Raw genomic sequence first — 288,358 nt, 5'->3', positions numbered from 1 at the left:
TAAACCGTCCCCGTCCCCTAACCCTAACCCTAGCCCGAACCCTAACCCTAACCCTTCCCCGAAGCCTGACCCTCACCCGTCCCCTAATCCTAACCCGTACGCTAACACTAACCCGCGCCCTCACACGCACGCTCCCCCTAAAGCGTTGCCGTACCCTCACCTGGACCCTAAACCGTCCCCGTCCCCTAACCCTAACCCTAGCCCGAACCCTAACCCTAACCCTTCCTCGAAGCCTGACCCTCACCCGTCCCCTAATCCTAACCAGTACGCTAACACTAACCCACGCCCTAACACGCACACTCCCCCTAAAGCGTTGCCGTACCCTCACCTGGACCCTAAACCGTCCCCGTCCCCTAACCCTAACCCTAGCCCGAACCCTAACCCTAACCCTTCCCCGAAGCCTGACCCTCACCCGTCCCCTAATCCTAACCCGTACGCTAACACTAACCCACGCCCTCACATGCACGCTCCCCCTAAAGCATTGCCGTACCCTCACGTGGACCCTAAACCGTCCCCGTCCCCTAACCCTAACCCTAGCCCGAACCCTAACCCTAACCCTTCCCCGAAGCCTGACCCTCACCCGTCCCCTAATCCTAACCCGTACGCTAACACTAACCCGCGCCCTCACACTCACGCTCCCCCTAAAGCGTTGCTGTACCCTCACCTGCACCCTAAACCGTCCCCGTCCCCTAACCCTAACCCTAGCCCGAACCCTAACCCTAACCCTTCCCCGAAGCCTGACTCTTACCTGTCCCCTAATCCTAACCCGTACGCTAACACTAACTCGCGCCCTCACACGCACACTCCCCCTAAAGCGTTGCCGTACCCTCACCTGGACCCTAAACCTTCCCCGTCCCCTAACCCTAACCCTAGCCCAAACCCTAACCCTAACCCTTCCCCGAAGCCTGACCCTCACCCGTCCCCTAATCCTAACCCGTACGCTAACACTAACCCGCGCCCTCACACGCACGCTCCCCCTAAAGCGTTGCCGTACCCTCACCTGGACCCTAAACCATCCCCGTTCCCTAACCCTAACCCTAGCCCGAATCCTAACCCTAACCCTTCCCCGAAGCCTGACCCTCACCCGTCCCCTAATCCTAACCCGTACGCTAACACCCACCCGCGCCCTCACACGCACGCTCCCCCTAAGGGGTTGCCGTACCCTCACCTGGACCCTAAACCGTCCCCGTCCCCTAACCCTAACCCTAGCCCGAACCCTAACCCTAACCCTTCCCTGAAGCCTGACCCTCACCCGTGCCCTAATCCTAACCCGTACGCTAACACTAACCCGCGCCCTCACACGCACGCTCCCCCTAAAGCGTTGCCGTACCCTCACCTGGACCCTAAACCATCCCCGTCCCCTAACCCTAACCCTAGCCCGAACCCTAACCCTAACCCTTCCCCGAAGCCTGACCCTCACCCGTCCCCTAATCCTAACCCGTACGCTAACACTAACCCGCGCCCTCACTCGCACGCTCCCCCTAAAGCGTTGCTGTACCCTCACCTGGACCCTAAACCGTCCCCGTCCCCTAACCCTAACCCTAGCCCGAACCCTAGCCTTAACCCTTCCCCGAAGCCTGACCCTCACCCGTCCCCTAATCCTAACCCGTACGCTAACACTAACACGCGCCCTCACACGCACGCTCCCCCGAAAGCGTTGCCGTACCCTCACCTGGACCCTAAACCGTCCCCGTCCCCTAACCCTAACCCTAGCCCGAACCTTAACCCTAACCCTTCCCCGAAGCCTGACCCTCACCCGTGCCCAATTCCTAACCCGTACGGTAACACTAACCCGCGCCCTCACACACACGCTCCCCCTAAAGCGTTGCCGTACCCTCACCTGGACCCTAAACCGTCCCCATCCCCTAACCCTAACCCTAGACCGAACCCTAAACCTAACACTTCCCCGAAGCCTGACCCTCACCCGTCCCCTAATCCTAACCCGTACGCTAACACTAACCCGCGCCCTCACACACACACTCCCCCTAAAGCGTTGCCGTACCCTCACCTGGACCCTAAACCGTCCCCGTCCCCTAACCGTAACCCTAGCCCGAACCCTAACCCTAACACTTCCCCAAAGCCTGACCCTCACCCGTCCCCTAATCCTTACCCGTACGCTAACACCCACCCGCGCCCTCACACGCACGCTCCCCCTAAAGCGTTGCCATACCCTCACCTGGACCCTAAACCGTCCCCGTCCCCTAATCCTAACCCTAGCCCGAACCCTAACCCTAACCCTTCCCCGAAGCCTGACCCTCACCCGTCCCCTAATCCTAACCCGTACGCTAACACTAACCCGCGCCCTCACACGCACGCTCCCCCTAAAGCGTTGCCGTACCCTCACCTGGACCCTAAACCATCCCCGTCCCCTAACCCTAACCCTAGCCCGAACCCTAACCCTAACCCTTCCCCGAAGCCTGACCCTCACCCGTCCCCTAATCCTAACCCGTACGCTAACACTAACCCGCGCCCTAACACGCACACTCCCCCTAAAGCGTTGCCGTACCCTCACCTGGACCCTAAACCGTCCCCGTCCCCTAACCCTAACCCTAGCCCGAACCCTAATCCTAACCCTTCCCCGAAGCCTGACACTCACCCGTCCCCTAATCCTAACCCGTACGCTAACACTAACCCGCGCCCTCACATGCACGCTCCCCCTAAAGCATTGCCGTACCCTCACCTGGACCCTAAACCGTCCCCGTCCCCTAACCCTAACCCTAGCCCGAACCCTAACCCTAACCCTTCCCCGAAGCCTGACCCTCACCCGTCCCCTAATCCTAACCCGTACGCTAACACTAACCCGCGCCCTCACACTCACGCTCCCCCTAAAGCGTTGCTGTACCCTCACCTGTACCCTAAAGCATCCCCTGTCCCCTAACCCTAACCCTAGCCCGAACCCTAACCCTAACCCTTCCCCGAAGCCTGACCCTCACCCGTCCCCTAATCCTAACCCGTACGCTAACATCCACCCGCGACCTCACACGCACGCTCCCCCTAAAGCGTTGCCGTACCCTCACCTGGACCCTAAACCGTCCCCGTCCCCGTCCCCTAACCCTAGCCCGAACCCTAACCCTAACCCTTCCCCGAAGCCTGACCCTCACCCGTGCCCTAATCCTAAACCGTACGCTAACACTAACCCGCGCGCTCACACGCACGCTCCCCCTAAAGCGTTGCCGTACACTCACCTGGACCCTAAACCGTCCCCGTCCCCTAATCCTAACCCTAGCCCGAACCCTAACCCTAACCCTTCCCCGAAGCCTGACTCTTACCTGTCCCCTAATCCTAACCCGTACGCTAACACTAACTCGCGCCCTCACACGCACACTCCACCTAAAGCGTTGCCGTACCCTCACCTGGACCCTAAACCGTCCCCGTCCCCTAACCCTAAACCTAGCCCGAACCCTAACCCTAACCCTTCCCCGAAGCCTGACCCTCACCCGTCCCCTAATCCTAACCCGTACGCTAACACTAACCCGCGCCCTCACACGCACGCTCCCCCTAAAGCGTTGCCGTACCCTCACCTGGACCCTAAACCGTCCCCGTCCCCTAACCCTAACCCTAGCCCGAATCCTAACCCTAACCCTTCCCCGAAGCCTGACCCTCACCCGTCCCCTAATCCTAACCCGTACGCTAACACCCACCCGCGCCCTCACACGCACGCTCCCCCTAAGGCGTTGCCGTACCCTCACCTGGACCCTAAACCGTCCCCGTCCCCTAACCCTAACCCTAGCCCGAACCCTAACCCTAACCCTTCCCTGAAGCCTGACCCTCACCCGTGCCCTAATCCTAACCCGTACGCTAACACTAACCCGCGCCCTCACACGCACGCTCCCCCTAAAGCATTGCCGTACCCTCACCTGGACCCGAAACCATCCCCGTCCCCTAACCCTAACCCTAGCCCGAACCCTAACCCTAACCCTTCCCCGAAGCCTGACCCTCACCCGTCCCCTAATCCTAACCCGTACGCTAACACTAACCCGCGCCCTCACACGCACGCTCCCCCTAAAGCGTTGCCGTACCCTCACCTGGAGCCTAAACCGTCCCCGTCTCCTAACCCTAACCCTAGCCCGACCCCTAACCGTAACCCTTCCCCGAAGCCTGACCCTCACCCGTCCCCTAATCCTAACCCGTACGCTAACACTAACCCGCGCCCTCACATGCACGCTCCCCCTAAAGCGTTGCCGTACCCTCACCTGGACCCTAAACCGTCCCCGTCCCCTAACCCTAACCCTAGCCCGAACCCTAACACTTACCCTTCCCCGAAGCCTGACCCTCACCCGTCCCCTAATCCTAACCCGTACGCTAACACTAACCCGCGCCCTCACACGCACGCTCCCCCTAAAGCGTTGCCGTACCCTCACCTGGACCCTAAACCGTCCCCGTCCCCTAACCCTAACCCTAGCCCGAACCCTAACCCTAACCCTTCCCCGAAGCCTGACCCTCACCCGTCCCGTAATCCTAACCCGTACGCTAACACTAACCCGCGCCCTCACACGAACGCTCCCCCTAAAGCGTTGCCGTACCCTCACCTGGACCCTAAACCGTCCCCGTCCCCTAACCCTAACCCTAACCCGAAGCCTAACCCTAACCCTTCCCCAAAGCCTGACCCTCACCCGTGCCCTAATCCTATCCCGTACGCTAACACTAACCCGCGCCCTCACACGCACGCTCCCCCTAAAGCGTTGCCGTACCCTCACCTGGACCCTAAACCGTCCCCGTCCCCTAACCCTAACCCTAGCCCGAACCCTAACCCTAACCCTTCCCCGAAGCCTGACCCTCACCCGTCCCCTAATCCTAACCCGTACGCTAACACTAACCCGCGCCCTCACACGCACGCTCCCCCTACAGCGTTGCCGTACCCTCACCTGGACCCTAAACCGTCCCCGTCCCCTAACCCTAACCCTAGCCCGAACCCTAACCCTAAAACTTCCCCGAAGCCTGACCCTCACCCGTGCCCTAATCCTAAACCGTACGCTAACACTAACTCGCGCGCTCACACGCACGCTCCCCCTAAAGCGTTGCCGTACACTCACCTGGACCCTAAACCGTCCCCGTCCCCTAATCCTAACCCTAGCCCGAACCCTAACCCTAACCCTTCCCCGAAGCCTGACTCTTACCTGTCCCCTAATCCTAACCCGTACGCTAACACTAACTCGCGCCCTCACACGCACACTCCACCTAAAGCGTTGACGTACCCTCACCTGGACCCTAAACCGTCCCCGTCCCCTAACCCTAAACCTAGCCCGAACCCTAACCCTAACCCTTCCCCGAAGCCTGACCCTCACCCGTCCCCTAATCCTAACCCGTACGCTAACACTAACCCGCGCCCTCACACGCACGCTCCCCCTAAAGCGTTGCCGTACCCTCACCTGGACCCTAAACCGTCCCCGTCCCCTAACCCTAACCCTAGCCCGAATCCTAACCCTAACCCTTCCCCGAAGCCTGACCCTCACCCGTCCCCTAATCCTAACCCGTACGCTAACACCCACCCGCGCCCTCACACGCACGCTCCCCCTACGGCGTTGCCGTACCCTCACCTGGACCCTAAACCGTCCCCGTCCCCTAACCCTAACCCTAGCCCGAACCCTAACCCTAACCCTTCCCTGAAGCCTGACCCTCACCCGTGCCCTAATCCTAACCCGTACGCTAACACTAACCCGCGCCCTCACACGCACGCTCCCCCTAAAGCATTGCCGTACCCTCACCTGGACCCGAAACCATCCCCGTCCCCTAACCCTAACCCTAGCCCGAACCCTAACCCTAACTCTTCCCCGAAGCCTGACCCTCACCCGTCCCCTAATCCTAACCCGTACGCTAACACTAACCCGCGCCCTCACTCGCACGCTCCCCCTAAAGCGTTGCCGTACCCTCACCTGGACCCTAAACCGTCCACGTCCCCTAACCCTAACCCTAGCCCGAACCCTAGCCCTAACCCTTCCCCGAAGCCTGACCCTCACCCGTCCCCTAATCCTAACCCGTACGCTAACACTAACACGCGCCCTCACACGCACGCTCCCCCTAAAGCGTTGCCGTACCCTCACCTGGACCCTAAACCGTCCCCGTCCCCTAACCCTAAGCCTAGCCCGAACCTTAACCCTAACCCTTCCCCGAAGCCTGACCCTCACCCATCCCCTAATCCTAACCCGTACGCTAACACTAACCCGCGCCCTCACACGCACGCTCCCCCTAAAGCGTTGCCGTACCCTCACCTGGACCCTAAACCGTCCCCATCCCCTAACCCTAACCCTAGACCGAACCCTAACCCTAACACTTCCCCGAGGCCTGACCCTCACCCGTCCCCTAATCCTAACCCGTACGCTAACACTAACCCGCGCCCTCACACACACGCTCCCCCTAAAGCGTTGCCGTACCCTCACCTGGACCCTAAACCGTCCCCGTCCCCTAACCCTAACCCTAGCCCGAACCCTAACCCTAACCCTTCCCCGAAGCCTGACCCTCACCCGTCCCCTAATCCTAACCCGTACGCTAACACTAAACCGCGCCCTCACATGCACGCTCCCCCTAAAGCATTGCCGTACCCTCACCTAGACCCTAAACCGTCCCCATCCCCTAACCGTAACCCTAGCCCGAACCCTAACCCTAACCCTTCCCCAAAGCCTGACCCTCACCCGTCCCCTAATCCTTACCCGTACGCTAACACCCACCCGCGCCCTCACACGCACGCACCCCCTAAAGCGTTGCCATACCCTCACCTGGACCCTAAACCGTCCCCATCCCCTAACCCTAACCCTAGCCGGAACCCTAACCCTAACCCTTCCCCGAAGCCTGACCCTCACCCGTGCCCTAATCCTAACCCGTACGCTAACACTAACCCGCGCCCTCACACGCACGCTCCCCCTAAAGCGTTGCCGTACCCTCACCTGGACCCTAAACCGTTCCCGTCCCCTAACCCTAACCCTAGCCCGAACCCTAACCCTAACCCTTCCCCGAAGCCTGACCCTCACCCGTCCCCTAATCCTAACCCGTACGCTAACACTAACCCGCGCCCTCACACGCACGCTCCCCCTAAAGCGTTGCCGTACCCTCACCTGGACCCTAAACCGTCCCCGTCCCCTAACCCTAACCCTAGCCCGAACCCTAACACTAACCCTTCCCCGAAGCCTGACCCTCACCCGTCCCCTAATCCTAACCCGTACGCTAACACTAACCCGCGCCCTCACACGCACGCTCCCCCTAAAGCGTTGCCGTACCCTCACCTGGACCCTAAACCGTCCCCGTCCCCTAACCCTAACCCTAGCCCGAACCCTAACCCTAACCCTTCCCCGAAGCCTGACCCTCACCCGTCCCCTAATCCTAACCAGTACGCTAACACTAACCCACGCCCTTACACGCACACTCCCCCTAAAGCGTTGCCGTACCCTCACCTGGACCCTAAACCGTCCCCGTCCCCTAACCCTAACCCTAGCCCGAACCCTAACCCTAACCCTTCCCCGAAGCCTGACCCTCACCCGTCCCCTAATCCTAACCCGTACGCTAACACTAACCCGCGCCCTCACATGCACGCTCCCCCTAAAGCATTGCCGTACCCTCACGTGGACCCTAAACCGTCCCCGTCCCCTAACCCTAACCCTAGCCCGAACCCTAACCCTAACCCTTCCCCGAAGCCTGACCCTCACCCGTCCCCTAATCCTAACCCGTACGCTAACACTAACCCGCGCCCTCACATTCACGGTCCCCCTAAAGCGTTGCTGTACCCTCACCTGCACCCTAAACCGTCCCCGTCCCCTAACCCTAACCCTAGCCCGAACCCTAACCCTAACCCTTCCCCGAAGCCTGTCCCTCACCCGTCCCCTGATCCTAACCCGTACGCTAACATCCACCCGCGACCGCACACGCACGCTCCCCCTAAAGCGTTGCCGTACCCTCACCTGGACCCTAAACCGTCCGCGTCCCCATCCCCTAACCCTAGCCCAAACCCTAACCCTAACCCTTCCCCGAAGCCTGACCCTCACCCGTGCCCTAATCCTAACCCGTACGATAACACTAACCCGCGCCCTCACACGCACGCTCCCCCTAAAGCGTTGCCGTACCCTCACCTGGACCCTAAACCGTCCCCGTCCCCTAACCCTAACCCTAGCCCGAACCCTAACCCTAACCCTTCCCCGAAGCCTGACCCTCACCCGTCCCCTAATCCTAACCCGTACGCTAACACTAAACCGCGCCCTCACATGCACGCTCCCCCTAAAGCATTGCCGTACCCTCACCTAGACCCTAAACCGTCCCCATCCCCTAACCGTAACCCTAGCCCGAACCCTAACCCTAACCCTTCCCCAAAGCCTGACCCTCACCCGTCCCCTAATCCTTACCCGTACGCTAACACCCACCCGCGCCCTCACACGCACGCACCCCCTAAAGCGTTGCCATACCCTCACCTGGACCCTAAACCGTCCCCATCCCCTAACCCTAACCCTAGCCGGAACCCTAACCCTAACCCTTCCCCGAAGCCTGACCCTCACCCGTGCCCTAATCCTAACCCGTACGCTAACACTAACCCGCGCCCTCACACGCACGCTCCCCCTAAAGCGTTGCCGTACCCTCACCTGGACCCTAAACCGTTCCCGTCCCCTAACCCTAACCCTAGCCCGAACCCTAACCCTAACCCTTCCCCGAAGCCTGACCCTCACCCGTCCCCTAATCCTAACCCGTACGCTAACACTAACCCGCGCCCTCACACGCACGCTCCCCCTAAAGCGTTGCCGTACCCTCACCTGGACCCTAAACCGTCCCCGTCCCCTAACCCTAACCCTAGCCCGAACCCTAACACTAACCCTTCCCCGAAGCCTGACCCTCACCCGTCCCCTAATCCTAACCCGTACGCTAACACTAACCCGCGCCCTCACACGCACGCTCCCCCTAAAGCGTTGCCGTACCCTCACCTGGACCCTAAACCGTCCCCGTCCCCTAACCCTAACCCTAGCCCGAACCCTAACCCTAACCCTTCCCCGAAGCCTGACCCTCACCCGTCCCCTAATCCTAACCAGTACGCTAACACTAACCCACGCCCTTACACGCACACTCCCCCTAAAGCGTTGCCGTACCCTCACCTGGACCCTAAACCGTCCCCGTCCCCTAACCCTAACCCTAGCCCGAACCCTAACCCTAACCCTTCCCCGAAGCCTGACCCTCACCCGTCCCCTAATCCTAACCCGTACGCTAACACTAACCCGCGCCCTCACATGCACGCTCCCCCTAAAGCATTGCCGTACCCTCACGTGGACCCTAAACCGTCCCCGTCCCCTAACCCTAACCCTAGCCCGAACCCTAACCCTAACCCTTCCCCGAAGCCTGACCCTCACCCGTCCCCTAATCCTAACCCGTACGCTAACACTAACCCGCGCCCTCACATTCACGGTCCCCCTAAAGCGTTGCTGTACCCTCACCTGCACCCTAAACCGTCCCCGTCCCCTAACCCTAACCCTAGCCCGAACCCTAACCCTAACCCTTCCCCGAAGCCTGTCCCTCACCCGTCCCCTGATCCTAACCCGTACGCTAACATCCACCCGCGACCGCACACGCACGCTCCCCCTAAAGCGTTGCCGTACCCTCACCTGGACCCTAAACCGTCCGCGTCCCCATCCCCTAACCCTAGCCCAAACCCTAACCCTAACCCTTCCCCGAAGCCTGACCCTCACCCGTGCCCTAATCCTAACCCGTACGATAACACTAACCCGCGCCCTCACACGCACGCTCCCCCTAAAGCGTTGCCGTACCCTCACCTGGACCCTAAACCGTCCCTGTCCCCTAACCCTAACCCTAGCCCGAACCCTAACCCTAACCCTTCCCCGAAGACTGACCCTCACCCGTGCCCTAATCCTAGCCCGTACGATAACACTAACCCTCGCCCTCATACGCACGCTCCCCGTAAAGCGTTGCCGTACCCTCACCTGAACCCTAAACCGTCCCCGTCCCCTAATCCTAACCCTAGCCCGAACCCTAACCCTAACCCTTCCCCGAAGCCTGACTCTTACCTGTCCCCTAATCCTAACCCGTACGCTAACACTAACGCGCGCCCTCACACGCACACTCCCCCTAAAGCGTTGCCGTACCCTCACCTGGACCCTAAACCGTCCCCGTCCCCTAACCCTAACCCTAGCCCAAACCCTAACCCTAACCCTTCCCCGAAGCCTGACCCTCACCCGTCCCCTAATCCTAACCCGTACGCTAACACTAACCCGCGCCCTCACACGCACGCTCCCCCTAAAGCGTTGCCGTACCCTCACCTGGACCCTAAACCATCCCCGTTCCCTAACCCTAACCCTAGCCCGAATCCTAACCCTAACCCTTCCCCGAAGCCTGACCCTCACCCGTCCCCTAATCCTAACCCGTACGCTAACACCCACCCGCGCCCTCACACGCACGCTCCCGCTAAGGGGTTGCCGTACACTCACCTGGACCCTAAACCGTCCCCGTCCCCTAACCCTAACCCTAGCCCGAACCCTAACCCTAACCCTTCCCCGAAGCCTGACCCTCACCCGTGCCCTAATCCTAACCCGTACGCTAACACTAACCCGCGCCCTCACACGCACGCTCCCCCTAAAGCATTGCCGTACCCTCACCTGGACCCTAAACCATCCCCGTCCCCTAACCCTAACCCTAGCCCGAACCCTAACCCTAACCCTTCCCCGAAGCCTGACCCTCACCCGTCCCCTAATCCTAACCCGTACGCTAACACTAACCCGCGCCCTCACTCGCACGCTCCCCCTAAAGCGTTGCCGTACCCTCACCTGGACCCTAAACCGTCCCCGTCCCCTAACCCTAACCCTAGCCCGAACCCTAGCCTTAACCCTTCCCCGAAGCCTGACCCTCACCCGTCCCCTAATCCTAACCCGTACGCTAACACTAACACGCGCCCTCACACACACACTCCCCCTAAAGCGTTGCCGTACCCTCACCTGGACCCTAAACCGTCCCCGTCCCCTAACCGTAACCCTAGCCCGAACCCTAACCCTAACCCTTCCCCAAAGCCTGACCCTCACCCGTCCCCTAATCCTTACCCGTACGCTAACACCCACCCGCGCCCTCACACGCACGCTCCCCCTAAAGCGTTGCCATACCCTCACCTGGACCCTAAACCGTCCCCGTCCCCTAATCCTAACCCTAGCCGGAACCCTAACCCTAACCCTTCCCCGAAGCCTGACCCTCACCCGTGCCCTAATCCTAACCCGTACGCTAACACTAACCCGCGCCCTCACACGCACGCTCCCCCTAAAGCGTTGCCGTACCCTCACCTGGACCCTAAACCGTCCCCGTCCCCTAACCCTAACACTAGCCCGAACCCTAACCCTAACCCTTCCCCGAAGCCTGACCCTCACCCGTCCCCTAATCCTAACCCGTACGCTAACACTAACCCGCGCCCTCACACGCACGCTCCCCCTAAAGCGTTGCCGTACCCTCACCTGGACCCTAAACCGTCCCCGTCCCCTAACCCTAACCCTAGCCCGAACCCTAACCCTAACCCTTCCCCGAAGCCTGACCCTCACCCGTCCCCTAATCCTAACCCGTACGCTAACACTAACCCACGCCCTAACACGCACACTCCCCCTAAAGCGTTGCCGTACCCTCACCTAGACCCTAAACCGTCCCCGTCCCCTAACCCTAACCCTAGCCCGAACCCTAATCCTAACCCTTCCCCGAAGCCTGGCCCTCACCCGTCCCCTAATCCTAACCCGTACGCTAACACTAACCCGCGCCCTCACATGCACGCTCCCCCTAAAGCATTGCCGTACCCTCACCTGGACCCTAAACCGTCCCCGTCCCCTAACCCTAACCCTAGCCCGAACCCTAACCCTAACCCTTCCCCGAAGCCTGACCCTCACCCGTCCCCTAATCCTAACCCGTACGCTAACACTAACCCGCGCCCTCACACTCACGCTCCCCCTAAAGCGTTGCTGTACCCTCACCTGTACCCTAAAGCATCCCCTGTCCCCTAACCCTAACCCTAGCCCGAACCCTAACCCTAACCCTTCCCCGAAGCCTGACCCTCACCCGTCCCCTAATCCTAACCCGTACGCTAACATCCACCCGCGACCTCACACGCACGCTCCCCCTAAAGCGTTGCCGTACCCTCACCTGGACCCTAAACCGTCCCCGTCCCCGTCCCCTAACCCTAGCCCGAACCCTAACCCTAACCCTTCCCTGAAGCCTGACCCTCACCCGTGCCCTAATCCTAACCCGTACGATAACACTAACCCGCGCCCTCACACGCACGCTCCCCCTAAAGCGTTGCCGTACCCTCACCTGGACCCTAAACCGTCCCCGTCCCCTAACCCTAACCCTAGCCCGAACCCTAACCCTAACCCTTCCCCGAAGACTGACCCTCACCCGTCCCCTAATCCTAGCCCGTACGATAACACTAACCCGCGCCCTCACACGCACGCTCCCCGTAAAGCGTTGCCGTACCCTCACCTGGAACCTAAACCGTCCCCGTCCCCTAACCCTAACCCTAGCCCGAACCCTAACCCTAACCCTTCCCCGAAGCCTGACCCTCACCCGTCCCCTAATCCTAACCCGTACGCTAACACTAACCCGCGCCCTCACACGCACGCTCCCCCTAAAGCGTTGCCGTACCCTCACCTGGACCCTAAACCGTCCCCGTCCCCTAACCCTAACCCTAACCCTAAACCTAGCCCGAACCCTAGCCCTAACCCTTCCCCGAAGCCTGACCCTCACCCGTCCCCTAATCCTAACCCGTACGCTAACACTAACCCGCGCCCTCACACGCACGCTCCCCCTGAAGCGTTGCTGTACCCTCACCTGTACCCTAAACCGTCCCCGTCCCCTAACCCTAACCCTAGCCCGAACCCTAACCCTAACCCTTCCCCGAAGCCTGACCCTCACCCGTCCCCTAATCCTAACCCGTACGCTAACATCCACCCGCGCCCTCACACGCACGCTCCCCCTAAAGCGTTGCCGTACCCTCACCTGGACCCTAAACCGTCCCCGTCCCCTAACCCTAACCCTAGCCCGAACCCTAACCCTAACCCTTCCCCGAAGCCTGACCCTCACCCGTGCCCTAATCCTAACCCGTACGATAACACTAACCCGCGCCCTCACACGCACGCTCCCCCTAAAGCGTTGCCGTACCCTCACCTGGAACCTAAACCGTCCCCGTCCCCTAACCCTAACCCTAGCCCGAACCCTAACCCTAACCCTTCCCCGAAGCCTGACCCTCACCCGTCCCCTAATCCTAACCCGTACGCTAACACTAACCCGCGCCCTCACACGCACGCTCCCCCTAAAGCGTTGCCGTACCCTCACCTGGACCCTAAACCGTCCCCGTCCCCTAACCCTAACCCTAACCCTAACCCTAGCCCGAACCCTAGCCCTAACCCTTCCCCGAAGCCTGACCCTCACCCGTCCCCTAATCCTAACCCGTACGCTAACACTAACCCGCGCCCTCACACGCACGCTCCCCCTAAAGCGTTGCCGTACACTCACCTGGACCCTAAACCGTCCCCGTCCCCTAACCCTAACCCTAGACCTAACCCTAACCCTAACACTTCCCCGAAGCCTGACCCTCACCCGTCCCCTAATCCTAACCCGTACGCTAACACTAACCCACGCCCTCACACGCACGCTCCCCCTAAAGCGTTGCCGTACCCTCACCTGAACCCTAAACCGTCCCCGTCTCCTAACCCTAACCCTAGCCCGACCCCTAACCGTAACCCTTCCCCGAAGCCTGACCCTCACCCGTCCCCTAATCCTAACCCGTACGCTAACACTAACCCGCGCCCTCACATGCACGCTCCCCCTAAAGCGTTGCCGTACCCTCACCTGGACCCTAAACCGTCCCCGTCCCCTAACCCTAACCCTAGCCCGAACCCTAACCCTTACCCTTCCCCGAAGCCTGACCCTCACCCGTCCCCTAATCCTAACCCGTACGCTAACACTAACCCGCGCCCTCACATGCACGCTCCCCCTAAAGCGTTGCCGTACCCTCACCTGGACCCTAAACCGTCCCCGTCCCCTAACCCTAACCCTAGCCCGAACCCTAACCCTAACCCTTCCCCGAAGCCTGACCCTCACCCGTCCCGTAATCCTAACCCGTACGCTAACACTAACCCGCGCCCTCACACGCACGCTCCCCCTAAAGCGTTGCCGTACCCTCACCTGGACCCTAAACCGTCCCCGTCCCCTAACCCTAACCCTAGCCCGAACCCTAACCCTAACCCTTCCCCGAAGCCTGACCCTCACCCGTCCCCTAATCCTAACCCGTACGCTAACACTAAACCGCGTCCTCACACGCACGCTCCCCCTAAAGCGTTGCCGTACCCTCACCTGGACCCTAAACCGTCCCCGTCCCCTAACCCTAACCCTAGCCCGAACCCTAACCCTAAACCTTCCCCGAAGCCTGACCATCACCCGTGCCCTAATCCTAACCCGTACGCTAACACTAACCCGCGCCCTCACACGCACGCTCCCCCTAAAGCGTTGCCGTACCCTCACCTGGACCCTAAACCGTCCCCGTCCCCTAACCCTAACCCTAGCCCGAACCCTAACCCTAACCCTTCCCCGAAGCCTGACCCTCACCCGTCCCCTAATCCTAACCCGTACGCTAACACTAACCCGCGCCCTCACACGCACGCTCCCCCTAAAGCGTTGCCGTACCCTCACCTAGACCCTAAACCGTCCCCGTCCCCTAACCCTAACCCTAGCCCAAACCCTAACCCTAACCCCTCCCCGAAGCCTGACCCTCACCCGTCCCCTAATCCTAACCCGTACGCTAACACTAACCCGCGCCCTCACACGCACGCTCCCCCTAAAGCGTTGCCGTACCCTCACCTGGACCCTAAACCGTCCCCGTCCCCTAACCCTAACCCTATACCGAACCCTAACCCTAACCCTTCCCCGAAGCCTGACCTACACCCGTCCCCTAATCCTAACTCGTACGCTGACACTAACCCGCGCCCTCACATGCACGCTCCCCCTAAAGCGTTGCCGTACCCTCACCTGGACCCTAAACCGTCCCCGTCCCCTAACCCTAACCCTACCCCAAACCCTAACCCTAACCCTTCCCCGAAGCCTGACCCTCACCCGTCCCCTAATCCTAACCCGTACGCTAACACTAACCCGCGCACTCACACACATGCTCCCCCTAAAGCGTTGCCGTACCCTCACCTGGACCCTAAACCGTCCCCGTCCCCTAACCCTAACCCTAGCCCGAACCCTAACCCTAACCCTTCCCCGAAGCCTGACCCTCACCCGTCCCCTAATCCTAACCCTTACGCTAACACTAACCCGCGCCCTCACACAAACGCTCCCCCTAAAGCGTTGCCGTACCCTCACCTGGACTCTAAACCGTCCCCGTCCCCTAACCCTAACCCTAGCCCGAACCCTAACCCTAACCCTTCCCCGAAGCCTGACCCTCACCCGTGCCCTAATCCTAACCCGTACGCAAACACTAACCCGCGCCCTCACACGCACGCTCCCCCTAAAGCGTTGCCGTACCCTCACCTGGACCCTAAACCGTCCCCGTCCCCTAACCCTAACCCTAGCCCGAACCCTAACCCTAACCCTTCCCCGAAGCCTGACCCTCACCCGTCCCCTAATCCTAACCCGTACGCTAACACTAACCCGCGCCCTCACACGCACGCTCCCCCTAAAGCGTTGCCGTACCCTCACCTGGACCCTAAACCGTCCCCGTCCCCTAACCCTAACCCTAGCCCGAACCCTAACCCTAACCCTTCCCCGAAGCCTGACCTACACCCGTCCCCTAATCCTAACCCGTACGCTGACACTAACCCGCGCCCTCACATGCACGCTCCCCCTAAAGCGTTGCCGTACCCTCACCTGGACCCTAAACCGTCCCCGTCCCCTAACCCTAACCCTACCCCAAACCCTAACCCTAACCCTTCCCCGAAGCCTGACCCTCACCCGTCCCCTAATCCTAACCCGTACGCTAACACTAACCCGCGCCCTCACACACATGCTCCCCCTAAAGCGTTGCCGTACCCTCACCTGGACCCTAAACCGTCCCCGTCCCCTAACCCTAACCCTAGCCCGAACCCTAACCCTAACCCTTCCCCGAAGCCTGACCCTCACCCGTCCCCTAATCCTAACCCTTACGCTAACACTAACCCGCGCCCTCACACAAACGCTCCCCCTAAAGCGTTGCCGTACCCTCACCTGGACTCTAAACCGTCCCCGTCCCCTAACCCTAACCCTAGCCCGAACCCTAACCCTAACCCTTCCCCGAAGCCTGACACTCACCCGTCCCCTAATCCTAACCCGTACGCTAACACTAACCCGCGCCCTCACACGCACGCTCCCCCTAAAGCGTTGCCGTACCCTCACCTGGACCCTAAACCGTCCCCGTCCCCTAACCCTAACCCTAGCCCGAACCCTAACCCTAACCCTTCCCCGAAGCCTGACCTACACCCGTCCCCTAATCCTAACCCGTACGCTGACACTAACCCGCGCCCTCACATGCACGCTCCCCCTAAAGCGTTGCCGTACCCTCACCTGGACCCTAAACCGTCCCCGTCCCCTAACCCTAACCCTACCCCAAACCCTAACCCTAACCCTTCCCCGAAGCCTGACCCTCACCCGTCCCCTAATCCTAACCCGTACGCTAACACTAACCTGCGCCCTCACACACATGCTCCCCCTAAAGCGTTGCCGTACCCTCACCTGGACCCTAAACCGTCCCCGTCCCCTAACCCTAACCCTAGCCCGAACCCTAACCCTAACCCTTCCCCGAAGCCTGACCCTCACCCGTCCCCTAATCCTAACCCTTACGCTAACACTAACCCGCGCCCTCACACAAACGCTCCCCCTAAAGCGTTGCCGTACCCTCACCTGGACTCTAAACCGTCCCCGTCCCCTAACCCTAACCCTAGCCCGAACCCTAACCCTAACCCTTCCCCGAAGCCTGACCCTCACCCGTCCCCTAATCCTAACCCGTACGCTAACACCCACCCACGACCTCACACGCACGCTCCCCCTAAAGCGTTGCCGTACCCTCACCTGGACCCTAAACCGTCCCCGTCCCCTAACCCTAACCCTAGCCCGAACCCTAACCCTAACCCTTCCCCGAAGCCTGACCCTCACCCGTCCCCTAATCCTAACCCGTACGCTAACACTAACCCGCGCCCTCACACGCACGCTCCCCCTAAAGCGTTGCCGTACCCTCACCTGGACCCTAAACCGTCCCCGTCCCCTAACCCTAACCCTATCCCGAACCCTAACCCTAACCCTTCCCCGAAGCCTGACCCTCACCCGTCCCCTAATCCTAACCCGTACGCTAACACTAACCCGCGCCCTCACACGCACGCTCCCCCTAAAGCGTTGCCGTACCCTCACCTGGACCCTAAACCGTCCCCGTCCCCTAACCCTAACCCTAGCCCGAACCCTAACCCTAACCCTTCCCCGAAGCCTGACCCTCACCCGTCCCCTAATCCTAACCCGTACGCTAACACTAACCCGCGCCCTCACACTCACGCTCCCCCTAAAGCGTTGCTGTACCCTCACCTGGACCCTAAACCGTCCCCGTCCCCTAACCCTAACCCTAGCCCGAACCCTAACCCTAACACTTCCCCGAAGCCTGACCCTCACCCGTCCCCTAATCCTAACCCATTCGCTAACATCCACCCGCGACCTCACACGCACGCTCCCCCTAAAGCGTTGCCGTACCCTCACCTGGATCCTAAACCGTCCCCGTCCCCGTCCCCTAACCCTAGCCCGAACCCTAACCCTAACCCTTCCCCGAAGCCTGACCCTCACCCGTGCCCTAATCCTAACCCGTACGATAACACTAACCCACGCCCTCACACGCACGCTCCCCCGAAAGCGTTGCCGTACCCTCACCTGGACCCTAAACCGTCCCCGTCCCCTAACCCTAACCCTAGCCCGAACCGTAACCCTAACCCTTCCCCGAAGCCTGACACTCACCCGTCCCCTAATCCTAGCCCGTACGATAACACTAACCCGCGCCCTCACACGCACGCTCCCCGTAAAGCGTTGCCGTACCCTCACCTGGAACCTAAACCGTCCCCGTCCCCTAACACTAACCCTAGCCCGAACCCTAACCCTAACCCTTCCCCGAAGCCTGACCCTCACCCGTCCCCTAATCCTAACCCGTACGCTAACACTAACCCGCGCCCTCACACGCACGCTCCCCCTAAAGCGTTGCCGTGCCCTCACCTGGACCCTAAACCGTCCCCGTCCCCTAACCCTAACCCTAGACCGAACCCTAACCCTAACAGTTCCCCGAAGCCTGACCCTCACCCGTCCCCTAATCCTAACCCGTACGCTAACACTAACCCACGCCCTCACACGTACGCTCCCCCTAAACCGTTGCCGTACCCTCACCTGGAGCCTAAACCGTCCCCGTCTCCTAACCCTAACCCTAGCCCGAACCCTAACCGTAACCCTTCCCCGAAGCCTGACCCTCACCCGTCCCCTAATCCTAACCCGTACGCTAACACTAACCCGCGCCCTCACATGCACGCTCCCCCTAAAGCGTTGCCGTACCCTCACCTGGACCCTAAACCGTCCCCGTCCCCTAACCCTAACCCTAGCCCGAACCCTAACCCTAACCCTTCCCCGAAGCCTGACCCTCACCCGTGCCCTAATCCTAACCCGTACGCTAACACTAACCCGCGCCCTCACACGCACGCTCCCCCTAAAGCGTTGCCGTACCCTCACCTGGACCCTAAACCGTCCCCGTCCCCTAACCCTAACCCTAGCCCGAACCCTAACCCTAACCCTTCCCCGAAGCCTGACCCTCACCCGTCCCCTAATCCTAACCCGTACGCTAACACTAACCCGCGCCCTCACACGCACGCTCCCCCTAAAGCGTTGCCGTACCCTCACCTGGACCCTAAACCGTCCCCGTCCCCTAACCCTAACCCTAGCCCGAACACTAACCCTAACCCTTCCCCGAAGCCTGACCCTCACCCGTCCCCTAATCCTAACCCGTACGCTAACACTAACCCGCGCCCTCACACGCACGCTCCCCCTAAAGCGTTGCCGTACCCTCACCTGGACCCTAAACCGTCCCCGTCCCCTAACCCTAACCCTAGCCCGAACCCTAACCCTAACCCTTCCCCGAAGCCTGACCCTCACGCGTCCCCTAATCCTAACCCGTACGCTAACACTAACCCGCGCCCTCACACTCACGCTCCCCCTAAAGCGTTGCTGTACCCTCACCTGTACCCTAAACCGTCCCCGTCCCCTAACCCTAACCCTAGCCCGAACCCTAACCCTAACCCTTCCCCGAAGCCTGACCCTCACCCGTCCCCTAATCCTAACCCATTCGCTAACATCCACCCGCGACCTCACACTCACGCTCCCCCTAAAGCGTTGCCGTACCCTCACCTGGACCCTAAACCGTCCCCGTCCCCGTCCCCTAACCCTAGCCCGAACCCTAACCCTAACCCTTCCCCGAAGCCTGACCCTCACCCGTGCCCTAATCCTAACCCGTACGCTAACACTAACCCGCGCCCTCACACGCACGCTCCCCCTAAAGCGTTGCCGTACCCTCACCTGGACCCTAAACCGTCCCCGTCCCCTAACCCTAACCCTAGCCCGAACCCTAACCCTAACCCTTCCCCGAAGCCTGACACTCACCCGTCCCCTAATCCTAGCCCGTACGATAACACTAACCCGCGCCCTCACACGCACGCTCCCCGTAAAGCGTTGCCGTACCCTCACCTGGAACCTAAACCGTCCCCGTCCCCTAACACTAACCCTAGCCCGAACCCTAACCCTAACCCTTCCCCGAAGCCTGACCCTCACCCGTCCCCTAATCCTAACCCGTACGCTAACACTAACCCGCGCCCTCACACGCACGCTCCCCCTAAAGCGTTGCCGTACCCTCACCTGGACCCTAAACCGTCCCCGTCCCCTAACCCTAACCCTAGACCGAACCCTAACCCTAACACTTCCCCGAAGCCTGACCCTCACCCGTCCCCTAATCCTAACCCGTACGCTAACACTAACCCACGCCCTCACACGCACGCTCCCCCAAAACCGTTGCCATACCCTCACCTGGAGCCTAAACCGTCCCCGTCTCCTAACCCTAACCCTAGCCCGAACCCTAACCGTAACCCTTCCCCGAAGCCTGACCCTCACCCGTCCCCTAATCCTAAACCGTACGCTAACACTAACCCGCGCCCTCACATGCACGCTCCCCCTAAAGCGTTGCCGTACCCTCACCTGGACCCTAAACCGTCCCCGTCCCCTAACCCTAACCCTAGCCCGAACCCTAACCCTTACCCTTCCCCGAAGCCTGACCCTCACCCGTCCCCTAATCCTAACCCGTACGCTAACACTAATCCGCGCCCTCACACGCACGCTCCCCCTAAAGCGTTGCCGTACCCTCACCTGGACCCTAAACCGTCCCCGTCCCCTAAACCTAACTCTAGCCCGAACCCTAACCCTAACCCTTCCCCGAAGCCTGACCCTCACCTGTCCCGTAATCCTAACCCGTACGCTAACACTTACCCGCGCCCTCACACGCACGCTCCCCCTAAAGCGTTGCCGTACCCTCTCCTGGATCCTAAACCGTCCCCGTCCCCTAACCCTAACCCTAGCCCGAACCCTTACCCTAGCCCTTCCCCGAAGCCTGCCCCTCACCCGTCCCCTAATCCTAACCCGTACGCTAACACTAAACCGCGCCCTCACACGCACGCTCCCCCTAAAGCGTTGCCGTACCCTCACCTGGACCCTAAACGGTCCCCGTCCCCTAACCCTAACCCTAGCCCGAACCCTAACCCTAACCCTTCCCCGAAGCCTGACCATCACCCGTCCCCTAATCCTAACCCGTACGCTAACACTAACCCGCGCCCTCACACGCACGCTCCCCCTAAAGCGTTGCCGTACCCTCACCTGGACCCTAAACCGTCCCCGTCCCCTAACCCTAACCCTAGCCCGAACCCTAACCCTAACCCTTCCCCGAAGCCTGACCCTCACCCGTCCCCTAATCCTAACCCGTACGCTAACACTAACCCGCGCCCTCACAGGCACGCTCCCCTTAAAGCGTTGCCGTACCCTCACCTAGACCCTAAACCGTCCCCGTCCCCTAACCCTAACCCTAGCCCGAACCCTAACCCTAACCCTTCCCCGAAGCCTGACCCTCACCCGTCCCCTAATCCTAACCCATACGCTAACACTACCCCGCGCCCTCACATGCACGCTCCCCCTAAAGCGTTGCCGTACCCTCACCTGGACTCTAAACCGTCCCCGTCCCCTAACCCTAACCCTAGCCCGAACCCTAACCCTAACCCTTCCCCGAAGCCTGACCTACACCCGTCCCCTAATCCTAACCCGTACGCTGACACTAACCCGCGCCCTCACATGCACGCTCCCCCTAAAGCGTTGCCGTACTCTCACCCGGACCCTAAACCGTCCCCGTCCCCGTCCCCTAACCCTACCCCAAACCCTAACCCTAACCCTTCCCCGAAGCCTGACCCTCACACGTCCCCTAATCTTAACCCGTACGCTAACACTAACCCGCGCCCTCACACACATGCTCCCCCTAAAGCGTTGCCGTACCCTCACCTGGACCCTAAACCGTCCCCGTCCCCTAACCCTAACCCTAGCCCGAACCCTAACCCTAACCCTTCCCCGAAGCCTGACACTCACCCGTCCCCTAATCCTAACCCGTACGCTAACACTAACCCGCGCCCTCACACAAACGCTCCCCCTAAAGCGTTGCCGTAACCTCACCTGGACTCTAAACCTTCCCCGTCCCCTAACCCTAACCCTAGCCCGAACCCTAACCCTAACCCTTCCCCGAAGCCTGACCCTCACCCGTCCCCTAATCCTAACCCGTACGCTAACACCCACCCGCGACCTCACACGCACGCTCCCCCTAAAGCGTTGCCGTACCCTCACCTGGACCCTAAACCGTCCCCGTCCCCTAACCCTAACCCAAGCCCGAACCCTAACCCTAACCCTTCCCCGAAGCCTGACCCTCACCCGTGCCCTAATCCTAACCCGTACGCTAACACTAACCCGCGCCCTCACACGCACGCTCCCCCTAAAGCGTTGCCGTACCCTCACCTGGACACTAAACCGTCCCCGTCCCCTAACCCTAACCCTAGCCCGAACCCTAACCCTAACCCTTCCCCGAAGCCTGACCCTCACCCGTCCCCTAATCCTAACCCGTACGCTAACACTAACCCGCGCCCTCACACGCACGCTCCCCCTAAAGCGTTGCCGTACCCTCACCTGGACCCTAAACCGTCCCCGTCCCCTAACCCTAACCCTAGCCCGAACCCTAACCCTAACCCTTCCCCGAAGCCTGACCCTCACCCGTCCCCTAATCCTAACCCATACGCTAACACTAACCCGCGCCCTCACACGCACGCTCCCCCTAAAGCGTTGCCGTACCCTCACCTGGACGCTAAACCGTCCCCTAACCCTAACCCTAACCCTAGCCCGAACCCTAACCCTAACCCTTCCCCGAAGCCTGACCCTCACCCGTCCCCTAATCCTAACCCGTACGCTAACACTAACCCGCGCCCTCACATGCACGCTCCCCCTAAAGCGTTGCCGTACCCTCACCTGGACCCTAAACCGTCCCCGTCCCCTAACCCTAACCCTACCCCAAACCCTTACCCTAACAATTCCCCGAAGCCTGACCCTCACCCGTACCCTAATCCTAACCCGTACGCTAACACTAACCCGCGCCCTCACACGCACGCTCCCCCTAAAGCGTTGCCGTACCCTCACCTGGACCCTAAACCGTCCCCGTCCCCTAACCCTAACCCTAGCCCGAACCCTAACCCTAACCCTTCCCCAAAGCCTGACCCTCACCCGTCCCCTAATCCTAACCCGTACGCTAACACTACCCCGCGCCCTCACATGCACGCTCCCCCTAAAGCGTTGCCGTACCCTCACCTGGACTCTAAACCGTCCCCGTCCCCTAACCCTAACCCTAGCCCGAACCCTAACCCTAAACCTTCCCCGAAGCCTGACCCTCACCCGTGCCCTAATCCTAACCCGTACGCTAACACTAACCCGCGCCCTCACACGCACGCTCCCCCTAAAGCGTTGCCGTACCCTCACCTGGACCCTAAACCGTCCCCGTCCCCTAACCCTAACCCTAGCCCGAACCCTAACCCTAACGCTTCCCCGAAGCCTGACCCTCACCCGTGCCCTAATCCTAACCCGTACGCTAACACTAACCCGCGCCCTCACACGCACGCTCCCCCTAAAGCGTTGCCGTACCCTCACCTGGACCCTAAACCGTCCCCGTCCCCTAAACCTAACCCTAGCCCGAACCCTAACCCTAACCCTTCCCCGAAACCTGACCCTCACCCGTCCCCTAATCCTAACCCGTACGCTAACACTAACCCGCGCCCTCACACGCACGCTCCCCCTAAAGCGTTGCCGTACCCTCACCTCGACCCTAAACCGTCCCCGTCCCCTAACCCTAACCCTAGCCCGAACCCTAACCCTAAACCTTCCCCGAAGCCTGACCCTCACCCGTCCCCTAATCCTAACCCGTACGCTAACACCCACCCGCGACCTCACACGCACGCTCCCCCTAAAGCGTTGCCGTACCCTCACCTGGACCCTAAACCGTCCCCGTCCCCTAACCCTAACCCAAGCCCGAACCCTAACCCTAACCCTTCCCCGAAGCCTGACCCTCACCCGTGCCCTAATCCTAACCCGTACGCTAACACTAACCCACGCCCTCACACGCACGCACCCCCTAAAGCGTTGCCGTACCCTCACCTGGACCCTAAACCGTCCCCGTCCCCTAACCCTAACCCTAGCCCGAACCCTAACCCTAACCCTTCCCCGAAGCCTGACCCTCACCCGTGCCCTAATCCTAAACCTTACGCTAACACTAACCCGCGCCCTCACACGCACGCTCCCCCTAAAGCGTTGCCGTACCCTCACCTGGACCCTAAACCGTCCCCGTCCCCTAACCCTAACCCTAGCCCGAACCCTAACCCTAACCCTTCCCCGAAGCCTGACCCTCACCCGTCCCGTAATCCTAACCCTACGCTAACACTAACCCGTGCCCTCACACGCACGCTCCCCCTAAAGCGTTGCCGTACCCTCACCTGGACCCTAAACCGTCCCCATCCCCTAACCCTAACCCTAGCCCGAACCCTAACCCTAACCCTTCCCCGAAGCCTGACCCTCACCCGTGCCCTAATCCTAACCCGTACGCTAACAATAACCCGCGCCCTCACACGCACGCTCCCCCTAAAGCGTTGCCGTACCCTCACCTGGACCCTAAACCGTCCCCGTCCCCTAACCCTAACCCTAGCCCGAACCCTAACCCTAACCTTTCCCCGAAGCCTGACCCTCACCCGTGCCCTAATCCTAACCCGTACGCTAACACTAACCCGCGCCCTCACACGCACGCTCCCCCTAAAGCATTGCCGTACCCTCACCTGGACCCTAAACCGTCCCCGTCCCCTAACCCTAACCCTAGCCCGAACCCTAACCCTAACCCTTCCCCGAAGCCTGACCCTCACCCGTCCCCTAATCCTAACCCGTACGCTAACACTAACCCGCGCCCTCACACGCACGCTCCCCCTAAAGCGTTGCCGTACCCTCACCTGGACCCTAAACCGTCCCCGTCCCCAAACCCTAACCCTAGCCCGAACCCTAAACCTAACCCTTCCCCGAAGCCTGACCCTCACCCGTCACCTAATCCTAACCCGTACGCTAACACTAACCCGCGCCCTCACACGCACGCTCCCCCTAAAGCGTTGCCGTACCCTCACCTGGACCCTAAACCGTCCCCGTCCCCTAACCCTAACCCTAGCCCGAAACCTAACCCTAACCCTTCCCCGAAGCCTGACCCTCACCCGTGCCCTAATCCTAACCCGTACGCTAACACTAACCCGCGCCCTCACACGCACGCTCCCCCTAAAGCGTTGCCGTACCCTCACCTGGACCCTAAACCGTCCCCGTCCCCTAACCCTAACCCTAGCCCGAACCCTAACCCTAACCCTTCCCCGAAGCCTGACCCTCACCCGTGCCCTAATCCTAACCCGTACGCTAACACTAACCTGCGCCCTCACACGCACGCTCCCCCTAAAGCGTTGCCGTACCCTCACCTGGACCCTAAACCGTCCCCGGCCCCTAACCCTAACCCTAGCCCGAACCCTAACCCTAACCCTTCCCCGAAGCCTGACCCTCACCCGTCCCCTAATCCTAACCCGTACGCTAAAACTAACCCGCGCCCTCACACGCACGCTCCCCCTAAAGCGTTGCCGTACCCTCACCTGGACCCTAAACCGTCCCCGTCCCCTAACCCTAACCCTAGCCCGAACCCTAACCCTAACCCTTCCCCGAAGCCTGACCCTCACCCGTGCCCTAATCCTAACCCGTACGCTAACACTAACCCGCGCCCTCACACGCACGCTCCCCCTAAAGCGTTGCCGTACCCTCACCTGGACCCTAAACCGTCCCCGTCCCCTAACCCTAACCCTAGCCCGAACCCTAACCCTAACCCTTCCCCGAAGCCTGACCCTCACCCGTCCCCTAATCCTAACCCGTACGCTAACACTAACCCGCGCCCTCACACGCACGCTCCCCCTAAAGCGTTGCCGTACCCTCACCTGGACCCTAAACCGTCCCCGTCCCCTAACCCTAACCCAAGCCCGAACCCTAACCCTAACCCTTCCCCGAAGCCTGACCCTCACCCGTGCCCTAATCCTAACCCGTACGCTAACACTAACCCACGCCCTCACACGCACGCTCCCCCTAAAGCGTTGCCGTACCCTCACCTGGACCTTAAATCGTCCATGTCCCCTAACCCTAACCCTAGCCCGAACCCTAACCCTAACCCTTCCCCGAAGCCTGACCCTCACCCGTCCCCTAATCCTAACCCGTACGCTAACACTAACCCGCGCCCTCACACGCACGCTCCCCCTGAAGCGTTGTCGTACCCTCACCTGGACCCTAAACCGTCCCCGTCCCCTAACCCTAACCCTATCCCGAACCCTAAACCTAACCCTTGCCCGAAGCCTGACCCTCACCCGTCCCCTAATCCTAACCCGTACGCTAACACTAACCCGCGCCCTCACACGCACGCTCCCCCTAAAGCGTTGCCGTACCCTCACCTGGACCCTAAACCGTCCCCGTCCCCTAACCCTAACCCTAGCCCGAACCCTAACCCTAACCCTTCCCCGAAGCCTGACCCTCACCCGTGCCCTAATCCTAACCCGTACGCTAACACTAACCCGCGCCCTCACACGCACGCTCCCCCTAAAGCGTTGCCGTACCCTCACCTGGACCCTAACCGTCCCCGTCCCCTAACCCTAACCCTAGCCCGAACCCTAACCCTAACCCTTCCCCGAAGCCTGACCCTCACCCGTGCCCTAATCCTAAGCCGTACGCTAACACTAACCCGCGCCCTCACACGCACGCTCCCCCTAAAGCGTTGCCGTACCCTCACCTGGACCCTAAACCGTCCCCGTCCCCTAACCCTAACCCTAGCCCAAACCCTAACCCTAACCCTTCCCCGAAGCCTGACCCTCACCCGTCCCCTAATCCTAACCCGTACGCTAACAGTAACCCGCGCCCTCACACGCACGCTCCCCATAAAGCGTTGCCGTACCCTCACCTGGACCCTAAACCGTCCCCGTCCCCTAACCCTAACCCTAGCCCGAAACCTAACCCTAACTCTTCCCCGAAGCCTGACCCTCACCCGTCCCCTAATCCTAACCCGTACGCTAACACCCACCCGCGCCCTCACTCGCACACTCCCCCTAAAGCGTTGCCGTACCCTCACCTGGACCCTAAACCGTCCCCGTCCCCTAACCCTAACCCTAGCCCGAACCCTAACCCTAACCCTTCCCCGAAGCCTGACCCTCACCCGTCCCCTAATCCTAACCCGTACGCTAACACTAACCCGCGCCCTCACACGCACGCTCCCCCTAAAGCGTTGTCGTACCCTCACCTGGACCCTAAACCGTCCCCGTCCCCTAACCCTAACCCTATCCCGAACCCTAAACCTAACCCTTGCCCGAAGCCTGACCCTCACCCGTCCCCTAATCCTAACCCGTACGCTAACACTAACCCGCGCCCTCACACGCACGCTCCCCCTAAAGCGTTGCCGTACCCTCACCTGGACCCTAAACCGTCCCCGTCCCCTAGCCCTAACCCTAGCCCGAACCCTAACCCTAACACTTCCCCGAAGCCTGACCCTCACCCGTCCCCTAATCCTAACCCGTACGCTAACACTAACCCGCGCCCTCACATGCACGCTCCCCCTAAAGCGTTGCCGTACCCTCACCTGGACCCTAAACCGTCCCCGTCCCCTAACCCTAACCCTAGCCCGAACCCTAACCCTAACCCTTCCCCGAAGCCTGACCCTCACCCGTGCCCTAATCCTAACCCGTACGCTAACACTAACCCGCGCCCTCACACGCACGCTCCCCCTAAAGCGTTGCCGTACCCTCACCTGGACCCTAAACCGTCCCCGTCCCCTAACCCTAACCCTAGCCCGAAACCTAACCCTAACCCTTCCCCGAAGCCTGACCCTCACCCGTCCCCTAATCCTAACCCGTACGCTAACACTAACCCGCGCCCTCACATGCACGCTCCCCCTACAGCGTTGCCGTACCCTCACCTGGACCCTAAACCGTCCCCGTCCCCTAACCCTAACCCTAGCCCGAACCCTAACCCTAACCCTTCCCCGAAGCCTGACCCTCACCCGTCCCCTAATCCTAACCCGTACGCTAACACTAACCCGCGCCCTCACACGCACGCTCCCCCTAAAGCGTTGCCGTACCCTCACCTGGACCCTAAACCGTCCCCGTCCCCTAACCCTAACCCTAGCCCGAACCCTAACCCTAACCCTTCCCCGAAGCCTGACCCTCACCCGTCCCCTAATCCTAACCCGTACGCTAACACTAACCAGCGCCCTCACACGCACGCTCCCCCTAAAGCGTTGCCGTACCCTCACCTGGTCCCTAAACCGTCCCCGTCCCCTAACCCTAACCCTAGCCCGAACCCTAAACCTAACCCTTCCCCGAAGCCTGACCCTCACCCGTCCCCTAATCCTAACCCGTACGCTAACACTAACCCGCGCCCTCACACGCACGCTCCCCCTAAAGCGTTGCCGTACCCTCACCTGGACCCTAAACCGTCCCCGTCCCCTAACCCTAACCCTAGCCCGAACCCTAACCCTAACCCTTCCCCGAAGCCTGACCCTCACCCGTGCCCTAATCCTAACCCGTACGCTAACACTAACCCGCGCCCTCACACGCACGCTCCCCCTAAAGCGTTGCCGTACCCTCAGCTGGACCCTAAACCGTCCCCGTCCCCTAACCCTAACCCTAGCCCGAACCCTAACCCTAACCCTTCCCCGAAGCCTGACCCTCACCCGTCCCCTAATTCTAACCCGTACACTAACGCTAACCCGCGCCCTCACACGCACGCTCCCCCTAAAGCGTTGCCGTACCCTTACCTGGACCCTAAACCGTCCCCGTCCCCTAACCCTAACCCTAGCCCAAACCCTAGCCCTAACCCTTCCCCAAAGCCTGACCCTCACCCGTCCCCTAATCCTAACCCGTACGCTAACACTAACCCGCGCCCTCACACGCACGCTCCCCCTAAAGCGTTGCCATACCCTCACCTGGACCCTAAACCGTCCACGTCCCCTAACCCTAACCCTAGCCCTAACCCTAACCCTAACCCTTCCCCGAAACCTGACCCTCACACGTCTCCTAATCCTAACCCGTACGCTAACACTAACCCGCGCCCTCACACGCACGCTCCCCCTAAAGCGTTGCCGTACCCTCACCTGGACCCTAAACCGTCCCCGTCCCCTAACCCTAACCCTAGCCCGAACCCTAACCCTAACACTTCCCCGAAGCCTGACCCTCACCCGTCCCCTAATCCTAACCCGTACGCTAACACTAACCCGCGCCCTCACATGCACGATCCCCCTAAAGCGTTGCCGTACCCTCACCTGGACCCTAAGCCGTCCCCGTCCCCTAACCCTAACCCTAGCCCGAACACTTGCCCTAACCGTTCCCCGAAGCCTGACCCTCACCCGTGCCCTAATCCTAACCCGTACGCTAACACTAACCCGCGCCCTCACACGCACGCTCCCCGTAAAGCGTTGCCGTACCCTCACCTGGACCCTAAACCGTCCCCGTCCCCTAACCCTAACCCTAGCCCGAACCCTAACCCTAACCCTTCCCCAAAGCCTGACCCTCACCCGTCCCCTAATCCTAACCCGTACGCTAACACTAACCCGCGCCCTCACACGCACGCTCCCCCTAAAGCGTTGCCATACCCTCACCTGGACCCTAAACCGTCCCCGTCCCCTAACCCTAACCCTAGCCCGAACCCTAACCCTAACCCTTCCCCGAAGCCTGACCCTCACCCGTCCCCTAATCCTAGCCCGTACGCTAACACTATCCCGCGCCCTCACACGCACGCTCCCCCTAAAGCGTTGCCGTACCCTCACCTGGACCCTAAACCTTCCCTGTCCCCTAACCCTAACCCTACCCGAACCCTAACCCTAACCCTTCCCCGAAGCCTGACCCTCACCCGTCCCCTAATCCTAACCCGTACGCTAACACTAACCTGCGCCCTCACACGCACGCTCCCCCTAAAGCGTTGCCGCACCCTCACCTGGACCCTAAACCATCCCCTAACCCTAACCCTAGCCCGAACCCTAACCGTAACCCTTCCCCGAAGCCTGACCCTCACCCGTCCCCTAATCCTAACCCGTACGCTAACACTAACCCGCGCCCTCACACGCACGCTCCCCCTAAAGCGTTGCCGTACCCTCACCTGGACCCTAAAACGTCCCCGTCCCCTAACCCTAACCCTAGCCCGAACCCTAACCCTAGCCCAAACCCTAACCCTAACCCTTCCCCGAAACCTGACCCTCACCCGTCCCCTAATCCTAACACGTACGCTAACACTAAACCGCGCCCTCACACGCACGCTCCCCCTAAAGCGTCGCCGTACCCTCACCTGGACCCTAAACCGTCCCCGTCCCCTAACCCTAACCCTAGCCCGAACCCTAACCCTAAGCCTTCCCCGAAGCCTGACCCTCACCCGTCCCCTAATCCTAACCCGTACGCTAACACTAACCCGCGCCCTCACACGCACGCTCCCCCTAAAGCGTTGCCGTACCCTCACCTGGACCCTAAACCGTCCCCATCCCCTAACCCTAACCCTAGCCCGAACCCTAACCCTAACCCTTCCCCGAAGCCTGACCCTCACCCGTCCCCTAATCCTAACCCGTACGCTAACAATAACCCGCGCCCTCACACTCACGCTCCCCCTAAAGCATTGCTGTACCCTCACCTGGACCCTAAACCGTCCCCGTCCCCTAACCCTAACCCTAGCCCGAACCCTAACCCTAACACTTTCCCGAAGCCTGACCCTCACCCGTCCCCTAATCCTAACCCATTCGCTAACATCCACCCGCGACCTCACACGCACGCTCCCCCTAAAGCGTTGCCGTACCCACACCTGGACCCTAAACCGTCCCCGTCCCCGTCCCCTAACCCTAGCCCGAACCCTAACCCTAACCCTTCCCCGAAGCCTGACCCTCACCCGTGCCCTAATCCTAACCCGTACGATAACACTAACCCACGCCCTCACACGCACGCTCCCTCTAAAGCGTTGCCGTACCCTCACCTGGACGCTAAACCGTCCCCTAACCCTAACCCTAACCCTAGCCCGAACCCTAACCCTAACCCTTCCCCGAAGCCTGACCCTCACCCGTCCCCTAATCCTAACCCGTACGCTAACACTAACCCGCGCCCTCAGATGCACGCTCCCCCTAAAGCGTTGCCGTACCCTCACCTGGACCCTAAACCGTCCCCGTCCCCTAACCCTAACCCTACCCCAAACCCTTACCCTAACAATTCCCCGAAGGCTGACCCTCACCCGTACCCTAATCCTAACCCGTACGCTAACACTAACCCGCTCCCTCACACGCACGCTCCCCCTAAAGCGTTGCCGTACCCTCACCTGGACCCTAAACCGTCCCCGTCCCCTAACCCTAACCCTAGCCCGAACCCTAACCCTAACCCTTCCCCAAAGCCTGACCCTCACCCGTCCCCTAATCCTAACCCGTACGCTAACACTACCCCGCGCCCTCACATGCACGCTCCCCCTAAAGCGTTGCCGTACCCTCACCTGGACTCTAAACCGTCCCCGTCCCCTAACCCTAACCCTAGCCCGAACCCTAACCCTAAACCTTCCCCGAAGCCTGACCCTCACCCGTGCCCTAATCCTAACCCGTACGCTAACACTAACCCGCGCCCTCACACGCACGCTCCCCCTAAAGCGTTGCCGTACCCTCACCTGGACCCTAAACCGTCCCCGTCCCCTAACCCTAACCCTAGCCCGAACCCTAACCCTAAACCTTCCCCGAAGCCTGACCCTCACCCGTCCCCTAATCCTAACCCGTACGCTAACACCCACCCGCGACCTCACACGCACGCTCCCCCTAAAGCGTTGCCGTACCCTCACCTGGACCCTAAACCGTCCCCGTCCCCTAACCCTAACCCAAGCCCGAACCGTAACCCTAACCCTTCCCCGAAGCCTGACCCTCACCCGTGCCCTAATCCAAACCCGTACGCTAACACTAACCCACGCCCTCACACGCACGCTCCCCCTAAAGCGTTGCCGTACCCTCACCTGGACCCTAAACCGTCCCCGTCCCCTAACCCTAACCCTAGCCCGAACCCTAACCGTAACCCTTCCCCGAAGCCTGACCCTCACCCGTGCCCTAATCCTAACCCGTACGCTAACACTAACCCGCGCCCTCACACGCACGCTCCCCCTAAAGCGTTGCCGTACCCTCAGCTGGACCCTAAACCGTCCCCGTCCCCTAACCCTAACCCTAGCCCGAACCCTAACCCTAACCCTTCCCCGAAGCCTGACCCTCACCCGTCCCCTAATTCTAACCCGTACGCTAACGTTAACCCGCGCCCTCACACGCACGCTCCCCCTAAAGCGTTGCCGTACCCTCACCTGGACCCTAAACCGTCCCCGTCCCCTAACCCTAACCCTAGCCCGAACCCTAGCCCTAACCCTTCCCCAAAGCCTGACCCTCACCCGTCCCCTAATCCTAACCCGTACGCTAACACTAACCCGCGCCCTCACACGCACGCTCCCCCTAAAGCGTTGCCATACCCTCACCTGGACCCTAAACCGTCCACGTCCCCTAACCCTAACCCTAGCCCGAACCCTAACCCTAACCCTTCCCCGAAGCCTGACCCTCACCCGTCCCCTAATCCTAACCCGTACGCTAACACTAACCCGCGCCCTCACACGCACGCTCCCCCTAAAGCGTTGCCGTACCATCACCTGGACCCTAAACCGTCCCCGTCCCCTACCCCTAACCCTAGCCCGAACCCTAACCCTAACCCTTCCCCGAAACCTGACCCTCACACGTCTCCTAATCCTAACCCGTACGCTAACACTAACCCGCGCCCTCACACGCACGCTCCCCCTAAAGCGTTGCCGTACCCTCACCTGGACCCTAAACCGTCCCCGTCCCCTAACCCTAACCCTAGCCCGAACCCTAACCCTAACACTTCCCCGAAGCCTGACCCTCACCCGTCCCCTAATCCTAACCCGTACGCTAACACTAACCCGCGCCCTCACATGCACGATCCCCCTAAAGCGTTGCCGTACCCTCACCTGGACCCTAAGCCGTCCCCGTCCCCTAACCCTAACCCTAGCCCGAACACTTGCCCTAACCGTTCCCCGAAGCCTGACCCTCACCCGTGCCCTAATCCTAACCCGTACGCTAACACTAACCCGCGCCCTCACACGCACGCTCCCCGTAAAGCGTTGCCGTACCCTCACCTGGACCCTAAACCGTCCCCGTCCCCTAACCCTAACCCTAGCCCGAACCCTAACCCTAACCCTTCCCCAAAGCCTGACCCTCACCCGTCCCCTAATCCTAACCCGTACGCTAACACTAACCCGCGCCCTCACACGCACGCTCCCCCTAAAGCGTTGCCATACCCTCACCTGGACCCTAAACCGTCCCCGTCCCCTAACCCTAACCCTAGCCCGAACCCTAACCCTAACCCTTCCCCGAAGCCTGACCCTCACCCGTCCCCTAATCCTAGCCCGTACGCTAACACTAACCCGCGCCCTCACACGCACGCTCCCCCTAAAGCGTTGCCGTACCCTCACCTGGACCCTAAACCTTCCCTGTCCCCTAACCCTAACCCTACCCGAACCCTAACCCTAACCCTTCCCCGAAGCCTGACCCTCACCCGTCCCCTAATCCTAACCCGTACGCTAACACTAACCTGCGCCCTCACACGCACGCTCCCCCTAAAGCGTTGCCGCACCCTCACCTGGACCCTAAACCATCCCCTAACCCTAACCCTAGCCCGAACCCTAACCGTAACCCTTCCCCGAAGCCTGACCCTCACCCGTCCCCTAATCCTAACCCGTACGCTAACACTAACCCGCGCCCTCACACGCACGCTCCCCCTAAAGCGTTGCCGTACCCTCACCTGGACCCTAAAACGTCCCCGTCCCCTAACCCTAACCCTAGCCCGAACCCTAACCCTAGCCCAAACCCTAACCCTAACCCTTCCCCGAAACCTGACCCTCACCCGTCCCCTAATCCTAACACGTACGCTAACACTAAACCGCGCCCTCACACGCACGCTCCCCCTAAAGCGTCGCCGTACCCTCACCTGGACCCTAAACCGTCCCCGTCCCCTAACCCTAACCCTAGCCCGAACCCTAACCCTAAGCCTTCCCCGAAGCCTGACCCTCACCCGTCCCCTAATCCTAACCCGTACGCTAACACTAACCCGCGCCCTCACACGCACGCTCCCCCTAAAGCGTTGCCGTACCCTCACCTGGACCCTAAACCGTCCCCATCCCCTAACCCTAACCCTAGCCCGAACCCTAACCCTAACCCTTCCCCGAAGCCTGACCCTCACCCGTCCCCTAATCCTAACCCGTACGCTAACAATAACCCGCGCCCTCACACTCACGCTCCCCCTAAAGCATTGCTGTACCCTCACCTGGACCCTAAACCGTCCCCGTCCCCTAACCCTAACCCTAGCCCGAACCCTAACCCTAACACTTTCCCGAAGCCTGACCCTCACCCGTCCCCTAATCCTAACCCATTCGCTAACATCCACCCGCGACCTCACACGCACGCTCCCCCTAAAGCGTTGCCGTACCCACACCTGGACCCTAAACCGTCCCCGTCCCCGTCCCCTAACCCTAGCCCGAACCCTAACCCTAACCCTTCCCCGAAGCCTGACCCTCACCCGTGCCCTAATCCTAACCCGTACGATAACACTAACCCACGCCCTCACACGCACGCTCCCTCTAAAGCGTTGCCGTACCCTCACCTGGACGCTAAACCGTCCCCTAACCCTAACCCTAACCCTAGCCCGAACCCTAACCCTAACCCTTCCCCGAAGCCTGACCCTCACCCGTCCCCTAATCCTAACCCGTACGCTAACACTAACCCGCGCCCTCAGATGCACGCTCCCCCTAAAGCGTTGCCGTACCCTCACCTGGACCCTAAACCGTCCCCGTCCCCTAACCCTAACCCTACCCCAAACCCTTACCCTAACAATTCCCCGAAGGCTGACCCTCACCCGTACCCTAATCCTAACCCGTACGCTAACACTAACCCGCTCCCTCACACGCACGCTCCCCCTAAAGCGTTGCCGTACCCTCACCTGGACCCTAAACCGTCCCCGTCCCCTAACCCTAACCCTAGCCCGAACCCTAACCCTAACCCTTCCCCAAAGCCTGACCCTCACCCGTCCCCTAATCCTAACCCGTACGCTAACACTACCCCGCGCCCTCACATGCACGCTCCCCCTAAAGCGTTGCCGTACCCTCACCTGGACTCTAAACCGTCCCCGTCCCCTAACCCTAACCCTAGCCCGAACCCTAACCCTAAACCTTCCCCGAAGCCTGACCCTCACCCGTCCCCTAATCCTAACCCGTACGCTAACACCCACCCGCGACCTCACACGCACGCTCCCCCTAAAGCGTTGCCGTACCCTCACCTGGACCCTAAACCGTCCCCGTCCCCTAACCCTAACCCAAGCCCGAACCGTAACCCTAACCCTTCCCCGAAGCCTGACCCTCACCCGTGCCCTAATCCTAACCCGTACGCTAACACTAACCCGCGCCCTCACACGCACGCTCCCCCTAAAGCGTTGCCGTACCCTCAGCTGGACCCTAAACCGTCCCCGTCCCCTAACCCTAACCCTAGCCCGAACCCTAACCCTAACCCTTCCCCGAAGCCTGACCCTCACCCGTCCCCTAATTCTAACCCGTACGCTAACGCTAACCCGCGCCCTCACACGCACGCTCCCCCTAAAGCGTTGCCGTACCCTCACCTGGACCCTAAACCGTCCCCGTCCCCTAACCCTAACCCTAGCCCGAACCCTAGCCCTAACCCTTCCCCAAAGCCTGACCCTCACCCGTCCCCTAATCCTAACCCGTACGCTAACACTAACCCGCGCCCTCACACGCACGCTCCCCCTAAAGCGTTGCCATACCCTCACCTGGACCCTAAACCGTCCACGTCCCCTAACCCTAACCCTAGCCCGAACCCTAACCCTAACCCTTCCCCGAAGCCTGACCCTCACCCGTCCCCTAATCCTAACCCGTACGCTAACACTAACCCGCGCCCTCACACGCACGCTCCCCCTAAAGCGTTGCCGTACCATCACCTGGACCCTAAACCGTCCCCGTCCCCTACCCCTAACCCTAGCCCGAACCCTAACCCTAACCCTTCCCCGAAACCTGACCCTCACACGTCTCCTAATCCTAACCCGTACGCTAACACTAACCCGCGCCCTCACACGCACGCTCCCCCTAAAGCGTTGCCGTACCCTCACCTGGACCCTAAACCGTCCCCGTCCCCTAACCCTAACCCTAGCCCGAACCCTAACCCTAACCCTTCCCCAAAGCCTGACCCTCACCCGTCCCCTAATCCTAACCCGTACGCTAACACTAACACGCGCCCTCACACGCACGCTCCCCCTAAAGCGTTGCCATACCCTCACCTGGACCCTAAACCGTCCCCGTCCCCTAACCCTAACCCTAGCCCGAACCCTAACCCTAACCCTTCCCCGAAGCCTGACCCTCACCCGTCCCCTAATCCTAGCCCGTACGCTAACACTAACCCGCGCCCTCACACGCACGCTCCCCCTAAAGCGTTGCCGTACCCTCACCTGGACCCTAAACCTTCCCTGTCCCCTAACCCTAACCCTACCCGAACCCTAACCCTAACCCTTCCCCGAAGCCTGACCCTCACCCGTCCCCTAATCCTAACCCGTACGCTAACACTAACCTGCGCCCTCACACGCACGCTCCCCCTAAAGCGTTGCCGCACCCTCACCTGGACCCTAAACCATCCCCTAACCCTAACCCTAGCCCGAACCCTAACCGTAACCCTTCCCCGAAGCCTGACCCTCACCCGTCCCCTAATCCTAACCCGTACGCTAACACTAACCCGCGCCCTCACACGCACGCTCCCCCTAAAGCGTTGCCGTACCCTCACCTGGACCCTAAAACGTCCCCGTCCCCTAACCCTAACCCTAGCCCGAACCCTAACCCTAGCCCAAACCCTAACCCTAACCCTTCCCCGAAACCTGACCATCACCCGTCCCCTAATCCTAACACGTACGCTAACACTAAACCGCGCCCTCACACGCACGCTCCCCCTAAAGCGTCGCCGTACCCTCACCTGGACCCTAAACCGTCCCCGTCCCCTAACCCTAACCCTAGCCCGAACCCTAACCCTAAGCCTTCCCCGAAGCCTGACCCTCACCCGTCCCCTAATCCTAACCCGTACGCTAACACTAACCCGCGCCCTCACACGCACGCTCCCCCTAAAGCGTTGCCGTACCCTCACCTGGACCCTAAACCGTCCCCATCCCCTAACCCTAACCCTAGCCCGAACCCTAACCCTAACCCTTCCCCGAAGCCTGACCCTCACCCGTCCCCTAATCCTAACCCGTACGCTAACAATAACCCGCGCCCTCACACTCACGCTCCCCCTAAAGCGTTGCTGTACCCTCACCTGGACCCTAAACCGTCCCCGTCCCCTAACCCTAACCCTAGCCCGAACCCTAACCCTAACACTTTCCCGAAGCCTGACCCTCACCCGTCCCCTAATCCTAACCCATTCGCTAACATCCACCCGCGACCTCACACGCACGCTCCCCCTAAAGCGTTGCCGTACCCACACCTGGACCCTAAACCGTTCCCGTCCCCGTCCCCTAACCCTAGCCCGAACCCTAACCCTAACCCTTCCCCGAAGCCTGACCCTCACCCGTGCCCTAATCCTAACCCGTACGATAACACTAACCCACGCCCTCACACGCACGCTCCCTCTAAAGCGTTGCCGTACCCTCACCTGGACCCTAAACCGTCCCCGTCCCCTAACCCTAACCCTAGCCCGAACCCTAACCCTAACCCTTCCCCGAAGCCTGACACTCACCCGTCCCCTAATCCTAACCCGTACGCTAACACTAACCCGCGCCCTCACACGCACGCTCCCCCTAAAGCGTTGCCGTACCCTCACCTGGACGCTAAACCGTCCCCTAACCCTAACCCTAACCCTAGCCCGAACCCTAACCCTAACCCTTCCCCGAAGCCTGACCCTCACCCGTCCCCTAATCCTAACCCGTACGCTAACACTAACCCGCGCCCTCAGATGCACGCTCCCCCTAAAGCGTTGCCGTACCCTCAACTGGACCCTAAACCGTCCCCGTCCCCTAACCCTAACCCTACCCCAAACCCTTACCCTAACAATTCCCCGAAGCCTGACCCTCACCCGTACCCTAATCCTAACCCGTACGCTAACACTAACCCGCGCCCTCACACGCACGCTCCCCCTAAAGCGTTGCCGTACCCTCACCTGGACCCTAAACCGTCCCCGTCCCCTAACCCTAACCCTAGCCCGAACCCTAACCCTAACCCTTCCCCAAAGCCTGACCCTCACCCGTCCCCTAATCCTAACCCGTACGCTAACACTACCCCGCGCCCTCACATGCACGCTCCCCCTAAAGCGTTGCCGTACCCTCACCTGGACTCTAAACCGTCCCCGTCCCCTAACCCTAACCCTAGCCCGAACCCTAACCCTAAACCTTCCCCGAAGCCTGACCCTCACCCGTGCCCTAATCCTAACCCGTACGCTAACACTAACCCGCGCCCTCACACGCACGCTCCCCCTAAAGCGTTGCCGTACCCTCACCTGGACCCTAAACCGTCCCCGTCCCCTAACCCTAACCCTAGCCCGAACCCTAACCCTAACCCTTCCCCGAAGCCTGACCCTCACCCGTCCCCTAATCCTAACCCGTACGCTAACACTAACCCGCGCCCTCACACGCACGCTCCCCCTAAAGCGTTGCCGTACCCTCACCTGGACCCTAAACCGTCCCCGTCCCCTAACCCTAACCCTAGCCCGAACCCTAACCCTAAACCTTCCCCGAAGCCTGACCCTCACCCGTCCCCTAATCCTAACCCGTACGCTAACACCCACCCGCGACCTCACACGCACGCTCCCCCTAAAGCGTTGCCGTACCCTCACCTGGACCCTAAACCGTCCCCGTCCCCTAACCCTAACCCAAGCCCGAACCGTAACCCTAACCCTTCCACGAAGCCTGACCCTCACCCGTGCCCTAATCCTAACCCGTACGCTAACACTAACCCACGCCCTCACACGCACGCTCCCCCTAAAGCGTTGCCGTACCCTCACCTGGACCCTAAACCGTCCCCGTCCCCTAACCCTAACCCTAGCCCGAACCCTAACCGTAACCCTTCCCCGAAGCCTGACCCTCACCCGTGCCCTAATCCTAACCCTTACGCTAACACTAACCCGCGCCCTCACACGCACGCTCCCCCTAAAGCGTTGCCGTACCCTCACCTGGACCCTAAACAGTCCCCGTCCCCTAACCCTAACCCTAGCCCGAACCCTAACCCTAACCCTTCCCCGAAGCCTGACCCTCACCCGTGCCCTAATCCTAACCCGTACGCTAACACTAACCCGCGCCCTCACACGCACGCTCCCCCTAAAGCGTTGCCGTACCCTCACCTGGACCCTAAACCGTCCCCGTCCCCTAACCCTAACCCTAGCCCGAACCCTAACCCTAACCCTTCCCCGAAGCCTGACCCTCACCCGTCCCCTAATCCTAACCCGTACGCTAACACTAACCCGCGCCCTCACACGCACGCTCCCCCTAAAGCGTTGCCGTACCCTCACCTGGACCCTAAACCGTCCCCGTCCCCTAACCCTAACCCTAGCCCGAACCCTAACCCTAAACCTTCCCCGAAGCCTGACCCTCACCCGTCCCCTAATCCTAACCCGTACGCTAACACCCACCCGCGACCTCACACGCACGCTCCCCCTAAAGCGTTGCCGTACCCTCACCTGGACCCTAAACCGTCCCCGTCCCCTAACCCTAACCCAAGCCCGAACCGTAACCCTAACCCTTCCACGAAGCCTGACCCTCACCCGTGCCCTAATCCTAACCCGTACGCTAACACTAACCCACGCCCTCACACGCACGCTCCCCCTAAAGCGTTGCCGTACCCTCACCTGGACCCTAAACCGTCCCCGTCCCCTAACCCTAACCCTAGCCCGAACCCTAACCGTAACCCTTCCCCGAAGCCTGACCCTCACCCGTGCCCTAATCCTAACCCTTACGCTAACACTAACCCGCGCCCTCACACGCACGCTCCCCCTAAAGCGTTGCCGTACCCTCACCTGGACCCTAAACCGTCCCCGTCCCCTAACCCTAACCCTAGCCCGAACCCTAACCCTAACCCTTCCCCGAAGCCTGACCCTCACCCGTGCCCTAATCCTAACCCGTACGCTAACACTAACTCGCGCCCTCACACGCACGCTCCCCCTAAAGCATTGCCGTACCCTCACCTGGACCCTAAACCGTCCCCGTCCCCTAACCCTAACCCTAGCCCGAACCCTAACCCTAACCCTTCCCCGAAGCCTGACCCTCACCCGTGCCCTAATCCTAACCCGTACGCTAACACTAACCCGCGCCCTCACACGCACGCTCCCCCTAAAGCGTTGCCGTACCCTCACCTGGACCCTAAACCGTCCCCGTCCCCTAACCCTAACCCTAGCCCGAACCCTAACCCTAAACCTTCCCCGAAACCTGACGCTCACCCGTGCCCTAATCCTAACCCGTACGCTAACACTAACCCGCGCCCTCACACGCACGCTCCCCCTAAAGCGTTGCCGTACCCTCACCTGGACCCTAAACCGTCCCCGTCCCCTAACCCTAACCCTAGCCAGAACCCTAACCCTAACCCTTCCCCGAAGGCTGACCCTCACCCGTCCCCTAATCCTAACCCGTACGCTAACACTAACCCACGCCCTCACACGCACGCTCCCCCTAAAGCGTTGCCGTACCCTCACCTGGACCCTAAACCGTCCCCGTCCCCTAACCCTAACCCTAGCCCGAACCCTAACCCTAACCCTTCCCCGAAGCCTGACCCTCACCCGTCCCCTAATCCTAACCCGTACGCTAACACTAACCCGCGCCCTCACACGCACGCTCCCCCTAAAGCGTTGCCATACCCTCACCTGGACCCTAAACCGTCCCCGTCCCCTAACCCTAACCCTAGCACGAACCCTAACCCTAACCCTTGCCCGAAGCCTGACCCTCACCCGTGCCCTAATCCTAACCCGTACGCTAACACTAACCCGCGCCCTCACATGCACGCTCCCCCTAAAGCGTTGCCGTACCCTCACCTGGACCCTAAACCGTCCCCGTCCCCTAACCCTAACCCTAGCCCGAACCCTAACCCTAACCCTTCCCCGAAGCCTGACCCTCACCCGTGTCCTAATCCTAACCCGTACGCTAACACTAACCCGCGCCCTCACACGCACGCTCCCCCTAAAGCGTTGCCGTACCCTCACCTGGACCCTAAACCGTCCCCGTCCCCTAACCCTAACCCTAGCCCGAACCCTAACCCTAACCCTTCCCGGAAGCCTGACCCTCACCCGTGCCCTAATCCTAACCCGTACGCTAACACTAACCCGCGCCCTCACACGCACGCTCCCCCTAAAGCGTTGCCGTACCCTCAACTGGACCCTAAACCGTCCCCGTACCCTAACCCTAACCCTAGCCCGAACCCTAACCATAACCCTTCCCCGAAGCCTGACCCTCACCCGTGCCCTAATCCTAACCCGTACGCTAACACTAACCCGCGCCCTCACACGCACGCTCCCCCTAAAGCGTTGCCGTACCCTCACCTGGACCCTACACCGTCCCCGTCCCCTAACCCTAACCCTAGCCCGAACCCTAAACCTAAACCTTCCCCGAAGCCTGACGCTCACCCGTGCCCTAATCCTAACCCGTACGCTAACACTAACCCGCGCCCTCACACGCACGCTCCCCCTAAAGCGTTGCCGTACCCTCACCTGGACCCTAAACCGTCCCCGTCCCCTAACCCTAACCCTATCCCGAACCCTAAACCTAACCCTTGCCCGAAGCCTGACCCTCACCCGTCCCCTAATCCTAACCCGTACGCTAACACTAACCCGCGCCCTCACACGCACGCTCCCCCTAAAGCGTTGCCGTACCCTCACCTGGACCCTAAGCCGTCCCCGTCCCCTAACCCTAACCCTAGCCCGAACACTTGCCCTAACCGTTCCCCGAAGCCTGACCCTCACCCGTGCCCTAATCCTAACCCGTACGCTAACACTAACCCGCGCCCTCACACGCACGCTCCCCCTAAAGCGTTGCCGTACCCTCACCTGGACCCTAAGCCGTCCCCGTCCCCTAACCCTAACCCTAGCCCAAACACTTGCCCTAACCGTTCCCCGAAGCCTGACCCTCACCCGTCCCCTAATCCTAACCCGTACGCTAACACTAACCTGCGCCCTCACACGCACGCTCCCCCTAAAGCGTTGCCGCACCCTCACCTGGACCCTAAACCATCCCCTAACCCTAACCCTAGCCCGAACCCTAACCGTAACCCTTCCCCGAAGCCTGACCCTCACCCGTCCCCTAATCCTAACCCGTACGCTAACACTAACACGCGCCCTCACACGCACGCTCCCCCTAAAGCGTTGCCGTACCCTCACCTGGACCCTAAAACCTCCCCGTCCCCTAACCCTAACCCTAGCCCGAACCCTAACCCTAGCCCAAACCCTAACCCTAACCCTTCCCCGAAACCTGACCCTCACCCGTCCCCTAATCCTAACACGTACGCTAACACTAAACCGCGCCCTCACACGCACGCTCCCCCTAAAGCGTCGCCGTACCCTCACCTGGACCCTAAACCGTCCCCGTCCCCTAACCCTAACCCTAGCCCGAACCCTAACCCTAACTCTTCCCCGAAGCCTGACCCTCACCCGTCCCCTAATCCTAACCCATTCGCTAACATCCACCCGCGACCTCACACGCACGCTCCCCCTAAAGCGTTGCCGTACCCACACCTGGACCCTAAACCGTCCCCGTCCCCGTCCCCTAACCCTAGCCCGAACTCTAACCCTAACCCTACCCCGAAGCCTGACCCTCACCCGTGCCCTAATCCTAACCCGTACGATAACACTAACCCACGCCCTCACACGCACGCTCCCCCTAAAGCGTTGCCGTACCCTCACCTGGACCCTAAACCGTCCCCGTCCCCTAACCCTAACCCTAGCCCGAACCCTAACCCTAACCCTTCCCCGAAGCCTGACACTCACCCGTCCCCTAATCCTAACCCGTACGCTAACACTAACCCGCGCCCTCACACGCACGCTCCCCCTAAAGCGTTGCCGTACCCTCACCTGGACGCTAAACCGTCCCCTAACCCTAACCCTAACCCTAGCCCGAACCCTAACCCTAACCCTTCCCCGAAGCCTGACCCTCACCCGTCCCCTAATCCTAACCCGTACGCTAACACTAACCCGCGCCCTCAGATGCACGCTCCCCCTAAAGCGTTGCCGTACCCTCACCTGGACCCTAAACCGTCCCCGTCCCCTAACCCTAACCCTACCCCAAACCCTTACCCTAACAATTCCCCGAAGCCTGACCCTCACCCGTACCCTAATCCTAACCCGTACGCTAACACTAACCCGCGCCCTCACACGCACGCTCCCCCTAAAGCGTTGCCGTACCCTCACCTGGACCCTAAACCGTCCCCGTCCCCTAACCCTAACCCTAGCCCGAACCCTAACCCTAACCCTTCCCCAAAGCCTGACCCTCACCCGTCCCCTAATCCAAACCCGTACGCTAACACTACCCCGCGCCCTCACATGCACGCTCCCCCTAAAGCGTTGCCGTACCCTCACCTGGACTCTAAACCGTCCCCGTCCCCTAACCCTAACCCTAGCCCGAACCCTAACCCTAAACCTTCCCCGAAGCCTGACCCTCACCCGTGCCCTAATCCTAACCCGTACGCTAACACTAACCCGCGCCCTCACACGCACGCTCCCCCTAAAGCGTTGCCGTACCCTCACCTGGACCCTAAACCGTCCCCGTCCCCTAACCCTAACCCTAGCCCGAACCCTAACCCTAACGCTTCCCCGAAGCCTGACCCTCACCCGTCCCCTAATCCTAACCCGTACGCTAACACTAACCCGCGCCCTCACACGCACGCTCCCCCTAAAGCGTTGCCGTACCCTCAACTGGACCCTAAACCATCCCCGTCCCCTAACCCTAACCCTAGCCCGAACCCTAACCCTAACCCTTCCCCGAAGCCTGACCCTCACCCGTCCCCTAATCCTAACCCGTACGCTAACACTAACCCGCGTCCTCACACGCACGCTCCCCCTAAAGCGTTGCCGTACCCTCACCTGGACCCTAAACCGTCCCCGTCCCCTAACCCTAACCCTAGCCCGAACCCTAACCCTAAACCTTCCCCGAAGCCTGACCCTCACCCGTCCCCTAATCCTAACCCGTACGCTAACACCCACCCGCGACCTCACACGCACGCTCCCCCTAAAGCGTTGCCGTACCCTCACCTGGACCCTAAACCGTCCCCGTCCCCTAACCCTAACCCAAGCCCGAACCGTAACCCTAACCCTTCCCCAAAGCCTGACCCTCACCCGTGCCCTAATCCTAACCCGTACGCTAACACTAACCCACGCCCTCACACGCACGCTCCCCCTAAAGCGTTGCCGTACCCTCACCTGGACCCTAAACCGTCCCCGTCCCCTAACCCTAACCCTAGCCCGAACCCTAACCCTAACCCTTCCCCGAAGCCTGACCCTCACCCGTGCCCTAATCCTAACCCTTACGCTAACACTAACCCGCGCCCTCACACGCACGCTCCCCCTAAAGCGTTGCCGTACCCTCACCTGGACCCTAAACCGTCCCCGTCCCCTAACCCTAACCCTAGCCCGAACCCTAACCCTAACACTTCCCCGAAGCCTGACCCTCACCCGTGCCCTAATCCTAACCCGTACGCTAACAATAACCCGCGCCCTCATACGCACGCTCCCCCTAAAGCGTTGCCGTACCCTCACCTGGACCCTAAACCGTCCCCGTCCCCTAACCCTAACCCTAGCCCGAACCCTAACCCTAACCCTTCCCCGAAGCCTGACCCTCACCCGTCCCCTAATCCTAACCCGTACGCTAACACTAACCCGCGCCCTCACACGCACGCTCCCCCTAAAGCGTTGCCGTACCCTCACCTGGACCCTAAACCGTCCCCGTCCCCTAACCCTAACCCTAGACCGAACCCTAACCCTAACACTTCCCCGAAGCCTGACCCTCACCCGTCCCCTAATCCTAACCCGTACGCTAACACTAAACCACGCCCTCACACGCACGCTCCCCCTAAACCGTTGCCGTACCCTCACCTGGAGCCTAAACCGTCCCCGTCTCCTAACCCTAACCCTAGCCCGAACCCTAACCGTAACCCTTCCCCGAAGCCTGACCCTCACCCGTCCCCTAATCCTAACCCGTACGCTAACACTAACCCGCGCCCTCACATGCACGCTCCCCCTAAAGCGTTGCCGTACCCTCACCTGGACCCTAAACCGTCCCCGTCCCCTAACCCTAACCCTAGCCCGAACCCTAACCCTTACCCTTCCCCGAAGCCTGACCCTCACCCGTCCCCTAATCCTAACCCGTACGCTAACACTAATCCGCGCCCTCACACGCACGCTCCCCCTAAAGCGTTGCCGTACCCTCTCCTGGACCCTAAACCGTCCCCGTCCCCTAACCCTAACCCTAGCCCGAACCCTAAACCTAGCCCTTCCCCGAAGCCTGACCCTCACCCGTCCCCTAATCCTAACCCGTACGCTAACACTAACCCGCGCCCTCACACGCACGCTCCCCATAAAGCGTTGCCGTACCCTCACCTGGACCCTAAACCGTCCCCGTCCCCTAACCCTAACCCTATCCCGAACCCTAACCCTAACTCTTCCCCGAAGCCTGACCCTCACCCGTCCCCTAATCCTAAACCGTACGCTAACACCCACCCGCGCCCTCACACGCACACTCCCCCTAAAGCGTTGCCGTACCCTCACCTGGACCCTAAACCGTCCCCGTCCCCTAACCCTAACCCTAGCACGAACCCTAACCCTAACCCTTCCCCGAAGCCTGACCCTCACCCGTCCCCTAATCCTAACCCGTACGCTAACACTAACCCGCGCCCTCACACGCACGCTCCCCCTAAAGCGTTGTCGTACCCTCACCTGGACCCTAAACCGTCCCCGTCCCCTAACCCTAACCCTATCCCGAACCCTAAACCTAACCCTTGCCCGAAGCCTGACCCTCACCCGTCCCCTAATCCTAACCCGTACGCTAACACTAACCCGCGCCCTCACACGCACGCTCCCCCTAAAGCGTTGCCGTACCCTCACCTGGACCCTAAACCGTCCCCGTCCCCTAACCCTAACCCTAGCCCGAACCCTAACCCTAACCCTTCCCCGAAGCCTGAACCTCACCCGTCCCCTAATCCTAACCCGTACGCTAACACTAACCCGCGCCCTCACATGCACGCTCCCCCTAAAGCGTTGCCGTACCCTCACCTGCACCCTAAACCGTCCCCGTCCCCTAACCCTAACCCTAGCCCGAACCCTAACCCTAACCCTTCCCCGAAGCCTGACCCTCATCCGTGCCCTAATCCTAACCCGTACGCTAACACTAACCCGCGCCCTCACACGCACGCTCCCCCTAAAGCGTTGCCGTACCCTCACCTGGACCCTAAACCGTCCCCGTCCCCTAACCCTAACCCTAGCCCGAACCCTAACCCTAACCCTTCCCCGAAGCCTGACCCTCACCCGTCCCCTAATCCTAACCCGTACGCTAACACTAACCCGCGCCCTCACACGCACGCTCCCCCTAAAGCGTTGCCGTACCCTCACCTGGACCCTAAACCGTCCCTGTCCCCTAACCCTAACCCTAGCCCGAACCCTAACCCTAACCCTTCCCCGAAGCCTGACCCTCACCCGTCCCCTAATCCTAACCCGTACGCTAACACTAACCCGCGCCCTCACACGCACGCTCCCCCTAAAGCGTTGCCGTACCCTCACCTGGACCCTAAACCGTCCCCTTCCCCTAACCCTAACCCTAGCCCGAACCCTAACCCTAACCCTTCCCCGAAGCCTGACCCTCACCCGTCCCCTAATCCTAACCCGTACGCTAACACTAACCCGCGCCCTCACACGCACGCTCCCCCTAAAGCGTTGCCGTACCCTCACCTGGTCCCTAAACCGTCCCCGTCCCCTAACCCTAACCCTAGCCCGAACCCTAAACCTAACCCTTCCCCGAAGCCTGACCCTCACCCGTCCCCTAATCCTAACCCGTACGCTAACACTAACCCGCGCCCTCACACGCACGCTCCCCCTAAAGCGTTGCCGTACCCTCACCTGAACCCTAAACCGTCCCCGTCCCCTACCCCTAACCCTAGCCCGAACCCTAACCCTAACCCTTCCCCGAAACCTGACCCTCACACGTCTCCTAATCCTAACCCGTACGCTAACACTAACCCGCGCCCTCACACGCACGCTCCCCCTAAAGCGTTGCCGTACCCTCACCTGGACCCTAAACCGTCCCCGTCCCCTAACCCTAACCCTAGCCCGAACCCTAACCCTAACACTTCCCCGAAGCCTGACCCTCACCCGTCCCCTAATACTAACCCGTACGCTAACACTAACCCGCGCCCTCACATGCACGATCCCCCTAAAGCGTTGCCGTACCCTCACCTGGACCCTAAGCCGTCCCCGTCCCCTAACCCTAACCCTAGCCCGAACACTTGCCCTAACCCTTCCCCGAAGCCTGACCCTCACCCGTGCCCTAATCCTAACCCGTACGCTAACACTAACCCGCGCCCTCACACGCACGCTCCCCGTAAAGCGTTGCCGTACCCTCACCTGGACCCTAAACCGTCCCCGTCCCCTAACCCTAACCCTAGCCCTAACCCTAACCCTAACCCTTCCCCAAAGCCTGACCCTCACCCGTCCCCTAATCCTAACCCGTACGCTAACACTAACCCGCGCCCTCACACGCACGCTCCCCCTAAAGCGTTGCCATACCCTCACCTGGACGCTAAACCGTCCCCGTCCCCTAACCCTAACCCTAGCCCGAACCCTAACCCTAACCCTTCCCCGAAGTCTGACCCTCACCCGTCCCCTAATCCTAGCCCGTACGCTAACACTAACCCGCGCCCTCACACGCACGCTCCCCCTAAAGCGTTGCCGTACCCTCACCTGGACCCTAAACCTTCCCTGTCCCCTAACCCTAACCCTACCCGAACCCTAACCCTAACCCTTCCCCGAAGCCTGACCCTCATCCGTCCCCTAATCCTAACCCGTACGCTAACACTAACCTGCGCCCTCACACGCACACTCCCCCTAAAGCGTTGCCGCACCCTCACCTGGACCCTAAACCATCCCCTAACCCTAACCCTAGCCCGAACCCTAACCGTAACCCTTCCCCAAATCCTGACCCTCACCCGTCCCCTAATCCTAAACCGTACGCTAACACTAACCCGCGCCCTCACACGCACGCTCCCCCTAAAGCGTTGCCGTACCCTCACCTGGACCCTAAAACGTCCCCGTCCCCTAACCATAACTCTAGCCCGAACCCTAACCCTAGGCCAAACCCTAACCCTAACCCTTCCCCGAAACCTGACCCTCACCCGTCCCCTAATCCTAACACGTACGCTAACACTAAACCGCGCCCTCACACGCACGCTCCCCCTAAAGCGTCGCCGTACCCTCACCTGGACCCTAAACCGTCCCCGTCCCCTAACCCTAACCCTAGCCCGAACCATAACCCTAACCCTTCCCCGAAGCCTGACCCTCACCCGTCCCCTAATCCTAACCCGTACGCTAACACTAACCCGCGCCCTCACACGCACGCTCCCCCTAAAGCGTTGCCGTACCCTCACCTGGACCCTAAACCGTCCCCATCCCCTAACCCTAACCCTAGCCCGAACCCTAACCCTAACACTTCCCCGAAGCCTGAACCTCACCCGTGCCCTAATCCTAACCCTTAAGCTAACACTAACCCGCGCCCTCACATGCACGCTCCCCCTAAAGCGTTGCCGTACCCTCACCTGGACCCTAAACCGTCCCCGTCCCCTAACCCTAACCCTAGCCCGAACCCTAACCCTAACCCCTCCCCGAAGCCTGACCCTCACCCGTCCCATAATCCTAACCCGTACGCTAACACCAACCCGCGCCCTCACACACACGCTCCCCCTAAATCGTTGTCGTACCCTCACCTGGACCCTAAACCGTCCCCGTCCCCTAACCCTAAGCCTATCCCGAACCCTAAACCTAACCCTTGCCCGAAGCCTGACCCTCACCCGTCCCCTAATCCTAACCCGTACGCTAACACTAACCCGCGCCCTCACACGCACGCTCCCCCTAAAGCGTTGCCGTACCCTCACCTGGACCCTAAACCGTCCCCGTCCCCTAACCCTAACCCTAGCCCGAACCCTAACCCTAACCCTTCCCCGAAGCCTGACCCTCACCCGTGCCCTAATCCTAACCCGTACGCTAACACTAACCCGCGCCCTCACACGCACGCTCCCCCTAAAGCGTTGCCGTACCCTCACCTGGACCCTAAACCGTCCCCGTCCCCTAACCCTAACCCTAGCCCGAACCCTAACCCTAACCCTTCCCCGAAGCCTGACCCTCACCCGTCCCCTAATTCTAACCCGTACACTAACGCTAACCCGCGCCCTCACACGCACGCTCCCCCTAAAGCGTTGCCGTACCCTCACCTGGACCCTAAACCGTCCCCGTCCCCTAACCCTAACCCTAGCCCGAACCCTAGCCCTAACCCTTCCCCGAAGCCTGACCCTCACCCGTCCCCTAATCCTAACCCGTACGCTAACACTAACCCGCGCCCTCACACGCACGCTCCCCCTAAAGCGTTGCCGTACCCTCACCTGGACCCTAAACCGTCCCCGTCCCCTACCCCTAACCCTAGCCCGAACCCTAACCCTAACCCTTCCCCGAAACCTGACCCTCACACGTCTCCTAATCCTAACCCGTACGCTAACACTAACCCGCACCCTCACACGCACGCTCCCCCTAAAGCGTTGCCGTACCCTCACCTGGACCCTAAGCCGTCCCCGTCCCCTAACCCTAACCCTAGCCCGAACACTTGCCCTAACCCTTCCCCGAAGCCTGACCCTCACCCGTGCCCTAATCCTAACCCGTACGCTAACACTAACCCGCGCCCTCACACGAACGCTCCCCGTAAAGCGTTGCCGTACCCTCACCTGGACCCTAAACCGTCCCCGTCCCCTAACCCTAACCCTAGCCCGAACCCTAACCCTAACCCTTCCCCAAAGCCTGACCCTCACCCGTCCCCTAATCCTAACCCGTACGCTAACACTAACCCGCGCCCTCACACGCACGCTCCCCCTAAAGCGTTGCCATACCCTCACCTGGACCCTAAACCGTCCCCGTCCCCTAACCCTAACCCTAGCCCGAACCCTAACCCTAACCCTTCCCCGAAGCCTGACCCTCACCCGTCCCCTAATCCTAGCCCGTACGCTAACACTAACCTGCGCCCTCACACGCACGCTCCCCCTAAAGCGTTGCCGCACCCTCACCTGGACCCTAAACCATCCCCTAACCCTAACCCTAGCCCGAACCCTAACCGTAACCCTTCCCCGAAGCCTGACCCTCACCCGTCCCCTAATCCTAACCCGTACGCTAACACTAACCCGCGCCCTCACACGCACGCTCCCCCTAAAGCGTTGCCGTACCCTCACCTGGACCCTAAAACGTCCCCGTCCCTTAACCCTAACCCTAGCCCGAACCCTAACCCTAGCCCAAACCCTAACCCTAACCCTTCCCCGAAACCTGACCCTCACCCGTCCCCTAATCCTAACATGTACGCTAACACTAAACCGCGCCCTCACACGCACGCTCCCCCTAAAGCGTCGCCGTACCCTCACCTGGACCCTAAACCGTCCCCGTCCCCTAACCCTAACCCTAGCCCGAACCCTAACCCTAACCCTTCCCCGAAGCCTGACCCTCACCCGTCCCCTAATCCTAACCCGTACGCTAACACTAACCCGCGCCCTCACACGCACGCTCCCCCTAAAGCGTTGCCGTACCCTCACCTGGACCCTAAACCGTCCCCATCCTCTAACCCTAACCCTAGCCCGAACCCTAACCCTAACCCTTCCCCGAAGCCTGAACCTCACCCGTGCCCTAATCCTAACCCTTAAGCTAACACTAACCCGCGCCCTCACATGCACGCTCCCCCTAAAGCGTTGCCGTACCCTCACCTGGACCCTAAACCGTCCCCGTCCCCTAACCCTAACCCTAGCCCGAACCCTAACCGTAACCCTTCCCCGAAGCCTGACCCTCACCCGTCCCCTAATCCTAACCCGTACGCTAACACTAACCTGCGCCCTCACACGCACGCTCCCCCTAAAGCGTTGCCGTACCCTCACCTGGACCCTAAACCGTCCCCGTCCCCTAACCCTAACCCTAGCCCGAACCCTAACCCTAACCCCTCCCCGAAGCCTGACCCTCACCCGTCCCATAATCCTAACCCGTACGCTAACACCAACCCGCGCCCTCAGACGCACGCTCCCCGTAAAGCGTTGCCGTACCCTCACCTGGACCCTAAACCTTCCCCGTCCCCTAAACCTAACCCTAGCCCGAACCCTAACCCTAACCCTTCCCCGAAGCCTGACCCTCACCCGTCCCCTAATCCTAACCCATACGCTAACACTAACCCGCGCCCTCACACGCACGCTCCCCCTAAAGCGTTGCCGTACCCTCACCTGGACCCTAAACCCTCCCCGTCCCCTAACCCTAACCCTAGCCCGAACCATAACCGTAACCCTTCCCCGAAGCCTGACCCTCACCCGTCCCCTAATCCTAACCCGTACGCTAACACTAACCCGCGCCCTCACACGCACGCTCCCCCTAAAGCGTTGCCGTACCCTCACCTGGACCCTAAACCCTCCCCGTCCCCTAACCCTAACCCTAGCCCGAACCATAACCGTAACCCTTCCCCGAAGCCTGACCCTCACCCGTCCCCTAATCCTAACCCGTACGCTAACACTAACCCGCGCCCTCACACGCACGCTCCCCCTAAAGCGTTGCCGTACCCTCACCTGGACCCTAAACCGTCCCCGTCCCCTAACCCTAACCCTAGCCCGAACCCTAACCCTAACCCCTCCCCGAAGCCTGACCCTCACCCGTCCCATAATCCTAACCCGTACGCTAACACCAACCCGCGCCCTCACACGCACGCTCCCCGTAAAGCGTTGCCGTACCCTCACCTGGAACCTAAACCTTCCCCGTCCCCTAACCCTAACCCTAGCCCGAACCCTAACCCTAACCCTTCGCCGAAGCCTGACACTCACACGTCCCCTAATCCTAACCCGTACGCTAACACTAACCCGCGCCCTCACACGCACGCTCCCCCTATAGCGTTGCCGTACCCTCACCTGGACCCTAAACCGTCCCCGTCCCCTAACCCTAACCCTAGCCCGAACCCTAACCCTAACCCTTCCCAGAAGCCTGACCCTCACCCGTCCCCTAATCCTAACCCGTACGCTAACACTAACCCGAGCCCTCACACGCACGCGCCCCCTAAAGTGTTGCCGTACCATCACCTGGACCCTAAACCGTCCCCGTCCCCTAACCCTAACCCTAGCCCGAACCCTAACCCTAACCCTTCCCCGAAGCCTTACCCTCACCCGAACCCTAATCCTAACCCGAACGCTAACACTAACCCGCGCCCTCACACGCACGCTACCCCTAAAGCGTTGCCGTACCCTCACCTGGACCCTAAACCGTCCCCGTCCCCTAACCCTAACCCTAGCCCGAACCCTAACCCTAACACTTCCCCGAAGCCTGACCCTCACCCGTCCCCTAATCCTAACCCGTACGCTAACACTAACCCGCGCCCTCACATGCACGATCCCCCTAAAGCGTTGCCGTACCCTCACCTGGACCCTAAGCCGTCCCCGTCCCCTAACCCTAACCCTAGCCCGAACACTTGCCCTAACCCTTCCCCGAAGCCTGACCCTCACCCGTGCCCTAATCCTAACCCGTACGCTAACACTAACCCGCGCCCTCACACGCACGCTCCCCCTAAAGCGTTGCCGTACCCTCACCTGGACCCTAAACCTTCCCTGTCCCCTAACCTTAACCCTACCCGAACCCTAACCCTAACCCTTCCCCGAAGCCTGACCCTCACCCGTCCCCTAATCCTAACCCGTACGCTAACACTAACCCGCGCCCTCACACGCACGCTCCCCCTAAAGCGTTGCCGTACCCTCACCTGGACCCTAAAACGTCCCCGTCCCCTAACCCTAACCCTAGCCCGAACCCTAACCCTAGCCCAAACCCTAACCCTAACCCTTCCCCGAAACCTGACCCTCACCCGTCCCCTAATCCTAACACGTACGCTAACACTAAACCGCGCCCTCACACGCACGCTCCCCCTAAAGCGTCGCCGTACCCTCACCTGGACCCTAAACCGTCCCCGTCCCCTAACCCTAACCCTAGCCCGAACCCTAACCCTAACCCTTCCCCGAAGCCTGACCCTCACCCGTCCCCTAATCCTAACCCGTACGCTAACACTAACCCGCGCCCTCACACGCACGCTCCCCCTAAAGCGTTGCCGTACCCTCACCTGGACCCTAAACCGTCCCCATCCCCTAACCCTAACCCTAGCCCGAACCCTAACCCTAACCCTTCCCCGAAGCCTGAACCTCACCCGTGCCCTAATCCTAACCCTTAAGCTAACACTAACCCGCGCCCTCACATGCACGCTCCCCCTAAAGCGTTGCCGTACCCTCACCTGGACCCTAAACCGTCCCCGTCCCCTAACCCTAACCCTAGCCCGAACACTAACCCTAACCATTCCCCGAAGCCTGACCCTCACCCGTCCCCTAATCCTAACCCGTACGCTAACACTAACCTGCGCCCTCACACGCACGCTCCCCCTAAACCGTTGCCGTACCCTCACCTGGACCCTAAACCGTCCCCGTCCCCTAACCCTAACCCTAGCCCGAACCCTAACCCTAACCCCTCCCCGAAGCCTGACCCTCACCCGTCCCATAATCCTAACCCGTACGCTAACACCAACCCGCGCCCTCAGACGCACGCTCCCCGTAAAGCGTTGCCGTACCCTCACCTGGACCCTAAACCTTCCCCGTCCCCTAAACCTAACCCTAGCCCGAACCCTAACCCTAACCCTTCCCCGAAGCCTGACCCTCACCCGTCCCCTAATCCTAACCCGTACGCTAACACTAACCCGCGCCCTCACACGCACGCTCCCCCTAAAGCGTTGCCGTACCCTCACCTGGACCCTAAACCGTCCCCGTCCCCTAACCCTAACCCTAGCCCGAACCATAACCGTAACCCTTCCCCGAAGCCTGACCCTCACCCGTCCCCTAATCCTAACCCGTACGCTAACACTAACCCGCGCCCTCACACGCACGCTCCCCCTAAAGCGTTGCCGTACCCTCACCTGGACCCTAAACCCTCCCCGTCCCCTAACCCTAACCCTAGCCCGAACCATAACCGTAACCCTTCCCCGAAGCCTGACCCTCACCCGTCCCCTAATCCTAACCCGTACGCTAACACTAACCCGCGCCCTCACACGCACGCTCCCCCTAAAGCGTTGCCGTACCCTCACCTGGACCCTAAACCGTCCCCGTCCCCTAACCCTAACCCTAGCCCGAACCCTAACCCTAACCCTTCCCCGAAGCCTGACCCTCACCCGTGCCCTAATCCTAACCCGTACGCTAACACTAACCCGCGCCCTCACACGCACGCTCCCCCTAAAGCGTTGCCGTACCCTCACCTGGACCCTAAACCGTCCCCGTCCCCTAACCCTAACCCTAGCCCGAACCCTAACCATAACCCTTCCCCGAAGCCTGACCCTCACCCGTGCCCTAATCCTAACCCTTAAGCTAACACTAACCCGCGCCCTCACACGCACGCTCCCCCTAAAGCGTTGCCGTACCCTCACCTGGACCCTAAACCGTCCCCGTCCCCTAACCCTAACCCTAGCCCGAACCCTAACCGTAACCCTTCCCCGAAGCCTGACCCTCACCCGTCCCCTAATCCTAACCCGTACGCTAACACTATCCTGCGCCCTCACACGCACGCTTCCCCTAAAGCGTTGCCGTACCCTCACCTGGACCCTAAACCGTCCCCGTCCCCTAACCCTAACCCTAGCCCGAACCCTAACCCTAACCCCTCCCCGAAGCCTGACCCTCACCCGTCCCATAATCCTAACCCGTACGCTAACACCAACCCGCGCCCTCACACGCACGCTCCCCGTAAAGCGTTGCCGTACCCTCACCTGGACCCTAAACCTTCCCCGTCCCCTAACCCTAACCCTACCCGAACACTAACCCTAACCCTTCCCCGAAGCGTGACCCTCACCCGTCCCCTAATCCTAACCCGTACGCTAACACTAACCCGCGCCCTCACACGCACGCTCCCCCTAAAGCGTTGCCGTACCCTCACCTGGACCCTAAACCCTCCCCGTCCCCTAACCCTAACCCTAGCCCGAACCATAACCGTAACCCTTCCCCGAAGCCTGACCCTCACCCGTCCCCTAATCCTAACCCGTACGCTAACACTAACCTGCACCCTCACACGCACGCTCCCCATAAAGCGTTGCCGTACCCTCACCTGGACCCTAAACCGTCCCCGTCCCCTAACCCTAACCCTAGCCCGAACCCTAACCCTAACCATTCCCCGAAGCCTGACCCTCACCCGTCCCCTAATCCTAACCCGTACGCTAACACTAACCCGCACCCTCACACGCACGCTCCCCCTGAAGCGTTGCCGTACCCTCACCTGGACCCTAAACCGTCCCCGTCCCCTAACTCTAACCCTAGCCCGAACCCTAACCCTAACCCTTCCCCGAAGCCTGACACTCACACGTCCCCTAATCCTAACCCGTACGCTAACACTAACCCGCGCCCTCACACACACGCTCCCCCTAAAGCGTTGCCGTACACTCACCTGGACCCTAAACCGTCCCCGTCCCCTAACCCTAACCCTAGCCCGAACCCTAACCCTAACCCTTCCCCGAAGCCTGACCCTCACCCGTCCCCTAATCCTAACCCGTACGCTAACACTAACCCGCGCCCTCACACGCACGCGCCCCCTAAAGCGTTGCCGTACCATCACCTGGACCCTAAACCGTCCCCGTCCCCTAACCCTAACCCTAGCCCGAACCCTAACCCTAACCCTTCCCCGAAGCCTGACACTCACCCGTCCCCTAATCCTAACCCGTACGCTAACACTAACCCGTGCCCTCACACGCACGCTCCCCCTAAAGCGTTGCCGTACCCTCACCTGGACCCTAAACCCTCCCCGTCCCCTAACCCTAACCCTAGCCCGAACCATAACCGTAACCCTTCCCCGAAGCCTGACCCTCACCCGTCCCCTAATCCTAACCCGTACGCTAACACTAACCCGCGCCCTCACACGCACGCTCCCCCTAAAGCGTTGCCGTACCCTCACCTGGACCCTAAACCCTCCCCGTCCCCTAACCCTAACCCTAGCCCGAACCATAACCGTAACCCTTCCCCGAAGCCTGACCCTCACCCGTCCCCTAATCCTAACCCGTACGCTAACACTAACCCGCGCCCTCACACGCACGCTCCCCCTAAAGCGTTGCCGTACCCTCACCTGGACCCTAAACCGTCCCCGTCCCCTAACCCTAACCCTAGCCCGAACCCTAACCCTAACCCTTCCCCGAAGCCTGACCCTCACCCGTGCCCTAATCCTAACCCGTACGCTAACACTAACCCGCGCCCTCACACGCACGATCCCCCTAAAGCGTTGCCGTACCCTCACCTGGACCCTAAACCGTCCCCGTCCCCTAACCCTAACCCTAGCCCGAACCCTAACCCTAACCCTTCCCCGAAGCCTGAACCTCACCCGTGCCCTAATCCTAACCCGTAAGCTAACACTAACCCTCGCCCTCACACGAACGCTCCCCCTAAAGCGTTGCCGTACCCTCACCTGGACCCTAAACCGTCCCCGTCCCCTAACCCTAACCCTAGCCCGAACCCTAACCATAACCCTTCCCCGAAGCCTGAACCTCACCCGTGCCCTAATCCTAACCCTTAAGCTAACACTAACCCGCGCCCTCACACGCACGCTCCCCCTAAAGCGTTGCCGTACCCTCACCTGGACCCTAAACCGTCCCCGTCCCCTAACCCTAACCCTAGCCCGAACCCTAACCGTAACCCTTCCCCGAAGCCTGACCCTCACCCGTCCCCTAATCCTAACCCGTACGCTACCACTATCCTGCGCCCTCACACGCATGCTTCCCCTAAAGCGTTGCCGTACCCTCACCTGGACCCTAAACCGTCCCCGTCCCCTAACCCTAACCCTAGCCCGAACCCTAACCCTAACCCCTCCCCGAAGCCTGACCCTCACCCGTCCCATAATCCTAACCCGTACGCTAACACCAAACCGCGCCCTCACACGCACGCTCCCCGTAAAGCGTTGCCGTTCCCTCACCTGGACCCTAAACCGTCCCCGTCCCCTAACCCTAACCCTTCCCCGAAGCCTGACCCTCACCTGTCCCCTAATCCTAACACGTACGCTAACACTAACCCGCGCCCTCACACGCACGCTCCCCCTAAAGCGTTGCCGTACCCTCACCTGGACCCTAAACCGTCCCCGTCCCCGTCCCCTAACCCTAGCCCGAACCATAAACCTAACCCTTCCCCGAAGCCTGACAATCACCCGTGCCCTAATCCTAACCCGTACGCTAACACTAACCCGCGCCCTCACACGCACGCTCCCCCTAAAGCGTTGCCGTACCCTCACCTGGACCCTAAACCGTCCCCGTCCCCTAACCCTAACCCTAGCCCGAACCCTAAACCTAACCCTTCCCCGAAGCCTGACCCGCACCCGTCCCCTAATCCTAACCCGTACGCTAACACTAACCCGCGCCCTCACACGCACGCTCCACCTAAAGCGTTGCCGTACACTCACCTGGACCCTAAACCGTCCCCGTCCCCTAACCCTAACCCTAGCCCGAACCCTAACCCTAACCCTTCCCAGAAGCCTGACCCTCACCCGTCCCCTAATCCTAACCCGTACGCTAACACTAACCCGCGCCCTCACACGCACGCGCCCCCTAAAGCGTTGCCGTACCCTCACCTGGACCCTAAACCGTCCCCGTCCCCTAACCCTAACCCTAGCCCGAACCCTAACCCTAACCATTCCCCGAAGCCTGACCCTCACCCGTCCCCTAATCCTAACCCGTACGCTAACACTAACCCGCACCCTCACACGCACGCTCCCCCTGAAGCGTTGCCGTACCCTCACCTGGACCCTAAACCGTCCCCGTCCCCTAACCCTAACCCTAGCCCGAACCCTAACCCTAACCCTTCCCCGAAGCCTGACACTCACACGTCCCCTAATCCTAACCCGTACGCTAACACTAACCCGCGCCCTCACACGCACGCTCCACCTAAAGCGTTGCCGTACACTCACCTGGACCCTAAACCGTCCCCGTCCCCTAACCCTAACCCTAGCCCGAACCCTAACCCTAACCCTTCCCAGAAGCCTGACCCTCACCCGTCCCCTAATCCTAACCCGTACGCTAACACTAACCCGCGCCCTCACACGCACGCGCCCCCTAAAGCGTTGCCGTACCATCACCTGGACCCTAAACCGTCCCCGTCCCCTAACCCTAACCCTAGCCCGAACCCTAACCCTAACCCTTCCCCGAAGCCTTACCCTCACCCGTACCCTAATCCTAACCCGAACGCTAACACTAACCCGCGCCCTCACACGCACGCTACCCCTAAAGCGTTGCCGTACCCTCACCTGGACCCTAAACCGTCCCCGTCCCCTAACCCTAACCCTAGCCCAAACCCTAACCCTAACCCTACCCCGAAACCTGACCCTCACCCGTCCCCTAATCCTAACACGTACGCTAACACTAAACCGCGCCCTCACACGCACGCTCCCCCTAAAGCGTTGCCGTACCCTCACCTGGACCCTAAACCGTCCCCGTCCCCTAACCCTAACCCTAGCCCGAACGCTAACCCTAACCCTTCCCCGAAGCCTGACCCTCACCCGTCCCCTAATCCTAACCCGTACGCTAACACTAACCCACGCCCTCACACGCACGCTCCCCCTAAAGCGTTGCCGTACCCTCACCTGGACCCTAAACCGTCCCCGTCCCCTAACCCTAACCCTAGCCCGAACCCTAACCCTAACCCTTCCCCGAAGCCTGACCCTCACCCGTGCCCTAATCCTAACCCGTACGCTAACACTAACCCGCGCCCTCACACGCACGCTCCCCCTAAAGCGTTGCCGTACCGTCACCTGGACCCAAAACCGTCCCCGTCCCCTAACCCTAGCCCGAACCCTAACCCTAACCCTTCCCCGAAGCCTGACCCTCACCCGTCCCCTAATCCTAACCCACGCCCTCACACGCACGCTCCCCCTAAAGCGTTGCCGTACCCTCACCTGGACCCTAAACCGTCCCCGTCCCCTAACCCTAACCCTAGCCCAAACCCTAACCCTAACACTTCCCCGAAGCCTGACCCTCACCCGTCCCCTAATCCTAACCCGTACGCTAACACTAACCTGCGCCCTCACACGCACGCTCCCCCTAAAGCGTTGCTGTACCCTAACCTGGACCCTAAACTGTCCCCGTCCCCTAACCTTAACCCTAGCCTGAACCCTAACCCTAACCCTTCCCCGAAGCCTGACCCTCACCCGTGCCCTAATCCTAACCCGTACGCTAACACTAACCCGCGCCCTCAAACGCACGCTCCCCCTAAAGCGTTGCCGTACCCTCACCTGGACCCTAAACCGTCCCCGTCCCCTAACCCTAACCCTAGCCGGAACCCTAGCCCTAACACTTCCCCGAAGCCTGACCCTCACCCATCCCCTAATCCTAATCCGAACGCTAACACTACCCCGCGCCCTCACCCGCACGCTCCCCCTGAAGCGTTGCAGTACCCTCACCTGGACCCTAAACCGTCCCCGTCCCCTAACCCTAACCCTAGCCCGAACCCTAACCCTAACCCTTCCCCGAAGCCTGACCCTCACCCGTCCCCTATTCCTAACCCGTACGCTAACACTAACCCGCGCCCTCACACGCACGCTCCCCCGAAAGCGTTGCCGTACCCTCACCTGGACCCTAAACCGTCCCCGTACCCTAACCCTAACCCTAGCCCGAACCCTAACCCTAACCCTTCCCCGAAGCCTGACCCTCACCCGTCCCCTAATCCTAACCCGTACGCTAACACTAACCCACGCCCTCACACGCACGCTCCCCCTAAAGCGTTGCCGTACCCTCACCTGGACCCTAAACCGTCCCCGTCCCCTAACCCTAACCCTAGCCCGAACCCTAACCCTAACACTTCCCCGAAGCCTGACCCTCACCCGTGCCCTAATCCTAACCCGTACGCTAATACTAACCCGCGCCCTCACACGCACGCTCCCCCGAAAGCGTTGCCGTACCCTCACCTGGACCCTAAACCGTCCCCGTACCCTAACCCTAACCCTAGCCCGAACCCTAACCCTAACCCTTCCCCGAAGCCTGACCCTCACCCGTCCCCTAATCCTAACTCGTACGCTAACACTAACCCGCGCCCTCACACGCACGCACATCCTAAAGCGTTGCCGTACCCTCACTGGACCCTAAACCGTCCCCGTCCCCTAACCCTAACCCTAGCCCGAACCCTAACCCTAACACTTCCCCGAAGCCTGACCCTCATCCGTGCCCTAATCCTAAACAGCACGCTAACACTAACACGCGCCCTAACACGCACGCTCCCCCGAAAGCGTTGCCGTACCCTCACCTGGACCCTCAACCTTCCCCGTACCCTAACCCTAACCCTAGCCCGAACCCTAACCCTAACCCTTCCCCGAAGCCTGACCCTCACCCGTCCCATAATCCTAACCCGTACGCTAACACTAACCCGCGCCCTCACACGCACGCTCCCCCTAAAGCGTTGCCGTACCCTCACCTGGACCCTAAACCGTCCCCGTCCCCTAACCCTAACCCTAGCCCGAACCCTAACCCTAACCCTTCCCCGAAGCCTGACCCTCACCCGTCCCCTAATCCTAACCCGTACGCTAACAATAACCGGCGCCCTCACACGGACGTTCCCACTAAAGCGTTGCCGTACACTCACCTGGACCCTAAACCGTCCCCGTCCCCTAACCCTAACCCTAGCCCGAACCCTAACCCTAACCCTATCCCGAAGCCTGACCCTCACCCGTGCCTTAATCCTAACCCGTACGCTAACACTAACCCGCGCCCTCACACGCACGCTCCCCCTAAAGCGTTGCCGTACCCTCACCTGGACCCTAAACCGTCTCCGTCCCCTAACCATAACCCTAGCCCGAACCCTAACCATAACCCTTCCCCGAAGCCTGACCCTCACCCGTCCCCTAATCCTAACCCGTACGCTAACACTAACCCGCGCCCTCACACGCATGCTCCCCCTAAAGCGTTGCCGTGCCCTCACCTGGACCCTAAACCGTCCCCATCCCCTAACCCTAACCCTAGCCCGAACCCTAACCCTAACCCTTCCCCGAAGCCTGACCCTCACCCGTGCCTTAATCCTAAACCGTACGCTAACACTAACCCGCGCCCTCACACGCACGCTCCCCCTAAAGCGTTGCCGTACCCTCACCTGGACCCTAAACCGTCCCCGTCCCCTAACCCTAACCCTAGCCCGATCCCTAACCCTAACCCTTCCCCGAAGCCTGACCCTCACCCGTCCCCTAATCCTAACCCGTACGCTAACACTAACCCGCACCCTCACACGCACGCTCCCCCTAAAGCGTTGCCGTACCCTCACCTGGACCCTAAACCGTCCCCGTCCCCTAACCCTAACCCTAGCCCGAACTCTAACCCTAACCCTTCCCCGAAGCCTGACCTTCACCCGTCCCCTAATCCTAACCCGTACGCTAACACTAACCCGCGCCCTCACACGCACGCTCCCCCTAAAGCGTTGCCGTACCCTCACCTGGACCCTAAACCGTCCCCGTCCCCTAACCCTAACCCTAGCCCGAACCCTAACCCTAACCCTTCCCCGAAGCCTGACCCTCACCCGTCCCCTAATCCTAACCCGTACGCTAACACTAACCCGCGCCCTCACACGCACGCTCCCCCTAAAGCGTTGCCGAACCCTCACCTGGACCCTAAACCGTCCCCGTCCCCTAACCCTAACCCTAGACCGAACCCTAACCCTAACCCTTCCCCGAAGCCTGACCCTCACCCGTCCCCTAATCCTAACCCGTACGGTAACACTAACCCACGCCCTCACACGCACGCTCCCCCTAAAGCGTTGCCGTACCCTCACCTGGACCCTAAACCGTCCCCGTCCCCTAACCCTAACCAGCCCGAACCCTAACCCTAACCCTTACCCAAAGCCTGACCCTCACCCGTCCCCTACTCCTAACCCGTACGCTAACACTAACCCGCGCCCTCACACGCACGCTCCCCCTAAAGCGTTGCCGTACCCTCACCTGGACCCTGAACCGTCCCCGTCCCCTAAACCTAACCCTAGCCCGAACCCTAACCCTAACACTTCCCCGAAGCCTGACCCTCACCCGTGCCCTAATCCTAAACCGTACGCTAACACTAACCCGCGCCCTCACACGCACGCTCCCCCTAAAGCGTTGCCGTACCCTCACCTGGACCCTAAACCGTCCCCGTCCCCTAACCCTAACCCTAGCCCGAACCCTAACCCTAACCCTTCCCCGAAGCCTGACCCTCACCCGTCCCCTAATCCTAACCCGTACGCTAACACTAACCCGCGCCCTCACACGCACGCTCCCCTTAAAGCGTTGCCGTACCCTCACCTGGACCCTAAACCGTCCCCGTCCCCTAACCCTAACCCTAGCCCGAACCCTAACCCTAACCCTATCCCGAAGCCTGACCCTCACCCGTGCCTTAATCCTAACCCGTACGCTAACACTAACCCGCGCCCTCACACGCCCGCTCCCCCTAAAGCGTTGCCGTACCCTCACCTGGACCCTAAACCGTCTCCGTCCCCTAACCATAACCCTAGCCCGAACCCTAACCATAACCCTTCCCCGAAGCCTGACCCTCACCCGTCCCCTAATCCTAACCCGTACGCTAACACTAACCCGCGCCCTCACACGCATGCTCCCCCTAAAGCGTTGCCGTGCCCTCACCTGGACCCTAAACCGTCCCCATCCCCTAACCCTAACCCTAGCCCGAACCCTAACCCTAACCCTTCCCCGAAGCCTGACCCTCACCCGTGCCTTAATCCTAAACCGTACGCTAACACTAACCCGCGCCCTCACACGCACGCTCCCCCTAAAGCGTTGCCGTACCCTCACCTGGACCCTAAACCGTCCCCGTCCCCTAACCCTAACCCTAGCCCGATCCCTAACCCTAACCCTTCCCCGAAGCCTGACCCTCACCCGTCCCCTAATCCTAACCCGTACGCTAACACTAACCCGCACCCTCACACGCACGCTCCCCCTAAAGCGTTGCCGTACCCTCACCTGGACCCTAAACCGTCCCCGTCCCCTAACCCTAACCCTAGCCCGAACTCTAACCCTAACCCTTCCCCGAAGCCTGACCTTCACCCGTCCCCTAATCCTAACCCGTACGCTAACACTAACCCGCGCCCTCACACGCACGCTCCCCCTAAAGCGTTGCCGTACCCTCACCTGGACCCTAAACCGTCCCCGTCCCCTAACCCTAACCCTAGCCCGAACCCTAACCCTAACCCTTCCCCGAAGCCTGACCCTCACCCGTCCCCTAATCCTAACCCGTACGCTAACACTAACCCGCGCCCTCACACGCACGCTCCCCCTAAAGCGTTGCCGAACCCTCACCTGGACCCTAAACCGTCCCCGTCCCCTAACCCTAACCCTAGACCGAACCCTAACCCTAACCCTTCCCCGAAGCCTGACCCTCACCCGTCCCCTAATCCTAACCCGTACGCTAACACTAACCCACGCCCTCACACGCACGCTCCCCCTAAAGCGTTGCCGTACCCTCACCTGGACCCTAAACCGTCCCCGTCCCCTAACCCTAACCAGCCCGAACCCTAACCCTAACCCTTACCCAAAGCCTGACCCTCACCCGTCCCCTACTCCTAACCCGTACGCTAACACTAACCCGCGCCCTCACACGCACGCTCCCCCTAAAGCGTTGCCGTACCCTCACCTGGACCCTGAACCGTCCCCGTCCCCTAAACCTAACCCTAGCCCGAACCCTAACCCTAACACTTCCCCGAAGCCTGACCCTCACCCGTGCCCTAATCCTAAACCGTACGCTAACACTAACCCGCGCCCTCACACGCACGCTCCCCCTAAAGCGTTGCCGTACCCTCACCTGGACCCTAAACCGTCCCCGTCCCCTAACCCTAACCCTAGCCCGAACCCTAACCCTAACCCTTCCCCGAAGCCTGACCCTCACCCGTCCCCTAATCCTAACCCGTACGCTAACACTAACCCGCGCCCTCACACGCACGCTCCCCTTAAAGCGTTGCCGTACCCTCACCTGGACCCTAAACCGTCCCCGTCCCCTAACCCTAACCCTAGCCCAAACCCTAACCCTAACCCTTCCCCGAAGCCTGACCCTCACCCGTGCCCTAATCCTAACCCATACGCTAACACTAACCCGCGCCCTCACACGCACGCTCCCCCTAAAGCGTTGCTGTACCCTCACCTGGACCCTAAACCGTCCCCATCCCCTAACCCTAACCCTAGCCCGAACCCTAACCCTAACCTTTCCCCGAAGCCTGACCCTCACCCGTGCCCTAATCCTAACCCGTACGCAACACTAACCCGCGCCCTCACACGCACGCTCCCCTTAAAGCGTTGCCGTACCCTCACCTGGACCCTAAACCGTCCCCGTCCCCTAACCCTAACCCTAGCCCGAACCCTAACCGTAACACTTGCCCGAAGCCTGACCCTCACCCGTCCCCTAATCCTAACCCGTACGCTAACACTAACCCGCGCCCTCACACGCACGCTCCCCCTAAAGCGTTGCCGTACCCTCACCTGGACCCTAAACCGTCCCCGTCCCCTAACCCTAACCCTAGCCCTAACCCTAACCCTAACCCTTCCCCGAAGCCTCACCCTCACCCGTCCCCTACTCCTAACCCGTACTCTAACACTAACCCGCGCCCTCACACGCACGCTCCCCCTAAAGCGTTGCCGTACCCTCACCTGGACCCTAAACCGTCCCCGTCCCCTAACCCTAACCCTAGCCCGAACCCTAGACCTAACCCTTCCCCGAAGCCTGCCCCACACCCGTCCCCTAATCCTAACCCGTACGCTAACACTAACCCGCGCCCTCACACGCACGCTCCCCCTAAAGCGTTGCCATACCCTCACCTGGACCCTAAACCGTCCCCGTCCCCTAACCCTAACCCTAGTCGGAACCCTAACCCTAACACTTCCCAGAAGCCTGACCCTCACCCGTGCCCTAATCCTAACCCGTACGCTAACACTAACCCGCGCCCTCACACGCACGCTCCCCCTAAAGCGTTGCCGTACCCTCACCTGGACCCTAAACCGTCCCCGTCCCCTAACCCTAACCCTAGCCCGAACCCTAACCCTAACCCTTCCCCGAAGCCTGACCCTCACCCGTGCCCTAATCCTAACCCGTACGCTAACACTAACCCGCGCCCTCACACGCACGCTCCCCCTAAAGCGTTGCCGTACCCTCACCTGGACCCTAAACCGTCCCCGTCCCCTAACCCTAACCCTAGCCCGAACCCTAACCCTAACCCTTCCCCGAAGCCTGACCCTCACCCGTCCCCTAATCCTAACCCGTACGCTAACACTAACCCGCGCCCTCACACGCACGCTCCCCCTAAAGTGTTGCCGTACCCTCACCTGGACCCTAAACCGTCCCCGTCCCCTAACCCTAACCCTAGCCCGAACCCTAACCCTAACCCTTCCCCGAAGCCTGACCCTCACCCGTCCCCTACTCCTCACCCGTACGCTAACACTAACCCGCGCCCTCACACGCACGCTCCCCCTAAAGCGTTGCCGTACCCTCACCTGGACCCTAAACCGTCCCCGTCCCCTAACCCTAACCCTAGCCCGAACCCTAACCCTAACCCTTCCCCGAAGCCTGACCCTCACCCGTCCCCTAATCCTAACCCGTACGCTAACACGAACCCGCGCCCTCACACGCACGCTCCCCCTAAAGCGTTGCCATACCCTCAACTGGACGCTAAACCGTCCCCGTCCCCTAACCCTAACCCTAGCCCGAACCCTAACCCTAACCCTTCCCCGAAGCCTGACCCTCACTCGTCCCCTAATCCTAACCCGTACGCTAACACTAACCCGCGCCCTCACACGCACGCTCCCCCTAAAGCGTTGCCGTACCCTCACCTGGACCCTAAACCGTCCCCGTCCCCTAACCCTAACCCTAGCCCGAACCCTAACCCTAACCCTTCCCCGAAGCCTGACCCTCACCCGTCCCCTAATCCTAACCCGTACGCTAACACGAACCCGCGCCCTCACACGCACGCTCCCCCTAAAGCGTTGCCGTACCCTCACCTGGACCCTAAACCGTCCCCGTCCCCTAAACCTAACCCTTCCCCGAAGCCTGACCCTCACCCGTACCCTAATCCTAACCCGTACGCTAACACTAACCCGCGCTCTCACACTCACGCTCCCCCTAAAGCGTTGCCGTACCCTCACCTGGACCCTAAACCGTCCCCGTCCCCTAACCCTAACCCTAGCCCGAACCCTAACCGTAACCCTTGCCCGAAGCCTGACCCTCACCCGTCCCCTAATCCTAACCCGTACGCTAACACTAACCCACGCCCTCACACGCACGCTCCCCCTAAAGCGTTGCCGTACCCTCACCTGGACCCTAAACCGTCCCCGTCCCCTAACCCTAACCCTAGCCCTAACCCTAACCATAACCCTTCCCCGAAGCCTGACCCTCACCCGTCCCCTACTCCTAACCCGTACTCTAACACTAACCCGCGCCCTCACACGCACGCTCCCCCTAAAGCGTTGCCGTACCCTCACCTGGACCCTAAACCGTCCCCGTCCCCTAACCCTAACCCTAGCCCGAACCCTAGACCTAACCCTTCCCCGAAGCCTGCCCCACACCCGTCCCCTAATCCTAACCCGTACGCTAACACTAACCCGCGCCCTCACACGCACGCTCCCCCTAAAGCATTGCCGTACCCTCACCTGGACCCTAAACCGTCCCCGTCCCCTAACCCTAACCCTAGCCCGAACCCTAACCCTAACACTTCCCAGAAGCCTGACCCTCACCCGTGCCCTTATCCTAACCCGTACGCTAACACTAACCCGCGCCCTCACACGCACGCTCCCCCTAAAGCGTTGCCGTACCCTCACCTGGACCCTAAACCGTCCCCGTCCCCTAACCCTAACCCTAGCCCGAACCCTAACCCTAACCCTTCCCCGAAGCCTGACCCTCACCCGTGCCCTAATCCTAACCCGTATGCTAACACTAACCCGCGCCCTCACACGCACGCTCCCCCTAAAGCGTTGCCGTACCCTCACCTGGACCCTAAACCGTCCCCGTCCCCTAACCCTAACCCTAGCCCGAACCCTAACCCTAACCCTTCCCCGAAGCCTGACCCTCACCCGTCCCCTAATCCTAACCCGTACGCTAACACTAACCCGCGCCCTCACACGCACGCTCCCCCTAAAGTGTTGCCGTACCCTCACCTGGACCCTAAACCGTCCCCGTCCCCTAACCCTAACCCTAGCCCGAACCCTAACCCTAACCCTTCCCCGAAGCCTGACCCTCACCCGTCCCCTACTCCTCACCCGTACGCTAACACTAACCCGCGCCCTCACATGCACGCTCCCCCTAAAGTGTTGCCGTACCCTCACCTGGACCCTAAACCGTCCCCGTCCCCTAACCCTAACCCTTCCCCAAAGCCTGACCCTCACCCGTACCCTAATCCTAACCCGTACGCTAACACTAACCCGCGCTCTCACACTCACGCTCCCCCTAAAGCGTTGCCGTACCCTCACCTGGACCCTAAACCGTCCCCGTCCCCTAACCCTAACCCTAGCCCGAACCCTAACCCTAACCCTTCCCCGAAGCCTGACCCTCACCCGTGCCCTAATCCTAACCCGTACGCTAACACTAACCTGCGCCCTCACACGCACGCTCCCCCTAAAGCGTTGCCGTACCCTCACCTGGACCCTAAACCGTCCCCGTCCCCTAACCCTAAGCATAGCCTGAACCCTAAACCTAACACTTCCCCGAAGCCTGACCCTCACCCGTCCCCTAATCCTAACCCGTACGCTAACACTAACCCGCGACCTCACACGCACGCTCCCCCTAAAGCGTTGCTGTACCCTAACCTGGACCCTAAACCGTCCCCGTCCCCTAACCTTAACCCTAGCCCGAACCCTAACCCTAACACTTCCCCGAAGCCTGACCCTCACCCGTCCCCTAATCCTAACCCGTACGCTAACACTAACCCGCGCCCTCACACGCACGCTCCCCCGAAAGCATTGCCGTACCCTCACCTGGACTCTAAACCGTCCCCGTACCCTAACCCTAACCCTAGCCCGAACCCTAACCCTAACCCTTCCCCGAAGCCTGACCCTCACCCGTGCCCTAATCCTAACCCGTACGCTAACACTAACCCGCGCCCTCACACGCACGCTCCCCCTAAAGCGTTGCTGTACCCTCATCTGGACCCTAAACCGTCCCCGTCCCCTAACCCTAACCCTAGCCCGAACCCTAACCCTAACCCTTCCCCGAAGCCTGACCCTCACCCGTGCCCTAATCCTAACCCGTACGCTAACACTAACCCGCGCCCTCACACTCACGCTCCCCCTAAAGCGTTGCTGTACCCTAACCTGGACCCTAAACCGTCCCCGTCCCCTAACCTTAACCCTAGCCAGAACCCTAACCCTAACCCTTCCCCGAAGCCTGACCCTCACCCGTGCCCTAATCCTAACCCGTACGCTAACACTAACCCGCGCCCTCACACGCACGCTCCCCCTAAAGCGTTGCCGTACCCTCACCTGGACCCTAAACCGTCCCCGTCCCCTAACCCTAACCCTAGCCCGAACCCTAACCCTAACCCTTCCCCGAAGCCTGACCCTCACCCGTCCCCTAATCCTAACCCGTACGCTAACACTAACGCGCGCCCTCACACGCACGCTCCCCCTAAAGCGTTGCCGTACCCTCACCTGGACCCTAAACCGTCCCCGTCCCCTAACCCTAACCCTTCCTCGAAGCCTGACCCTCACCCGTACCCTAATCCTAACCCGTACGCTAACACTAACCCGCGCTCTCACACTCACGCTCCCCCTAAAGCGTTGCCGTACCCTCACCTGGACCCTAAACCGTCCCCGTCCCCTAACCCTAAGCATAGCCTGAACCCTAACCCTAACACTTCCCCGAAGCCTGACCCTCACCCGTCCCCTAATCCTAACCCGTACGCTAACACTAACCCGCGCCCTCACACGCACGCTCCCCTTAAAGCGTTGCTGTACCCTAACCTGGACCCTAAACCGTCCCCGTCCCCTAACCTTAACCCTAGCCCGAACCCTAACCCTAACCCTTTCCCGAAGCCTGACCCTCACCCGTCCCCTAATCCTAACCCGTACGCTAACACTAACCCGCGCCCTCACACGCACGCTCGCCCGAAAGCATTGCCGTACCCTCACCTGGACTCTAAACCGTACCCGTACCCTAACCCTAACCCTAGCCCGAACCCTAACCCTAACCCTTCCCCGAAGCCTGACCCTCACCCGTCCCCTAATCCTAACTCGTACGCTAACACTAACCCGCGCCCTCACACGCAGGCACATCCTAAAGCGTTGCCGTACCCTCACCTGGACCCTAAACCGTCCCCGTCCCCTAACCCTAACCCTAGCCCGAACCCTAACCCTAACACTTCCCCGAAGCCTGACCCTCACCCGTGCCCTAATCCTAAACAGCACGCTAACACTAACCCGTGCCCTAACACGCACGCTCCCCCGAAAGCGTTGCCGTACCCTCACCTGGACCCTCAACCGTCCCCGTACCCTAATCCTAACCCTAGCCCGAACCCTAACCCTAACCCTTCCCCGAAGCCTGACCCTCACCCTTCCCCTAATCCTAACCCGTACGCTAACACTAACCCGTGCTCTCACATGCACGCTCCCCTTAAAGCGTTGCCGTACCCTCACCTGGACCCTAAACCGTCCCCGTCCCCTAACCCTAACCCTAGCCCGAACCCTAACCCTAACACTTCCCCGAAGCCTGACCCTCACCCGTCCCCTAATCCTAACCCGTACGCTAACACTAACCCGCGCCCTCACATGCACGATCCCCCTAAAGCGTTGCCGTACCCTCACCTGGACCCTAAACCGTCCCCGTCCCCTAACCCTAACCCTAGCCCGAACACTTGCCCTAACCCTTCCCCGAAGCCTGACCCTCACCCGTGCCCTAATCCTAACCCGTACGCTAACACTAACCCGCGCCCTCACACGCACGCTCCCCCTAAAGTGTTGCCGTACCCTCACCTGGACCCTAAACCGTCCCCGTCCCCTAACCCTAACCCTTCCCCGAAGCCTGACCCTCACCCGTACCCTAATCCTAACCCGTACGCTAACACTAACCCGCGCTCTCACACTCACGCTCCCCCTAAAGCGTTGCCGTACCCTCACCTGGACCCTAAACCGTCCGCGTCCCCTAACCCTAACCCTAGCCCGAACCCTAACCCTAACCCTTCCCCGAAGCCTGACCCTCACCCGTGCCCTAATCCTAACCCGTACGCTAACACTAACCTGCGCCCTCACACGCACGCTCCCCCTAAAGCGTTGCCGTAACCTCACCTGGACCCTAAACCGTCCCCGTCCCCTAACCCTAAGCATAGCCTGAACCCTAAACCTAACACTTCCCCGAAGCCTGACCCTCACCCGTCCCCTAATCCTAACCCGTACGCTAACACTAACCCGCGCCCTATACGCACGCTCCCCCTAAAGCGTTGCCGTACCCTCACCTGGACCCTAAACCGTCCCCGTCCCCTAACCCTAACCCTAGCTCGAACCCTAACCCTAACCCTTCCGCGAAGCCTGACCCTCACCCGTCCCCTAATCCTATCCCGTACGCTAACACTAACCCGCGCCCTCACACGCACGCTCCCCCTAAAGTGTTGCCGTACCCTCACCTAGACCCTAAACCGTCCCCGTCCCCTAACCCTAACCCTTCCCCGAAGCCTGACCCTCACCCGTACCCTAATCCTAACCCGTACGCTAACACTAACCCGCGCTCTCACACTCACGCTCCCCCTAAAGCGTTGCCGTACCCTCACCTGGACCCTAAACCGTCCCCGTCCCCTAACCCTAACCCTAGCCCGAACCCTAACCCTAACCCTTCCCCGAAGCCTGACCCTAACCCGTGCCATAATCCTAACCCGTACGCTAACACTAACCTACGCCCTCACACGCACGCTCCCCCTAAAGCGTTGCCGTATCCTCACCTGGACCCTAAACCGTCCCCGTCCCCTAACCCTAAGCATAGCCTGAACCCTAAACCTAACACTTCCCCGAAGCCTGACCCTCACCAGTCCCCTAATCCTAACCCGTACGCTAACACTAACCCGCGCCCTCACACGCACGCTCCCCCCAAAGCGTTGCTGTACCCTAACCTGGACCCTAAACCGTCCCCGTCCCCTAACCTTAACCCTAGCCCGAACCCTAACCCTAACCCTTCCCCGAAGCCTGACCCTCACCCTTCCCCTAATCCTAAGCCGTACGCTAACACTAACCCGCGCCCTCACACGCACGCTCCCCCGAAAGCATTGCCGTACCCTCACCTGGACTCTAAACCGTCCCCGTACCCTAACCCTAACCCTAGCCCGAACCCTAACCCTAACCCTTCCCCGAAGCCTGACCCTCACCCGTGCCCTAATCCTAACCCGTACGCTAACACTAACCCGCGCCCTCACACGCACGCTCCCCCTAAAGCGTTGCCGTACCCTCATCTGGACCCTAAACCGTCCCCGTCCCCTAACCCTAACCCTAGCCCGAACCCTAACCCTAACCCTTCCCCGAAGCCTGACCCTCACCCGTGCCCTAATCCTAACCCGTACGCTAACACTAACCTGCGCCCTCACACGCACGCTCCCCATAAAGCGTTGCCGTACCCTCACCTGGACCCTAAACCGTCCCCGTCCCCTAACCCTAAGCATAGCCTGAACCCTAAACCTAACACTTCCCCGAAGCCTGACCCTCACCCGTCCCCTAATCCTAACCCGTACGCTAACACTAACCCGCGCCCTCACACGCACGCTCCCCCTAAAGCGTTGCTGTACCCTCATCTGGACCCTAAACCGTCCCCGTCCCCTAACCCTAACCCTAGCCCGAACCCTAACCCTAACCCTTCCCCGAAGCCTGACCCTCACCCGTGCTCTAATCCTAACCCGTACGCTAACACTAACCCGCGCCCTCACACGCACGCTCCCCCTAAAGCGTTGCTGTACCCTAACCTGGACCCTAAACCGTCCCCGTCCCCTAACCTTAACCCTAGCCAGAACCCTAACCCTAACCCTTCCCCGAAGCCTGACCCTCACCCGTGCCCTAATCCTAACCCGTACGCTAACACTAACCCGCGCCCTCACACGCACGCTCCCCCTAAAGCGTTGCCGTACCCTCACCTGGACCCTAAACCGTCCCCGTCCCCTAACCCTAACCCTAGCCCGAACCCTAACCCTAACCCTTCCCCGAAGCCTGACCCTCACCCGTCCCCTAATCCTAACCCGTACGCTAACACTAACGCGCGCCCTCACACGCACGCTCCCCCTAAAGCGTTGCCGTACCCTCACCTGGACCCTAAACCGTCCCCGTCCCCTAACCCTAAGCATAGCCTGAACCCTAACCCTAACACTTCCCCGAAGCCTGACCCTCACCCGTCCCCTAATCCTAACCCGTACGCTAACACTAACCCGCGCCCTCACACGCACGCTCCCCTTAAAGCGTTGCTGTACCCTAACCTGGACCCTAAACCGTCCCCGTCCCCTAACCTTAACCCTAGCCCGAACCCTAACCCTAACCCTTTCCCGAAGCCTGACCCTCACCCGTCCCCTAATCCTAACCCGTACGCTAACACTAACCCGCGCCCTCACACGCACGCTCGCCCGAAAGCATTGCCGTACCCTCACCTGGACTCTAAACCGTACCCGTACCCTAACCCTAACCCTAGCCCGAACCCTAACCCTAACCCTTCCCCGAAGCCTGACCCTCACCCGTCCCCTAATCCTAACTCGTACGCTAACACTAACCCGCGCCCTCACACGCAGGCACATCCTAAAGCGTTGCCGTACCCTCACCTGGACCCTAAACCGTCCCCGTCCCCTAACCCTAACCCTAGCCCGAACCCTAACCCTAACACTTCCCCGAAGCCTGACCCTCACCCGTGCCCTAATCCTAAACAGCACGCTAACACTAACCCGTGCCCTAACACGCACGCTCCCCCGAAAGCGTTGCCGTACCCTCACCTGGACCCTCAACCGTCCCCGTACCCTAATCCTAACCCTAGCCCGAACCCTAACCCTAACACTTCCCCGAAGCCTGACCCTCACCCTTCCCCTAATCCTAACCCGTACGCTAACACTAACCCGTGCTCTCACATGCACGCTCCCCTTAAAGCGTTGCCGTACCCTCACCTGGACCCTAAACCGTCCCCGTCCCCTAACCCTAACCCTAGACCGAACCCTAACCCTAACACTTCCCCGAAGCCTGACCCTCACCCGTCCCCTAATCCTAACCCGTACGCTAACACTAACCCGCGCCCTCACATGCACGATCCCCCTAAAGCGTTGCCGTACCCTCACCTGGACCCTAAGTCGTCCCCGTCCCCTAACCCTAACCCTAGCCCGAACACTTGCCCTAACCCTTCCCCGAAGCCTGACCCTCACCCGTGCCCTAATCCTAACCCGTACGCTAACACTAACCCGCGCCCTCACACGCACGCTCCCCCTAAAGTGTTGCCGTACCCTCACCTGGACCCTAAACCGTCCCCGTCCCCTAACCCTAACCCTTCCCCGAAGCCTGACCCTCACCCGTACCCTAATCCTAACCCGTACGCTAACACTAACCCGCGCTCTCACACTCACGCTCCCCCTAAAGCGTTGCCGTACCCTCACCTGGACCCTAAACCGTCCGCGTCCCCTAACCCTAACCCTAGCCCGAACCCTAACCCTAACCCTTCCCCGAAGCCTGACCCTCACCCGTCCCCTAATCCTAACCCGTACGCTAACACTAACCTGCGCCCTCACACGCACGCTCCCCCTAAAGCGTTGCCGTACCCTCACCTGGACCCTAAACCGTCCCCGTCCCCTAACCCTAAGCATAGCCTGAACCCTAAACCTAACACTTCCCCGAAGCCTGACCCTCACCCGTCCCCTAATCCTAACCCGTACGCTAACACTAACCCGCGCCCTATACGCACGCTCCCCCTAAAGCGTTGCCGTACCCTCACCTGGACCCTAAACCGTCCCCGTCCCCTAACCCTAACCCTAGCCCGAACCCTAACCCTAACCCTTCCGCGAAGCCTGACCCTCACCCGTCCCCTAATCCTATCCCGTACGCTAACACTAACCCGCGCCCTCACACGCACGCTCCCCCTAAAGTGTTGCCGTACCCTCACCTAGACCCTAAACCGTCCCCGTCCCCTAACCGTAACCCTTCCCCGAAGCCTGACCCTCACCCGTACCCTAATCCTAACCCGTACGCTAACACTAACCCGCGCTCTCACACTCACGCTCCCCCTAAAGCGTTGCCGTACCCTCACCTGGACCCTAAACCGTCCCCGTCCCCTAACCCTAACCCTAGCCCGAACCCTAACCCTAACCCTTCCCCGAAGCCTGACCCTAACCCGTGCCATAATCCTAACCCGTACGCTAACACTAACCTACGCCCTCACACGCACGCTCCCCCTAAAGCGTTGCCGTATCCTCACCTGGACCCTAAACCGTCCCCGTCCCCTAACCCTAAGCATAGCCTGAACCCTAAACCTAACACTTCCCCGAAGCCTGACCCTCACCAGTCCCCTAATCCTAACCCGTACGCTAACACTAACCCGCGCCCTCACACGCACGCTCCCCCCAAAGCGTTGCTGTACCCTAACCTGGACCCTAAACCGTCCCCGTCCCCTAACCTTAACCCTAGCCCGAACCCTAACCCTAACCCTTCCCCGAAGCCTGACCCTCACCCGTCCCCTAATCCTAAGCCGTACGCTAACACTAACCCGCGCCCTCACACGCACGCTCCCCCGAAAGCATTGCCGTACCCTCACCTGGACTCTAAACCGTCCCCGTACCCTAACCCTAACCCTAGCCCGAACCCTAACCCTAACCCTTCCCCGAAGCCTGACCCTCACCCGTGCCCTAATCCTAACCCGTACGCTAACACTAACCCGCGCCCTCACACGCACGCTCCCCCTAAAGCGTTGCCGTACCCTCATCTGGACCCTAAACCGTCCCCATCCCCTAACCCTAACCCTAGCCCGAACCCTAACCCTAACCCTTCCCCGAAGCCTGACCCTCACCCGTGCCCTAATCCTAACCCGTACGCTAACACTAACCTGCGCCCTCACACGCACGCTCCCCCTAAAGCGTTGCCGTACCCTCACCTGGACCCTAAACCGTCCCCGTCCCCTAACCCTAAGCATAGCCTGAACCCTAAACCTAACACTTCCCCGAAGCCTGACCCTCACCCGTCCCCTAATCCTAACCCGTACGCTAACACTAACCCGCGCCCTCACACGCACGCTCCCCCTAAAGCGTTGCTGTACCCTCATCTGGACCCTAAACCGTCCCCGTCCCCTAACCCTAACCCTAGCCCGAACCCTAACCCTAACCCTTCCCCGAAGCCTGACCCTCACCCGTGCCCTAATCCTAACCCGTACGCTAACACTAACCCGCGCCCTCACACGCACGCTCCCCCTAAAGCGTTGCTGTACCCTAACCTGGACCCTAAACCATCCCCGTCCCCTAACCTTAACCCTAGCCAGAACCCTAACCCTAACCCTTCCCCGAAGCCTGACCCTCACCCGTGCCCTAATCCTAACCCGTACGCTAACACTAACCCACGCCCTCACACGCACGCTCCCCCTAAAGCGTTGCCGTACCCTCACCTGGACCCTAAACCGTCCCCGTCCCCTAACCCTAACCCTAGCCCGAACCCTAACCCTAACCCTTCCCCGAAGCCTGACCCTCACCCGTCCCCTAATCCTAACCCGTACGCTAACACTAACGCGCGCCCTCACACGCACGCTCCCCCTAAAGCGTTGCCGTACCCTCACCTGGACCCTAAACCGTCCCCGTCCCCTAACCCTAACCCTTCCTCGAAGCCTGACCCTCACCCGTACCCTAATCCTAACCCGTACGCTAACACTAACCCGCGCTCTCACACTCACGCTCCCCCTAAAGCGTTGCCGTACCCTCACCTGGACCCTAAACCGTCCCCGTCCCCTAACCCTAAGCATAGCCTGAACCCTAACCCTAACACTTCCCCGAAGCCTGACCCTCACCCGTCCCCTAATCCTAACCCGTACGCTAACACTAACCCGCGCCCTCACACGCACGCTCCCCTTAAAGAGTTGCTGTACCCTAACCTGGACCCTAAACCGTCCCCGTCCCCTAACCTTAACCCTAGCCCGAACCCTAACCCTAACCCTTTCCCGAAGCCTGACCCTCACCCGTCCCCTAATCCTAACCCGTACGCTAACACTAACCCGCGCCCTCACACGCACGCTCGCCCGAAAGCATTGCCGTACCCTCACCTGGACTCTAAACCGTACCCGTACCCTAACCCTAACCCTAGCCCGAACCCTAACCCTAACCCTTCCCCGAAGCCTGACCCTCACCCGTCCCCTAATCCTAACTCGTACGCTAACACTAACCCGCGCCCTCACACGCAGGCACATCCTAAAGCGTTGCCGTACCCTCACCTGGACCCTAAACCGTCCCCGTCCCCTAACCCTAACCCTAGCCCGAACCCTAACCCTAACACTTCCCCGAAGCCTGACCCTCACCCGTGCCCTAATCCTAAACAGCACGCTAACACTAACCCGTGCCCTAACACGCACGCTCCCCCGAAAGCGTTGCCGTACCCTCACCTGGACCCTCAACCGTCCCCGTACCCTAATCCTAACCCTAGCCCGAACCCTAACCCTAACCCTTCCCCGAAGCCTGACCCTCACCCTTCCCCTAATCCTAACCCGTACGCTAACACTAACCCGTGCTCTCACATGCACGCTCCCCTTAAAGCGTTGCCGTACCCTCACCTGGACCCTAAACCGTCCCCGTCCCCTAACCCTAACCCTAGCCCGAACCCTAACCCTAACACTTCCCCGAAGCCTGACCCTCACCCGTCCCCTAATCCTAACCCGTACGCTAACACTAACCCGCGCCCTCACATGCACGATCCCCCTAAAGCGTTGCCGTACCCTCACCTGGACCCTAAGCCGTCCCCGTCCCCTAACCCTAACCCTAGCCCGAACACTTGCCCTAACCCTTCCCCGAAGCCTGACCCTCACCCGTGCCCTAATCCTAACCCGTACGCTAACACTAACCCGCGCCCTCACACGCACGCTCCCCCTAAAGTGTTGCCGTACCCTCACCTGGACCCTAAACCGTCCCCGTCCCCTAACCCTAACCCTTCCCCGAAGCCTGACCCTCACCCGTACCCTAATCCTAACCCGTACGCTAACACTAACCCGCGCTCTCACACTCACGCTCCCCCTAAAGCGTTGCCGTACCCTCACCTGGACCCTAAACCGTCCGCGTCCCCTAACCCTAACCCTAGCCCGAACCCTAACCCTAACCCTTCCCCGAAGCCTGACCCTCACCCGTGCCCTAATCCTAACCCGTACGCTAACACTAACCTGCGCCCTCACACGCACGCTCCCCCTAAAGCGTTGCCGTACCCTCACCTGGACCCTAAACCGTCCCCGTCCCCTAACCCTAAGCATAGCCTGAACCCTAAACCTAACACTTCCCCGAAGCCTGACCCTCACCCGTCCCCTAATCCTAACCCGTACGCTAACACTAACCCGCGCCCTATACGCACGCTCCCCCTAAAGCGTTGCCGTACCCTCACCTGGACCCTAAACCGTCCCCGTCCCCTAACCCTAACCCTAGCCCGAACCCTAACCCTAACCCTTCCGCGAAGCCTGACCCTCACCCGTCCCCTAATCCTATCCCGTACGCTAACACTAACCCGCGCCCTCACACGCACGCTCCCCCTAAAGTGTTGCCGTACCCTCACCTAGACCCTAAACCGTCCCCGTCCCCTAACCCTAACCCTTCCCCGAAGCCTGACCCTCACCCGTACCCTAATCCTAACCCGTACGCTAACACTAACCCGCGCTCTCACACTCACGCTCCCCCTAAAGCGTTGCCGTACCCTCACCTGGACCCTAAACCGTCCCCGTCCCCTAACCCTAACCCTAGCCCGAACCCTAACCCTAACCCTTCCCCGAAGCCTGACCCTAACCCGTGCCATAATCCTAACCCGTACGCTAACACTAACCTACGCCCTCACACGCACGCTCCCCCGAAAGCGTTGCCGTATCCTCACCTGGACCCTAAACCGTCCCCGTCCCCTAACCCTAAGCATAGCCTGAACCCTAAACCTAACACTTCCCCGAAGCCTGACCCTCACCAGTCCCCTAATCCTAACCCGTACGCTAACACTAACCCGCGCCCTCACACGCACGCTCCCCCCAAAGCGTTGCTGTACCCTAACCTGGACCCTAAACCGTCCCCGTCCCCTAACCTTAAGCCTAGCCCGAACCCTAACCCTAACCCTTCCCCGAAGCCTGACCCTCACCCGTGCCCTAATCCTAAACAGCAACCTAACACTAACCCGTGCCCTAACACGCACGCTACCCCGAAAGCGTTGCCGTACCCTCACCTGCACCCTCAACCGTCCCCGTACCCTAACCCTAACCCTAGCCCGAACCCTAACCCTAACCCTTCCCCGAAGCCTGACCCTCACCCTTCCCCTAATCCTAACCCGTACGCTAACACTAACCCGTGCTCTCACATGCACGCTCCCCCTAAAGCGTTGCCGTACCCTCACGTGGACCCTAAACCGTCCCCGTCCCCTAACCCTAACCCTAGCCCGAACCCTAACCCTAACCCTTCCCCGAAGCCTGACCCTCACCCGTGCCCTAATCCTAACCCGTACGCTAACACTAACCCGCGCCCTCACACGCACGCTCCCCCTAAAGCATTGCCGTACCCTCACCTGGACCCTAAACCGTCCCCGTCCCCTAACCCTAACCCTAGCCCGAACCCTAACCCTAACCCTTCCCCGAAGCCTGACCCTCCCCCGTCCCCTAATCCTAAACCGTACGCTAACACTAACCCGCGCCCTCACACGCACGCTCCCCCTAAAGCGTTGCCGTACCCTCACCTGGACCCTAAACCGTCCCCGTCCCCTAACCCTAACCCTAGCCCGAACCCTAACCCTAACCCTTCCCCGAAGCCTGACCCTCACCCGTCCCCTAATCCTAACCCGTACGCTAACAATAACCCGCGCCCTCACACGCACGCTCCCCCTAAAGCGTTGCCGTACCCTCACCTGGACCCTAAACCGTCCCCTAACCCTAACCCTAACCCTAGCCCGAACCCTAACCCTAACCCTTCCCCAAAGCCTGACCCTCACCCGTCCCCTACTCCTAACCCGTACGCTAACACTAACCCACGCCCTCACAGGCACGCTCCCCCTAAAGCGTTGCCGTACCCTCACCTGGACCCTAAACCGTCCCCGTCCCCTAACCCTAAACCTAGCCCGAACCCTAACCCTAACACTTCCCCGAAGCCTGACCCTCACCCGTGCCCTAATTCTAACACGTACGCTAACACTAACCCGCACACTCACACGCACGCTCCCCCTAAAGCGTTGCCGTACCCTCACCTGGACCCTAAACCGTCCCCGTCCCCTAAACCTAACCCTAGCCCGAACCCTAACCCTAACCCTTCCCCGAAGCCTGACTCTCACCCGTGCCCTAATTCTAACACGTACGCTAACACTAACCCGCGCACTCACACGCACGCTCCCCCTAGCGTTGCCGTACCCTCACCTGGACCCTAAACCGTCCCCGTCCCCTAACCCTAACCCTAGCCCGAACCCTAACCCTAACCCTTCCCCGAAGCCTGACCCTCACCCGTCCCCTAATCCTAACCCGTACGCTAACACTAACCCGCGCCCTCACACGCAGGCACATCCTAAAGCGTTGCCGTACCCTCACCTGGACCCTAAACTGTCCCCGTCCCCTAACCTTAACCCTAGCCCGACCCTAACCCTAACACTTCCCCGAAGCCTGACCCTCAACCGTGCCCTAATCCTAAACAGCACGCTAACACTAACCCGTGCCCTAACACGCACGCTCCCCCGAAAGCGTTGCCGTACCCTCACCTGGACCCTGAGCCGTCCCCGTACCCTAACCCTAACCCTAGCCCGTACCCTAACCCTAACCCTTCCCCGAAGCCTGACCCTCACCCTTCCCCTAATCCTAACCCGTACGCTAACACTAACCCGTGCTCTCAAATGCACGCTCCCCCTAAAGCGTTGCCGTACCCTCACCTGGACCCTAAACCGTCCCCGTCCCCTAACCCTAACCCTAGCCCGAACCCTAACCCTAACCCTTCCCCGAAGCCTGACCCTCACCCGTCCCCTAATCCTAACCCGTACGCTAACACTAACCCGCGCCCTCACACGCACGCTCCCCCTAAAGCGTTGCCGTACCCTCACCTGGACCCTAAACCGTCCCCGTCCCCTAACCCTAACCCTAGCCCGAACCCTAACCCTAACCCTTCCCCGAAGCCTGACCCTCACCCGTCCCCTAATCCTAACCCGTACGCTAACACTAACGCGCGCCCTCACACGCACGCTCCCCCTAAAGCGTTGCCGTACCCTCACCTGGACCCTAAACCGTCCCCGTCCCCTAACCCTAACCCTTCCCCGAAGCCTGACCCTCACCCGTACCCTAATCCTAACCCGTACGCTAACACTAACCCGCGCTCTCACACTCACGCTCCCCCTAAAGCGTTGCCGTACCCTCACCGGGACCCTAAACCGTCCCCTAACCCTAACCCTAACCCTAGCCCGAACCCTAACCCTAACCCTTCCCCAAAGCCTGACCCTCACCCGTCCCCTACTCCTAACCCGTACGCTAACACTAACCCACGCCCTCACAGGCACGCTCCCCCTAAAGCGTTGCCGTACCCTCACCTGGACCCTAAACCGTCCCCGTCCCCTAACCCTAACCCTAGCCCGAACCCTAACCCTAACCCTTCCCCGAAGCCTGACCCTCACCCGTCCCCTAATCCTAACCCGTACGCTAACACTAACGCGCGCCCTCACACGCACGCTCCCCCTAAAGCGTTGCCGTACCCTCACCTGGACCCTAAACCGTCCCCGTCCCCTAACCCTAACCCTTCCCCGAAGCCTGACCCTCACCCGTACCCTAATCCTAACCCGTACGCTAACACTAACCCGCGCTCTCACACTCACGCTCCCCCTAAAGCGTTGCCGTACCCTCACCGGGACCCTAAACCGTCCCCGTCCCCTAAACCTAACCCTAGCCCGAACCCTAACCCTAACCCTTCCCCGAAGCCTGACCCTCACCCGTGCCCTAATCCTAACCCGTACGCTAACACTAACCCGCGCCCTCACACGCACGCTCCCCCTACAGCGTTGCCGTACCCTCACCTGGACCCTAAACCGTCCCCGTCCCCTAACCCTAACCCTAGCCCGAACCCTAACCCTAACCCTTCCCCGAAGCCTGACCCTCACCCGTGCCCTAATCCTAACCCGTACGCTAACACTAACCCACGCCCTCACACGCACGCTCCCCCTAAAGCATTCCCGTACCCTCATCTGGACCCTAAACCGTCCCCGTCCCCTAACCCTAACCCTAGCCCGAACCCTAACCCTAACCCTTCCCCGAAGCCTGACCCTCACCCGTGCCCTAATCCTAACCCGTACGCTAACACTAACCTGCGCCCTCACACGCACGCTCCCCCTAAAGCGTTGCCGTACCCTCACCTGGACCCTAAACCGTCCCCGTCCCCTAACCCTAAGCATAGCCTGAACCCTAACCCTAACACTTCCCCGAAGCCTGACCCTCACCCGTCCCCTAATCCTAACCCGTACGCTAACACTAACCCGCGCCCTCACACGCACGCTCCCCCGAAAGCATTGCCGTACCCTCACCTGGACTCTAAACCGTACCCGTACCCTAACCCTAACCCTAGCCCGAACCCTAACCCTAACCCTTCCCCGAAGCCTGACCCTCACCCGTCCCCTAATCCTAACTCGTACGCTAACACTAACCCGCGCCCTCACACGCAGGCACATCCTAAAGCGTTGCCGTACCCTCACCTGGACCCTAAACCGTCCCCGTCCCCTAACCCTAACCCTAGCCCGAACCCTAACCCTAACACTTCCCCGAAGCCTGACCCTCACCCGTGCCCTAATCCTAAACAGCACGCTAACACTAACCCGTGCCCTAACACGCACGCTCCCCCGAAAGCGTTGCCGTACCCTCACCTGGACCCTCAACCGTCCCCATACCCTAACCCTAACCCTAGCCCGAACCGTAACCCTAACCCTTCCCCGAAGCCTGACCCTCACCCGTCCCCTAATCCTAACCCGTACGCTAACACTAACCCGTGCTCTCACATGCACGCTCCCCCTAAAGTGTTGCCGTACCCTCACCTGGACCCTAAACCGTCCCCGTCCCCTAACCCTAACCCTAGCCCGAACCCTAACCCTAACCCTTCCCCGAAGCCTGACACTCACCCGTGCCCTAATCCTAACCCGTACGCTAACACTAACCCGCGCCCTCACACGCACGCTCCCCCTAAAGCGTTGCCGTACCCTCACCTGGACCCTAAACCGTCCCCGTCCCCTAACCCTAACCCTAGCCCGAACCCTAACCCTAACCCTTCCCCGAAGCCTGACCCTCACCCGTCCCCTAATCCTAACCCGTACGCTAACACTAACCCGCGCCCTCACACGCACGCTCCCCCTAAAGTGTTGCCGTACCCTCACCTGGACCCTAAACCGTCCCCGTCCCCTAACCCTAACCCTTCCCCGAAGCCTGACCCTCACCCGTACCCTAATCCTAACTCGTACGCTAACACTAACCCGCGCTCTCACACTCACGCTCCCCCTAAAGCGTTGCCGTACCCTCACCTGGACCCTAAACCGTCCCCGTCCCCTAACCCTAAGCATAGCCTGAACCCTAAACCTAACACTTCCCCGAAGCCTGACCCTCACCCGTGCCCTAATCCTAACCCGTACGCTAACACTAACCCGCGCCCTCACACGCACGCTCCCCCTAAAGCGTTGCTGTACCCTAACCTGGACTCTAAACCGTCCCCGTACCCTAACCCTAACCCTAGCCCGAACCCTAACCCTAACCCTTCCCCGAAGCCTGACCCTCACCCTTCCCCTAATCCTAACCCGTACGCTAACACTAACCCGCGCCCTCACACGCACGCTCCCCCTAAAGTGTTGCCGTACCCTCACCTGGACCCTAAACCGTCCCCGTCCCCTAACCCTAACCCTTCCCCGAAGCCTGACCCTCACCCGTACCCTAATCCTAACTCGTACGCTAACACTAACCCGCGCTCTCACACTCACGCTCCCCCTAAAGCGTTGCCGTACCCTCACCTGGACCCTAAACCGTCCCCGTCCCCTAACCCTAAGCATAGCCTGAACCCTAAACCTAACACTTCCCCGAAGCCTGACCCTCACCCGTGCCCTAATCCTAACCCGTACGCTAACACTAACCCGCGCCCTCACACGCACGCTCCCCCTAAAGCGTTGCTGTACCCTAACCTGGACTCTAAACCGTCCCCGTACCCTAACCCTAACCCTAGCCCGAACCCTAACCCTAACCCTTCCCCGAAGCCTGACCCTCACCCGTCCCCTAATCCTAACTCGTACGCTAACACTAACCCGCGCCCTCACACGCAGGCACATCCTAAAGCGTTGCCGTACCCTCACCTGGACCCTAAACTGTCCCCGTCCCCTAACCCTAACCCTAGCCCGAACCCTAACCCTAACACTTCCCCGAAGCCTGACCCTCACCCGTTCCCTGATCCTAAACAGCACGCTAACACTAACCCGTGCCCTAACACGCACGCTCCCCCGAAAGCGTTGCCATAGCCTCACCTGGACCCTCAACCGTCCCCGTACCCTAACCCTAACCCTAGCCCGAACCCTAACCCTAACCCTTCCCCGAAGCCTGACCCTCACCCTTCCCCTAATCCTAACCCGTACGCTAACACTAACCCGTGCTCTCACATGCACGCTCCCCCTAAAGCGTTGCCGTACCCTCACCTGGACCCTAAACCGTCCCCGTCCCCTAACCCTAACCCTAGCCCGAACCCTAACCCTAACCCTTCCCCGAAGCCTGACCCTCACCCGTGCCCTAATCCTAACCCGTACGCTAACACTAACCCGCGCCCTCACACGCACGCTCCCCCTAAAGCGTTGCCGTACCCTCACCTGGACCCTAAACCATCCCCGTCCCCTAACCCTAACCCTAGCCCGAAACCTAACCCTAACCCTTCCCCGAAGCCTGACCCTCACCCGTCCCCTAATCCTAACCCGTACGCTAACACTAACCCGCGCCCTCACACGCACGCTCCCCCTAAAGCGTTGCCGTACCCTCACCTGGACCCTAAACCATCCCCGTCCCCTAACCCTAACCCTAGCCCGAACCCTAACCCTAACCCTTCCCCGAAGCCTGACCCTCACCCGTCCCCTAATCCTAACCCGTACGCTAACACTAACCCGCACCCTCACACGCACGCTCCCCCTAAAGCGTTGCCGTACCCTCACCTGGACGCTAAACCGTCCCCGTCCCCTAACCCTAACCCTAGCCCGAACCCTAACCCTAACCCTTCCCCGAAGCCTGACCCTCACCCGTCCCCTAATCCTAACCAGTACGCTAACACTAACCCGCGCCCTCACACGCACACTCCCCCTAAAGCGTTGCCGTACCCTCACGTGGACCCTAAACTGTCCCCGTCCCCTAACCCTAACCCTAGCCCGAACCCTAACCCTAACACTTCCCCGAAGCCTGACCGTCACCCGTGCCCTGATCCTAAACAGCACGCTAACACTAACCCGTGCCCTAACACGCACGTCCCCCGAAAGCGTTGCCATAGCCTCACCTGGACCCTCAACCGTCCCCGTACCCTAACCCTAACCCTAGCCCGAACCCTAACCCTAACCCTTCCCCGAAGCCTGACCCTCACCCTTCCCCTAATCCTAACCCGTACGCTAACACTAACCCGTGCTCTCACATGCACGCTCCCCCTAAAGCGTTGCCGTACCCTCACCTGGACCCTAAACCGTCCCCGTCCCCTAACCCTAACCCTAGCCCGAACCCTAACCCTAACCCTTCCCCGAAGCCTGACCCTCACCCGTGCCCTAATCCTAACCCGTACGCTAACACTAACCCGCGCCCTCACACGCACGCTCCCCCTAAAGCGTTGCCGTACCCTCACCTGGACCCTAAACCATCCCCGTCCCCTAACCCTAACCCTAGCCCGAAACCTAACCCTAACCCTTCCCCGAAGCCTGACCCTCACCCGTCCCCTAATCCTAACCCGTACGCTAACACTAACCCGCACCCTCACACGCACGCTCCCCCTAAAGCGTTGCCGTACCCTCACCTGGACGCTAAACCGTCCCCGTCCCCTAACCCTAACCCTAGCCCGAACCCTAACCCTAACCCTTCCCCGAAGCCTGACCCTCACCCGTCCCCTAATCCTAACCAGTACGCTAACACTAACCCGCGCCCTCACACGCACACTCCCCCTAAAGCGTTGCCGTACCCTCACCTGGACCCTAAACCGTCCCCGTCCCCTAACCCTAACCCTAGCCTGAACCCTAACCCTAACCCTTCCCCGAAGCCTGACTCTCACCCGTCCCCTAATCCTAACCCGTACGCTAACACTAACCCGCGCCCTCACACGCACGCTCCCCCTAAAGCGTTGCCGTACCCTCACCTGGACCCTAAACCATCCACGTCCCCTACCCCTAACCCTTCCCCGAAGCCTGACCCTCACCCGTACCCTAATCCTAACCCGTACGCTAACACTAACCCGCGCCCTCACACGCACGCTCCCCCTAAAGCGTTGCCGTACCCTCACCTGGACCCTAAACAGTCCCCGTCCCATACCCTTACGCTAGCCCGAACCCTAAGCCTAACCCTTCCCCGAAGCCTGACCCTCACCCGTCCCCTAATCCTAACCCGTACGCTAACACTAACCCGCGCCCTCACACGCACGCTCCCCTGAAAGCATTGCCGTACCCTCACCTGGACTCTAAACCGTCCCCGTACCCTAACCCTAACCCTAGCCCGAACCCTAACCCTAACACTTCCCCGAAGCCTGACCCTCACCCGTGCCCTAATCCTAAACAGCACGCTAACACTAACCCGTGCCCTAACACGCACGCTCCCCCGAAAGCATTGCCATAGCCTCACCTGGACCCTCAACCGTCCCCGTACCCTAACCCTAACCCTAGCCCGTACCCTAACCCTAACCCTTCCCCGAAGCCTGACCCTCACCCTTCCCCTAATCCTAACCCGTACGCTAACACTAACCCGCGCCCTCACACGCACGCTCCCCCAAAGCGTTGCCGTACCCTCACCTGGACCCTAAACCGTCCCCGTCCCCTAACCCTAACCCTAGCCCGAAACCTAACCCTAACCCTTCCCCGAAGCCTGACCCTCACCCGTCCCCTAATCCTAACCCGTACGCTAACACTAACCCGCGCCCTCACACGCACGCTCCCCCTAAAGCGTTGCCGTACCCTCACCTGGACCCTAAACCATCCCCGTCCCCTAACCCTAACCCTAGCCCGAACCCTAACCCTAACCCTTCCCCGAAGCCTGACCCTCACCCGTCCCCTAATCCTAACTCGTACGCTAACACTAACCCGCGCTCTCACACTCACGCTCCCCCTAAAGCGTTGCCGTACCCTCACCTGGACCCTAAACCGTCCCCGTCCCCTAACCCTAAGCATAGCCTGAACCCTAAACCTAACACTTCCCCGAAGCCTGACCCTCACCCGTGCCCTAATCCTAACCCGTACGCTAACACTAACCCGCGCCCTCACACGCACGCTCCCCCTAAAGCGTTGCTGTACCCTAACCTGGACTCTAAACCGTCCCCGTACCCTAACCCTAACCCTAGCCCGAACCCTAACCCTAACACTTCCCCGAAGCCTGACCCTCACCCGTGCCCTGATCCTAAACAGCACGCTAACACTAACCCGTGCCCTAACACGCACGCTCCCCCGAAAGCGTTGCCATAGCCTCACCTGGACCCTCAACCGTCCCCGTACCCTAACCCTAACCCTAGCCCGAACCCTAACCCTAACCCTTCCCCGAAGCCTGACCCTCACCCTTCCCCTAATCCTAACCCGTACGCTAACACTAACCCGTGCTCTCACATGCACGCTCCCCCTAAAGCGTTGCCGTACCCTCACCTGGACCCTAAACCGTCCCCGTCCCCTAACCCTAACCCTAGCCCGAACCCTAACCCTAACCCTTCCCCGAAGCCTGACCCTCACCCGTGCCCTAATCCTAACCCGTACGCTAACACTAACCCGCGCCCTCACACGCACGCTCCCCCTAAAGCGTTGCCGTACCCTCACCTGGACCCTAAACCGTCCCCGTCCCCTAACCCTAACCCTAGCCCGAACCCTAACCCTAACCCTTCCCCGAAGCCTGACCCTCACCCGTCCCCTAATCCTAACCCGTACGCTAACACTAACCCGCGCCCTCACACGCACGCTCCCCCTAAAGCGTTGCCGTACCCTCACGTGGACCCTAAACCGTCCCCGTCCCCTAACCCTAACCCTAGCCCGAACCCTAACCCTAACCCTTCCCCGAAGCCTGACCCTCACCCGTCCCCTAATCCTAACCCGTACGCTAACACTAACCCGCGCCCTCACACGCACGCTCCCCCTAAAGCGTTGCCGTACCCTCACCTGGACCCTAAACCATCCACGTCCCCTACCCCTAATACTTCCCCGAAGCCTGACCCTCACCCGTACCCTAATCCTAACCCGTACGCTAACACTAACCCGCGCCCTCACACGCACGCTCCCCCTAAAGCGTTGCCGTACCCTCACCTGGACCCTAAACAGTCCCCGTCCCATACCCTTACGCTAGCCCGAACCCTAAGCCTAACCCTTCCCCGAAGCCTGACCCTCACCCGTCCCCTAATCCTAACCCGTACGCTAACACTAACCCGCGCCCTCACACGCACGCTCCCCCGAAAGCATTGCCGTACCCTCACCTGGACTCTAAACCGTCCCCGTACCCTAACCCTAACCCTAGCCCGAACCCTAACCCTAACCCTTCCCCGAAGCCTGACCCTCACCCGTCCCCTAATCCTAACTCGTACGCTAACACTAACCCGCGCCCTCACACGCAGGCACATCCTAAAGCGTTGCCGTACCCTCACCTGTACCCTAAACCGTCCCCATCCCCTAACCCTAACCCTAGCCCGAACCCTAACCCTAACACTTCCCCGAAGCCTGACCCTCACACGTGCTCTAATCCTAAACAGCACGCTAACACTAACCCGTGCCCTAACACGCACGCTCCCCCGAAAGCATTGCCATAGCCTCACCTGGACCCTCAACCGTCCCCGTACCCTAACCCTAACCCTAGCCCGTACCCTAACCCTAACCCTTCCCCGAAGCCTGACCCTCACCCTTCCCCTAATCCTAACCCGTACGCTAACACTAACCCGTGCTCTCACATGCACGCTCCCCCTAAAGCGTTGCCGTACCCTCACCTGGACCCTAAACCGTCCCCGTCCCCTAACCCTAACCCTAGCCCGAACCCTAACCCTAACCCTTCCCCGAAGCCTGACCCTCACCCATGCCCTAATCCTAACCCGTACGCTAACACTAACCCGCGCCCTCACACGCACGCTCCCCCTAAAGCGTTGCCGTACCCTCACCTGGACCCTAAACCGTCCCCGTCCCCTAACCCTAACCCTAGCCCGAAACCTAACCCTAACCCTTCCCCGAAGCCTGACCCTCACCCGTCCCCTAATCCTAACCCGTACGCTAACACTAACGCGCGCCCTCACACGCACGCTCCCCCTAAAGCGTTGCCGTACCCTCACCTGGACCCTAAACCATCCCCGTCCCCTAACCCTAACCCTAGCCCGAACCCTAACCCTAACCCTTCCCCGAAGCCTGACCCTCACCCGTCCCCTAATCCTAACCCGTACGCTAACACTAACCCGCACCCTCACACGCACGCTCCCCCTAAAGCGTTGCCGTACCCTCACCTGGACCCTAAACCGTCCCTGTCCCCTAACCCTAACCCTAGCCCGAACCCTAAACCTAACCCTTCCCCGAAGCCTGACCCTCACCCGTCCCCTAATCCTAACCCGTACGCTAACACTAACCCGCGCCCTCCCACGCACGCTCCCCCTAAAGCGTTGCCGTACCCTCACCTGGACCCTAAACCGTCCCCGTCCCCTAACCCTAACCCTAGCCCGAACCCTAACCCTAACACTTCCCCGAACCTGACCCTCACCCGTGCCCTAATCCTAAACAGCACGCTAACACTAACCCTTGCCCTAACACGCACGCTCCCCCGAAAGCGTTGCCATAGCCTCACCTGGACCCTCAACCGTCCCCGTACCCTAACCCTAACCCTAGCCCGAACCCTAACCCTAACCCTTACCCGAAGCCTGACCCTCACCCTTCCCCTAATCCTAACCCGTACGCTAACACTAACGCGCGCCCTCACACGCACGCTCCCCCTAAAGCATTGCCGTACCCTCACCTGGACCCTAAACCGTCCCCGTCCCCTAACCCTAACACTTCCCCGTAGCCTGACCCTCACCCGTACCCTAATCCTAACCCGTACGCTAACACTAACCCGCGCTCTCACACTCACGCTCCCCCTAAAGCGTTGCCGTACCCTCACCTGGACCCTAAACCGTCCCCGTCCCCTAAACCTAACCCTAGCCCGAACCCTAACCCTAACACTTCCCCGAAGCCTGACCCTCACCCGTGCCCTAATCCTAAACAGCACGCTAACACTAACCCGTGCCCTAACACGCACGCTCCCCCGAAAGCGTTGCCGTACCCTCACCTGGACCCTCAACCGTCCCCGTACCCTAATCCTAACCCTAGCCCGAACCCTAACCCTAACCCTTCCCCGAAGCCTGACCCTCACCCTTCCCCTAATCCTAACCCGTACGCTAACACTAACCCGTGCTCTCACATGCACGCTCCCCTTAAAGCGTTGCCGTACCCTCACCTGGACCCTAAACCGTCCCCGTCCCCTAACCCTAACACTAGCCCGAACCCTAACCCTAACACTTCCCCGAAGCCTGACCCTCACCCGTCCCCTAATCCTAACCCGTACGCTAACACTAACCCGCGCCCTCACATGCACGATCCCCCTAAAGCGTTGCCGTACCCTCACCTGGACCCTAAGCCGTCCCCGTCCCCTAACCCTAACCCTAGCCCGAACACTTGCCCTAACCCTTCCCCGAAGCCTGACCCTCACCCGTGCCCTAATCCTAACCCGTACGCTAACACTAACCCGCGCCCTCACACGCACGCTCCCCCTAAAGCGTTGCCGTACCCTCACCTGGACCCTAAACCGTCCCCGTCCCCTAACCCTAACCCTAGCCCGAACCCTAACCCTAACCCTTCCGCGAAGCCTGACCCTCACCCGTCCCCTAATCCTATCCCGTACGCTAACACTAACCCGCGCCCTCACACGCACGCTCCCCCTAAAGTGTTGCCGTACCCTCACCTAGACCCTAAACCGTCCCCGACCCCTAACCCTAACCCTTCCCCGAAGCCTGACCCTCACCCGTACCCTATTCCTAACCCGTACGCTAACACTAACCCGCGCTCTCACACTCACGCTCCCCCTAAAGCGTTGCCGTACCCTCACCTGGACCCTAAACCGTCCCCGTCCCCTAACCCTAACCCTAGCCCGAACCCTAACCCTAACCCTTCCCCGAAGCCTGACCCTAACCCGTGCCATAATCCTAACCCGTACGCTAACACTAACCTACGCCCTCACACGCACGCTCCCCCTAAAGCGTTGCAGTATCCTCACCTGGACCCTAAACCGTCCCCGTCCCCTAACCCTAAGCATAGCCTGAACCCTAAACCTAACACTTCCCCGAAGCCTGACCCTCACCAGTCCCCTAATCCTAACACGTACGCTAACACTAACCCGCGCCCTCACACGCACGCTCCCCCCAAAGCGTTGCTGTACCCTAACCTGGACCCTAAACCATCCCCGTCCCCTAACCTTAACCCTAGCCCGAACCCTAACCCTAACCCTTCCCCGAAGCCTGACCCTCACCCGTCCCCTAATCCTAAGCCGTACGCTAACACTAACCCGCGCCCTCACACGCACGCTCCCCCGAAAGCATTGCCGTACCCTCACCTGGACTCTAAACCGTCCCCGTACCCTAACCCTAACCCTAGCCCGAACCCTAACCCTAACCCTTCCCCAAAGCCTGACCCTCACCCGTGCCCTAATCCTAACCCGTACGCTAACACTAACCCGCGCCCTCACACGCACGCTCCCCCTAAAGCGTTGCCGTACCCTCATCTGGACCCTAAACCGTCCCCGTCCCCTAACCCTAACCCTAGCCCGAACCCTAACCCTAACCCTTCCCCGAAGCCTGACCCTCACCCGTGCCCTAATCCTAACCCGTACGCTAACACTAACCTGCGCCCTCACACGCACGCTCCCCCTAAAGCGTTGCCGTACCCTCACCTGGACCCTAAACCGTCCCCGTCCCCTAACCCTAAGCATAGCCTGAACCCTAAACCTAACACTTCCCCGAAGCCTGACCCTCACCCGTCCCCTAATCCTAACCCGTACGCTAACACTAACCCGCACCCTCACACGCACGCTCCCCCTAAAGCGTTGCTGTACCCTAACCTGGACCCTAAACCGTCCCCGTCCCCTAACCTTAACCCTAGCCCGAACCCTAACCCTAACCCTTCCCCGAAGCCTGACCCTCACCCGTCCCCTAATCCTAACCCGTACGCTAACACTAACCCGCGCCCTCACACGCACGCTCCCCCGAAAGCATTGCCGTACCCTCACCTGGACTCTAAACCGTCCCCGTACCCTAACCCTAACCCTAGCCCGAACCGTAACCCTAACCCTTCCCCGAAGCCTGACCCTCACCCGTCCCCTAATCCTAACTCGTACGCTAACACTAACCCGCGCCCTCACACGCAGGCACATCCTAAAGCGTTGCCGTACCCTCACCTGGACCCTAAACCGTCCCCGTCCCCTAACCCTAACCCTAGCCCGAACCCTAACCCTAACACTTCCCCGAAGCCTGACCCTCACCCGTGCCCTAATCCTAAACAGCACCCTAACACTAACCCGTGCCCTAACACGCACGCTCCCCCGAAAGCGTTGCCGTACCCTCACCTGGACCCTCAACCGTCCCCGTACCCTAACACTAACCCTAACCCGAACCCTAACCCTAACCCTTCCCCGAAGCCTGACCCTCACCCTTCCCCTAATCCTAACCCGTACGCTAACACTAACCCGTGCTCTCACATGCACGCTCCCCCTAAAGCGTTGCCGTACCCTCACCTGGACCCTAAACCGTCCCCGTCCCCTAACCCTAACCCTAGCCCGAACCCTAACCCTAACCCTTCCCCGAAGCCTGACCCTCACCCGTGCCCTAATCCTAACCCGTACGCTAACACTAACCCGCGCCCTCACACGCACGCTCCCCCTAAAGCATTACCGTACCCTCACCTGGACCCTAAACCGTCCCCGTCCCCTAACCCTAACCCTAGCCCGAACCCTAACCCTAACCCTTCCCCGAAGCCTGACCCTCACCCGTCCCCTAATCCTAAACCGTACGCTAACACTAACCCGCGCCCTCACACGCACGCTCCCCCTAAAGCGTTGCCGTACCCTCACCTGGACCCTAAACCGTCCCCGTCCCCTAACCCTAACCCTAGCCCGAACCCTAACCCTAACCCTTCCCCGAAGCCTGACCCTCACCCGTCCCCTAATCCTAACCCGTACGCTAACAATAACCCGCGCCCTCACACGCACGCTCCCCCTAAAGCGTTGCCGTACCCTCACCTGGACCCTAAACCGTCCCCGTCCCCTAACCCTAACCCTAGCCCGAACCCTAACCCTAACCCTTCCCCAAAGCCTGACCCTCACCCGTCCCCTACTCCTAACCCGTACGCTAACACTAACCCACGCCCTCACAGGCACGCTCCCCCTAAAGCGTTGCCGTACCCTCACCTGGACCCTAAACCGTCCCCGTCCCCTAACCCTAAACCTAGCCCGAACCCTAACCCTAACACTTCCCCGAAGCCTGACCCTCACCCGTGCCCTAATTCTAACACGTACGCTAACACTAACCCGCACACTCACACGCACGCTCCCCCTAAAGCGTTGCCGTACCCTCACCTGGACCCTAAACCGTCCCCGTCCCCTAAACCTAACCCTAGCCCGAACCCTAACCCTAACCGTTCCCCGAAGCCTGACTCTCACCCGTGCCCTAATTCTAACACGTACGCTAACACTAACCCGCGCACTCACACGCACGCTCCCCCTAGCGTTGCCGTACCCTCACCTGGACCCTAAACCGTCCCCGTCCCCTAACCCTAACCCTAGCCCGAACCCTAACCCTAACCCTTCCCCGAAGCCTGACCCTCACCCGTCCCCTAATCCTAACCCGTACGCTAACACTAACCCGCGCCCTCACACGCAGGCACATCCTAAAGCGTTGCCGTACCCTCACCTGGACCCTAAACTGTCCCCGTCCCCTAACCTTAACCCTAGCCCGACCCTAACCCTAACACTTCCCCGAAGCCTGACCCTCAACCGTGCCCTAATCCTAAACAGCACGCTAACACTAACCCGTGCCCTAACACGCACGCTCCCCCGAAAGCGTTGCCGTACCCTCACCTGGACCCTGAACCGTCCCCGTACCCTAACCCTAACCCTAGCCCGTACCCTAACCCTAACCCTTCCCCGAAGCCTGACCCTCACCCTTCCCCTAATCCTAACCCGTACGCTAACACTAACCCGTGCTCTCAAATGCACGCTCCCCCTAAAGCGTTGCCGTACCCTCACCTGGACCCTAAACCGTCCCCGTTCCCTAACCCTAACCCTAGCCCGAACCCTAACCCTAACCCTTCCCCGAAGCCTGACCCTCACCCGTGCCCTAATCCTAACCCGTACGCTAACACTAACCCGCGCCCTCACACGCACGCTCCCCCTAAAGCGTTGCCGTACCCTCACCTGGACCCTAAACCGTCCCCGTCCCCTAACCCTAACCCTAGCCCGAACCCTAACCCTAACCCTTCCCCGAAGCCTGACCCTCACCCGTCCCCTAATCCTAACCCGTACGCTAACACTAACGCGCGCCATCACACGCACGCTCCGCCTAAAGCGTTGCCGTACCCTCACCTGGACCCTAAACCGTCCCCGTCCCCTAACCCTAACCCTTCCCCGAAGCCTGACCCTCACCCGTACCCTAATCCTAACCCGTACGCTAACACTAACCCGCGCTCTCACACTCACGCTCCCCCTAAAGCGTTGCCGTACCCTCACCGGGACCCTAAACCGTCCCCGTCCCCTAAACCTAACCCTAGCCCGAACCCTAACCCTAACCCTTCCCCGAAGCCTGACCCTCACCCGTGCCCTAATCCTAACCCGTACGCTAACACTAACCCGCGCCCTCACACGCACGCTCCCCCTACAGCGTTGCCGTACCCTCACCTGGACCCTAAACCGTCCCCGTCCCCTAACCCTAACCCTAGCCCGAACCCTAACCCTAACCCTTCCCCGAAGCCTGACCCTCACCCGTGCCCTAATCCTAACCCGTACGCTAACACTAACCCACGCCCTCACACGCACGCTCCCCCTAAAGCATTCCCGTACCCTCATCTGGACCCTATCCGTCCCCGTCCCCTAACCCTAACCGTAGCCCGAACCCTAACCCTAACCCTTCCCCGAAGCCTGACCCTCACCCGTGCCCTAATCCTAACCCGTACGCTAACACTAACCTGCGCCCTCACACGCACGCTCCCCCTAAAGCGTTGCCGTACCCTCACCTGGACCCTAAACCGTCCCCGTCCCCTAACCCTAAGCATAGCCTGAACCCTAACCCTAACACTTCCCCGAAGCCTGACCCTCACCCGTCCCCTAATCCTAACCCGTACGCTAACACTAACCCGCGCCCTCACACGCACGCTCCCCCTAAAGCGTTGCTGTACCCTAACCTGGACCCTAAACCGTCCCCGTCCCCTAACCCTAACCCTAGCCCGAACCCTAACCCTAACCCTTTCCCGAAGCCTGACCCTCACCCGTCCCCTAATCCTAACCCGTACGCTAACACTAACCCGCGCCCTCACACGCACGCTCCCCCGAAAGCATTGCCGTACCCTCACCTGGACTCTAAACCGTACCCATACCCTAACCCTAACCCTAGCCCAAACCCTAACCCTAACCCTTCCCCGAAGCCTGACCCTCACCCGTCCCCTAATCCTAACTCGTACGCTAACACTAACCCGCGACCTCACACGCAGGCACATCCTAAAGCGTTGCCGTACCCTCACCTGGACCCTAAACCGTCCCCGTCCCCTAACCCTAACCCTAGCCCGAACCCTAACCCTAACACTTCCCCGAAGCCTGACCCTCACCCGTGCCCTAATCCTAAACAGCACGCTAACACTAACCCGTGCCCTAACACGCACGCTCCCCCGAAAGCGTTGCCGTACCCTCACCTGGACCCTCAACCGTCCCCGTACCCTAACCCTAACCCTAGCCCTAACCGTAACCCTAACCCTTCCCCGAAGCTTGACCCTCACCCTTCCCCTAATCCTAACCCGTACGCTAACACTAACCCGTGCTCTCACATGCACGCTCCCCCTAAAGTGTTGCCGTACCCTCACCTGGACCCTAAACCGTCCCCGTCCCCTAACCCTAACCCTAGCCCGAACCCTAACCCTAAACCTTCCCCGAAGCCTGACCCTCACCCGTGCCCTAATCCTAACCCGTACGCTAACACTAACCCGCGCCCTCACACGCACGCTCCCCCTAAAGCGTTGCCGTACCCTCACCTGGACCCTAAACCGTCCCCGTCCCCTAACCCTAACCCTAGCCCGAACCCTAACCCTAACCCTTCCCCGAAGCCTGACCCTCACCCGTCCCCTAATCCTAACCCGTACGCTAACACTAACCCGCGCCCTCACACGCACGCTCCCCCTAAAGTGTTGCCGTACCCTCACCTGGACCCTAAACCGTCCCCGTCCCCTAACCCTAACCCTTCCCCGAAGCCTGACCCTCACCCGTACCCTAATCCTAACTCGTACGCTAACACTAACCCGCGCTCTCACACTCACGCTCCCCCTAAAGCGTTGCCGTACCCTCACCTGGACCCTAAACCGTCCCCGTCCCCTAACCCTAAGCATAGCCTGAACCCTAAACCTAACACTTCCCCGAAGCCTGACCCTCACCCGTGCCCTAATCCTAACCCGTACGCTAACACTAACCCGCGCCCTCACACGCACGCTCCCCCTAAAGCGTTGCTGTACCCTAACCTGGACTCTAAACCGTCCCTGTACCCTAACCCTAACCCTAGCCCGAACCCTAACCCTAACCCTTCCCCAAAGCCTGACCCTCACCCGTCCCCTAATCCTAACTCGTACGCTAACACTAACCCGCGCCCTCACACGCAGGCACATCCTAAAGCGTTGCCGTACCCTCACCTGGACCCTAAACTGTCCCCGTCCCCTAACCCTAACCCTAGCCCGAACCCTAACCCTAACACTTCCCCGAAGCCTGACCCTCACCCGTGCCCTGATCCTAAACAGCACGCTAACACTAACCCGTGCCCTAACACGCACGCTCCCCCGAAAGCGTTGCCATAGCCTCACCTGGACCCTCAACCGTCCCCGTACCCTAACCCTAACCCTAGCCCGAACCCTAACCCTAACCCTTCCCCGAAGCCTGACCCTCACCCTTCCCCTAATCCTAACCCGTACGCTAACACTAACCCGTGCTCTCACATGCACGCTCCCCCTAAAGCGTTGCCGTACCCTCACCTGGACCCTAAACCGTCCCCGTCCCCTAACCCTAACCCTAGCCCGAACCCTAACCCTAACCCTTCCCCGAAGCCTGACCCTCACCCGTGCCCTAATCCTAACCCGTACGCTAACACTAACCCGCGCCCTCACACGCACGCTCCCCCTAAAGCGTTGCCGTACCCTCACCTGGACCCTAAACCGTCCCCGTCCCCTAACCCTAACCCTAGCCCGAAACCTAACCCTAACCCTTCCCCGAAGCCTGACCCTCACCCGTCCCCTAATCCTAACCCGTACGCTAACACTAACCCGCGCCCTCACACGCACGCTCCCCCTAAAGCGTTGCCGTACCCTCACCTGGACCCTAAACCATCCCCGTCCCCTAACCCTAACCCTAGCCCGAACCCTAACCCTAACCCTTCCCCGAATCCTGACCCTCACCCGTCCCCTAATCCTAACCCGTACGCTAACACTAACCCGCACCCTCACACGCACGCTCCCCCTAAAGCGTTGCCGTACCCTCACCTGGACGCTAAACCGTCCCCGTCCCCTAACCCTAACCCTAGCCCGAACCCTAACCCTAACCTTTCCCCGAAGCCTGACCCTCACCCGTCCCCTAATCCTAACCCGTACGCTAACACTAACCCGCGCCCTCACACGCACGCTCCCCCTAAAGCGTTGCCGTACCCTCACGTGGACCCTAAACCGTCCCCGTCCCCTAACCCTAACCCTAGCCCGAACCCTAACCCTAACCCTTCCCCGAAGCCTGACTCTCACCCGTCCCCTAATCCTAACCCGTACACTAACACTAACCCGCGCCCTCACACGCACGCTCCCCCTAAAGCGTTGCCGTACCCTCACCTGGACCCTAAACCATCCACGTCCCCTACCCCTAACCCTTCCCCGAAGCCTGACCCTCACCCGTACCCTAATCCTAACCCGTACGCTAACACTAACCCGCGCCCTCACACGCACGCTCCCCCTAAAGCGTTGCCGTACCCTCACCTGGACCCTAAACAGTCCCCGTCCCATACCCTTACGCTAGCCCAAACCCTAAGCCTAACCCTTCCCCGAAGCCTGACCCTCACCCGTCCCCTAATCCTAACCCGTACGCTAACACTAACCCGCGCCCTCACACGCACGCTCCCCTGAAAGCATTGCCGTACCCTCACCTGGACTCTAAACCGTCCCCGTACCCTAACCCTAACCCTAGCCCGAACCCTAACCCTAACCCTTCCCCGAAGCCTGACCCTCACCCGTCCCCTAATCCTAAATCGTACGCTAACACTAACCCGCGCCCTCACACGCAGGCACATCCTAAAGCGTTGCCGTACCCTCACCTGGACCCTAAACCGTCCCCATCCCCTAACCCTAACCCTAGCCCGAACCCTAACCCTAACACTTCCCCGAAGCCTGACCCTCACCCGTGCCCTAATCCTAAACAGCACGCTAACACTAACCCGTGCCCTAACACGCACGCTCCCCCGAAAGCATTGCCATAGCCTCACCTGGACCCTCAACCGTCCCCGTACCCTAACCCTAACCCTAGCCCGTACCCTAACCCTAACCCTTCCCCGAAGCCTGACCCTCACCCTTCCCCTAATCCTAACCCGTACGCTAACACTAACCCGTGCTCTCACATGCACGCTCCCCCTAAAGCGTTGCCGTACCCTCACCTGGACCCTAAACCGTCCCCGTCCCCTAACCCTAACCCTAGCCCGAACCCTAACCCTAACCCTTCCCCGAAGCCTGACCCTCACCCATGCCCTAATCCTAACCCGTACGCTAACACTAACCCGCGCCCTCACACGCACGCTCCCCCTAAAGCGTTGCCGTACCCTCACCTGGACCCTAAACCATCCCCGTCCCCTAACCCTAACCCTAGCCCGAACCCTAACCCTAACCCTTCCCCGAAGCCTGACCCTCACCCGTCCCCTAATCCTAACTCGTACGCTAACACTAACCCGCGCTCTCACACTCACGCTCCCCCTAAAGCGTTGCCGTACCCTCACCTGGACCCTAAACCGTCCCCGTCCCCTAACCCTAAGCATAGCCTGAACCCTAAACCTAACACTTCCCCGAAGCCTGACCCTCACCCGTGCCCTAATCCTAACCCGTACGCTAACACTAACCCGCGCCCTCACACGCACGCTCCCCCTAAAGCGTTGCTGTACCCTAACCTGGACTCTAAACCGTCCCCGTACCCTAACCCTAACCCTAGCCCGAACCCTAACCCTAACCCTTCCCCGAAGCCTGACCCTCACCCGTCCCCTAATCCTAACTCGTACGCTAACACTAACCCGCGCCCTCACACGCAGGCACATCCTAAAGCGTTGCCGTACCCTCACCTGGACCCTAAACCGTCCCCGTCCCCTAACCCTAACCCTAGCCCGAACCCTAACCCTAACACTTCCCCGAAGACTGACCCTCACCCGTGCCCTGATCCTAAACAGCACGCTAACACTAACCCGTGCCCTAACACGCACGCTCCCCCGAAAGCGTTGCCATAGCCTCACCTGGACCCTCAACCGTCCCCGTACCCTAACCCTAACCCTAGCCCGAACCCTAACCCTAACCCTTCCCCGAAGCCTGACCCTCACCCTTCCCCTAATCCTAACCCGTACGCTAACACTAACCCGTGCTCTCACATGCACGCTCCCCCTAAAGCGTTGCCGTACCCTCACCTGGACCCTAAACCGTCCCCGACCCCTAACCCTAACCCTAGCCCGAACCCTAACCCTAACCCTTCCCCGAAGCCTGACCCTCACCCGTGCCCTAATCCTAACCCGTACGCTAACACTAACCCGCGCCCTCACACGCACGCTCCCCCTAAAGCGTTGCCGTACCCTCACCTGGACCCTAAACCGTCCCCGTCCCCTAACCCTAACCCTAGCCCGAAACCTAACCCTAACCCTTCCCCGAAGCCTGACCCTCACCCGTCCCCTAATCCTAACCCGTACGCTAACACTAACCCGCGCCCTCACACGCACGCTCCCCCTAAAGCGTTGCCGTACCCTCACCTGGACCCTAAACCATCCCCGTCCCCTAACCCTAACCCTAGCCCGAACCCTAACCCTAACCCTTCCCCGAAGCCTGACCCTCACCCGTCCCCTAATCCTAACCCGTACGCTAACACTAACCCGCACCCTCACACGCACGCTCCCCCTAAAGCGTTGCCGTACCCTCACCTGGACCCTAAACCGTCCCCGTCCCCTAACCCTAAGCATAGCCTGAACCCTAAACCTAACACTTCCCCGAAGCCTGACCCTCACCCGTGCCCTAATCCTAACCCGTACGCTAACACTAACCCGCGCCCTCACACGCACGCTCCCCCTAAAGCGTTGCTGTACCCTAACCTGGACTCTAAACCGTCCCCGTACCCTAACCCTAACCCTAGCCCGAACCCTAACCCTAACCCTTCCCCGAAGCCTGACCCTCACCCGTCCCCTAATCCTAACTCGTACGCTAACACTAACCCGCGCCCTCACACGCAGGCACATCCTAAAGCGTTGCCGTACCCTCACCTGGACCCTAAACCGTCCCCGTCCCCTAACCCTAACCCTAGCCCGAACCCTAACCCTAACACTTCCCCGAAGACTGACCCTCACCCGTGCCCTGATCCTAAACAGCACGCTAACACTAACCCGTGCCCTAACACGCACGCTCCCCCGAAAGCGTTGCCATAGCCTCACCTGGACCCTCAACCGTCCCCGTACCCTAACCCTAACCCTAGCCCGAACCCTAACCCTAACCCTTCCCCGAAGCCTGACCCTCACCCTTCCCCTAATCCTAACCCGTACGCTAACACTAACCCGTGCTCTCACATGCACGCTCCCCCTAAAGCGTTGCCGTACCCTCACCTGGACCCTAAACCGTCCCCGACCCCTAACCCTAACCCTAGCCCGAACCCTAACCCTAACCCTTCCCCGAAGCCTGACCCTCACCCGTGCCCTAATCCTAACCCGTACGCTAACACTAACCCGCGCCCTCACACGCACGCTCCCCCTAAAGCGTTGCCGTACCCTCACCTGGACCCTAAACCGTCCCCGTCCCCTAACCCTAACCCTAGCCCGAAACCTAACCCTAACCCTTCCCCGAAGCCTGACCCTCACCCGTCCCCTAATCCTAACCCGTACGCTAACACTAACCCGCGCCCTCACACGCACGCTCCCCCTAAAGCGTTGCCGTACCCTCACCTGGACCCTAAACCATCCCCGTCCCCTAACCCTAACCCTAGCCCGAACCCTAACCCTAACCCTTCCCCGAAGCCTGACCCTCACCCGTCCCCTAATCCTAACCCGTACGCTAACACTAACCCGCACCCTCACACGCACGCTCCCCCTAAAGCGTTGCCGTACCCTCACCTGGACGCTAAACCGTCCCCGTCCCCTAACCCTAACCCTAGCCCGAACCCTAACCCTAACCCTTCCCCGAAGCCTGACCCTCACCCGTCCCCTAATCCTAACCCGTACGCTAACACTAACCCGCGCCCTCACACGCACGCTCCCCCTAAAGCGTTGCCGTACCCTCACGTGGACCCTAAACCGTCCCCGTCCCCTAACCCTAACCCTAGCCCGAACCCTAACCCTAACCCTTCCCCGAAGCCTGACCCTCACCCGTCCCCTAATCCTAACCCGTACGCTAACACTAACCCGCGCCCTCACACGCACGCTCCCCCTAAAGCGTTGCCGTACCCTCACCTGGACCCTAAACCATCCACGTCCCCTACCCCTAACCCTTCCCCGAAGCCTGACCCTCACCCGTACCCTAATCCTAACCCGTACGCTAACACTAACCCGCGCCCTCACACGCACGCTCCCCCTAAAGCGTTGCCGTACCCTCACCTGGACCCTAAACAGTCCCCGTCCCATACCCTTACGCTAGCCCGAACCCTAAGCCTAACCCTTCCCCGAAGCCTGACCCTCACCCGTCCCCTAATCCTAACCCGTACGCTAACACTAACCCGCGCCCTCACACGCACGCTCCCCCGAAAGCATTGCCGTACCCTCACCTGGACTCTAAACCGTCCCCGTACCCTAACCCTAACCCTATCCCGAACCCTAACCCTAACCCTTCCCCGAATCTGACCCTCACCCGTCCCCTAATCCTAACCCGTACGCTAACACTAACGCGCGCCCTCACACGCACGCTCCCCCTAAAGCGTTGCCGTACCCTCACCTGGACCCTAAACCATCCCCGTCCCCTAACCCTAACCCTAGCCCGAACCCTAACCCTAACCCTTCCCCGAAGCCTGACCCTCACCCGTCCCCTAATCCTAACCCGTACGCTAACACTAACCCGCACCCTCACACGCACGCTCCCCCTAAAGCGTTGCCGTACCCTCACCTGGACCCTAAACCGTCCCTGTCAACTAACCCTAACCCTAGCCCGAACCCTAAACCTAACCCTTCCCCGAAGCCTGACCCTCACCCGTCCCCTAATCCTAACCCGTACGCTAACACTAACCCGCGCCCTCACACGCACGCTCCCCCTAAAGCGTTGCCGTACCCTCACCTGGACCCTAAACCGTCCCCGTCCCCTAACCCTAACCCTAGCCCGAACCCTAACCCTAACACTTCCCCGAACCTGACCCTCACCCGTGCCCTAATCCTAAACAGCACGCTAACACTAACCCTTGCCCTAACACGCACGCTCCCCCGAAAGCGTTGCCATAGCCTCACCTGGACCCTCAACCGTCCCCGTACCCTAACCCTAACCCTAGCCCGAACCCTAACCCTAACCCTTCCCCGAAGCCTGACCCTCACCCTTCCCCTAATCCTAACCCGTACGCTAACACTAACCCGTGCTCTCACATGCACGCTCCCCCTAAAGCGTTGCCGTACCCTCACCTGGACCCTAAACCGTCCCCGTCCCCTAACCCTAACCTAGCCCGAACCCTAACCCTAACCCTTCCCCGAAACCTGACCCTCACCCGTGCCCTAATCCTAACCCGTACGCTAACACTAACCCGCGCCCTCACACGCACGCTCCCCCTAAAGCGTTGCCGTACCCTCACCTGGACCCTTAACCGTCCCCATCCCCTAACCCTAACCCTAGCCCGAAACCTAACCCTAACCCTTCCCCGAAGCCTGACCCTCACCCGTCCCCTAATCCTAACCCGTACGTTAACACTAACGCGCGCCCTCACACGCACGCTCCCCCTAAAGCGTTGCCGTACCCTCACCTGGACCCTAAACCGTCCCCGTCCCCTAACCCTAACACTTCCCCGTAGCCTGACCCTCACCCGTACCCTAATCCTAACCCGTACGCTAACACTAACCCGCGCTCTCACACTCATGCTCCCCCTAAAGCGTTGCCGTACCCTCACCTGGACCCTAAACCGTCCCCGTCCCCTAAACCTAACCCTAGCCCGAACCCTAACCCTAACCCTTCCCCGAAGCCTGACCCTCACCCGTGCCCTCATCCTAACCCGTACGCTAACACTAACCCGCGCCCTCACACGCACGCTCCCCCTAAAGCGTTGCCGTACCCTCACCTGGACCCTAAACCGTCCCCGTCCCCTAACCCTAACCCTAGCCCGAACCCTAACCCTAACCCTTCCCCGAAGCCTGACCCTCACCCGTCCCCTAATCCTAACCCGTACGCTAACACTAACCCGCGCCCTCACACGCACGCTCCCCCTAAAGCGTTGCCGTGCCCTCACCTGGACCCTAAACCGTCCCCGTCCCCTAACCCTAACCCTAGCCCGAACCCTAACCCTAACCCTTCCCCGAAGCCTGACCCTCACCCGTGCCTTAATCCTAAACCGTACGCTAACACTAACCCGCGCCCTCACACGCACGCTCCCCCTAAAGCGTTGCCGTACCCTCACCTGGACCCTAAACCGTCCCCGTCCCCTAACCCTAACCCTAGCCCGATCCCTAACCCTAACCCTTCCCCGAAGCCTGACCCTCACCCGTCCCCTAATCCTAACCCGTACGCTATCACTAACCCGCGCCCTCACACGCACGCTCCCCCTAAAGCGTTGCAGTTCCCTCACCTGGACCCTAAACCGTCCCCGTCCCCTAACCCTAACCCTAGCCCGAACCCTAACCATAACCGTTCCCCGAAGCCTGACCCTCACCCGTCCTCTAATCCTAACCCGTACGCTAACACTAACCCGCGCCCTCACACGCACGCTCCCCCTAAAGCGTTGCCGTACCCTCACCTGGACGCTAAACCGTCCCCGTCCCCTAACCCTAACCGTAGCCCGAACCCTAACCCTAACCCTTCCCCGAAGCCTGACCCTCACCCGTCCCCTAATCCTAACCGGTACGCTAACACTAACCCACGCCCTCACACGCACGCTCCCCCTAAAGCGTTGCCGTACCCTCACCTGGACCCTAAACCGTCCCCGTCCCCTAACCCTAACCCTAGCCCGAACCCTAACCCTAACCCTTCCCCGAAGCCTGACCCTCACCCGTCCCCTAATCCTAACCCGTACGCTAACACTAACCCGCGCCCCCACACGCACGCTCCCCCTAAAGCGTTGCCGTACCCTCACCTGGACCCTAAACCGTCCCCGTCCCCTACCCCTAACCCTTCCCCGAAGCCTGACCCTCACCCGTACCCTACTCCTAACCCGTACGCTAACACTAACCCGCGCCCTCACACGCACGCTCCCCCTAAAGCGTTGCCGTACCCTCACCTGGACCCTAAACAGTCCCCGTCCCATAACCCTAACGCTAGCCCGAACCCTAACCCTAACCCTTCCCCAAAGCCTGACCCTCACCTGTGCCCTAATCCTAACCCGTACGCTAACACTAACCCGCGCCCTCACACGCACGCTCCCCCTAAAGCGTTGCCGTACCATCACCTGGACCCTAAACCGTCCCCGTACCCTAACCCTAACCCTAGCCCGAACCCTAACCCTAACCCTTCCCCGAAGCCTGACCCTCACCCGTGCCCTAATCCTAACCCGTACGCTAACACTAACCCGCGCCCTCACACGCACGCTCCCCCTAAAGCGTTGCCGTACCCTCACCTGGACCCTAAACCGTCCCCGTCCCCTAACCCTAACCCTAGCCCGAACACTAAACCTAACCCTTCCCCGAAGCCTGACCCTCACCCGTGCCCTAATCCTAACCCGTACGCTAACACTAACCCGCGCCCTCACACGCACGCTCCCCCTAAAGCGTTGCTGTACCCTAACCTGGACCCTAAACCGTCCCCGTCCCCTAACCTTAACCCTAGCCCGAACCCTAACCCTAACCCTTCCCCGAAGCCTGACCCTCACCCGTCCCCTAATCCTAACCCGTACGCTAACACTAACCCGCGCCCTCACACGCACGCTCCCCCGAAAGCATTGCCGTACCCTCACCTGGACTCTAAACCGTCCCCGTACCCTAACCCTAACCCTAGCCCGAACCCTAACCCTAACCCTTCCCCGAAGCCTGACCCTCACCCGTCCCCTAATCCTAACTCGTACGCTAACACTAACCCGCGCCCTCACACACAGGCACATCCTAAAGCGTTGCCGTACCCTCACCTGGACCCTAAACCGTCCCCGTCCCCTAACCCTAACCCTAGCCCGAACCCTAACCCTAACACTTCCCCGAAGCCTGACCCTCACCCGTGCCCTAATCCTAAACAGCACGCTAACACTAACCCCTGCCCTAACACGCACGCTCCCCCGAAAGCGTTGCCATAGCCTCACCTGGACCCTCAACCGTCCCCGTACCCTAACCCGAACCCTAGCCCGAACCCTAACCCTAACCCTTCCCCGAAGCCTGACCCTCACCCTTCCCCTAATCCTAACCCGTACGCTAACACTAACCCGTGCTCTCACATGCACGCTCCCCCTAAAGCGTTGCCGTACCCTCACCTGGACCATAAACCGTCCCCGTCCCCTAACCCTAACCCTAGCCCGAACCCTAACCCTAACCCTTCCCCGAAGCCTGACCCTCACCCGTCCCCTAATCCTAACCCGTACGCTAACACTAACCCGCGCCCTCACACGCACGCTCCCCCTAAAGCGTTGCCGTACCCTCACCTGGACCCTAAACCGTCCCCGTCCCCTAACCCTAACCCTAGCCCGAAACCTAACCCTAACCCTTCCCCGAAGCCTGACCCTCACCCGTCCCCTAATCCTAACCCGTGCGCTAACACTAACCCGCGCCCTCACACGCACGCTCCCCCGAAAGCGTTGCTGTACCCTCACCTGGACCCTAAACCGTCCCCGCCCCTAACCCTAACCCTAGCCCGAACCCTAACCCTAACCCTTCCCCGATGCCTGACCCTCACCCGTCCCCTAATCCTAACCCGTACGCTAACACTAACCCGCACCCTCACACGCACGCTCCCCCTAAAGCGTTGCCGTACCCTCACCTGGACCCTAAACCGTCCCCGTCCCCTAACCCTAACCCTAGCCCGAACCCTAAACCTAACCCTTCCCCGAAGCCTGACCCTCACCCGTCCCCTAATCCTAACCCGTACGCTAACACTAACCCGCGCCCTCACACGCACGCTCCCCCTAAAGCGTTGCCGTGCCCTCACCTGGACCCTAAACCGTCCCCGTCCCCTAACCCTAACCCTAGCCCGAACCCTAACCCTAACACTTCCCCGAAGCCTGACCCTCACCCGTGCCCTAATTCTAACACGTACGCTAACACTAACACGCGCACTCACACGCACGCTCCCCCTAAAGCGTTGCCGTACCCTCACCTGGACCCTAAACCATCCCCGTCCCCTAACCCTAACCCTAGCCCGAACCCTAACCCTAACCCTTCCCCGAAGCCTGACCCTCACCCGTCCCCTAATCCTAACCCGTACGCTAACACTAACCCGCGCCCTCACACGCACGTTCCCCCTAAAGCGTTGCCGTACCCTCACCTTGACCCTAAACAGTCCCCGTCCCATAACCCTAACGCTAGCCCTAACCCTAACCCTAACCCTTCCCCAAAGCCTGACCCTCACCTGTGCCCTAATCCTAACCCGTACGCTAACACTAACCCGCGCCCTCACACGCACGCTCCCCCTAAAGCGTTGCCGTACCCTCACCTGGACCCTAAACCGTCCCCGTCCCCTAACCCTAACCCTAGCCCGAACCCTAACCCTAACCCTTCTCCGAAGCCTGACCCTCACCCGTGCCCTAATCCTAACCCGTACGCTAACACTAACCCGCGCCCTCACACGCACGCTCCCCCTAAAGCGTTGCCGTACCCTCACCTGGACCCTAAACCGTCCCCGTCCCCTAACCCTAACCCTAGCCCGAACCCTAACCCTAACACTTCCCCGAAGCCTGACCCTCACCCGTGCCCTAATTCTAACACGTACGCTAACACTAACCCGCGCACTCACACGCACGCTCCCCCTAAAGCGTTGCCGTACCCTCACCTGGACCCTAAACCGTCCCTGTCCCCTAAGCCTAACCCTAGCCCGAACCCTAACCCTAACCCTTCCCCGAAGCCTGACCCTCACCCGTCCCCTAATCCTAACCCGTACGCTAACACTAACCCGCGCCCTCACACGCAGGCACATCCTAAAGCGTTGCCGTACCCTCACCTGAACCCTAAACCGTCCCCGTCCCCTACCCTTAACCCTAGCCCGACCCTAACCCTAACACTTCCCCGAAGCCTGACCCTCACCCGTGCCCTAATCCTAAACAGCACGCTAACACTAACCCGTGCCCAAACACGCACGCTCCCCCGAAAGCGTTGCCGTACCCTCACCTGGACCCTCAACCGTCCCCGTACCCTAACCCTAACCCTAGCCCGTACCCTAACCCTAACCCTTCCCCGAAGCCTGACCCTCACCCTTCCCCTAATCCTAACCCGTACGCTAACACTAAGCCGTGCTCTCACATGCACGCTCCCCCTAAAGCGTTGCCGTACCCTCACCTGGACCCTAAACCGTCCCCGTCCCCTAACCCTAACACTTCCCCGTAGCCTGACCCTCACCCGTACCCTAATCCTAACCCGTACGCTAACACTAAGCCGCGCTCTCACACTCACGCTCCCCCTAAAGCGTTGCCGTACCCTCACCTGGACCCTAAACCGTCCCCGTCCCCTAAACCTAACCCTAGCCCGAACCCTAACCCTAACCCTTCCCCGAAGCCTGACCCTCACCCGTGCCCTCATCCTAACCCGTACGCTAACACTAACCCGCGCCCTCACACGCACGCTCCCCCTAAAGCGTTGCCGTACCCTCACCTGGACCCTAAACCGTCCCCGTCCCCTAACCCTAACCCTAGCCCGAACCCTAACCCTAACCCTTCCCCGAAGCCTGACCCTCACCCGTGCCCTAATCCTAACCCGTACGCTAACACTAACCCGCGCCCTCACACGCACGCTCCCCCTAAAGCGTTGCTGTACCCTAACCTGGACCCTAAACCGTCCCCGTCCCCTAACCTTAACCCTAATCCGAACCCTAACCCTAACCCTTTCCCGAAGCCTGACCCTCACCCGTCCCCTAATCCTAACCCGTACGCTAACACTAACCCGCGCCCTCACACGCACGCTCCCCCGAAAGCATTGCCGTACCCTCACCTGGACTCTAAACCGTACCCGTACCCTAACCCTAACCCTAGCCCGAATCCTAACCCTAAACCTTCCCCGAAGCCTGACCCACACCCGTCCCCTAATCCTAACTCGTACGCTAACACTAACCCGCGCCCTCACACGCAGGCACATCATAAAGCGTTGCCGTACCCTCACCTGGACCCTAAACCGTCCCCGTCCCCTAACCCTAACCCTAGCCCGAACCCTAACCCTAACACTTCCCCGAAGCCTGACCCTCACCCGTGCACTAATCCTAAACAGCACGCTAACACTAACCCGTGCCCTAACACGCACGCTCCCCCGAAAGCGTTGCCGTACCCTCACTTGGACCCTCAACCGTCCCCGTACCCTAACCCTAACCCTAGCCCGAACCCTAACCCTAACCCTTCCCCGAAGCCTGACCCTCACCCTTCCCCTAATCCTAACCCGTACGCTAACACTAACCCGTGCTCTCACATGCACGCTCCCCCTAAAGCGTTGCCGTACCCTCACCTGGACCCTAAACCGTCCCCGTCCCCAAACCCTAACCCTAGCCCGAACCCTAACCCTAACCCTTCCCCGAAGCCTGACCCTCACCCGTGCCCTAATCCTAACCCGTACGCTAACACTAACCCGCGCCCTCACACGCACGCTCCCCCTAAAGCGTTGCCGTACCCTCACCTGGACCCTAAACCGTCCCCGTCCCCTAACCCTAACCCTAGCCCGAACCCTAACCCTATCCCTTCCCCGAAGCCTGACCCTCACCCGTCCCCTAATCCTAACCCGTACGCTAACACTAACCCACGCCCTCACACGCACGCTCCCCCTAAAGTGTTGCCGTACCCTCACCTGGACCCTAAACCGTCCCCGTCCCCTAACCCTAACCCTTCCCCGAAGCCTGACCCTCACCCGTACCCTAATCCTAACTCGTACGCTAACACTAACCCGCGCTCTCACACTCACGCTCCCCCTAAAGCGTTGCCGTACCCTCACCTGGACCCTAAACCGTCCCCGTCCCCTAACCCTAACCCTAGCCCGAACCCTAACCCTAACCCTTCCCCGAAGCCTGACCCTCACCCGTGCCCTAATCCTAACCCGTACGCTAACACTAACCTGCGCCCTCACACGCACGCTCCCCCTAAAGCGTTGCCGTACCCTCACCTGGACCCTAAACCGTCCCCGTCCCCTAACACTAAGCATAGCCTGAACCCTAAACCTAACACTTCCCCGAAGCCTGACCCTCACCCGTGCCCTAATCCTAACCCGTACGCTAACACTAACCTGCGCCCTCACACGCACGCTCCCCCTAAAGCGTTGCCGTACCCTCACCTGGACCCTAAACCGTCCCCGTCCCCTAACCCTAAGCATAGCCTGAACCCTAACCCTAACACTTCCCCGAAGCCTGACCCTCACCCGTGCCCTAATCCTAACCCGTACGCTAACACTAACCCGCGCCCTCACACGCACGCTCCCCCTAAAGCGTTGCTGTACCCTAACCTGGACCCTAAACCGTCCCCGTCCCCTAACCTTAACCCTAGCCCGAACCCTAACCCTAACCCTTCCCAGAAGCCTGACCCTCACCCGTCCCCTAATCCTAACCCGTACGCTAACACTAACCCGCGCCCTCACACGCACGCACCCCCGAAAGCATTGCCGTACCCTCACCTGGACTCTAAACCGTCCCCGTACCCTAACCCTAACCCTAGCCCGAACCCTAACCCTAACCCTTCCCCGAAGCCTGACCCTCACCCGTCCCCTAATCCTAACTCGTACGCTAACACTAACCCGCGCCCTCACACGCAGGCACATCCTAAAGCGTTGCCGTACCCTCACCTGGACCCTAAACCGTCCCCGTCCCCTAACCCTATCCCTAGCCCGAACCCTAACCCTAACACTTCCCCGAAGCCTGACCCTCACCCGTGCCCTGATCCTAAACAGCACGCTAACACTAACCCGTGCCCTAACACGCACGCTCCCCAGAAAGCGTTGCCATAGCCTCACCTGGACCCTCAACCGTCCCCGTACCCTAACCCTAACCCTAGCCCGAACCCTAACCCTAACCCTTCCCCGAAGCCTGACCCTCACCCTTCCCCTAATCCTAACCCGTACGCTAACACTAACCCGTGCTCTCACATGCACGCTCCCCCTAAAGCGTTGCCGTACCCTCACCTGGACCCTAAACCGTCCCCGTCCCCTAACCCTAACCCTAGCCCGAACCCTAACCCTAACCCTTCCCCGAAGCCTGACCCTCACCCGTGCCCTAATCCTAACCCGTACGCTAACACTAACCCGCGCCCTCACACGCACGCTCCACCTAAAGCGTTGCCGTACCCTCACCTGGACCCTAAACCGTCCCCGTCCCCTAACCCTAACCCTAGCCCGAAACCTAACCCTAACCCTTCCCCGAAGCCTGACCCTCACCCGTCCCCTAATCCTAACCCGTACGCTAACACTAACCCGCGCCCTCACACGCACGCTCCCCCTAAAGCGTTGCCGTACCCTCACCTGGACCCTAAACCATCCCAGTCCCCTAACCCTAACCCTAGCCCGAACCCTAACCCTAACCCTTCCCCGAAGCCTGACCCTCACCCGTCCCCTAATCCTAACCCGTACGCTAACACTAACCCGCACCCTCACACGCACGCTCCCCCTAAAGCGTTGCCGTACCCTCACCTGGACCCTAAACCGTCCCCGTCCCCTAACCCTAACCCTAGCCCGAACCCTAAACCTAACCCTTCCCCGAAGCCTGACCCTCACCCGTCCCCTAATCCTAACCCGTACGCTAACACTAACCCGCGCCCTCACACGCACGCTCCCCCTAAAGCGTTGCCGTACCCTCACCTGGACCCTAAACCGTCCCCGTCCCCTAACCCTAACCCTAGCCCGAACCCTAACCCTAACACTTCCCCGAAGCCTGACCCTCACCCGTGCCCTAATCCTAAACAGCACGCTAACACTAACCCGTGCCCTAACACGCACGCTCCCCCGAAAGCGTTGCCATAGCCTCACCTGGACCCTCAACCGTCCCCGTACCCTAACCCTAACCCTAGCCCGAACCCTAACCCTAACCCTTCCCCGAAGCCTGACCCTCACCCTTCCCCTAATCCTAACCCGTACGCTAACACTAACCCGTGCTCTCACATGCACGCTCCCCCTAAAGCGTTGCCGTACCCTCACCTGGACCCTAAACCGTCCCCGTCCCCTAACCCTAACCCTAGCCCGAACCCTAACCCTAACCCTTCCCCGAAGCCTGACCCTCACCCGTGCCCTAATCCTAACCCGTACGCTAACACTAACCCGCGCCCTCACACGCACGCTCCCCCTAAAGCGTTGCCGTACCCTCACCTGGACCCTAAACCGTCCCCGTCCCCTAACCCTAACCCTAGCCCGAACCCTAACCCTATCCCTTCCCCGAAGCCTGACCCTCACCCGTCCCCTAATCCTAACCCGTACGCTAACACTAACCCACGCCCTCACACGCACGCTCCCCCTAAAGTGTTGCCGTACCCTCACCTGGACCCTAAACCGTCCCCGTCCCCTAACCCTAACCCTTCCCCGAAGCCTGACCCTCACCCGTACCCTAATCCTAACTCGTACGCTAACACTAACCCGCGCTCTCACACTCACGCTCCCCCTAAAGCGTTGCCGTACCCTCACCTGGACCCTAAACCGTCCCCGTCCCCTAACCCTAACCCTAGCCCGAACCCTAACCCTAACCCTTCCCCGAAGCCTGACCCTCACCCGTGCCCTAATCCTAACCCGTACGCTAACACTAACCTGCGCCCTCACACGCACGCTCCCCCTAAAGCGTTGCCGTACCCTCACCTGGACCCTAAACCGTCCCCGTCCCCTAACCCTAAGCATAGCCTGAACCCTAAACCTAACACTTCCCCGAAGCCTGACCCTCACCCGTGCCCTAATCCTAACCCGTACGCTAACACTAACCTGCGCCCTCACACGCACGCTCCCCCTAAAGCGTTGCCGTACCCTCACCTGGACCCTAAACCGTCCCCGTCCCCTAACCCTAAGCATAGCCTGAACCCTAACCCTAACACTTCCCCGAAGCCTGACCCTCACCCGTGCCCTAATCCTAACCCGTACGCTAACACTAACCCGCGCCCTCACACGCACGCTCCCCCTAAAGCGTTGCTGTACCCTAACCTGGACCCTAAACCGTCCCCGTCCCCTAACCTTAACCCTAGCCCGAACCCTAACCCTAACCCTTCCCAGAAGCCTGACCCTCACCCGTCCCCTAATCCTAACCCGTACGCTAACACTAACCCGCGCCCTCACACGCACGCACCCCCGAAAGCATTGCCGTACCCTCACCTGGACTCTAAACCGTCCCCGTACCCTAACCCTAACCCTAGCCCGAACCCTAACCCTAACCCTTCCCCGAAGCCTGACCCTCACCCGTCCCCTAATCCTAACTCGTACGCTAACACTAACCCGCGCCCTCACACGCAGGCACATCCTAAAGCGTTGCCGTACCCTCACCTGGACCCTAAACCGTCCCCGTCCCCTAACCCTATCCCTAGCCCGAACCCTAACCCTAACACTTCCCCGAAGCCTGACCCTCACCCGTGCCCTGATCCTAAACAGCACGCTAACACTAACCCGTGCCCTAACACGCACGCTCCCCCAAAAGCGTTGCCATAGCCTCACCTGGACCCTCAACCGTCCCCGCACCCTAACCCTAACCCTAGCCCGAACCCTAACCCTAACCCTTCCCCGAAGCCTGACCCTCACCCTTCCCCTAATCCTAACCCGTACGCTAACACTAACCCGTGCTCTCACATGCACGCTCCCCCTAAAGCGTTGCCGTACCCTCACCTGGACCCTAAACCGTCCCCGTCCCCTAACCCTAACCCTAGCCCGAACCCTAACCCTAACCCTTCCCCGAAGCCTGACCCTCTCCCGTGCCCTAATCCTAACCCGTACGCTAACACTAACCCGCGCCCTCACACGCACGCTCCCCCTAAAGCGTTGCCGTACCCTCACCTGGACCCTAAACCGTCCCCGTCCCCTAACCCTAACCCTAGCCCGAAACCTAACCCTAACCCTTCCCCGAAGCCTGACCCTCACCCGTCCCCTAATCCTAACCCGTACGCTAACACTAACCCGCGCCCTCACACGCACGCTCCCCCTAAAGCGTTGCCGTACCCTCACCTGGACCCTAAACCATCCCAGTCCCCTAACCCTAACCCTAGCCCGAACCCTAACCCTAACCCTTCCCCGAAGCCTGACCCTCACCCGTCCCCTAATCCTAACCCGTACGCTAACACTAACCCGCACCCTCACACGCACGCTCCCCCTAAAGCGTTGCCGTACCCTCACCTGGACCCTAAACCGTCCCCGTCCCCTAACCCTAACCCTAGCCCGAACCCTAAACCTAACCCTTCCCCGAAGCCTGACCCTCACCCGTCCCCTAATCCTAACCCGTACGCTAACACTAACCCACGCCCTCACACGCACGCTCCCCCTAAAGCGTTGCCGTACCCTCACCTGGACCCTAAACCGTCCCCGTCCCCTAACCCTAACCCTAGCCCGAACCCTAACCCTAACACTTCCCCGAAGCCTGACCCTCACCCGTGCCCTAATCCTAAACAGCACGCTAACACTAACCCGTGCCCTAACACGCACGCTCCCCCGAAAGCGTTGCCATAGCCTCACCTGGACCCTCAACCGTCCCCGTACCCTAACCCTAACCCTAGCCCGAACCCTAACCCTAACCCTTCCCCGAAGCCTGACCCTCACCCTTCCCCTAATCCTAACCCGTACGCTAACACTAACCCGTGCTCTCACATGCACGCTCCCCCTAAAGCGTTGCCGTACCCTCACCTGGACCATAAACCGTCCCCGTCCCCTAACCCTAACCCTAGCCCGAACCCTAACCCTAACCCTTCCCCGAAGCCTGACCCTCACCCGTCCCCTAATCCTAACCCGTACGCTAACACTAACCCGCGCCCTCACACGCACGCTCCCCCTAAAGCGTTGCCATACCCTCACCTGGACCCTAAACCGTCCCCGTCCCCTAACCCTAACCCTAGCCCGAACCCTAACCCTAACCCTTCCCCGAAGCCTGACCCTCACCCGTCCCCTAATCCTAACCCGTGCGCTAACACTAACCCGCGCCCTCACACGCACGCTCCCCCGAAAGCGTTGCCGTACCCTCACCTGGACCCTAAACCGTCCCCGCCCCTAACCCTAACCCTAGCCCGAACCCTAACCCTAACCCTTCCCCGATGCCTGACCCTCACCCGTCCCCTAATCCTAACCCGTACGCTAACACTAACCCGCACCCTCACACGCACGCTCCCCCTAAAGCGTTGCCGTACCCTCACTTGGACCCTAAACCGTCCCAGTCCCCTAACCCTAACGCTAGCCCGAACCCTAACCCTTACCCTTCCCCAAAGCCTGACCCTCACCTGTGCCCTAATCCTAACCCGTACGCTAACACTAACCCGCGCCCTCACACGCACGCTCCCCCTAAAGCGTTGCCGTACCCTCACCTGGACCCTAAACCGTCCCCGTCCCATAACCCTAACCCTAGCCCGAACCCTAACCCTAACCCTTCCCCGAAGCCTGACCCTCACCCGTGCCCTAATCCTAACCCGTACGCTAACACTAACCCGCGCTCTCACACGCACGCTCCCCCTAAAGCGTTGCCGTACCCTCACCTGGACCCTAAACCGTCCCCTAACCCTAACCCTAACCCTAGCCCGAACCCTAACCCTAACCCTTCCCCAAAGCCTGACCCTCACCCGTCCCCTACTCCTAACCCGTACGCTAACACTAACCCACGCCCTCACAGGCACGCTCCCCCTAAAGCGTTGCCGTACCCTCACCTGGACCCTAAACCGTCCCCGTCCCCTAACCCTAACCCTAGCCCGAACCCTAACCCTAACACTTCCCCGAAGCCTGACCCTCACCCGTGCCCTAATTCTAACACGTACGCTAACACTAACCCGCGCACTCACACGCACGCTCCCCCTAAAGCGTTGCCGTACCCTCACCTGGACCCTAAACCGTCCCCGTCCCCTAACCCTAACCCTAGCCCGAACCCTAACCCTAACCCTTCCCCGAAGCCTGACCCTCACCCGTCCCCTAATCCTAACCCGTACGCTAACACTAACCCGCGCCCTCACACGCACGCTCCCCCTAAAGCGTTGCCGTACCCTCACCTGGACCCTAAACCGTCCCCGTCCCCTAACCTTAACCCTAGCCCGACCCTAACCCTAACACTTCCCCGAAGCCTGACCCTCACCCGTGCCCTAATCCTAAACAGCACGCTAACACTAACCCGTGCCCAAACACGCACGCTCCCCCGAAAGCGTTGCCGTACCCTCACCTGGACCCTCAACCGTCCCCGTACCCTAACCCTAACCCTAGCCCGTACCCTAACCCTAACCCTTCCCCGAAGCCTGACCCTCACCCTTCCCCTAATCCTAACCCGTACGCTAACACTAACACGTGCTCTCACATGCACGCTCCCCCTAAAGCGTTGCCGTACCCTCACCTGGACCCTAAACCGTCCCCGTCCCCTAACCCTAACCCTAGCCCGAACCCTAACCCTAACCCTTCCCCGAAGCCTGACACTCACCCGTGCCCTAATCCTAACCCGTACGCTAACACTAACCCGCGCCCTCACACGCACGCTCCCCCTAAAGCGTTGCCGTACCCTCACCTGGACCCTAAACCGTCCCCGTCCCCTAACCCTAACCCTAGCCCGAACCCTAACCATAACCCTTCCCCGAAGCCTGACCCTCACCCGTCCCCTAATCCTAACCCGTACGCTAACACTAACGCGCGCCCTCACACGCACGCTCCCCCTAAAGCGTTGCCGTACCCTCACCTGGACCCTAAACCGTCCCCGTCCCCTAACCCTAACACTTCCCCGTAGCCTGACCCTCACCCGTACCCTAATCCTAACCCGTACGCTAACACTAACCCGCGCTCTCACACTCACGCTCCCCCTAAAGCGTTGCCGTACCCTCACCTGGACCCTAAACCGTCCCCGTCCCCTAAACCTAACCCTAGCCCGAACCCTAACCCTAACCCTTCCCCGAAGCCTGACCCTCACCCGTGCCCTCATCCAAACCCGTACGCTAACACTAACCCGCGCCCTCACACGCACGCTCCCCCTAAAGCGTTGCCGTACCCTCACCTGGACCCTAAACCGTCCCCGTCCCCTAACCCTAACCCTAGCCCGAACCCTAACCCTAACCCTTCCCCGAAGCCTGACCCTCACCCGTGCCCTAATCCTAACCCGTACGCTAACACTAACCCGCGCCCTCACACGCACGCTCCCCCTAAAGCGTTGCTGTACCCTAACCTGGACCCTAAACCGTCCCCGTCCCCTAACCTTAACCCTAGCCCGAACCCTAACCCTAACCCTTTCCCGAAGCCTGACCCTCACCCGTCCCCTAATCCTAACCCGTACGCTAACACTAACCCGCGCCCTCACAAGCACGCTCCCCCGAAAGCATTGCCGTACCCTCACCTGGACTCTAAACCGTACCCGTACCCTAACCCTAACCCTAGCCCGAACCCTAACCCTAACCCTTCCCCGAAGCCTGACCCTCACCCGTCCCCTAATCCTAACTCGTACGCTAACACTAACCCGCGCCCTCACACGCAGGCACATCCTAAAGCGTTGCCGTACCCTCACCTGGACCCTAAACCGTCCCCGTCCCCTAACCCTAACCCTAGCCCGAACCCTAACCCTAACACTTCCCCGAAGCCTGACCCTCACCCGTGCACTAATCCTAAACAGCACGCTAACACTAACCCGTGCCCTAACACGCACGCTACCCCGAAAGCGTTGCCATAGCCTCACCTGGACCCTCAACCGTCCCCGTACCCTAACCCTAACCCTAGCCCGAACCCTAACCCTAACCCTTCCCCGAAGCCTGACCCTCACCCTTCCCCTAATCCTAACCCGTACGCTAACACTAACCCGTGCTCTCACATGCACGCTCCCCCTAAAGCGTTGCCGTACCCTCACCTGGACCCTAAACCGTCCCCGTCCCCTAACCCTAACCCTAGCCCGAACCCTAACCCTAACCCTTCCCCGAAGCCTGACCCTCACCCGTCCCCTAATCCTAACCCGTACGCTAACACTAACCCGCGCCCTCACACGCAGGCACATCCTAAAGCGTTGCCGTACCCTCACCTGGACCCTAAACCGTCCCCGTCCCCTAACCTTAACCCTAGCCCGACCCTAACCCTAACACTTCCCCGAAGCCTGACCCTCACCCGTGCCCTAATCCTAAACAGCACGCTAACACTAACCCGTGCCCAAACACGCACGCTCCCCCGAAAGCGTTGCCGTACCCTCACCTGGACCCTCAACCGTCCCCGTACCCTAACCCTAACCCTAGCCCGTACCCTAACCCTAACCCTTCCCCGAACCCTGACCCTCACCCTTCCCCTAATCCTAACCCGTACGCTAACACTAACCCGTGCTCTCACATGCACGCTCCCCCTAAAGCGTTGCCGTACCCTCACCTGGACCCTAAACCGTCCCCGTCCCCTAACCCTAACCCTAGCCCGAACCCTAACCCTAACCCTTCCCCGAAGCCTGACACTCACCCGTGCCCTAATCCTAACCCGTACGCTAACACTAACCCGCGCCCTCACACGCACGCTCCCCCTAAAGCGTTGCCGTACCCTCACCTGGACCCTAAACCGTCCCCGTCCCCTAACCCTAACCCTAGCCCGAACCCTAACCATAACCCTTCCCCGAAGCCTGACCCTCACCCGTCCCCTAATCCTAACCCGTACGCTAACACTAACGCGCGCCCTCACACGCACGCTCCCCCTAAAGCGTTGCCGTACCCTCACCTGGACCCTAAACCGTCCCCGTCCCCTAACCCTAACCCTAGCCCGAACCCTAACCCTAACCCTTCCCCGAAGCCTGACCCTCACCCGTGCCCTAATCCTAACCCGTACGCTAACACTAACCCGCGCCCTCACACGCACGCTCCCCCTAAAGCGTTGCTGTACCCTAACCTGGACCCTAAACTGTCCCCGTCCCCTAACCTTAACCCTAGCCCGAACCCTAACCCTAACCCTTTCCCGAAGCCTGACCGTCACCCGTCCCTTAATCCTAACCCGTACGCTAACACTAACCCGCGCCCTCACACGCACGCTCCCCCGAAAGCATTGCCGTACCCTCACCTGGACTCTAAACCGTACCCGTACCCTAACCCTAACCCTAGCCCGAACCCTAACCCTAACCCTTCCCCGAAGCCTGACCCTCACCCGTCCCCTAATCCTAACTCGTACGCTAACACTAACCCGCGCCCTCACACGCAGGCACATCCTAAAGCGTTGCCGTACCCTCACCTGGACCCTAAACCGTCCCCGTCCCCTAACCCTAACCCTAGCCCGAACCCTAACCCTAACACTTCCCCGAAGCCTGACCCTCACCCGTGCACTAATCCTAAACAGCACGCTAACACTAACCCGTGCCCTAACACGCACGCTCCCCCGAAAGCGTTGCCATAGCCTCACCTGGACCCTCAACCGTCCCCGTACCCTAACCCTAACCCTAGCCCGAACCCTAACCCTAACCCTTCCCCGAAGCCTGACCCTCACCCTTCCCCTAATCCTAACCCGTACGCCAACACTAACCCGTGCTCTCACATGCACGCTCCCCCTAAAGCGTTGCCGTACCCTCACCTGGACCATAAACCGTCCCCGTCCCCTAACCCTAACCCTAGCCCGAACCCTAACCCTAACCCTTCCCCGAAGCCTGACCCTCACCCGTCCCCTAATCCTAACCCATACGCTAACACTAACCCGCACCCTCACACGCACGCTCCCCCTAAAGCGTTGCCGTACCCTCACCTGGACCCTAAACCGTCCCCGTCCCCTAACCCTAACCCTAGCCCGAAACCTAACCCTAACCCTTCCCCGAAGCCTGACCCTCACCCGTCCCCTAATCCTAACCCGTGCGCTAACACTAACCCGCGCCCTCACACGCACGCTCCCCCGAAAGCGTTGCCGTACCCTCACCTGGACCCTAAACCGTCCCCGCCCCTAACCCTAACCCTAGCCCGAACCCTAACCCTAACCCTTTTCCGATGCCTGACCCTCACCCGTCCCCTAATCCTAACCCGTACGCTAACACTAACCCGCACCCTCACACGCACGCTCCCCCTAAAGCGTTGCCGTACCCTCACCTGGACCCTAAACCGTCCCCGTCCCCTAACCCTAACCCTAGCCCGAACCCTAAACCTAACCCTTCCCCGAAGCCTGACCCTCACCCGTCCCCTAATCCTAACCCGTACGCTAACACTAACCCGCGCCCTCACACGCACGCTCCCCCTAAAGCGTTGCCGTGCCCTCACCTGGACCCTAAACCGTCCCCGTCCCCTAACCCTAACCCTAGCCCGAACCCTAACCCTAACACTTCCCCGAAGCCTGACCCTCACCCGTGCCCTAATTCTAACACGTACGCTAACACTAACCCGCGCACTCACACGCACGCTCCCCCTAAAGCGTTGCCGTACCCTCACCTGGACCCTAAACCGTCCCCGTCCCCTAACCCTAACCCTAGCCCGAACCCTAACCCTAACCCTTCCCCGAAGCCTGACCCTCACCCGTCCCCTAATCCTAACCCGTACGCTAACACTAACCCGCGCCCTCACACGCACGTTCCCCCTAAAGCGTTGCCGTACCCTCACCTGGACCCTAAACAGTCCCCGTCCCATAACCCTAAAGCTAGCCCGAACCCTAACCCTAACCCTTCCCCAAAGCCTGACCCTCACCTGTGCCCTAATGCTAACCCGTACGCTAACACTAACCCGCGCCCTCACACGCACGCTCCCCCTAAAGCGTTGCCGTACCCTCACCTGGACCCTAAACCGTCCCCGTCCCCTAACCCTAACCCTAGCCCGAACCCTAACCCTAACCCTTCCCCGAAGCCTGACCCTCACCCGTGCCCTAATCCTAACCCGTACGCTAACACTAACCCGCGCCCTCACACGCACGCTCCCCCTAAAGCGTTGCCGTACCCCCACCTGGACCCTAAACCGTCCCCGTCCCCTAACCCTAACCCTAGACCGAACCCTAACCCTAACCCTTCCCCGAAGCCTGACCCTCACCCGTGCCCTAATCCTAACCCGTACGCTAACACTAACCCGCGCCCTCACACGCACGCTCCCCCTAAAGCGTTGCCGTACCCTCACCTGGACCCTAAACCGTCCCCTAACCCTAACCCTAACCCTAGCCCGAACCCTAACCCTAACCCTTCCCCGAAGCCTGACCCTCACCCGTCCCCTACTCCTAACCCGTACGCTAACACTAACCCACGCCCTCACAGGCACGCTCCCCCTAAAGCGTTGCCGTACCCTCACCTGGACCCTAAACCGTCCCCGTCCCCTAACCCTAACCCTAGCCCGAACCCTAACCCTAACACTTCCCCGAAGCCTGACCCTCACCCGTGCCCTAATTCTAACACGTACGCTAACACTAACCCGCGCACTCACACGCACGCTCCCCCTAAAGCGTTGCCGTACCCTCACCTGGACCCTAAACCGTCCCCGTCCCCTAACCCTAACCCTAGCCCGAACCCTAACCCTAACCCTTCCCCGAAGCCTGACCCTCACCTGTCCCCTAATCCTAACCCGTACGCTAACACTAACCCGCGCCCTCACACGCAGGCACATCCTAAAGCGTTGCCGTACCCTCACCTGGACCCTAAACCGTCCCCGTCCCCTAACCTTAACCCTAGCCCGACCCTAACCCTAACACTTCCCCGAAGCCTGACCCTCACCCGTGCCCTAATCCTAAACAGCACGCTAACACTAACCCGTGCCCAAACACGCACGCTCCCCCGAAAGCGTTGCCGTACCCTCACCTGGACCCTCAACCGTCCCCGTACCCTAACCCTAACCCTAGCCCGTACCCTAACCCTAACCCTTCCCCGAAGCCTGACCCTCACCCTTCCCCTAATCCTAACCCGTACGCTAACACTAACCCGTGCTCTCACATGCACGCTCCCCCTAAAGCGTTGCCGTACCCTCACCTGGACCCTAAACCGTCCCCGTCCCCTAACCCTAACCCTAGCCCGAACCCTAACCCTAACCCTTCCCCGAAGCCTGACCCTCACCCGTGCCCTAATCCTAACCCGTACGCTAACACTAACCCGCGCCCTCACACGCACGCTCCCCCTAAAGCGTTGCCGTACCCTCACCTGGACCCTGAACCGTCCCCGTCCCCTAACCCTAACCCTAGCCCGAACCCTAACCCTAACCCTTCCCCGAAGCCTGACCCTCACCCGTGCCCTAATCCTAACCCGTACGCTAACACTAACCCGCGCCCTCACACGCACGCTCCCCCTAAAGCGTTGCCGTACCCTCACCTGGACCCTGAACCGTCCCCGTCCCCTAACCCTAACCCTAGCCCGAACCCTAACCCTAACCCTTCCCCGAAGCCTGACCCTCACCCGTCCCCTAATCCTAACCCGTACGCTAACACTAACCCGCGCCCTCACACGCACGCTCCCCCTAAAGTGTTGCCGTACCCTCACCTGGACCCTAAACCGTCCCCGTCCCCTAACCCTAACCCTTCCCCGAAGCCTGACCCTCACCCGTACCCTAATCCTAACTCGTACGCTAACACTAACCCGCGCTCTCACACTCACGCTCCCCCTAAAGCGTTGCCGTACCCTCACCTGGACCCTAAACCGTCCCCGTCCCCTAACCCTAACCCTAGCCCGAACCCTAACCCTAACCCTTCCCCGAAGCCTGACCCTCACCCGTGCCCTAATCCTAACCCGTACGCTAACACTAACCTGCGCCCTCACACGCACGCTCCCCCTAAAGCGTTGCCGTACCCTCACCTGGACCCTAAACCGTCCCCGTCCCCTAACCCTAAGCATAGCCTGAACCCTAAACCTAACACTTCCCCGAAGCCTGACCCTCACCCGTGCCCTAATCCTAACCCGTACGCTAACACTAACCTGCGCCCTCACACGCACGCTCCCCCTAAAGCGTTGCCGTACCCTCACCTGGACCTTAAACCGTCCCCGTCCCCTAACCCTAAGCATAGCCTGAACCCTAACCCTAACACTTCCCCGAAGCCTGACCCTCACCCGTGCCCTAATCCTAACCCGTACGCTAACACTAACCCGCGCCCTCACACGCACGCTCCCCCTAAAGCGTTGCTGTACCCTAACCTGGACCCTAAACCGTCCCCGTCCCCTAACCTTAACCCTAGCCCGAACCCTAACCCTAACCCTTCCCAGAAGCCTGACCCTCACCCGTCCCCTAATCCTAACCCGTACGCTAACACTAACCCGCGCCCTCACACGCACGCACCCCCGAAAGCATTGCCGTACCCTCACCTGGACTCTAAACCGTCCCCGTACCCTAACCCTAACCCTAGCCCGAACCCTAACCCTAACCCTTCCCCGAAGCCTGACCCTCACCCGTCCCCTAATCCTAACTCGTACGCTAACACTAACCCGCGCCCTCACACGCAGGCACATCCTAAAGCGTTGCCGTACCCTCACCTGGACCCTAAACCGTCCCCGTCCCCTAACCCTAACCCTAGCCCGAACCCTAACCCTAACACTTCCCCGAAGCCTGACCCTCACCCGTGCCCTGATCCTAAACAGCACGCTAACACTAACCCGTGCCCTAACACGCACGCTCCCCCGAAAGCGTTGCCATAGCCTCACCTGGACCCTCAACCGTCCCCGTACCCTAACCCTAACCCTAGCCCGAACCCTAACCCTAACCCTTCCCCGAAGCCTGACCCTCACACTTCCCCTAATCCTAACCCGTAAGCTAACACTAACCCGTGCTCTCACATGCACGCTCCCCCTAAAGCGTTGCCGTACCCTCACCTGGACCCTAAACCGTCCCCGTCCCCTAACCCTAACCCTAGCCCGAACCCTAACCCTAACCCTTCCCCGAAGCCTGACCCTCACCCGTGCCCTAATCCTAACCCGTACGCTAACACTAACCCGCGCCCTCACACGCACGCTCCCCCTAAAGCGTTGCCGTACCCTCACCTGGACCCTAAACCGTCCCCGTCCCCTAACCCTAACCCTAGCCCGAAACCTAACCCTAACCCTTCCCCGAAGCCTGACACTCACCCGTCCCCTAATCCTAACCCGTACGCTAACACTAACCCGCGCCCTCACACGCACGCTCCCCCTAAAGCGTTGCCGTACCCTCACCTGGACCCTAAACCATCCCAGTCCCCTAACCCTAACCCTAGGCCGAACCCTAACCCTAACCCTTCCCCGAAGCCTGACCCTCACCCGTCCCCTAATCCTAACCCGTACGCTAACACTAACCCGCACCCTCACACGCACGCTCCCCCTAAAGCGTTGCCGTACCCTCACCTGGACCCTAAACCGTCCCCGTCCCCTAACCCTAACCCTAGCCCGAACCCTAAACCTAACCCTTCCCCGAAGCCTGACCCTCACCCGTCCCCTAATCCTAACCCGTACGCTAACACTAACCCGCGCCCTCACACGCACGCTCCCCCTAAAGCGTTGCCGTACCCTCACCTGGACCCTAAACCGTCCCCTAACCCTAACCCTAACCCTAGCCCGAACCCTAACCCTAAACCTTCCCCAAAGCCTGACCCTCACCCGTCCCCTACTCCTAACCCGTACGCTAACACTAACCCACTCCCTCACAGGCACGCTCCCCCTAAAGCGCTGCCGTACCCTCACCTGGACCCTAAACCGTCCCCGTCCCCTAACCCTAACCCTAGCCCGAACCCTAACCCTAACCCTTCCCCGAAGCCTGACCCTCACCCGTCCCCTAATCCTAACCCGTACGCTAACACTAACCCGCGCCCTCACACGCACGCTCTCCCTAAAGCGTTGCCGTACCCTCACCTGGACCCTAAACCGTCCCCGTCCCCTAACCCTAACCCTAGCCCGAAATCTAACCCTAACCCTTCTCCGAAGCCTGACCCTCACCCGTCCCCTAATCCTAACCCGTACGCTAACACTAACCCGCGCCCTCACACGCACGCTCCCCCTAAAGCGTTGCCGTACCCTCACCTGGACTCTAAACCGTCCCCGTACCCTAACCCTAACCCTAGCCCGAACCCTAACCCTAACCCTTCCCCAAAGCCTGACCCTCACCCGTCCCCTAATCCTAACTCGTACGCTAACACTAACCCGCGCCCTCACACGCAGGCACATCCTAAAGCGTTGCCGTACCCTCACCTGGACCCTAAACCGTCCCCGTCCCCTAACCCTAACCCTAGCCCGAACCCTAACCCTAACACTTCCCCGAAGCCTGACCCTCACCCGTGCCCTAATCCTAAACAGCACGCTAACACTAACCCGTGCCCTAACACGCACGCTCCCCCGAAAGCGTTGCCGTACCCTCACCTGGACCCTCAACCGTCCCCGTACCCTAACCCTAACCCTAGCCCGAACCCTAACCCTAACCCTTCCCCGAAGCCTGACCCTCACCCGTCCCCTAATCCTAACCCGTACGCTAACACTAACCCATGCTCTCACATGCACGCTCCCCCTAAAGCGTTGCCGTACCCTCACCTGGACCCTAAACCGTCCCCATCCCCTAACCCTAACCCTAGCCCAAACCCTAACCCTAACCCTTCCCCGAAGCCTGACACTCACCCGTGCCCTAATCCTAACCCGTACGCTAACACTAACCCGCGCCCTCACACGCACGCTCCCCCTAAAGCGTTGCCGTACCCTCACCTGGACCCTAAACCGTCCCCATCCCCTAACCCTAACCCTAGCCCGAACCCTAACCCTAACCCTTCCCCGAAGCCTGACCCTCACCCGTCCCCTAATCCTAACCCGTACGCTAACACTAACCCGCGCCCTCACACGCACGCTCCCCCTAAAGCGTTGCCGTACCCTCACCTGGACCCTAAACCGTCCCCGTCCCCTAACCCTAACCCTAGCCCGAACCCTAACCCTAACCCTTCCCCGAAGCCTGACCCTCACCCGTCCCCTAATCCTAACCCGTACGCTAACACTAACCCGCACCCTCACACGCACGCTCCCCCTAAAGCGTTGCCGTACCCTCACCTGGACCCTAAACCGTCCCCGTCCCCTAACCCTAACCCTAGCCCGAACCCTAACCCTAACCCTTCCCCGAAGCCTGACCCTCACCCGTCCCCTAATCCTAACCCGTACGCTAACACTAACCCGCGCCCTCACACGCATGCTCCCCCGAAAGCGTTGCCGAACCCTCACCTGGACCCTAAACCGTCCCCGTCCCCTAACCCTAACCCTAGACCGAAGACTAACCCTAACCCTTCCCCGAAGCCTGACCCTCACCCGTGCCCTAATCCTAACCTGAACGCTAACACTAACCCACGCCCTCACACGCACGCTCCCCCTAAAGCGTTGCCGTACCCTCACCTGGACCCTAAACCGTCCCCGTCCCCTAACCCTAACCGTAGCCCGAACCCTAACCCTAACCCTTCCCCGAAGCCTGACCCTCACCCGTCCCCTAATCCTAACCCGCACGCTAACACTAACCCGTGCCCTCACATGCACGCTCCCCCTAAAGCGTTGCCGTACCCTCACCTGGACCCTAAACCGTCCCCGTCCCCTAACCCTAACCCTAGCCCGAACCCTAACCCTAACCCTTCCCCGAAGTCTGACCCTCACCCGTCCTCTAATCCTAACCCGTACGCTAACACTAACCCGTGCCCTCACACGCACGCTCCCCCTAAAGCGTTGCCGTACCCTCACCTGGACCCTAAACCGTCCCCGTCCCCTAACCCTAACCCTAGCCCGAACCCTAACCCTAACCCTTCCCCGAAGCCTGACCCTCACCCGTGCCCTAATCCTAACCCGTATGCTAACACTAACCCACGCCCTCACACGCACGCTCCCCCTAAAGCGTTGCCGTACCCTCACCTGGACCCTAAACCGTCCCCGTCCCCTAACCCTAACCCTAGCCCGAACCCTAACCCTAACACTTCCCCGAAGCCTGACCCTCACCCGTCCCCTAATCCTAACCCGTACGCTAACACTAACCCGCGCCGTCACACGCACGCTCCCCCTAAAGCGTTGCCGTACCCTCACCTGGACCCTAAACCGTCCCCGTCCCCTAACACTAACCCTAGCCCGAACCCTAACCCTAACCCTTCCCCGAAGCCTGACCCTCACCCGTGCCCTAATCCTAACCCGTACGCTAACACTAACCCGCGCCCTCACACGCACGCTCCCCCTAAAGCGTTGCTGTACCCTCACCTGGACCCTAAACCGTCCCCGTCCCCGTCCCCTAACCCTAGCCCGAACCCTAACCCTAACCTTTCCCCGAAGCCTGACCCTCACCCGTGCCCTAATCCTAACCCTTACGCTAACACTAACCCGTGCCCTCACACGCACGCTCCCCCTAAAGCGTTGCCGTACCCTCACCTGGACCCTATACCATCCCCGTCCCCTAACCCTAACCCTATCCTGAACCCTAACCCTAACCCTTCCCCGAAGCCTGACCCTCACCTGTCCCCTAATCCTAACACGTACGCTAACACTAACCCGCGCCCTCACACGCACGCTCCCCCTAAAGCGTTGCCGTACCCTCACCTGGACCCTAAACCGTCCCCGTCCCCGTCCCCTAACCCTAGCCCGAACCATAAACCTAACCCTTCCCCGAAGCCTGACCCTCACCCGTGCCCTAATCCTAACCCGTACGCTAACACTAACCCGCGCCCTCACACGCACGCTCCCCCTAAAGCGTTGCCGTACCCTCACCTGGACCCTAAACCGTCCCCGTCCCCTAACCCTAACCCTAGCCCGAACCCTAAACCTAACCCTTCCCCGAAGCCTGACCCGCACCCGTCCCCTAATCCTAACCCGTACGCTAACACTAACCCGCGCCCTCACACGCACGCTCCCCCTAAAGCGTTGCCGTACCCTAACCTGGACCCTAAACCGTCCCCGTCCCCTAACCCTAACCCTAGCCCGAACCCTAACCCTAACCCTACCCCGAAGCCTGACCCTCACCCGTGCACTATTCCTAACCCGTACGCTAACACTAACCCGCGCCCTCACACTCACGCTCCCCCTAAAGCGTTGCCGTACCCTCACCTGGACCCTAAACCGTCCCCGTCCCCTAACCCTAACCCTAGCCCGAACCCTAACCCTAACCCTTCCCCGAAGCCTGACCCTCACCCGTCACCTAATCCTAACCCGTACGCTAACACTAACCCGCACCCTCACACGCACGCTCCCCCTAAAGCGTTGCCGTACCCTCACCTGGACCCTAAACCGTCCCTGTCCCCTAACCCTAACCCTAGCCCGAACCCTAGCCCTAACACTTCCCCGAAGCGTGCCCCACACCCGTCCCCTAATCCTAACCCGTACGCTAACACTAACCCGCACCCTCACACGCACGCTCCCCCTAAAGCGTTGCCGTACCCTCACCTGGACCCTAAACCGTCCCCGTCCCCTAACCCTAACCCTAGCCGGAACCCTAACCCTAACACTTCCCAGAAGCCTGACCCTCACCCGTGCCCTAATCCTAACCCGTACGCTAACACTAACCCGCGCCCTCACACGCACGCTCCCCCTAAAGCGTTGCCGTACCCTCACCTGGACCCTAAACCGTCCCCGTCCCCTAACCCTAACCCTAGCCCGAACCCTAACCCTAACCCTTCCCCGAAGCCTGACCCTCACCCGTGCCCTAATCCTAACCCGTACGCTAACACTAACCCGCGCCCTCACACGCACGCTCCCCCTAAAGCGTTGCCGTACCCTCACCTGGACCCTAAACCGTCCCCGTCCCCTAACCCTAACCCTAGCCCGAACCCTAACCCTAACCCTTCCCCGAAGCCTGACCCTCACCCGTCCCCTAATCCTAACCCGTACGCTAACACTAACCCGCGCCCTCACACGCACGCTCCCCCTAAAGCGTTGCCGTACCCTCACCTGGACCCTAAACCGTCCCCGTCCCCTAACCCTAACCCTAGCCCGAACCCTAACCCTAACCCTTCCCCGAAGCCTGACCCTCACCCGTGCCCTAATCCTAACCCGTACGCTAACACTAACCCGCGCCCTCACACGCACGCTCCCCCTAAAGCGTTGCTGTACCCTAACCTGGACCCTAAACCGTCCCCGTCCCCTAACCTTAACCCTAGCCCGAACCCTAACCCTAACCCTTCCCCGAAGCCTGACCCTCACCCGTCCCCTAATCCTAACCCGTACGGTAACACTAACCCGCGCCCTCACACGCACGCTCCCCCGAAAGCATTGCCGTACCCTCACCTGGATTCTAAACCGTCCCCGTACCCTAACCCTAACCCTAGCCCGAACCCTAACCCTAACACTTCCCCGAAGCCTGACCCTCACCCGTGCCCTAATCCTAAACAGCACGCTAACACTAACCCGTGCCCTAACACGCACGCTCCCCCGAAAGCGTTGCCGTACCCTCACCTGGACCCTCAACCGTCCCCGTACCCTAACCCTAACCCTAGCCCGAACCCTAACCCTAACCCTTCCCCGAAGCCTGACCCTCACCCGTCCCCTAATCCTAACCCGTACGCTAACACTAACCCGTGCTCTCACATGCACGCTCCCCCTAAAGCGTTGCCGTACCCTCACCTGGACCCTAAACCGTCCCCGTCCCCTAACCCTAACCCTAGCCCGAACCCTAACCCTAACCCTTCCCCGAAGCCTGACCCTCACCCGTGCCCTAATCCTAACCCGTACGCTAACACTAACCCGCGCCCTCACACGCACGCTCCCCCTAAAGCGTTGCCGTACCCTCACCTGGACCCTAAACCATCCCCGTCCCCTAACCCTAACCCTAGCCCGAACCCTAACCCTAACCCTTCCCCGAAGCCTGACCCTCACCCGTCCCCTAATCCTAACCCGTACGCTAACACTAACCCGCGCCCTCACACGCACGCTCCCCCTAAAGCGTTGCCGTACCCTCACCTGGACCCTAAACCGTCCCCGTCCTCTAACCCTAACCCTAGCCCGAACCCTAACCCTAACCCTTCCCCGAAGCCTGACCCTCACCCGTCCCCTAATCCTAACCCGTACGCTAACACTAACCCGCACCCTCACACGCACGCTCCCCCTAAAGCGTTGCCGTACCCTCACCTGGACCCTAAACCGTCCCCGTCCCCTAACCCTAACCCTAGCCCGAACCCTAACCCTAACCCTTCCCCGAAGCCTGACCCTCACCCGTCCCCTAATCCTAACCCGTACGCTAACACTAACCCACGCCCTCACACGCACGCTCCCCCTAAAGCGTTGCCGAACCCTCACCTGGACCCTAAACCGTCCCCGTCCCCTAACCCTAACCCTAGACCGAAGACTAACCCTAACCCTTCCCCGAAGCCTGACCCTCACCCGTGCCCTAATCCTAACCCGAACGCTAACACTAACCCACGCCCTCACACGCACGCTCCCCCTAAAGCGTTGCCGTACCCTCACCTGGACCCTAAACCGTCCCCGTCCCCTAACCCTAACCCTAGCCCGAACCCTAACCCTAACCCTTCCCCGAAGCCTGACCCTCACCCGTCCCCTAATCCTAACCCGCACGCTAACACTAACCCGTGCCCTCACATGCACGCTCCCCCTAAAGCGTTGCCGTACCCTCACCTGGACCCTAAACCGTCCCCGTCCCCTAACCCTAACCCTAGCCCGAACCCTAACCCTAACCCTTCCCCGAAGCCTGACCCTCACCCGTCCTCTAATCCTAACCCGTACGCTAACACTAACCCGAGCCCTCACACGCACGCTCCCCCTAAAGCGTTGCCGTACCCTCACCTGGACCCTAAACCGTCCCCGTCCCCTAACCCTAACCCTAGCCCGAACCCTAACCCTAACCCTTCCCCGAAGCCTGACCCTCACCCGTGCCCTAATCCTAACCCGAACGCTAACACTAACCCGCGCCCTCACACGCACGCTCCCCCTAAAGCGTTGCCGTACCCTCACCTGGACCCTAAACCGTCCCCGTCCCCTAACCCTAACCCTAGCCCGAACCCTAACCCTAACCCTTCCCCGAAGCCTGACCCTCACCCGTGCCCTAATCCTAACCCGTACGCTAACACTAACCCACGCCCTCACACGCACGCTCCCCCTAAAGCGTTGCCGTACCCTCACCTGGACCCTAAACCGTCCCCGTCCCCTAACCCTAACCGTAGCCCGAACCCTAACCCTAACACTTCCCCGAAGCCTGACCCTCACCCGTCCCCTAATCCTAACCCGTACGCTAACACTAACCCGCGCCGTCACACGCACGCTCCCCCTAAAGCGTTGCCGTACCCTCACCTGGACCCTAAACCGTCCCCGTCCCCTAACCCTAACCCTAGCCCGAACCCTAACCCTAACACTTCCCCGAAGGCTGAACCTCACCCGTGCCCTAATCCTAACCCGTACGCTAACACTAACCCGCGCCCTCACACGCACGCTCCCCCTAAAGCGTTGCCGTACCCTCACCTGGACCCTAAACCGTCCCCGTCCCCTAACCCTAACCCTAGCCCGAACCCTAACCCTAACCCTTCCCCGAAGCCTGACCCTCACCCGTCACCTAATCCTAACCCGTACGCTAACACTAACCCGCACCCTCACACGCACGCTCCCCCTAAAGCGTTGCCGTACCCTCACCTGGACCCTAAACCGTCCCTGTCCCCTAACCCTAACCCTAGCCCGAACCCTAGCCCTAACCCTTCCCCGAAGCGTGCCCCACACCCGTCCCCTAATCCTAACCCGTACGCTAACACTAACCCGCACCCTCACACGCACGCTCCCCCTAAAGCGTTGCCGTACCCTCACTTGGACCCTAAACCGTCCCCGTCCCCTAACCCTAACCCTAGCCGGAACACTAACCCTAACACTTCCCAGAAGCCTGACCCTCACCCGTGCCCTAATCCTAAACCGTACGCTAACACTAACCCGCGCCCTCACACGCACGCTCCCCCTAAAGCGTTGCCGTACCCTCACCTGGACCCTAAACCGTCCCCGTCCCCTAACCCTAACCCTAGCCCGAACCCTAACCCTAACCCTTCCCCGAAGCCTGACCCTCACCCGTGCCCTAATCCTAACCCGTACGCTAACACTAACCCGCGCCCTCACACGCACGCTCCCCCTAAAGCGTTGCCGTACCCTCACCTGGACCCTAAACCGTCCCCGTCCCCTAACCCTAACCCTAGCCCGAACCCTAACCCTAACCCTTCCCCGAAGCCTGACCCTCACCCGTCCCCTAATCCTAACCCGTACGCTAACACTAACCCGCGACCTCACACGCACGCTCCCCCTAAAGCGTTGCCGTACCCTCACCTGGACCCTAAACCGTCCCCGTCCCCTAACCCTAACCCTAGCCCGAACCCTAACCCTAACCCTTCCCCGAAGCCTGACCCTCACCCGTGCCCTAATCCTAACCCGTACGCTAACACTAACCCGCGCCCTCACACGCACGCTCCCCCGAAAGCATTGCCGTACCCTCACCTGGATTCTAAACCGTCCCCGTCCCCTAACCCTAACCCTAGCCCGAACCCTAAACCTAACCCTTCCCCGAAGCCTGACCCTCACCCGTCCCCTAATCCTAACCCGTACGCTAACACTAACCCGCGCCCTCACACGCACGCTCCCCCTAAAGCGTTGCCGTACCCTCACCTGGACCCTAAACCATCCCAGTCCCCTAACCCTAACCCTAGCCCGAACCCTAACCCTAACCCTTCCCCGAAGCCTGACCCTCACCCGTCCCCTAATCCTAACCCGTACGCTAACACTAACCCGCACCCTCACACGCACGCTCCCCCTAAAGCGTTGCCGTACCCTCACCTGGACCCTAAACCGTCCCCGTCCCCTAACCCTAACCCTAGCCCGAACCCTAAACCTAACCCTTCCCCGAAGCCTGACCCTCACCCGTCCCCTAATCCTAACCCGTACGCTAACACTAACCCGCGCCCTCACACGCACGCTCCCCCTAAAGCGTTGCCGTACCCTCACCTGGACCCTAAACCGTCCCCTAACCCTAACCCTAACCCTAGCCCGAACCCTAACCCTAAACCTTCCCCAAAGCCTGACCCTCACCCGTCCCCTACTCCTAACCCGTACGCTAACACTAACCCACTCCCTCACAGGCACGCTCCCCCTAAAGCGCTGCCGTACCCTCACCTGGACCCTAAACCGTCCCCGTCCCCTAACCCTAACCCTAGCCCGAACCCTAACCCTAACCCTTCCCCGAAGCCTGACCCTCACCCGTCCCCTAATCCTAACCCGTACGCTAACACTAACCCGCGCCCTCACACGCACGCTCTCCCTAAAGCGTTGCCGTACCCTCACCTGGACCCTAAACCGTCCCCGTCCCCTAACCCTAACCCTAGCCCGAAATCTAACCCTAACCCTTCTCCGAAGCCTGACCCTCACCCGTCCCCTAATCCTAACCCGTACGCTAACACTAACCCGCGCCCTCACACGCACGCTCCCCCTAAAGCGTTGCCGTACCCTCACCTGGACTCTAAACCGTCCCCGTACCCTAACCCTAACCCTAGCCCGAACCCTAACCCTAACCCTTCCCCAAAGCCTGACCCTCACCCGTCCCCTAATCCTAACTCGTACGCTAACACTAACCCGCGCCCTCACACGCAGGCACATCCTAAAGCGTTGCCGTACCCTCACCTGGACCCTAAACCGTCCCCGTCCCCTAACCCTAACCCTAACCCGAACCCTAACCCTAACACTTCCCCGAAGCCTGACCCTCACCCGTGCCCTAATCCTAAACAGCACGCTAACACTAACCCGTGCCCTAACACGCACGCTCCCCCGAAAGCGTTGCCGTACCCTCACCTGGACCCTCAACCGTCCCCGTACCCTAACCCTAACCCTAGCCCGAACCCTAACCCTAACCCTTCCCCGAAGCCTGACCCTCACCCGTCCCCTAATCCTAACCCGTACGCTAACACTAACCCATGCTCTCACATGCACGCTCCCCCTAAAGCGTTGCCGTACCCTCACCTGGACCCTAAACCGTCCCCATCCCCTAACCCTAACCCTAGCCCGAACCCTAACCCTAACCCTTCCCCGAAGCCTGACACTCACCCGTGCCCTAATCCTAACCCGTACGCTAACACTAACCCGCGCCCTCACACGCACGCTCCCCCTAAAGCGTTGCCGTACCCTCACCTGGACCCTAAACCGTCCCCATCCCCTAACCCTAACCCTAGCCCGAACCCTAACCCTAACCCTTCCCCGAAGCCTGACCCTCACCCGTCCCCTAATCCTAACCCGTACGCTAACACTAACCCGCGCCCTCACACGCACGCTCCCCCTAAAGCGTTGCCGTACCCTCACCTGGACCCTAAACCGTCCCCGTCCCCTAACCCTAACCCTAGCCCGAACCCTAACCCTAACCCTTCCCCGAAGCCTGACCCTCACCCGTCCCCTAATCCTAACCCGTACGCTAACACTAACCCGCACCCTCACACGCACGCTCCCCCTAAAGCGTTGCCGTACCCTCACCTGGACCCTAAACCGTCCCCGTCCCCTAACCCTAACCCTAGCCCGAACCCTAACCCTAACCCTTCCCCGAAGCCTGACCCTCACCCGTCCCCTAATCCTAACCCGTACGCTAACACTAACCCGCGCCCTCACACGCATGCTCCCCCGAAAGCGTTGCCGAACCCTCACCTGGACCCTAAACCGTCCCCGTCCCCTAACCCTAACCCTAGACCGAAGACTAACCCTAACCCTTCCCCGAAGCCTGACCCTCACCCGTGCCCTAATCCTAACCCGAACGCTAACACTAACCCACGCCCTCACACGCACGCTCCCCCTAAAGCGTTGCCGTACCCTCACCTGGACCCTAAACCGTCCCCGTCCCCTAACCCTAACCCTAGCCCGAACCCTAACCCTAACCCTTCCCCGAAGCCTGACCCTCACCCGTCCCCTAATCCTAACCCGCACGCTAACACTAACCCGTGCCCTCACATGCACGCTCCCCCTAAAGCGTTGCCGTACCCTCACCTGGACCCTAAACCGTCCCCGTCCCCTAACCCTAACCCTAGCCCGAACCCTAACCCTAACCCTTCCCCGAAGTCTGACCCTCACCCGTCCTCTAATCCTAACCCGTACGCTAACACTAACCCGTGCCCTCACACGCACGCTCCCCCTAAAGCGTTGCCGTACCCTCACCTGGACCCTAAACCGTCCCCGTCCCCTAACCCTAACCCTAGCCCGAACCCTAACCCTAACCCTTCCCCGAAGCCTGACCCTCACCCGTGCCCTAATCCTAACCCGTATGCTAACACTAACCCACGCCCTCACACGCACGCTCCCCCTAAAGCGTTGCCGTACCCTCACCTGGACCCTAAACCGTCCCCGTCCCCTAACCCTAACCCTAGCCCGAACCCTAACCCTAACCCTTCCCCGAAGCCTGACCCTCACCCGTCACCTAATCCTAACCCGTACGCTAACACTAACCCGCACCCTCACACGCACGCTCCCCCTAAAGCGTTGCCGTACCCTCACCTGGACCCTAAACCGTCCCCGTCCCCTAACCCTAACCCTAGCCGGAACCCTAACCCTAACACTTCCCAGAAGCCTGACCCTCACCCGTGCCCTAATCCTAACCCGTACGCTAACACTAACCCGCGCCCTCACACGCACGCTCCCCCTAAAGCGTTGCCGTACCCTCACCTGGACCCTAAACCGTCCCCGTCCCCTAACCCTAACCCTAGCCCGAACCCTAACCCTAACCCTTCCCCGAAGCCTGACCCTCACCCGTGCCCTAATCCTAACCCGTACGCTAACACTAACCCGCGCCCTCACACGCACGCTCCCCCTAAAGCGTTGCCGTACCCTCACCTGGACCCTAAACCGTCCCCGTCCCCTAACCCTAACCCTAGCCCGAACCCTAACCCTAACCCTTCCCCGAAGCCTGACCCTCACCCGTCCCCTAATCCTAACCCGTACGCTAACACTAACCCGCGCCCTCACACGCACGCTCCCCCTAAAGCGTTGCCGTACCCTCACCTGGACCCTAAACCGTCCCCGTCCCCTAACCCTAACCCTAGCCCGAACCCTAACCCTAACCCTTCCCCGAAGCCTGACCCTCACCCGTGCCCTAATCCTAACCCGTACGCTAACACTAACCCGCGCCCTCACACGCACGCTCCCCCTAAAGCGTTGCTGTACCCTAACCTGGACCCTAAACCGTCCCCGTCCCCTAAACTTAACCCTAGCCCGAACCCTAACCCTAACCCTTCCCCGAAGCCTGACCCTCACCCGTCCCCTAATCCTAACCCGTACGGTAACACTAACCCGCGCCCTCACACGCACGCTCCCCCGAAAGCATTGCCGTACCCTCACCTGGATTCTAAACCGTCCCCGTCCCCTAACCCTAACCCTAGCCCGAACCCTAACCCTAACACTTCCCCGAAGCCTGACCCTCACCCGTGCCCTAATCCTAAACAGCACGCTAACACTAACCCGTGCCCTAACACGCACGCTCCCCCGAAAGCGTTGCCGTACCCTCACCTGGACCCTCAACCGTCCCCGTACCCTAACCCTAACCCTAGCCCGAACCCTAACCCTAACCCTTCCCCGAAGCCTGACCCTCACCCGTGCCCTAATCCTAACCCGTACGCTAACACTAACCCGCGCCCTCACACGCACGCTCCCCCTAAAGCGTTGCCGTACCCTCACCTGGACCCTAAACCATCCCCGTCCCCTAACCCTAACCCTAGCCCGAACCCTAACCCTAACCCTTCCCCGAAGCCTGACCCTCACCCGTCCCCTAATCCTAACCCGTACGCTAACACTAACCCGCGCCCTCACACGCACGCTCCCCCTAAAGCGTTGCCGTACCCTCACCTGGACCCTAAACCGTCCCCGTCCCCTAACCCTAACCCTAGCCCGAACCCTAACCCTAACCCTTCCCCGAAGCCTGACCCTCACCCGTCCCCTAATCCTAACCCGCACGCTAACACTAACCCGTGCCCTCACATGCACGCTCCCCCTAAAGCGTTGCCGTACCCTCACCTGGACCCTAAACCGTCCCCGTCCCCTAACCCTAACCCTAGCCCGAACCCTAACCCTAACCCTTCCCCGAAGCCTGACCCTCACCCGTCCTCTAATCCTAACCCGTACGCTAACACTAACCCGAGCCCTCACACGCACGCTCCCCCTAAAGCGTTGCCGTACCCTCACCTGGACCCTAAACCGTCCCCGTCCCCTAACCCTAACCCTAGCCCGAACCCTAACCCTAACCCTTCCCCGAAGCCTGACCCTCACCCGTGCCCTAATCCTAACCCGAACGCTAACACTAACCCGCGCCCTCACACGCACGCTCCCCCTAAAGCGTTGCCGTACCCTCACCTGGACCCTAAACCGTCCCCGTCCCCTAACCCTAACCCTAGCCCGAACCCTAACCCTAACCCTTCCCCGAAGCCTGACCCTCACCCGTGCCCTAATCCTAACCCGTACGCTAACACTAACCCACGCCCTCACACGCACGCTCCCCCTAAAGCGTTGCCGTACCCTCACCTGGACCCTAAACCGTCCCCGTCCCCTAACCCTAACCCTAGCCCGAACCCTAACCCTAACACTTCCCCGAAGCCTGACCCTCACCCGTCCCCTAATCCTAACCCGTACGCTAACACTAACCCGCGCCGTCACACGCACGCTCCCCCTAAAGCGTTGCCGTACCCTCACCTGGACCCTAAACCGTCCCCGTCCCCTAACCCTAACCCTAGCCCGAACCCTAACCCTAACACTTCCCCGAAGGCTGAACCTCACCCGTGCCCTAATCCTAACCCGTACGCTAACACTAACCCGCGCCCTCACACGCACGCTCCCCCTAAAGCGTTGCCGTACCCTCACCTGGACCCTAAACCGTCCCCGTCCCCTAACCCTAACCCTAGCCCGAACCCTAACCCTAACCCTTCCCCGAAGCCTGACCCTCACCCGTCACCTAATCCTAACCCGTACGCTAACACTAACCCGCACCCTCACACGCACGCTCCCCCTAAAGCGTTGCCGTACCCTCACCTGGACCCTAAACCGTCCCTGTCCCCTAACCCTAACCCTAGCCCGAACCCTAGCCCTAACCCTTCCCCGAAGCGTGCCCCACACCCGTCCCCTAATCCTAACCCGTACGCTAACACTAACCCGCACCCTCACACGCACGCTCCCCCTAAAGCGTTGCCGTACCCTCACCTGGACCCTAAACCGTCCCCGTCCCCTAACCCTAACCCTAGCCGGAACACTAACCCTAACACTTCCCAGAAGCCTGACCCTCACCCGTGCCCTAATCCTAACCCGTACGCTAACACTAACCCGCGCCCTCACACGCACGCTCCCCCTAAAGCGTTGCCGTACCCTCACCTGGACCCTAAACCGTCCCCGTCCCCTAACCCTAACCCTAGCCCGAACCCTAACCCTAACCCTTCCCCGAAGCCTGACCCTCACCCGTGCCCTAATCCTAACCCGTACGCTAACACTAACCCGCGCCCTCACACGCACGCTCCCCCTAAAGCGTTGCCGTACCCTCACCTGGACCCTAAACCGTCCCCGTCCCCTAACCCTAACCCTAGCCCGAACCCTAACCCTAACCCTTCCCCGAAGCCTGACCCTCACCCGTCCCCTAATCCTAACCCGTACGCTAACACTAACCCGCGACCTCACACGCACGCTCCCCCTAAAGCGTTGCCATACCCTCACCTGGACCCTAAACCGTCCCCGTCCCCTAACCCTAACCCTAGCCCGAACCCTAACCCTAACCCTTCCCCGAAGCCTGACCCTCACCCGTCCCCTACTCCTCACCCGTACGCTAACACTAACCCGCGCCCTCACACGCACGCTCCCCCTAAAGCGTTGCTGTACCCTAACCTGGACCCTAAACCGTCCCCGTCCCCTAACCTTAACCCTAGCCCGAACCCTAACCCTAACCCTTCCCCGAAGCCTGACCCTCACCCGTCCCCTAATCCTAACCCGTACGCTAACACTAACCCGCGCCCTCACACGCACGCTCCCCCGAAAGCATTGCCGTACCCTCACCTGGATTCTAAACCGTCCCCGTCCCCTAACCCTAAGCCTAGCCCGAACCCTAACCCTAACACTTCCCCGAAGCCTGACCCTCACCCGTGCCCTAATCCTAAACAGCACGCTAACACTAACCCGTGCCCTAACACGCACGCTCCCCCGAAAGCGTTGCCGTACCCTCACCTGGACCCTAAACCGTCCCCGTCCCCTAACCCTAACCCTAGCCCGAACCCTAACCCTAACCCTTCCCCGAAGCCTGACCCTCACCCGTCCCCTAATCCTAACCCGTACGCTAACACTAACCCGTGCCCTCACATGCACGCTCCCCCTAAAGCGTTGCCGTACCCTCACCTGGACCCTAAACCGTCCCCGTCCCCTAACCCTAACCCTAGCCCGAACCCTAACCCTAACCCTTCCCCGTAGCCTGACCCTCACCCGTCCTCTAATCCTAACCCGTACGCTAACACTAACCCGCGCCCTCACACGCACGCTCCCCCTAAAGGGTTGCCGTACCCTCACCTGGACCCTAAACCGTCCCCGTCCCCTAACCCTAACCCTAGCCCGAACCCTAACCCTAACCCTTCCCCGAAGCCTGACCCTCACCCGTGCCCTAATCCTAACCCGAACGCTAACACTAACCCGCGCCCTCACACGCACGCTCCCCCTAAAGCGTTGCCGTACCCTCACCTGGACCCTAAACCGTCCCCGTCCCCTAACCCTAACCCTAGCCCGAACCCTAACCCTCACCCTTCCCCGAAGCCTGACCCTCACCCGTGCCCTAATCCTAACCCGTACGCTAACACTAACCCACGCCCTCACACGCACGCTCCCCCTAAAGCGTTGCCGTACCCTCACCTGGACCCTAAACCGTCCCCGTCCCCTAACCCTAACCCTAGCCCGAACCCTAACCCTAACACTTCCCCGAAGCCTGACCCTCACCCGTCCCCTAATCCTAACCCGTACGCTAACACTAACCCGCGCCGTCACACGCACGCTTCCCCTAAAGCGTTGCCGTACCCTCACCTGGACCCTAAACCGTCCCCGTCCCCTAACCCTAACCCTAGCCCAAACCCTAACCCTAACCCTTCCCCGAAGCCTGACCCTCACCCGTGCCCTAATCCTAACCCGTACGCTAACACTAACCCGCGCCCTCACACGCACGCTCCCCCTAAAGAGTTGCTGTACCCTCACCTGGACCCTAAACCGTCCCCGTCCCCTAACCCTAACCCTAGCCCGAACCCTAACCCTAACCTTTCCCCGAAGCCTGACCCTCACCCGTGCCCTAATCCTAACCCTTACGCTAACACTAACCCGTGCCCTCACACGCACGCTCCCCCTAAAGCGTTGTCGTACCCTCACCTGGACCCTATACCGTCCCCGTCCCCTAACCCTAACCCTAGCCTGAACCCTAACCCTAACCCTTCCCCGAAGCCTGACCCTCACCTGTCCCCTAATCCTAACACGTACGCTAACACTAACCCGCGCCCTCACACGCACGCTCCCCCTAAAGCGTTGCCGTACCCTCACCTGGACCCTAAACCGTCCCCGTCCCCGTCCCCTAACCCTAGCCCGAACGCTAACCCTAAACCTTCCCCGAAGCCTGACCCTCACCCGTGCCCTAATCCTAACCCGTACGCTAACACTAACCCGCGCCCTCACACGCACGCTCCCCCTAAAGCGTTGCCGTACTCTCACCTGGACCCTAAACCGTCCCCGTCCCCTAACCCTAACCCTAGCCCGAACCCTAAACCTAACCCTTCCCCGAAGCCTGACCCTCACCCGTCCCCTAATCCTAACCCGTACGCTAACACTAACCCGCGCCCTCACACGCACGCTCCCCCTACAGCGTTGCCGTACCCTCACCTGGACCCTAAACCGTCCCCGTCCCCTAACCCTAACCCTAGCCCGAACCCTAACCCTAACCCTTCCCCGAAGCCTGACCCTCACCCGTGCACTAATCCTAACCCGTACGCTAACACTAACCCGCGCCCTCACACTCACGCTCCCCCTAAAGCGTTGCCGTACCCTCACCTGGATCCTAAACCGTCCCCGTCCCCTAACCCTAACCCTAACCCGAACCCTAAACCTAACCCTTCCCCAAAGCCTGACCCTCACCCGTCACCTAACCCTAACCCGTACGCTAACACTAACCCGTGCCCTCACACGCACGCTCCCCCTAAAGCGTTGCCGTACCCTCACCTGGACCCTAAACCGTCCCCGTCCCCTAACCCTAACCCTAGCCCGAACCCTAACCGTAACCCTTCCCCGAAGCCTGACCCTCACCCGTCCCCTAACCCTAACCCGTACGCTAACACTAACCCGCGCCCTCACACGCACGCTCCCCCTAAAGCGTTGCCGTACCCTCACCTGGACCCTAAACCGTCCCCGTCCCCTAACCCTAACCCTAGCCCGAACCCTAACCCTAACCCTTCCCCGAGCCTGACCCTCACCCGTCCCCTAATCCTAACCCGTACGCTAACAATAACCCGCGCCCTCACACGCACGTTCCCCCTAAAGCGTTGCCGTACCCTCACCTGGACCCTAAACCGTCCCCGTCCCCTAGCCCTAACCCTAGCCCGAGCCCTAACCCTAACCCTTCCCCGAAGCCTGACCCTCACCCGTCCCCTAATCCTAACCCGTACGCTAACACTAACCCGCGCCCTCACACGCACGCTCCCCCTAAAGCGTTGCCGTACCCTCACCTGGACTCTAAACCGTCCCCGTCCCCTAACCCTAACCCTAGCCCGAACCCTAACCCTAACCCTTCCCTGAAGCCTGACCCTCACCCGTCCCCTAATCCTAACCCGTACGCTAACACTAACCCGCGCCCTCACACGCACGCTCCCCCTAAAGCGTTGCCGTACCCTCACCTGGACCCTAAACCGTCCCCGTCCCCTAACCCTAACCCTAGCCCGAACCCTAACCCTAACCCTTCCCCGAAGCCTGACCCTCACCCGTCCCCTAATCCTAACCCGTACGCTAACACTAACCCGCGCCCTCACACGCACGCTCCCCCTAAAGCGTTGCCGTACCCTCACCTGGACCCTAAACCGTCCCCATCCCCTAACCCTAACCCTAGCCCGAACCCTAACCCTAACCCTTCCCCGAAGCCTGACCCTCACCCGTCCCCTACTCCTCACCCGTACGCTAACACTAACCCGCGCCCTCACACGCACGCTCCCCCTAAAGCGTTGCCGTACCCTCACCTGGACCCTAAACCGTCCCCGTCCCCTAACCCTAACCCTAGCCCGAACCCTAACCCTAACCCTTCCCCGAAGCCTGACCCTCACCCGTCCCCTAATCCTAACCCGTACGCTAACACTAACCCACGCCCTCACACGCACGCTCCCCCTAAAGCGTTGCCGTACCCTCACCTGGACGCTAAACCGTCCCCGTCCCCTAACCCTAACCGTAGCCCGAACCCTAACCCTAACCCTTCCCCGAATCCTGACCCTCACCCGTCCCCTAATCCTAACCCGTACGTTAACACTAACCCGCGCCCTCACACGCACGCTCCCCCTAAAGCGTTGCTGTACCCTCACCTGGACCCTAAACCGTCCCCGTCCCCTAACCCTAACCCTAGCCCGAACCCTAACCCTAACCCTTCCCCGAAGCCTGACCCTCACCCGTCCCCTAATCCTAACCCGCGCCCTCACACGCACGCTCCCCCTAAAGCGTTGCCGTACCCTCACCTGGACCCTAAACCGTCCCCGTCCCCTAGCCCTAACCCTAGCCCGAACCCTAACCCTAACCCTTCCCCGAAGCCTGACCCTCACCCGTCCCCTAATCGTAACCCGTACGCTAACACTAACCCGCGCCCTCACACGCACGCTCCCCCTAAAGCGTTGCCGTACCCTCACCTGGACCCTAAACCGTCCCCGTCCCCTAACCCTAACCCGAACCCTAACCCTAACACTTCCCTGAAGCCTGACCCTCACCCGTCCCCTAATCCTAACCCGTACGCTAACACTAACCCGCACCCTCACACGCACGCTCCCCCTAAAGCGTTGCCGTACCCTCACCTGGACCCTAAACTGTTCCCGTCCTCTAACCCTAACCCTAGCCCGAACCCTAGCCCTAACCCTTCCCCGAAGCCTGCCCCACATCCGTCCCCTAATCCTAACCCGTACGCTAACACTAACCCGCGCCCTCACACGCACGCTCCCCCTAAAGCGTTGCCGTACCCTCACCTGGACCCTAAACCGTCCCCGTCCCCTAACCCTAACCCTAGCCCGAACCCTAACCCTAACCCTTCCCCGAAGCCTGACCCTCACCCGTGCCCTAATCCTAACCCATACGCTAACACCAATCCGCGCCCTCACACGGACGCTCCCCCTAAAGCGTTGCCGTACCCTCACCTGGACCCTAAACCGTCCCCGTCCCCTAACCCTAACCCTAGCCCGAACCCTAACCCTAACCCATCCCCGAAGCCTGACACTCACTCGTGCCCTAATCCTAACCCGTACGCTAACACTAACCCACGCCCTCACACGCACGCTCCCCCTAAAGCGTTGCCGTACCCTCACCTGGACCCTAAACCGTCCCCGTCCCCTAACCCTAACCCTAGCCCGAACCCTAACCCTATCCCTTCCCCGAAGCCTGACCCTCACCCGTCCCCTAATCCTAACCCGTACGCTAACACTAACCCGCGCCCTCACACGCACGCTCCCCCTAAAGCGTTGCCGTACCCTCACCTGGACCCTAAACCGTCCCCGTCCCCTAACCCTAACCCTAGCCCGAACCCTAACCCTAACCCTTCCCCGAAGCCTGCCCCTCACCCGTCCCCTAATCCTAACCCGTACGCTAACACTAATCCGCGCCCTCACACGCACGCTCCCCCTAAAGAGTTGCTGTACCCTCACCTGGACCCTAAACCGTCCCCGTCCCCTGGCCCTAACCCTAGCCCGAACCCTAACCGTAACTCTTCCCCGAAGCCTGACCCTCACCCGTGCCCTAATCCTAACCCGTACGCTAACACTAACCCGCGCCCTCACACGCACGCTCCCCCTAAAGCGTTGCCGTAACCTCACCTGGACCCTAAACCGTCCCCGTCCCCTAACCCTAACCCTAGCCCGAACCCTAACCCTAACCCTTCCCCGAAGCCTGACCCTCACCCGTCCCCTAATCCTAGCCCGTACGCTAACACTAACCCGCGCCCTCACACGAACGCTCCCCCTAAAGCGTTGCCGTACCCTCACCTGGACCCTAAACCGTCCCCGTCCCCTAACCCTAACCCTAGCCCGAACCCTAGCCCTACCCTTCCCCGAAGCCTGCCCCTCACCCTTCCCCTAATCCTAACCCGTACGCTAACACTAACCCGCGCCCTCACACGCACGCTCCCCCTAAAGCGTTGCCGTACCCTCATCTAGACCCTAAACCGTCCCCGTCCCCTAACCCTAACCCTAGCCCGAACCCTAACCCTAACCCTTCCCCGAAGCCTGACCCTCACCCGTCCCCTAATCCTAACCCGTACGCTAACACTAACCCGCGCCCTCACACGCACGCTCCCTCTAAAGCGTTGCCGTACCCTCACCTGGACCCTAAACCGTCCCCGTCCCCTAACCCTAACCCTAGCCCGAACCCTAACCCTAACCCTTCCCCGAAGCCTGACCCTCACCCGTGCCCTAATGCTAACCCGTTCGCTGACACTAACCCGCGCCCTCACACGCACGCTCCCCCTAAAGCGTTGCCGTACCCTCACCTGGACCCTAAACCGTCCCCGTCCCCTAACCCTAACCCTAGCCCGAACCCTAAACCTAACACTTCCCTGAAGCCTGACCCTCACCCGTCTCCTAATCCTAAACCGTACGCTAACACTAACCCGCGCCCTCACACGCACGCTCCCCCTAAAGCGTTGCCGTACCCTTACCTGGACCCTAAACCGTCCCCGTCCCCTAACCCTAACCCTAGCCCAAACCCTAACCCTAACCCTTCCCCGAAGCCTGACCCTCACCCGTCCCCTAATCCTAACCCGTACGCTAACACTAACCCGCGCCCTCACACGCACGCTCCCCCTAAAGCGTTGCCGTACCCTCACCTGGACCCTAAACCGTCCCCGTCCCCTAACCCTAGCCCTAGCCCGAACCCTAACCCTAACCCTTCCCCGAAGCCTGACCCTCACCCGTGCCCTAATGCTAACCCGTTCGCTGACACTAACCCGCGCCCTCACACGCACGCTCCCCCTAAAGCGTTGCCGTACCCTCACCTGGACCCTAAACCGTCCCCGTCCCCTAACCCTAACCCTAGCCCGAACCCTAACCCTAACCCTTCCCCGAAGCCTGACCCTCACCCGTGCCCTAATCCTAACCCGTACGCTAACACTAACCCGCGCCCTCACACGCACGCTCCCCCTAAAGCGTTGCCGTACCGTCACCTGGACCCAAAACCGTCCCCGTCCCCTAACCCTAACCCTAGCCCGAACCCTAACCCTAACCCTTCCCCGAAGCCTGACCCTCACCCGTCCCCTAATCCTAACCCGCGCCCTCACACGCACGCTCCCCCTAAAGCGTTGCCGTACCCTCACCTGGACCCTAAACCGTCCCCGTCCCCTAACACTAACCCTAGCCCGAACCCTAACCCTAACCCTTCCCCGAAGCCTGACCCTCACCCGTGCCCTAATCCTAACCCGTACGCTAACACTAACCCGCGCCCTCACACGCACGCTCCCCCTAAAGCGTTGCTGTACCCTCACCTGGACCCTAAACCGTCCCCGTCCCCGTCCCCTAACCCTAGCCCGAACCCTAACCCTAACCTTTCCCCGAAGCCTGACCCTCACCCGTGCCCTAATCCTAACCCTTACGCTAACAGTAACCCGTGCCCTCACACGCACGCTCCCCCTAAAGCGTTGCCGTACCCTCACCTGGACCCTATACCATCCCCGTCCCCTAACCCTAACCCTAGCCTGAACCCTAACCCTAACCCTTCCCCGAAGCCTGACCCTCACCTGTCCCCTAATCCTAACACGTACGCTAACACTAACCCGCGCCCTCACACGCACGCTCCCCCTAAAGCGTTGCCGTACCCTCACCTGGACCCTAAACCGTCCCCGTCCCCGTCCCCTAACCCTAGCCCGAACCATAAACCTAACCCTTCCCCGAAGCCTGACAATCACCCGTGCCCTAATCCTAACCCGTACGCTAACACTAACCCGCGCCCTCACACGCACGCTCCCCCTAAAGCGTTGCCGTACCCTCACCTGGACCCTAAACCGTCCCCGTCCCCTAACCCTAACCCTAGCCCGAACCCTAAACCTAACCCTTCCCCGAAGCCTGACCCGCACCCGTCCCCTAATCCTAACCCGTACGCTAACACTAACCCGAGCCCTCACACGCACGCTCCCCCTAAAGCGTTGCCGTACCCTAACCTGGACCCTAAACCGTCCCCGTCCCCTAACCCTAACCCTAGCCCGAACCCTAACCCTAACCCTACCCCGAAGCCTGACCCTCACCCGTGCACTATTCCTAACCCGTACGCTAACACTAACCCGCGCCCTCACACTCACGCTCCCCCTAAAGCGTTGCCGTACCCTCACCTGGACCCTAAACCGTCCCCGTCCCCTAACCCTAACCCTAGCCCGAACCCTAACCCTAACCCTTCCCCGAAGCCTGACCCTCACCCGTCACCTAATCCTAACCCGTACGCTAACACTAACCCGCGCCCTCACACGCACGCTCCCCCTAAAGCGTTGCCGTACCCTCACCTGGACCCTAAACCGTCCCCGTCCCCTAACCCTAACCCTAGCCCGAACCCTAGCCCTAACACTTCCCCGAAGCGTGCCCCACACCCGTCCCCTAATCCTAACCCGTACGCTAACACTAACCCGCGCCCTCACACGCACGCTCCCCCTAAAGCGTTGCCGTACCCTCACCTGGACCCTAAACCGTCCCCGTCCCCTAACCCTAACCCTAGCCGGAACCCTAACCCTAACCCTTCCCCGAAGCCTGACCCTCACCCGTGCCCTAATCCTAACCCGTACGCTAACACTAACCCGCGCCCTCACACGCACGCTCCCCCTAAAGCGTTGCCGTACCCTCACCTGGACCCTAAACCGTCCCCGTCCCCTAACCCTAACCCTAGCCCGAACCCTAACCCTAACCCTTCCCCGAAGCCTGACCCCCACCCGTGCCCTAATCCTAACCCGTACGCTAACACTAACCCGCGCCCTCACACGCACGCTCCCCCTAAAGCGTTGCCGTACCCTCACCTGGACCCTAAACCGTCCCCGTCCCCTAACCCTAACCCTAGCCCGAACCCTAACCCTAACCCTTCCCCGAAGCCTGACCCTCACCCGTCCCCTAATCCTAACCCGTACGCTAACACTAACCCGCGCCCTCACACGCACGCTCCCCCTAAAGCGTTGCCGTACCCTCACCTGGACCCAAAACCGTCCCCGTCCCCTAACCGTAACCCTAGCCCGAACCCTAACCCTAACCCTTCCCCGAAGCCTGACCCTCACCCGTGCCCTAATCCTAACCCGTACGCTAACACTAACCCGCGCCCTCACACGCACGCTCCCCCTAAAGCGTTGCTGTACCCTAACCTGGACCCTAAACCGTCCCCGTCCCCTAACCTTAACCCTAGCCCGAACCCTAACCCTAACCCTTCCCCGAAGCCTGACCCTCACCCGTCCCCTAATCCTAACCCGTACGCTAACACTAACCCGCGCCCTCACACGAACGCTCCCCCTAAAGCGTTGCCGTACCCTCACCTGGACCCTAAACCGTCCCCGTCCCCTAACCCTAACCCTAGCCCGAACCCTAGCCCTACCCTTCCCCGAAGCCTGCCCCTCACCCTTCCCCTAATCCTAACCCGTACGCTAACACTAACCCGCGCCCTCACACGCACGCTCCCCCTAAAGCGTTGCCGTACCCTCATCTAGACCCTAAACCGTCCCCGTCCCCTAACCCTAACCCTAGCCCGAACCCTAACCCTAACCCTTCCCCGAAGCCTGACCCTCACCCGTCCCCTAATCCTAACCCGTACGCTAACACTAACCCGCGCCCTCACACGCACGCTCCCTCTAAAGCGTTGCCGTACCCTCACCTGGACCCTAAACCGTCCCCGTCCCCTAACCCTAACCCTAGCCCGAACCCTAACCCTAACCCTTCCCCGAAGCCTGACCCTCACCCGTGCCCTAATGCTAACCCGTTCGCTGACACTAACCCGCGCCCTCACACGCACGCTCCCCCTAAAGCGTTGCCGTACCCTCACCTGGACCCTAAACCGTCCCCGTCCCCTAACCCTAACCCTAGCCCGAACCCTAAACCTAACACTTCCCTGAAGCCTGACCCTCACCCGTCTCCTAATCCTAAACCGTACGCTAACACTAACCCGCGCCCTCACACGCACGCTCCCCCTAAAGCGTTGCCGTACCCTTACCTGGACCCTAAACCGTCCCCGTCCCCTAACCCTAACCCTAGCCCAAACCCTAACCCTAACCCTTCCCCGAAGCCTGACCCTCACCCGTCCCCTAATCCTAACCCGTACGCTAACACTAACCCGCGCCCTCACACGCACGCTCCCCCTAAAGCGTTGCCGTACCCTCACCTGGACCCTAAACCGTCCCCGTCCCCTAACCCTAGCCCTAGCCCGAACCCTAACCCTAACCCTTCCCCGAAGCCTGACCCTCACCCGTGCCCTAATGCTAACCCGTTCGCTGACACTAACCCGCGCCCTCACACGCACGCTCCCCCTAAAGCGTTGCCGTACCCTCACCTGGACCCTAAACCGTCCCCGTCCCCTAACCCTAACCCTAGCCCGAACCCTAACCCTAACACTTCCCTGAAGCCTGACCCTCACCCGTCTCCTAATCCTAAACCGTACGCTAACACTAACCCGCGCCCTCACACGCACGCTCCCCCTAAAGCGTTGCCGTACCCTTACCTGGACCCTAAACCGTCCCCGTCCCCTAACCCTAACCCTAGCCCAAACCCTAACCCTAACCCTTCCCCGAAGCCTGACCCTCACCCGTCCCCTAATCCTAACACGTACGCTAACAGTAACCCGCGCCCTCACACGCACGCTCCCCCTAAAGCGTTGCCGTACCCTCACCTGGACCCTAAACCGTCCCCGTCCCCTAACCCTAACCCTAGCCCGAACCCTAACCCTAACCCTTCCCCGAAGCCTGACCCTCACCCGTGCCCTAATCCTAAACCGTACGCTAACACTAACCCGCGCCCTCACACGCACGCTTCCCCTAAAGCGTTGCCGTACCCTCACCTGGACCCTAAACCGTCCCCGTCCCCTAACCCTAACCCTAGCCCGAACCCTAACCCTAACCCTTCCCCGAAGCCTGACCCTCACCCGTGCCCTAATCCTAACCCGTACGCTAACACTAACCCGCGCCCTCACACGCACGCTCCCCCTAAAGCGTTGCCGTACCGTCACCTGGACCCAAAACCGTCCCCGTCCCCTAACCCTAACCCTAGCCCGAACCCTAACCCTAACCCTTCCCCGAAGCCTGACCCTCACCCGTCCCCTAATCCTAACCCGCGCCCTCACACGCACGCTCCCCCTAAAGCGTTGCCGTACCCTCACCTGGACCCTAAACCGTCCCCGTCCCCGTCCCCTAACCCTAGCCCGAACCCTAACCCTAACCTTTCCCCGAAGCCTGACCCTCACCCGTGCCCTAATCCTAACCCTTACGCTAACAGTAACCCGTGCCCTCACACGCACGCTCCCCCTAAAGCGTTGCCGTACCCTCACCTGGACCCTATACCATTCCCGTCCCCTAACCCTAACCCTAGCCTGAACCCTAACCCTAACCCTTCCCCGAAGCCTGACCCTCACCTGTCCCCTAATCCTAACACGTACGCTAACACTAACCCGCGCCCTCACACGCACGCTCCCCCTAAAGCGTTGCCGTACCCTCACCTGGACCCTAAACCGTCCCCGTCCCCGTCCCCTAACCCTAGCCCGAACCATAAACCTAACCCTTCCCCGAAGCCTGACCCTCACCCGTGCCCTAATCCTAACCCGTACGCTAACACTAACCCGCGCCCTCACACGCACGCTCCCCCTAAAGCGTTGCCGTACCCTCACCTGGACCCTAAACCGTCCCCGTCCCCTAACCCTAACCCTAGCCCGAACCCTAAACCTAACCCTTCCCCGAAGCCTGACCCGCACCCGTCCCCTAATCCTAACCCGTACGCTAACACTAACCCGCGCCCTCACACGCACGCTCCCCCTAAAGCGTTGCCGTACCCTAACCTGGACCCTAAACCGTCCCCGTCCCCTAACCCTAACCCTAGCCCGAACCCTAACCCTAACCCTACCCCGAAGCCTGACCCTCACCCGTGCACTATTCCTAACCCGTACGCTAACACTAACCCGCGCCCTCACACTCACGCTCCCCCTAAAGCGTTGCCGTACCCTCACCTGGACCCTAAACCGTCCCCGTCCCCTAACCCTAACCCTAGCCCGAACCCTAACCCTAACCCTTCCCCGAAGCCTGACCCTCACCCGTCACCTAATCCTAACCCGTACGCTAACACTAACCCGCACCCTCACACGCACGCTCCCCCTAAAGCGTTGCCGTACCCTCACCTGGACCCTAAACCGTCCCTGTCCCCTAACCCTAACCCTAGCCCGAACCCTAGCCCTAACACTTCCCCGAAGCGTGCCCCACACCCGTCCCCTAATCCTAACCCGTACGCTAACACTAACCCGCACCCTCACACGCACGCTCCCCCTAAAGCGTTGCCGTACCCTCACCTGGACCCTAAACCGTCCCCGTCCCCTAACCCTAACCCTAGCCGGAACCCTAACCCTAACACTTCCCAGAAGCCTGACCCTCACCCGTGCCCTAATCCTAACCCGTACGCTAACACTAACCCGCGCCCTCACACGCACGCTCCCCCTAAAGCGTTGCCGTACCCTCACCTGGACCCTAAACCGTCCCCGTCCCCTAACCCTAACCCTAGCCCGAACCCTAACCCTAACCCTTCCCCGAAGCCTGACCCTCACCCGTGCCCTAATCCTAACCCGTACGCTAACACTAACCCGCGCCCTCACACGCACGCTCCCCCTAAAGCGTTGCCGTACCCTCACCTGGACCCTAAACCGTCCCCGTCCCCTAACCCTAACCCTAGCCCGAACCCTAACCCTAACCCTTCCCCGAAGCCTGACCCTCACCCGTCCCCTAATCCTAACCCGTACGCTAACACTAAGCCGCGCCCTCACACGCACGCTCCCCCTAAAGCGTTGCCGTACCCTCACCTGGACCCTAAACCGTCCCCGTCCCCTAACCCTAACCCTAGCCCGAACCCTAACCCTAACCCTTCCCCGAAGCCTGACCCTCACCCGTGCCCTAATCCTAACCCGTACGCTAACACTAACCCGCGCCGTCACAGGCACGCTCCCCCTAAAGCGTTGCTGTACCCTAACCTGGACCCTAAACCGTCCCCGTCCCCTAACCTTAACCCTAGCCCGAACCCTAACCCTAACCCTTCCCCGAAGCCTGACCCTCACCCGTCCCCTAATCCTAACCCGTACGGTAACACTAACCCGCGCCCTCACACGCACGCTCCCCCGAAAGCATTGCCGTACCCTCACCTGGATTCTAAACCGTCCCCGTACCCTAACCCTAACCCTAGCCCGAACCCTAACCCTAACACTTCCCCGAAGCCTGACCCTCACCCGTGCCCTAATCCTAAACAGCACGCTAACACTAACCCGTGCCCTAACACGCACGCTCCCCCGAAAGCGTTGCCGTACCCTCACCTGGACCCTCAACCGCCCCGTACCCTAACCCTAACCCTAGCCCGAACCCTAACCCTAACCCTTCCCCGAAGCCTGACCCTCACCCGTCCCCTAATCCTAACCCGTACGCTAACACTAACCCGTGCTCTCACATGCACGCTCCCCCTAAAGCGTTGCCGTACCCTCACCTGGACCCTAAACCGTCCCCGTCCCCTAACCCTAACCCTAGCCCGAACCCTAACCCTAACCCTTCCCCGAAGCCTGACCCTCACCCGTGCCCTAATCCTAACCCGTACGCTAACACTAACCCGCGCCCTCACACGCATGCTCCCCCTAAAGCGTTGCCGTACCCTCACCTGGACCCTAAACCGTCCCCGTCCCCTAACCCTAACCCTAGCCCGAACCCTAACCCTAACTCTTCCCCGAAGCCTGACCCTCACCCGTCACCTAATCCTAACCCGTACGCTAACACTAACCCGCACCCTCACACGCACGCTCCCCCTAAAGCGTTGCCGTACCCTCACCTGGACCCTAAACCGTCCCTGTCCCCTAACCCTAACCCTAGCCCGAACCCTAGCCCTAACCCTTCCCCGAAGCGTGCCCCACACCCGTCCCCTAATCCTAACCCGTACGCTAACACTAACCCGCACCCTCACACGCACGCTCCCCCTAAAGCGTTGCCGTACCCTCACCTGGACCCTAAACCGTCCCCGTCCCCTAACCCTAACCCTAGCCGGAACACTAACCCTAACACTTCCCAGAAGCCTGACCCTCACCCGTGCCCTAATCCTAACCCGTACGCTAACACTAACCCGCGCCCTCACACGCACGCTCCCCCTAAAGCGTTGCCGTACCCTCACCTGGACCCTAAACCGTCCCCGTCCCCTAACCCTAACCCTAGCCCGAACCCTAACCCTAACCCTTCCCCGAAGCCTGACCCTCACCCGTGCCCTAATCCTAACCCGTACGCTAACACTAACCCGCGCCCTCACACGCACGCTCCCCCTAAAGCGTTGCCGTACCCTCACCTGGACCCTAAACCGTCCCCGTCCCCTAACCCTAACCCTAGCCCGAACCCTAACCCTAAACCTTCCCCGAAGCCTGACCCTCACCCGTCCCCTAATCCTAAGCCGTACGCTAACACTAACCCGCGACCTCACACGCACGCTCCCCCTAAAGCGTTGCCGTACCCTCACCTGGACCCTAAACCGTCCCCGTCCCCTAACCCTAACCCTAGCCCGAACCCTAACCCTAAACCTTCCCCGAAGCCTGACCCTCACCCGTCCCCTAATCCTAACCCGTACGCTAACACTAACCCGCACCCTCACACGCACGCTCCCCCTAAAGCGTTGCCGTACCCTCACCTGGACCCTAAACCGTCCCCGTCCCCTAACCCTAACCCTAGCCGGAACCCTAACCCTAACACTTCCCAGAAGCCTGACCCTCACCCGTGCCCTAATCCTAACCCGTACGCTAACACTAACCCGCGCCCTCACACGCACGCTCCCCCTAAAGCGTTGCCGTACCCTCACCTGGACCCTAAACCGTCCCCGTCCCCTAACCCTAACCCTAGCCCGAACCCTAACCCTAACCCTTCCCCGAAGCCTGACCCTCACCCGTGCCCTAATCCTAACCCGTACGCTAACACTAACCCGCGCCCTCACACGCACGCTCCCCCTAAAGCGTTGCCGTACCCTCACCTGGACCCTAAACCGTCCCCGTCCCCTAACCCTAACCCTAGCCCGAACCCTAACCCTAACCCTTCCCCGAAGCCTGACCCTCACCCGTCCCCTAATCCTAACCCGTACGCTAACACTAAGCCGCGCCCTCACACGCACGCTCCCCCTAAAGCGTTGCCGTACCCTCACCTGGACCCTAAACCGTCCCCGTCCCCTAACCCTAACCCTAGCCCGAACCCTAACCCTAACCCTTCCCCGAAGCCTGACCCTCACCCGTGCCCTAATCCTAACCCGTACGCTAACACTAACCCGCGCCGTCACAGGCACGCTCCCCCTAAAGCGTTGCTGTACCCTAACCTGGACCCTAAACCGTCCCCGTCCCCTAACCTTAACCCTAGCCCGAACCCTAACCCTAACCCTTCCCCGAAGCCTGACCCTCACCCGTCCCCTAATCCTAACCCGTACGGTAACACTAACCCGCGCCCTCACACGCACGCTCCCCCGAAAGCATTGCCGTACCCTCACCTGGATTCTAAACCGTCCCCGTACCCTAACCCTAACCCTAGCCCGAACCCTAACCCTAACACTTCCCCGAAGCCTGACCCTCACCCGTGCCCTAATCCTAAACAGCACGCTAACACTAACCCGTGCCCTAACACGCACGCTCCCCCGAAAGCGTTGCCGTACCCTCACCTGGACCCTCAACCGTCCCCGTACCCTAACCCTAACCCTAGCCCGAACCCTAACCCTAACCCTTCCCCGAAGCCTGACCCTCACCCGTCCCCTAATCCTAACCCGTACGCTAACACTAACCCGTGCTCTCACATGCACGCTCCCCCTAAAGCGTTGCCGTACCCTCACCTGGACCCTAAACCGTCCCCGTCCCCTAACCCTAACCCTAGCCCGAACCCTAACCCTAACCCTTCCCCGAAGCCTGACCCTCACCCGTGCCCTAATCCTAACCCGTACGCTAACACTAACCCGCGCCCTCACACGCATGCTCCCCCTAAAGCGTTGCCGTACCCTCACCTGGACCCTAAACCGTCCCCGTCCCCTAACCCTAACCCTAGCCCGAACCCTAACCCTAACTCTTCCCCGAAGCCTGACCCTCACCCGTCACCTAATCCTAACCCGTACGCTAACACTAACCCGCACCCTCACACGCACGCTCCCCCTAAAGCGTTGCCGTACCCTCACCTGGACCCTAAACCGTCCCTGTCCCCTAACCCTAACCCTAGCCCGAACCCTAGCCCTAACCCTTCCCCGAAGCGTGCCCCACACCCGTCCCCTAATCCTAACCCGTACGCTAACACTAACCCGCACCCTCACACGCACGCTCCCCCTAAAGCGTTGCCGTACCCTCACCTGGACCCTAAACCGTCCCCGTCCCCTAACCCTAACCCTAGCCGGAACACTAACCCTAACACTTCCCAGAAGCCTGACCCTCACCCGTGCCCTAATCCTAACCCGTACGCTAACACTAACCCGCGCCCTCACACGCACGCTCCCCCTAAAGCGTTGCCGTACCCTCACCTGGACCCTAAACCGTCCCCGTCCCCTAACCCTAACCCTAGCCCGAACCCTAACCCTAACCCTTCCCCGAAGCCTGACCCTCACCCGTGCCCTAATCCTAACCCGTACGCTAACACTAACCCGCGCCCTCACACGCACGCTCCCCCTAAAGCGTTGCCGTACCCTCACCTGGACCCTAAACCGTCCCCGTCCCCTAACCCTAACCCTAGCCCGAACCCTAACCCTAAACCTTCCCCGAAGCCTGACCCTCACCCGTCCCCTAATCCTAACCCGTACGCTAACACTAACCCGCGACCTCACACGCACGCTCCCCCTAAAGCGTTGCCGTACCCTCACCTGGACCCTAAACCGTCCCCGTCCCCTAACCCTAACCCTAGCCCGAACCCTAACCCTAACCCTTCCCCGAAGCCTGACCCTCACCCGTCCCCTACTCCTCACCCGTACGCTAACACTAACCCGCGCCCTCACACGCATGCTCCCCCTAAAGCGTTGCTGTACCCTAACCTGGACCCTAAACCGTCCCCGTCCCCTAACCTTAACCCTAGCCCGAACCCTAACCCTAACCCTTCCCTGAAGCCTGACCCTCACCCGTCCCCTAATCCTAACCCGTACGCTAACACTAACCCGCGCCCTCACACGCACGCTCCCCCGAAAGCATTGCCGTACCCTCACCTGGATTCTAAACCGTCCCCGTCCCCTAACCCTAAGCCTAGCCCGAACCCTAACCCTAACACTTCCCCGAAGCCTGACCCTCACCCGTGCCCTAATCCTAAACAGCACGCTAACACTAACCCGTGCCCTAACACGCACGCTCCCCCGAAAGCGTTGCCGTACCCTCACCTGGACCCTAAACCGTCCCCGTCCCCTAACCCTAACCCTAGCCCGAACCCTAACCCTAACCCTTCCCCGAAGCCTGACCCTCACCCGTCCCCTAATCCTAACCCGTACGCTAACACTAACCCGTGCCCTCACATGCACGCTCCCCCTAAAGCGTTGCCGTACCCTCACCTGGACCCTAAACCGTCCCCGTCCCCTAACCCTAACCCTAGCCCGAACCCTAACCCTAACCCTTCCCCGTAGCCTGACCCTCACCCGTCCTCTAATCCTAACCCGTACGCTAACACTAACCCGCGCCCTCACACGCACGCTCCCCCTAAAGGGTTGCCGTACCCTCACCTGGACCCTAAACCGTCCCCGTCCCCTAACCCTAACCCTAGCCCGAACCCTAACCCTAACCCTTCCCCGAAGCCTGACCCTCACCCGTGCCCTAATCCTAACCCGAACGCTAACACTAACCCGCGCCCTCACACGCACGCTCCCCCTAAAGCGTTGACGTACCCTCACCTGGACCCTAAACCGTCCCCGTCCCCTAACCCTAACCCTAGCCCGAACCCTAACCCTCACCCTTCCCCGAAGCCTGACCCTCACCCGTGCCCTAATCCTAACCCGTACGCTAACACTAACCCACGCCCTCACACGCACGCTCCCCCTAAAGCGTTGCCGTACCCTCACCTGGACCCTAAACCGTCCCCGTCCCCTAACCCTAACCCTAGCCCGAACCCTAACCCTAACACTTCCCCGAAGCCTGACCCTCACCCGTCCCCTAATCCTAACCCGTACGCTAACACTAACCCGCGCCGTCACACGCACGCTCCCCCTAAAGCGTTGCCGTACCCTCACCTGGACCCTAAACCGTCCCCGTCCCCTAACCCTAACCCTAGCCCAAACCCTAACCCTAACCCTTCCCCGAAGCCTGACCCTCACCCGTGCCCTAATCCTAACCCGTACGCTAACACTAACCCGCGCCCTCACACGCACGCTCCCCCTAAAGCGTTGCTGTACCCTCACCTGGACCCTAAACCGTCCCCGTCCCCTAACCCTAACCCTAGCCCGAACCCTAACCCTAACCTTTCCCCGAAGCCTGACCCTCACCCGTGCCCTAATCCTAACCCTTACGCTAACACTAACCCGTGCCCTCACACGCACGCTCCCCCTAAAGCGTTGTCGTACCCTCACCTGGACCCTATACCGTCCCCGTCCCCTAACCCTAACCCTAGCCTGAACCCTAACCCTAACCCTTCCCCGAAGCCTGACCCTCACCTGTCCCCTAATCCTAACACGTACGCTAACACTAACCCGCGCCCTCACACGCACGCTCCCCCTAAAGCGTTGCCGTACCCTCACCTGGACCCTAAACCGTCCCCGTCCCCGTCCCCTAACCCTAGCCCGAACGCTAACCCTAAACCTTCCCCGAAGCCTGACCCTCACCCGTGCCCTAATCCTAACCCGTACGCTAACACTAACCCGCGCCCTCACACGCACGCTCCCCCTAAAGCGTTGCCGTACTCTCACCTGGACCCTAAACCGTCCCCGTCCCCTAACCCTAACCCTAGCCCGAACCCTAAACCTAACCCTTCCCCGAAGCCTGACCCTCACCCGTCCCCTAATCCTAACCCGTACGCTAACACTAACCCGCGCCCTCACACGCACGCTCCCCCTACAGCGTTGCCGTACCCTCACCTGGACCCTAAACCGTCCCCGTCCCCTAACCCTAACCCTAGCCCGAACCCTAACCCTAACCCTTCCCCGAAGCCTGACCCTCACCCGTGCACTAATCCTAACCCGTACGCTAACACTAACCCGCGCCCTCACACTCACGCTCCCCCTAAAGCGTTGCCGTACCCTCACCTGGATCCTAAACCGTCCCCGTCCCCTAACCCTAACCCTAACCCGAACCCTAACCCTAACCCTTCCCCGAAGCCTGACCCTCACCCGTCACCTAACCCTAACCCGTACGCTAACACTAACCCGTGCCCTCACACGCACGCTCCCCCTAAAGCGTTGCCGTACCCTCACCTGGACCCTAAACCGTCCCCGTCCCCTAACCCTAACCCTAGCCCGAACCCTAACCGTAACCCTTCCCCGAAGCCTGACCCTCACCCGTCCCCTAACCCTAACTCGTACGCTAACACTAACCCGCGCCCTCACACGCACGCTCCCCCTAAAGCGTTGCCGTACCCTCACCTGGACCCTAAACCGTCCCCGTCCCCTAACCCTAACCCTAGCCCGAACCCTAACCCTAACCCTTCCCCGAGCCTGACCCTCACCCGTCCCCTAATCCTAACCCGTACGCTAACAATAACCCGCGCCCTCACACGCACGTTCCCCCTAAAGCGTTGCCGTACCCTCACCTGGACCCTAAACCGTCCCCGTCCCCTAGCCCTAACCCTAGCCCGAGCCCTAACCCTAACCCTTCCCCGAAGCCTGACCCTCACCCGTCCCCTAATCCTAACCCGTACGCTAACACTAACCCGCGCCCTCACACGCACGCTCCCCCTAAAGCGTTGCCGTACCCTCACCTGGACTCTAAACCGTCCCCGTCCCCTAACCCTAACCCTAGCCCGAACCCTAACCCTAACCCTTCCCTGAAGCCTGACCCTCACCCGTCCCCTAATCCTAACCCGTACGCTAACACTAACCCGCGCCCTCACACGCACGCTCCCCCTAAAGCGTTGCCGTACCCTCACCTGGACCCTAAACCGTCCCCGTCCGCTAACCCTAAACCTAGCCCGAACCCTAACCCTAACCCTTCCCCGAAGCCTGACCCTCACCCGTCCCCTAATCCTAACCCGTACGCTAACACTAACCCGCGCCCTCACACGCACGCTCCCCCTAAAGCGTTGCCGTACCCTCACCTGGACCCTAAACCGTCCCCATCCCCTAACCCTAACCCTAGCCCGAACCCTAACCCTAACCCTTCCCCGAAGCCTGACCCTCACCCGTCCCCTACTCCTCACCCGTACGCTAACACTAACCCGCGCCCTCACACGCACGCTCCCCCTAAAGCGTTGCCGTACCCTCACCTGGACCCTAAACCGTCCCCGTCCCCTAACCCTAACCCTAGCCCGAACCCTAACCCTAACCCTTCCCCGAAGCCTGACCCTCACCCGTCCCCTAATCCTAACCCGTACGCTAACACTAACCCACGCCCTCACACGCACGCTCCCCCTAAAGCGTTGCCGTACCCTCACCTGGACGCTAAACCGTCCCCGTCCCCTAACCCTAACCGTAGCCCGAACCCTAACCCTAACCCTTCCCCGAATCCTGACCCTCACCCGTCCCCTAATCCTAACCCGTACGTTAACACTAACCCGCGCCCTCACACGCACGCTCCCCCTAAAGCGTTGCTGTACCCTCACCTGGACCCTAAACCGTCCCCGTCCCCTAACCCTAACCCTAGCCCGAACCCTAACCCTAACCCTTCCCCGAAGCCTGACCCTCACCCGTCCCCTAATCCTAACCCGAACGCTAACACTAACCCGCGCCCTCACACGCACGCTCCCCCTAAAGCGTTGCCGTACCCTCACCTGGACCCTAAACCGTCCCCGTCCCCTAGCCCTAACCCTAGCCCGAACCCTAACCCTAACCCTTCCCCGAAGCCTGACCCTCACCCGTCCCCTAATCGTAACCCGTACGCTAACACTAACCCGCGCCCTCACACGCACGCTCCCACTAAAGCGTTGCCGTACCCTCACCTGGACCCTAAACCGTCCCCGTCCCCTAACCCTAACCCGAACCCTAACCCTAACACTTCCCTGAAGCCTGACCCTCACCCGTCCCCTAATCCTAACCCGTACGCTAACACTAACCCGCACCCTCACACGCACGCTCCCCCTAAAGCGTTGCCGTACCCTCACCTGGACCCTAAACTGTTCCCGTCCTCTAACCCTAACCCTAGCCCGAACCCTAGCCCTAACCCTTCCCCGAAGCCTGCCCCACATCCGTCCCCTAATCCTAACCCGTACGCTAACACTAACCCGCGCCCTCACACGCACGCTCCCCCTAAAGCGTTGCCGTACCCTCACCTGGACCCTAAACCGTCCCCGTCCCCTAACCCTAACCCTAGCCCGAACCCTAACCCTAACCCTTCCCCGAAGCCTGACCCTCACCCGTGCCCTAATCCTAACCCATACGCTAACACCAATCCGCGCCCTCACACGGACGCTCCCCCTAAAGCGTTGCCGTACCCTCACCTGGACCCTAAACCGTCCCCGTCCCCTAACCCTAACCCTAGCCCGAACCCTAACCCTAACCCATCCCCGAAGCCTGACACTCACTCGTGCCCTAATCCTAACCCGTACGCTAACACTAACCCACGCCCTCACACGCACGCTCCCCCTAAAGCGTTGCCGTACCCTCACCTGGACCCTAAACCGTCCCCGTCCCCTAACCCTAACCCTAGCCCGAACCCTAACCCTATCCCTTCCCCGAAGCCTGACCCTCACCCGTCCCCTAATCCTAACCCGTACGCTAACACTAACCCGCGCCCTCACACGCACGCTCCCCCTAAAGCGTTGCCGTACCCTCACCTGGACCCTAAACCGTCCCCGTCCCCTAACCCTAACCCTAGCCCGAACCCTAACCCTAACCCTTCCCCGAAGCCTGCCCCTCACCCGTCCCCTAATCCTAACCCGTACGCTAACACTAATCCGCGCCCTCACACGCACGCTCCCCCTAAAGAGTTGCTGTACCCTCACCTGGACCCTAAACCGTCCCCGTCCCCTGGCCCTAACCCTAGCCCGAACCCTAACCGTAACTCTTCCCCGAAGCCTGACCCTCACCCGTGCCCTAATCCTAACCCGTACGCTAACACTAACCCGCGCCCTCACACGCACGCTCCCCCTAAAGCGTTGCCGTAACCTCACCTGGACCCTAAACCGTCCCCGTCCCCTAACCCTAACCCTAGCCCGAACCCTAACCCTAACCCTTCCCCGAAGCCTGACCCTCACCCGTCCCCTAATCCTAGCCCGTACGCTAACACTAACCCGCGCCCTCACACGAACGCTCCCCCTAAAGCGTTGCCGTACCCTCACCTGGACCCTAAACCGTCCCCGTCCCCTAACCCTAACCCTAGCCCGAACCCTAGCCCTACCCTTCCCCGAAGCCTGCCCCTCACCCTTCCCCTAATCCTAACCCGTACGCTAACACTAACCCGCGCCCTCACACGCACGCTCCCCCTAAAGCGTTGCCGTACCCTCATCTAGACCCTAAACCGTCCCCGTCCCCTAACCCTAACCCTAGCCCGAACCCTAACCCTAACCCTTCCCCGAAGCCTGACCCTCACCCGTCCCCTAATCCTAACCCGTACGCTAACACTAACCCGCGCCCTCACACGCACGCTCCCTCTAAAGCGTTGCCGTACCCTCACCTGGACCCTAAACCGTCCCCGTCCCCTAACCCTAACCCTAGCCCGAACCCTAACCCTAACCCTTCCCCGAAGCCTGACCCTCACCCGTGCCCTAATGCTAACCCGTTCGCTGACACTAACCCGCGCCCTCACACGCACGCTCCCCCTAAAGCGTTGCCGTACCCTCACCTGGACGCTAAACCGTCCCCGTCCCCTAACCCTAACCGTAGCCCGAACCCTAACCCTAACCCTTCCCCGAATCCTGACCCTCACCCGTCCCCTAATCCTAACCCGTACGTTAACACTAACCCGCGCCCTCACACGCACGCTCCCCCTAAAGCGTTGCTGTACCCTCACCTGGACCCTAAACCGTCCCCGTCCCCTAACCCTAACCCTAGCCCGAACCCTAACCCTAACCCTTCCCCGAAGCCTGACCCTCACCCGTCCCCTAATCCTAACCCGAACGCTAACACTAACCCGCGCCCTCACACGCACGCTCCCCCTAAAGCGTTGCCGTACCCTCACCTGGACCCTAAACCGTCCCCGTCCCCTAGCCCTAACCCTAGCCCGAACCCTAACCCTAACCCTTCCCCGAAGCCTGACCCTCACCCGTCCCCTAATCGTAACCCGTACGCTAACACTAACCCGCGCCCTCACACGCACGCTCCCCCTAAAGCGTTGCCGTACCCTCACCTGGACCCTAAACCGTCCCCGTCCCCTAACCCTAACCCGAACCCTAACCCTAACACTTCCCTGAAGCCTGACCCTCACCCGTCCCCTAATCCTAACCCGTACGCTAACACTAACCCGCACCCTCACACGCACGCTCCCCCTAAAGCGTTGCCGTACCCTCACCTGGACCCTAAACTGTTCCCGTCCTCTAACCCTAACCCTAGCCCGAACCCTAGCCCTAACCCTTCCCCGAAGCCTGCCCCACATCCGTCCCCTAATCCTAACCCGTACGCTAACACTAACCCGCGCCCTCACACGCACGCTCCCCCTAAAGCGTTGCCGTACCCTCACCTGGACCCTAAACCGTCCCCGTCCCCTAACCCTAACCCTAGCCCGAACCCTAACCCTAACCCTTCCCCGAAGCCTGCCCCTCACCCGTCCCCTAATCCTAACCCGTACGCTAACACTAATCCGCGCCCTCACACGCACGCTCCCCCTAAAGAGTTGCTGTACCCTCACCTGGACCCTAAACCGTCCCCGTCCCCTGGCCCTAACCCTAGCCCGAACCCTAACCGTAACTCTTCCCCGAAGCCTGACCCTCACCCGTGCCCTAATCCTAACCCGTACGCTAACACTAACCCGCGCCCTCACACGCACGCTCCCCCTAAAGCGTTGCCGTAACCTCACCTGGACCCTAAACCGTCCCCGTCCCCTAACCCTAACCCTAGCCCGAACCCTAACCCTAACCCTTCCCCGAAGCCTGACCCTCACCCGTCCCCTAATCCTAGCCCGTACGCTAACACTAACCCGCGCCCTCACACGAACGCTCCCCCTAAAGCGTTGCCGTACCCTCACCTGGACCCTAAACCGTCCCCGTCCCCTAACCCTAACCCTAGCCCGAACCCTAACCCTAACCCTTCCCCGAAGCCTGACCCTCACCCGTCCCCTAATCCTAACCCGTACGCTAACACTAACCCGCGCCCTCACACGCACGCTCCCCCTAAAGCGTTGCCGTACCCTCACCTGGACCCTAAACCGTCCCCGTCCCCTAACCCTAACCCTAGCCCGAACCCTAACCCTAACCCTTCCCCGAAGCCTGCCCCTCACCCGTCCCCTAATCCTAACCCGTACGCTAACACTAATCCGCGCCCTCACACGCACGCTCCCCCTAAAGAGTTGCTGTACCCTCACCTGGACCCTAAACCGTCCCCGTCCCCTGGCCCTAACCCTAGCCCGAACCCTAACCGTAACTCTTCCCCGAAGCCTGACCCTCACCCGTGCCCTAATCCTAACCCGTACGCTAACACTAACCCGCGCCCTCACACGCACGCTCCCCCTAAAGCGTTGCCGTAACCTCACCTGGACCCTAAACCGTCCCCGTCCCCTAACCCTAACCCTAGCCCGAACCCTAACCCTAACCCTTCCCCGAAGCCTGACCCTCACCCGTCCCCTAATCCTAGCCCGTACGCTAACACTAACCCGCGCCCTCACACGAACGCTCCCCCTAAAGCGTTGCCGTACCCTCACCTGGACCCTAAACCGTCCCCGTCCCCTAACCCTAACCCTAGCCCGAACCCTAGCCCTACCCTTCCCCGAAGCCTGCCCCTCACCCTTCCCCTAATCCTAACCCGTACGCTAACACTAACCCGCGCCCTCACACGCACGCTCCCCCTAAAGCGTTGCCGTACCCTCATCTAGACCCTAAACCGTCCCCGTCCCCTAACCCTAACCCTAGCCCGAACCCTAACCCTAACCCTTCCCCGAAGCCTGACCCTCACCCGTCCCCTAATCCTAACCCGTACGCTAACACTAACCCGCGCCCTCACACGCACGCTCCCTCTAAAGCGTTGCCGTACCCTCACCTGGACCCTAAACCGTCCCCGTCCCCTAACCCTAACCCTAGCCCGAACCCTAACCCTAACCCTTCCCCGAAGCCTGACCCTCACCCGTGCCCTAATGCTAACCCGTTCGCTGACACTAACCCGCGCCCTCACACGCACGCTCCCCCTAAAGCGTTGCCGTACCCTCACCTGGACGCTAAACCGTCCCCGTCCCCTAACCCTAACCGTAGCCCGAACCCTAACCCTAACCCTTCCCCGAATCCTGACCCTCACCCGTCCCCTAATCCTAACCCGTACGTTAACACTAACCCGCGCCCTCACACGCACGCTCCCCCTAAAGCGTTGCCGTACCCTCACCTGGACCCTAAACCGTCCCCGTCCCCTAACCCTAACCCTAGCCCGAACCCTAACCCTAACCCTTCCCCGAAGCCTGCCCCTCACCCGTCCCCTAATCCTAACCCGTACGCTAACACTAATCCGCGCCCTCACACGCACGCTCCCCCTAAAGAGTTGCTGTACCCTCACCTGGACCCTAAACCGTCCCCGTCCCCTGGCCCTAACCCTAGCCCGAACCCTAACCGTAACTCTTCCCCGAAGCCTGACCCTCACCCGTGCCCTAATCCTAACCCGTACGCTAACACTAACCCGCGCCCTCACACGCACGCTCCCCCTAAAGCGTTGCCGTAACCTCACCTGGACCCTAAACCGTCCCCGTCCCCTAACCCTAACCCTAGCCCGAACCCTAACCCTAACCCTTCCCCGAAGCCTGACCCTCACCCGTCCCCTAATCCTAGCCCGTACGCTAACACTAACCCGCGCCCTCACACGAACGCTCCCCCTAAAGCGTTGCCGTACCCTCACCTGGACCCTAAACCGTCCCCGTCCCCTAACCCTAACCCTAGCCCGAACCCTAGCCCTACCCTTCCCCGAAGCCTGCCCCTCACCCTTCCCCTAATCCTAACCCGTACGCTAACACTAACCCGCGCCCTCACACGCACGCTCCCCCTAAAGCGTTGCCGTACCCTCATCTAGACCCTAAACCGTCCCCGTCCCCTAACCCTAACCCTAGCCCGAACCCTAACCCTAACCCTTCCCCGAAGCCTGACCCTCACCCGTCCCCTAATCCTAACCCGTACGCTAACACTAACCCGCGCCCTCACACGCACGCTCCCTCTAAAGCGTTGCCGTACCCTCACCTGGACCCTAAACCGTCCCCGTCCCCTAACCCTAACCCTAGCCCGAACCCTAACCCTAACCCTTCCCCGAAGCCTGACCCTCACCCGTGCCCTAATGCTAACCCGTTCGCTGACACTAACCCGCGCCCTCACACGCACGCTCCCCCTAAAGCGTTGCCGTACCCTCACCTGGACGCTAAACCGTCCCCGTCCCCTAACCCTAACCGTAGCCCGAACCCTAACCCTAACCCTTCCCCGAATCCTGACCCTCACCCGTCCCCTAATCCTAACCCGTACGTTAACACTAACCCGCGCCCTCACACGCACGCTCCCCCTAAAGCGTTGCCGTACCCTCACCTGGACCCTAAACCGTCCCCGTCCCCTAACCCTAACCCTAGCCCGAACCCTAACCCTAACCCTTCCCCGAAGCCTGCCCCTCACCCGTCCCCTAATCCTAACCCGTACGCTAACACTAATCCGCGCCCTCACACGCACGCTCCCCCTAAAGAGTTGCTGTACCCTCACCTGGACCCTAAACCGTCCCCGTCCGCTAGCCCTAACCCTAGCCCGAACCCTAACCGTAACTCTTCCCCGAAGCCTGACCCTCACCCGTGCCCTAATCCTAACCCGTACGCTAACACTAACCCGCGCCCTCACACGCACGCTCCCCCTAAAGCGTTGCCGTAACCTCACCTGGACCCTAAACCGTCCCCGTCCCCTAACCCTAACCCTAGCCCGAACCCTAACCCTAACCCTTCCCCGAAGCCTGACCCTCACCCGTCCCCTAATCCTAGCCCGTACGCTAACACTAACCCGCGCCCTCACACGAACGCTCCCCCTAAAGCGTTGCCGTACCCTCACCTGGACCCTAAACCGTCCCCGTCCCCTAACCCTAACCCTAGCCCGAACCCTAGCCCTACCCTTCCCCGAAGCCTGCCCCTCACCCTTCCCCTAATCCTAACCCGTACGCTAACACTAACCCGCGCCCTCACACGCACGCTCCCCCTAAAGCGTTGCCGTACCCTCATCTAGACCCTAAACCGTCCCCGTCCCCTAACCCTAACCCTAGCCCGAACCCTAACCCTAACCCTTCCCCGAAGCCTGACCCTCACCCGTCCCCTAATCCTAACCCGTACGCTAACACTAACCCGCGCCCTCACACGCACGCTCCCTCTAAAGCGTTGCCGTACCCTCACCTGGACCCTAAACCGTCCCCGTCCCCTAACCCTAACCCTAGCCCGAACCCTAACCCTAACCCTTCCCCGAAGCCTGACCCTCACCCGTGCCCTAATGCTAACCCGTTCGCTGACACTAACCCGCGCCCTCACACGCACGCTCCCCCTAAAGCGTTGCCGTACCCTCACCTGGACGCTAAACCGTCCCCGTCCCCTAACCCTAACCGTAGCCCGAACCCTAACCCTAACCCTTCCCCGAATCCTGACCCTCACCCGTCCCCTAATCCTAACCCGTACGTTAACACTAACCCGCGCCCTCACACGCACGCTCCCCCTAAAGCGTTGCCGTACCCTCACCTGGACCCTAAACCGTCCCCGTCCCCTAACCCTAACCCTAGCCCGAACCCTAACCCTAACCCTTCCCCGAAGCCTGCCCCTCACCCGTCCCCTAATCCTAACCCGTACGCTAACACTAATCCGCGCCCTCACACGCACGCTCCCCCTAAAGAGTTGCTGTACCCTCACCTGGACCCTAAACCGTCCCCGTCCCCTGGCCCTAACCCTAGCCCGAACCCTAACCGTAACTCTTCCCCGAAGCCTGACCCTCACCCGTGCCCTAATCCTAACCCGTACGCTAACACTAACCCGCGCCCTCACACGCACGCTCCCCCTAAAGCGTTGCCGTAACCTCACCTGGACCCTAAACCGTCCCCGTCCCCTAACCCTAACCCTAGCCCGAACCCTAACCCTAACCCTTCCCCGAAGCCTGACCCTCACCCGTCCCCTAATCCTAGCCCGTACGCTAACACTAACCCGCGCCCTCACACGAACGCTCCCCCTAAAGCGTTGCCGTACCCTCACCTGGACCCTAAACCGTCCCCGTCCCCTAACCCTAACCCTAGCCCGAACCCTAGCCCTACCCTTCCCCGAAGCCTGCCCCTCACCCTTCCCCTAATCCTAACCCGTACGCTAACACTAACCCGCGCCCTCACACGCACGCTCCCCCTAAAGCGTTGCCGTACCCTCATCTAGACCCTAAACCGTCCCCGTCCCCTAACCCTAACCCTAGCCCGAACCCTAACCCTAACCCTTCCCCGAAGCCTGACCCTCACCCGTCCCCTAATCCTAACCCGTACGCTAACACTAACCCGCGCCCTCACACGCACGCTCCCTCTAAAGCGTTGCCGTACCCTCACCTGGACCCTAAACCGTCCCCGTCCCCTAACCCTAACCCTAGCCCGAACCCTAACCCTAACCCTTCCCCGAAGCCTGACCCTCACCCGTGCCCTAATGCTAACCCGTTCGCTGACACTAACCCGCGCCCTCACACGCACGCTCCCCCTAAAGCGTTGCCGTACCCTCACCTGGACGCTAAACCGTCCCCGTCCCCTAACCCTAACCGTAGCCCGAACCCTAACCCTAACCCTTCCCCGAATCCTGACCCTCACCCGTCCCCTAATCCTAACCCGTACGTTAACACTAACCCGCGCCCTCACACGCACGCTCCCCCTAAAGCGTTGCCGTACCCTCACCTGGACCCTAAACCGTCCCCGTCCCCTAACCCTAACCCTAGCCCGAACCCTAACCCTAACCCTTCCCCGAAGCCTGCCCCTCACCCGTCCCCTAATCCTAACCCGTACGCTAACACTAATCCGCGCCCTCACACGCACGCTCCCCCTAAAGAGTTGCTGTACCCTCACCTGGACCCTAAACCGTCCCCGTCCGCTAGCCCTAACCCTAGCCCGAACCCTAACCGTAACTCTTCCCCGAAGCCTGACCCTCACCCGTGCCCTAATCCTAACCCGTACGCTAACACTAACCCGCGCCCTCACACGCACGCTCCCCCTAAAGCGTTGCCGTAACCTCACCTGGACCCTAAACCGTCCCCGTCCCCTAACCCTAACCCTAGCCCGAACCCTAACCCTAACCCTTCCCCGAAGCCTGACCCTCACCCGTCCCCTAATCCTAGCCCGTACGCTAACACTAACCCGCGCCCTCACACGAACGCTCCCCCTAAAGCGTTGCCGTACCCTCACCTGGACCCTAAACCGTCCCCGTCCCCTAACCCTAACCCTAGCCCGAACCCTAGCCCTACCCTTCCCCGAAGCCTGCCCCTCACCCTTCCCCTAATCCTAACCCGTACGCTAACACTAACCCGCGCCCTCACACGCACGCTCCCCCTAAAGCGTTGCCGTACCCTCATCTAGACCCTAAACCGTCCCCGTCCCCTAACCCTAACCCTAGCCCGAACCCTAACCCTAACCCTTCCCCGAAGCCTGACCCTCACCCGTCCCCTAATCCTAACCCGTACGCTAACACTAACCCGCGCCCTCACACGCACGCTCCCTCTAAAGCGTTGCCGTACCCTCACCTGGACCCTAAACCGTCCCCGTCCCCTAACCCTAACCCTAGCCCGAACCCTAACCCTAACCCTTCCCCGAAGCCTGACCCTCACCCGTGCCCTAATGCTAACCCGTTCGCTGACACTAACCCGCGCCCTCACACGCACGCTCCCCCTAAAGCGTTGCCGTACCCTCACCTGGACGCTAAACCGTCCCCGTCCCCTAACCCTAACCGTAGCCCGAACCCTAACCCTAACCCTTCCCCGAATCCTGACCCTCACCCGTCCCCTAATCCTAACCCGTACGTTAACACTAACCCGCGCCCTCACACGCACGCTCCCTTTAAAGCGTTGCTGTACCCTCACCTGGACACTAAACCGTCCCCGTCCCCTAACCCTAACCCTAGCCCGAACCCTAACCCTAACCCTTCCCCGAAGCCTGACCCTCACCCGTCCCCTAATCCTAACCCGAACGCTAACACTAACCCGCGCCCTCACACGCACGCTCCCCCTAAAGCGTTGCCGTACCCTCACCTGGACCCTAAACCGTCCCCGTCCCCTAGCCCTAACCCTAGCCCGAACCCTAACCCTAACCCTTCCCCGAAGCCTGACCCTCACCCGTCCCCTAATCGTAACCCGTACGCTAACACTAACCCGCGCCCTCACACGCACGCTCCCCCTAAAGCGTTGCCGTACCCTCACCTGGACCCTAAACCGTCCCCGTCCCCTAACCCTAACCCGAACCCTAACCCTAACACTTCCCTGAAGCCTGACCCTCACCCGTCCCCTAATCCTAACCCGTACGCTAACACTAACCCGCACCCTCACACGCACGCTCCCCCTAAAGCGTTGCCGTACCCTCACCTGGACCCTAAACTGTTCCCGTCCTCTAACCCTAACCCTAGCCCGAACCCTAGCCCTAACCCTTCCCCGAAGCCTGCCCCACATCCGTCCCCTAATCCTAACCCGTACGCTAACACTAACCCGCGCCCTCACACGCACGCTCCCCCTAAAGCGTTGCCGTACCCTCACCTGGACCCTAAACCGTCCCCGTCCCCTAACCCTAACCCTAGCCCGAACCCTAACCCTAACCCTTCCCCGAAGCCTGCCCCTCACCCGTCCCCTAATCCTAACCCGTACGCTAACACTAATCCGCGCCCTCACACGCACGCTCCCCCTAAAGAGTTGCTGTACCCTCACCTGGACCCTAAACCGTCCCCGTCCCCTGGCCCTAACCCTAGCCCGAACCCTAACCGTAACTCTTCCCCGAAGCCTGACCCTCACCCGTGCCCTAATCCTAACCCGTACGCTAACACTAACCCGCGCCCTCACACGCACGCTCCCCCTAAAGCGTTGCCGTAACCTCACCTGGACCCTAAACCGTCCCCGTCCCCTAACCCTAACCCTAGCCCGAACCCTAACCCTAACCCTTCCCCGAAGCCTGACCCTCACCCGTCCCCTAATCCTAGCCCGTACGCTAACACTAACCCGCGCCCTCACACGCACGCTCCCCCTAAAGCGTTGCCGTACCCTTACCTGGACCCTAAACCGTCCCCGTCCCCTAACCCTAACCCTAGCCCAAACCCTAACCCTAACCCTTCCCCGAAGCCTGACCCTCACCCGTCCCCTAATCCTAACACGTACGCTAACAGTAACCCGCGCCCTCACACGCACGCTCCCCCTAAAGCGTTGCCGTACCCTCACCTGGACCCTAAACCGTCCCCGTCCCCTAACCCTAACCCTAGCCCGAACCCTACCCCTAACCCTTCCCCGAAGCCTGACCCTCACCCGTGCCCTAATCCTAAACCGTACGCTAACACTAACCCGCGCCCTCACACGCACGCTTCCCCTAAAGCGTTGCCGTACCCTCACCTGGACCCTAAACCGTCCCCGTCCCCTAACCCTAACCCTAGCCCGAACCCTAACCCTAACCCTTCCCCGAAGCCTGACCCTCACCCGTGCCCTAATCCTAACCCGTACGCTAACACTAACCCGCGCCCTCACACGCACGCTCCCCCTAAAGCGTTGCCGTACCGTCACCTGGACCCAAAACCGTCCCCGTCCCCTAACCCTAACCCTAGCCCGAACCCTAACCCTAACCCTTCCCCGAAGCCTGACCCTCACCCGTCCCCTAATCCTAACCCGCGCCCTCACACGCACGCTCCCCCTAAAGCGTTGCCGTACCCTCACCTGGACCCTAAACAGTCCCCGTCCCCTAACCCTAACCCTAGCCCGAACCCTAGCCCTAACCCTTGCCCGAAGCCTGACCCTCACCCGTGCCCTAATCCTAACCCGTACGCTAACACTAACCCGCGCCCTCACACGCACGCTCCCCCGAGCGTTGCCGTACCCTCACCTGGACCCTAAACCGTCCCCGTCCCCTAACCCTAACCCTAGCCCGAACCCTAGACCTAACCCTTGCCCGAAGCCTGACCCTCACCCGTGCCCTAATCCTAACCCGTACGCTAACACTAACCCGCGCCCTCACACGCACGCTCCCCCTAAAGCGTTGCCGTACCCTCACCTGGACCCTAAACCGTCCCCGTCCCCTAACCCTAACCCTAGCCCGAACCCTAACCCTAACCGTTCCCTGAAGCCTGACCCTCACCCTTCCCCTAAACCTAACCCGTACGCTAACACTAACCCGCGCCCTCACACGCACGCTCCCCCTAAAGCGTTGCCGTACCCTCACCTGGACCCTAAACCGTCCCTGTCCCCTAACCCTAACCCTAGCCCGAACCGTAGCCCTAACCCTTCCCCGAAGCCTGACCCTCACCCGTGCCCTAATCCTAACCCGTACGCTAACACTAACCCGCGCCCTCACACGCACGCTCCCCCTAAAGCGTTGCCGTACCCTCACCTGGACCCTAATCCGTCCCCGTCCCCTAACCCTAACCCTAGCTCGAACCCTAACCCTAACACTTCCCGGAAGCCTGACCCTCACCCGTCCCCTAATCCTAACCCGTACGCTAACACTAACCCGCCCCCTCACACGCACACTCCCCCGAAAGCGTTGCCGTACACTCACCTGGACCTTAAACCGTCCCCGTCCCCTAACCCTAACCCTAGCCCGAACCCTAACCCTAACCCTTCCCCGAAGCCTGACCCTCACCCGTGCCCTAATCCTAACCCGTACGCTAACACTAACCCGCGCCCTCACACGCACGCTCCCCCTAAAGCGTTGCCGTACCCTCACCTGGACCCTAAACCGTCCCCGTCCCCTAACCCTAACCCTAGCCCGAACCCTAGCCCTAACCCTTCCCCGAAGCCTGCCCCTCACCCGTCCCCTAATCCTAACCCGTACGCTAACACTAACCCGCGCCCTCACACGCACGCTCACCCTAAAGCGTTGCCGTACCCTCACCTGGACCCTAAACCGTCCCCGTCCCCTAACCCTAACCCTAGCCCGAACCCTAACCCTAACCCTTCCCCGAAGCCTGACCCTCACTCGTCCCCTAATCCTAGCACGTACGCTAACACTAACCCGCGCCCTCACACGCACGCTCCCCCTAAAGCGTTGCAGTACCCTCACCTGGACCCTAAACCGTCCCCGTCCCCTAACCCTAACCCTAGCCCGAACCCTAACCCTAACCCTTCCCCGAAGCCTGACCCTCACCCGTCCTCTACTCCTAACCCGTACGCTAACACTAACCCGCACCCTCACACGCACGCTCCCCCTAAAGCGTTGCCGTACCCTCACCTGGACCCTAAACCGTCCCCGTCCCCTAACCCTAACCCTAGCCCGAACCCTAACCCTAACCCTTCCCCGAAGCCTGACCCTCACCCTTCCCATGATCCTAACCCGTACGCTAACACTAACCCGCGCCCTCACACGCACGCTCCCCGAAAAGCGTTGCCGTACCCGCACCTGGACCCTAAACCGTCCCCTTCCCCTAACCCTAACCCTAGCCCGAACCTAAACCCTAACCCTTCCCCGAAGCCTGACCCTCATCCGTCCCCTAATCCTAACCCGTACGCTAACAATAACCCGCGCCCTCACACGCACGCTCCCCCTAAAGCGTTGCCGTACCCTCACCTGGACCCTAAACCGTCCCCGTCCCCTAACCCTAACCCTAGCCCGAACCCTAACCCTAACCCTTCCCCAAAGCCTGACCCTCACCCGTCCTCTACTCCTAACCCGTACGCTAACACTAACCCGCACCCTCACACGCACGCTCCCCCTAAAGCGTTGCCGTACCCTCACATGGACCCTAAACCGTCCCCGTCCCCTAACCCTAACCCTAGCCCGAACCCTAGCCCTAGCCCTTCCCCGAAGCCTGCCCCACACCCGTCCCCTAATCCTAACCCGTACGCTAACACTAACCCGCGCCCTCACACGCACGCTCCCCCTAAAGCGTTGCCGTACCCTCACCTGGACCCTAAACCGTCCCCGTCCCCTAACCCTAACCCTAGCCCGAACCCTAACCCTAACCCTTCCCCGAAGCCTGACCCTCACCCGTCCCCTAATCCTAACCCGTACGCTAACACTAACCCGCGCCCTCACACGCACGCTCCCCCTAAAGCGTTGCCGTACCCTCACCTGGACGCTAAACCGTCCCCGTCCCCTAACCCTAACCCTAGCCCGTACCCTAACCCTAACCCTTCCCTGAAGCCTGACCCTCACCCGTCCCCTAATCCTAACCCGTACGCTAACACTAACCTGCGCCCTCACACGCACGCTCCCCCTAAAGCGTTGCCGTACCCTCACCTGGACCCTAAACCGTCCCCGTCCCCTAACCCTAACCCTAGCCCGAACCCTAACCCTAACCCTTCCCCGAAGCCTGACCCTCACCCGTGCCCTAATCCTAACCCGTACGCTAACACTAACCCGTGCCCTCACACGCACGCTCCCCCTAAAGCGTTGCCGTACCCTCACCTGGACCCTAAACCGTACCCGTCCCCTAACCCTAACCCTAGCCCGAACCCTAACCCTAACCCTTCCCCGAAGCCTGACCCTCACCCGTGCCCTAATCCTAAACCGTACGCTAACACTAACCCGCGCCCTCACACTCACGCTCCCCCTAAAGCGTTGCCGTACCCTCACCTGGACCCTAAACCGACCCCTAACCCTAACCCTAGCCCGAAACCTGACCCTAACCCTTCCGCGAAGCCTGACCCTCACCCGTCACCTAATCCTAACCCGTACGCTAACACTAACCCGTGCCCTCACACGCATGCTCTCCCTAAAGCGTTGCCGTACCCTCACCTGGAACCTAAACCGTCCCCGTCCCCTAACCCTAACCCTAGCCCGAACCCTAACCGTAACCCTTCCCCGAAGTCTGACCCTCACCCGTCCCCTAATCCTAACCCGTACGCTAACACTAACCCGTGCCCTCACACGCACGCTCCCCCTAAAGCGTTGCCGTACCCTCACCTGGACCCTAAACCGTCCCCGTCCCCTAACCCTAACCCTAGCCCGAACCCTAACCCTAACCCTTCCCCGAAGCCTGACCCTCATCCGTCCCCTAATCCTAGCCCGTACGCTAACACTAACCCGCGCCCTCACACGCACGCTCCCCCTAAAGCGTTGCCGTACCCTCACCTGGACCCTAAACCGTCCCCGTCCCCTAACCCTAACCCTAGCCCGAACCCTAAGCCTAACCCTTCCCCGAAGCCTGACCCTCACCCGTCCCCTAATCCTAACCCGTACGCTAACACTAACCCGCGCCCTCACACGCACGCTCCCCCTAAAGCGTTGCCGTACCCTCACCTGGACCCTAAACCGTCCCCGTCCCCTAACCCTAACCCTAGCCCAAACCCTAACCCTAACCCTTCCCCGAAGCCTGACCCTCACCCGTGCCCTAATCCTAACCCGTACGCTAACACTAACCCGCGCCCTCACATGCACGCTCCCCCTAAAGCGTTGCCGTACCCTCACCTGGACCCTAAACCGTCCCCGTCCCCTAACCCTAACCCTAGCCCGAACCCTAACCCTAACCTTTCCCCGAAGCCTGACCCTCACCCGTGCCCTAATCCTAACCCGTATGCTAACACTAACCCGCGCCCTCACACGCACGCTCCCCCTAAAGCGTTGCCGTACCCTCACCTGGACCCTATACCGTCCCCGTCCCCTAACCCTAACCCTAGCCTGAACCCTAACCCTAACCCTTCCCCGAAGCCTGACCCTCACTCGTCCCCTAATCCTAACACGTACGCTAACACTAACCCGCGCCCTCACACGCATGCTCCCCCTCAAGCGTTGCCGTACCCTCACCTGGACCCTAAACCGTCCCCGTCCCCTAACCCTAACCCTAGCCCGAACCCTAACCCTAACCCTTCCCCGAAGCCTGACCCTCACCCGTCCTCTACTCCTAACCCGTACGCTAACACTAACCCGCACCCTCACACGCACGCTCCCCCTAAAGCGTTGCCGTACCCTCACCTGGACCCTAAACCGTCCCCGTCCCCTAACCCTAACCCTAGCCCGAACCCTAACCCTAACCCTTCCCCGAAGCCTGACCCTCACCCGTCCTCTACTCCTAACCCGTACGCTAACACTAACCCGCACCCTCACACGCACGCTCCCCCTAAAGCGTTGCCGTACCCTCACCTGGACCCTAAACCGTCCCCGTCCCCTAACCCTAACCCTAGCCCGAACCCTAACCCTAACCCTTCCCCGAAGCCTGACCCTCACCCTTCCCATGATCCTAACCCGTACGCTAACACTAACCCGCGCCCTCACACGCACGCTCCCCGAAAAGCGTTGCCGTACCCGCACCTGGACCCTAAACCGTCCCCTTCCCCTAACCCTAACCCTAGCCCGAACCTAAACCCTAACCCTTCCCCGAAGCCTGACCCTCATCCGTCCCCTAATCCTAACCCGTACGCTAACAATAACCCGCGCCCTCACACGCACGCTCCCCCTAAAGCGTTGCCGTACCCTCACCTGGACCCTAAACCGTCCCCGTCCCCTAACCCTAACCCTAGCCCGAACCCTAACCCTAACCCTTCCCCAAAGCCTGACACTCACCCGTCCTCTACTCCTAACCCGTACGCTAACACTAACCCGCACCCTCACACGCACGCTCCCCCTAAAGCGTTGCCGTACCCTCACATGGACCCTAAACCGTCCCCGTCCCCTAACCCTAACCCTAGCCCGAACCCTAGCCCTAGCCCTTCCCCGAAGCCTGCCCCACACCCGTCCCCTAATCCTAACCCGTACGCTAACACTAACCCGCGCCCTCACACGCACGCTCCCCCTAAAGCGTTGCCGTACCCTCACCTGGACCCTAAACCGTCCCCGTCCCCTAACCCTAACCCTAGCCCGAACCCTAACCCTAACCCTTCCCCGAAGCCTGACCCTCACCCGTCCCCTAATCCTAACCCGTACGCTAACACTAACCCGCGCCCTCACACGCACGCTCCCCCTAAAGCGTTGCCGTACCCTCACCTGGACGCTAAACCGTCCCCGTCCCCTAACCCTAACCCTAGCCCGTACCCTAACCCTAACCCTTCCCTGAAGCCTGACCCTCACCCGTCCCCTAATCCTAACCCGTACGCTAACACTAACCTGCGCCCTCACACGCACGCTCCCCCTAAAGCGTTGCCGTACCCTCACCTGGACCCTAAACCGTCCCCGTCCCCTAACCCTAACCCTAGCCCGAACCCTAACCCTAACCCTTCCCCGAAGCCTGACCCTCACCCGTGCCCTAATCCTAACCCGTACGCTAACACTAACCCGTGCCCTCACACGCACGCTCCCCCTAAAGCGTTGCCGTACCCTCACCTGGACCCTAAACCGTACCCGTCCCCTAACCCTAACCCTAGCCCGAACCCTAACCCTAACCCTTCCCCGAAGCCTGACCCTCACCCGTGCCCTAATCCTAAACCGTACGCTAACACTAACCCGCGCCCTCACACTCACGCTCCCCCTAAAGCGTTGCCGTACCCTCACCTGGACCCTAAACCGACCCCTAACCCTAACCCTAGCCCGAAACCTGACCCTAACCCTTCCGCGAAGCCTGACCCTCACCCGTCACCTAATCCTAACCCGTACGCTAACACTAACCCGTGCCCTCACACGCATGCTCTCCCTAAAGCGTTGCCGTACCCTCACCTGGAACCTAAACCGTCCCCGTCCCCTAACCCTAACCCTAGCCCGAACCCTAACCGTAACCCTTCCCCGAAGTCTGACCCTCACCCGTCCCCTAATCCTAACCCGTACGCTAACACTAACCCGCGCCCTCACACGCACGCTCCCCCTAAAGCGTTGCCGTACCCTCACCTGGACCCTAAACCGTCCCCGTCCCCTAACCCTAACCCTAGCCCGAACCCTAACCCTAACCCTTCCCCGAAGCCTGACCCTCATCCGTCCCCTAATCCTAGCCCGTACGCTAACACTAACCCGCGCCCTCACACGCACGCTCCCCCTAAAGCGTTGCCGTACCCTCACCTGGACCCTAAACCGTCCCCGTCCCCTAACCCTAACCCTAGCCCGAACCCTAAGCCTAACCCTTCCCCGAAGCCTGACCCTCACCCGTCCCCTAATCCTAACCCGTACGCTAACACTAACCCGCGCCCTCACACGCACGCTCCCCCTAAAGCGTTGCCGTACCCTCACCTGGACCCTAAACCGTCCCCGTCCCCTAACCCTAACCCTAGCCCAAACCCTAACCCTAACCCTTCCCCGAAGCCTGACCCTCACCCGTGCCCTAATCCTAACCCGTACGCTAACACTAAACCGCGCCCTCACATGCACGCTCCCCCTAAAGCGTTGCCGTACCCTCACCTGGACCCTAAACCGTCCCCGTCCCCTAACCCTAACCCTAGCCCGAACCCTAACCCTAACCTTTCCCCGAAGCCTGACCCTCACCCGTGCCCTAATCCTAACCCGTATGCTAACACTAACCCGCGCCCTCACACGCACGCTCCCCCTAAAGCGTTGCCGTACCCTCACCTGGACCCTATACCGTCCCCGTCCCCTAACCCTAACCCTAGCCTGAACCCTAACCCTAACCCTTCCCCGAAGCCTGACCCTCACCCGTCCCCTAATCCTAACACGTACGCTAACACTAACCCGCGCCCTCACACGCATGCTCCCCCTCAAGCGTTGCCGTACCCTCACCTGGACCCTAAACCGTCCCCGTCCCCTAACCCTAACCCTAGCCCGAACCCTAACCCTAACCCTTCCCCGAAGCCTGACCCTCACCCGTCCTCTACTCCTAACCCGTACGCTAACACTAACCCGCACCCTCACACGCACGCTCCCCCTAAAGCGTTGCCGTACCCTCACCTGGACCCTAAACCGTCCCCGTCCCCTAACCCTAACCCTAGCCCGAACCCTAACCCTAACCCTTCCCCGAAGCCTGACCCTCACCCTTCCCATGATCCTAACCCGTACGCTAACACTAACCCGCGCCCTCACACGCACGCTCCCCGAAAAGCGTTGCCGTACCCGCACCTGGACCCTAAACCGTCCCCTTCCCCTAACCCTAACCCTAGCCCGAACCTAAACCCTAACCCTTCCCCGAAGCCTGACCCTCATCCGTCCCCTAATCCTAACCCGTACGCTAACAATAACCCGCGCCCTCACACGCACGCTCCCCCTAAAGCGTTGCCGTACCCTCACCTGGACCCTAAACCGTCCCCGTCCCCTAACCCTAACCCTAGCCCGAACCCTAACCCTAACCCTTCCCCAAAGCCTGACCCTCACCCGTCCTCTACTCCTAACCCGTACGCTAACACTAACCCGCACCCTCACACGCACGCTCCCCCTAAAGCGTTGCCGTACCCTCACATGGACCCTAAACCGTCCCCGTCCCCTAACCCTAACCCTAGCCCGAACCCTAGCCCTAGCCCTTCCCCGAAGCCTGCTCCACACCCGTCCCCTAATCCTAACCCGTACGCTAACACTAACCCGCGCCCTCACACGCACGCTCCCCCTAAAGCGTTGCCGTACCCTCACCTGGACCCTAAACCGTCCCCGTCCCCTAACCGTAACCCTAGCCCGAACCCTAACCCTAACCCTTCCCCGAAGCCTGACCCTCACCCGTCCCCTAATCCTAACCCGTACGCTAACACTAACCCGCGCCCTCACACGCACGCTCCCCCTAAAGCGTTGCCGTACCCTCACCTGGACGCTAAACCGTCCCCGTCCCCTAACCCTAACCCTAGCCCGTACCCTAACCCTAACCCTTCCCTGAAGCCTGACCCTCACCCGTCCCCTAATCCTAACCCGTACGCTAACACTAACCTGCGCCCTCACACGCACGCTCCCCCTAAAGCGTTGCCGTACCCTCACCTGGACCCTAAACCGTCCCCGTCCCCTAACCCTAACCCTAGCCCGAACCCTAACCCTAACCCTTCCCCGAAGCCTGACCCTCACCCGTGCCCTAATCCTAACCCGTACGCTAACACTAACCCGTGCCCTCACACGCACGCTCCCCCTAAAGCGTTGCCGTACCCTCACCTGGACCCTAAACCGTACCCGTCCCCTAACCCTAACCCTAGCCCGAACCCTAACCCTAACCCTTCCCCGAAGCCTGACCCTCACCCGTGCCCTAATCCTAAACCGTACGCTAACACTAACCCGCGCCCTCACACTCACGCTCCCCCTAAAGCGTTGCCGTACCCTCACCTGGACCCTAAACCGACCCCTAACCCTAACCCTAGCCCGAAACCTGACCCTAACCCTTCCGCGAAGCCTGACCCTCACCCGTCACCTAATCCTAACCCGTACGCTAACACTAACCCGTGCCCTCACACGCATGCTCTCCCTAAAGCGTTGCCGTACCCTCACCTGGAACCTAAACCGTCCCCGTCCCCTAACCCTAACCCTAGCCCGAACCCTAACCGTAACCCTTCCCCGAAGTCTGACCCTCACCCGTCACCTAATCCTAACCCGTACGCTAACACTAACCCGCGCCCTCACACGCACGCTCCCCCTAAAGCGTTGCCGTACCCTCACCTGGACCCTAAACCGTCCCCGTCCCCTAACCCTAACCCTAGCCCGAACCCTAACCCTAACCCTTCCCCGAAGCCTGACCCTCATCCGTCCCCTAATCCTAGCCCGTACGCTAACACTAACCCGCGCCCTCACACGCACGCTCCCCCTAAAGCGTTGCCGTACCCTCACCTGGACCCTAAACCGTCCCCGTCCCCTAACCCTAACCCTAGCCCGAACCCTAAGCCTAACCCTTCCCCGAAGCCTGACCCTCACCCGTCCCCTAATCCTAACCCGTACGCTAACACTAACCCGCGCCCTCACACGCACGCTCCCCCTAAAGCGTTGCCGTACCCTCACCTGGACCCTAAACCGTCCCCGTCCCCTAACCCTAACCCTAGCCCAAACCCTAACCCTAACCCTTCCCCGAAGCCTGACCCTCACCCGTGCCCTAATCCTAACCCGTACGCTAACACTAACCCGCGCCCTCACATGCACGCTCCCCCTAAAGCGTTGCCGTACCCTCACCTGGACCCTAAACCGTCCCCGTCCCCTAACCCTAACCCTAGCCCGAACCCTAACCCTAACCTTTCCCCGAAGCCTGACCCTCACCCGTGCCCTAATCCTAACCCGTATGCTAACACTAACCCGCGCCCTCACACGCACGCTCCCCCTAAAGCGTTGCCGTACCCTCACCTGGACCCTATACCGTCCCCGTCCCCTAACCCTAACCCTAGCCTGAACCCTAACCCTAACCCTTCCCCGAAGCCTGACCCTCACCCGTCCCCTAATCCTAACACGTACGCTAACACTAACCCGCGCCCTCACACGCATGCTCCCCCTCAAGCGTTGCCGTACCCTCACCTGGACCCTAAACCGTCCCCGTCCCCTAACCCTAACCCTAGCCCGAACCCTAACCCTAACCCTTCCCCGAAGCCTGACCCTCACCCGTCCCCTAATCCTAACCCGTTTGCTAACACTAACCCGCGCCCTCACACACACGCTCCCCCTAAAGCGTTGCCGTACCCTCACCTGGACCCTAAACCGTCCCCGTCCCCTAACCCTAACCCTAGCCCGAACCCTAACCCTAACCCTTCTCCGAAGCCTGAACCTCACCCGTGCCCTAATCCTAACCCGTACGCTAACACTAACCCGCGCCCTCACACGCACGCTCCCCCTAAAGCGTTGCCGTACCCTCACCTGGAACCTAAACCGTCCCCGTCCCCTAACCCTAACCCTAGCCCGAACCCTAACCCTAACACTTCCCTGAAGCCTGACCCTCACCCGTCCCCTAATCCTAACCCGTACTCTAAAACTAATCCGCGCCCTCACACGCACGCTCCCCCTAAAGCGTTGCCGTACCCTCACCTGGACCCTAAACCGTCCCCGTCCCCTAACCCTAACCCTAGCCCAAACCCTAACCCTAACCCTTCCCCGAAGCCTGACCCTCACCCGTCCCCTAATCCTAACCCGTACGCTAACACTAACCTGCGCCCTCACATGCACGCTCCCCCTAAAGCGTTGCCGTACCTCACCTGGACCCTAAACCGTCCCCGTCCCCTAACCCTAACCCTAGCCCGAACCCTAACCCTAACCCTTCCCCGAAGACTGACCCTCACCCGTCCCCTAATCCTAACTCGTCCCCTAACCCTAACCCTAGCCCGAACCTTAACCCTAACACTTCCACGAAGCCTGACCCTCACCCGTGCCCTAATCCTAACCCGTACGCTAACACTAACCCGCGCCCTCACACGCACGCTCCCCCTAAAGCGTTGCCGTACCCTCACCTGGACCCTAAACCGTCCCCGTCCCTAACCCTAACCCTAGCCCGAACCCTAACCCTAACACTTCCCTGAAACCTGACCCTCACCCGTCCCCTAATCCTAACCCGTACTCTAAAACTAATCCGCGCCCTCACACGCACGCTCCCCCTAACGCGTTGCCGTACCTCACCTGGACCCTAAACCGTCCCCGTCCCCTAACCCTAACCCTAGCCCGAACCCTAACCCTAACCCTTCCCCGAAGCCTGACCCTCACCCGTCCCCTAATCCTAACCCGTACGCTAACACTAACCCGCGCCCTCACACGCACGCTCCCCCTAAAGCGTTGCCGTACCCTCACCTGGACTCTAAACCGTCCCCGTCCCCTAACCCTAACCCTAGCCCGAACACTTACCCTAACCCTTCCCCGAAGCCTGACCCTCACCCGTCCCCTAATCCTAACCCGTACGCTAACACTAACCCGCGCCCTCACACACACGCTCCCCCTAAAGCGTTGCCGTACCCTCACCTGGACCCTAAACCGTCCCCGTCCCCTAACCCCAACCCTAGCCCGAACCGTAACCCTAACCCTTCCCCGAAGCCTGACCCTCACCCGTCCCCTAATCCTAAACCGTACGCTAACACCCACCCGCGCCCTCACTCGCACGCTTCCCCTAAAGCGTTGCCGTACCCTCACCTGGACCCTAAACCGTCCCCGTCCCCTAACCCTAGCCCGAACCGTAACCCTAACCCTTCCCCGAAGCCTGACCCTCACCCGTCACCTAATCCTAACCCGTACGCTAACATTAACCCGTGCCCTCACACGCACGCTCCCCTTAAAGCGTTGCCGTAACCTCACCTGGACCCTAAACCGTCCCCGTCCCCTAACCCTAACCCTAGCCCGAACCCTAACCGTAACCCTTCCCCGAAGCCTGACCCTCACCCGTCCCCTAATCCTAACCCGTACACTAACACTAACCCGCGCCCTCACACGCACGCTCCCCCTAAAGCGTTGCCGTACCCTCACCTGGACCCTAAACCGTCCCCGTCCCCTAACCCTAACCCTAGCCCGAACCCTAACCCTAACCCTTCCCCGAAGCCTGACCCTCACCCGTGCCCTAATCCTAACCCGTACGCTAACACTATCCCGGGCCCTCACACGCACGCTCCCCCTAAAGCGTTGCCGTACCCTCACCTGGACCCTATACCGTCCCCGTCCCCTAACCCTAACCCTAGCCCGAACTCTAACCCTAACCCTTCCTCGAAGCCTGACCTTCACCCGTCCCCTAATCCTAACCCGTACGCTAACACTAACCCGCGCCGTCACACGCACGCTCCCCCTAAAGCGTTGCCGTACCCTCACCTGGACCCTAAACCATCCCCGTCCCCTAACCCTAACCATAGCCCGAACCCTAACCCTAACCCTTCCCCGAAGCCTGACCCTCACCCGTCCCCTAATCCTAACCCGTACGCTAACACTAACCCGCGCCCTCACACGCACGCTCCCCCTAAAGCGTTGCCGTACCCTCACCTGGACCCTAAACCGTCCCCGTCCCCTAACCCTAACCCTAGCCCGCACCCTAACCCTAACCCTTCCCCGAAGCCTGACCCTCACCCGTCCCCTAATCCTAACCCGTACGCTAACACTAACCCGCGCCCTCACATGCACGCTCCCCCTAAAGCATTGCCGTACCCTCACGTGGACCCTAAACCATCCCCATCCCCTAACCCTATCCCTAGCCAGAACCCTAACCCTAACCCTTCCCCGAAACCTGACCCTCACCCGTCCCTTAATCCTAACCCGTACGCTAACACTAACCCGCGCCCTCACACGCACGCTCCCCCTAAAGCGTTGCCGTACCCTCACCTGGACCCTAAACCGTCCCCGTCCCCTAACCCTAACCCTAGCCCGAACCCTAACCCGAACCCTTCTCCGAAGCCTGACCCTCACCTGTCCCCTAATCCTAACCCGTACGCTAACACTAACCCGCGCCCTCACACGCACGCTCCCCCTCAAGCGTTGCCGTACCCTCACCTGGACCCTAAACCGTCCCCGTCCCCTAACCCTAACCCTAGCCCGTAACCTAACCCTAACCCTTCCCCGAAGCCTGACCCTCACCCGTCCCTTAATCCTAACCCGTACGCTAACACCCACCCGCGCCCTCACAAGCACGCTCCCTCTAAGGCGTTGCCGTACCCTCACCTGGACCCTAAACCGTCCCCGTCCCCTAACCCTAACCCTAGCCCGAACCCTAACACTAACCCTTCCCCGAAGCTTGACCCTCACCCGTGCCCTAATCCTAATCCGTACGCTAACACTAACCCGCGCCCTCACACGCACGCTCCCCCTTAAGCGTTGCCGTACCCTCACCTGGACCCTAAACCGTCCCCGTCCCCTAACCCTAACCCTAGCCCGAACCCTAACCCTAACCCTTCCCCGAAGCCTGACCCTCACCCGTCCCCTAATCCTAACCCGTACGCTAACACTAACCCGCGCCCTCACACGCACGCTCCCCCTAAAGCGTTGCCGTACCCTCACCTGGACCCTAAACCGACCCCGTCCCCTAACCCTAACCGTAGCCCAAACCCTAACCCTAACCCTTCCCCGAAGCCTGAACCTCACCCGTGCCCTAATCCTAACCCGTACGCTAACACTAACCCGCGCCCTCACATGCACGCTCCCCCTAAAGCGTTGCCGTACCCTCACCTGGACCCTAAACCGTCCCCGTCCCCGTCCCCTAACCCTAGCCCGAACCCTAACCCTAACCCTTCCCCGAAGCCTGACCCTCACCCGTGCCCTAATCCTAACCCGTACGATAACACTAACCCGCGCCCTCACACGCACGCTCCCCCTAAAGCGTTGCCGTACCCTCACCTGGACCCTAAACCGTCCCCGTCCCCTAATTCTAACCCTAGCCCGAACCCTAACCCTAACCCTTCCCCGAAGCCTGACCCTCACACGTCACCTAATCCTAACCCGTACGCTAACACTAACCCGCGCCCTCACACGCACGCTCCCCCTAAAGTGTTGCCGTACCCTCACCTGGACCCTAAACCGTCCCCGTCCCGTAACCCTAACCCTAGCCCGAACGCTAACCCTAACCCTTCCGAAGCCTGACCCTCACCCGTCCCCTAATCCTAACCCGTACGCTAACACTAACCCGCGCCCTCTCACGCACGCTCCCCCTAACGCGTTGCCGTACCCTCACCTGGACCCTAAACCGTCCCCGTCCCGTAACCCTAACCCTAGCCCGAACCCTAACCCTAACCCTTCCCCGAAGCCTGATCCTCACCCGTCCCCTAATCCTAACCCGTACGCTAACACTAACCCACGCCCTTACACGCACGCTCCCCCTAAAGTGTTGCCGTACCCTCACCAGGACCCTAAACCGTCCCCGTCCCCTAACCCTAACCCTAGCCCGAACCCTAACCCTAACCCTTCCCCGAAGCCTGACCCTCACCCGTCCCCTAATCCTAACCCGTACGCTAACACTAACCCGCACCCTCACACGCACGCTCCCACTAAAGCGTTGCCGTACACTCACCTGGACCCTAAACCGTCCCCGTCCCCTAACCCTAACCCTAGCCCGAACCCTAACCCTAACCCTTCCCCGAAGCCTGACCCTCACCCGTCCCCTAATCCTAACCCGTACGCTAACACTAACCCGCGCCCTCACACGCACGCTCCCCCTAAAGCGTTGCCGTACCCTCACCTGGACCCTAAACCGTCCCCGTCCCGTAACCCTAACCCTAGCCCGAACCCTAACCCTAACCCTTCCCCGAAGCCTGACCCTCACCCGTCCCCTAATCGTAACCCGTACGCTAACACTAACCCGCGCCCTCACACGCACGCTCCCCCTAAAGCGTTGCCGTACCCTCACCTGGACCCTAAACCGTCCCCGTACCGTAACCCTAACCCTAGCCCGAACCCTAACCCTTCCCCGAAGCCTGACCCTCACCCGTCCCCTAATCCTAACCCGTACGCTAACACTAACCCGCGCCCTCACACGCAAGCTCCCCCTAAAGCGTTGCCGTACCCTCACCTGGACCCTAAACCGTCCCCGTCCCCTAACCCTAACCCTAGCCCGAACCCTAACCCTATCCCTTCCCCGAAGCCTGACCCTCACCCGTGCCCTAATCCTAACCCGTACGCTAACACTAACCCGCGCCCTCACACGCACGCTCCCCCTAAAGCGTTGCCGTACCCTCACCTGGACCCTAAACCGTCACCGTCCCCTAACCCTCACCCTAGCCCGAACCCTAACCCTAACCCTTCCCCGAAGCCTGACCCTCACCCGTGCCCTAATCCTAACCCGTACGCTAACACTAACCCGCGCCCTCACACGCACGCTCCCCCTAAAGCGTTGCCGTACCCTCACCTGGACCCTAAACCGTCCCCGTCCCCTAACCCTAACCCTAGCCCGAACCCTAACCCTAACCCTTCCCCGAAGCCTGACCCTCACCCGTGCCCTAATCCTAACCCGTACGCTAACACTAACCCGCGCCCTCACACGCACGCTCCCCCTAAAGCGTTGCCGTACCCTCACCTGGACCCTAAACCGTCCCCGTCCCCTAACCCTAACCCTAGCCAGAACCCTAACCCTAACCCTTCCCCGAAGCCTGACCCTCACCCGTCCCCTAATCCTAACCCGTACGCTAACACTAACCCGCGCCCTCACACGCACGCTCCCCCTAAAGCGTTGCCGTACCCTCACCTGGACCCTAAACCGACCCCGTCCCCTAACCCTAACCGTAGCCCAAACCCTAACCCTAACACTTCCCCGAAGCCTGAACCTCACCCATGCCCTAATCCTAACCCGTACGCTAACACTAACCCGCGCCCTCACATGCACGCTCCCCCTAAAGCGTTGCCGTACCCTCACCTGGACCCTAAACCGTCCCCGTCCCCGTCCCCTAACCCTAGCCCGAACCCTAACCCTAACCCTTCCCCGAAGCCTGACCCTCACCCGTGCCCTAATCCTAACCCGTACGATAACACTAACCCGCGCCCTCACACGCACGCTCCCCCTAAAGCGTTGCCGTACCCTCACCTGGACCCTAAACCGTCCCCGTCCCCTAATTCTAACCCTAGCCCGAACCCTAACCCTAACCCTTCCCCGAAGCCTGACCCTCACACGTCACCTAATCCTAACCCGTACGCTAACACTAACCCGCGCCCTCACACGCACGCTCCCCCTAAAGTGTTGCCGTACCCTCACCTGGACCCTAAACCGTCCCCGTCCCGTAACCCTAACCCTAGCCCGAACGCTAACCCTAACCCTTCCGAAGCCTGACCCTCACCCGTCCCCTAATCCTAACCCGTACGCTAACACTAACCCGCGCCCTCTCACGCACGCTCCCCCTAACGCGTTGCCGTACCCTCACCTGGACCCTAAACCGTCCCCGTCCCGTAACCCTAACCCTAGCCCGAACCCTAACCCTAACCCTTCCCCGAAGCCTGATCCTCACCCGTCCCCTAATCCTAACCCGTACGCTAACACTAACCCACGCCCTTACACGCACGCTCCCCCTAAAGTGTTGCCGTACCCTCACCAGGACCCTAAACCGTCCCCGTCCCCTAACCCTAACCCTAGCCCGAACCCTAACCCTAACCCTTCCCCGAAGCCTGACCCTCACCCGTCCCCTAATCCTAACCCGTACGCTAACACTAACCCGCACCCTCACACGCACGCTCCCACTAAAGCGTTGCCGTACACTCACCTGGACCCTAAACCGTCCCCGTCCCCTAACCCTAACCCTAGCCCGAACCCTAACCCTAACCCTTCCCCGAAGCCTGACCCTCACCCGTCCCCTAATCCTAACCCGTACGCTAACACTAACCCGCGCCCTCACACGCACGCTCCCCCTAAAGCGTTGCCGTACCCTCACCTGGACCCTAAACCGTCCCCGTCCCGTAACCCTAACCCTAGCCCGAACCCTAACCCTAACCCTTCCCCGAAGCCTGACCCTCACCCGTCCCCTAATCGTAACCCGTACGCTAACACTAACCCGCGCCCTCACACGCACGCTCCCCCTAAAGCGTTGCCGTACCCTCACCTGGACCCTAAACCGTCCCCGTACCGTAACCCTAACCCTAGCCCGAACCCTAACCCTTCCCCGAAGCCTGACCCTCACCCGTCCCCTAATCCTAACCCGTACGCTAACACTAACCCGCGCCCTCACACGCAAGCTCCCCCTAAAGCGTTGCCGTACCCTCACCTGGACCCTAAACCGTCCCCGTCCCCTAACCCTAACCCTAGACCGAACCCTAACCCTATCCCTTCCCCGAAGCCTGACCCTCACCCGTGCCCTAATCCTAACCCGTACGCTAACACTAACCCGCGCCCTCACACGCACGCTCCCCCTAAAGCGTTGCCGTACCCTCACCTGGACCCTAAACCGTCACCGTCCCCTAACCCTCACCCTAGCCCGAACCCTAACCCTAACCCTTCCCCGAAGCCTGACCCTCACCCGTGCCCTAATCCTAACCCGTACGCTAACACTAACCCGCGCCCTCACACGCACGCTCCCCCTAAAGCGTTGCCGTACCCTCACCTGGACCCTAAACCGTCCCCGTCCCCTAACCCTAACCCTAGCCCGAACCCTAACCCTAACCCTTCCCCGAAGCCTGACCCTCACCCGTGCCCTAATCCTAACCCGTACGCTAACACTAACCCGCGCCCTCACACGCACGCTCCCCCTAAAGCGTTGCCGTACCCTCACCTGGACCCTAAACCGTCCCCGTCCCCTAACCCTAACCCTAGCCAGAACCCTAGCCCTAACCCTTCCCCGAAGCCTGACCCTCACCCATCCCCTAATCCTAACCCGTACGCTAACACTAACCCGCGCCCTCACACGCACGGTCCCCCTAAAGCGTTGCCGTACCCTCACCTGGACCCTAAACCGTCCCCGTCCCCTAACCCTAACCCTAGCCCGAACCCTAACCCTAACCCTTCCCCGAATCCTGACCCTCACCCGTCCCCTAATCCTAACCCGTACGCTAACACTAACCGCGCCATCACACGCACGCTCCCCCTAAAGCGTTGCCGTACCCTCACCTGGACCTAAACCGTCCCCGTCCCCTAACCCTAACCCTAGCCCGAACCCTAACCCTAACCCTTCCCCAAAGCCTGACCCTCACCCGTCCCCTAATCCTAACCCGAACGCTAACACTAACCCGCGCCCTCACACGCACGCTCCCCCTAAAGCGTTGCCGTACCCTCACCTGGACCCTAAACCTTCCCCGTCCCCTAACCCTAACCCTAGCCCGAACCCTAACCCTAACCCTTCCCCGAAGCCTGACCCTCACCCGTGCCCTAAACCTAACACGAACGCTAACACTAACCCGCGCCCTCACATGCACGCTCCCCCTAAAGCGTTGCCGTACCCTCACCTGGACCCTAAACCGTCCCCGTCCCCTAACCCTAACCCTAGCCCGAACCCTAGCCCTAACCGTTCCCCGAAGCCTGACCCTCAACCGTCCCCTAATCCTAACCCGTACGCTAACACTAACCCGCGCCCTCACACGCACGCTCCCCCTAAAGCGTTGCCGTACCCTCACCTGGACCCTAAACCATCCCCGTCCCCTAACCCTCACCCTAGCCCGAACCCTAACCCTAACCCTTCCCCGAAGCCTCACCCTCACCCGTCCCCTAATCCTAACCCGTACGCTAACACTAACCCGCGCCCTCACACGCACGCTCCCCCTAAAGCGTTGCCGTACCGTCACCTGGACCCTAAACCGTCCCCGTCCCCTAACCCTAGCCCGAACCCTAACCCTAACCCTTCCCCGAAGCCTGACCCTCACCCGTGCCCTAATCCTAACCCGTACGCTAACACTAACCCGCGCCCTGACACGCACGCTACCCCTAAAGCGTTGCCGTACCCTCACCTGGACCCTAAACCGTCCCCGTCCCCTAACCCTAACCCTAGCCCGAACCCTAGCACTAACCCTTCCCCGAAGCCTGCCCCACACCCGTCCCCTAATCCTAACCCGTACGCTAACACTAACCCGCGCCCTCACACGCACGCTCCCCCTAAAGCGTTGCCGTACCCTCACCTGGACCCTAAACCGTCCCCGTCCCCTAACCCTAACCCTAGCCCGAACCCTAACCCTAACCCTTCCCCGAAGCCTGACCCTCACCCGTCCCCTAATCCTAACCCGTACGCTAACACTAAACCGCACCCTCACACGCACGCTCCCCCTAAAGCGTTGCCGTACCCTCACCTGGACCCTAAACCGTCCCCGTCCCCTAACCCTAACCATAGCCCGAATCCTAACCCTAACCCTTCCCCGAAGCCTGACCCTCACACGTTCCCTAATCCTAACCCGTACGCTAACACTAACCCGCGCCCTCACACGCACGCTCCCCCTAAAGTGTTGCCGTACCCTCACCTGGACCCTAAACCGTCCCCGTCCCCTAACCCTAACCCTAGCCCGAACGCTAACCCTAACACTTCCCCGAAGCCTGACCCTCACCCGTCCCCTAATCCTAACCCGTACGCTAACACTAACCCGCGCCCTCACACGCACGCTCCCCCTAAAGCGTTGCCGTACCGTCACCTGGACCCTAAACCGTCCCCGTCCCCTAACCCTAGCCCGAACCCTAAACCTAACCCTTCCCCGAAGCCTGACCCTCACCCGTGCCCTAATCCTAACCCGTACGCTAACACTAACCCGCGCCCTCACACGCACGCTCCCCCTAAAGCGTTGCCGTACCCTCACCTGGACCCTAAACCGTCCCCGTCCCCTAACCCTAACCCTAGCCCGAACCCTAGCCCTAACCCTTCCCCGAAGCCTGACCCTCACCCGTCTCCTAATCCTAACCCGTACGCTAACACTAACCCGCGCCCTCACACGCACGCTCCCCCTAAAGCGTTGCCGTACCCTCACATGGACCCTAAACCGTCCCCGTCCCCTAACCCTAAACCTAGCCCGAACCCTAACCCTAACCCTTCCCCGAAGCCTGACCCTCACCCGTCCCCTAATCCTAACCCGTACGCTAAGACAAACCGCGCCCTCACACGCACGCTCCCCCTAAAGCGTTGCCGTACCCTCACCTGGACCTAAACCGTCCCCGTCCCCTAACCCTAACCCTAGCCCGAACCCTAATCCTAACCCTTCCCCAAAGCCTGACCCTCACCTGTCCCCTAATCCTAAACCGTACGCTAACACTAACCCGCGCCCTCACACGCACGCTCCCCCTAAAGCGTTGCCGTACCCTCACCTGGACCCTAAACCGTCCCCGTCCCCTAACCCTCACCCTAGCCCGAACCCTTACCCTAACCCTTCCCCGAAGCCTGACCCTCACCCGTCCCCTAATCCTAACCCGTACGCTAACACTAACCCGCGCCCTCACACGCACGCTCCCCCTAAAGCGTTGCCGTACCCTCACCTGGACCCTAAACCGTCCCCGTCCCCTAACCCTAACCCTAGTCCGAACCTTAACCCTAAATCTTCCCCGAAGCCTGACCCTCACCCGTCCCCTAATCCTAACCCGTACGCTAACACAAACCCGTGCCCTCACACGCACGCTCCCCCTAAAGCGTTGCCGTACCCTCACCAGGACTCTAAACCGTCCCCGTCCCCTAACCCTAACCCTAGCCCGAACCCTAGCCCTAACCCTTCCCCGAAGCCTGACCCTCACCCGTGCCCTAATCCTAACCCGTACGCTAACACTAACCCACGCCCTCACACGCACGCTCCCCCTAAAGCGTTGCCGTACCCTCACCTGGACCCTAAACCGTCCCCGTCCCCTAACCCTAACCCTAGCCCGAACCCTAGCCCTAACCCTTCCCCGAAGCCTGACCCTCACCCGTCCCCTAATCCTAACCCGTACGCTAACACTAACCCGCGCCCTCACACGCACGCTCCCCCTAAAGCGTTGCCGTACCCTCACCTGGACCCTAAACCGTCCCCGTCCCCTAACCCTAACCCTAGTCCGAACCTTAACCCTAAATCTTCCCCGAAGCCTGACCCTCACCCGTCCCCTAATCCTAACCCGTACGCTAACACAAACCCGTGCCCTCACACGCACGCTCCCCCTAAAGCGTTGCCGTACCCTCACTTGGACTCTAAACCGTCCCCGTCCCCTAACCCTAACCCTAGCCCGAACCCTAGCCCTAACCCTTCCCCGAAGCCTGACCCTCACCCGTGCCCTAATCCTAACCCGTACGCTAACACTAACCCACGCCCTCACACGCACGCTCCCCCTAAAGCGTTGCCGTACCCTCACCTGGACCCTAAACCGTCCCCGTCCCCTAACCCTAACCCTAGCCCGAACCCTAGCCCTAACCCTTCCCCGAAGCCTGACCCTCACCCGTCCCCTAATCCTAACCCGCACGCTAACACTAACCCGCGCCCTCACACGCACGCTCCCCCTAAAGCGTTGCCGTACCCTCACCTGGACCCTAAACCGTCCCCGTCCCCTAACCCTAACCCTAGCCCGAACCCTAACCCTAACCCTTCCCCAAAGCCTGACCCTCACCCGTCCCCTAATCCTAACCCGTACGCTAACACTAACCCGCGCCCTCACACGCACGCTCCCCCTAAAGCGTTGCCGTACCCTCACCTGGACCCTAAACCGTCCCCGTCCCCTAACCCTAACCCTTGCCCGAACCCTAACCCTAACCCTTCCCCGAAGCCTGACCCTCACCCGTGCCCTAATCCTAACCCGTACGCTAACACTAACCCGCGCCCTCACACGCACGCTCCCCCTAAAGCGTTGCCGTACCCTCACCTGGACCCTAAACCGTCCCCGTCCCCTAACCCTAACCCTAGCCCGAACCCTAGCCCTAACCGTTCCTCGAAGCCTGACCCTCAACCGTCCCCTAATCCTAACCCGTACGCTAACACTAACCCGCGCCCTCACACGCACGCTCCCCCTAAAGCGTTGCCGTACCCTCACCTGGACCCTAAACCGTCCCCGTCCCCTAACCCTAACCCTAGCCCGTACCCTAACCCTAACCCTTCCCCGAAGCCTGACCCTCACCCGTCCCCTAATCCTAACCCGTACACTAACACTAACCCGCACCCTCACACGCACGCTCCCCCTAAAGCGTTGCCGTACCCTCACCTGGACCCTAAACCGTCCCCGTCCCCTAACCTTAACCCTAGCCCGAACCCTAACCGTAACCCTTCCCCGAAGCCTGACCCTCACCCGTCCCCTAATCGTAACCCGTACGCTAACACTAACCCGCGCCCTCACACGCACGCTCCCCCTAAAGTGTTGCCGTACCCTCACCTGGACCCTAAACCGTCCCCGTCCCCTAACCCTAACCCTAGCCCGAACCCTAACCCTAACCCTTCCCCGAAGCCTGACCCTCACCCGTCCCCTAATCCTAACCCGTACGCTAACACTAACCCACGCCCTCACACGCACGCTCCCCCTAAAGCGTTGCCGTACCCTCACCAGGACCCTACACCGTCCCCGTCCCCTAACCCTAACCCTAGCCCGAACCCTAACCCTAACCCTTCCCCGAAGCCTGACCCTCACCCGTGCCCTAATCCTAACCCGTATGCTAACACTAACCCGCACCCTCACACGCACGCTCCCCCTAAAGCGTTGCCGTACCCTCACCTGGACCCTAAACCGTCCCCGTCCCCTAACCCTCACCCTAGCCCGAACCCTAACCCTAACCGTACCCCGAAGCCTGACCCTCACCCGTTCCCTAATCCTAACCCGTACGCTAACACTAACCCGCGCCCTCACAGGCACGCTCCCCCTAAAGCGTTGCCGTACCCTCACCTGGACCCTAAACCGTCCCCGTCCCCTAACCCTAACCCTAGCCCGAACCCTAACCCTAACCCTTCCCCGAAGCCTGACCCTCACCCGTCCCCTAATCCTAACCCGTACGCTAACACTAACCCGCGCCCTCACACGCACGCTCCCCCTAAAGCGTTGCCGTACCCTCACCTGAACCCTAAACCGTCCCCGTACCCTAACCCTAACCCTAGCCCGAACCCTAACCCTTCCCCGAAGCCTGACCCTCACCCGTCCCCTAATCCTAACCCGTACGCTAACACTAACCCGCGCCCTCACACGCACGCTCCCCCTAAAGCGTTGCCGTACCCTCACCTGGACCCTAAACCGTCCCCGTCCCCTAACCCTAACCCTAGCCCGAACCCTAACCCTAACCCTTCCCCGAAGCCTGATCCTCACCCGTGCCCTAATACTAACCCGTACGCTAACACTAACCCGCGCCCTCACACGCACGCTCCCCCTAAAGCGTTGCCGTACCCTCACCTGGACCCTAAACCGTCCCCGTCCCCTAACCCTCACCCTAGCCCGAACCCTAACCCTAACCCTTCCCCGAAGCCTGGCCCTCACCCGTCCCCTAATCCTAACCCGTACGCTAACACTAACCCGCGCCCTCACACGCACACTCCCCCTAAAGCGTTGCCGTACCGTCACCTGGACCCTAAACCGTCCCCGTCCCCTAACCCTAGCCCGAACCCTAAACCTAACCCTTCCCCGAAGCCTGACCCTCACCCGTGCCCTAATCCTAACCCATACGCTAACACTAACCCGCGCCCTCACACGCACGCTCCCCCTAAAGCGTTGCCGTACCCTCACCTGGACCCTAAACCGTCCCCGTCCCCTAACCCTGACCGTAGCCCGAACCCTAGCCCTAACCCTTCCCCGAAGCCTGACCCTCACCCGTCCCCTAATCCTAACCCGTACGCTAACACTAACCCGCGCCCTCACACGCACGCTCCCCCTAAAGCGTTGCCGTACCCTCACCTGGACCCTAAACCGTCCCCGTCCCCTAACCCTAACCCTAGCCCGAACCCTAACCCTAACACTTCCCCGAAGCCTGACCCTCACCCATCCCCTAATCCTAACCCGTACGCTAACACAAACCGCGCCCTCACACGCACGCTCCCCCTAAAGCGTTGCCGTACCCTCACCTGGACCCTAAACCGTCCCCGTCCCCTAACCCTAACCCTAGCCCGAACCCTAGCCCTAAGCCTTCCCCGAAGCCTGACCCTCACCCGTCCCCTAATCCTAACCCGTACGCTAACACTAACCCGCGCCCTCACACGCACGCTCCCCCTAAAGCGTTGCCGTACCCTCACCTGGACCCTAACCTGTCCCCGTCCCCTAACCCTAACCCTAGCCCGAACCCTAGCCCTAACACTTCCCCGAAGCCTGACCCTCACCGGTCCCCTAATCCTAACCCGTACGCTAACACTAACCTGCGCCCTCACACGCACGCTCCCCCTAAAGTGTTGCCGTACCCTCACCTGGACCCTAAACCGTCCCCGTCCCCTAACCCTAACCCTAGCCCGAACCCTAACCCTAACCCTTCCCCGAATCCTGACCCTCACCCGTCCCCTAATCGTAACCCGTACGCTAACACTAACCCGAGCCCTCACACGCACGCTCCCCCTAAAGCGTTGCCGTACCCTCACCTGGACCCTAAACCGTCCCCGTCCCCTAACCCTAACCCTAGCCCGAACACTAACCCTAACCCTTCCCCTAAGCCTGACACTCACCCGTCCCCTAATCCTAACCCGTACGCTAACACTAACCCGCGCCCTCACACGCACGCTCCCCCTAAAGCGTTGCCGTACCCTCACCTGGACCCTAAACCGTCCCCGTCCCCTAACCCTAACCCTAGCCCGAACCCTAACCCTAACCCTTCCCCTAAGCCTGACCCTCACCCGTCCCCTAATCCTAACCCGAACGCTAACATTAACCCGCGGCCTCACACGCACGCTCCCCCTAAAGCGTTGCCGTACCCTCACCTGGACCTTAACAGTCCCCATCCCCTAACCCTAACCCTAGCCCGAACCCTAACCCTAACCCTTCCCCGAAGCCTGACCCTCACCCGTCCCCTAATCCTAACCCGTACGCTAACACTAACTCGCGCCCTCACAGGCACGCTCCCCCTAAAGCGTAGCCGTACCCTCACCTGGACTCTAAACGGTCCCCGTCCCCTAACCCTAACCCTAGCCCGAACCATAACCCTAACCCTTCCCTGAAGCCTGACCCTCACCCGTCCCCTAATCCTAACCCGTACGCTAACACTAACCCGCGCCCTCACACGCACGCTCCCCCTAAGGCGTTGCCATACCCTCACCTGGACCCTAAACCGTCCCCGTCCCCTAACCCTAACCCTAGCCCGAACCCTAGCCCTAACCCTTCCCCGAAGCCTGACCCTCACCCGTCCCCTAATCCTAACCCGTACGCTAACACTAACCCGCGCCCTCACACGCACGCTCCCCCTAAAGCGTTGCCGTACCCTCACCTGGACCCTAAACCGTCCCCGTCCCCTAACCCTAACCCTAGCCCGAACACTTGCCCTAACCCTTCCCCGAAGCCTGACCCTCACCGGTCCTCTAATCCTAACCCGTACGCTAACACTAACCCGCGCCCTCACACGCACGCTCCCCCTAAAGCGTTGCCGTACCCTCACCTGGACCCTAAACCGTCCCCGTCCCCTAACCCTAGCCCGAACCCTAACCCTAACCCTTCCCCGAAGCCTGACCCTCACCCGTGCCCTAATCCTAACCCGTACGCTAACACTAACCCGCGCCCTCACACGCACGCTCCCCCTAAAGCGTTGCCGTACCCTCACCTGGACCCTAAACCGTCCCCGTCCCCTAACCCTAGCCCGAACCCTAACCCTAACCCTTCCCCGAAGCCTGACCCTCACCCGTCCCCTAATCCTAACCCGTACGCTAACACTAACCCGCGCCCTCACACGCACGCTCCCCCTAAAGCGTTGCCGTACCCTCACCTGGACCCTAAACCGTCCCCGTCCCGTAACCCTAACCATAGCCCGAACCCTAGCCCTAACCCTTCCCCGAAGCCTGACCCTCACCCGTGCCCTAATCCTAACCCGTACGCTAACACTAACCCGCGCCCTCACATGCACGCTCCCCCTAAAGCGTTGCCGTACCCTCACCTGGACCCTAAACCGTCCCCGTCCCCTAACCCTAACCCTAGCCCGAACCCTAACCCTAACCCTTCCCCGAAACCTGACCCTCACCCGTCCCCTAATCCTAACCCGTACGCTAACACTAACCCGCGCCCTCACACGCACGCTCCCCCTAAAGCGTTGCCGTACCCTCAGCTGGACCCTAAACCGTCCCCGTCCCCGTCCCCTAACCCTAGCCCGAACCCTAACCCTAACCCTTCCCCTAAGGCTGACCCTCACCCGACCCCTAATCCTAACCCGTACGCTAACACTAACCCGCGGCCTCACACGCACACTCCCCCTAAAGCGTTGCCGTACCCTCACCTGGACCCTAAACCGTCCTCATCCCCTAACCCTAACCCTAGCCCGAACCCTAACCCTAACCCTTCCCCGAAGCCTGACCCTCACCCGTCCCCTAATCCTAACCCGTACGCTATCACTAACCGCGCCATCACACGCACGCTCCCCCTAAAGCGTTGCCGTACCCTCACCTGGACCTAAACCGTCCCCGTCCCCTAACCCTAACCCTAGCCCGAACCCTAACCCTAACCCTTCCCCAAAGCCTGACCCTCACCCGTCCCCTAATCCTAACCCGTACGCTAACACTAACCCGCGCCCTCACACGCACGCTCCCCTTAAAGCGTTGCCGTACCCTCACCTGGACCCTAAACCGTCCCCGTCCCCTAACCCTAACCCTAGCCCGAACCCTAACCCTAACCCTTCCCCGAAGCCTGACCCTCACCCGTCCACTAATCCTAACCCGTACGCTAACACTAACCCGCGCCCTCACACGCACGCTCCCCCTAAAGCGTTGCCGTACCCTCACCTGGACCCTAAACCGTCCCCGTCCCCTAAACCTAACCCTAGCCCGAACCCTAGCCCTAACCGTTCCCCGAAGCCTGACCCTCAGCCGTCCCCTTATCCTAACCCGTACGCTAACACTAACCCGCGCCCTCACACGCACTCTCCCCCTAAAGCGTTGCCGTACCGTCACCTGGACCCTAAACCGTCCCCGTCCCCTAACCCTAGCCCGAACCCTAACCCTAACCCTTCCCCGAAGCCTGACCCTAACCCGTGCCCTAATCCTAACCCGTACGCTAACACTAACCCGCGCCTTCACACGCACGCTCCCCCTAAAGCGTTGCCGTACCCTCACCTGGACCCTAAACCGTCCCCGTCCCCTAACCCTAACCCTAGCCCGAACCCTAGCACTAACCGTTCCCCGAAGCTTCACCCTCAACCGTCCCCTAATCCTAACCCGTACGCTAACACTAACCCGCGCCCTCACACGCACGCTCCCCCTAAAGCGTTGCCGTACCCTCACCTGGACCCTAAACCGTCCCCGTCCCCTAACCCTAACCCTAGCCCGAACCCTAACCCTAACCCTTCCCCGAAGCCTGACCCTCACCCGTCCCCTAATCCTAACCCGTACGCTAACACTAAACCGCACCCTCACACGCACGCTCCCCCTAAAGCGTTGCCGTACCCTCACCTGGACCCTAAACCGTCCCCGTCCCCTAACCCTAACCCTAGCCCGAACCCTAACCCTAACCCTTCCCCGAAGCCTGACCCTCACACGTCCCCTAATCCTAACCCGTACGCTAACACTAACCCGCGCCCTCACACGCACGCTCCCCCTAAAGTGTTGCCGTACCCTCACCTGGACCCTAAACCGTCCCCGTCCCCTAACCCTAACCCTAGCCCGAACGCTAACCGTAACACTTCCCCAAAGCCTGACCCTCACCCGTCCCCTAATCCTAACCCGTACGCTAACACTAACCCGCGCCCTCTCACGCACGCTCCCCCTAACGCGTTGCCGTACCCTCACCTGGACCCTAAACCGTCCCCGACCCGTAACCCTAACCCTAGCCCGAACCCTAACCCTAACCCTTCCCCGAAGCCTGACCCTCACCCGTCCCCTAATCCTAACCCGTACGCTAACACTAACCCACGCCCTCACACGCACGCTCCCCCTAAAGCGTTGCCGTACCCTCACTTGGACCCTAAACCGTCCCCGTCCCGTAACCCTAACCCTAGCCCGAACCCTAACCCTAACACTTCCCCGAAGCCTGACCCTCACCCGTGCCCTAATCCTAACCCGTACGCTAACACTAACCCGCGCCCTCACACGCACGCTCCCCCTAAAGCGTTGCCGTACCCTCACCTGGACCCTAAACCGTCCCCGTCCCCTAACCCTAACCCTAGCCCGAACCCTAACCCTAACCCTTCCCCGAAGCCTGACCCTCACCCGTGCCCTAATCCTAACCCGTACGCTAACACTAACCCGCGCCCTCACACGCACGCTCCCCCTAAAGCGTTGCCGTACCCTCACCTGGACCCTAAACCGTCCCCGTCCCCTAACCCTCACCCTAGCCCGAACCCTAACCCTAACCCTTCCCCGAAGCCTGACCCTCACCCGTCCCCTAATCCTAACCCGTACGCTAACACTAACCCGCGCCCTCACACGCACGCTCCCCCTACAGCGTTGCCGTACCCTCACCTGGACCCTAAACCGTCCCCGTCCCCTAACCCTAGCCCGAACCCTAACCCTAACCCTTCCCCGAAGCCTGACCCTCACCCGTGCCCTAATCCTAACCCGTACGCTAACACTAACCCGCGCCCTCACACGCACGCTCCCCCTAAAGCGTTGCCGTACCCTCACCTGGACCCTAAACCGTCCCCGTCCCCTAACCCTAACCCTAGCCCGAACCCTAACCCTAACCCTTCCCCGAAGCCTGACCCTCACCCGTCCCCTAATCCTAAACCGTACGCTAACATTAACCCGCGCCCTCACACGCACGCTCCCCCTAAAGCGTTGCCGTACCCTCACCTGGACCCTAAACCGTCCCCGTCCCCTAACCCTAACCCTAGTCCGAACCCTAACCCTAACCCTTCCCCGAAGCCAGACCCTCACCCGTCCCCTAATCCTAACCCGTACGCTAAGACAAACCGCGCCCTCACACGCACGCTCCCCCTAAAGCGTTGCAGTACCCTCACCTGGACCTAAACCGTCCCCGTCCCCTAACCCTAACCCTAGCCCGAACCCTAATCCTAACACTTCCCCAAAGCCTGAACCTCACCCGTCCCCTAATCCTAACCCGTACGCTAACACTAACACGCGCCCTCACACGCACGCTCCCCCTAAAGCGTTGCCGTACCCTCACCTGGATCCTAAACCGTCCCCGTCCCCTAACCCTCACCCTAGCCCGAACCCTAACCCTAACACTTCCCCGAAGCCTGACCCTCACCCGTCCCCTAATCCTAACCCGTACGCTAACACTAACCCGCGCCCTCACACGCACGCTCCACCTAAAGCGTTGCCGTACCCTCACCTGGACCCTAAACCGTCCCCGTCCCCTAACCCTAACCCTAGCCCGAACCCTAACCCTAAACCTTCCCCGAAGCCTGACCCTCACCCGTCCCCTAATCCTAACCCGTACGCTAACACTAACCCGTGCCCTCACACGCACGCTCCACCTAAAGCGTTGCCGTACCCTCACCTGGACCCTAAACCGTCCCCGTCCCCTAACCCTAACCCTAGCCCGAAACCTAGCCCTAAACCTTCCCCGAAGCCTGACCCTCACCCGTGCCCTAATCCTAACCCGTACGCTAACACTAACCCGCGCCCTCACACGCACGCTCCCCCTAAACCGTTGCCGTACCCTCACCTGGACCCTAAACCGTCCCCGTCCCCTAACCCTAACCCTAGCCCGAACCCTAGCCCTAACCCTTCCCCGAAGCCTGACCCTCACCCGTCCCCTAATCCTAACCCGTACGCTAACACTAACCCGCGCCCTCACACGCACGCTCCCCCTAAAGCGTTGCCGTACCCTCACCTGGACCCTAAACCGTCCCCGTCCCCTAACCCTAACCCTAGCCCAAACCCTAGCCCTAACCGTTCCCCGAAGCCTGAGCCTCAACCGTCCCCTAATCCTAACCCGTACGTAACACTAACCCGCGCCCTCACACGCACGCTCCCCCTAAAGCGTTGCCGTACCCTCACCTGGCCCCTAAACCGTCCCCGTCCCCTAACCCTAACCCTAGCCCGAACCCTAACCCTAACCCTTCCCCGAAGCCTGACCCTCACCCGTCCCCTAATCCTAACCCGTACACTAACACTAACCCGCACCCTCACACGCACGCTCCCCCTAAAGCGTTGCCGTACCCTCACCTGGACCCTAAACCGTCCCCGTCCCCTAACCCTAACCCTAGCCCGAACCCTAACCCTAACCCTTCCCCGAAGCCTGACCCTCACCCGTCCCCTAATCGTAACCCGTACGCTAACACTAACCCGCGCCCTCACACGCACGCTCCCCCTAAAGTGTTGCCGTACCCTCACCTGGACCCTAAACCGTCCCCGTCCCCTAACCCTAACCCTAGCCCGAACCCTAACCCTAACCCTTCCCCGAAGCCTGACCCTCACCCGTCCCCTAATCCTAACCCGTACGCTAACACTAACCCACGCCCTCACACGCACGCTCCCCCTAAAGCGTTGCCGTACCCTCACCAGGACCCTAAACCGTCCCCATCCCCTAACCCTAACCCTAGCCTGAACCCTAACCCTAACCCTTCCCCGAAGCCTGACCCTCACCCGTCCCCTAATCCTAACCCGTACGCTAACACTAACCCGCACCCTCACACGCACGCTCCCACTAAAGCGTTGCCGTACCCTCACCTGGACCCTAAACCGTCCCCGTCCCCTAACCCTAACCCTAGCCCGAACCCTAACCCTAACCCTACCCCGAAGCCTGACCCTCACCCGTCCCCTAATCCTAACCCGTACGCTAACACTAACCCGCGCCCTCACAGGCACGCTCCCCCTAAAGCGTTGCCGTACCCTCACCTGGACCCTAAACCGTCCCCGTCCCCTAACCCTAACCCTAGCCCGAACCCTAACCCTAACCCTTCCCCGAAGCCTGACCCTCACCCGTGCCCTAATCCTAACCCGTACGCTAACACTAACCCGCGCCCTCACACGCACGCTCCCCCTAAAGCGTTGCCGTACCCTCACCTGGACCCTAAACCGTCCCCGTCCCCTAACCCTCACCATAGCCCGAACCCTAACCCTAACCCTTCCCCGAAGCCTGGCCCTCACCCGTCCCCTAATCCTAACCCGTACGCTAACACTAACCCGCGCCCTCACACGCACACTCCCCCTAAAGCGTTGCCGTACCCTCACCTGGACCCTAAACCGTCCCCGTCCCCTAACCCTAGCCCGAACCCTAACCCTAACCCTTCCCCGAAGCCTGACCCTCACCCGTCCCCTAATCCTAACCCGTACGCTAACACTAACCCGCGCCCTCACACGCACGCTCCCCCTAAAGCGTTGCCGTACCCTCACCTGGACCCTAAACCGTCCCCGTCCCCTAACCCTAACCCTAGCCCGAACCCTAGCCCTAACCCTTCCCCGAAGCCTGACCCTCACCCGTCCCCTAATCCTAACCCGTACGCTAACACTAACCCGCGCCCTCACACGCACGCTCCCCCTAAAGCGTTGCCGTACCCTCACCTGGACCCTAAACCGTCCCCGTCCCCTAACCCTAACCCTAGCCCAAACCCTAGCCCTAACCGTTCCCCGAAGCCTGAGCCTCAACCGTCCCCTAATCCTAACCCGTACGTAACACTAACCCGCGCCCTCACACGCACGCTCCCCCTAAAGCGTTGCCGTACCCTCACCTGGCCCCTAAACCGTCCCCGTCCCCTAACCCTAACCCTAGCCCGAACCCTAACCCTAACCCTTCCCCGAAGCCTGACCCTCACCCGTCCCCTAATCCTAACCCGTACACTAACACTAACCCGCGCCCTCACACGCACGCTCCCCCTAAAGTGTTGCCGTACCCTCACCTGGACCCTAAACCGTCCCCGTCCCCTAACCCTAACCCTAGCCCGAACCCTAACCCTAACCCTTCCCCGAAGCCTGACCCTCACCCGTCCCCTAATCCTAACCCGTACGCTAACACTAACCCACGCCCTCACACGCACGCTCCCCCTAAAGCGTTGCCGTACCCTCACCAGGACCCTAAACCGTCCCCATCCCCTAACCCTAACCCTAGCCTGAACCCTAACCCTAACCCTTCCCCGAAGCCTGACCCTCACCCGTCCCCTAATCCTAACCCGTACGCTAACATTAACCCGCACCCTCACACGCACGCTCCCACTAAAGCGTTGCCGTACCCTCACCTGGACCCTAAACCGTCCCCGTCCCCTAACCCTAACCCTAGCCCGAACCCTAACCCTAACCCTACCCCGAAGACTGACCCTCACCCGTCCCCTAATCCTAACCCGTACGCTAACACTAACCCGCGCCCTCACAGGCACGCTCCCCCTAAAGCGTTGCCGTACCCTCACCTGGACCCTAAACCGTCCCCGTCCCCTAACCCTAACCCTAGCCCGAACCCTAACCCTAACCCTTCCCCGAAGCCTGACCCTCACCCGTGCCCTAATCCTAACCCGTACGCTAACACTAACCCGCGCCCTCACACGCACGCTCCCCCTAAAGCGTTGCCGTACCCTCACCTGGACCCTAAACCGTCCCCGTCCCCTAACCCTCACCATAGCCCGAACCCTAACCCTAACCCTTCCCCGAAGCCTGGCCCTCACCCGTCCCCTAATCCTAACCCGTACGCTAACACTAACCCGCGCCCTCACACGCACACTCCCCCTAAAGCGTTGCCGTACCCTCACCTGGACCCTAAACCGTCCCCGTCCCCTAACCCTAGCCCGAACCCTAACCCTAACCCTTCCCCGAAGCCTGACCCTCACCCGTCCCCTAATCCTAACCCGTACGCTAACACTAACCCGCGCCCTCACACGCACGCTCCCCCTAAAGCGTTGCCGTACCCTCACCTGGACCCTAAACCGTCCCCGTCCCCTAACCCTAACCCTAGCCCGAACCCTAGCCCTAACCCTTCCCCGAAGCCTGACCCTCACCCGTCCCCTAATCCTAACCCGTACGCTAACAATAACCCGCGCCCTCACACGCACGCTCCCCCTAAAGCGTTGCCGTACCCTCACCTGGACCCTAAACCGTCCCCGTCCCCTAACCCTAACCCTAGCCCGAACCCTAACCCTAACCCTTCCCCGAAGCCTGACCCTCACCCGTCCCCTAATCCTAACCCGTACGCTAACACAAACCGCGCTCTCACACGGACGCTCCCCCTAAAGCGTTGCCGTACCCTCACCTGGACCCTAAACCGTCCCCGTCCCCTAACCCTAACCCTATCCCGAACCATAGCCCTAACCGTTCCCCGAAGCCTGACCCTCAACCGTCCCCTATCCTAACCCGTACGCTAACACTAACCCGCGCCCTCACACGCACGCTCCCCCTAAAGCGTTGCCGTACCCTCACCTGGACCCTAAACCGTCCCCGTCCCCTAACCCTCACCCTAGCCCGAACCCTAACCCTAACCCTTCCCCGAAGCCTGACCCTCACCCGTCCCCTAATCCTAACCCGTACGCTAACACTAACCCGCGCCCTCACACGCAGGCTCCCCCTAAAGCGTTGCCGTACCCTCAACTGGACCCTAAACCGTCCCCGTCCCCTAACCCTAACCCTAGCCCGAAACCTAACCCTAACCCTTCCCCGAAGCCTGACCCTCACCCGTCCCCTAATCCTAACCCGTACGCTAACACTAACCCGTGCCCTCACACGCATGCTCCCCCTAAAGCGTTGCCGTACCCTCACCTGGACCCTAAACCGTCCCCGTCCCCTAACCCTAACCCTAGCCCGAACCCTAGCCCTAACCCTTCCCCGAAGCCTGACCCTCACCCGTGCCCTAATCCTAACCCGTACGCTAACACTAACCCGCGCCCTCACACGCACGCTCCCCCTAAAGCGTTGCCGTACCCTCACCTGGACCCTAAACCGTCCCCGTCCCCTAACCCTAACCCTAGCCCGAACCCTAGCCCTAACCCTTCCCCGAAGCCTGACCCTCACCCGTGCCCTAATCCTAACCCGTACGCTAACACTAACCCGCGCCCTCACACGCACGCTCCCCCTAAAGCGTTGCCGTACCCTCACCTGGACCCTAAACCGTCCCCGTCACCTAACCCTAGCCCGAACCCTAACCCTAACCCTTCCCCGAAGCCTGACCCTCACCCGTCCCCTAATCCTAACCCGTACGCTAACACTAACCCGCGCCCTCACACGCACGCTCCCCCTAAAGCGTTGCCGTACCCTCACCTGGACCCTAAACCGTCCCCGTCCCCTAACCCTAACCATAGCCCGAACCCTAGCCCTAACCCTTCCCCGAAGCCTGACCCTCACCCGTGCCCTAATCCTAACCCGTACGCTAACACTAACCCGCGCCCTCACACGCACGCTCCCCCTAAAGCGTTGCCGTACCCTCACCTGGACCCTAAACCGTCCCCGTCCCCTAACCCTAACCCTAGCCCGAACCCTAACCCTAACCCTTCCCCGAAACCTGACCCTCACCCGTCCCCTAATCCTAACCCGTACGCTAACACTAACCCGCGCCCTCACACGCACGCTCCCCCTAAAGCGTTGCCGTACCCTCACCTGGACCCTAAACCGTCCCCGTCCCCTAACCCTAACCCTAGCCCGAACCCTAACCCTAACGCTTCCCCGAAGCCTGACCCTCACACGTCCCCTAATCCTAACCCGTACGCTAACACTAACCCACGCCCTCACACGGACGCTCCCCCTAAAGTGTTGCCGTACCCTCACCTGGACCCTAAACCGTCCCCGTCCCCTAACCCTAACCCTAGCCCGAACGCTAACCGTAACACTTCCCCGAAGCCTCACCCTCACCCGTCCCCTAATCCTAACCCGTACGGTAACACTAACCCGCGCCCTCTCACGCACGCTCCCCCTAACGCGTTGACGTACCCTCACCTGGACCCTAAACTGTCCCCGTCCCGTAACCCTAACCCTAGCCCGAACCCTAACCCTACCCCTTCCCCGAAGCCTGACCCTCACCCGTCCCCTAATCCTAACCCGTACGCTAACACTAACCCACGCCCTCACACGCACGATCCCCCTAAAGCGTTGCCGTACCCTCACTTGGACCCTAAACCGTCCCCGTCCCGTAACCCTAACCCTAGCCCGAACCGTAACCCTAACACTTCCCCGAAGCCTGACCCTCACCCGTCCCCTAATCCTAACCCGTACGCTAACACTAACTCGCGCCCTCACACGCACGCTCCCCCTAAAGCGTTGCCGTACCCTCACCTGAACCCTAAACCGTCCCCGTACCCTAACCCTAACCCTAGCCCGAACCCTAACCCTTCCCCGAAGCCTGACCCTCACCCGTCCCCTAATCCTAACCCGTACGCTAACACTAACCCACGCCCTCACACGCACGCTCCCCCTAAAGCGTTGCCGTACCCTCACTTGGACCCTAAACCGTCCCCGTCCCGTAACCCTAACCCTAGCCCGAACCGTAACCCTAACACTTCCCCGAAGCCTGACCCTCACCCGTCCCCTAATCCTAACCCGTACGCTAACACTAACCCGCGCCCTCACACGCACGCTCCCCCTAAAGCGTTGCCGTACCCTCACCTGGACCCTAAACCGTCCCCGTCCCCTAACCCTCACCCTAGCCCGAACCCTAACCCTAACCCTTCCCCGAAGCCTGACCCTCACCCGTCCCCTAATCCTAACCCGTACGCTAACACTAACCCGCGCCCTCACACGCACGCTCCCCCTAAAGCGTTGCCGTACCGTCACCTGGACCCTAAACCGTCCCCGTCCCCTAACCCTAGCCCGAACCCTAACCCTAACCCTTCCCCGAAGCCTGACCCTCACCCGTGCCCTAATCCTAACCCGTACGCTAACACTAACCCGCGCCCTCACACGCACGCTCCCCCTAAAGTGTTGCCGTACCCTCACCTGGACCCTAAACCGTCCCCGTCCCCTAACCCTCACCCTAGCCCGAAACCTAGCCCTAACCCTTCCCCAAAGCCTGACCCTCACCCGTCCCCTAATCCTAACCCGTACGCTAACACTAACCCGCGCCCTCACACGCACGCTCCCCCTAAAGCGTTGCCGTACCCTCACCTGGACCCTAAACCGTCCCCGTCCCCTAACCCTAACCCTAGCCCGAACCCTAACCCTAACCCTTCCCCGAAGCCTGACCCTCACCCGTCCCCTAATCCTAACCCGTACGCTAACACTAACCCGCACCCTCACACGCACGCTCCCCCTAAAGCGTTGCCGTACCCTCACCTGGACCCTAAACCGTCCCCGTCCCCTAACCCTAACCCTAGCCCGAACCCTAACCCTAACCCTACCCCGAAGCCTGACCCTCACCCGTCCCCTAATCCTAACCCGTACGCTAACACTAACCCGCGCCCTCACACGCACGCTCCCCCTAAAGCGTTGCCGTACCCTCACCTGGACCCTAAACCGTCCCCGTCCCCTAACCCTAACCCTAGCCCGAACCCTAACCCTAACCCTTCCCCGAAGCCTGACCCTCACCCGTCCCCTAATCCTAACCCGTACGCTAACACTAACCCGCGCCCTCACACGCACGCTCCCCCTAAAGCGTTGCCGTACCCTCACCTGGACCCTAAACCGTCCCCGTCCCCTAACCCTAACCCTAGCCCGAACCCTAGCCCTAACCGTTCCCCGAAGCCAGACCCTCAACCGTCCCCTATCCTAACCCGTACGCTAACACTAACCCACGCCCTCACACGCACGCTCCCCCTAGAGCGTTGCCGTACCCTCACCTGGACCCTAAACCGTCCCCGTCCCCTAACCCTAACCCTAGCCCGAACCCTAACCCTAACCCTTCCCCGAAGCCTGACCCTCACCCGTCCCCTAATCCTAACCCGTACGCTAACACTAACCCGCGCCCTCACACGCACGCTCCCCCTAAAGCGTTGCCGTACCCTCACCTGGACCCTAAACCGTCCCCGTCCCCTAACCCTCACCCTAGCCCGAACCCTAACCCTAACACTTCCCCGAAGCCTGACCCTCACCCGTCCCCTAATCCTAACCCGTACGCTAACACTAACCCGCGCCCTCACACGCACGCTCCCCCTAAAGCGTTGCCGTACCGTCACCTGGACCCTAAACCGTCCCCGTCCCCTAACCCTAGCCCGAACCCTAACCCTAACCCTTCCCCGAAGCCTGACCCTCACCCGTGCCCTAATCCTAACCCGTACGCTAACACTAACCCGCGCCCTCACACGCACGCTCCCCCTAAAGCGTTGCCGTACCCTCACCTGGACCCTAAACCGTCCCCGTCCCCTAACCCTAACCCTAGCCCGAACCCTAACCCTAACCCTTCCCCGAAGCCTGACCCTCACCCGTCCCCTAATCCTAACCCGTACGCTAACACTAACCCGCACCCTCACACGCACGCTCCCCCTAAAGCGTTGCCGTACCCTCACCTGGACCCTAAACCGTCCCCGTCCCCTAACCCTAACCCTAGCCCGAACCCTAACCCTAACCCTACCCCGAAGCCTGACCCTCACCCGTCCCCTAATCCTAACCCGTACGCTAACACTAACCCGCGCCCTCACACGCACGCTCCCCCTAAAGCGTTGCCGTACCCTCACCTGGACCCTAAACCGTCCCCGTCCCCTAACCCTAACCCTAGCCCGAACCCTAACCCTAACCCTTCCCCGAAGCCTGACCCTCACCCGTCCCCTAATCCTAACCCGTACGCTAACACTAACCCGCGCCCTCACACGCACGCTCCCCCTAAAGCGTTGCCGTACCCTCACCTGGACCCTAAACCGTCCCCGTCCCCTAACCCTAACCCTAGCCCGAACCCTAGCCCTAACCGTTCCCCGAAGCCTGACCCTCAACCGTCCCCTATCCTAACCCGTACGCTAACACTAACCCACGCCCTCACACGCACGCTCCCCCTAGAGCGTTGCCGTACCCTCACCTGGACCCTAAACCGTCCCCGTCCCCTAACCCTAACCCTAGCCCGAACCCTAACCCTAACCCTTCCCCGAAGCCTGACCCTCACCCGTCCCCTAATCCTAACCCGTACGCTAACACTAACCCGCGCCCTCACACGCACGCTCCCCCTAAAGCGTTGCCGTACCCTCACCTGGACCCTAAACCGTCCCCGTCCCCTAACCCTCACCCTAGCCCGAACCCTAACCCTAACCCTTCCCCGAAGCCTGACCCTCACCCGTCCCCTAATCCTAACCCGTACGCTAACACTAACCCGCGCCCTCACACGCACGCTCCCCCTAAAGCGTTGCCGTACCGTCACCTGGACCATAAACCGTCCCCGTCCCCTAACCCTAGCCCGAACCCTAACCCTAACCCTTCCCCGAAGCCTGACCCTCACCCGTGCCCTAATCCTAACCCGTACGCTAACACTAACCCGCGCCCTCACACGCACGCTCCCCCTACAGCGTTGCCGTACCCTCACCTGGACCCTAAACCGTCCCCGTCCCCTAACCCTCACCCTAGCCCGAAACCTAGCCCTAACCCTTCCCCAAAGCCTGACCCTCACCCGTCCCCTAATCCTAACCCGTACGCTAACACTAACCCGCGCCCTCACACGCACGCTCCCCCTAAAGCGTTGCCGTACCCTCACCTGGACCCTAAACCGTCCCCGTCCCCTAACCCTAACCCTAGCCCGAACCCTAACCCTAACCCTTCCCCGAAGCCTGACCCTCACCCGTCCCCTAATCCTAACCCGTACGCTAACACTAACCCGCACCCTCACACGCACGCTCCCCCTAAAGCGTTGCCGTACCCTCACCTGGACCCTAAACCGTCCCCGTCCCCTAACCCTAACCCTAGCCCGAACCCTAACCCTAACCCTACCCCGAAGCCTGACCCTCACCCGTCCCCTAATCCTAACCCGTACGCTAACACTAACCCGCGCCCTCACACGCACGCTCCCCCTAAAGCGTTGCCGTACCCTCACCTGGACCCTAAACCGTCCCCGTCCCCTAACCCTAACCCTAGCCCGAACCCTAACCCTAACCCTTCCCCGAAGCCTGACCCTCACCCGTCCCCTAATCCTAACCCGTACGCTAACACTAACCCGCGCCCTCACACGCACGCTCCCCCTAAAGCGTTGCCGTACCCTCACCTGGACCCTAAACCGTCCCCGTCCCCTAACCCTAACCCTAGCCCGAACCCTAGCCCTAACCGTTCCCCGAAGCCTGACCCTCAACCGTCCCCTATCCTAACCCGTACGCTAACACTAACCCACGCCCTCACACGCACGCTCCCCCTAAAGCGTTGCCGTACCCTCACCTGGACCCTAAACCGTCCCCGTCACCTAACCCTAACCCTAGCCCGAACCCTAACCCTAACCCTTCCCCGAAGCCTGACCCTCAGCCGTCCCCTAATCCTAACCCGTACACTAACACTAAACCGCACCCTCACACGCACGCTCCCCCTAAAGCGTTGCCGTACCCTCACCTGGACCCTAAACCGTCCCCGTCCCCTAACCCTAACCCTAGCCCGAACCCTAACCCTAACCCTTCCCCGAAGCCTGACCCTCACCCGTCCCCTAATCCTAACCCGTACGCTAACACTAACCCGCGCCCTCACACGCACGCTCCCCCTAAAGTGTTGCCGTATCCTCACCTGGACCCTAAACCGTCCCCGTCCCCTAACCCTAACCCTAGCCCGAACCCTAACCCTAACCCTTCCCCGAAGCCTGACCCTCACCCGTCCCCTAATCCTAACCCGTACGCTAACACCCACCAGCGCCCTCACACGCACGCTCCCCCTAACGCGTTGCCGTACCCTCACCTGGACCCTAAACCGTCCCCGTCCCGTAACCCTAACCCTAGCCCGAACCCTAACCCTAAACCTTCCCCGAAGCCTGACCCTCACCCGTCGCCTAATCCTAACCCGTACGCTAACACTAACCCACGCCCTCACATGCACGTTCCCCCTAAAGCGTTGCCGTACCCTCACCACGACCCTAAACCGTCCCCGTCCCCTAACCCTAACCCTAGCCCGAACCCTAACCCTAACCCTTCCCCGAAGCCTGACCCTCACCGGTCCCCTAATCCTAACCCGTACGCTAACACTAACCCGCACCCTCACACGCACGCTCCCCCTAAAGCGTTGCCGTACGCTCACCTGGACCCTAAACCGTCCCCGTACCCTAACCCTAACCCTAGCCCGAACCCTAACCCTTCCCCGAAGCCTGACCCTCACCCGTCCCCTAATCCTAACCCGTACGCTAACACTAACCCGCGCCCTCACACGCACGCTCCCCCTAAAGCGTTGCCGTACCCTCACCTGGACCCTAAACCGTCCCCGTCCCCTAACCCTAACCCTAGCCCGAACCCTAGCCCTAACCCTTCCCCGAAGCCTGACCCTCACCCGTGCCCTAATCCTAACCCGTACGCTAACACTAACCCGCGCCCTCACACGCACGCTCCCCCTAAAGCGTTGACGTACCCTCACCTGGACCCTAAACCGTCCCCGTCCCCTAACCCTAACCCTAGTCCGAACCCTAGCCCTAACCCTTCCCCGAAGCCTGACCCTCACCCGTGCCCTAATCCTAACCCGTACGCTAACACTAACCCGCGCCCTCACACGCACGCTCCCCCTAAAGCGTTGCCGTACCCTCACCTGGACCCTAAACCGTCCCCGTCCCCTAACCCTAACCCTAGCCCGAACCCTAGCCCTAACCCTTCCCCGAAGCCTGACCCTCACCCGTCCCCTAATCCTAACCCGTACGCTAACACTAACCTGCGCCTTCACACGCACGCTCCCCCTAAAGTGTTGCCGTACCCTCACCTGGACCCTAAACCGTCCCCGTCCCCTAACCCTAACCCTAGCCCGAACCCTAACCCTAACCCTTCCCCGAAGCCTGACCCTCACCCGTCCCCTAATCCTAACCCGTACGCTAACACTAACCCGTGCCCTCACACGCACGCTCCACCTAAAGCGTTGCCGTACCCTCACCTGGACCCTAAACCGTCCCCGTCCCCTAACCCTAACCCTAGCCCGAACCCTAGCCCTAACCCTTCCCCGAAGCCTGACCCTCACCCGTGCCCTAATCCTAACCCGTACGCTAACACAAACCCGCGCCCTCACACGCACGCTCCCCCTAAAGCGTTGACGTACCCTCACCTGGACCCTAAACCGTCCCCGTCCCCTAACCCTTACCCTAGCCCGAACCCTAGCCCTAACCCTTCCCCGAAGCCTGACCCTCACCCGTGCCCTAATCCTAACCCGTACGCTAACACTAACCCGCGCCCTCACACGCACGCTCCCCCTAAAGCGTTGCCGTACCCTCACCTGGACCCTAAACCGTCCCCGTCCCCTAACCCTAACCCTAGCCCGAACCCTAGCCCTAACCCTTCCCCGAAGCCTGACCCTCACCCGTCCCCTAATCCTAACCCGTACGCTAACACTAACCTGCGCCCTCAGACGCACGCTCCCCCTAAAGTGTTGCCGTACCCTCACCTGGACCCTAAACCGTCCCCGTCCCCTAACCCTAACCCTAGCCCGAACCCTAACCCTAACCCTTCCCCGAAGCCTGACCCTCACCCGTCCCCTAATCCTAACCCGTACGCTAACACTAACCCGAGCCCTCACACGCACGCTCCCCCTAAAGTGTTGCCGTACCCTCACCTGGACCCTAAACCGTCCCCGTCCCCTAACCCTAACCCTAGCCCGAACCCTAACCCTAACCCTTCCCCTAAGCCTGACACTCACCCGTCCCCTAATCCTAACCCGTACGCTAACACTAACCCGCGCCCTCACACGCACGCTCCCCCTAAAGCGTTGCCGTACCCTCACCTGGACCCTAAACCGTCCCCGTCCCCTAACCCTAACCCTAGCCCGAACCCTAACCCTAACCCTTCCCCTAAGCCTGACACTCACCCGTCCCCTAATCCTAACCCGTACGCTAACACTAACCCGCGGCCTCACACGCACGCTCCCCCTAAAGCGTTGCCGTACCCTCACCTGGACCCTAAACCGTCCCCGTCCCCTAACCCTAACCCTAGCCCGAACCCTAACCCTAACCCTTCCCCGAAGCCTGACCCTCACCCGTCCCCTAATCCTAACCCGTACGCTAACACTAACACGCGCCCTCACACGCACGCTCCCCCTACAGCGTTGCCGTACCCTCACCTGGACCCTAAACCGTCCCCGTCCCCTAACCCTAACCCTAGCCCGAACCCTATCCCTAACCCTTCCCCTAAGCCTGACACTCACCCGTCCCCTAATCCTAACCCGTACGCTAACACTAACCCGCGCCCTCACACGCACGCTCCCCATAAAGCGTTGCCGTACCCTCACCTGGACCCTAAACCGTCCCCGTCCCCTAACCCTAACCCTAGCCCGAACCCTAACCCTAAGCCTTCCCCGAAGCCTGACCCTCACCCGTGCCCTAATCCTAACCCGTACGCTAACACTAACCCGCGCCCTCACACGCACGCTCCCCCTAAAGCGTTGCCGTACCCTCACCTGGACCCTAAACCGTCCCCGTCCCCTAACCCTAGCCCGAACCCTAACCCTAACCCTTCCCTGAAGCCTGACCCTCACCCGTGCCCTAATCCTAACCCGTACGCTAACACTAACCCGCGCCCTCACACGCACGCTCCCCCTAAAGCGTTGCCGTACCCTCACCTGGACCCTAAACCGTCCCCGTCACCTAACCCTAGCCCGAACCCTAACCCTAACCCTTCCCCGAAGCCTGACCCTCACCCGTCCCCTAATCCTAACCCGTACGCTAACACTAACCCGCGCCCTCACACGCACGCTACCCCTAAAGCGTTGCCGTACCCTCACCTGGACCCTAAACCGTCCCCGTCCCCTAACCCTAACCATAGCCCGAACCCTAGCCCTAACCCTTCCCCGAAGCCTGACCCTCACCCGTCCCCTAATCCTAACCCGTACGCTAACACTAACCCGCGCCCTCACACGCACGCTCCCCCTAAAGCGTTGCCGTACCCTCACCTGGACCCTAAACCGTCCCCGTCCCCTAACCCTAACCCTAGCCCGAACCCTAACCCTAACCCTTCCCCGAAACCTGACCCTCACCCGTCCCTTAATCCTAACCCGTACGCTAACACTAACCCGCGCCCTCACACGCACGCTCCCCCTAAAGCGTTGCCGTACCCTCACCTGGACCCTAAACCGTCCCCGTCCCCTAACCCTAACCCTAGCCCGAACCCTAACCCTAACGCTTCCCCGAAGCCTGACCCTCACACGTCCCCTAATCCTAACCCGTACGCTAACACTAACCCACGCCCTCACACGCACGCTCCCCCTAAAGTGTTGCCGTACCCTCACCTGGACCCTAAACCGTCCCCGTCCCCTAACCCTAACCCTAGCCCGAACGCTAACCGTAACACTTCCCCGAAGCCTGACCCTCACACGTCCCCTAATGCTAACCCGTACGCTAACACTAACCCGCGCCCTCTCACGCACGCTCCCCCTAACGCGTTGCCGTACCCTCACCTGGACCCTAAACTGTCCCCGTCCCGTAACCCTAACCCTAGCCCGAACCCTAACCCTACCCCTTCCCCGAAGCCTGACCCTCACCCGTCCCCTAATCCTAACCCGTACGCTAACACTAACCCACGCCCTCACATGCACGATCCCCCTAAAGCGTTGCCGTACCCTCACTTGGACCCTAAACCGTCCCCGTCCCGTAACCCTAACCCTAGCCCGAACCGTAACCCTAACACTTCCCCGAAGCCTGACCCTCACCCGTCCCCTAATCCTAACCCGTACGCTAACACTAACTCGCGCCCTCACACGCACGCTCCCCCTAAAGCGTTGCCGTACCCTCACCTGAACCCTAAACCGTCCCCGTACCCTAACCCTAACCCTAGCCCGAACCCTAACCCTTCCCCGAAGCCTGACCCTCACCCGTCCCCTAATCCTAACCCGTACGCTAACACTAACCCGCGCCCTCACACGCACGCTCCCCCTAAACCGTTGCCGTACCCTCACATGGACCCTAAACCGTCCCCGTCCCGTAACACTAACCCTAGCCCGAACCGTAACCCTAACATTTCCCCGAAGCCTGACCCTCACCCGTCCCCTAATCCTAACCCGTACGCTAACACTAACCTGCGCCCTCACACGCACGCTCCCCCTAAAGCGTTGCCGTACCCTCACCTGAACCCTAAACCGTCCCCGTCCCCTAAACCTAACCCTAGCCCGAACCCTAACCCTAACCCTACCCCGAAGCCTGACCCTCACCCGTCCCCTAATCCTAACCCATACGCTAACACTAACCCGCGCCCTCACAGGCACGCTCCCCCTAAAGCGTTGCCGTACCCTCACCTGGACCCTAAACCGTCCCCGTCCCGTAACCCTAACCCTAGGCCGAACCGTAACCCTAACACTTCCCCGAAGCCTGACCCTCACCCGTCCCCTAATCCTAACCCGTACGCTAACACTAACCCGCGCCCTCACACGCACGCTCCCCCTAAAGCGTTGCCGTACCCTCACCTGGACCCTAAACCGTCCCCGTCCCCTAACCCTAACCCTAGCCCGAACCCTAACCCTTCCCCGAAGCCTGACCCTCACCCGTCCCCTAATCCTAACCCGTACGCTAACACTAACCCGCGCCCTCACACGCACGCTCCCCCTAAAGCGTTGCCGTACCCTCACCTGGACCCTAAACCGTCCCCGTCCCCTAACCCTAACCCTAGCCCGAACCCTAACCCTAACCCTTCCCCGAAGCCTGACCCTCACCCGTGCCCTAATCCTAACCCGTACGCTAACACTAACCCGCGCCCTCACACGCACGCTCCCCCTAAAGCGTTGCCGTACCCTCACCTGGACCGTAAACCGTCCCCGTCCCCTAACCCTCACCCTAACCCGAACCCTAAACCTAACCCTTCCCCGAAGCCTGGCCCTCACCCGTCCCCTAATCCTAACCCGTACGCTAACACTAACCCGCGCCCTCACACGCACGCTCCCCCTAAAGCGTTGCCGTACCCTCACCTGGACCCTAAACCGTCCCCGTCCCCTAACCCTAACCCTAGCCCGAACCCTAACCCTAACCCTTCCCCGAAGCCTGACCCTCACCCGTGACCTAATCCTAACCCGTACGCTAACACTAACCCGCGCCCTCACACGCACGCTCCCCCTAAAGCGTTGCCGTACCCTCACCTGGACCCTAAACCGTCCCCGTCCCCTAACCCTAACCCTAGCCCGAACCCTAGCCCTAACCCTTCCCCGAAGCCTGACCCTCACCCGTCCCCTAATCCTAACCCGTACGCTAACACTAACCCGCGCCCTCACACGCACGCTCCCCCTAAAGCGTTGCCGTAACCTCACCTGGACCCTAAACCGTCCCCGTCCCCTAACCCTAACCCTAGCCCGAACCCTAACCCTAACCCTTCCCCGAAGCCTGACCCTCACCCGTCCCCTAATCTTAACCCGTACGCTAACACTAACCCGCGCCCTCACACGCACGCTCCCCCTAAAGCGTTGCCGTACCCTCACCTGGACCCTAAACCGTCCCCGTCCCCTAACCCTAACCCTAGCCCGAACCCTAGCCCTAACCGTTCCCCGAAGCCTGACCCTCAACCGTCCCCTATCCTAACCCGTACGCTAACACTAACCCACGCCCTCACACGCACGCTCCCCCTAAAGCGTTGCCGTACCCTCACCTGGACCCTAAACCGTCCCCGTCCCCTAACCCTAACCCTAGCCCGAACCCTAACCCTAACCCTTCCCCGAAGCCTGACCCTCACCCGTCCCCTAATCCTAACCCGTACACTAACACTAAACCGCACCCTCACACGCACGCTCCCCCTAAAGCGTTGCCGTACCCTCACCTGGACCCTAAACCGTCCCCGTCCCCTAACCCTAACCCTAGCCCGAACCCTAACCCTAACCCTTCCCCGAAGCCTGACCCTCACCCGTGCCCTAATCCTAACCCGTACGCTAACACTAACCCGCGCCCTCACACGCACGCTCCCCCTAAAGTGTTGCCGTATCCTCACCTGGACCCTAAACCGTCCCCGTCCCCTAACCCTAACCCTAGCCCGAACCCTAACCCTAACCCTTCCCCGAAGCCTGACCCTCACCCGTCCCCTAATCCTAACCCGTACGCTAACACTAACCCGCGCCCTCACACGCACGCTCCCCCTAAAGTGTTGCCGTATCCTCACCTGGACCCTAAACCGTCCCCGTCCCCTAACCCTAACCCTAGCCCGAACCCTAACCCTAACCCTTCCCCGAAGCCTGACCCTCACCCGTCCCCTAATCCTAACCCGTACGCTAACACCCACCAGCGCCCTCACACGCACGCTCCCCCTAACGCGTTGCCGTACCCTCACCTGGACCCTAAACCGTCCCCGTCCCGTAACCCTAACCCTAGCCCGAACCCTAACCCTAAACCTTCCCCGAAGCCTGACCCTCACCCGTCGCCTAATCCTAACCCGTACGCTAACACTAACCCACGCCCTCACATGCACGTTCCCCCTAAAGCGTTGCCGTACCCTCACCACGACCCTAAACCGTCCCCGTCCCCTAACCCTAACCCTAGCCCGAACCCTAACCCTAACCCTTCCCCGAAGCCTGACCCTCACCGGTCCCCTAATCCTAACCCGTACGCTAACACTAACCCGCACCCTCACACGCACGCTCCCCCTAAAGCGTTGCCGTACGCTCACCTGGACCCTAAACCGTCCCCGTACCCTAACCCTAACCCTAGCCCGAACCCTAACCCTTCCCCGAAGCCTGACCCTCACCCGTCCCCTAATCCTAACCCGTACGCTAACACTAACCCGCGCCCTCACACGCACGCTCCCCCTAAAGCGTTGCCGTACCCTCACCTGGACCCTAAACCGTCCCCGTCCCCTAACCCTAACCCTAGCCCGAACCCTAGCCCTAACCCTTCCCCGAAGCCTGACCCTCACCCGTGCCCTAATCCTAACCCGTACGCTAACACTAACCCGCGCCCTCACACGCACGCTCCCCCTAAAGCGTTGACGTACCCTCACCTGGACCCTAAACCGTCCCCGTCCCCTAACCCTAACCCTAGTCCGAACCCTAGCCCTAACCCTTCCCCGAAGCCTGACCCTCACCCGTGCCCTAATCCTAACCCGTACGCTAACACTAACCCGCGCCCTCACACGCACGCTCCCCCTAAAGCGTTGCCGTACCCTCACCTGGACCCTAAACCGTCCCCGTCCCCTAACCCTAACCCTAGCCCGAACCCTAGCCCTAACCCTTCCCCGAAGCCTGACCCTCACCCGTCCCCTAATCCTAACCCGTACGCTAACACTAACCTGCGCCTTCACACGCACGCTCCCCCTAAAGTGTTGCCGTACCCTCACCTGGACCCTAAACCGTCCCCGTCCCCTAACCCTAACCCTAGCCCGAACCCTAACCCTAACCCTTCCCCGAAGCCTGACCCTCACCCGTCCCCTAATCCTAACCCGTACGCTAACACTAACCCGTGCCCTCACACGCACGCTCCACCTAAAGCGTTGCCGTACCCTCACCTGGACCCTAAACCGTCCCCGTCCCCTAACCCTAACCCTAGCCCGAACCCTAGCCCTAACCCTTCCCCGAAGCCTGACCCTCACCCGTGCCCTAATCCTAACCCGTACGCTAACACAAACCCGCGCCCTCACACGCACGCTCCCCCTAAAGCGTTGACGTACCCTCACCTGGACCCTAAACCGTCCCCGTCCCCTAACCCTTACCCTAGCCCGAACCCTAGCCCTAACCCTTCCCCGAAGCCTGACCCTCACCCGTGCCCTAATCCTAACCCGTACGCTAACACTAACCCGCGCCCTCACACGCACGCTCCCCCTAAAGCGTTGCCGTACCCTCACCTGGACCCTAAACCGTCCCCGTCCCCTAACCCTAACCCTAGCCCGAACCCTAGCCCTAACCCTTCCCCGAAGCCTGACCCTCACCCGTCCCCTAATCCTAACCCGTACGCTAACACTAACCTGCGCCCTCAGACGCACGCTCCCCCTAAAGTGTTGCCGTACCCTCACCTGGACCCTAAACCGTCCCCGTCCCCTAACCCTAACCCTAGCCCGAACCCTAACCCTAACCCTTCCCCGAAGCCTGACCCTCACCCGTCCCCTAATCCTAACCCGTACGCTAACACTAACCCGAGCCCTCACACGCACGCTCCCCCTAAAGTGTTGCCGTACCCTCACCTGGACCCTAAACCGTCCCCGTCCCCTAACCCTAACCCTAGCCCGAACCCTAACCCTAACCCTTCCCCTAAGCCTGACACTCACCCGTCCCCTAATCCTAACCCGTACGCTAACACTAACCCGCGCCCTCACACGCACGCTCCCCCTAAAGCGTTGCCGTACCCTCACCTGGACCCTAAACCGTCCCCGTCCCCTAACCCTAACCCTAGCCCGAACCCTAACCCTAACCCTTCCCCTAAGCCTGACACTCACCCGTCCCCTAATCCTAACCCGTACGCTAACACTAACCCGCGGCCTCACACGCACGCTCCCCCTAAAGCGTTGCCGTACCCTCACCTGGACCCTAAACCGTCCCCGTCCCCTAACCCTAACCCTAGCCCGAACCCTAACCCTAACCCTTCCCCGAAGCCTGACCCTCACCCGTCCCCTAATCCTAACCCGTACGCTAACACTAACACGCGCCCTCACACGCACGCTCCCCCTACAGCGTTGCCGTACCCTCACCTGGACCCTAAACCGTCCCCGTCCCCTAACCCTAACCCTAGCCCGAACCCTATCCCTAACCCTTCCCCTAAGCCTGACACTCACCCGTCCCCTAATCCTAACCCGTACGCTAACACTAACCCGCGCCCTCACACGCACGCTCCCCATAAAGCGTTGCCGTACCCTCACCTGGACCCTAAACCGTCCCCGTCCCCTAACCCTAACCCTAGCCCGAACCCTAACCCTAAGCCTTCCCCGAAGCCTGACCCTCACCCGTGCCCTAATCCTAACCCGTACGCTAACACTAACCCGCGCCCTCACACGCACGCTCCCCCTAAAGCGTTGCCGTACCCTCACCTGGACCCTAAACCGTCCCCGTCCCCTAACCCTAGCCCGAACCCTAACCCTAACCCTTCCCTGAAGCCTGACCCTCACCCGTGCCCTAATCCTAACCCGTACGCTAACACTAACCCGCGCCCTCACACGCACGCTCCCCCTAAAGCGTTGCCGTACCCTCACCTGGACCCTAAACCGTCCCCGTCACCTAACCCTAGCCCGAACCCTAACCCTAACCCTTCCCCGAAGCCTGACCCTCACCCGTCCCCTAATCCTAACCCGTACGCTAACACTAACCCGCGCCCTCACACGCACGCTACCCCTAAAGCGTTGCCGTACCCTCACCTGGACCCTAAACCGTCCCCGTCCCCTAACCCTAACCATAGCCCGAACCCTAGCCCTAACCCTTCCCCGAAGCCTGACCCTCACCCGTCCCCTAATCCTAACCCGTACGCTAACACTAACCCGCGCCCTCACACGCACGCTCCCCCTAAAGCGTTGCCGTACCCTCACCTGGACCCTAAACCGTCCCCGTCCCCTAACCCTAACCCTAGCCCGAACCCTAACCCTAACCCTTCCCCGAAACCTGACCCTCACCCGTCCCTTAATCCTAACCCGTACGCTAACACTAACCCGCGCCCTCACACGCACGCTCCCCCTAAAGCGTTGCCGTACCCTCACCTGGACCCTAAACCGTCCCCGTCCCCTAACCCTAACCCTAGCCCGAACCCTAACCCTAACGCTTCCCCGAAGCCTGACCCTCACACGTCCCCTAATCCTAACCCGTACGCTAACACTAACCCACGCCCTCACACGCACGCTCCCCCTAAAGTGTTGCCGTACCCTCACCTGGACCCTAAACCGTCCCCGTCCCCTAACCCTAACCCTAGCCCGAACGCTAACCGTAACACTTCCCCGAAGCCTGACCCTCACACGTCCCCTAATGCTAACCCGTACGCTAACACTAACCCGCGCCCTCTCACGCACGCTCCCCCTAACGCGTTGCCGTACCCTCACCTGGACCCTAAACTGTCCCCGTCCCGTAACCCTAACCCTAGCCCGAACCCTAACCCTACCCCTTCCCCGAAGCCTGACCCTCACCCGTCCCCTAATCCTAACCCGTACGCTAACACTAACCCACGCCCTCACATGCACGATCCCCCTAAAGCGTTGCCGTACCCTCACTTGGACCCTAAACCGTCCCCGTCCCGTAACCCTAACCCTAGCCCGAACCGTAACCCTAACACTTCCCCGAAGCCTGACCCTCACCCGTCCCCTAATCCTAACCCGTACGCTAACACTAACTCGCGCCCTCACACGCACGCTCCCCCTAAAGCGTTGCCGTACCCTCACCTGAACCCTAAACCGTCCCCGTACCCTAACCCTAACCCTAGCCCGAACCCTAACCCTTCCCCGAAGCCTGACCCTCACCCGTCCCCTAATCCTAACCCGTACGCTAACACTAACCCGCGCCCTCACACGCACGCTCCCCCTAAACCGTTGCCGTACCCTCACATGGACCCTAAACCGTCCCCGTCCCGTAACACTAACCCTAGCCCGAACCGTAACCCTAACATTTCCCCGAAGCCTGACCCTCACCCGTCCCCTAATCCTAACCCGTACGCTAACACTAACCTGCGCCCTCACACGCACGCTCCCCCTAAAGCGTTGCCGTACCCTCACCTGAACCCTAAACCGTCCCCGTCCCCTAAACCTAACCCTAGCCCGAACCCTAACCCTAACCCTACCCCGAAGCCTGACCCTCACCCGTCCCCTAATCCTAACCCATACGCTAACACTAACCCGCGCCCTCACAGGCACGCTCCCCCTAAAGCGTTGCCGTACCCTCACCTGGACCCTAAACCGTCCCCGTCCCGTAACCCTAACCCTAGGCCGAACCGTAACCCTAACACTTCCCCGAAGCCTGACCCTCACCCGTCCCCTAATCCTAACCCGTACGCTAACACTAACCCGCGCCCTCACACGCACGCTCCCCCTAAAGCGTTGCCGTACCCTCACCTGGACCCTAAACCGTCCCCGTCCCCTAACCCTAACCCTAGCCCGAACCCTAACCCTTCCCCGAAGCCTGACCCTCACCCGTCCCCTAATCCTAACCCGTACGCTAACACTAACCCGCGCCCTCACACGCACGCTCCCCCTAAAGCGTTGCCGTACCCTCACCTGGACCCTAAACCGTCCCCGTCCCCTAACCCTAACCCTAGCCCGAACCCTAACCCTAACCCTTCCCCGAAGCCTGACCCTCACCCGTGCCCTAATCCTAACCCGTACGCTAACACTAACCCGCGCCCTCACACGCACGCTCCCCCTAAAGCGTTGCCGTACCCTCACCTGGACCGTAAACCGTCCCCGTCCCCTAACCCTCACCCTAACCCGAACCCTAAACCTAACCCTTCCCCGAAGCCTGGCCCTCACCCGTCCCCTAATCCTAACCCGTACGCTAACACTAACCCGCGCCCTCACACGCACGCTCCCCCTAAAGCGTTGCCGTACCCTCACCTGGACCCTAAACCGTCCCCGTCCCCTAACCCTAACCCTAGCCCGAACCCTAACCCTAACCCTTCCCCGAAGCCTGACCCTCACCCGTGACCTAATCCTAACCCGTACGCTAACACTAACCCGCGCCCTCACACGCACGCTCCCCCTAAAGCGTTGCCGTACCCTCACCTGGACCCTAAACCGTCCCCGTCCCCTAACCCTAACCCTAGCCCGAACCCTAGCCCTAACCCTTCCCCGAAGCCTGACCCTCACCCGTCCCCTAATCCTAACCCGTACGCTAACACTAACCCGCGCCCTCACACGCACGCTCCCCCTAAAGCGTTGCCGTAACCTCACCTGGACCCTAAACCGTCCCCGTCCCCTAACCCTAACCCTAGCCCGAACCCTAACCCTAACCCTTCCCCGAAGCCTGACCCTCACCCGTCCCCTAATCTTAACCCGTACGCTAACACTAACCCGCGCCCTCACACGCACGCTCCCCCTAAAGCGTTGCCGTACCCTCACCTGGACCCTAAACCGTCCCCGTCCCCTAACCCTAACCCTAGCCCGAACCCTAGCCCTAACCGTTCCCCGAAGCCTGACCCTCAACCGTCCCCTATCCTAACCCGTACGCTAACACTAACCCACGCCCTCACACGCACGCTCCCCCTAAAGCGTTGCCGTACCCTCACCTGGACCCTAAACCGTCCCCGTCCCCTAACCCTAACCCTAGCCCGAACCCTAACCCTAACCCTTCCCCGAAGCCTGACCCTCACCCGTCCCCTAATCCTAACCCGTACACTAACACTAAACCGCACCCTCACACGCACGCTCCCCCTAAAGCGTTGCCGTACCCTCACCTGGACCCTAAACCGTCCCCGTCCCCTAACCCTAACCCTAGCCCGAACCCTAACCCTAACCCTTCCCCGAAGCCTGACCCTCACCCGTGCCCTAATCCTAACCCGTACGCTAACACTAACCCGCGCCCTCACACGCACGCTCCCCCTAAAGTGTTGCCGTATCCTCACCTGGACCCTAAACCGTCCCCGTCCCCTAACCCTAACCCTAGCCCGAACCCTAACCCTAACCCTTCCCCGAAGCCTGACCCTCACCCGTCCCCTAATCCTAACCCGTACGCTAACACTAACCCGCGCCCTCTCAAGCACGCACCCCCTAACGCGTTGCCGTACCCTCACCTGGACCCTAAACCGTCCCCGTCCCGTAACCCTAACCCTAGCCCGAACCCTAACCCTAAACCTTCCCCGAAGCCTGACCCTCACCCGTCGCCTAATCCTAACCCGTACGCTAACACTAACCCACGCCCTCACATGCACGCTTCCCCTAAAGCGTTGCCGTACCCTCACCACGACCCTAAACCGTCCCCGTCCCCTAACCCTAACCCTAGCCCGAACCCTAACCCTAACCCTTCCCCGAAGCCTGACCCTCACCGGTCCCCTAATCCTAACCCGTACGCTAACACTAACCCGCACCCTCACACGCACGCTCCCCCTAAAGCGTTGCCGTACCCTCACCTGGACCCTAAACCGTCCCCGTACCCTAACCCTAACCCTAGCCCGAACCCTAACCCTTCCCCGAAGCCTGACCCTCACCCGTCCCCTAATCCTAACCCGTACGCTAACACTAACCCGCGCCCTCACACGCACGCTCCCCCTAAAGCGTTGCCGTACCCTCACCTGGACCCTAAACCGTCCCCGTCCCCTAACCCTAACCCTAGCCCGAACCCTAGCCCTAACCCTTCCCCGAAGCCTGACCCTCACCCGTGCCCTAATCCTAACCCGTACGCTAACACTAACCCGCGCCCTCACACGCACGCTCCCCCTAAAGCGTTGACGTACCCTCACCTGGACCCTAAACCGTCCCCGTCCCCTAACCCTTACCCTAGCCCGAACCCTAGCCCTAACCCTTCCCCGAAGCCTGACCCTCACCCGTGCCCTAATCCTAACCCGTACGCTAAAACTAACCCACGCCCTCACACGCACGCTCCCCCTAAAGCGTTGCCGTACCCTCACCTGGACCCTAAACCGTCCCCGTCCCCTAACCCTAACCCTAGCCCGAACCCTAGCCCTAACCCTTCCCCGAAGCCTGACCCTCACCCGTCCCCTAATCCTAACCCGTACGCTAACACTAACCTGCGCCCTCAGACGCACGCTCCCCCTAAAGTGTTGCCGTACCCTCACCTGGACCCTAAACCGTCCCCGTCCCCTAACCCTAACCCTAGCCCGAACCCTAACCCTAACCCTTCCCCGAAGCCTGACCCTCACCCGTCCCCTAATCCTAACCCGTACGCTAACACTAACCCGAGCCCTCACACGCACGCTCCCCCTAAAGTGTTGCCGTACCCTGACCTGGACCCTAAACCGTCCCCGTCCCCTAACCCTAACCCTAGCCCGAACCCTAACCCTAACACTTCCCCTAAGCCTGACACTCACCCATCCCCTAATCCTAACCCGTACGCTAACACTAACCCGCGCCCTCACACACACGCTCCCCCTAAAGCGTTGCCGTACCCTCACCTGGACCCTAAACCGTCCCCGTCCCCTAACCCTAACCCTAGCCCGAACCCTAACCCTAACCCTTCCCTGAATCCTGACCCTCACCCGTCCCCTAATCCTAACCCGTACGCTAACACTAACCCGCACCCTCACACGCACGCTCCCCCTAAAGCGTTGCCGTACCCTCACCTGGACCCTAAACCGTCCCCGTCCCCTAACCCTAACCCTAGCCCGAACCCTAACCCTAACCCTTCCCCGAAGCCTGACCCTCACCCGTCCCCTAATCCTAACCCGTACGCTAACACTAACCCGCGGCCTCACACGCACGCTCCCCCTAAAGCGTTGCCGTACCCTCACCTGGACCCTAAACCGTACCCGTCCCCTAACCCTAACCCTAGCCCGAACCCTAACCCTAACCCTTCCCCGAAGCCTGACCCTCACCCGTCCCCTAATCCTAACCCGTACGCTAACACTAACTCGCGCCCTCACACGCACGCTCCCCCTAAAGCGTTGCCGTACCCTCACCTGGACCCTAAACCGTCCCCGTCCTAACCCTAACCCTAGCCCGAACCCTAACCCTAACCCTTCCCTGAAGCCTGACCCTCACCCGTCCCCTAATCCTAACACGTACGCTAACACTAACACGCGCCCTCACACGCACGCTCCCCCTACAGCGTTGCCGTACCCTCACCTGGACCCTAAACCGTCCCCGTCCCCTAACCCTAACCCTAGCCCGAACCCTAACCCTAACACTTCCCCGAATCCTGACCCTCACCCGTCCCCTAATCCTAACCCGTACGCTAACACTAACCGGCACCCTCACACGCACGCTCCCCCTAAAGCGTTGCCGTACCCTCACCTGGACCCTAAACCGTCCCCGTCCCCTAACCCTAACCCTAGCCCGAACCCTAACCCTAACCCTTCCCCGAAGCCTGACCCTCACCCGTCCCCTAATCCTAACCCGTACGCTAACACTAACCCGCGCTCTCACACGCACGCTCCCCCTAAAGCGTTGCCGTACCCTCACCTGGACCCTAAACCGTCACCGTCCCCTAACCCTAACCCTAGCCCAAACCCTAACCCTAACCCTTCCCCGAAGCCTGACCCTCACCCGTCCCCTAATCCTAACCCGAACGCTAACACTAACCCGCGCCCTCACACGCACGCTCCCCCTAAAGCGTTGCCGTACCCTCACCTGGACCCTAAACCGTCCCCGTCCCCTAACCCTAGCCCGAACCCTAACCCTAACCCTTCCCCGAAGCCTGACCCTCACCCGTGCCCTAATCCTAATCCGTACGCTAACACTAACCCGCGCCCTCACACGCACGCTCCCCCTAAAGCATTGCCGTACCCTCACCTGGACCCTAAACCGTCCCCGTCCCCTAACCCTAGCCCGAACCCTAACCCTAACCCTTCCCCGAAGCCTGACCCTCACCCGTCCCCTAATCCTAACCCGTACGCTAACACTAACCCGCGCCCTCACACGCACGCTCCCCCTAAAGCGTTGCCGTACCCTCACCTGGACCCTAAACCGTCCCCGTCCCCTAACCCTAACCCTAGCCCGAACCCTAGCCCTAACCGTTCCCCGAAGCCTGACCCTCAACCGTCCCCTATCCTAACCCGTACGCTAACACTAACCCACGCCCTCACACGCACGCTCCCCCTAAAGCGTTGCCGTACCCTCACCTGGACCCTAAACCGTCCCCGTCCCGTAACCCTAACCCTAGCCCGAACCCTAACCCTAACCCTTCCCCGAAGCCTGACCCTCACCCGTCCCCTAATCCTAACCCGTACACTAACACTAAACCGCACCCTCACACGCACGCTCCCCCTAAAGCGTTGCCGTACCCTCACCTGGACCCTAAACCGTCCCCGTCCCGTAACCCTAACCCTAGCCCGAACCCTAACCCTAAACCTTCCCCGAAGCCTGACCCTCACCCGTCGCCTAATCCTAACCCGTACGCTAACACTAACCCACGCCCTCACACGCACGCTCCCCCTAAAGCGTTGCCGTACCCTCACCACGACCCTAAACCGTCCCCGTCCCCTAACCCTAACCCTAGCCCGAACCCTAACCCTAACCCTTCCCCGAAGCCTGACCCTCACCGGTCCCCTAATCCTAACCCGTACGCTAACACTAACCCGCGCCCTCACATGCACGCTCCCCCTAAAGCGTTGCCGTACCCTCACCTGGACCCTAAACCGTCCCCGTACCCTAACCCTAACCCTAGCCCGAACCCTAACCCTTCCCCGAAGCCTGACCCTCACCCGTCCCCTAATCCTAACCCGTACGCTAACACTAACCCACGCCCTCACACGCACGCTCACACTAAAGCGTTGCCGTACCCTCACCTGGACCCTAAACCGTCCCCGTCCCCTAACCCTAACCCTAGCCCGAACCCTAGCCCTAACCCTTCCCCGAAGCCTGACCCTCACCCGTGCCCTAATCCTAACCCGTACGCTAACACTAACCCGCGCCCTCACACGCACGCTCCCCCTAAAGCGTTGACGTACCCTCACCTGGACCCTAAACCGTCCCCGTCCCCTAACCCTAACCCTAGCCCGAACCCTAGCCCTAAACCTTCCCCGAAGCCTGACCCTCACCCGTCCCCTAATCCTAACCCGTACGCTAACACTAACCCGCGCCCTCACACGAACGCTCCCCCTAAAGCGTTGCCGTACCCTCACCTGGACCCTAAACCGTCCCCGTCCCCTAACCCTAACCCTAGCCCGAACCCTAGCCCTAACCCTTCCCCGAAGCCTGACCCTCACCCGTCCCCTAATCCTAACCCGTACGCTAACACTAACCTGCGCCCTCACACGCACGCTCCCCCTAAAGTGTTGCCGTACCCTCACCTGGACCCTAAACAGTCTCCGTCCCCTAACCCTAACCCTAGCCCGAACCCTAACCCTAACCCTTCCCCGAAGCCTGACCCTCACCCGTCCCCTAATCCTAACCCGTACGCTAACACTAACTCGTGCCCTCACACGCACGCTCCCCCTAAAGCGTTGCCGTACCCTCACCTGGACCCTAAACCGTCCCCGTCCCCTAACCCTAACCCTACCCCGAACCCTAGCCCTAACCCTTCCCCGAAGCCTGACCCTCACCCGTGCCCTAATCCTAACCCGTACGCTAACACTAACCCGCGCCCTCACACGCACGCTCCCCCTAAAGCGTTGACGTACCCTCACCTGGACCCTAAACCGTCCCCGTCCCCTAACCCTAACCCTAGCCCGAACCCTAGCCCTAACCCTTCCCCGAAGCCTGACCCTCACCCGTGCCCTAATCCTAACCCGTACGCTAACACTAACCCGCGCCCTCACACGCACGCTCCCCCTAAAGCGTTGCCGTACCCTCACCTGGACCCTAAACCGTCCCCGTCCCCTAAACCTAACCCTAGCCCGAACCCTAGCCCTAACCCTTCCCCGAAGCCTGACCCTCACCCGTCCCCTAATCCTAACCCGTACGCTAACACTAACCTGCGCCCTCACACGCACGCTCCCCCTAAAGTGTTGCCGTACCCTCACCTGGACCCTAAACCGTCCCCGTCCCCTAACCCTAACCCTAGCCCGAACACTAACCCGAACCCTTCCCCGAAGCCTGACCCTCACCCGTCCCCTAATCCTAACCCGTACGCTAACACTAACCCGAGCCCTCACACGCACGCTCCCCCTAAAGCGTTGCCGTACCCTCACCTGGACCCTAAACCGTCCCCGTCCCCTAACCCTAACCCTAGCCCGAACCCTAGCCCTAACCGTTCCCCGAAGCCTGACCCTCAACCGTCCCCTATCCTAACCCGTACGCTAACACTAACCCACGCCCTCACACGCACGCTCCCCCTAAAGCGTTGCCGTACCCTCACCTGGACCCTAAACCGTCCCCGTCCCCTAACCCTAACCCTAGCCCGAACCCTAACCCTAACCCTTCCCCGAAGCCTGACCCTCACCCGTCCCCTAATCCTAACCCGTACACTAACACTAAACCGCACCCTCACACGCACGCTCCCCCTAAAGCGTTGCCGTACCCTCACCTGGACCCTAAACCGTCCCCGTCCCCTAACCCTAACCCTAGCCCGAACCCTAACCCTAACCCTTCCCCGAAGCCTGACCCTCACCCGTGCCCTAATCCTAACCCGTACGCTAACACTAACCCGCGCCCTCACACGCACGCTCCCCCTAAAGTGTTGCCGTATCCTCACCTGGACCCTAAACCGTCCCCGTCCCCTAACCCTAACCCTAGCCCGAACCCTAACCCTAACCCTTCCCCGAAGCCTGACCCTCACCCGTCCCCTAATCCTAACCCGTACGCTAACACTAACCCGCGCCCTCTCAAGCACGCACCCCCTAACGCGTTGCCGTACCCTCACCTGGACCCTAAACCGTCCCCGTCCCGTAACCCTAACCCTAGCCCGAACCCTAACCCTAAACCTTCCCCGAAGCCTGACCCTCACCCGTCGCCTAATCCTAACCCGTACGCTAACACTAACCCACGCCCTCACATGCACGCTTCCCCTAAAGCGTTGCCGTACCCTCACCACGACCCTAAACCGTCCCCGTCCCCTAACCCTAACCCTAGCCCGAACCCTAACCCTAACCCTTCCCCGAAGCCTGACCCTCACCGGTCCCCTAATCCTAACCCGTACGCTAACACTAACCCGCACCCTCACACGCACGCTCCCCCTAAAGCGTTGCCGTACCCTCACCTGGACCCTAAACCGTCCCCGTACCCTAACCCTAACCCTAGCCCGAACCCTAACCCTTCCCCGAAGCCTGACCCTCACCCGTCCCCTAATCCTAACCCGTACGCTAACACTAACCCGCGCCCTCACACGCACGCTCCCCCTAAAGCGTTGCCGTACCCTCACCTGGACCCTAAACCGTCCCCGTCCCCTAACCCTAACCCTAGCCCGAACCCTAGCCCTAACCCTTCCCCGAAGCCTGACCCTCACCCGTGCCCTAATCCTAACCCGTACGCTAACACTAACCCGCGCCCTCACACGCACGCTCCCCCTAAAGCGTTGACGTACCCTCACCTGGACCCTAAACCGTCCCCGTCCCCTAACCCTTACCCTAGCCCGAACCCTAGCCCTAACCCTTCCCCGAAGCCTGACCCTCACCCGTGCCCTAATCCTAACCCGTACGCTAAAACTAACCCACGCCCTCACACGCACGCTCCCCCTAAAGCGTTGCCGTACCCTCACCTGGACCCTAAACCGTCCCCGTCCCCTAACCCTAACCCTAGCCCGAACCCTAGCCCTAACCCTTCCCCGAAGCCTGACCCTCACCCGTCCCCTAATCCTAACCCGTACGCTAACACTAACCTGCGCCCTCAGACGCACGCTCCCCCTAAAGTGTTGCCGTACCCTCACCTGGACCCTAAACCGTCCCCGTCCCCTAACCCTAACCCTAGCCCGAACCCTAACCCTAACCCTTCCCCGAAGCCTGACCCTCACCCGTCCCCTAATCCTAACCCGTACGCTAACACTAACCCGAGCCCTCACACGCACGCTCCCCCTAAAGTGTTGCCGTACCCTGACCTGGACCCTAAACCGTCCCCGTCCCCTAACCCTAACCCTAGCCCGAACCCTAACCCTAACACTTCCCCTAAGCCTGACACTCACCCATCCCCTAATCCTAACCCGTACGCTAACACTAACCCGCGCCCTCACACACACGCTCCCCCTAAAGCGTTGCCGTACCCTCACCTGGACCCTAAACCGTCCCCGTCCCCTAACCCTAACCCTAGCCCGAACCCTAACCCTAACCCTTCCCTGAATCCTGACCCTCACCCGTCCCCTAATCCTAACCCGTACGCTAACACTAACCCGCACCCTCACACGCACGCTCCCCCTAAAGCGTTGCCGTACCCTCACCTGGACCCTAAACCGTCCCCGTCCCCTAACCCTAACCCTAGCCCGAACCCTAACCCTAACCCTTCCCCGAAGCCTGACCCTCACCCGTCCCCTAATCCTAACCCGTACGCTAACACTAACCCGCGGCCTCACACGCACGCTCCCCCTAAAGCGTTGCCGTACCCTCACCTGGACCCTAAACCGTACCCGTCCCCTAACCCTAACCCTAGCCCGAACCCTAACCCTAACCCTTCCCCGAAGCCTGACCCTCACCCGTCCCCTAATCCTAACCCGTACGCTAACACTAACTCGCGCCCTCACACGCACGCTCCCCCTAAAGCGTTGCCGTACCCTCACCTGGACCCTAAACCGTCCCCGTCCTAACCCTAACCCTAGCCCGAACCCTAACCCTAACCCTTCCCTGAAGCCTGACCCTCACCCGTCCCCTAATCCTAACACGTACGCTAACACTAACACGCGCCCTCACACGCACGCTCCCCCTACAGCGTTGCCGTACCCTCACCTGGACCCTAAACCGTCCCCGTCCCCTAACCCTAACCCTAGCCCGAACCCTAACCCTAACACTTCCCCGAATCCTGACCCTCACCCGTCCCCTAATCCTAACCCGTACGCTAACACTAACCGGCACCCTCACACGCACGCTCCCCCTAAAGCGTTGCCGTACCCTCACCTGGACCCTAAACCGTCCCCGTCCCCTAACCCTAACCCTAGCCCGAACCCTAACCCTAACCCTTCCCCGAAGCCTGACCCTCACCCGTCCCCTAATCCTAACCCGTACGCTAACACTAACCCGCGCTCTCACACGCACGCTCCCCCTAAAGCGTTGCCGTACCCTCACCTGGACCCTAAACCGTCACCGTCCCCTAACCCTAACCCTAGCCCAAACCCTAACCCTAACCCTTCCCCGAAGCCTGACCCTCACCCGTCCCCTAATCCTAACCCGAACGCTAACACTAACCCGCGCCCTCACACGCACGCTCCCCCTAAAGCGTTGCCGTACCCTCACCTGGACCCTAAACCGTCCCCGTCCCCTAACCCTAGCCCGAACCCTAACCCTAACCCTTCCCCGAAGCCTGACCCTCACCCGTGCCCTAATCCTAATCCGTACGCTAACACTAACCCGCGCCCTCACACGCACGCTCCCCCTAAAGCATTGCCGTACCCTCACCTGGACCCTAAACCGTCCCCGTCCCCTAACCCTAGCCCGAACCCTAACCCTAACCCTTCCCCGAAGCCTGACCCTCACCCGTCCCCTAATCCTAACCCGTACGCTAACACTAACCCGCGCCCTCACACGCACGCTCCCCCTAAAGCGTTGCCGTACCCTCACCTGGACCCTAAACCGTCCCCGTCCCCTAACCCTAACCCTAGCCCGAACCCTAGCCCTAACCGTTCCCCGAAGCCTGACCCTCAACCGTCCCCTATCCTAACCCGTACGCTAACACTAACCCACGCCCTCACACGCACGCTCCCCCTAAAGCGTTGCCGTACCCTCACCTGGACCCTAAACCGTCCCCGTCCCGTAACCCTAACCCTAGCCCGAACCCTAACCCTAACCCTTCCCCGAAGCCTGACCCTCACCCGTCCCCTAATCCTAACCCGTACACTAACACTAAACCGCACCCTCACACGCACGCTCCCCCTAAAGCGTTGCCGTACCCTCACCTGGACCCTAAACCGTCCCCGTCCCGTAACCCTAACCCTAGCCCGAACCCTAACCCTAAACCTTCCCCGAAGCCTGACCCTCACCCGTCGCCTAATCCTAACCCGTACGCTAACACTAACCCACGCCCTCACACGCACGCTCCCCCTAAAGCGTTGCCGTACCCTCACCACGACCCTAAACCGTCCCCGTCCCCTAACCCTAACCCTAGCCCGAACCCTAACCCTAACCCTTCCCCGAAGCCTGACCCTCACCGGTCCCCTAATCCTAACCCGTACGCTAACACTAACCCGCGCCCTCACATGCACGCTCCCCCTAAAGCGTTGCCGTACCCTCACCTGGACCCTAAACCGTCCCCGTACCCTAACCCTAACCCTAGCCCGAACCCTAACCCTTCCCCGAAGCCTGACCCTCACCCGTCCCCTAATCCTAACCCGTACGCTAACACTAACCCACGCCCTCACACGCACGCTCACACTAAAGCGTTGCCGTACCCTCACCTGGACCCTAAACCGTCCCCGTCCCCTAACCCTAACCCTAGCCCGAACCCTAGCCCTAACCCTTCCCCGAAGCCTGACCCTCACCCGTGCCCTAATCCTAACCCGTACGCTAACACTAACCCGCGCCCTCACACGCACGCTCCCCCTAAAGCGTTGACGTACCCTCACCTGGACCCTAAACCGTCCCCGTCCCCTAACCCTAACCCTAGCCCGAACCCTAGCCCTAAACCTTCCCCGAAGCCTGACCCTCACCCGTCCCCTAATCCTAACCCGTACGCTAACACTAACCCGCGCCCTCACACGAACGCTCCCCCTAAAGCGTTGCCGTACCCTCACCTGGACCCTAAACCGTCCCCGTCCCCTAACCCTAACCCTAGCCCGAACCCTAGCCCTAACCCTTCCCCGAAGCCTGACCCTCACCCGTCCCCTAATCCTAACCCGTACGCTAACACTAACCTGCGCCCTCACACGCACGCTCCCCCTAAAGTGTTGCCGTACCCTCACCTGGACCCTAAACAGTCTCCGTCCCCTAACCCTAACCCTAGCCCGAACCCTAACCCTAACCCTTCCCCGAAGCCTGACCCTCACCCGTCCCCTAATCCTAACCCGTACGCTAACACTAACTCGTGCCCTCACACGCACGCTCCCCCTAAAGCGTTGCCGTACCCTCACCTGGACCCTAAACCGTCCCCGTCCCCTAACCCTAACCCTACCCCGAACCCTAGCCCTAACCCTTCCCCGAAGCCTGACCCTCACCCGTGCCCTAATCCTAACCCGTACGCTAACACTAACCCGCGCCCTCACACGCACGCTCCCCCTAAAGCGTTGACGTACCCTCACCTGGACCCTAAACCGTCCCCGTCCCCTAACCCTAACCCTAGCCCGAACCCTAGCCCTAACCCTTCCCCGAAGCCTGACCCTCACCCGTGCCCTAATCCTAACCCGTACGCTAACACTAACCCGCGCCCTCACACGCACGCTCCCCCTAAAGCGTTGCCGTACCCTCACCTGGACCCTAAACCGTCCCCGTCCCCTAAACCTAACCCTAGCCCGAACCCTAGCCCTAACCCTTCCCCGAAGCCTGACCCTCACCCGTCCCCTAATCCTAACCCGTACGCTAACACTAACCTGCGCCCTCACACGCACGCTCCCCCTAAAGTGTTGCCGTACCCTCACCTGGACCCTAAACCGTCCCCGTCCCCTAACCCTAACCCTAGCCCGAACACTAACCCGAACCCTTCCCCGAAGCCTGACCCTCACCCGTCCCCTAATCCTAACCCGTACGCTAACACTAACCCGAGCCCTCACACGCACGCTCCCCCTAAAGCGTTGCCGTACCCTCACCTGGACCCTAAACCGTCCCTGTCCCCTAACCCTAACCCTAGCCCGAACCCTAACCCTAACCCTTCCCCTAAGCCTGACACTCACCCGTCCCCTAATCCTAACCCGTACGCTAACACTAACCCGCGCCCTCACACGCACGCTCCCCCTAAAGCGTTGCCGTACCCTCACCTGGACCCTAAACCGTCCCCGTCCCCTAAACCTAACCCTAGCCCGAACCCTAGCCCTAACCCTTCCCCGAAGCCTGACCCGCACCCGTGCCCTAATCCTAACCCGTACGCTAACACTAACGCGCGCCCTCACACGCACGCTCCCCCTAAAGCGTTGCCGTACCCTCACCTGGACCCTAAACCGTCCCCGTCCCCTAACCCTAACCCTAGCCCGAACCCTAACCCTAACCCTTCCCCGAAGCCTGAGCCTCACCCGTTCCCTAATCCTAACCCGTACGCTAACACTAACTCGTGCCCTCACACGCACGCTCCCCCTAAAGCGTTGCCGTACCCTCACCTGGACCCTAAACCGTCCCCGTCCCCTAACCCTAACCCTAGCCCGAACCCTAACCCTAGCCCGAACCCTAACCCTAACCCTTCCCTGAAACCTGACCCTCACCCGTGCCCTAATCCTAACCCGTACGCTAACACTAACCCGCGCCCTCACACGCACGCTCCCCCTAAAGCGTTGCCGTACCCTCACCTGGACCCTAAACCGTCCCCGTCACCTAACCCTAGCCCGAACCCTAACCCTAACCCTTCCCCGAAGCCTGACCCTCACCCGTCCCCTAATCCTAACCCGTACGCTAACACTAACCCGCGCCCTCACACGCACGCTCCCCCTAAAGCGTTGCCGTACCCTCACCTGGACCCTAAACCGTCCCCGTCCCCTAACCCTAACCATAGCCCGAACCCTAGCCCTAACCCTTCCCCAAAGCCTGACCCTCACCCGTGCCCTAATCCTAACCCGTACGCTAACACTAACCCACGCCCTCACACGCACGCTCCCCCTAAAGCGTTGCCGTACCCTCACCTGGACCCTAAACCGTCCCCGTCCCCTAACCCTAACCCTAGCCCGAACCCTAACCCTAACCCTTCCCCGAAACATGACCCTCACCCGTCCCCTAATCCTAACCCGTACGCTAACACTAACCCGCGCCCTCACACGCACGCTCCCCCTAAAGCGTTGCCGTACCCTCACCTGGACCCTAAACCGTCCCCGTCCACTAACCCTAACCCTAGCCCGAACCCTAACCCTAACCCTTCCCCTAAGCCTGACCCTCACCCGTCCCCTAATCCTAAACCGTACGCTAACACTAACCCGCGGCCTCACACGCACACTCCCCCTAAAGCGTTGCCGTACCCTCACCTGGACCCTAAACCGTCCCCGTTCCCTAACCCTCACCCTAGCCCGAACCCTAACCCTAACCCTTCCCCGAAGCCTGACCCTCACCCGTGCCCTAATCCTAACCCGTACGCTAACACTAACCCACGCCCTCACACGCACGCTCCCCCTAAAGCGTTGCCGTACCCTCACCTGGACCCTAAACCGTCCCGGTCCCCTAACCCTAGCCCGAACCCTAACCCTAACCCTTCCCTGAAGCCTGACCCTCACCCGTGCCCTAATCCTAACCCGTACGCTAACACTAACCCGCGCCCTCACACGCACGCTCCCCCTACAGCGTTGCCGTACCCTCACCTGGACCCTAAACCGTCCCCGTCCCCTAACCCTAACCCTAGCCCGAACCCTAACCCTAACCCTTCCCCGAAGCCTGACCCTCACCCGTCCCCTAATCCTAACCCGTACGCTAACACTAACCCGCGCCCTCACACGCACGCTCCCCATAAAGCGTTGCCGTACCCTCACCTGGACCCTAAACCGTCCCCGTTCCCTAACCCTCACCCTAGCCCGAACCCTAACCCTAATACTTCCCCGAAGCCTGACCCTCACCCGTGCCCTAATCCTAACCCGTACGTTAACACTAACCCGCGCCCTCACACGCACGCTCCCCCTAAAGCGTTGCCGTACCCTCACCTGGACCCTAAACCGTCCCGGTCCCCTAACCCTAGCCCGAACCCTAACCCTAACCCTTCCCTGAAGCCTGACCCTCTCCCGTGCCCTAATCCTAACCCGTACGCTAACACTAACCCGCGCCCTCACACGCACGCTCCCCCTAAAGCGTTGCCGTACCCTCACCTGGACCCTAAACCGTCCCCGTCCCCTAACCCTAACCATAGCCCGAACCCTAGCCCTAACCCTTCCCCGAAGCCTGACCCTCAACCGTGCCCTAATCCTAACCCGTACGCTAACACTAACCCGCGCCCTCACACGCACGCTCCCCCTAAAGCGTTGCCGTACCCTCACCTGGACCCTAAACCGTCCCCGTCCCCTAACCCTAACCCTAGCCCGAACCCTAACCCTAACCCTTCCCCGAAACCTGACCCTCACCCGTCCCCTAATCCTAACCTGTACGCTAACACTAACCCGCGCCCTCACACGCACGCTCCCCCTAAAGCGTAGCCGTACCCTCACCTGGACCCTAAACCGTCCCCGACCTCTAACCCTAACCCTAGCCCGAACCCTTACCCTAACCCTTCCCCGAAGCCTGACCCTCACCCGTCCCCTAATCCTAACCCGTACGCTAACACTAACCCGCGCCCTCACACGCACGCTCCCCCTAAAGCGTTGCCGTACCCTCACCTGGACCCTAAACCGTCCCCGTCCCCTAACCCTAACCCTAGCCCGAACCCTAACCCTAACCCTTCCCCGAAGCCTGACCCTCACCCGTCCCCTAATCCTAACCCGTACGCTAACACTAACCCGTGCCCTCACACGCACGCTCCCCCTAAAGCGTTGCCGTACCCTCACCTGGACCCTAAACCGTCCCCGTCCCCTAACCCTAACCCTAGCCCGAACCCTAACCCTAACCCTTCCCCGAAGCCTGACCCTCACCCGTCCCCTAATCCTAACCCGTACGCTAACACTAACCCGCGCCCTCACACTCACGCTCCCCCTAAAGCGTTGCCGTACCCTCACCTGGACCCTAAACCGTCCCCGTCCCCTAACCCTAACCCTAGCCTGAACCCTAACCCTAACCCTTCCCCGAAGCCTGACCCTCACCCGTGCCCTAATCCTAACCCGTACGCTAAAACTAACCTGCGCCCTCACACGCACGCTCCCCCTAGAGCGTTGTCGTACCCTCCCTTGGACCCTAAACCGTCCCCGTCCCCTAACCCTAACCCTAGCCCGAACCCTAGCCCTAACCGTTCCCCGAAGCCTGACCCTCACCCGTGCCCTAATCCTAACCCGTACGCTAACACTAACCCACGCCCTCACACGCACGCTCCCCCTAAAGCGTTGCCGTACCCTCACCTGGACCCTAAACCGTCCCCGTCCCCTAACCCTAACCCTAGCCCGAATCCTAACCCTAACCCTTCCCCGAAACCTGACCCTCACCCGTCCCCTAATCCTAACCCGTACGCTAACACTAACCCGCGCCCTCACACGCACGCTCCCCCTAAAGCGTTTCCGTACCCTCACGTGGACCCTAAACCGTCCCCGTCCCCTAACCCTAACCCTAGCCCGAACCCTAGCCCTAACCGTTCCCCGAAGCCTGACCCTCACCCGTGCCCTAATCCTAACCCGTACGCTAAAACTAACCCGCGCCCTCACACGCACGCTCCCCCTAGAGCGTTGTCGTACCCTCCCTTGGACCCTAAACCGTCCCCGTCCCCTAACCCTAACCCTAGCCCGAACCCTAGCCCTAACCGTTCCCCGAAGCCTGACCCTCACCCGTGCCCTAATCCTAACCCGTACGCTAACACTAACCCAAGCCCTCACACGCACGCTCCCCCTAAAGCGTTGCCGTACCCTCACCTGGACCCTAAACCGTCCCCGTCCCCTAACCCTAACCCTAGCCCGAACCCTAACCCTAACCCTTCCCCGAAGCCTGACCCTCACCCGTCCCCTAATCCTAACCCGTACGCTAACACTAACCCGCGCCCTCACACTCACGCTCCCCCTAAAGCGTTGCCGTACCCTCACCTGGACCCTAAACCATCCCCGTCCCCTAACCCTAACCCTAGCCCGAACCCTAACCCTAACCCTTCCCCGAATCCTGACCCTCACCCGTCCCCCAATCCTAACCCGTACGCTAACACTAACCCGCATCCTCACACGCACGCTCCCCGTAAAGCGTTGCCGTACCCTCACCTGGACCCTAAACCGTCCCCGTCCCCTAACCCTCACCGTAGCCCGAACCCTAACCCTAACCCTTCCCCGAAGCCTGACCCTCACCCGTCCCCTAATCCTAACCCGTACGCTAACACTAACCCGCGCCCTCACACGCACGCTCCCCCTAAAGCGTTGCCGTACCCTCACCTGGACCCTAAACCGTCCCCGTCCCCTAACCCTAGCCCGATCCCTAACCCTAACCCTTCCCTGAAGCCTGACCCTCACCCGTGCCCTAATCCTAACCCGTACACTAACACTAACCCGCGCCCTCACACGCACGCGCCCCCTAAAGCGTTGCCGTACCCTCACCTGGACCCTAAACCGTCCCCGTCCCCTAACCCTAGCCCGAACCCTAACTCTAACCCTTCCCCGAAGCCTGACCCTCACCCGTCCCCTAATCCTAACCCGTACGCTAACACTAACCCGCGCCCTCACACGCACGCTCCCCCTAAAGCGTTGCCGTACCCTCACATGGACCCTAAACCGTCCCCGTCCCCTAACCCTAACCATAGCCCGAACCCTAGCCCTAACCCTTCCCCGAAGCCTGACCCTCACCCGTGCCCTAATCCTAACCCGTACGCTAACACTAACCCGCGCCCTCACACGCACGCTCCCCCTAAAGCGTTGCCGTACCCTCACCTGGACCCTAAACCGTCCCCGTCCCCTAACCCTAACCCTAGCCCGAACCCTAACCCTAACCCTTCCCCGAAACCTGACCCTCACCCGTCCCCTAATCCTAACCCGTACGCTAACACTAACCCGCGCCCTCACACGCACGCTCCCCCTAAAGCGTTGCCATACCCTCACCTGGACCCTAAACCGTCCCGGTCCCCTAACCCTAACCCTAGCCCGAACCCTAACCCTAACCCTTCCCCTAAGCCTGACCCTCACCCGTCCCCTAATCCTAACCCGTACGCTAACACTAACCCGCGGCCTCACACGCACACTCCCCCTAAAGCGTTGCCGTACCCTCACCTGGACCCTAAAAAGTCCCAGTCCCCTAACCCTAACCCTAGCCCGAACCCTAACCCTAACCCTTCCCCGAAGCCTGACCCTCACCCGTCCCCTAATCCTAACCCGTACGCTAACACTAACTCGCGCCCTCACACGCACGCTCCCCCTAAAGCGTTGCCGTACCCTCACCTGGACCCTAAACCGTCCCCGTCCCCTAACCCTAACCCTAGCCCGAACCCTAACCCTAACCCTTCCCCGAAGCCTGACCCTCACCCGTCCCCTAATCCTAACCCGTACGCTAACACTAACCCGCGCCCTCACACGCACGCTCCCCCTACAGCGTTGCCGTACCCTCACCTGGACCCTAAACCGTCCCCGTCCCCTAACCCTAACCCTAGCCCGAACCCTAACCCTAACCCTTACCCGAAGCCTGACCCTCACCCGTCCCCTAATCCTAACCCGTACGCTAACACTAACCCGCGCCCTCACACGCACGCTCCCCCTAAAGCGTTGCCGTACCCTCACCTGGACCCTAAACCGTCCCCGTCCCCTAACCCTAACCCTAGCCTGAACCCTAACCCTAACCCTTCCCCGAAGCCTGACCCTCACCCGTGCCCTAATCCTAACCCGTACGCTAAAACTAACCCACGCCCTCACACGCACGCTCCCCCTAAAGCGTTGCCGTACCCTCACCTGGACCCTAAACCGTCCCCGTCCCCTAACCCTAACCCTAGCCCGAACCCTAACCCTAACCCTTCCCCGAAGCCTGACCCTCACCCGTCCCCTAATCCTAACCCGTACGCTAACACTAACCCGCGCCCTCACACGCACGCTCCCCCTAAAGCGTTGCCGTACCCTCACCTGGACCCTAAACCGTCCCCGTCCCCTAACCCTAACCCTAGCCCGAACCCTAACCCTAACCCTTCCCCGAAGCCTGACCCTCACCCGTCCCCTAATCCTAACCCGTACGCTAACACTAACCCGCGCCCTCACACGCACGCTCCCCCTAAAGCGTTGCCGTACCCTCACCTGGACCCTAAACCGTCCCCGTCCCCTAACCCTCACCCTAGCCCGAACCCTAACCCTAACCCTTCCCCGAAGCCTGACCCTCACCCGTCCCCTAATCCTAACCCGTACGCTAACACTAACCCGCGCCCACACACGCACGCTCCCCCTAAAGCGTTGCCGTACCCTCACCTGGACCCTAAACCGTCCCCGTCCCCTAACCCTAACCCTAGCCCGAACCCTAACCCTAAACCTTCCCCGAAGCCTGACCCTCACCCGTCCCCTAATCCTAACCCGTACGCTAACACTAACCCGTGCCCTCACACGCACGCTCCCCCTAAAGCGTTGCCGTACCCTCACCTGGACCCTAAACCGTCCCCGTCCCCTAACCCTAACCCTAGCCCGAAACCTAGCCCTAACCCTTCCCCGAAGCCTGACCCTCACCCGTGCCCTAATCCTAACCCGTACGCTAATACTAACCGCGCCCTCACATGCACACTCCCCCTAAAGCGTTGCCGTACCCTCACCTGGACCCTAAACCGTCCCCGTCCCCTAACCCTAACCCTAGCCCGAACCCTAGCCCTAACCCTTCCCCGAAGCCTGACCCTCACCCGTCCCCTAATCCTAACCCGTACGCTAACACTAACCCGCGCCCTCACACGCACGCTCCCCCTAAAGCGTTGCCGTACCCTCACCTGGACCCTAAACCGTCCCCGTCCCCTAACCCTAACCCTAGCCCGAACCCTAACCCTAACCCTTCCCCGAAGCCTGACCCTCACCCGTCCCCTAATCCTAACCCGTACGCTAACACTAACCCGCGCCCTCACACGCACGCTCCCCCTAAAGCGTTGCCGTACCCTCACCTGGACCTAAACCGACCCCGTCCCCTAACCCTAACCCTCGCCCGAACCCTAACCCTAACCCTTCCCCAAAGCCTGACCCACACCAGTCCCCTAATCCTAACCCGTACGCTAACACTAACCCGCGCCCTCACACGCACGCTCCCCCTAAAGCGTTGCCGTACCCTCACCTGGACCCTAAACCGTCCCCGTCCCCTAACCCTAACCCTAGCCCGAACCCTAACCCTAACCCTTCCCCGAAGCCTGACCCTCACCCGTGCCCTAATCCTAACCCGTACGCTAACACTAACCCGCGCCCTCACACGCACGCTCCCCCTAAAGCGTTGCCGTACCCTCACCTGGACCCTAAACCGTCCCCGTCCCCTAACCCTAACCCTAGCCCGAACCCTAACCCTAACCATCCCCGAAGCCTGACCCTCAACCGTCCCCTAATCCAAACCCGTACGCTAACACTAACCCGCGCCCTCACACGCACGCTCCCCCTAAAGCGTTGCCGTACCCTCACCTGGACCCTAAACCGTCCCCGTCCCCTAACCCTAACCCTAGCCCGAACCCTAACCCTAACCCTTCCCCGAAGCCTGACCCTCACCCGTCCCCAATCCTAACCCGTACACTAACACTAACCCGCACCCTCACACGCACGCTCCCCCTAAAGCGTTGCCGTACCCTCACCTGGACCCTAAACCGTCCCCGTCCCCTAACCCTAACCCTAGCCCGAACCGTAACCCTAACCCTTCCCCGAAGCCTGACCCTCACCCGTCCCCTAATCGTAACCCGTACGCTAACACTAACCCGCGCCCTCACACGCACGCTCCCCCTAAAGTGTTGCCGTACCCTCACCTGGACCCTAAACCATCCCCGTCCCCTAATCCTAACCCTAGCCCGAACCCTAACCCTAACCCTTCCACGAAGCCTGACCCTCACCCGTCCCCTAATCCTAACCCGTACGCTAACACTAACCCACGCCCTCACACGCACGCTCCCCCTAAAGCGTTGCCGTACCCTCACCAGGACCCTAAACCGTCCCCGTCCCCTAACCCTAACCCTAGCCCGAACCCTAACCCTAACCCTTCCCCGAAGCCTGACCCTCACCCGTCCCCTAATCCAAACCGTACGCTAACACTAACCCGCACCCTCACACGCACGCTCCCCCTAAAGCGTTGCCGAACCCTCACCTGGACCCTAAACCGTCCCCGTCCCCTAACCCTAACCCTAGCCCGAACCCTAACCCTAACCCTACCCCGAAGCCTGACCCTCACCCGTCCCCTAATCCTAACCCGTACGCTAACACTAACCCCCGCCCTCACAGGCACGCTCCCCCTAAAGCGTTGCCGTACCCTCACCTGGACCCTAAACCGTCCCCGTCCCATAACCCTAACCCTAGCCCGAACACTAACCCTAACCCTTCCCCGAAGCCTGACCCTCACCCGTCCCCAAATCCTAACCCGTACGCTAACACTAACCCGCGCCCTCACACGCACGCTCCCCCTAAAGCGTTGCCGTACCCTCACCTGAACCCTAAACCGTCCCCGTACCCTAACCCTAACCCTAGCCCGAACCCTAACCCTTCCCCGAAGCCTGACCCTCACCCGTCCCCTAATCCTAACCCGTACGCTAACACTAACCCGCGCCCTCACACGCACACTCCCCCTAAAGCGTTGCCGTACCCTCACCTGGACCCTAAACCGTCCCCGTCCCCTAACCCTAACCCTAGCCCGAACCCTAACCCTAACCCTTCCCCGAAGCCTGACCCTCACCCGTCCCCTAATCCTAACCCGTACGCTAACACTAACCCACGCCCTCACACGCACGCTCCCCCTAAAGCGTTGCCGTACCCTCACCTGGACCCTAAACCGTCCCCGTCCCCTAACCCTCACCCTAGCCCGAACCCTAACCCTAACCCTTCCCCGAAGCCTGGCCCTCACCCGTCCCCTAATCCTAACCCGTACGCTAACACTAACCCGCGCTCTCACACGCACACTCCCCCTAAAGCGTTGCCGTACCGTCACCTGGACCCTAAACCGTCCCCGTCCCCTAACCCGAGACCGAACCCTAACCCTAACCCTTCCCCGAAGCCTGACCCTCACCCGTGCCCTAATCCTAACCCGTACGCTAACACTAACCCGCGCCCTCACACGCACGCTCCCCATAAAGCGTTGCCGTACCCTCACCTGGACCCTAAACCGTCCCCGTCCCCTAACCCTAACCCTAGCCCGAACCCTAGCCCTAACCCTTCCCCGAAGCCTGACCCTCACACGTCCCCTAATCCTAACCCGTACGCTAACACTAACCCGCGCCCTCACACGCACGCTACCCCTAAAGCGTTGCCGTACCCTCACCTGGACCCTAAACCGTCCCCGTCCCCTAACCCTAACCCTAGCCCGAACCCTAACCCTAACCCTTCCCCGAAGCCTGACCCTCACCCGTCCCCTAATCCTAACCCGTACGCTAACACAAACCGCGCTCTCGCACGCACGCTCCCCCTAAAGCGTTGCCGTACCCTCACCTGGACCCTAAACCATCCCCGTCCCCTAACCCTAACCCTAGCCCGAACCCTAGCCCTAACCGTTCCCCGAAGCCTGACCCTCAACCGTCCCCTATCCTAACCCGTACGCTAACACTAACCCGCGCCCTCACACGCACGCTCCCCCTAAAGCGTTGCCGTACCCTCACCTGGACCCTAAACCGTCCCCGTCCCCTAACCCTAACCCTAGCCCGAACCCTAACCCTAACCCTTCCCCGAAGCCTGACCCTCACCCGTCCCCTAATCCTAACCCGTACACTAACACTAAACCGCACCCTCACACGCACGCTCCCCCTAAAGCGTTGCCGTACCCTCACCTGGACCCTAAACCGTCCCCGTCCCCTAACCCTAACCCTAGCCCGAACCCTAACCCTAACCCTTCCCAGAAGCCTGACCCTCACCCGTCCCCTAATCCTAACCCGTACGCTAACACTAACCTGCGCCCTCACACGCACGCTCCCCCTAAAGTGTTGCCGTATCCTCACCTGGACCCTAAACCGTCCCCGTCCCCTAACCCTAACCCTAGCCCGAACCCTAACCCTAACCCTTCCCCGAAGCCTGGCCCTCACCCGTCCCATAATCCTAACCCGTACGCTAACACTAACCCGCGCCCTCACACGCACACTCCCCCTAAAGCGTTGCCGTACCGTCACCTGGACCCTAAACCGTCCCCGTCCCCTAACCCTAGCCCGAACCCTAACCCTAACCCTTCCCCGAAGCCTGACCCTCACCCGTGCCCTAATCCTAACCCGTACGCTAACACTAACCCGCGCCCTCACACGCACGCTCCCCATAAAGCGTTGCCGTACCCTCACCTGGACCCTAAACCGTCCCCGTCCCCTAACCCTAACCCTAGCCCGAACCCTAGCCCTAACCCTTCCCCGAAGCCTGACCCTCACACGTCCCCTAATCCTAACCCGTACGCTAACACTAACCCGCGCCCTCACACGCACGCTCCCCCTAAAGCGTTGCCGTACCCTCACCTGGACCCTAAACCGTCCCCGTCCCCTAACCCTAACCCTAGCCCGAACCCTAACCCTAACCCTTCCCCGAAGCCTGACCCTCACCCGTCCCCTAATCCTAACCCGTACGCTAACACAAACCGCGCTCTCGCACGCACGCTCCCCCTAAAGCGTTGCCGTACCCTCACCTGGACCCTAAACCGTCCCCGTCCCCTAAACCTAACCCTAGCCCGAACCCTAGCCCTAACCGTTCCCCGAAGCCTGACCCTCAACCGTCCCCTATCCTAACCCGTACGCTGACACTAACCCGCGCCCTCTCAAGCACGCTCCCCCTAACGCGTTGCCGTACCCTCACCTGGACCCTAAACCGTCCCCGTCCCGTAACCCTAACCCTAGCCCGAACCCTAGCCCTAACCCTTCCCCGAAGCCTGACCCTCACCCGTCCCCTAATCCTAACCCGTACGCTAACACTAACCCACGCCCTCACACGCACGCTCCCCCTAAAGCGTTGCCGTACCCTCACCTGGACCCTAAACCGTCCCCGTCCCCTAACCCTAACCCTAGCCCGAACCCTAACCCTAACCCTTCCCCGAAGCCTGACCCTCACCCGTCCCCAATCCTAACCCGTACGCTAACACTAACCCGCACCCTCACACGCACGCTCCCCCTAAAGCGTTGCCGTACCCTCACCTGGACCCTAAACCGTCCCCGTACCCTAACCCTAACCCTAACCCTAGCCCGAACCCTAACCCTAACCCTTCCCCGAAGCCTGACACTCACCCGTCCCCTAATCCTAACCCGTACGCTAACACTAACCCGAGCCCTCACACGCACGCTCCCCCTAAAGCGTTGCCGTACCCTCACCTGGACCCTAAACCGTCCCCGTCCCCTAACCCTAACCCTAGCCCGAACCCTAACCCTAACCCTTCCCCGAAGCCTGACACTCACCCGTCCCCTAATCCTAACCCGTACGCTAACACTAACCCGCGCCCTCACACGCACGCTCCCCCTAAAGCGTTGCCGTACCCTCACCTGGACCCTAAATCGTCCCCGTCCCCTAACCCTAACCCTAGCCCGAACCCTAACCCTAACCCTTCCCCGAAGCCTGACCCTCACCCGTCCCCTAATCCTAACCCGTACGCTAACACTAACCCGAGCCCTCACACGCACGCTCCCCCTAAAGCGTTGCCGTACCCTCACCTGGACCCTAAACCGTCCCCGTCCCCTAACCCTAACCCTAGCCCGAACCCTAACCCTAACCCTTCCCCGAAGCCTGACACTCACCCGTCCCCTAATCCTAACCCGTACGCTAACACTAACCCGCGCCCTCACACGCACGCTCCCCCTAAAGCGTTGCCGTACCCTCACCTGAACCCTAAACCGTCCCCGTCCCCTAAACCTAACCCTAGCCTGAACCCTAGCCCTAACCGTTCCCCGAAGCCTGACCCTCAACCGTCCCCTATCCTAACCCGTACGCTAACACTAACCCGCGCCCTCTCAAGCACGCTCCCCCTAACGCGTTGCCGTACCCTCACCTGGACCCTAAACCGTCCCCGTCCCGTAACCCTAACCCTAGCCCGAACCCTAACCCTAAACCTTCCCCGAAGCCTGACCCTCACCCGTCCCCTAATCCTAACCCGTACGCTAACACTAACCCACGCCCTCACACGCACGCTCCCCCTAAAGCGTTGCCGTACCCTCACCACGACCCTAAACCGTCCCCGTCCCCTAACCCTAACCCTAGCCCGAACCCTAACCCTAACCCTTCCCCGAAGCCTGACCCTCACCCGTCCCCTAATCCTAACCCGTACGCTAACACTAACCCGCACCCTCACACGCACGCTCCCCCTAAAGCGTTGCCGTACCCTCACCTGGACCCTAAACCGTCCCCGTACCCTAACCCTAACCCTAGCCCGAACCCTAACCCTTTCCCGAAGCCTGACCCTCACCCGTCCCCTAATCCTAACCCGTACGCTAACACTAACCCGCGCCCTCACACGCACGCTCCCCCTAAAGCGTTGCCGTACCCTCACCTGGACCCTAAATCATCCCCGTCCCCTAACCCTAACCCTAGCCCAAACCCTAAGCCTAACCCTTCCCCGAAGCCTGACCCTCACCCGTCCCCTAATCCTAACCCGTACGCTAACACTAACCCGAGCCCTCACACGCACGCTCCCCCTAAAGCGTTGCCGTACCCTCACCTGGACCCTAAACCGTCCCCGTCCCCTAACCCTAACCCTAGCCCGAACCCTAACCCTAACCCTTCCCCTAAGCCTGACACTCACCCGTCCCCTAATCCTAACCCGTACGCTAACACTAACCCGCGCCCTCACAGGCACGCTCCCCGTAAAGCGTTGCCATACCCTCACCTGGACCCTAAACCGTCCCCGTCCCCTAACCCTAACCCTAGCCCGAACCCTAACCCTAACCCTTCCCCTAAGCCTGACCCTCACCCGTCCCCTAATCCTAACCCGTACGCTAACACTAACCCGCGGCCTCACACGCACACTCCCCCTAAAGCGTTGCCGTACCCTCACCTGGACCCTAAACCGTCCCCGTCCCCTAACCCTAACCCTAGCCCGAACCCTAACCCTAACCCTTCCCCGAAGCCTGACCTTCACCCGTCCCCTAATCCTAACCCGTACGCTAACACTAACTCGCGCCCTCACACGCACGCTCCCCCTAAAGCGTTGCCGTACCCTCACCTGGACCCTAAACCGTCCCCGTCCCCTAACCATAACCCTAGCCCGAACCCTAACCCTAACCCTTCCCTGAAGCCTGACCCTCACCCGTCCCCTAATCCTAACCCGTACGCTAACACTAACACGCGCCCTCACACGCACGCTCCCCCTACAGCGTTGCCGTACCCTCACCTGGACCCTAAACCGTCCCCGTTCCCTAACCCTAACCCTTGCCCGAACCCTAACCCTAACCCTTCCCCGAATCCTGACCCTCACCCGTCCCCTAATCCTAACCCGTACGCTAACACTAACCCGCACCCTCACACGCACGCTCCCCCTAAAGCGTTGCCGTACCCTCACCTGGACCCTAAACCGTCCCCGTCCCCTAACCCTAACCCTAGCCCGAACCCTAACCCTAACCCTTCCCCGAAGCCTGACCCTCACCCGTGCCCTAATCCTAACCCGTACGCTAACACTAACCCGCGCCCTCACACGCACGCTCCCCCTACAGCGTTGCCGTACCCTCACCTGGACCCTAAACCGTCCCCGACCCCTAACCCTAACCCGAGCCCGAACCCTAACCCTAACCCTTCCCCGAATCCTGACCCTCACCCGTCCCCTAATCCTAACCCGTACGCTAACACTAACCCGCACCCTCACACGCACGCTCCCCCTAAAGCGTTGCCGTACCCTCACCTGGACCCTAAACCGTCCCCGTCCCCTAACCCTCACCCTAGCCCGAACCCTAACCCTAATCCTTCCCCGAAGCCTGACCCTCACCCGTGCCCTAATCCTAACCCGTACGCTAACACTAACCCGCGCCCTCACACGCACGCTCCCCCTAAAGCGTTGCCGTACCCTCACCTGGACCCTAAACCGTCCCCGTCCCCTAACCCTAGCCCGAACCCTAACCCTAACCCTTCCCTGAAGCCTGACCCTCACCCGTGCCCTAATCCTAACCCGTACGCTAACACTAACCCGCGCCCTCACACGCACGCTCCACCTAAAGCGTTGCCGTACCCTCACCTGGACCCTAAACCGTCCCCGTCACCTAACCCTAGCCCGAACCCTAACCCTAACCCTTCCCCGAAGCCTGACCATCACCCGTCCCCTAATCCTAACCCATACGCTAACACTAACCCGCGCCCTCACACGCACGCTCCCCCTAAAGCGTTGCCGTACCCTCACCTGGACCCTAAACCGTCCCCGTCCCCTAACCCTAACCCTAGCCCGAACCCTAGCCCTAACCGTTCCCCGAAGCCTGACCCTCAACCGTCCCCTATCCTAACCCGTACGCTAACACTAACCCGCGCCCTCACACGCACGCTCCCCCTAAAGCGTTGCCGTACCCTCACCTGGACCCTAAACCGTCCCCGTCCCCTAACCCTAACCCTAGCCCGAACCCTAACCCTAACCCTTCCCCGAAGCCTGACCCTCACCCGTCCCCTAATCCTAACCCGTACACTAACACTAAACCGCACCCTCACACGCACGCTCCCCCTAAAGCGTTGCCGTACCCTCACCTGGACCCTAAACCGTCCCCGTCCCCTAACCCTAACCCTAGCCCGAACCCTAACCCTAACCCTTCCCAGAAGCCTGACCCTCACCCGTCCCCTAATCCTAACCCGTACGCTAACACTAACCTGCGCCCTCACACGCACGCTCCCCCTAAAGCGTTGCCGTATCCTCACCTGGACCCTAAACCGTCCCCGTCCCCTAACCCTAACCCTAGCCCGAACCCTAACCCTAACCCTTCCCCGAAGCCTGGCCCTCACCCGTCCCATAATCCTAACCCGTACGCTAACACTAACCCGCGCCCTCACACGCACACTCCCCCTAAAGCGTTGCCGTACCGTCACCTGGACCCTAAACCGTCCCTGTCCCCTAACCGTAGCCCAAACCCTAACCCTAACCCTTCCCCGAAGCCTGACCCTCACCCGTGCCCTAATCCTAACCCGTACGCTAACACTAACCCGCGCCCTCACACGCACGCTCCCCCTACAGCGTTGCCGTACCCTCACCTGGACCCTAAACCGTCCCCGTCCCCTAACCCTAACCCGAGCCCGAACCCTAACCCTAACCCTTCCCCGAATCCTGACCCTCACCCGTCCCCTAATCCTAACCCGTACGCTAACACTAACCCGCACCCTCACACGCACGCTCCCCCTAAAGCGTTGCCGTACCCTCACCTGGACCCTAAACCGTCCCCGTCCCCTAACCCTCACCCTAGCCCGAACCCTAACCCTAACCCTTCCCCGAAGCCTGACCCTCACCCGTGCCCTAATCCTAACACGTACGCTAACACTAACCCGCGCCCTCACACGCACGCTCCCCCTAAAGCGTTGCCGTACCCTCACCTGGACCCTAAACCGTCCCCGTCCCCTAACCCTAGCCCGAACCCTAACCCTAACCCTTCCCTGAAGCCTGACCCTCACCCGTGCCCTAATCCTAACCCGTACGCTAACACTAACCCGCGCCCTCACACGCACGCTCCCCCTAAAGCGTTGCCGTACCCTCACCTGGACCCTAAACCGTCCCCGTCCCCTAACCCTAACCATAGCCCGAACCCTAGCCCTAACCCTTCCCCGAAGCCTGACCCTCACCCGTGCCCTAATCCTAACCCGTACGCTAACACTAACCCGCGCCCTCACACGCACGCTCCCCCTAAAGCGTTGCCGTACCCTCACCTGGACCCTAAACCGTCCCCGTCCCCTAACCCTAACCCTAGCCCGAACCCTAACCCTAACCCTTCCCCGAAACCTGACCCTCACCCGTCCCCTAATCCTAACCCGTACGCTAACACTAACCCGCGCCCTCACACGCACGCTCCCCCTAAAGCGTTGCCGTACCCTCACCTGGACCCTAAACCGTCCCCGTCCCCTAACCCTAACCCTAGCCCGAACCCTAACCCTAACCCTTCCCCGAAGCCTGACCCTCACACGTCCCCTAATCCTAACCCGTACGCTAACACTAACCCACGCCCTCACACGCACGCTCCCCCTAAAGTGTTGCCGTACCCTCACCTGGACCCTAAACCGTCCCCGTCCCCTAAACCTAACCCTAGCCCGAACGCTAACCGTAACACTTCCCCGAAGCCTGACCCTCACCCGTCCCCTAATCCTAACCCGTACGCTAACACTAACCCGCGCCCTCTCACGCACGCTCCCCCTAACGCGTTGCCGTACCCTCACCTGGACCCTAAACCGTCCCCGTCCCCTAGCCCTCACCCTAGCCCGAACCCTAACCCTAACCCTTCCCCGAAGCCTGACCCTCACCCGTCCCCTAATCCTAACCCGTACGCTAACACTAACCCGCGCCCTCACACGCACGCTACCCCTAAAGCGTTGCCGTACCGTCACCTGGACCCTAAACCGTCCCCGTCCCCTAACCCTAGCCCGAACCCTAACCCTAACCCTTCCCCGAAGCCTGACCCTCACCCGTGCCCTAATCCTAACCCGTACGCTAACACTAACCCGCGCCCTCACACGCACGCTCCCCCTAAAGCGTTGCCATACCCTCACCTGGACCCTAAACCGTCCCCGTCCCCTAACCCTAACCCTAGCCCGAACCCTAGCCCTAACCCTTCCCCGAAGCCTGACCCTCACCCGTCCCCTAATCCTAACCCGTACGCTAACACTAACCCGCGCCCTCACACGCACGCTCCCCCTAAAGCGTTGCCGTACCCTCACCTGGACCCTAAACCGTCCCCGTCCCCTAACCCTAACCCTAGCCCGAACCCTAACCCTAACCCTTCCCCGAAGCCAGACCCTCACCTGTCCCCTAATCCTAACCCGTACGCTAAGACAAACCGCGCCCTCACACGCACGCTCCCCCTAAAGCGTTGCCGTACCCTCACCTGGACCTAAACCGTCCCCGTCCCCTAACCCTAACCCTAGCCCGAACCCTAACCCTAACCCTTCCCCAAAGCCTGACCCTCACCCGTCCCCTAATCCTAACCCGTACGCTAACACTAACCCGCGCCCTCACACGCACGCTCCCCCTAAAGCGTTGCCGTACCCTCACCTGGACCCTAAACCGTCCCCGTCCCCTAACCCTCACCCTAGCCCGAACCCTAACCCTAACCCTTCCCCGAAGCCTGACCCTCACCCGTCCCCTAATCCTAACCCGTACGCTAACACTAACCCGCGCACTCACACGCACGCTCCCCCTAAAGCGTTGCCGTACCCTCACCTGGACCCTAAACAGTCCCCGTCCCCTAACCCTAACCCTAGCCCGAACCCTAACACTAAACCTTCCCCGAAGCCTGACCCTCACCCGTCGCCTAATCCTAACCCGTACGCTAACACTAACCCGTGCCCTCACACGCACGCTCCCCCTAAAGTGTTGCCGTACCCTCACCTGGACCCTAAACCGTCCCCGTCCCCTAACCCTAACTCTAGCCCGAAACCTAGCCCTAACCCTTCCCCGAAGCCTGACCCTCACCCGTGCCCTAATCCTAACCCGTATGCTAACACTAACCCGCGCCCTCACACGCACGCTCCCCCTAAAGTGTTGCCGTACCCTCACCTGGACCCTAAACCGTCCCCGTTCCCTAACCCTAACCCTAGCCCGAACCCTAGCCCTAACCCTTCCCCGAAGCCTGACCCTCACCCGTCCCCTAATCCTAACCCGTACGCTAACACTAACCCGCGCCCTCACACGCACGCTCCCCCTAAAGCGTTGCCGTACCCTCACCTGGACCCTAAACCGTCCCCGTCCCCTAACCCTAACCCTAGCCCGAACCCTAACCCTAACCCTTCCCCGAAGCCTGACCCTCACCCGTCCCCTAATCCTAACCCGTACGCTAACACTAACCCGCGCCCTCACACGCACGCTCCCCCTAAAGCGTTGCCGTACCCTCACCTGGACCTAAACCGACCCCGTCCCCTAACCCTAACCCTCGCCCGAACCCTATCCCTAACCCTTCCCCAAAGCCTGACCCTCACCCGTCCCCTAATCCTAACCCGTACGCTAACACTAACCCGCGCCCTCACACGCACGCTCCCCCTAAAGCGTTGCCGTACCCTCACCTGGACCCTAAACCGTCCCCGTTCCCTAACCCTAACCCTAGCCCGAACCCTAACCCTAACCCTTCCCCGAAGCCTGACCCTCACCCGTGCCCTAATCCTAACCCGTACGCTAACACTAACCCGCGCCCTCACACGCACGCTCCCCCTAAAGCGTTGCCGTACACTCACCTGGACCCTAAACCGTCCCCGTCCCCTAACCCTAACCCTAGCCCGAACCCTAGCCCTAACCTTTCCCCGAAGCCTGACCCTCAACCGTCCCCTAATCCTAACCCGTACGCTAACACTAACCCGCGCCCTCACACGCACGCTCCCCCTAAAGCGTTGCCGTACCCTCACCTGGACCCTAAACCGTCCCCGTCCCCTAACCCTAACCCTAGCCCGAACCCTAACCCTAACCCTTCCCCGAAGCCTGACCCTCACCCGTCCCCTAATCCTAACCCGTACACTAACACTAACCCGCGCCCTCACACGCACGCTCCCCCTAAAGTGTTGCCGTACCCTCACCTGGACCCTAAACCGTCCCCGTCCCCTAACCCTAACCCTAGCCTGAACCCTAAGCCTAACCCTTCCCCGAAGCCTGACCCTCACCCGTCCCCTAATCCTAACCCGTACGCTAACACTAACCCACGCCCCCACACGCACGCTCCCCCTAAAGCGTTGCCGTACCCTCACCAGGACCCTAAACCGTCCCCGTCCCCTAACCCTAACCCTAGCCCGAACCCTAAACCTAACCCTTCCCCGAAGCCTGACCCTCACCCGTCCCCTAATCCTAACCCGTACGCTAACACTAACCCGCACCCTCACACGCACGCTCCCCCTAAAGCGTTGCCGTACCCTCACCTGGACCCTAAACCGTCCCCGTCCCCTAACCCTAACCCTAGCCCGAACCCTAACCCTAACCCTACCCCGAAGCCTGACCCTCACCCGTCCCCTAATCCTAACCCGTACGCTAACACTAACCCGCGCCCTCACAGGCACGCTCCCCCTAAAGCGTTGCCGTACCCTCACCTGGACCCTAAACCGTCCCCGTCCCGTAACCCTAACCCTAGCCCGAACCCTAACCCTAACCCTTCCCCGAAGCCTGACCCTCACCCGTCCCCTAATCCTAACCCGTACGCTAACACTAACCCGCGCCCTCACACGCACGCTCCCCCTAAAGCGTTGCCGTACCCTCACCTGAACCCTAAACCGTCCCCGTACCCTAACCCTAAACCTAGCCCGAACCCTAACCCTTCCCCTAAGCCTGACCGTCACCCGTCCCCTAACCCTAGCCCGAACCCTAACCCTAACCCTTCCCCGAAGCCTGACCCTCACCCGTGCCCTAATCCTAACCCGTACGCTAACACTAACCCGCGCCCTCACACGCACGCTCCCCCTAAAGCGTTGCCGTACCCTCACCTGGAACCTAAACCGTCCCCGTCCCCTAACCCTAACCCTAGCCCGAACCCTAACCCTAACCCTTCCCCGAAGCCTGACCCTCACCCGTCCCCTAATCCTAACCCGTACGCTAACACTAACCCGCGCCCTCACACGCACGCTCCCCCTAAAGCGTTGCCGTACCCTCACCTGGACCCTAAACCGTCCCCGTCCCCTAACCCTAACCCTAGCCCGAACCCTAACCCTAACCCTTCCCCGAAGCCTGACCCTCACCTGTCCCCTAATCCTAACCCGTACGCTAACACTAACCCGCGCCCTCACACGCACGCTCCCCCTAAAGCGTTGCCGTACCCTCACCTGGACCCTAAACCGTCCCCGTCCCCTAACCCTAACCCTAGCCCGAACCATAGCCCTAACCGTTCCCCGAAGCCTGACCCTCAACCGTCCCCTATCCTAACCTGTACACTAACACTAACCCACGCCCTCACACGCACGCTCCCCCTAAAGCGTTGCCGTACCCTCACCTGGACCCTAAACCGTCCCCGTCCCCTAACCCTAACCCTAGCCCGAACCCTAACCCTAACCCTACCCCGAAGCCTGACCCTCACCCGTCCCCTAATCCTAACCCGTACGCTAACACTAACCCGCGCCCTCACAGGCACGCTCCCCCTAAAGCGTTGCCGTACCCTCACCTGGACCCTAAACCGTCCCCGTCCCGTAACCCTAACCCTAGCCCGAACCCTAACCCTAACCCTTCCCCGAAGCCTGACCCTCACCCGTCCCCTAATCCTAACCCGTACGCTAACACTAACCCGCGCCCTCACACGCACGCTCCCCCTAAAGCGTTGCCGTACCCTCACCTGAACCCTAAACCGTCCCCGTACCCTAACCCTAAACCTAGCCCGAACCCTAACCCTTCCCCTAAGCCTGACCGTCACCCGTCCCCTAACCCTAGCCCGAACCCTAACCCTAACCCTTCCCCGAAGCCTGACCCTCACCCGTGCCCTAATCCTAACCCGTACGCTAACACTAACCCGCGCCCTCACACGCACGCTCCCCCTAAAGCGTTGCCGTACCCTCACCTGGAACCTAAACCGTCCCCGTCCCCTAACCCTAACCCTAGCCCGAACCCTAACCCTAACCCTTCCCCGAAGCCTGACCCTCACCCGTCCCCTAATCCTAACCCGTACGCTAACACTAACCCGCGCCCTCACACGCACGCTCCCCCTAAAGCGTTGCCGTACCCTCACCTGGACCCTAAACCGTCCCCGTCCCCTAACCCTAACCCTAGCCCGAACCCTAACCCTAACCCTTCCCCGAAGCCTGACCCTCACCTGTCCCCTAATCCTAACCCGTACGCTAACACTAACCCGCGCCCTCACACGCACGCTCCCCCTAAAGCGTTGCCGTACCCTCACCTGGACCCTAAACCGTCCCCGTCCCCTAACCCTAACCCTAGCCCGAACCATAGCCCTAACCGTTCCCTGAAGCCTGACCCTCAACCGTCCCCTATCCTAACCTGTACACTAACACTAACCCACGCCCTCACACGCACGCTCCCCCTAAAGCGTTGCCGTACCCTCACCTGGACCCTAAACCGTCTCCGTCCCCTAACCCTAACCCTAGCCCGAACCCTAACCCTAACCCTTCCCCGAAGCCTGACCCTCACCCGTCCCTTAATCCTAACCTGTACACTAACACTAAACCGCACCCTCACACGCACGCTCCCCCTAAAGCGTTGCCGTACCCTCACCTGGACCCTAAACCGTCCCCGTCCCCTAACCCTAACCCTAGACCGAACCCTAACCCTAACCCTTCCCCGAAGCCTGACCCTCACCCGTCCCCTAATCCTAACCCGTACGCTAAAACTAACCCGCGCCTTCACACGCACGCTCCCCCTAAAGTGTTGCTGTATCCTCACCAGGACCCTAAACCGTCCCCGTCCCCTAACCCTAACCCTAGCCCGAACCCTAACCCTAACCCTTCCCCGAAGCCTGACCCTCACCCGTCCCCTAATCCTAACCCGTACGCTAACACTAACCCGCGCCCTCTCAAGCACGCTCCCCCTAACGCGTTGCCGTACCCTCACCTGGACCCTAAACCGTCCCCGTCCCGTAACCCTAACCCTAGCCCGAACCCTAACCCTAAACCTTCCCCGAAGCCTGACCCTCACCCGTCGCCTAATCCTAACCCGTACGCTAACACTAACCCACGCCCTCACACGCACGCTCCCCCTAAAGCGTTGCCGTACCCTCACCACGACCCTAAACCGTCCCCGTCCCCTAACCCTAACCCTAGCCCGAACCCTAACCCTAACCCTTCCCCGAAGCCTGACCCTCACCGGTCCCCTAATCCTAACCCGTACGCTAACACTAACCCGCACCCTCACACGCACGCTCCCCCTAAAGCGTTGCCGTACCCTCACCTGGACCCTAAACCGTCCCCGTACCCTAACCCTAACCCTAGCCCGAACCCTAACCCTTCCCCGAAGCCTGACCCTCACCCGTCCCCTAATCCTAACCCGTACGGTAACACTAACCCGCGCCCTCACACGCACGCTCCCCCTAAAGCGTTGCCGAACCCTCACCTGGACCCTAAACCGTCCCCGTCCCCTAACCCTAACCCTAGCCCGAACCCTAACCCTAACCCTTCCCCGAAGCCTGACCCTCACCCGTGCCCTAATCCTAACCCGTACGCTAACACTAACCCGCGCCCTCACACGCACGCTCCCCCTAAAGCGTTGCCGTACCCTCACCTGGACCCTAAACCGTCCCCGTCCCCTAACCCTCACCCTAGCCCGAACCCTAACCCTAACCCTTCCCCGAAGCCTGACCCTCACCCGTCCCCTAATCCTAACCCGTACGCTAACACTAACCCGCGCCCTCACACGCACGCTCCCCCTAAAGCGTTGCCGTACCCTCACCTGGACCCTAAACCGTCCCCGTCCCGTAACCCTAACCCTAGCCCGAACCCTAACCCTAACCCTTCCCCGAAGCCTGACCCTCACCCGTCCCCTAATCCTAACCCGTACGCTAACACTAACCCGCGCCCTCTCAAGCACGCTCCCCCTAACGCGTTGCCGTACCCTCACCTGGACCCTAAACCGTCCCCGTCCCGTAACCCTAACCCTAGCCCGAACCCTAACCCTAAACCTTCCCCGAAGCCTGACCCTCACCCGTCGCCTAATCCTAACCCGTACGCTAACACTAACCCACGCCCTCACACGCACGCCCCCCTAAAGCGTTGCCGTACCCTCACCACGACCCTAAACCGTCCCCGTCCCCTAACCCTAACCCTAGCCCGAACCCTAACCCTAACCCTTCCCCGAAGCCTGACCCTCACCGGTCCCCTAATCCTAACCCGTACGCTAACACTAACCCGCACCCTCACACGCACGCTCCCCCTAAAGCGTTGCCGTACCCTCACCTGGACCCTAAACCGTCCCCGTACCCTAACCCTAACCCTAGCCCGAACCCTAACCCTTCCCCGAAGCCTGACCCTCACCCGTCCCCTAATCCTAACCCGTACGGTAACACTAACCCGCGCCCTCACACGCACGCTCCCCCTAAAGCGTTGCCGAACCCTCACCTGGACCCTAAACCGTCCCCGTCCCCTAACCCTAACCCTAGCCCGAACCCTAACCCTAACCCTTCCCCGAAGCCTGACCCTCACCCGTGCCCTAATCCTAACCCGTACGCTAACACTAACCCGCGCCCTCACACGCACGCTCCCCCTAAAGCGTTGCCGTACCCTCACCTGGACCCTAAACCGTCCCCGTCCCCTAACCCTCACCCTAGCCCGAACCCTAACCCTAACCCTTCCCCGAAGCCTGACCCTCACCCGTCCCCTAATCCTAACCCGTACGCTAACACTAACCCGCGCCCTCACACGCACGCTCCCCCTAAAGCGTTGCCGTACCCTCACCTGGACCCTAAACCGTCCCCGTCCCGTAACCCTAACCCTAGCCCGAACCCTAACCCTAAAACTTCCCCGAAGCCTGACCCTCACCCGTCCCCTAATCCTAACCCGTACGCTAACACTAACCCGTGCCCTCACACGCACGCTCCACCTAAAGCGTTGCCGTACCCTCACCTGGACCCTAAACCGTCCCCGTCCCCTAACCCTAACCCTAGCCCGAACCCTAGCCCTAACCCTTCCCCGAAGCCTGACCCTCACCCGTGCCCTAATCCTAACCCGTACGCTAACACTAACCCGCGCCCTCACACGCACGCTCCCCCTAAAGCGTTGACGTACCCTCACCTGGACCCTAAACCGTCCCCGTCCCCTAACCCTAACCCTAGCCCGAACCCTAGCCCTAACACTTCCCCGAAGCCTGACCCTCACCCGTGCCCTAATACTAACCCGTACGCTAACACTAACCTGCGCCCTCACACGCACGCTCCCCCTAAAGCGTTGCCGTACCCTCACCAGGACCCTAAACCGTCCCCGTCCCCTAACCCTAACCCTAGCCCGAACCCTAGCCCTAACCCTTCCCCGAAGCCTGACCCTCACCCGTCCCCTAATCCTAACCCGTACGCTAACACTAACCTGCGCCCTCACACGCACGCTCCCCCTAAAGTGTTGCCGTAACCTCACCTGGACCCTAAACCGTCCCCGTCCCCTAACCCTAACCCTAGCCCGAACCCTAACCCTAACCCTTCCCCGAAGCCTGACCCTCACCCGTCCCCTAATCCTAACCCGTACGCTAACACTAACCCGCACCCTCACACGCACGCTCCCCCTAAAGCGTTGCCGTACCCTCACCTGGACCCTAAACCGTCCCCGTCCCCTAACCCTCACCCTAGCCGGAACCCTAACCCTAACCCTTCCCCGAAGCCTGACCCTCACCCGTGCCCTAATCCTAACCCGTACGCTAACACTAACCCGCGCCCTCACACGCACGCTCCCCCTAAAGCGTTGCCGTACCCTCACCTGGACCCTAAACCGTCCCTGTCCCCTAACCCTAGCCCGATCCCTAACCCTAACCCTTCCCTGAAGCCTGACCCTCACCCGTGCCCTAATCCTAACCCGTACGCTAACACTAACCCGCGCCCTCACACGCACGCTCCCCCTACAGCGTTGCCGTACCCTCACCTGGACCCTAAACCGTCCCCGTCCCCTAACCCTAGCCCGAACCCTAACCCTAACCCTTCCCCGAAGCCTGACCCTCACCCGTCCCCTAATCCTAACCCGTACGCTAACACTAACCCGCGCCCTCACACGCACGCTCCCCCTAAAGCGTTGCCGTACCCTCACCTGGACCCTAAACCGTCCCCGTCCCTAACCCTAACCCTAGCCCGAACCCTAACCCTAACCCTTCCCCGAAGCCTGACCCTCACCCGTCCCCTAATCCTAACCCGTACGCTAACACTAACCCAAGCCCTCACTCGCACGCTCCCCCTAAAGCGTTGCCGTACCCTCACCTGGACCCTAAACCGTCCCCGTTCCCTAACCCTAACCCTAGCCCGAACCCTAACCCTAACCCTTCCCCGAAGCCTGACCCTCACCCGTCCCCTAATCCTAACCCGTACGCTAACACTAACCCGCGCCCTCACACGCACGCTCCCCCTAAAGCGTTGCCGTACCCTCACCTGGACCCTAAACCGTCCCCGTCCCCTAACCCTAACCCTAGCCCGAACCCTAACCCTAACCCTTCCCCGAATCCTGACCCTCACCCGTCCCCTAATCCTAACCCGTACGCTAACACTAACCCGCACCCTCACACGCACGCTCCCCCTAAAGCGTTGCCGTACCCTCACCTGGACCCTAAACCGTCCCCGTCCCCTAACCCTCACCCTAGCCCGAACCCTAACCCTAACCCTTCCCCGAAGCCTGACCCTCACCCGTGCCCTAATCCTAACCTGTACGCTAACACTAACCCGCGCCCTCACACGCACGCTCCCCCTAAAGCGTTGCCGTACCCTCACCTGGACCCTAAACCGTCCCCGTCCCCTAACCCTAGCCCGATCCCTAACCCTAACCCTTCCCTGAAGCCTGACCCTCACCCGTGCCCTAATCCTAACCCGTACGCTAACACTAACCCGCGCCCTCACAGGCACGCTCCCCCTAAAGCGTTGCCGTACCCTCACCTGGACCCTAAACCGTCCCCGTCCCCTAACCCTAGCCTGAACCCTAACCCTAACCCTTCCCCGAAGCCTGACCCTCACCCGTCCCCTAATCCTAACCCGTACGCTAACACTAACCCGCGCCCTCACACGCACGCTCCCCCTAAAGCGTTGCCGTACCCTCACCTGGACCCTAAACCGTCCCCGTCCCCTAACCCTAACCATAGCCCGAACCCTAGCCCTAACCCTTGCCCGAAGCCTGACCCTCACCCGTGCCCTAATCCTAACCCGTACGCTAACACTAACCCGCGTCCTCACACGCACGCTCCCCCTAAAGCGTTGCCGTACCCTCACCTGGACCCTAAACCGTCCCCGTCCCCTAACCCTAAACCTAGCCCGAACCCTAACCCTAACCCTTCCCCGAAACCTGACCCTCACCCGTCCCCTAATCCTAACCCGTACGCTAACACTAACCCGCGCCCTCACACGCACGCTCCCCCTAATGCGTTGCCATACCCTCACCTGGACCCTAAACCGTCCCCGTCCCCTAACCCTAACCCTAGCCCGAACACTAACCCTAACACTTCCCCTAAGCCTGACCCTCACCCGTCCCCTAATCCTAACCCGTATGCTAACACTAACCCGCGGCCTCAAACGCACACTCCCCCTAAAGCGTTGCCGTACCCTCACCTGGACCCTAAACCGTCCCCGTCCCCTAACCCTAACCCTAGCCCGAACCCTAACCCTAACCCTTCCCCGAAGCCTGACCCTCACCCGTCCCCTAATCCTAACCCGTACGCTAACACTAACTCGCGCCCTCACACGCACGCTCCCCCTAAAGCGTTGCCGTACCCTCACCTGGACCCTAAACCGTCCCCGTCCCCTAACCCTAACCCTAGCCCGAACCCTAACCCTAACCCTTCCCCGAAGCCTGACCCTCACCCGTCCCCTAATCCTAACCCGTACGCTAACACTAACCCACGCCCTCACACGCACGCTCCCCCTACAGCGTTGACGTACCCTCACCTGGACCCTAAACCGTCCCCGTCCCCTAACCCTAACCCTAGCCCGAACCCTAACCCTAACCCTTCCCCGAAGCCTGACCCTCACCCGTCCCCTAATCCTAACCCGTACGCTAACACTAACCCAAGCCCTCACACGCACGCTCCCCCTAAAGCGTTGACGTACCCTCACCTGGACCCTAAACCGTCCCGGTCCCCTAACCCTAGCCCGAACCCTAACCCTAACCCTTCCCTGAAGCCTGACCCTCACCCGTGCCCTAATCCTAACCCGTACGCTAACACTAACCCGCGCCCTCACACGCACGCTCCCCCTAAAGCGTTGCCGTACCCTCACCTGGACCCTAAACCGTCCCCGTCCCCTAACCCTAGCCCGAACCCTAACCCTAACCCTTCCCCGAAGCCTGACCCTCACCCGTCCCCTAATCCTAACCCGTACGCTAACACTAACCCGCGCCCTCACACGCACGCTCCCCCTAAAGCGTTGCCGTACCCTCACCTGGACCCTAAACCGTCCCCGTCCCCTAACCCTAACCCTAGCCCAAACCCTAACCCTAACCCTTCCCCGAAGCCTGACCCTCACCCGTCCCCTAATCCTAACCCGTACGCTAACACTAACCCGCGCCCTCACACGCACGCTCCCCCTAAAGCGTTGCCGTACCCTCACCTGGACCCTAAACCGTCCCCGTCCCCTAACCCTAACCCTAACCCTAGCCCAAACCCTAACCCTTACCCTTCCCCGAAGCCTGACCCTCACCCGTCCCCTAATCCTAACCCGTACGCTAACGCTAAGCCGCGCCCTCACACGCACGCTCCCCCTAAATCGTTGCCGTACCCTGACCTGGACCCTAAACCGTCCCCGTCCCCTAAGCCTAACCCTAGCCCGAACCCTAACCCTAACCCTTCCCCGAAGCCTGACCCTCACCCATCCCCTAATCCTAACCCCTACGCTAACACTAACCCGCGCCCTCACACGCACGCTCCCGCTAAAGCGTTGCCGTACCCGCACCTGGACCCTAAACCGTCCCCGTCCCCTAACCCTAACCCTAGCCCGAACCCTAACCCTAACCCTTCCCCGAAGCCTGACCCTCACCCGTCCCCTAATCCTAACCCGTACGCTAACTCTAACCCGCGCCCTCACACGCACGCTCCCCCTAAAGCGTTGCCGTACCCTCACCTGGACACTAAACCGTCCCCGTCCCCTAACCCTAACCCTAGCCCGAACCCTAACCCTAAACCTTCCCCGAAGCCTGACCCTCACCCGTCCCCTAATCCTAACCCGTACGCTAACACTAACCCGCGCCCTCACACGCACGCTCCCCCTAAAGCGTTGCCGTACCCTCACCTGGACCCTAAACCATCCCCGTCCCCTAACCCTAACCCTAGCCCGAACCCTAACCCTAACCCTTCCCCGAAGGCTGACCCTCACCCGTCCCCTAATCCTAACCCGTACGCTAACACTAACCCGCGCCCTCACACGCACGCTCCCCCTAAAGCGTTGCCGTACCCTCACCTGGACCCTAAACCGTCCCCGTCCCCTAACCCTAACCCTAGCCCGAACCCTAACCCTAACCCTTCCCCGAAGCCTGACACTCACCCGTCCCCTAATCCTAACCCGTACGCTAACACTAACCCGCGGCCTCACACGCACACTCCCCCTAAAGCGTTGCCGTACCCTCACCTGGACCCTAAACCGTCCCCATCCCCTAACCCTAACCCTAGCCCGAACGCTAACCCTAACACTTCCCCGAAGCCTGACCCTCACCCGTGCCCTAATCCTAACCCGTACGCTAACACTAACACGCGCCCTCACACGCACGCTCCCCCTAAAGCGTTGCCGTACCCTCACCTGGACCCTAAACCGTCCCCGTCCCCTAACACTAACCCTAGCCCGAACCCTAACCCTAACCCTTCCCCGAAGCCTTACCCTCACCCGTCCCCTAACCCTAACCCTAGCCCGAACCCTAACCCTAACCCTTCCCCGAAGGCTGACCCTCACCCGTACGCTAACACTAACCCGCGCCCTCACACGCACGCTCCCCCTAAAGCGTTGCCGTACCCTCACCTGGACCCTAAACCGTCCCCGTCCCCTAACCCTAACCCTAGCCCGAACCCTAACCCTAACCCTTCCCCGAAGCCTGACCCTCACCCGTCCCCTAATCCTTACCCGTACGCTAACACTAACCCGCGCCCTCACACGCACGCTCCCCCTAAAGCGTTGCCGTACCCTCACCTGGACCCTAAACCGTCCCCGTCCCCTAACCCTGACCCTAGCCCGAACCCTAACCCTAACCCTTCCCCGAAGCTTGACCCTCACCCGTCCCCTAATCCTAACCCGTACGCTAACACTAACCCGCGTCCTCACACGCACGCTCCCCCTAAAGCGTTGCCGTACCCTCACCTGGACCCTAAACCGTCCCCATCCCCTAACCCTAACCCTAGCCCGAACCCTAACCCTAAACCTTCCCCGAAGCCTGACCCTCACCCGTGCCCTAATCCTAACCCGTACGCTAAAACTAACCCGCGCCCTCACACGCACGCTCCCCCTAAAGCGTTGCCGTACCCTCACCTGGACCCTAAACCGTCCCCGTCCCCTAAAACTAACCCTAGCCCGAACCCTAACCCTAACCCTTCCCCGAAGCCTGACCCTCACCCGTCCCCTAATCCTAACCCGTACGCTAACACTAACCCGCGCCCTCACACGCACGCTCCGCCTAAAGCGTTGCCGTACCCTCACCTGGAACCTAAACCGTCCCCGTCCCCTAACCCTAACCCTAGCCCAAACCCTAACTCTAACCCTTCCCCGAAGTCTGACCCTCACCCGTCCCCTAATCCTAACCCGTACGCTAACACTAACCCGCGCCCTCACACGCACGCTCCCCCTAAAGCGTTGCCGTACCCTCACCTGGACCCTAAACCGTCCCCGTCCCCTAACCCTAACCCTAGCCCGAACCCTAACCCTAAACCTTCCCCGAAGCCTGACCCTCACCCGTCCCCTTATCCTAACCCGTACGCTAACGCTAACGCGCGCCCTCACACGCACGCTCCCCCTAAAGCGTTGCCGTACCCTCACCTGGACCCTAAACCGTCCCCGTCCCCTAACCCTAACCCTAGCCCGAACCCTAACCCTAACCCTTCCCCGAAGCCTGACCCTCACCCATCCCCTAATCCTAACCCGTACGCTAACACTAACCCGCGCCCTCACACGCACGCTGCCGCTAAAGCGTTGCCGTACCCGCACCTGGACCCTAAGCCGTCCCCGTCCCCTAACCCTAACCCTAGCCCGAACCCTAACCCTAACCCTTCCCCGAAGCCTGACCCTCACCCGTCCCCTAATCCTAACCCGTACGCTAACTCTAACCCGCGCCCTCACACGCACACTCCCCCTAATGCGTTGCCGTACCCTCACCTGGACCCTAAACCGTCCCCGTCCCCTAACCCTAACCCTAGCCCGAACCCTAACCCTAGCCCTACCCCGAAGCCTGACCCTCACCCGTCCCCTAATCCTAAACCGTACGCTAACACTAACCCGCGCCCTCACACGCACGCTCCCCCTAAAGCGTTGCCGTACCCTCACCTGGACCCTAAACCGTCCCCGTCCCCTAACCCTAACCCTAGCCAGAACCCTAACCCTAACCCTTCCCCGAAGGCTGACCCTCACCCATCCCCTAATCCTAACCCGTACGCTAACACTAACCCGCGCCCTCACACGCACGCTCCCCCTAAAGCGTTGCCGTACCCTCACCTGGACCCTAAACCGTCCCCGTCCCCTAACCCTAACCCTAGCCCGAACCCTAACCCTAACCCTTCCCCGAAGCCTGACCCTCACCCGTCCCCTAATCCTAACCCGTACGCTAACACTAATCCGCGGCCTCACACGCACACTCCCCCTAAAGCATTGCCGTACCCTCACCTGGACCCTAAACCGTCCCCATTCCCTAACCCTAACCCTAGCCCAAACCCTAACCCTAACACTTCCCCGAAGCCTGACCCTCACCCGTGCCCTAATCCTAACGCGTACGCTAACACTAACACGCGCCCTCACACGCACGCTCCCCCGAAAGCGTTGCCGTACCCTCACCTGGACCCTAAACAGTCCCCGTCCCCTAACACTAACCCTAGCCCGAACCCTAACCCTAACCCTTCCCCGAAGCCTTACCCTCACCCGTCCCCTAACCCTAACCCTAGCCCGAACCCTAACCCTAACCCTTCCCCGAAGGCTGACCCCCACCCGTCCCCTAATCCTAACCCGTACGCTAACACTAACCCGCGCCCTCACACGCACGCTCCCCCTAAAGCGTTGCCGTACCCTCACCTGGACCCTAAACCGTCCCCATCCCCTAACCCTAACCCTAGCCCGAACCCTAACCCTAACACTTCCCCGAAGCCTGACCCTCACCCATGCCCTAATCCTAACCCGTACGCTAACACTAACATGCGCCCTCACACGCACGCTCCCCCTAAAGCGTTGCCGTACCCTCACCTGGACCCTAAACCGTCCCCGTCCCCTAACACTAACCCTAGCCCGAACCCTAACCCTAACACTTCCCCGAAGCCTGACCCTCACCCGTCCCCTAATCCTAACCCGTACGCTAACACTAACCCGCGCCCTCACACGCACGCTCCCCCTAAAGCGTTGCCGTACCCTCACCTGGACCCTAAACCGTCCCCGTCCCCTAACCCTAACCCTAGCCTGAACCCTTGCCCTAACCCTTCCCCGAAGCCTGACCGTCACCCGTCCCCTAATCCTAACCCGTGCGCTAACACTAACCCGCGCCCTCACACGCACGCTCCCCCTAAAGCGTTGCCGTACCCTCACCTGGACCCTAAACCGTCCCCGTCCCCTAACCCTAACCCTAGCCCGAACCCTAACCCTAACCCTTCCCCGAAGCCTGACCCTCACCCGTCCCCTAATCCTAACCCGTACGCTAACACTAACCCACGCCCTCACACGCACGCTCCCCCTAAAGCATTGCCGTACCCTCACCTGGACCCTAAACTGTCCCCGTTCCCTAACCCTAACCCTAGCCCGAACCCTAACACTAAACCGTCCCCGAAGCATGACCCTCACCCGTCCCATAATCCTAACCCGTACGCTAACACTAACCCGCGCCCTCACACGCACGCTCCCCCTAAAGCGTTGCCGTACCCTCACCTGGATCCTAAACCGTCCCCGTCCCCTAACCCTAACCGTATCCCGAACCCTAACCCTAACCCTTCCCCGAAGCCTGACCCTCACCCGTCCCCTAATCCTAACCCGTACGCTAACACTAACCCGCGCCCTCACACGCACGCTCCTCCTACAGCGCTGCCGTACCCTCACCTGAACCCTAAACAGTCCCCGTCCCCTCACCCTAACCCTAGCCCAAACACTAACCCTAACCCTTCCCCGAAGCCTGACCCTCACCCGTGCCCTAATCCTAACCCGTACGCTAACACTAACCCGCGCCCTCACACGCACACTCCCCCTAAAGCGTTGCCGTACCCTCACCTGGACCCTAAACCGTCCCCGTCCCTAACCCTAAGCCTAGCCCGAACCCTAACCCTAACCCTTCCCCGAAGCCTTACCCTCACCCGTCCCCTAACCCTAACCCTAGCCCGAACCCTAACCCTAACCCTTCCCCGAAGGCTGACCCTCACCCGTCCCCTAATCCTAACCCGTACGCTAACACTAACCCGCGCCCTCACACGCACGCTCCCCCTAAAGCGTTGCCGTACCCTCACCTGGACCCTAAACCGTCCCCGTGCCCTAACCCTAACCCTAGCCCGAACCCTAACCCTAAACCTTCCCCGAAGCCTGACCCTCACCCGTCCCCTAATCCTAACCCGTACGCTAACACTAACCCGCGGCCTCACACGCACACTCCCCCTAAAGCGTTGCCGTACCCTCACCTGGACCCTAAACCGTCCCCATCCCCTAACCCTAACCCTAGCCCGAACCCTAACCCTAACACTTCCCCGAAGCCTGACCCTCACACATGCCCTAATCCTAACCCGTACGCTAACACTAACATGCGCCCTCACACGCACGCTCCCCCTAAAGCGTTGCCGTACCCTCACCTGGACCCTAAACCGTCCCCGTCCCCTAACACTAACCCTAGCCCGAACCCTAACCCTAACCCTTCCCCGAAGCCTTACCCTCACCCGTCCCCTAATCCTAACCCGTACGCTAACACTAACCTGCGCCCTCACACGCACGCTCCCCCTACAGCGTTGCCGTACCCTCACCTTGACCCTAAACCGTCCATGTCCCCTAAACCTAACCCTAGCCCGAACCCTAACCCTAACCCTTCCCCGAAGCCTGACCCTCACCCGTCCCCTAATCCTTACCCGTACGCTAACACTAACCCGCGCCCTCACACGCACGCTCCCCCTAAAGCGTTGCCGTACCCTCACCTGGACCCTAAACCGTCCCCGTCCCCTAACCCTAACTCTAGCCCGAACCCTAACCCTAACCCTTCCCCGAAGCCTGACCCTCACCCGTCCCCTAATCCTAACCCGTACGCTAACACTAACCCGCGCCCTCACACGCACGCTCCCCCTACAGCGTTGCCGTACCCGCACCTGGACCCTAAACCGTCCCCGTCCCCTAACCCTAACCCTAGCCCGAACCCTAACCCTAACCCTTCCCCGAAGCCTGACCCTCACCCGTCCCCTAATCCTAACCCGTACGCTAACACTAACCCGCGCACTCACACGCATGCTCCCCCTAAAGTGTTGCCGTACCCTCACCTGGACCCTAAACCGTCCCCGTCCCCTAACCCTAACCCTAGCCCGAACCCTAGCCCTAACCCTTCCCCGAAGCCTGACCCTCACCCGTCCCCTAATCCTAACCCGTACGCTAACACTAACCCGCGCCCTCACACGCACGCTCCCCCTAAAGCGTTGCCGTACCCTCACCTGGACCCTAAACCGTCCCCGTCCCCTAACCCTAACCCTAGCCCGAACCCTTGCCCTAACCCTTCCCCGAAGCCTGACCGTCACCCGTCCCCTAATTCTAACCCGTGCGCTAACACTAACCCGCGCCCTCACACGCACGCTCCCCCTAAAGCGTTGCCGTACCCGCACCTGGCCCCTAAACCGTCCCCGTCCCCTAACCCTAACCCTAGCCCGAACCCTAACCCTAACCCTTCCCCGAAGCCTGACCCTCACCCGTCCCCTAATCCTAACCCGTACGCTAACACTAACCCGCGCCCTCACACGCACGCTCCCCCTACAGCGTTGCCGTACCCTCACCTGAACCCTAAAACGTCCCCGTCCCCTCACCCTAACCCTAGCCCGAACACTAACCCTAACCCTTCCCCGAAGCATGACCCTCACCCGTCCCCTAATCCTAACTCGTCCCCTAACCCTAACCCTAGCCCGAACCTTAACCCTAACCCTTCCCCGAAGCCTGACCCTCACCCGTGCCCTAATCCTAACCCGTACGCTAACACTAACCCGCGCCCTCACACGCACGCTCCCCCTAAAGCGTTGCCGTACCCTCACCTGGACCCTAAACCGTCCCCGTCCCTAACCCTAACCCTAGCCCGAACCCTAACCCTAACACTTCCCTGAAGCCTGACCCTCACCCGTCCCCTAATCCTAACCCGTACTCTAAAACTAATCCGCGCCCTCACACGCACGCTCCCCCTAAAGCGTTGCCGTACCCTCACCTGGACCCTAAACCGTCCCCGTCCCCTAACCCTAACCCTAGCCCGAACCCTAACCCTAACCCTTCCCCGAAGCCTGACCCTCACCCGTCCCCTAATCCTAACCCGTACGCTAACACTAACCCGCGCCCTCACACGCACGCTCCCTCTAAAGCGTTGCCGTACCGTCACCTGGACCCTAAACCGTCCCCGTCCCCTAACCCTCACCCTAGCCCGAACCCGAACCCTAAACCTTCCCCGAAGCCTGACCCTCACCCGTCGCCTAATCCTAACCCGTACGCTAACACTAACCCGCGCCCTCACATGCACACTCCCCCTAAACCGTTGCCGTACCCTCACCTGGACCCTAAACCGTCCCCGTCCCCTAACCCTAACCCTAGCCCGAACCCTAACCCTAACCATTCCCCGAAGCATGACCCTCACCGGTCCCCTAATCCTAACCCGTACGCTAACACTAACCCGCGCCCTCACACGCATGCTCCCCCTAAAGCGTTGCCGTACCCTCACCTGGACCCTAAACCGTCCCCGTCCCCTATCCCTAACCCTAGCCCGAACCCTAACCCTAACCCTTCCCCGAAGCCTGACCCTCACCCGTCCCCTAATCCTAACCCGTACGCTAACACTAACCCGCGCCCTCACACGCACGCTCCCCCTAAAGCGTTGCCGTACCCTCACCTTGACCCTAAACCGTCCCCGTCCCCTAACCCTAAACCTAGCCCGAACCCTAACCCTAACCCTTCCCCGAAGGCTGACCCTCACCCGTCCCCTAATCCTAACCCGTACGCTAACACTAACCCGCGCCGTCACACGCACGCTCCCCCTAAAGCGTTGCCGTACCCTCACCTGGACCCTAAACCGTCCCCGTCCCCTAACCCTAACCCTAGCCCAAACCCTAACCCTAACCCTTCCCCGAAGCCTGACCCTCACCCCTCCCCTAATCCTAACCCGTACGCTAACACTAACCCGCGCCCTCACACGCACGCTCCCCCTAAAGCGTTGCCGTACCCTCACCTGGACCCTAAACCGTCCCCGTCCCCTAACCCTAACCCTAGCCCGAACCCTAACCCTAAACCTTCCCCGAAGCCTGACCCTCACCCGTCCCCTAATCCTAACCCGTACGCTAACACTAACCCGCGCCCTCACACGCACGCTCCCCCTAAAGCGTTGCCGTACCCTCACCTGGACCCTAAGCCGTCCCCGTCCCCTAACCCGTACCCTAGCCCGAACCCTAACCCTAACCCTTCCCCGAAGCCTGACCCTCACCCGTCCCCTAATCCTAACCCGTACGCTAACACTAACCCGCGCCCTCACATGCACGCTCCCCCTAAAGCGTTGCCGTACCCTCACCTGGACCCTAAACCGTCCCCGTCCCCTAACCCTAACCCTAGCCCGCACCCTAACCCTAAACCTTCCCCGAAGCCTGACCCTCACCCGTCCCCTAATCCTAACCCATACGCTAACACTAACCCGCGCCATCACACGCACGTGCCCCCTAAAGCGTTGCCGTACCCTCACCTGGACCCTAAACCGTCCCCGTCCCCTAATTCTAACCCTAGACCGAACCCTAACCCTAACCCTTCCCCGAAGACTGACTCTCACCTGTCCCCTAATCCTAACCCGTACGCTAACACTAACCCGTGCCCTCACACGCACGCTCCCCCTATAGCGTTGCCGTACCCTCACCTGGACCTAAACCATCCCCGCCCCCTAACCGTAACCCTAGCCCGAACCCTAACCCTAACCCTTCCCCGAAGCCTGACCCTCACCCGTCCCCTAATCCTAAACCGTACGCTAACACTAACCCGCGCCGTCACACGCACGCGCCCCCTAAAGCGTTGCCGTACCCTCACCTGGACCCTAAACCGTCCCCGTCCCCTAACCCTAACCCTAGCCCGAACCCTAACCCTAACCCTTCCCCGAAGCCTGACCCTCACCCGTCCCCTAATCCTAACACGTACGCTAACACTAACCCGCGCCCTCACACGCACGCTCCCCCTAAAGCGTTGCCGTACCCTCACCAGGACCCTAAACCGTCCCCGTCCCCTAAACCTAACCCTAGCCCGAACCCTAACCCTAACCCTTCCCCGAAGCCTGACCCTCACCCATCCCCTAATCCTAACCCGTACGCTAACACTAACCCGCGCCCTCAACGCACGCTCCCCCTAAAGCGTTGCCATACCCTCACCTGGACCCTAAACCGTCCCCGTCCCCTAACCCTAACCCGAGCCCGAACCCTAACCCTAACCCTTCCCCGAAGCCTGACCCTCACCCGTCCCCTAATCCTAACCCGTACGCTAACACTAACCCGCGCCCTCACACGCACACTCCCCCTAAAGCGTTGCCGTACCCTCACCTGGACCCTAAACCGTCCCCGTCCCCTAACCCTAACCCTAGCCCGAACCCTAACCCTAAACCTTCCCCGAAGCCTGACCCTCACCCGTCCCCTAATCCTAACCCGTACGCTAACACTAACCCGCGCCCTCACACCCACGCTCCCCCTAAAGCGTTGCCGTACCCTCACCTGGACCCTAAACTGTCCCCGTCCCCTAACCCGAACCCTAGCCCGAACCCTAACCCTAACCCTTCCCCGAAGCCTGACCCTCACCCGTCCCCTAATCCTAACCCGTACGCTAACACTAACCCGCGCCGTCACACGCACGCTACCCCTAAAGCGTTGCCGTACACTCACCTGGACCCTAAACCGTCCCCGTCCCCTATCCCTAACCCTAGCCCGAACCCTAACCCTAACCCTTCCCCGAAGCCTGACCCTCACCCGTCCCCTAATCCTAACCCGTACGCTAACACTAACTCATGCCCTCACACGCACGCTCCCCCTAAAGCGTTGCCGTACCCTCACCTGGACCTAAACCGTCCCCGTCCCCTAACCCTAACCCTAGCCCGAACCCTAACCCTAACCCTTCCCCGAAGCCTGACCCTCACCCGTCCCCTAATCCTAACCCGTACGCTAACACTAACCCGCGCCGTCACACGCACGCGCCCCCTAAAGCGTTGCCGTACCCTCACCTTGACCCTAAACCGTCCCCGTCCCCTAACCCTAACCCTAGACGGAACCCTAACCCTAACCCTTCCCCGAAGCCTGACCCTCACCCGTCCCCTAATCCTAACCCGTACGCTAACACTAACCCGCGCCCTCACACGCACGCTCCCCCTAAAGCGTTGCCGTACCCTCACCTGGACCCTAAACCGTCCCCGTCCCCTAACCCTAACCCTAGCCCGAACCCTAACCCTAACCCTTCCCCGAAGCCTGACCCTCACCCGTCCCCTAATCCTAACCCGTACGCTAACACTAACCCGCGCCCTCAACGCACGCTCCCCCTAAAGCGTTGCCGTACCCTCACCTGGACCCTAAACCGTCCCCGTCCCCTAACCCTAACCCTAGCCCGAACCCTAACCCTAACACTTCCCCGAAGCCTGACCCTCACCCGTCCCCTAATCCTAACCCGTACGCTAACACTAACCCGCGCCCTCACATGCACGCTCCCCCTAAAGCGTTGCCGTACCCTCACCTGGACCCTAAACCGTCCCCGTCCCCTAACCCTAACCCTAGCCCGAACCCTAACCCTAAACCTTCCCCGAAGCCTGACCCTCACCCGTCCCCTAATCCTAACCCGTACGCTAACACTAACCCGCGCCCTCACACGCACGCTCCCCCTAAAGCGTTGCCGTACCCTCACCTGGACCCTAAACCGTCCCCGTCCCCTAACCCTAACCCTAGCCCGAACCCTAACCCTAACCCTTCCCCGAAGCCTGACCCTCACCCGTCCCCTAATCCTAACCCGTACGCTAACACTAACCCATGCCCTCACACGCACGCTCCCACTAAAGCGTTGCCGTACCCTCACCTGGACCTAAACCGTCCCCGTCCCCTAACCCTAACCCTAGCCCGAACCCTAACCCTAACCCTTCCCCGAAGCCTGACCCTCACCCGTCCCCTAATCCTAACCCGTACGCTAACACTAACCCGCGCCATCACACGCACGTGCCCCCTAAAGCGTTGCCGTACCCTCACCTGGACCCTAAACCGTCCCCGTCCCCTAACCCTAACTCTAGACCGAACCCTAACCCTAACCCTTCCCCGAAGCCTGACACTCACCCGTCCCCTAATCCTAACCCGTACGCTAACACTAACCCGCGCCCTCACACGCACGCTCCCCCTAAAGCGTTGCCGTACCCTCACCTGGACCCTAAACCGTCCCAGTCCCCTAACCCTAACCCTAGCCCGAACCCTAACCCTAACCCTTCCCCGAAGCCTGACCCTCACCCATCCCCTAATCCTAACCCGTACGCTAACACTAACCCGCGCCCTCAACGCACGCTCCCCCTAAAGCGTTGCCGTACCCTCACCTGGACCCTAAACCGTCCCCGTCCCCTAACCCTAACCCTAACCCGAACCCTAAACCTAACCCTTCCCCGAAGCCTGACCCTCACCCGTCCCCTAATCCTAACCCGTACGCTAACACTAACCCGCGCCCTCACACGCATGCTCCCCCTAAAGCGTTGCCGTACCCTCACCTGGACCCTAAACCGTCCCCGTCCCCTAACCCTAACCCGAGCCCGAACCCTAACCCTAACCCTTCCCCGAAGCCTGACCCTCACCCGTCCCCTAATCCTAACACTTACGCTAACACTAACCCGCGCCCTCACACGCTCGCTCCCCCTAAAGCGTTGCCGTACCCTCACCTGGACCTAAACCGTCCCCGTCCCCTAACCCTAACCCTAGCCCGAACCCTAACACTAACCCTTCCCCGAAGCCTGACCCTCACCCGTCCCCTAATCCTACCCCGTACGCTAACACTAACCCGCGCCATCACACGCACGTGCCCCCTAAAGCGTTGCCGTACCCTCACCTGGACCCTAAACCGTCCCCGTCCCCTAATTCTAACCCTAGACCGAACCCTAACCCTAACCCTTCCCCGAAGACTGACTCTCACCTGTCCCCTAATCCTAACCCGTACGCTAACACTAACCCGTGCCCTCACACGCACGCTCCCCCTATAGCGTTGCCGTACCCTCACCTGGACCTAAACCGTCCCCGTCCCCTAACCCTAACCCTAGCCCGAACCCTAACCCTAACCCTTCCCCGAAGCCTGACCCTCACCCGTCCCCTAATCGTAACCCGTACGCTAACACTAACCCGCGCCCTCACACGCACGCTCCCCCTAAAGTGTTGCCGTACCCTCACCTGGACCCTAAACCGTCCCCGTCCCCTAACCCTAACCCTAGCCCGAACCCTAACCCTAACCCTTCCCCGAAGCCTGACCCTCACCCGTCCCCTAATCCTAACCCGTACACTAACACTAACCCGCGCCCTCACACGCACGCTCCCCCTAAAGCGTTGCCGTACCCTCACCTGGACCCTAAACCGTCCCCGTCCCCTAACCCTAACCCTAGCCCGAACCCTAACCCTAACCCTTCCCCGAAGCCTGACCCTCACCCGTCCCCTAATCGTAACCCGTACGCTAACACTAACCCGCGCCCTCACACGCACGCTCCCCCTAAAGTGTTGCCGTACCCTCACCTGGACCCTAAACCGTCCCCGTCCCCTAACCCTAACCCTAGCCCGAACCCTAACCCTAACCCTTCCCCGAAGCCTGACCCTCACCCGTCCCCTAATCCTAACCCGTACGCTAACACTAACCCACGCCCTCACACGCACGCTCCCCCTAAAGCGTTGCCGTACCCTCACCAGGACCCTAAACCGTCCCCATCCCCTAACCCTAACCCTAGCCTGAACCCTAACCCTAACCCTTCCCCGAAGCCTGACCCTCACCCGTCCCCTAATCCTAACCCGTACGCTAACACTAACCCGCACCCTCACACGCACGCTCCCACTAAAGCGTTGCCGTACCCTCACCTGGACCCTAAACCGTCCCCGTCCCCTAACCCTAACCCTAGCCCGAACCCTAACCCTAACCCTACCCCGAAGCCTGACCCTCACCCGTCCCCTAATCCTAACCCGTACGCTAACACTAACCCGCGCCCTCACAGGCACGCTCCCCCTAAAGCGTTGCCGTACCCTCACCTGGACCCTAAACCGTCCCCGTCCCCTAATTCTAACCCTAGACCGAACCCTAACCCTAACCCTTCCCCGAAGACTGACTCTCACCTGTCCCCTAATCCTAACCCGTACGCTAACACTAACCCGTGCCCTCACACGCACGCTCCCCCTATAGCGTTGCCGTACCCTCACCTGGACCTAAACCGTCCCCGCCCCCTAACCGTAACCCTAGCCCGAACCCTAACCCTAACCCTTCCCCGAAGCCTGACCCTCACCCGTCCCCTAATCCTAACCCGTACGCTAACACTAACCCGCGCCGTCACACGCACGCGCCCCCTAAAGCGTTGCCGTACCCTCACCTGGACCCTAAACCGTCCCCGTCCCCTAACCCTAACCCTAGCCCGAACCCTAACCCTAACCCTTCCCCGAAGCCTGACCCTCACCCGTCCCCTAATCCTAACCCGTACGCTAACACTAACCCGCGCCCTCACATGCACACTCCCCCTAAACCGTTGCCGTACCCTCACCTGGACCCTAAACCGTCCCCGTCCCCTAACCCTAACCCTAGCCCGAACCCTAACCCTAACCATTCCCCGAAGCATGACCCTCACCGGTCCCCTAATCCTAACCCGTACGCTAACACTAACCCGCGCCCTCACACGCATGCTCCCCCTAAAGCGTTGCCGTACCCTCACCTGGACCCTAAACCGTCCCCGTCCCCTATCCCTAACCCTAGCCCGAACCCTAACCCTAACCCTTCCCCGAAGCCTGACCCTCACCCGTCCCCTAATCCTAACCCGTACGCTAACACTAACCCGCGCCCTCACACGCACGCTCCCCCTAAAGCGTTGCCGTACCCTCACCTTGACCCTAAACCGTCCCCGTCCCCTAACCCTAAACCTAGCCCGAACCCTAACCCTAACCCTTCCCCGAAGCCTGACCCTCACCCGTCCCCTAATCCTAACCCGTACGCTAACACTAACCCGCGCCCTCACACGCACGCTCCCCCTAAAGCGTTGCCGTACCCTCACCTGGACCCTAAGCTGTCCCCGTCCCCTAACCCGTACCCTAGCCCGAACCCTAACCCTAACCCTTCCCCGAAGCCTGACCCTCACCCGTCCCCTAATCCTAACCCGTACGCTAACACTAACCCGCGCCCTCACATGCACGCTCCCCCTAAAGCGTTGCCGTACCCTCACCTGGACCCTAAACCGTCCCCGTCCCCTAACCCTAACCCTAGCCCGCACCCTAACCCTAAACCTTCCCCGAAGCCTGACCCTCACCCGTCCCCTAATCCTAACCCGTACGCTAACACTAACCCGCGCCCTCACACGCACGCTCCCCCTAAAGCGTTGCCGTACCCTCACCTGGACCCTAAACCGTCCCCGTCCCCTAACCCTAACCCTAGACCGAACCCTAACCCTAACCCTTCCCCGAAGCCTGACCCTCACCCGTCCCCTAATCCTAACCCGTACGCTAACACTAACCCATGCCCTCACACGCACGCTCCCACTAAAGCGTTGCCGTACCCTCACCTGGACCTAAACCGTCCCCGTCCCCTAATTCTAACCCTAGACCGAACCCTAACCCTAACCCTTCCCCGAAGACTGACTCTCACCTGTCCCCTAATCCTAACCCGTACGCTAACACTAACCCGTGCCCTCACACGCACGCTCCCCCTATAGCGTTGCCGTACCCTCACCTGGACCTAAACCGTGTCCGCCCCCTAACCGTAACCCTAGCCCGAACCCTAACCCTAACCCTTCCCCGAAGCCTGACCCTCACCCGTCCCCTAATCCTAACCCGTACGCTAACACTAACCCGCGCCGTCACACGCACGCGCCCCCTAAAGCGTTGCCGTACCCTCACCTGGACCCTAAACCGTCCCCGTCCCCTAACCCTAACCCTAGCCCGAACCCTAACCCTAACCCTTCCCCGAAGCCTGACCCTCACCCGTCCCCTAATCCTAACCCGTACGCTAACACTAACCCGCGCCCTCACACGCACGCTCCCCCTAAAGCGTTGCCGTACCCTCACCTGGACCCTAAACCGTCCCCGTCCCCTAAACCTAACCCTAGCCCGAACCCTAACCCTAACCCTTCCCCGAAGCCTGACCCTCACCCATCCCCTAATCCTAACCCGTACGCTAACACTAACCCGCACCCTCAACGCACGCTCCCCCTAAAGCGTTGCCATACCCTCACCTGGACCCTAAACCGTCCCCGTCCCCTAACCCTAACCCGAGCCCGAACCCTAACCCTAACCCTTCCCCGAAGCCTGACCCTCACCCGTCCCCTAATCCTAACCCGTACGCTAACACTAACCCGCGCCCTCACACGCACACTCCCCCTAAAGCGTTGCCGTACCCTCACCTGGACCCTAAACCGTCCCCGTCCCCTAACCCTAACCCTAGCCCGAACCCTAACCCTAAACCTTCCCCGAAGCCTACCCTCACCCGTCCCCTAATCCTAACCCGTACGCTAACACTAACCCGCGCCCTCACACCCACGCTCCCCCTAAAGCGTTGCCGTACCCTCACCTGGACCCTAAACTGTCCCCGTCCCCTAACCCGAACCCTAGCCCGAACCCTAACCCTAACCCTTCCCCGAAGCCTGACCCTCACCCGTGCCCTAATCCTAACCCGTACGCTAACACTAACCCGCGCCGTCACACGCACGCTACCCCTAAAGCGTTGCCGTACACTCACCTGGACCCTAAACCGTCCCCGTCCCCTATCCCTAACCCTAGCCCGAACCCTAACCCTAACCCTTCCCCGAAGCCTGACCCTCACCCGTCCCCTAATCCTAACCCGAACGCTAACACTAACTCATGCCCTCACACGCACGCTCCCCCTAAAGCGTTGCCGTACCCTCACCTGGACCTAAACCGTCCCTGTCCCCTAAACCTAACCCTAGCCCGAACCCTAACCCTAACCCTTCCCCGAAGCCTGACCCTCACCCGTCCCCTAATCCTAACCCGTACGCTAACACTAAACCGCGCCGTCACACGCACGCGCCCCCTAAAGCGTTGCCGTACCCTCACCTTGACCCTAAACCGTCCCCGTCCCCTAACCCTAAACCTAGACGGAACCCTAACCCTAACCCTTCCCCGTAGCCTGACCCTCACCCGTCCCCTAATCCTAACCCGTACGCTAACAATAACCCGCGCCCTCACACGCACGCTCCCCCTAAAGCGTTGCCGTACCCTCACCTGGACCCTAAACCGTCCCCGTCCCCTAACCCTAACCCTAGCCCGAACCCTAACCCTAACCCTTCCCCGAAGCCTGACCCTCACCCGTCCCCTAATCCTAACCCGTACGCTAAAACTAACCCGCGCCCCCAACGCACGCTCCCCCTAAAGCGTTGCCGTACCCTCACCTGGACCCTAAACCGTCCCCGTCCCCTAACCCTAACCCTAGCCCGAACCCTAACCCTAACACTTCCCCGAAGCCTGACCCTCACCCGTCCCCTAATCCTAACCCGTACGCTAACACTAACCCGCGCCCTCACATGCACGCTCCCCCTAAAGCGTTGCCGTACCCTCACCTGGACCCTAAACCGTCCCCGTCCCCTAACCCTAACCCTAGCCCGAACCCTAACCCTAAACCTTCCCCGAAGCCTGACCCTCACCCGTCCCCTAATCCTAACCCGTACGCTAACACTAACCCGCGCCCTCACACGCACGCTCCCCCTAAAGCGTTGCCGTACCCTCACCTGGACCCTAAGCTGTCCCCGTCCCCTAACCCGTACCCTAGCCCGAACCCTAACCCTAACCCTTCCCCGAAGCCTGACCCTCACCCGTCCCCTAATCCTAACCCGTACGCTAACACTAACCCGCGCCCTCACATGCACGCTCCCCCTAAAGCGTTGCCGTACCCTCACCTGGACCCTAAACCGTCCCCGTCCCCTAACCCTAACCCTAGCCCGCACCCTAACCCTAAACCTTCCCCGAAGCCTGACCCTCACCCGTCCCCTAATCCTAACCCGTACGCTAACACTAACCCGCGCCCTCACACGCACGCTCCCCCTAAAGCGTTGCCGTACCCTCACCTGGACCCTAAACCGTCCCCGTCCCCTAACCCTAACCCTAGCCCGAACCCTAACCCTAACCCTTCCCCGAAGCCGGACCCTCACCCGTCCCCTAATCCTAACCCGTACGCTAACACTAACCCATGCCCTCACACGCACGCTCCCACTAAAGCGTTGCCGTACCCTCACCTGGACCTAAACCGTCCCCGTCCCCTAACCCTAACCCTAGCCCGAACCCTAACCCTAACCCTTCCCCGAAGCCTGACCCTCACCCGTCCCCTAATCCTAACACGTACGCTAACACTAACCCGCGCCATCACACGCACTTGCCCCCTAAAGCGTTGCCGTACCCTCACCTGGACCCTAAACCGTCCCCGTCCCCTAACCCTAACTCTAGACCGAACCCTAACCCTAACCCTTCCCCGAAGCCTGACCCTCACCCGTCCCCTAATCCTAACCCGTACGCTAACACTAACCCGCGCCCTCACACGCACGCTCCCCCTAAAGCGTTGCCGTACCCTCACCTGGACCCTAAACCGTCCCCGTCCCCTAACCCTAACCCTAGCCCGAACCCTAACCCTAACCCTTCCCCGAAGCCTGACCCTCACCCGTCCCCTAATCCTAACCCGTACGCTAACACTAACCCGCGCCGTCACACGCACGCGCCCCCTAAAGCGTTGCCGTACCCTCACCTGGACCCTAAACCGTCCCCGTCCCCTAACCCTAACCCTAGCCGGAACCCTAACCCTAACCCTTCCCCGAAGCCTGACCCTCACCCGTCCCCTAATCCTAACCCGTACGCTAACACTAACCCGCGCCCTCACACGCACGCTCCCCCTAAAGCGTTTCCGTACCCTCACCTGGACCCTAAACCGTCCCCGTCCCCTAAACCTAACCCTAGCCCGAACCCTAACCCTAACCCTTCCCCGAAGCCTGACCCTCACCCATCCCCTAATCCTAACCCGTACGCTAACACTAACCCGCGCCCTCAACGCACGCTCCCCCTAAAGCGTTGCCATACCCTCACCTGGACCCTAAACCGTCCCTGTCCCCTAACCCTAACCCGAGCCCGAACCCTAACCCTAACCCTTCCCCGAAGCCTGACCCTCACCCGTCCCCTAATCCTAACCCGTACGCTAACACTAACCCGCGCCCTCACACGCACGCTACCCCTAAAGCGTTGCCGTACACTCACCTGGACCCTAAACCGTCCCCGTCCCCTATCCCTAACCCTAGCCCGAACCCTAACCCTAACCCTTCCCCGAAGCCTGACCCTCACCCGTCCCCTAATCCTAACCCGTACGCTAACACTAACTCATGCCCTCACACGCACGCTCCCCCTAAAGCGTTGCCGTACCCTCACCTGGACCTAAACCGTCCCCGTCCCCTAACCCTAACCCTACCCCGAACCCTAACCCTAACCCTTCCCCGAAGCCTGACCCTCACCCGTCCCCTAATCCTAACCCGTACGCTAACACTAACCCGCGCCGTCACACGCACGCGCCCCCTAAAGCGTTGCCGTACCCTCACCTTGACCCTAAACCGTCCCCGTCCCCTAACCCTAACCCTAGACGGAACCCTAACCCTAACCCTTCCCCGAAGCCTGACCCTCACCCGTCCCCTAATCCTAACCCGTACGCTAACACTAACCCGCGCCCTCACACGCACGCTCCCCCTAAAGCGTTGCCGTACCCTCACCTGGACCCTAAACCGTCCCCGTCCCCTCACCCTAACCCTAGCCCGAACCCTAACCCTAACCCTTCCCCGAAGCCTGACCCTCACCCGTCCCCTAATCCTAACCCGTACGCTAACACTAACCCGCGCCCTCAACGCACGCTCCCCCTAAAGCGTTGCCGTACCCTCACCTGGACCCTAAACCGTCCCCGTCCCCTAACCCTAACCCTAGCCCGAACCCTAACCCTAAAACTTCCCCGAAGCCTGACCCTCACCCGCCCCCTAATCCTAACCCGTACGCTAACACTAACCCGCGCCCTCACATGCACGCTCCCCCTAAAGCGTTGCCGTACCCTCACCTGGACCCTAAACCGTCCCCGTCCCCTAACCCTAACCCTAGCCCGAACCCTAACCCTAAACCTTCCCCGAAGCCTGACCCTCACCCGTCCCCTAATCCTAACCCGTACGCTAACACTAACCCGCGCCCTCACACGCACGCTCCCCCTAAAGCGTTGCCGTACCCTCACCTGGACCCTAAACTGTCCCCGTCCCCTAACCCGAACCCTAGCCCGAACCCTAACCCTAACCCTTCCCCGAAGCCTGACCCTCACCCGTCCCCTAATCCTAACCCGTACGCTAACACTAACCCGCGCCGTCACACGCACGCTCCCCCTAAAGCGTTGCCGTACCCTCACCTGGACCCTAAACCGTCCCCGTCCCCTAACCCTAACCCTAGCCCGAACCCTAACCCTAACCCTTCCCCGAAGCCTGACCCTCACCCGTCCCCTAATCCTAACCCGTACGCTAACACTAACCCGCGCCCTCACACGCACGCTCCCCCTAAAGCGTTGCCGTACCCTCACCTGGACCCTAAACCGTCCCCGTCCCCTAACCCTAACCCTAGCCCGAACCCTAGCCCTAACCCTTCCCCGAAGCCTGACCCTCACCCGTGCCCTAATCCTAACCCGTACGCTAACACTAACCCGCGCCCTCACACGCACGCTCCCCCTAAAGCGTTGCCGTACCCTCACCTGGACCCTAAACCGTCCCCGTCCCCTAACCCTAACCCTAGCCCGAACCCTAGCCCTAACCCTACCCCGAAGCCTGACCCTCACCCGTCCCCTAATCCTAACCCGTACGCTAACACTAACCTGCGCCCTCACACGCACGCTACCCCTAAAGCGTTGCCGTACCCTCACCTGGACCCTAAACCGTCCCCGTCCCCTAACCCTAACCCTAGCCCGAACCCTAACCCTAACCCTTCCCCGAAGCCTGACCCTCACCCGTCCCCTAATCCTAACCCGTACGCTAACACTAACCCGCGCCCTCACCCGCACGCTCCCCCTAAAGCGTTGCCGTACCCTCACCTGGACCCTAAACCGTCCCCGTCCCCTAACCCTAACCCTAGCAAGAACCCTAACCCTAACCCTTCCCCGAAGCCTGACCCTCACCCGTGCCCTAATCCTAACCCGTACGCTAACACTAACCCGCGCCCTCACCCGCACGCTCCCCCTAAAGCGTTGCCGTACCCTCACCTGGACCCTAAACCGTCCCCGTCCCCTAACCCTAACCCTAGCAAGAACCCTAACCCTAACCCTTCCCCGAAGCCTGACCCTCACCCGTGCCCTAATCCTAACCCGTACGCTAACACTAACCCGCGCCCTCACACGCACGCTCCCCCTAAAGCGTTGCCTTACAATCACCTGGACCCTAAACCGTCCCCGTCCCCTAACCCTAACCCTAGCCCGAACCGTAACCCTAACCGTTCCCCGAAGCCTGACCCTCAACCGTCCCCTAATCCTAACCCGTACGCTAACACTAACCCGCGCCCTCACACGCATGCTCCCCCTAAAGCGTTGCCGTACCCTCACCTGGACCCTAAACCGTCCCCGTCCCCTATCCCTAACCCTAGCCCGAACCCTAACCCTAACCCTTCCCCGAAGCCTGACCCTCACCCGTCCCCTAATCCTAACCCGTACGCTAACACTAACCCGCGCCCTCACACGCACGCTCCCCCTAAAGCGTTGCCGTACCCTCACCTTGACCCTAAACCGTCCCCGTCCCCTAACCCTAAACCTAGCCCGAACCCTAACCCTAACCCTTCCCCGAAGCCTGACCCTCACCCGTCCCCTAATCCTAACCCGTACGCTAACACTAACCCGCGCCGTCACACGCACGCTCCCCCTAAAGCGTTGCCGTACCCTCACCTGGACCCTAAACCGTCCCCGTCCCCTAACCCTAACCCTAGCCCAAACCCTAACCCTAACACTTCCCCGAAGCCTGACCCTCACCCCTCCCCTAATCCTAACCCGTACGCTAACACTAACCCCCGCCCTCACACGCACGCTCCCCCTAAAGCGTTGCCGTACCCTCACCTGGACCCTAAACCGTCCCCGTCCCCTAACCCTAACCCTAGCCCGAACCCTAACCCTAAACCTTCCCCGAAGCCTGACCCTCACCCGTCCCCTAATCCTAACCCGTACGCTAACACTAACCCGCGCCCTCACACGCACGCTCCCCCTAAAGCGTTGCCGTACCCTCACCTGGACCCTAAGCTGTCCCCGTCCCCTAACCCGTACCCTAGCCCGAACCCTAACCCTAACCCTTCCCCGAAGCCTGACCCTCACCCGTCCCCTAATCCTAACCCGTACGCTAACACTAACCCGCGCCCTCACATGCACGCTCCCCCTAAAGCGTTGCCGTACCCTCACCTGGACCCTAAACCGTCCCCGTCCCCTAACCCTAACCCTAGCCCGCACCCTAACCCTAAACCTTCCCCGAAGCCTGACCCTCACCCGTCCCCTAATCCTAACCCGTACGCTAACACTAACCCGCGCCCTCACACGCACGCTCCCCCTAAAGCGTTGCCGTACCCTCACCTGGACCTAAACCGTCCCCGTCCCCTAACCCTAACCCTAGCCCGAACCCTAACCCTAACCCTTCCCCGAAGCCTGACCCTCACCCGTCCCCTAATCCTAACCCGTACGCTAACACTAACCCGCGCCATCACACGCACGTGCCCCCTAAAGCGTTGCCGTACCCTCACCTGGACCCTAAACCGTCCCCGTCCCCTAACCCTAACTCTAGACCGAACCCTAACCCTAACCCTTCCCCGAAGCCTGACCCTCACCCGTCCCCTAATCCTAACCCGTACGCTAACACTAACCCGCGCCCTCACACGCACGCTCCCCCTAAAGCGTTGCCGTACCCTCACCTGGACCCTAAACCGTCCCCGTCCCCTAACCCTAACCCTAGCCCGAACCCTAACCCTAACCCTTCCCCGAAGCCTGACCCTCACCCATCCCCTAATCCTAACCCGTACGCTAACACTAACCCGCGCCCTCAACGCACGCTCCCCCTAAAGCGTTGCCGTACCCTCACCTGGACCCTAAACCGTCCCCGTCCCCTAACCCTAACCCTAACCCGAACCCTAACCCTAACCCTTCCCCGAAGCCTGACCCTCACCCGTCCCCTAATCCTAACCCGTACGCTAACACTAACCCGCGCCCTCACACGCACGCTCCCCCTAAAGCGTTGCCGTACCCTCACCTGGACCCTAAACCGTCCCCGTCCCCTAACCCTAACCCGAGCCCGAACCCTAACCCTAACCCTTCCCCGAAGCCTGACCCTCACCCGTCCCCTAATCCTAACACTTACGCTAACACTAACCCGCGCCCTCACACGCTCGCTCCCCCTAAAGCGTTGCCGTACCCTCACCTGGACCTAAACCGTCCCCGTCCCCTAACCCTAACCCTAGCCCGAACCCTAACACTAACCCTTCCCCGAAGCCTGACCCTCACCCGTCCCCTAATCCTAACCCGTACGCTAACACTAACCCGCGCCATCACACGCACGTGCCCCCTAAAGCGTTGCCGTACCCTCACCTGGACCCTAAACCGTCCCCGTCCCCTAATTCTAACCCTAGACCGAACCCTAACCCTAACCCTTCCCCGAAGACTGACTCTCACCTGTCCCCTAATCCTAACCCGTACGCTAACACTAACCCGTGCCCTCACACGCACGCTCCCCCTATAGCGTTGCCGTACCCTCACCTGGACCTAAACCGTGTCCGCCCCCTAACCGTAACCCTAGCCCGAACCCTAACCCTAACCCTTCCCCGAAGCCTGACCCTCACCCGTCCCCTAATCCTAACCCGTACGCTAACACTAACCCGCGCCGTCACACGCACGCGCCCCCTAAAGCGTTGCCGTACCCTCACCTGGACCCTAAACCGTCCCCGTCCCCTAACCCTAACCCTAGCCCGAACCCTAACCCTAACCCTTCCCCGAAGCCTGACCCTCACCCGTCCCCTAATCCTAACCCGTACGCTAACACTAACCCGCGCCCTCACACGCACGCTCCCCCTAAAGCGTTGCCGTACCCTCACCTGGACCCTAAACCGTCCCCGTCCCCTAAACCTAACCCTAGCCCGAACCCTAACCCTAACCCTTCCCCGAAGCCTGACCCTCACCCATCCCCTAATCCTAACCCGTACGCTAACACTAACCCGCGCCCTCAACGCACGCTCCCCCTAAAGCGTTGCCATACCCTCACCTGGACCCTAAACCGTCCCCGTCCCCTAACCCTAACCCGAGCCCGAACCCTAACCCTAACCCTTCCCCGAAGCCTGACCCTCACCCGTCCCCTAATCCTAACCCGTACGCTAACACTAACCCGCGCCCTCACACGCACACTCCCCCTAAAGCGTTGCCGTACCCTCACCTGGACCCTAAACCGTCCCCGTCCCCTAACCCTAACAAAAGCCCGAACCCTAACCCTAAACCTTCCCCGAAGCCTACCCTCACCCGTCCCCTAATCCTAACCCGTACGCTAACACTAACCCGCGCCCTCACACCCACGCTCCCCCTAAAGCGTTGCCGTACCCTCACCTGGACCCTAAACTGTCCCCGTCCCCTAACCCGAACCCTAGCCCGAACCCTAACCCTAACCCTTCCCCGAAGCCTGACCCTCACCCGTGCCCTAATCCTAACCCGTACGCTAACACTAACCCGCGCCGTCACACGCACGCTACCCCTAAAGCGTTGCCGTACACTCACCTGGACCCTAAACCGTCCCCGTCCCCTATCCCTAACCCTAGCCCGAACCCTAACCCTAACCCTTCCCCGAAGCCTGACCCTCACCCGTCCCCTAATCCTAACCCGTACGCTAACACTAACTCATGCCCTCACACGCACGCTCCCCCTAAAGCGTTGCCGTACCCTCACCTGGACCTAAACCGTCCCTGTCCCCTAAACCTAACCCTAGCCCGAACCCTAACCCTAACCCTTCCCCGAAGCCTGACCCTCACCCGTCCCCTAATCCTAACCCGTACGCTAACACTAACCCGCGCCGTCACACGCACGCGCCCCCTAAAGCGTTGCCGTACCCTCACCTTGACCCTAAACCGTCCCCGTCCCCTAACCCTAAACCTAGACGGAACCCTAACCCTAACCCTTCCCCGTAGCCTGACCCTCACCCGTCCCCTAATCCTAACCCGTACGCTAACACTAACCCGCGCCCTCACACGCACGCTCCCCCTAAAGCGTTGCCGTACCCTCACCTGGACCCTAAACCGTCCCCGTCCCCTAATCCTAACCCTAGCCCGAACCCTAACCCTAACCCTTCCCCGAAGCCTGACCCTCACCCGTCCCCTAATCCTAACCCGTACGCTAAAACTAACCCGCGCCCCCAACGCACGCTCCCCCTAAAGCGTTGCCGTACCCTCACCTGGACCCTAAACCGTCCCCGTCCCCTAACCCTAACCCTAGCCCGAACCCTAACCCTAACACTTCCCCGAAGCCTGACCCTCACCCGTCCCCTAATCCTAACCCGTACGCTAACACTAACCCGCGCCCTCACATGCACGCTCCCCCTAAAGCGTTGCCGTACCCTCACCTGGACCCTAAACCGTCCCCGTCCCCTAACCCTAACCCTAGCCCGAACCCTAACCCTAAACCTTCCCCGAAGCCTGACCCTCACCCGTCCCCTAATCCTAACCCGTACGCTAACACTAACCCGCGCCCTCACACGCACGCTCCCCCTAAAGCGTTGCCGTACCCTCACCTGGACCCTAAGCTGTCCCCGTCCCCTAACCCGTACCCTAGCCCGAACCCTAACCCTAACCCTTCCCCGAAGCCTGACCCTCACCCGTCCCCTAATCCTAAGCCGTACGCTAACACTAACCCGCGCCCTCACATGCACGCTCCCCCTAAAGCGTTGCCGTACCCTCACCTGGACCCTAAACCGTCCCCGTCCCCTAACCCTAACCCTAGCCCGCACCCTAACCCTAAACCTTCCCCGAAGCCTGACCCTCACCCGTCCCCTAATCCTAACCCGTATGCTAACACTAACCCGCGCCCTCACACGCACGCTCCCCCTAAAGCGTTGCCGTACCCTCACCTGGACCCTAAACCGTCCCCGTCCCCTAACCCTAACCCTAGCCCGAACCCTAAACCTAACCCTTCCCCGAAGCCGGACCCTCACCCGTCCCCTAATCCTAACCCGTACGCTAACACTAACCCATGCCCTCACACGCACGCTCCCACTAAAGCGTTGCCGTACCCTCACCTGGACCTAAACCGTCCCCGTCCCCTAACCCTAACCCTAGCCCGAACCCTAACCCTAACCCTTCCCCGAAGCCTGACCCTCACCCGTCCCCTAATCCTAACACGTACGCTAACACTAACCCGCGCCATCACACGCACGTGCCCCCTAAAGCGTTGCCGTACCCTCACCTGGACCCTAAACCGTCCCCGTCCCCTAACCCTAACTCTAGACCGAACCCTAACCCTAACCCTTCCCCCAAGCCTGACCCTCACCCGTCCCCTAATCCTAACCCGTACGCTAACACTAACCCGCGCCCTCACACGCACGCTCCCCCTAAAGCGTTGCCGTACCCTCACCTGGACCCTAAACCGTCCCCGTCCCCTAACCCTAACCCTAGCCCGAACCCTAACCCTAACCCTTCCCCGAAGCCTGACCCTCACCCGTCCCCTAATCCTAACCCGTACGCTAACACTAACCCGCGCCGTCACACGCACGCGCCCCCTAAAGCGTTGCCGTACCCTCACCTGGACCCTAAACCGTCCCCGTCCCCTAACCCTAACCCTAGCCGGAACCCTAACCCTAACCCTTCCCCGAAGCCTGACCCTCACCCGTCCCCTAATCCTAACCCGTACGCTAACACTAACCCGCGCCCTCACACGCACGCTCCCCCTAAAGCGTTTCCGTACCCTCACCTGGACCCTAAACCGTCCCCGTCCCCTAAACCTAACCCTAGCCCGAACCCTAACCCTAACCCTTCCCCGAAGCCTGACCCTCACCCATCCCCTAATCCTAACCCGTACGCTAACACTAACCCGCGCCCTCAACGCACGCTCCCCCTAAAGCGTTGCCATACCCTCACCTGGACCCTAAACCGTCCCCGTCCCCTAACCCTAACCCGAGCCCGAACCCTAACCCTAACCCTTCCCCGAAGCCTGACCCTCACCCGTCCCCTAATCCTAACCCGTACGCTAACACTAACCCGCGCCCTCACACGCACGCTACCCCTAAAGCGTTGCCGTACACTCACCTGGACCCTAAACCGTCCCCGTCCCCTATCCCTAACCCTAGCCCGAACCCTAACCCTAACCCTTCCCCGAAGCCTGACCCTCACCCGTCCCCTAATCCTAACCCGTACGCTAACACTAACTCATGCCCTCACACGCACGCTCCCCCTAAAGCGTTGCCGTACCCTCACCTGGACCTAAACCGTCCCCGTCCCCTAACCCTAACCCTACCCCGAACCCTAACCCTAACCCTTCCCCGAAGCCTGACCCTCACCCGTCCCCTAATCCTAACCCGTACGCTAACACTAACCCGCGCCGTCACACGCACGCGCCCCCTAAAGCGTTGCCGTACCCTCACCTTGACCCTAAACCGTCCCCGTCCCCTAACCCTAACCCTAGACGGAACCCTAACCCTAACCCTTCCCCGAAGCCTGACCCTCACCCGTCCCCTAATCCTAACCCGTACGCTAACACTAACCCGCGCCCTCACACGCACGCTCCCCCTAAAGCGTTGCCGTACCCTCACCTGGACCCTAAACCGTCCCCGTCCCCTCACCCTAACCCTAGCCCGAACCCTAACCCTAACCCTTCCCCGAAGCCTGACCCTCACCCGTCCCCTAATCCTAACCCGTACGCTAACACTAACCCGCGCCCTCAACGCACGCTCCCCCTAAAGCGTTGCCGTACCCTCACCTGGACCCTAAACCGTCCCCGTCCCCTAACCCTAACCCTAGCCCGAACCCTAACCCTAAAACTTCCCCGAAGCCTGACCCTCACCCGTCCCCTAATCCTAACCCGTACGCTAACACTAACCCGCGCCCTCACATGCACGCTCCCCCTAAAGCGTTGCCGTACCCTCACCTGGACCCTAAACCGTCCCCGTCCCCTAACCCTAACCCTAGCCCGAACCCTAACCCTAAACCTTCCCCGAAGCCTGACCCTCACCCGTCCCCTAATCCTAACCCGTACGCTAACACTAACCCGCGCCCTCACACGCACGCTCCCCCTAAAGCGTTGCCGTACCCTCACCTGGACCCTAAACTGTCCCCGTCCCCTAACCCGAACCCTAGCCCGAACCCTAACCCTAACCCTTCCCCGAAGCCTGACCCTCACCCGTCCCCTAATCCTAACCCGTACGCTAACACTAACCCGCGCCGTCACACGCACGCTCCCCCTAAAGCGTTGCCGTACCCTCACCTGGACCCTAAACCGTCCCCGTCCCCTAACCCTAACCCTAGCCCGAACCCTAACCCTAACCCTTCCCCGAAGCCTGACCCTCACCCGTCCCCATTCCTAACCCGTACGCTAACACTAACCCGCGCCCTCACACGCACGCTCCCCCTAAAGCGTTGCCGTACCCTCACCTGGACCCTAAACCGTCCCCGTCCCCTAACCCTAACCCTAGCCCGAACCCTAACCCTAACCCTACCCCGAAGCCTGACCCTCACCCGTCCCCTAATCCTAACCCGTACGCTAACACTAACCTGCGCCCTCACACGCACGCTCCCCCTAAAGCGTTGCCGTACCCTCACCTGGACCCTAAACCGTCCCCGTCCCCTAACCCTAACCCTAGCCCGAACCCTAACCCTAACCCTTCCCCGAAGCCTGACCCTCACCCGTCCCCTAATCCTAACCCGTACGCTAACACTAACCCGCGCCCTCACCCGCACGCTCCCCCTAAAGCGTTGCCGTACCCTCACCTGGACCCTAAACCGTCCCCGTCCCCTAACCCTAACCCTAGCAAGAACCCTAACCCTAACCCTTCCCCGAAGCCTGACCCTCACCCGTGCCCTAATCCTAACCCGTACGCTAACACTAACCCGCGCCCTCACACGCACGCTCCCCCTAAAGCGTTGCCTTACAATCACCTGGACCCTAAACCGTCCCCGTCCCCTAACCCTAACCCTAGCCCGAACCGTAACCCTAACCGTTCCCCGAAGCCTGACCCTCAACCGACCCCTAATCCTAACCCGTACGCTAACACTAACTCGCGCCCTCACACGCACGCTCCCCCTAAAGTGTTGCCGTACCCTCACCTGGACCCTAAACCGTCCCCGTCCCCTAACCCTAACCCTAGCCCGAACCCTAACCCTAACCCTTCCCCGAAGCCTGACCCTCACCCGTCCCCTAGTCCTAACCCGTACGCTAACACTAAACCGCACCCTCACACGCACGCTCCCCCTAAAGCGTTGCCGTACCCGCACCTGGACCCTAAACCGTCCCCGTCCCCTAACCCTAACCCTAGCCCGAACCCTAACCCTAACCCTTCCCCGATGCCTGACCCTCAACCGTCCCCTAATCCTAACCCGTACGCTAACACTAACCCGCGCCCTCACACGCACGCTCCCCCTAAAGTGTTGCCGTACCCTCACCTGGACCCTAAACCGTCCCCGTCCCCTAACCCTAACCCTAGCCCGAACGCTAACCCTAACCCTTCCCCGAAGCCTGACCCTCACCCGTCCCCTAATCCTAACCCGTACGCTAACACTAACCCACGCCCTCTCACGCACGCTCCCCCTAACGCGTTGCCGTACCCTCACCTGGACCCTAAACCGTCCCCGTCCCGTAACCCTAACCCTAGCCCGAACCCTAACCCTAATCCTTCCCCGAAGCCTGACCCTCACCCGTCCCCTAATCCTAACCCGTACGCTAACACTAACCCACGCCCTCACACGCACGCTCCCCCTAAA

The sequence above is a fragment of the Delphinus delphis genome, chromosome 18 (genome assembly GCF_949987515.2).
Source record: "Delphinus delphis chromosome 18, mDelDel1.2, whole genome shotgun sequence".
Classification (NCBI taxonomy): domain Eukaryota; kingdom Metazoa; phylum Chordata; class Mammalia; order Artiodactyla; family Delphinidae; genus Delphinus; species Delphinus delphis.
Note: the sequence above shows the minus strand (reverse complement) of the source record.